Source organism: Halichoeres trimaculatus, unplaced genomic scaffold (genome assembly GCF_033239565.1).
Source record: "Halichoeres trimaculatus isolate MK-OKI-2021-1 unplaced genomic scaffold, fHalTri1.1 fHalTri1_scaffold_1, whole genome shotgun sequence".
NCBI lineage: Eukaryota > Metazoa > Chordata > Actinopteri > Labriformes > Labridae > Halichoeres > Halichoeres trimaculatus.
Genome location: NW_027437179.1, coordinates 20745877 through 20984378, shown reverse-complemented (window position 1 = coordinate 20984378; position 238502 = coordinate 20745877). Strand labels below are relative to the sequence as shown.

Sequence of the window (238502 nt, the reverse complement as noted above, 5' to 3'; positions counted from 1 at the left end):
ACCTAAAGGATGTTGCTGCAACCAGAGTCTCTCTTTCCTTCATCTGACCTCGTACACAGACGCAACGGTTCAGCAGACCGCACAAGACAATCCTTATCAGCAGTCAAAAGGAGTGCCTCTGCTTCGGAGCAGGGCTGACAATTAACTGTCGAACAATGACTGGATTTCTGTGATAACCTTGTATTTGTTCCTCCTGCACATCAGCGCCTGTGTAATCTTGTTCCGTACACGACCAGCCAGGGAGAGGTGAGCTGAGGTGAGCTCAAATCTTTACAACATGTTGTACAAATGTTAGATATATCTACATGGAAATCTACCCTCTGTTAGTGTGTGTGTCTTGACAGCACTGTTATGTTTCCTCACACACACCACAGCTCAGTGCAAGGACATTCAGTACAACCTCAATAATACTAACTGTCTGCAGTTGTCCCCAGAGGTGTAACAAAGGGTCATGAGGTCAATGAGTGAGCTTAGGGTAAAGTCAGGCAGTGCCCTCTGGTGGACAAATGATAGCATGAACACAAAGTGGAATCATCTAAAGGAGGCAGGCTTCAAACTTAGAGCAGGCGCTTTTTAAGAAAATTAAGTTTGAGACAAAAGAAAAAGTAAGAGAGGGTTGGCTTTGCATTTTTTCCCCCAACCAAATAAAATCTAAGACATTTTTTGACCACAACTTTGCTTTCCACTGCAGCCCATTATTACCTAGATATGTTATTCCATCAAGTGTTCACTTTTTTTTAACCTCTTTTTTGCTCTTTTTTTTTAAACATCTTTTTATTATTTTAACAAAGAATACAAGATATTTGTGCAATTATAACATTTACCTGAATTTCGATGAAATAAGACCAAAATAATCCCATACCCCCCTCCTTTTTGGTACCTTTCTCCCTGGAAAAAACATAACAAATAAAAACACATGGGACAAGCAAAGCATACATAGTCAAAGTATACATGAGAGTTAGACAGAAATATTAACAATATTACATAAAAAAAAGAAAAATACTTTGTAAAATACCCTGTAGTGTGACCTTAGTATATCAAGTCACGATCGACAACCTAATTTTTTCAAGTTTTACAAAGTGTAAGACATCCCCGAGCTACTGTATGTGTGTGGGAGGTAGAACAGATTTCCATCTTAATAAGATTCGCCTTCGGGCAAGAAGGGTAGTAAAGGCCAAGGTGTCTTTTTGTGAGGAGGAGAGGCTGAGTGAGGGTAATGGAACCCCAAAAATAGCTATGAACAGACACGGTGGAATCAATGTACCTATAATTACAGATAAAGAGGAGAAGATTTCTTGCCAATATTTACAAAGATATGGGCATTGCCAAAACATATGAAAATAATTAGCAGAGGTATGATGGCAATGATCACAGGACGGTGACACATCTTTAAACATTTTTGCCAGACGTTCTTTGGTAAAGTGAGCACGGTATAGAATTTTACATTGGATAAAACAATGTTTGGCGCAAATAGAGGATTTATGCATCCTGCGTAAAGCCTCACCCAATATGTTTTCAGAGATCTCCATGCCTAAGCTAGCTTCCCAAGTTCTTCTATAGGAAGGAGTCTGACCTGAGTTTGTGAATGTTAGAGTATATCGATGAAATAGCTCCTTTGAGGGATGAGAAAGTAATCAGAAAGCTGTCAATATCAGAGTCAGGCGGTAAAGCAGGGAAACATGCATATGTCTTACAAACAAAGTTTCGTACTTGTAGATATCTGTAAAATTGAGTTTTGGGCAAAGAAAATTTGCTCACTAATTGCTGACTCTTTTTGCTCTTCAATGTAACTTTTTTGTAGTCATGTGGTCTGAGGCTTTTCCTTTCAATTTTTTTGTTAGTGTTTGGATCAAATCATAAATGGGACTAAAACGAAACAGAATAGGCTGTTTTAAATTGAACTGTTTCAAGGATAAATGAGAGTTTTTAAGAATAATGGGATTTGGGGATTTTATTAAGCACTGAAGAACTGTGTTTACTGTCTTTTTGGCTATGTATTCTAATTTTATTTCTTTTGTGCTGTATTTTCACTGGAGTTTTATAACCTCAGCTATGCTTTAAACCACCAGCCCCTCAAAAAAAGTTATTGACATCAAATGAATATTTCAACAGAATGTCTATCAATTTATTTCTTTTGTTGGGTGTTGAAAGACCTCTGTTGGGTTGCTGGCATGGAGGTGACTAGATATTAGTGCTTGATGTGTACACACAGAAGATTCAACTTTAAACCTTAAACCTGAACTTATTGACTTCATGTATTCATATTAACTTCAATTTTATCCAAACAAGGCAAATCCTCCAACTATTGTTTTTTTTTTTTTAATAATTATTTGCAGAAAGAAAAATGTTAATTCTATTAAAGTTTCTCTAATATTTTGATAGTGTCTAAGAAGTTAATGTAAGGATCAGGACTGTTTCAAAGTGCTGGCATCATAATGAATTAAAAAGTTTTGTTGCACTCACCCCTTTTCTGTATCACACCACATATTGCTAGGCACCGCCCTGTTGGCTATGGCTGCCTTTTGCAGCAGCTCTCTCTTCTTTGTTTCTTGTACTTTTTTTTTGTCTCTTTTTCATAATCTTTGTATTTGGAGTGGATCATTACTTTGTATGGCTCATTTGTTGGTCATGGACGCCAAACTTTTTGTGGTCAGTGATATATTTACTATTTTTTCTCCTGTTTGTTTGGAGATTCTACATATAACCATGGCTGCATTGTTTACATGTGAACTCAGCTGTTAGCCACCTGTAGCATGTCAATGCTAACTGGTGTAAGGCCTGATGTTTCCCCACGAGGTAAGGAGAAGGAGGTGAGGACGACATGCTGGTTCTCAGGTGTGAGCTAAGAAGTGACGACATGGGCCTGTCCTTCCATCCATCGTTGTTAGGAACGTAAGATCTGTCTCCAATAAGATGGATGTGCTAGCTGTGCTAACCCAGCAACAGAGGGAATACCAGAGGGCAGAGTAGCATCATGCTATACACAGACATGGCTAACAGAGCTAACATCAGACACCAACATCACATTTGAAAAGTTTCACCTGTGAGCAGACAGGATCCAGGAGACAGGGAGTGAACAGACTGCAGAAGAAGCTCAGTCCTGGACCCTGTGGAGGTGGAGGCTGGCTGAACTGGAGAAAGATGGAGAAGCTGTCATCATCTATTTTCTTATGGACCTTTTTGCTCTTTCTGTACACTTTCTTACTCTTTTTTTATTGATTGCTGCTGTGACTTCAATTTCGTTGTACTTGTTACAATGACAAAGCTCTGTTCTATTCTTTTCTATTTGTTGAATATGGTTTGGTGGACAAATTTTCACCTCACATGAGACTGGAAGGTGACAAACCCACTTTCTTACATTTTATAAGTGACATTAATAACACTTTGAAACAATGTGTAGTTTTTTGAGCTACATAACACACAATAAATCAATCTGCATTTTTAAGGATATTGATAAGGATATATCATTAGTTAACACTTTATATCCTACAAATATATACTTTCTTAAAGAGCTACATTATTTTTGCAACAGCACACTTTATCACAGATTGTCTATGATCAGTACTGTGGATGTGTTCATTTTTGCTTGGTAATAATTCATCACCACAGTTCAGTCATTTTAACTGCCTTTAACCCCAGTGTGCTGATGAAATGTTCGAAATTTCACACATTAGAAGTCATCAGTATTCCAACATGAAATAACACACAGAAAGCCCGCTGCTATGTACAACTGTTTATTTTTGATTTGCAAAACATCTGACAAAAATAACATTACATAAACACCAATTTATAATAGAAAAAAAGATCTTTGAAAATAAATGACAAAAGATAAATTGCAATTACATTAGAATTTAAGTGACACCTTTTTTTTGATAATTGAAGCCATATCATGCTGACCAACACAGGCAGTTTATGGCTAGAAGATTCATAAGTATGCACGTGTTACAAACATCATATTAAGTGCTTTTGTTGGTTCAGGCATTTTAATTTAATGTGGCACAATTTGGGTTCACAACGCAGGGGGAGAATTCATTGCCAAATTCAAATTTATTCCTTAAAAGACGATCAATACACAAGGCCGACAGAGCACTGAGTTAGAAGCTGATCTCCCACCCAGACAGAACTGAAGCCAGCTTCATTAACGTCCTCCCCTGCATTAAAAAGGGTCTGACAGTGGCACACAGCTCAGGGTAGATGTGACCATGGCGGCATCATTCCTCAGTATTCACTGATCAATTAAAACCTCTCTTATTTCGTTCAGTGTTTACCTGAAGCAGTTTGACATGAATTAGAAAAAGAAGAAGAACTTTGTTTAAATTCACCAAAGTGAGTAGTTGCTCTGTTAATATGATATTAGGATTTGAAAGGAAGTTTCTTCCCAATGATCAGCACCACTAACTCGTGTTCATCCTAAAAGACACAATCCTTTAATGAGGCTTGTCGCGCCACCAGGGGCCGACATATTGGACGATGCCTGCATTAGTACGTAGTGTCCTTTTCACACGAATTTGTGATACTCGAGATAAAAAAAAAAGCAGCATTGCATGGATACTGAGGATTTCACTTCTCCTACATTAGACCAAACATTGGCAGGGAATGATGAAGGTGCAAGAGCCGACTTTAGGACAGAAGGAGAGATGCAGAGATGAAAGGAGGAGGTATGGAGAAGAAGGAAATGACGAGGAAATGAGGCAGGTGAAAGGTAATGATGGCAGAGCTAAGACCATGCTGTCAGTACCAAGCAGAGCACAAACACACCTCTAGTTTCTCCTACTGCCGCAAAGTCTTTCAGGCTGTTCCTTCTTACAACTGTGTCTACTCCACAAAACCCTCCTCTTCAGTCTGCTCTCGGGGGACTCAAAGGCAAAGCAAATACAGCCAAGACTTCCCAAGACTTCCAGAGATCAGAGCAGAAAGGGACGTTTAACACTGGAGTAAACGCAGCCTAACCCATGGCCAGTCTGAGCCCCGTTGGTCAGAGAGCAGGCACTATATTAAAAACACTCCCGGTATTTTGTGCGTTAGAAAAGGCAATGCTAAGTCTGAGAAGAAAAAAAAACTGTACAAAAAAAACCTATGAATGACTTCATTAGCTGGACTCTCCCAAATCTGTGAGATATCTCTGAGGTAATCATTGAAGTATGACTCATTAGACAGCAATAAATACAAACATGAATACAAGTATTACAAAAGTAAAAACAGAGGCAAATGCTTAATGCTAAAGCAAAAAATCTGAGCTAAAGAGGTAGGTTTTTTAGGTAGATTATGGTGTACATCCATTGTGGACACTCCTTTTTGTAAGAACTACATTAAGTTGATTCCATTACAATCCCTGTCCTAATGGGAAAAAACAAAGAAAAAAAACAAAATAAGATAAAGACTTGAAAGCCTTTGAATGGGAGATGGCCTACTGTTTCTCTATGGATGATAATATACATGTTTGTACAGACAGGATTTGTATTGGCAACAGTTATACAAAAATCTTCAAAAATGTCGAACATGATATCCTGTAAAGCTTGCTGGTGATAGTGTACCATAAGTTGGATATTGCAGGCATTGTAACTGTGTGAAGATGGAAATCTCACCAAAGAGTGATCCTTGTCATTTGTGGTAAGATTTCCTTTGATGCATGTTTTTTTTGAGTTCCAGTATTTTTCACAACCACAATGCAGAGTTAAAAACTTACGAATTCTGAGCAGCCTACCATGGTGAAACCAAACAGCTAAGTCCAGGGATGCATCACATTTTACATTTAACCGTTTCTGTGTGTTACGAGCAGAGCCACAAAAACAGCACTTAATCCCACGACTAATCAACAAAAAGAAACAAATACATTAAAACAAACGATAAAAGGGGAAGGCAGTGTTCCCTTTCTATGACAAAAAACAAAGTAGTTCCTCTAACCAAAACCTACTGGTTCACTAAGTGGCTGTGTGATGCATCCTCAAGACTTCTGCGGTTCAGTTTTCAAATTCCCAAGAGCAACTCCTCCTTTACCCTGTTCTTGTGTGGAGGGAACTCTCCCTGTGGCACTTACATGTTTACCAAACTTCCCACTGTGTTTAACATACACAAGTCAACACTGCATCTCTATCTCATTAAAAAAAAAACACAGAAAGAAAATGACTAACACACAAAAACAAAAAAAGAAATCCATATCTTCATACAGAAATATGTAATCAGAGAAAATAAATCAACATGGAGACTTTTTCAAACTTCAAAAGTCAGTGTTCAGTAACCAAGCACATCATACCCCTCATCAAACTGACATACTATACATATGAGTGGTACTGCCTAAAGACACTCGAGTCTCAACTCTTTGAAGTTCAATCACAGCAGGGACGTCTGTGGGACACTTGGAATTATAAATACACACTAGATAATCCCCATGATTTTCATGGGATAACTCATTGTGATTACATGAATATGTTAAAAATTCAAAGCATATTTTAATATCTGTGCTATGCAGATCATATACGTCGTGAACATCCCGACCGAAGGCATGCACAGAGTCACAGTGACCATAGAAGTGTTGTAATAAAGCCACAGTGACAGAAAATGGACTACATATTTTATGGTGGGTTAAAAAAGAAAAACCCCTTGGGCAACAAATTAAAGCAACCTCTTTTACTGCTTCTCAAAAAGTAGAGAATCAGTCAGTTTAACAACTAGCACGCGCAATCACACACGATGGTCTTCCTCTTAGACTTGCACTAACCCGTCCTGCTTAGAGGAGGGAGGCTCAAAGTTTCCATCAAAAGAGCCTTCAGGGCAAGAACTTTTCTGAGACTTCTTTCTCAGAAGATAGGGGATAAAAACAAGCAACTCATGTCTCTGAAAGACTTCTTCCTAGCCCGTATGGCTTTTAACAACTCATCTAAATTTATCAGGAAAACAACTTCACTTGTTTGGGTCATTGTTGTTATAAAATACATGACATATCATCTATTTTTACCATAACTCTACATGCATCACTGACCCTTAAATGTTAGCTTTTAGATTCTGCTTTCAGTTGGCAGTTTGGTTTTCTAAGCCGTTACATTCTGTCTAAGGAAGCAGAAGCCAAATATGACAGCAGGGATAGGTGTCTCAGTTCTAATCATGTACAAGCTTATCTTCCAAAAGCCATGGATACACAGCATACGAGTTAATGATGAGAATACCCACGACTCTGGCTACACTGAAATGCATCAGATGTATTACTAGCATGGTGATCCATATGGCTTATATTAGAGAGCAGCATGGTATGTTTAGCTTGACCTCTTTCTGAGATTGAACATGGAAAACTAGGCAAATACATTAACCTGCCCCTTAACAAACCGTCTGACTGAGTCAAATACACAAGCGATCCCTGTTTAAGCCCATCTTAGCACATTCTTACCAGAAAAATGTTATTTAATTCAGAACAAAGAGCATAGTGTCTCAGAATGTAGTGAAAGTGAATCAATATGAAAAAGGGTCTATATTGAATTTGCATATATTTCTGAAAAATTTGTCTTGAGAAATATCTATGTAGCCCTATGTACAGCGAAAGAATTATTACATATTTATAGATGTATTTATATTTATATATATATATATATATACCTGGTATTTACAGAATGCAGCCACTAGAGGGCTGCGCAGCATACATCATCCGACAGGAGGGTCTGGCTGTGAAGGTGCTCACCAACACAATCAGGCCCTCAGACATTCTAGAACAGGGATGTCAAACTCGTGCCATGGAGGGCCAAGAGGCTGCAGGTTTTCCTTCCAACCAAACACTACACCAGCTGATTCCACTAATTACCTCACCTTCAAGCAGAAAGCAGGGACTAATCAGTGAAATCAGCTGGTGAAGTTTGTGGTTGGAAAGAAAACCTGCAGCCTCTTGGCCCTCCATGGCACGAGTTTGACATCCCTGTTCTAGAAAATCCACTTCCCTGTCAGGAACGAAAGGGTGTGATACCTGTGGAGGTCTGAAGCAGCTACCCAAACTCTCCGCCCACCGAGCTCACGGTGTACTGAGGAGGAACAATTCATGGAATTGTTTTTAAAGGTGAACTGACATATAAAACGAAAAAAACATCTGTTGAAATTACATCCACAGCTATGCCAATTCCAAGTATGGTATGTAGCTATATATAAACAAGACAGGCCTCTTGCTTTGGCCTATATTTACTATTCCAGTTAGATTTGGCGTCTTAGCCCTTTAAAATCTGTGATAATATAGATACTGTATAACAATAGAAAGGCTTGAGTAAAGGTGGTATAACAGTGCTTAGGATACATGTGGTAATAATTAACTATTCACAAGAACTTAAAATAAAAACATACAAGAAAAGAGAGAAGGATGAAAAACATTTCAAAAAGAGAGGAACAAGCCGTACTGCAGGCTTGGTTTGATTGACAATTAGCAGTGTAAAAGTAGCTAACACATTTAGTGGCTAATTCTCACCTCAAAACCAGACACCCCAAAAGTCCTGTCAAAACCTCACTAAATTACAGACTAAGTTCTGCCCTCTGCAGTTATCCTAAATTATGACATTTTCCTTCATGAGCTGCGAGGCGAGTCACACAACTTGCTCGTATGCTGAGAGGCTGCATGCTTGAAAAGAGCCGTGGAGCAGCAGCAAGGTTATTTTTAGGTACTGGAAGCGTTTTGAGAAAGTAGTTGACCATACCTTTGGTGAAAGGTGAAAGGCATGTGTTTGATTTGTATACACAGTCATATACATATGCTGCCTTGGAGAGAAGCAGATGACAAAAATAAAAACAAAAACACAAACATCATAAAGTTCTGAGTAATGTGCAGGCACTGCTTTTGCACCGGTAAACTGAAATGTTGTCCGTACTGTATCTAAATTGTTCTGTGTAAAAGTTACAGTTTCACATAAGTGATGTAAATATAAAACAACCCCAGTAAAACCAAGAGGTAGCTCAACTGAATGGCTAAATGAATAACTGAGTGTGTTTGTTGTGTTGGTGTGTGTACGTCAAGTACACACATAAATGTCCAGGCATCTGAAGCAGCTGTTGGTTGATTTAAATATAGACAAAAACACTGTATGTAAAAAAGAGGTTGTATGTAGAGTTGAATTGGTATCATATGAAGTCTCCTTGTTTATTGTGTCTCTAAACATCTGCTTACTCTCCATACAACCTTGGCCTTTATGCCGAGATAGACTTAATTGGACAAGACACACACACACACACACACACACACACAAGCATACACACACGCATACGCATACGCACACGCATACGCACACGCACACTCACACGCACACACACACACACACCTTTCTCTCTTCCACTCACTTCACTCCTCCACACCTCCAATTTGGTCCATCCAGCACATCCTCAGCTTTCTCCTTTTCTTTTCCACCACAAGAGGTCTCATCTCCCTCTGTGTCTCCCGCCATGTCTCCAGCCTGTGAGCCTTTAGGAGACTTCGCTGCCGAACACCTCCAGCACCAGTGGGGTCAGCTGCATGCTGTGCTCCGGCTGGAAGGAGAGCGAGCGGTACTGTTTGGAGTGCTCCTCGTTCAGGCTGCGCAGATCAGCTAGCTTTTGGATCATCTTGGCGTACAGCAGCCGACCCCCTGGGTGGTGAAGCCGGATGTAGGCCTGCAGGGTCTCCGACAGTCGGTCTTGGAGGGCTTCGATTCGCTCGTGATCCTGAACACCTGGGCGATCTGAAAGAGAGGAGAGTAACGAAACAAAGAAAGGCTCAACTGTCGGCACTGAAAATCAAAAGGGAAACCACAGACTACAATGTTTATGTATACTCTGATTTATTATTTTGCTACTTGCAAATCAAAACCAAAATGATTCTAAAATGAAATGAATCTGTGTTTAATTTCTTCTACTCTGGTCAGGTGGCTTTCTATTTTTGGATTAGGGAGTGTACATCTATGAAATGTTAATGAGGTGCCTCTTATACACACAAAGGCATGCAAATATCCACTTAGTTACACATGCCTGCTTGCTTAACTACATGTATAATATATGATCTGTATATTCTTAAAGCATACCATATGCACTAATTTATCCAGAAAAAGAGACAAAGCCTTTAAATGTCTGAGATCTGTTCCACAGTCTGATTTATGATGAGATGCAAGAAAAACACTTCAAGTAATGTCAATTCAAAAATTTGCCAAAACAGAAAAAATAACTCTTGTATTTTTTGATAATGCCAGCAAACAAGACAACACATAAAGAATTTATGCTGCCACTCTCTATATGCACCCTCCTTCGCACAGCAAAGCCCACAGTACCTGGAGAAAGCAGGCAGATGGCCATCAGCAGCACATGTTCCTCCTCGTGCAGGTTGAGCTTCTTCAAGCCCACCTGGAACTTCACCAGTGGCTCCAGCAGCTCCAGAGTATGTCCAGCTAAAAAGGACCCAACACACATTATCACTGTCTGCGCAACACACAGAATCAGCTTCATATTATATATCACAGAAGAAGGGCCCTCCTGGGAACGTTAGCATCCCTCTCACTCATTAATATTTCACTCTGCCCATTGGAATCATCTCTGGAGAGGATTTTTTTCTGCATGCTGTGCATTATTCAGGCCTGTGTTCACTAAGAAGTAATGGCTGCTTTTTAATCAGCAAATTTGAAATCAAATCAGTGTTTACTCTATTTCACGGAGTGGAAAGGGTGGGTTTTTCTGGAGAGGTGTAAATGAGATGCAATAGCAATGGGTGCACATTAATTATTGAATTCTAATTGAACAACAAACTTGTAGTTATGTTTTCATTCAGATGCTGGTCTTGTTCAATTGTTGGGGCTCATAAAATATTAAACTCTGATGTATGTTACTGAGATTTTTCCTGTAGCTGAATTTAAAAAGTTCTAAATGAGATTAGTTACTTTTGATAATCACTTTATGACAAAACACAATAAATAGTAACACTGAAAGACACCCTACTGAAAAGAAGTGCTAATGTGAAATAAGGTGCAAACTAACAATCCATGTTCAGGTGAGCTTCCCTTATTTTTTCCATAATCTTGACTTAGAACTTGAGAACATGTGAAACACATACCTCTATCCCAGTCATGCACTATTTAGAGTTATTTCAAGAAAAGGAATGCACACTTTTTCTGTTACAGACAGTAGTTGTTTTGTGTGGTGAGCAGGTCAGGAGTGACATTCTTTGGTTGATCCCAGTCTGAGGGGATCTTATTTGAAAGGCAAATGAAAGCCATGCCCACAGGGGCCTCTGTGGATAAGTAAGACTGGTTTAGCAAAAAAAAAAAAAAAAGTGAGTTAACATCCCTTTCCTATGGGTGTGTGCACAGGCCACTGCTTGTAACCTTATCTGTACTCCCACACTAATGATCTGGTCGCCTCCTTAACGCTACACTGCTTCCTGCGAGCTCTGAGCGGGAGTGTTAATGTGTAACACGCGCTTCTTTTCTCCAGCTGTTGGCTGAGTTAAATGAGTGAACTAGCAAAGCTTAGCTTACTCATAGTCCAAAATACAATCTCATCTTTATAGACGTCTACAACCGTACACGTGGCAGAGCTCAGACCAACCTTTGGTGACATCACTGATCTGGTATTTGAAGTCAGGCCCGCCGCAGCTCCAGGACATGTCCTCCAAGTTGAAGCTCTGATTTGAGCGCAGCATGATCACTTCTATGGCACTGGACTTGAGCAGGGCAATCTGGTCCTCTGCAGTCAGCTCCCTGCAGAGAAAGATAACACCCACTGAGGTAGTGAACCACAAATAGTAAAGTATTAAACCCACAGTCCTGAGATAACCTTAATCATGCAGCACTGAAATATCCAGTTTTACAGGATCTGATTCAGCAGCAGGAAAACAAGTTAAGATTCATAACAAGTTACAATCTGTCCCACAACGTTATGTGCGGAATCCGTCAGTTACACAATCGAGTTAAACAGATTTTGCTTGACAAAAGTTGACTGGCTGTGGGTTCCAGGACAGTCAGTGTTTTCTAAGTTTTTCTGTTTTGTGCCGTAGAAGGAAAAAGTGTTCAAGCACTACTCTAGATCATACATGCGCCATCACTGTTGAATCATGTTTCAAGTAAAGATTTAATATATTTCTAAATGTTTTGAAATGAACCGTCTGAGTGAGAGGTAGATATGAGTTAAAACCTGTTGATCTTTAAGAGAGGGTTGCTGTGTTTTTCAGGCCTTAGGCAGCAGATCATAAGTGGACAAACATTCCAAAGGTAATCCGACCACGTCTATCACTCGCTGCCGGTGAGGACGACAACTTTCAGGAAATACAGGCCCTGACTCGTTTTAGCCTTGACTTTGAGGTGACCCTCCAGACAGTGAGGGTTTTGTCCTCGTCAACGCAATGACAGACAAACATGCTGAAAGGCAACTGTTGTTGAGCGGGAAAGGGACAATTAAATAGTCTCCTTACACCAATAAGGAGACAGAGGCAAATGAGTTATCAGCAAAATGGAAGAAATTTTTCCACAACGCGTCAGCTATCTTTCAGTTACTTGTGGCCTTTAGACCACAGGCATTGTTGTGGCACAGTATCGACAAACCGGGCAAAGAAACAAGCAGTTGTGCAAAGTCCTCAATGCACATTTAGGTCAAAAGTCACTCAGAGGCATGTAAATAACAAATATAAGGGGAAGAGTTAAGACAAGTTTGACTGTATGTTTTCATTGAGGGGAGGATTGTACTTTGTTAGACCACGTGGCTTTGTAAATAAGCAGGTCTTCACTAAATCCAAACAGCAAATCAAAATAGAAAACAAGACAAAAAGTAAGTTCCCATTGCAGACAAAAGATAAAAAATACATCATCTCTGATTTGTGCCAGGATGTTAAACATTTCAACATCTTTTCAGTCCAATGCTCTGAGTTGTACCCAGTCACCTAGTTTGTAAACAAGTTTTAGGAAAAAAGATTTCCACATAAAACCTTTACATATGGTGCTCTAATTTTTGTGTTGTACTGAATGTAACTAGTTACTGTATTTCATGTTTGGTTGAAAAAATGAATATAACATAACTTTTACATTGAATCCTTCAGACTAACATTAAAGACTCCTTACTAGAAAAATTGTACAATTTTTTCACAAATTTGTGTGAACCCCATTTAAATGACTTTGAATTATAGAATTTTATAATAGATTGATTTGAGATTATTTAAAAACAGCCAAGAGAATGATGAACACATATGTAAACATAACCCCAACCACAAATGCATACCTGAACCCTGGAATCATCTTTGCAAAGCCGATGACCTTTTGAATGCTATAGGAGACGAGGTCAGCCAGGTGGGGCAGCATGGAAAAGCTGGAGGCCTCCTCCTCACTGGAGTCGGGGCTGCTGCCTTGCTCGTGGTACATCATCAGCAGGTTGTTGAAGTTCATTTTGGTGTCCACAGACTCTGCAGGGAGCAAGATAAAGGCAGCAAAGCAAGATGGATGAGAAAAAAAGAGAAGGAGACAGAAAAGGGAGGGTAAAAATAAGTTTTACATGAAGCAGACAGATTTCACACTTTGTCATTTAGAAAGACTCATTTGTGCTGACAGACCCTACAGAAATTGTCAAATACAGAAGCCTCATTGATGGAAAGGATCATCTGAAAACACACAAGCGTTGGGTCAGTAGGAGTCAGATGAAAGCTTAGATGACAGCTACGGCAACATGTGAGGTATGTGGAGCTAGCTGAGATTGTTTTGAGTCATTTGTTTCCACTTCGTGTTGGCGGTAAGCCATGTGACCGTGTCCCTTGCTGAGTTCACCCCATTAGTGACGGATGCATTAATGAACTCATGTTTACTAGTAGGAGTCAGGTGTCTGGGGGGGGGGGGTAATTCACAGAATCTCCTCTGGCTTCTCAGTGAAGCTGTTTGATGGATTTCATAAGCAAACATGAAAACAGATGGATAGAAACAATTTTAAAAACACAGTGATCTTAATTTTAATGTGAACTTGATTTAACTATGCCTACCAATTTCATGAGGTACTTTTGCCTCAATTACACAGTGCAAGAAGTCATGTTTTTGAATGATATTATTTATTTATCTATTTGATACTGAAAAAATGGACTGCAGTCCTCTTCGGCTGTCTCTCTTACCTGGAGAGTGACTGAAGGAGTCAGAGGAGGCATCTGACAGAGAGTGGAGAGAGGCTGCTCTACTGGCGCTACGCGTCACTGGTCCTTCACGTACAGGAGGCTGCACAGGAGAAAAGGGCATTTAGAAGGACCCGAGAGAACTCTTTCAGTAAGTCTAAGCACATACACTACAAACAAACACATAAGTAAAACAAATCTGTTGATTAAACAGATTTTTATTGAAAATTACAAAAAGTGCTGTTTTTCCTGAACATCTACAGGACAGCAAAATAATCTACTGGGTTTTACTTTGGTCAATAGATTAATTCTGAAACCCAGAACACTCACAGCAGAATCACCAAGTCAATAAGACCACTGATTTACCAAATTAGCTCTAAAATTTATAATCTGAATACTCAGTACAGGAAGTTATGATGCAGGTAACCGCAATTTAGAAATACTGTCACAGAGTATCCGAAAGCGCATGTTTGAAGTCTGTTGCTCACTGTTCTCTCTGTACTGTCTCAAGAGTCACAGATAAGAAGACCATAGTCCATAAAAGAGACAAAATGCTGTCTCAAGCAGCACTATTCTTGTTATTTGTACAGAAAAGCTTCAGCAGTTTCATTTTGGAACTGAAAGACAAATGTCAGCTTAAACTTTTTAGAATGATCCTAAAGATGGGATGTATTTTTGATAGAAGCATAGGTATCAAATGTTGCGACTTGAAATACAAACCCTGAAGCGGCAGAAGTCAGAGTAGGAGTCATCATATGTTTTGTGGTGCGCCTCCACCAGGGTGGCGATGACCTGACTCTGTTCATCCGAGAGCCTGGGCTTCTGGGCCTCTCTCTCCGCTTCGCGCTGCGCCTCCTCGTCCTTCCTCCGTTGAATCAGGTCCTTCTTCCTCTGCACTTCCTCGTCTGTCAGAATGACTGAGGGTGCCAAGCAACAAAGGGACAGGGAGAAGGGGAGAGTGTTAGACTGTATTAACATGCACACGGGAAAAAATAATGCAGAGGAAACATGTTTTTACAAAAGCAGAATTAAGGGGCAAGAGCAGGCCCACATGGAGGGCAATGGTGCCAAAACGATAGAACAGAGGTTTCTAAGCTTTCCAGTATGTACTTGTGCTTAGCACTGTGATGACAGCTATGTCAACGTGTTGCTGGGTGGGGGGGTGGGGGGTTGTTATCCCCTGGAGGAAGAGCATGGGAGGGACCGGGTCCATATGGAGACCCCCGCTGCAGTGAACAACTGAAAGCTTTGTCTCTGTTCTGTTTGCTCCTTGTTGTTCCAGCCACTGAATTAGCTCAGAGAAACCAAGAAAGAGAGAGGGAGCACTAAGACTCGGCAACAGCAATGCCACTGGCTCCTGTTCATGTACAGTAAATTGTAGAGCTGCTGCCACCTCCACTTTTGTGGTATTCCCAGAAAACACACTCAGGGGAAAGAACATTCGGCTGGAAGTGAGAGGCCTTTGCTTAAAAGAGGCCTGTGGACAATATCCGGATATCAGGGGGAAACAAGAAGAAATGTACCTGCTATTTAGAGAAGGAAAATAAACACGACCGTGTGGAAAGAGGAGGCCTTGCTGGATTGTACATAACAGCAGGTGTTTAAACTTCAGATAGAGTATACTTTCTTTTGCAACGTGGGGAGGCTCTGCTGGTTCAAATAGAACATGTAAACACGCAAATGGGAGCAAAGACCCCAAGATACTTGACCCCAGTCCAAATATTACATAATGCATACAAATGGGACAGTAGGTCCCCAAAACTGCAAACAACATTGTGTAAATTTGACTACATATTAAAATAAGATTAAACATGAAGAAAGGTGAGTCTAATGCTCTCTGTTCAGTAGATATCTATGTTTAAGTGCTTACTTGGGGGTTGACTCAGGACCTTTAAACCCAAAAGTCCATGACAACAAAAAGTGTGTTTATTTGAATCTTTTTTTTTACTTGTTTTCAAAAGGACACTACCCCATCTTGGTATTCTAATCTTATATGGTCATTTATTGTAAGTCCCCTGCAATTACCTGCTAAACCAGGACAGTTAGAAGCTTTGTTCTAAAAACACACAGGTCACATGTCTTACTTACACTCTTTCATCATGCCAATGTCCACACAGCGTTTGAGCCGGCATGCCTGGCAGTGGCGCCTGTTGTCCTTGGTGATGGTGCAACTGCCGTTAAAGGGACATGTAAAGACAGCCTTACGCTTCATACTGCGCCTGAAATTGCAAACGTGGAACATTTTGTTAGAATTTTGTTGATAATCACACAAAACACCCACACAGACACAAATAGTTCAATGACATCTATATCAATAATAAGACTTTTGAAGTTTTGTCAGGACTTTTTGTGTAAATCTGAGCATGTTTGTAAGTGTGCAGGAGATAAGGTTTACAAATATAGCACCAAATGTTTTGCTGAAATTAAAAATCATGGCACGACTGGAAACATTTTTTTTTGTGCTTTCAGCCTCGAGCTGTGTGAAATAGTTTAAACATGGATGAATGCCAAGAAATCCTGGGATAAAACATAATTCTTGCCAAACATGACGCAAAGCACAATGATTTAGCTGGTGACGGATGTGAATGCATGAACAATTATACACAGATGGGAGTGAAAACACACGGAAAAGCATGCACGGTGCGGGTTCAAATGAGGGCCAGCTGAGAGACGAGGAAAGAGATTATCAAACATCCGTCTTTTTCATCCTCGCCTTTAAATATCAACACTGCAGAAAGGAACAGGCGTAAACTGGCGGATACATAACGCACGCCAGTTTTACAGGATGATGCTTTGCTCTAGTTTTGTCTTCAGCTGAATTGGAAACTCGTGTGTATGAATGAGCAGAGAGCAGCCAAGACATTAGTATAAGAGTGAGCTCATTTATATTCTCTACGTGCTGTTGGGCATTAGTGAGAACTTTAATGTTGTCAGCTGTTATGTGTGTGTTCTTGTGTAACTGTGGGTGGTAATTACATATAATGTTTGTGCATGTTTGTGGGAGTGTGGGTGGTCATTATATATAACTATGCGCAATCACACCTCCGTTTGTATGCTAATGTAAACGTGTCAATAACCTGATCAGTATGTATGTTTTGTTTTCACATGGCGAGCATGAGCTGTTGCTTAGTACTTGGTGTTTTTAATGTGTACCTGCTTCACAGTGTATCTGTGACATTCACGCGTGTGTGTATACCTGAAAAAACCCTTGCAGCCCTCACAGGTCATGGCGTTGAAGTGGAAGCCGGTGGCTTTGTCACCACACACGCCACAGATCCGTGGCACATTCCTGTCGAACTCATCAAGGGACACAGTAGATGTGCTCACAACAGTTGTCTCCATTACTAAAGCAAAAAGAGAGAAAGAAAGCAGAGCGATAGAAAGACAAATACAATCAGCTTGTACTTATACAAGTGAAGCTCTTGCTCAATAACTGCCTCAAAAAACAAACAAACAAAAACCAACAACAATAATCTCTAGTTCATAAAAAGCTATTTAATTTACTGTTTAATGAATGCTTCAACAAACACAGAGTGGGTCTCATCTTTTTTTACCTGTGAATATAGGAACAGAACGGCGTCCTGACTCTCAGGACTAGTTCATGTCACCAAGTCAAAACATTTTAAGGTAAGCTCAACTCAACTTGTTGAGTGCTTGGGCAAAGAATGAGTGGCCATATGAAACGAGTGGAAAAACCCTCGTTCCCTTCCAGAAGGCTGAATCTGGGTTACATTTGATTACATAGTGCTCAGAGTATTCATTTCACTTAACAGCCTTGTGAGGAGGGGAGGAGGCATGTCACCGCAAGGCTAGCATCCTCATAAACAAACAATCACTGTCCTTTTCACAAAGCTCCTCTCTTTTTCTTTTCTTTGCTTCTGAGGAAGAGAGAAAGCCGAGCGGGTGACTGAAGGAGATGAGAGAGCTGACGGAGGGGTGAGGACAGCAACTACTCCAATACAAACCTCTGGATAACAAACTGTCAAATCAACAGCCAACAAGGTAAAGTGTCTGGCTGATCAACTGAGCATTTTCTGATGGAACGCTAAATCCCTTATGTCTTTTTATCGAAGAAAAAAAAATGGTGCAATTAGAGTCAGATAGTTCTGTAAAAGAAATGTATGATTTTTTTTTCTTTAGAGCCTCACTAAATACAAAAACAACCAAAGTGTGATGCAAACCAGTTTTATTACCTGGACATGACTTCTTTACAAAAACAAAAGGTCAAAGGAAGAGGAAACAGAGAATCCAGACATTTTGCAGTTTGTGCTGCAGGCATCAATAGCAGCACTGACTCAGGCCTCTTATCATATGTTGAGGTCTTGTTTTACAGCCCCACATGCTTAACCCAAGAATATCACACACATTTAACAGTACCACACAATGTACAGCGTGTATTCACCACAAGTGGAAGTAAAAGCGCATGACGGGAAATGTTTCACAGGGGATTTCAGGATACAAAATGGAAAAAGAAATTAATGTGGTGGGTTAAATAAACAGTATGGATTAGACAAATACTGAGAACATTCACTGTTTCTAAAAGCAGTGTGCCACACACACTTTGTCTTTGTATGATGACAGAACGGCCTGCAATGACAGAACAGGTGAGGGTGTGTCCTTGACTTTCCCCTTTTTTTTGTCTCTCTCTGGCTGTTTTGGTGCACAGCGCACATAGATAGTCAGGGTCTCACAATGACACACCTGGCTCTGAAAGCTGCACTACTCATCCATTATATCAAGCAAATGTAGCATCTTCAGGTCAGTGTTAGAAGAACATTTACACAACATGATCGAGCCTCCAGGCTGCTTATCTTGTGATAACACTTGAAATACATGCAGTGTTAAATGAAAAAACACTAATTTTCAGGTTCTCACACTGGCCTGTATTGTTATGAGTTACCATGACAATGAGGCTGTATGAAGTTGAATGAAAGCCCCTAAAACAAATCACACATTTAAGTATACTTTCATGGTTTTTGAAAAAACTGCAGCTATTTCCCTGTTAGGTATTAAATGTGTTTGGTCTATGGCTGGTTTAGTCCTTTTGGCAGATTTAACATATTAGCTATAGAATCCCAACAGCTATTGTGAAATGTAACGATACACAACAGTGGCCTATATAAATCTGTGACCAGTGCAGCCCTGAGCTAATCACAAGAACTGCTTGACTGCATGTTGGAAAACCAATCCCAAGAGGCATCCTCACTCATTGCTTACAGTGAACCAACATAAAAAACAACAAGAAAAAAATAAAAAAAATAAAAACATCCATTTACCTTCCTACATCATCAACTGATCTGCGAAGTCAGTCCTCAGTGATTGCATTCAGCCTTGACAGGCCATTACACTAAATGCACAGTGGTATTGAGAGCATGCTAAATAATGCATCAGGTTATTAGACCAGATCTGTACTCATTCCAGTCTCGGGCACGCAAAGTCAGGAAACAGGTTTCAAGATCCCTTTAATGTCGAACAATGAATTGATAAAAACATCGTGTGAAAATAGCAGACAGCATCAATCAAATCTTCTGATGCAATAACAACGTAAAATATGATGCATGCTGCACACAGGGATAAAAATTCAACTCTTGAAATTCTGATTGGTTTACAATGTTGAGTCTGAACATTTGTCACCTGACAGCTGGCTAATAGAAGCTTTTATGTATAATTAGAAGATTGGATAAGACGCATATAAAACTAGCCTGCCGCTGTATTAGACTCATACAGTGCGAAGGTTGTTCATTTGTGCTGGGGAAGCATTATGCCATTTCTCTCATTGTGTTAAACATAAAGTTCAGAAACTTAGGGAGTTGCTGAACTGAAACCTGACATAACTAAAAATTATTCAGGTTGTAAGCTGATTTTTGGTACCTGGCAAATAGCAGAAAACATTTATCTTGGCAGACATTTGATGTTAAGCCCCCACAAAGCATGCCAGCAGACAGCTGCTGTATTTCAGGGAATCAGATCTACTTTTCACTCATTTTCTAATTCAGGCTCTAACTTAAAGCCATCTACTAACATGTTACACACTGTCACCCTGCATCTGCTTCATTAGGATTATTTCAAAAGTTATTTAACAGATCAAAATAAAAAAGGGTTTAACTCTTAAATAACATAGGGAAAATGTCTGAGCTTGAAGTAAGAGACACTTGTGTTTCAATGTATAAGCTTTAGAATTGTATTTTCTCTGCTCATTAACGGAGTGTAGAACCAAATCAAACTGCAAACAAAATATAGCAGAATCTGGCTAATGTGGGGCTCTGAGTGGTTCTGAGCACTGGTAGAACGGGGTTATCACAAAGACCTCAAATTCCCTTTAAAGAAAAAAAAACATCAAAATGTACATTTCAAAATTCAAAAATGCTGACAAGTAACAATACACATAAGCTCCCAGGCTGTAGTGAAGAGCTAACTCTTGCGTTGGCAATATGAATCAACATTTTTTCTTCCACTATGTGGAAAATACCTACAACAAAATAAAAATACTGGAATAACTTGGGATTTTGTCTAAATAAGTGAATAATTATAACTGAAGTGTGTCTGATTATTTTTGAATGTGATAATACATTACAAATAGATTTTTTTACACTTAAAACAGTTTATATTTTGAATGCAATTGTAGTGCTAAAATGGTTTTATTACATAATTTGTTTTAAAAACTCATTGAAAAAGTTTAACTTGTTCTTCTTTGATTCAGAATCCACTTTTATGAAGAGGGTTGTTAAGAAGCAGGGGTGTTAATTGCTATAGACTAAGACAAGTATCTGCATCAGTAATACTCCAGGTATATTTAAGTGAAAGGGAAATAAAGTATGGAGAATAATGGTCTGTGAAGGACCCTGAGCGGTGCATGCATTCCATGTGAAGTGGAGAGCTACTGAGGGTAATTAAAGTAGCTCATCTCAGCCACATGACTTGTATGAGAAGGCATTAGCTTACACAATCTGAAGGAGACAGATCTCTGCCAACACGATCAACTTTTACCTGAGCGTTATACCTGCTAAATCACTTTAATGTTTCAAATCTTTTACCTTGCCTGAGGTTTTTTTTTATTTAAGGTGCTCAGTCTCTTTTCCTCAGAATCATTTAAAAGAGTGTCTATGTGTAATTCCACGGCTTTTTGCCTGTTCACAGCATAGGAGAGAACTGACTAATTGTTGTAAATATAAGATTTACATAAGATTTTTTTCAAGAAGTTTTGAATTTGTTCGTAACACTTTCTAAGCAAAAGTAAGAACCAAGTGCAACTTGCAGGTTAAAGGCCTCTGTGAATGACAGTGTAGAAAAAGTATTTGTTAAGATTTAGCCATTGCAATTCATGAACTAACTCACTAAAGTGTTTCTAACCTTCTGGGGTCTTTTTTTTCACAAGTTTCAGATTTTATTTAACTTTTGTGTGAAAACGTGACAAGCAGATATTATGCAGCATAAAAAGAAACTGGCTAATGTTCAACTATAATAAATGAGGATCTTATTGCCAGTTTAAGAAAATTATTGCCAGAAGAAGATAATGTTTATTAATCTACATAAGATAGATCTCAAGCTTATGTTTTATAACTATGACACATCAAAGAGAGCAGTCACAGGATTAGAAGAGGCAGAGACAGGGGTGAGTGAGAAGCAATAGCTCACCATGTCCAATACTGTGTTCACATCACAGGTTGTTCATGGTGTTCATTATAACACAGTGAGGATACAAATGATTTATAGTGGAGACAAGCAGACATAACATGGATCAGTCTTTGTGTTTCAAATTTTAAACTGTAATTAATTTTGACTAATTTTAATTATTTGTCTTTAAAGTTTTATTTTTTTTTAACTTGCCTTATTACCTACGTTTTCACCATATGTGCATATAACTCTGTGATAAATGGTCAGATTGCTTTGCAAAACAATACAAGACAAGGTCACCATAATTTCTGACAGATTAAAAAGTATGATCCAGATCCTGGCAATTTTCTGGATACTAAGATCAGGAAGATGACATATGTACTGGATCATCATAAATTCTAACACTGTAAGGTAACTGATTATCATAAAAACCTGCAACTAACACCAAATTGTAGCAGACAGTCTGCTGAAAGGGAGTATAAAATTAAAGTAGGACTAAAGTGTTGCCTGACAATCACATAATGCTTGACAGAGGTCTGCGCTCTCTGAGTGCTTTTGTAGAATTTTCTGGGGTCAGGATTTGTATTAGCTTGTGTTTCTTTATGATGATTCTACATTTTAATTTCATGTTTTCATGAATTTCCCAAAGGGGTGCAATTCCAATGTTGGTAGTATTTAAGCAGTAATCAATATAAATATAATGAGAGTTGCACTTTATTTTCACGCTGCTAATGTGTCCTATAAACCTCAATGAGAGAGCCGAGATGAGTGTTTTTATCTTTTGCCCTCTGACTGGCTGTTAGCTGCTTGGAATAGGAAGGAGGGGGTAACTGCCCACAGGCGAGAGCAGCGACAGTAGTACAGGAGGGAGGGATGCAAGAAGAAGCAGGCCAGGGAGGAGAGGGATGGAGGCGACGCTGGAGAGATGGAGTAAAAACAGACAGCGATATAAACATAGATACAGCTAGTAGGGGAGGAGTGACCTCTTTGTTGCAGTGACTTTCTGTGTCACAAAGCATACATTGCTGGCTGGTGAGGACATGTAGGAAATGTAGGATGAGAGGCGGACCCTCAGCTGCAGCACAGAGAGAGTAAAGGAAGCATGAAACAAACAGGCTGGGTTTGTGATTTACAAAGGACTGCTAAAAATACGTGGTCACAAGGTACTTCAATAACTGGCTGAAAATAAAAAAAAAACCAAATGTCTCATTTCTGACATCTATCAGGGAGCAATTTGCTTTCATGTTGGTATCAGAAAGTGTTCTTTTTATTTATTCTAGGCCATCTCTAACTATAAAGGGCTGATCTGGGTATGAAGTGTTGTTTGGGAAATGGTGTGTGGTAGTAATGGTATGTATGTGTGTGTGTGTGTGTGTGTGTGTGTGTGTGTGTGTGTGTGTGTGTGTTTGAGAGTGTGTGTGTGTGTGTGTGTGTGTGTGTGTGTGTGTGTGTGTGTGTGTGTGTGTGTGTGTGTGTGTGTGTTTACGCCTATATGTAGGAGAGAGCCTGGTACACACAGGATGGATCACATAACAGCACATGTGACGTCCACCACACCCCCATGCTCAGCCAATGAATAACAACCCTGAAGAATAGTCCGGTTATTCAGTTTTTGATGTTTGCTTAGGAGAATTGATAAATCCACACAATGTCTTAACTGAGAACACAAAATGTGTTTCTTTAACCTGATAAATATAATGACTACTGCCTTTACAATGAAATTGGTAGGAAGGAAGAGAAGATTTCTTCCCTCCTGGAACATACAGTCTCATTTTAATCACACAACCACAGAAAAGCTTTGTTTCTAAGTCAGAAAGGTAAGTTTTGGCCGGTTTGGGGCATTTCACTTAACAGGCAGCTCCACAATCAAAACATTTGCCAACTGATATGATACGGACAATTCAATTTAATTCAATCAAAGCTTAATTTTACATCTCTGATAACTGCAAATACAGCTCAACAACAACCTCTTGCTCTGCAACTTATTAAACCTTCCATACAAAAAAATGCAATGGCATCTATCTGAAAAGTTAAAAAAGAAGGAAAAGTTGTGAGAACTAGAAGCTGAGTCTGATTTAGACAACTGAGGCTGATGTGCAAGGGACGGGACCTGTTGTAATTACTCAAAGGACCACAAACTGACTTGTCATTTTAACTGGGAGGTGAAAGCTGCAAAATAAAGACATCAGCCAAATTTTGGTGAAGCTGCAGGAAAGGCACAGGGAGTTTCCCCATCTTTTTACCCAACAAAGTGGTGGCGGGAGAACAAGTGGCATTTAGAAGCAGAGGAGCCATGACTCATCCTTTCCCTCTTTGATTTATTCACATCATGGCTGAAATGACACGCATGTGTCTCCTAATCCAGAGAGGAGTTTTAAACTGGTTCTAAGTTGGATTTCAAGACAACTGCTGAAAGCTCAAAAACTCACAGTTCATTCCAGTTTATCTGCTCTAAAGATAAACTGTCTCAAATTGCAACTTTGCGGTCGACACTGAGTCATAATCAACAGAATAATAATTAAAGAAAACCCTTCTTTGTGTCATACGACAGAACATTTCAGGTAATTTAAGTTAAACCACATGAAATTCAAGTTATTAAATACTATAACACATGTTTTACTTTTGTGGAATGGATGGAGAGTGCCTGCAAAATCTGCATAAATGTCAAAGACAATGTTATAACCTGTCACATTTACCAGTGTAAACTGCACCATCTGTGTCTCTGTCTTTCAAAGGAAGATATCTAACACTTTCTTCTGAGCCGGCACAAGATGTCAATCAAAGCAAAAAAGAAGGTTTAAAAAGCTGATAGTGTGAATCTGAGGAACATGGTTAATACTTGTTCAGTGTGAAAAAGTATGAAAAAGAGAAGCAGTTGATTAAGAAGTTGTTGAATCTTTGTATTACTTGTGCAGTTACCATCTCTACAGTACGCCTGAGCTGTTGGGAGATAATCATGCAGGGATAACTGCCAAGATGGACCATGGCTGAAGTCCAATACCACTCATGAGGTAGCTTATTTCCTTCTGTTAGACTCGCCATTTCATTTTCAGCTGCACTATTGTCTAAGTATGTGATAGGCAAACAGGAAAGTGGCCATTGGTTTCCTTGTCAGGTGCCCTATTACTTACAGAAGACCTAAGTGAGACCTCAGCTCTGAAAAAAAGCTTTGGACTGCAGCCCAGATGTTAGATTAACTTTCATCAAAGTCAATATCCAGCGATTATAAAAGCCAACCTCTACCAACGTCCACCGACTAACAAACCTAATTAAGTGGTACCATTAGTGCCAGGGTGTTGAAATGAAATGCGTCTGGGGATGAGGGGAGATATAACAAAGTGGGTAAAGGGGAAAATCCAGACATTATTTCAAAGAGAGATCATTTAACTGCACACAGACATGTCAAAGAAAGAAGAGAATTTTTTTTAAAAATCCTCTGGCATCACGTCCCAAGAATGTCAGCAATGAGCTTACAGACCACATCCCAACACAAAGAGTCAAAGTCGGAATCACATCCAGACCTTTAACAGCTCTGAAGAAAGAGAGGGATCGCTGTGGGACGACAAAGTGCGAGAAGGAGGCTACTGGACAGCCCAATGAGCATCCTCTGTCTACATCACATGACGCAATCCCACAAATGGTCCTGAAATTGTTCCATGCTGCCAAAGGTTTCTCTTAAAGGGGGGAAAGATTGAGAAGGTGGGCTTAAGATTTAAAAGAAGAGAAGAGAGAGAGAGGGAGTGTGTGTAAGAGTGTGTGTGTGTGTGTGTGTGTGTGTGTGTGTGTGTGTGTGTGTGTGTGTGTGTGTGTGTGTGTGTGTGAGAGAGAGAAAGAGAAGGAGAGAGAATGTGAAAAAGTTGAGATAAGGGTTGGGAGGGTGAAAACATGAGGCGATGTGTTATACCGCATACCTCGGGCTGGGTCACTACAAGTACAGAAGAGACATAAAACAATCCAGATCTGGAATGACCAGGGTTGCAGAGAAAGCTGGGCCACAACTGAAACACATGAGCTTGAGGTTCCCACATGGGAGTAGATCTCAGTCCACGGTAAAGGCAAAAAAGGTGTAATATTGGACATATAAAGAAGAAGGACAGTGGAACAATGACAACGGCAAGTACCACTGATAGGAAGCATAATCTGAGGTATTTTTGACAGAGGCTGCTCAATTTTATTCTGGAAAAAAAAACAGAGGAAGAGAACAATGCACACAAAGAGACAATGTGGACCTCACAACAACAACAAACTGAGTCTGTAATATAGCTAAACAACTGGCTGAGCAGACTAGTCCAGTCCTGTCCTCTCCCTTCCCTCTTTCTCTCTCTCATTCTCCCTCTCACAGCTTCCACGGGTCCATCTCATGCTCTTTTCCTGCGATCACAGGGAGCATGTTACAGCAGCAGTAATAGCACATGACAAGGTGACCTGTGCCCCACACAGGATGGGCTAAACTGGGGGTGGAAGGGGTGGGGGGTCCCATGTCCCGTGTCCAACCCTATGGTCTCTGCACCTCTCCCCCCCTGCCCAGGCCTCAACACTGGCCTGCGAGGGGAGAGAGAGATGCAGTGACGGCAGCCTGCCCCCTTATGCTGGGCCCCTTGTTGGACTCTGGAGAGGGGAAAGAGACGAGGCAGGGAGAGGCCCACTAAAACACACACCGAAAGTCCTGTTTATGTCTATGCTGATTTTGACAGAGAATGCACATTCTCAAGCACACAGAAGCCATGTATGTTGACAGCCCACTGGACAGAACTGGACAGACAACAGACATGTGGGTGAGGTGAGTGCAAATGCACTTAGCCCACAAGATAGAGTTATATAACCTCAATAAAGTGTTGTTTCTATTACAGGATATACAAGCATTTCAGAAAATAAAAGACCTAGCTTACATTCAATTTAAATTTCCAAAATAAAAAATACAATCCTTTTTTGGACTAAAATTTAAAAGGCGAAAAAACTTCCCTAATGCAAAGCGCTGACATACATTTTGCTTTCCAAGATTTTTTCTGCTTGACTTGTGTACACACAACAAACATTACCTGTGTGATGTTTTTAGCCTAGAAACCATCAACCACAGGAGGTAATTGAGGACCCAAGGACATCAAGGGGAAACTTAACACTTCATTAGTCCCAAAGGCAACTGAACATATGTGGCAAACAACACACATGCACAGGGTACATACAAGTGGGTCTCTACAGTTAAGTACAGCAGCCTCTTTCTTTCTATAGGGTTACATGTGAGAGGAAGTGACCAATTACTGTAGTCACGAAAGGGGGGAGGAGGCGGGGTTGGTTTCAGTGTACAGGAGAACTAATGGACTGTACCATCATCCTTGCACACAGCTCCAAGGATGACGTGCTGCAATCAATAAATGACACAAACCCAGCACGTTCTGTGGCTGGTCATCACTGTTCTTTCAACAAATTAATTGAGAATTGATCTAAAAGCTACAACATACCTGCTCCTCATGTGAGTCAACTCCTTCTTGCGTTCTAGGATTATACACGTTCTCTCGTAAATCTCCACGTTGTATGAATTCAGAACATATGTGACTGTTGATCTCAAGATGTTGCTGAAAGGAGACCCATTTATTTCTCCCCCTTTTTAATAACAGGAAACGCAGCAGCTGTAAGAAAAAATCTTCCTGCTAGTTTTCAAGAGTTTACTCGTTTTATAAATATAAATGGGTATGTGCGAGAATGACGGTAAAATGAAAGCCTACTGGGAAAATAGATAAGAATAATATGGCCCTTCCTGCTTATTTGGTCACTTCAGACTTTCTTTTAAGTGTTTAAGAAGCTGGCAGATGTTTTAATTTCAGATAAGAGAATGACAAAAGTCAAATTATGAGTTATTTCATCATCACCATCACTCAGTTCTTTCTGGCTATGACATGCGTTTGGAAGATGCAAAAGTATGCTTGAGTAAGGATCTATATTTCTCCTTTCTTCCTCTAATAAATTGTTCATGGATGCACACAGGCCAATTTTGCCTGTGGTGACAGAGCTGAAATCTACATTCAGTAGTTGAGATCCCCAAAAACAAATGGGCTTTTTGTTATATTCTCCTCTACCAAAACAATGACTTGATATGAATCTGTCATTAACAGCGCTAAACTTACAGGATGGCCCTTTTCAAAGAAAACCTTGAACAGGGAATGTGTTCCATCGTGGCTTAAAAAACGTTTTGTTTTATTTGGACAGAAAAAACACATAAAATACATTGACTGTATTGATAGAGTCCCTTTAAATTCCTCAGATTTAACCATAAAGCCTGTAAAGACATCTCTCCTCTCTGTTTTTAAGTGTCACTGATATACTGTAGGACACATAATGAAAGATAGACAATATATAAACCATTTAAATAAATGAGGATTTTAAAATCCCAATTTCCAATTTTAACTTAGAAATTGCAGGTTGCAGCTGCTTTGTAGCAGAGATCTGTAAAACGTTATATTCATCATGGATGTAGAGGGTATACTTTTAAGACGAGGTCAAACTCTCCAATTAATTTTAACTTCAAAAAGATGAGTTAGAGCTCACGTGAGTATACAATATCAGGTTGTTTTAAACATGACAATAGACAGTCAGTATACACGTGTACACATCAAAGTAAAGGCAAAAACTCACCTGTGGTTTTGGCATGCCCTTGTAAAAAAGATGCGTCTTGAAACCTTTCTTTACTTATTCCCAGTTGTTAGTCCTGTTCAATACAAAGCAAGACGACATGTCGCAAGTCACTAAGCAGGCCCATACCCTTAGTGCATGACCTGCAGTTACTCCGTTTATGTAACACTGAATTATTTTCAAAGAAACACACATGCACGCATTTAGTGATACACATTATGAATGCAGTTACCAGTAAGGCAAGTACGCAGGTAAACACTTGCTTGAGAATACATGAACTGTGCTGTTTGGTAATGTTTCGTAACGTGGTGTTGAGCAACAAAATTTACTATCACTCGAGTTTAGCATTCCCCCTGTGCATGCGAGTTTCATACCTCCGCTCAACTTTTCCCCATCAAGACTGAGTTGCTTTAAATCCTCCTCAGTCGTGGTCTCTCGTCGTCTTCATGCTCTTTGGAACAGTGTCCCCTCCATTTTGGCTGGGTGGGCTAGCTTTGAGGAAAGAGGACCTCGTTGTACTAAACTCAGAAATAAGAGGAGACTGGAGGAGAAAACGTCAAACTCGTACGCCCTTCTAGCCGTTGGCTTCGGAGAGGCGCTGGTAGTAGCTAGCTTTAGCGTGGCTAGCCGCTTGCTTTAACCCTAAAACGCGGCACCAAGTTCAGCCAGCTTATTAACCGTTTGACGACATTTGCTAACGTACGATCAACGTACGCACGGTCGAGGCGCCACTGGGTTTCACTAACAGGCAAACGTACGCACTAACATTAAGAAAACTCGAGCACACCTACGATAGTCCGACGAGCAATACCCCTCCTTCTTCAGGACCCAAATAGATGGCCATTAGTTTATGTTATGCCCCGCCCCCCTCTTCAGGACCTCTACGGGAAAGAGGGATTTCCCCCCCAGCCCCTTCGGTGACCAATCACAGGTGGGCTCGGCGTTTCTATCGTGCTGTGGTTGGTAACATTTTCGGCCATTCTCGGCTTTGATTGGTAAGATCTGCTGCTCATTACCTAAAGGGCCGCCCCTTCAAACAGGGGTGTGTCCTGACGTCAGAGGTAACGAAAAGGTAAACAACTTTGACCGCGTGAGGTTTAAAGCAACATCGTTGTGCCTGTGATCTCTGAATCAATGGGCACGCGGTCTGGGTATAACAGAGCTTTCATTTGATACAGTGTAGTGCCTCTGTGGTGAGGGGAGTGTTCGATTCAGGTCGTATTCATTTAATTTGGCGGACTGTCTTTGTTTTTCAGCTTCAGGCTTCGAATCTCACGTCAGAAAATGTCTGAGCTAAAACACCATCATCATTGATATCACGCGGCTGGAAACAGTACGAGCTCTGTGTTGTTATGATTTCCACATTTCATGCATTCTGCTGCATTATGTCTTTGACACATTGCAGTAAGGTGTGTGTGTGTGTGTGTGTGTGTGTGTGTGTGTGTGAGTGTGAGTGTGAGAGAAAGAGAGAGGGGTGTGTCTACTCTGCAGTACAGTGGTAGGCTGAGAAGCAATTTCGCTGCATGGCGATCTTACCATGCATTTGCAATGCATGAAAGAAGGCCGAGTAAGCTATAAATAGACGATTAAACCTAAACTTCAACCGCGCCCCAAAGATAGATGTAATACTAGAGGAAAAAGAAAAACATGGGTATTGACACTGATGTCCACTCTCATTTCTGATATGTGGTGTTAAAGGGGCGGTAGCGGAGGTGATTGTGTGCGTGGACGTATGTGTGTGTGTGTGTGTGTGTGTGTGTGTGTGTGGGGGGGGGGGGGGGGGGGGGGTCTTGGGTGAAGGTCAGGGGTGTGTCTATAATGTAAACACAGTAAAAGCGACAGACACGAAGGATAGAGGGAAAGAGTGGGCCTCATCCGGTCTCTTATATCCTCTTCCAAGTAATGGTTTCCTCCTTCTGCAACCAGAAAACAAGAGGGAAAATGCGCCACATGTAAAAAGAATATAAATTTTTATCGGTGCACGTTAAGTTTCTTTTGGTATCACTGTCCTACAAGCTGAAGTCACAATTTGTTACCAAAAGTATTCAGTCTTAGCCCTATTGCCAAATATTTTGTCTTTATCTTTGTCAGACTGCAACCTGTTAATTCGATAAAGAAAAAAACAAGCAACTGCAATGCACCGGTGTGCTAAATAAAGGACACAACAGAAATGTCACAACAATAGGGATATCTATATTGATTAAAATTGAACTCCTTCAACACTCTTTTACATCCTTAACATATCTAATAATAAGCAAAATACCAAAGACAAAATTTGCTTTCTGATACTCTGATAGTATTGCCTTGTCTCCAGAACAACATTTTTTTAGTTATTTTTTTACAATTCTTTAGAATTTCCACTTCATCTAGTGATGAGTGCCTGGAATCATGCATTTTGTACCTGCTGTGTGGCTAAAGGGTTCAAACCGCTCAGCACTTAGGGCTAAGCTATAAAACACTAGCGTATACAAACTTAAATGTCATCTATCCTGCTCTGTATTTTTGCCTGAATTTCAAGAATTAGTATAATCTGTGCCCTGCAGTACCTTAGACATGTCATAAGCTTGTTAACAGCTGATTTATGTGCAGTAACTAGTAGTAAAGTGTGTGGGTGTTAGGTTCATGCTCATAGAGAGTTGATCCTCCTCCTGTGGCTTGGGCAGTCTCCAAGTCTGGCACCAGCACTGGATCAAGGCGTTCAGCTAGCAGGGATTTGTTTGGCTCCACAACACCCATGTCAGACATGTATGCTGGCCCAGCCAGTAAGTGTCCTCAGATGCTCCGGCCCTGCACACTAGGCTTGGCTCAATGTTTGGAAAACAGGAGAGTGGAAATCATAAATCAGAAACACTTGACCCACTAAAAGTAAGGGAATTAGTCTTTGTGGCACTGGTGCAGAGACATAAATAGCTTGCATATTAACAGAGTGCATACTGGCAAAAGCCTTGAGAACAAACAGTTCTGGCTCTATAGTGCAAAAGGACAGTGCAGGATATGTATTTGCGTTACTCTACTTTACTTTCACTGTTATAGAAGTGGCTGGTTATTAAGTGGCTATTGATTTTTACTTCAATGTAAAATGGCTCTTAAAAAAATGTGTGTAAAAGTGGAGATTGTGTTCACTATTTCTTCTCCAACAAGTGGATAAAGAAACAGTTAATAGCCTCGTGTTTTCTTTTCATATTATTTTCTGAGGTTATAAACAAAGACGAGTTACCAAAGCTCAATACATGTTTTCATTATTATAACGAGAAAAAAAGACAAGTCTTGGAGATGCAAAGTGAGCAGAGCCCTCAGGTGCACAAAATCCCTTTAAGCACCTGAGTGTGTCTGTGGCTGGATCAGCTGTAGATACATTCAATCAGAGCATGCTGCAGTGCTGCAGCATGCAGTCATGTTGAGCCTGTGAAACCCAGGAAATCCTGCCTGCTGGGACTACCACTTCCACTTCTTCCACTTTAGATCTGTCATCATGGGACGCTTTGGGCTGCTGGTCAAAACCCACATAGCAAGACTTCCCTCCCTTGGGTAATCTAGACATTTTGCAGTCGCATGGAACAAATAGGTCACCTGTGGATAACATTAACCCCTTTTGCCCTGTTATACATATTAGAATACTGCAGATAACAGCACAGCATTCACATGAACCCTCCTCCTTAGGGACCACGTCGGAGCATGCAACAGTCCTGGACTAGCTGACAAGAAGAGGCCCACCGGTAAAGATTGATACTTCCTTTTTTTCATTCTTAGCACTCAAGACCATGCCAGTACTCAGTGATCACACATAACAGTGAGGCAGCACTTACATCAGTTTGAGAACAGCACCAAGTCATCCACTCTTATCATGTTTTCAACAAAGAAGAAGAAAGGAAGTCTGATTATTTCAAAGCCCTCAGTGATAGCCTGATTACTGACACATCAACCAAAGAGAGGACTGTTCTTGAAAGTCCGACCAAAGAGGAAGAGGTTGTTTACACAGTTTACTTTATCCATTTTAAATGGTCAAAACATGATTTGAAAAAAAAAGCTAACTACATGTCAACTGCTTGTAAAGAAAAGTTAAGAGAAGTCAGATGTACTGATCACATTCGATCTTGTTACTTAATGTTGGACAACATCTCCCAGCTATCAAGAGTCAGTGTGAGTGTAAAAATAGAATCTGATAGTGAAAACATGGCAGGGACAGGCCCCTTCAATTGAATACTTAAAGATATAGCTGAGGGAGATTATGGGGGGAAGGAGCACCCTCATTCTCATCAATATGTCATTAAGTAGAGAGAGTCAGCAGTTTCAGGTTCCTTTGAATCAGCAGTACTGAGAAATGTCAACATGTAAATTCAGCATGGCTCCTTGGATCCCTTCACCTTCTACACTATTTGCAGCAGCTGCATCACTGTGTGGTGTCTAAGAGGCACCACCCTGCACTGTATAGCTGTACAGCAGGTGATGTAAACAACACAGTTTCCCACAGGCAATAAACAGCTAAGCTTTCGGGACACTGACCATGCAAGACTTTTGAAGCAGCTCACAGAATGGTATAGGACCACACTCATCTCAGCCATAGACTGTCTGGAATACATTACCACTGTGTTTTTTCCAGAATCAACATGTTGAGGAATGCCACCAGTGCCATCAGACAGTTAAGATTAAAAGCAAAATATCACTCGCTAAAAATCTGTTTTATTTCTACGCTGTAGCCTACTGCTTTATTCAATTTGTAGAATCTGCCTCTTATAAGTCAGCGTACTTTTTAGATGGTTTGGTAACTTGCTAATGAGGTGTGTAACAGTTCTGTTCTGTTCTGTTCTGATTTGTTCTGTTCAGATTTTTTCTGACATTAAAAGAACATTTGATACAGTTTATTTTATGTTGATTTCAATGCAATAGCCACTAAGGAATGTAGACTTGCATTTCCGTGTCAACTGACTGCATATTAAGTTGAGATTTTGTTACTATGGATCAAACAAGTGGATCAATCATCACTTATCTGCTTTGAAATTTACTGACGATAGGCTTTCATTTTAAGTTATAACTGTATAAAAATCCAAGCTACAAGCAGCATAGGGTGGTCCCACAAACTTAGTGCAGGTCTGGATGAAACACATGTTGGTGTGTGGCAGGGCATCATCTGCATAGTATATAGACAAAGTGTCTGTGATGTCACCACTTTTTTGTGATACAGAGCTTTGAAGCTTTTGTCAGTGGGTGCTGTTTTGGCGAAAAGGCAGGCTGCAGACAGCTACAGATTCACAAGCAAACTTTAATGACGGTTTGATTGCATGAAGGCCATCAAAGATTTATGTGAAGGACCCAGAATAGTGATAATTATAATCTTTCAAATTCCGATTAGGTTCTCGCCCACTTGGTACTAGGGCCCTATCAAACATGCTTTATGTAGCCTGCGCAAGATGTATCATTACCTACACAAGAAGATCTTTACAATTAAGCATGCGTAATAATACATATACACAGGATTATGGTGTTTGTCAAATGCTAAAGTATAGGTGCAGCGTGAGCTCCTGAGTGTGTGCTTAAGAGAGAATATATCATGGTTCTTCCTTATGGCAGTAAATCTAGGGCATCGTTGGAATTCCTGTGTCTTCTTCAAATATTTACTTAGGAGACCAAAGGTTATTTTTCTTTGAGTAATTCCTCAGAAGACAGCAGGGGCCTTGTGGGTCTTAGTTCTTACTACGCAAAGGTGACAGCACTTACTGAAAATATATTACATTTGCTCCATTAGACACATCTTACAAAAAATGATGTGTTAAGACTGAGTGTGATCTTTGAATCAGAGACAGAAACATGTAAAGCCTAGCACTGTTTCCCACCAGGGACACAATAAACGCTAGGATATTGAGAAAACGCTGCAGGAGTAGATGACCCAGGTATATAGTCCCTCTGGTTCCCTCTTCTGGGAGGACAAGGAAGTACTAATCACTTATTACAACCACAAATGGGTACGAGCTGTAACACAAGACTGATATCTTTTACACTCCTGCAGTGCCTGCCAAGGAGATACAACCAGTCAAGCCAATGTTGCTCATTTATCTATATTTAAGTATTATTAGCTGCATTTATATATATATATATATATATATATATATATATATATATATATATATATAATCTTCAAGTAAACCAAATAAAAGTAACGCTCCAATACATAATAATGCTCTTATATGCTTTTCTTTAAAAATGTTCCTCTAAGTTATTCAAGTTCCCACTCCAGTCATCTGAATTAAGTGTTGAGAACCTGAATAACACCCAAAATTACAAAAAATACTGCCCTTGATTAAATATTACATGAAACACTTAACAAAAGTGTTTGGGATTTGTTTGTGTACAAACAACATGTACATCACCACAACCAAGTAGCACCTTTGCAAACGCAGTAGTTGATAATTGGTGTACTCATCTATTATTTTTACCAATTTTAAAAAAAGACTTTACAAATTTGAGACTTTTTAGGAGTGTTCGGTTACCTTCCTCACTATTTATTTATTTATTTATTTTTATGGACGTACAAAACAACTGGGCATGACAAACGGATACCCAGGATGATGACTTAAATGTACTGCATAAATTTAGAATGTGTCCTTGAAAAAACTCACCAAAGGAAGTAACCACATTTGTCCTATAACAACCTTAACTGGATAGCTGCTGTTCTGAATGGGTAAAAAAACCTCAGTTAATTTAAATAAATAAATAAATTTTAAAAACTCACCACAGTCTACAAAATTGTCTTAAACAAGACTACATTTGACACCTGTTAGCAAAAATTCAATCTTAGCTTTATTTTGGAAAACAACGCTCTTATTTTGAAACACCGGAACAGTAGTGGCTATCTAGCAGCCCGCCTAATTAAAATTAACCGAAGGGATTTCGAAATCTACACCAAATTGTGTACGTATCTGCAGGTTAAATTAGCCTGACGTGGTCGAGTGTTTCCAATTGTAGCTGTATTTGTAAGAACACGATAAACGACAGCTGGATTCATAGAGCATGTGCCTGCTTCTCAACACGTTTCGTTAGCATGTCAGTTAGCCAACATTTCGTTAGCATTAACGTCAGTGTGTTTTGTGACCATTTCGAAACACATTAGATACCGCTTTGTGTGGGATGTAAATAATCAACTTTTCGCTGCTTAGTGAGAAGCTTAAATTCGTTTCACTGTATACACAAACTGAGTTAATCTACCTTAGTCTCATCAACAAGAAGGGGTATGCCGGCTGCGAGGGAAGAGCGGGTCCCATGGTGTAATGGTTAGCACTCTGGACTTTGAATCCAGCGATCCGAGTTCAAATCTCGGTGGGACCTCATCCTTTTGATCCTTGACTACTCGATGCTTCTTGGGATTCGAGAAAATTAATTTGAAGGAATCAAAAAAGACGGTGTCAGCCACCTTCCTTTATCTTACACAAACACACTTCCTTGGATTATTCCTCCTAAAAGCATCTTCAAAGAGAGGGAAGGTTCGGCAATTGGCAGACTGAAAACTGTTGGCAATTGGAAAAAATACAACACGTTGACAGGAGCAAACTGTTAGAAGAGTGAATATAGAAAAGAGAGGCTACTACTTCAGGTGCTCTACATCTTACCACTTGATATGTGAGCTGGCATACTGCAGACCTCTTACCCTAAGACCACTTAGCAGTAACCAGATGGACTAGATGGTTAGTTAAAGGTACTTGAAGGAAAGATGTGATGGCTAGTTACCAAATCAGATGAAGAAGTGAAAGGGACAGTGTGTGTCTGCTGGATGAGGTTAGAAAAGCTCAAGCAAACACAGTAACAGTTGAAGCAGAGGTCCTAAAGTTCTGAGAGAAAAAAACATACTCATCACCAAGATATCCATCCATACTGAGACTTCAAAAGGGTTTGTAATCTCCACTGAACCTTATTGATTCCTCTGTTGTTCACCCTTAAAATACAGACAGTACTTTTTTAATACTTTTGGGAAAACATTAAAATAATAATAATGATAATAATAATAATAAAAAAACACTTTGATATTCGTATTGAAAGTCTTTGAAAATTTCTTTAAATGATGAAGCACAAACTTGCACTTTTTAAAGGTTTTTATTATTTAAAGTTCTGGTCAAATATGACATCCCATTCTTCTTATGACTGTGGAGGTAAAATATATTACTTCTTATACATAAAAATCCATTATGAAAATAAAAATTGTGCTTAAACCATCTAAATACTGTATAAGTATATAGAAAACACACATACCAACAGACAAATGTAAGCAATAAAAAAGAATTGTACACAATATCCAGTCTTTGGCTTGAGATGAAACTCTCCCTTGAACAAACGTCCATAATGTGTGTTAGTTTAATATCTTAGAGTCTTCTAAACTTGTTTTTGTTTTCTTTTAAGAAAAAAAAGACTTGCATTACCAGCACTGTGAATACCATAACTTTCCTTTTATGAAGATGCTCTTTGATGCTTTGAGTTATAAGTTCACAAAGTAGGCTTTTTAATATTTATAGATGGAGAAAACTTGTTAATATTCATGTTTTGTCCATTATATATTCCATTAACCAAAGCTGCATGAAAGCTGACCTTTCCCTCACCTGTATTTTTTTATGCAGCTATGAGCTGCGTCAAATTTTGTTCAATTATCTACTTGTCATATTCTCCTTGAAAATAAAAGCACATATCCCCTTCAGTCAATCACCCGTATCAATGTTCGTAACCCTGCATGTGACATGCAGAAAAATGCTATGTCTACAAACATGTACAGTTTTGAAGTACACAATCATAGCAACTCACACCTTTGAGCATGGTTATGAAGACTATCTGAACCTTTTTTTGGTAGCTTTAGGTATTGATATAAAATGGATTAAACTGTCTGACCAATAAAAGTGCTGTGAATGGATTATTACTTAAGCAGCTGGTAAAATTTTTGAACATTTTATGAACTATAGAAAAACAAATGGATCAAAACAAAACAAAAAAATCCAAACCAGCCAAAACTGTTATTTTAATCTCATTTGGCACAATCGAAAAGTGAGGTTGAAACAGTCATACAGCCAAGCACAGTGGTGCCACCTGCAGAAATTATCACACCCTCCATTGAAAAAAAAAAAAGTCAAATTCACATAAATATATCTCCCAGATCTCTATTTCACCCAGACTATCTCCTCTCTTTCTCATCTGTGAAGCTGTGGTCCCAGCATGACTTTGTTGATAAAGTTAACAATGGCCACAGCTGGCTGCTCAGGGTCCATCTCTGCGAACAGGTGGCACACATTCTCTGTAGCGCTACCAGTTCGCCTTGCCACAAAGCCAAACATCCTGCGGCAACAAAAGACAAAAGAGGAGTCAGGAGAAGAGGTGGAAAACGAATAAAGTGAATACAAAAAAAAATCTGTTCATACAAACAAAAAAAAAAAGACATTTTCACCAACAATAAATTTTCAGAAAGACACCGCTTGTGATTCATTGCCATGCAAAGTTGCACAATAATATTACTTGATTAGAAAATAGGTCACAATAAAGCAAGCACTTACTTGCTTGAAGTGCTATCAGAATTAGTCCACCTGAAGCATGGGTGCAAAAATAGAGACGGACAAAATATAGGAAAACATGAATAACACAGATTTTAAGACTGACAACAAAGACTCGCCTTGAGTTGCTCTCTATGATTACCTCTAAAAATAACACACAAGCACATCACAAAGAACTTATATTTATATAATATAAGTCAAAAACAGAAGCAGTGGTTGCAGCAGCAGCAAAGCCGAAAAACAATTATTATAACTAAATTTAGAAAGAAGCATGACTTTATTATGAAAAGCATACATTAAACATCTTTAGTAAGTTATTCTATATGGCTCACCTCTGGTCTTGGGGGTCTAGACTGCTGAAAGTAACACTGTTAATGGGGTAGTGTCTCCGGAAGAATAACCTGTGTAACCAAACAACATGAATCATGTAGCACTGGAATATGTGTTAAAAACAGTGTTTTAGCACAGAAATTTATGCTATGACAGAAAAACTGTTGACTCTGTACCTTCTCTTGCTATCTGTTAGAGTGATGCCCTGAGCAGACACTTTGAAATGGACCACTGTTGCCACTGGCCGTGGACTCAAAGCCAAAGTACACTTGGTTGCTTTTGAAACTGCCTCAGGCCCGGTCAACGACTCAGTTTCCACAGAGTTCAGGTACAAGACGTTACAAGCTTGTTAATGAGAGAGATAAGAAATTTGGATAAACAAGCACAACATGCCCTAATGGGTCATTGTTTTGAAAATATGAGACACAAGCAGTCCCTGCTGGTCAAAGGCAAGAAGTGCAGTTACTTTTTTTTGAAAATTGCATCATGATAAAATCATCCAAAGTAAACAGGCCTTTACACTACCTGCTCCTTGCTTAAGAAGGTCAGCTGCTGTACTGGTGTTTGTTGCACTCTGCACAGCCTGAAGCTCCCCAACTAGATCTGAAACATTATAATTATGTGAGTCAGTAACTATTGCTATAACCTGTTAATCTTGTCCTGTTTTGACTTTAGTCTTATGATGAATATACATTATATTGACATCAAATTAAGGAACCAAGTTTATGATATCTTAATCTAATAGTATAGATTTAACCTTTTTCTGGTATGCGCAGGGCACATGGCAGAGAGATGGGAGTAATTGAATGCTGGTATACAAGGGCAGATAAACTTCCTAAAGCAAGAAAAGAAGAAAAAAGAAGGTTTTGACATTTTGGAGCTTTACTGACACATATTATAACTGTGTATATGAAATCCATTGCAGCAGTTTCCTGTCACATAACTGACCAAAGTAGGACTCGTTCTGACAGCCCTTGATCTTCACTCCCCGTGGCCCTGTCTCGATGAGGAAGTGTCTCACCAGCTGTTCCAGGGGGTCCCCTGGGACAGAGGAGAAGGAGAGGAGAGGAGGAGGAGAGGAGAGGAGGAGAGGAGAGAGGTGAGGATGAAAAACATGACAGAAATTCTTGCTGCAGAAGATACTGAATGAGAATTTATAGAGAAATATACAGAAAACATAGGATCTTAATTACTTTGCACCAGTAAAAAAACATCTTTTTTAAAATTCATAACCATGTCTCTTTAGTGTTTTCATCTGATTTATGAACAAAATCCATCAGAAAATCATCTAAAACTTGTTGTGGAATTTACTGTACACTACAACGCACAAGAGTTTCACTGGAGGTTGCTCACCTGGTTATTACTCAGCCCTGAAACTTCACTCAAATTAAATACAACTAGTAATCATTGCTTGATTTAAAATTTAAACTTTAAATCAAACTAAATATGTAATTTTTACTAAAAAATAGAAACAGTTTAAAAATGAACATGGAATGTTTCAAGATTCATTTTGTTTTGCATCACTACAGCACGAATGTTAAGTTGGGTTAAGAGAATCACACGTTGACTTGGTTAGAAACCACTGAACATGTACATAAATTGCTAAATTGTTTGTGTCATGAACTTGTTGTTTTGGATTTTAAAACAGGCCTACTGGATACAGGAATTAAAAACAACTTTTAATCAATATAATAATCAATAAGTACACAGAAAGCTTGCGTTTAAATGCAGAGTATGCTCGCGTAGTTTTTTTGAAACACTGTTATGATGAAAATGTTTTTTTTTGTGTGTCTTCATAATGCAATTAAGCAAAACAGGTGGATTGATAATTTGACTGACTTTACTTTTGCTTTGAGAGCTATTTGTATAAGAGTGAATTATTTTAAAAAATAACTTTTTAAAGGCAATGTAGAAAAATGTATGCAACAGCAAGCAAAGTTTTTGTATCTGAAGACAAAGCTATTTTGAAATTTTGCTAGCAAAACTTTAACCTAACTTGAAACAAGAGGAAATGCATGGAGAAAATGTTGTATATGAAACTATATTTGAACTCTCTCTCAGCTGCACTCTGACAAGGGGATCTTACATTTGGTCAGCATCTTAAATACTTAAAACTTGCAGCTAGAGAGAACATTTTGTTCTGTTTTCATCTGTAAAGGTCGGTTGTGTGTGGCCAACAACCATTACACAATATCGTCTCTTAGCATGTAGAGAATCAGGCTGAAAAACTGAAATAAATCAGACTGAAGACTAGTAATCAGAAATTAAAGCTGGATAATGTTACATTTGGTCATTGTGTATTTCGCGTGTTTAGGTGACTGTTACATATCAAAAAGGCCCATTGGAAGCCAGCTCTTTCCGATTGGTAACACGTCCATAATGGATACCTTTGATGCCAATGATGTTGGCATTGGGAGGCGGGGTTGCCACCTTGAGGGCGAGACCATACGCCCCCTGGAAAGAGTTACTATCTCTGATGAGGAAGGTTCCTGGCTCTTTATCTTTCAAAACAGCTATTGCTGCAGAGAGAAAGACACACTAGAGTTAGGGTGCAGTTGTGAAAAATAGAAGACGGAAAAAAGGTGAAATGGTGTGAGGTCAAGCTTTTGTTTGAGTTATTTGATATTGATAAATACTGACATTTCATCCTCATGCTTCTTTGTCCTCTCACCTTGGTCACGAGAGATGCCTGGCTTATACCAGTGTTTGGAGCTGTCTTGGACAAATTTTGCATTGACCCTGTTGTCTGAGTCATCCCTACAGCTGAACTGTGCAGAACCTCGCCTCTGCTCCCCCACAGCTTGGGAGAAGCTAACATGGTGTGTTGGGGAAGGAGCAGAGGAGACCCGTAGAAGAGAGTTGTGTCCATTTATGGATCCTGCTGTGTTTGAAAGCCGTTTCTTCTCAGGGAGTGGTGGTTGGATGGCTGGGATGGTAACTGCAGTGTACCCAGTGTACGGTACATGAGGAACATTCAGCAGTGGGTAGTAATATGATGCCAAGGGGAAAGTTGGTGTGTGATATCCATCAGGCACTGGTGATGGTGGTTTGGTGTCTGTAGAGCTGTCTCTTTCTGGTGTCAGCCTTTGTCCTGATGTGTCTGAAGCTGACGTGGAGCACTGAGGAGATGGCACAAGATCTGGAGAGCCTATGGGGGAATTGGGAGAAGTGGTGCAAGGGCTAGAGCTAGCAGAGGGGTTCATGGGTACCACCCTGTTGCTTTCAGATGGGGTGTCACTTGGGAGTAGTGAGCCATTCAGTTGCACTTGGACTGGAGTAATGAAGACAGTGGCGTAACTTGAACCATGCACTTGATTGTTTCCTTCTCCACCTGCTTGGATCTTAGCTCCTTCGAGCTTTCCTTCAGTGCTTGATTGTCTGTCACTTGATGGTTGTGCTGGGTTTAACGATGTGTTGGAACTTTGGTTTTCATTTGGGGTTGGTGTCACAGACTGGCCCTCATTTGAGCTGGACTCCAAATGCTTGGCGGTTTCTTGGCTTTGAGGAGAGCTGTCAGCTGTTACACTTAAAAAAGTGGAGACAAAAAGAGTATGATTTAATTTTCATTTAGCATTTCATTCAGTGTTTGTCTAAAATGAAAGTTACACCAACCTGTCTTCTGTGTGAGTTGGACTGTTGCCACCAATAACTGTGTAGTCATGGTCTGAGTCCATTGACTGGCCATTGGAGTCCAATTTACTCTCTGAACCTTGGGATGCTTCATCTTCTAAATCAACCTTTACTTGCTCTACATACAGAATCGGGATTGACCAGATTAGAAAAAGGTTTAACAAAGAAATGTAAAACAAGTGATGCAAGAAATGAAATGTTCATATTTAACAGTATTAGTACAGTATTCTCCACTCACCTTTAAGGTGCTCAGTTTGCTGCCGGTCTTTGGATCCAGTTGGGGTCTCGGGTAGCCTGCCTCTCCCAGGAGAAGGGCTGCTAGCAGGCAGAGGTGAAGCTGATTCAGATTGGTACCCTGATGCGTATCCACGGCTCTCGTGGCTTTCAGCTGGGGATGACTGATAGGAGGAGCAGGGACAGGAGTGGCGGGGCTGTGAAGGGGTGTGGTAACCACTGCTGGCTCCATCCCGAACTTCCACCAGAGACTGGGGACTTGGGTAGCTCTGGTGGGGACTTATAGCGAATCTAGGATGCTCTGGGTTTGGACTGTGATCCAAAGGGGAATGGCAGACACGAAAGGCTGGCATGGCAGGTTTGCAGTGCCAGATTTCCGCCTCTCTCCCCAACTCCCATGGATTCTCGCTTTCCCATAGCGGGGGTGCTTCTCTGGTTTGTTGTCCCCCTGCCCCTTTAGACCAGTGAGGGTTTTCTAACTGGTCCAAATGCAGTGGGTGGAATGTTCTAACTGGAGCTGACTGGTGCTCTCTCCTGGTGGAGCAGTCTCGACAGGAGCAACCAGATGGCGGCGCTGGAGAGCCAAAGAACATTTCCCTGTAGGGGCTGGAGGGCAGCGATTGATGGGAGAGATGAGGGGCTGGACTGTGGCCAGGGTAATGGAAGAGGTGACACTCCTCCCCAGTGCAGAGTCGGTTTGAGGCTGGGAGGGTGTGGCTGTGGGGGTGGGCGTGTTCAGGGCTGGAGTATGGGTAGTAAGGCCTATGGAAACAGGGCAGAGGTGGGGGTGGGCGCTCCCAGGGTAACTCTGGTAAAGGGTGAGAGCTATGTCGATGGCAGAGTTCCATGTGTGCTAAATGAGGAGGCATGGACATAGATTTGGATGGTAAGGCCGGCAGAGTTTGGCTCTTTGGGTGTTTTTTAATGCTGTTGCAAAGGCCGAGACATCGACCATTAGAGAGGCAGGGCTCTCTTTCCCTCTCCCATCCACCTTCACCACACTTTGTACCCACTCGACCACAGCAGAAGTGCTCCCTCCTCACGCCCCCAGGACTCGATGGATCTCCATCATCCAAAATGGCAGTCTCTCTGTCTTTTTCTTTCCCTCTTGTTTTCTCCTTTGCCCCGTCTTCCCTGTCTGCTTTTACCAAAGAAGATTTAGTGTTCTCCCTCTCTGGGCAGCTTCTAATGTCATCCAGGAGATCAGAAGGGACTGAGGAGCGTTTGGAGTCAGGGGTGTAGGTGAGAGGCTGGGGTGGGCTTGGAGGTGGTTTGACTGTTGGGCTGCTTGTGAGGCATCCATTGGTCGGTGCTGAGGAGATTGAGGCAGGCCCACGCCGCTTCCTCACCTGGGCGTACAAGCTGCCATCCAGAGGGCCTCTTGTATGACAGATATCTGGAAGAAAGTAAAAGAAACAGTGTTTGATTTAACACTGCTCATGTATGAGTTTTTTTTTTACATGTGTGTTTGGGTGAGGGTTGATGTATTTCTTACTTTCCAAGCTGTCCTGATGATGAAGGTTGAAGTTCTCATAAGAATCCCACCTGACCACAGGGTCTGATGTGTTGAAGTCGACCTTGATGAGAGCATCGTTTTTGTGGTATTCTCCACCTAAAAAGGCAGAATTTTTTATAAAGATCATTGGAAATGCAAAGACAGGGATCACAGGTGTACTAAATACACCAAATGATGCGGTGACAGACAGCTGATAAAAATCACCCTTCATTTTTTCCGGCCCATTGGAGAAGATAAATTCGACTGTAGCATCAGGAGGGAACCTGTCATCTACAAAAAAGACAAGTATTAAGGCAATGACAAAAATAACTGAAGAGACTGATGAAAAAATTACAGTCAAATAAGAGTTGTCTTTGAAGTGGAAATACCAAAGTGAATAAATAAGGATACTGAAATAAAGAAGCTGTCACTCTTTGTAAAGGAGACAGAGCATAATACTCCTTAGATAAGTACTAAAAATAATTTACTGTCTACTTTCATTCACGGATGTGTACAATATTACACAATGTTATATGCATGCATCAGTTTGAGGCACTTAGAGCAATTGTCATGAGACTGCTGCTTACTTTGCCGTGCAACATTTCATCCTAAGTGACACTGTCGTTCAGTATCTGCCTCAAGATACACACAAACACAACAACAATCTGAAGAATAAGTTGGTCTTCTTCTTAAGTATAACTAAACCCATCACCTTTCACTTCTCTGATATGACTTAATGACAGAAAAATACTCATTCTTATACAGAAAGACACAGAGAAACCAAACAGCCTCTGTTTTTAATACCTGTGCACGCTACATCCAATTCAGTCTTGCCAAACCACAGCTGGGCTCCATGGACAGTGCAGGTGTGGTACTGGACTCTAAACACCACCTCCCTCTCTGCTGCCTGACTTCGCCGGTGGTAGCATTTCACCTAAGGAGGAGGTTACAGGTAGTGCAGAGCAATGTTCAAATACAAGGAGAGTCTCATGATGCAAGGCATGAGAAGTTATACATTTCATCTGCTTTGTTTTGTGCTCTATGAAGTTGAATATCTAGTCTTTCATATATCTTGATCTCTCAGGGCTCTGAAGCCTTTTAACCATCTCAAGGAGACATGCAAGACAGCGCGAGAAAATAATCAGCACGCATTTTCATAGTCCACAGAGGATTTGTAGCTTAAGTGGTTTAAAAATACTCTAGCATTTTTCAAAGGCAGCAGCTCAAAAGTGCATCAAAGGCAGCAGTCTAGTATTAGGAACGGAAGTCTTTGACTGCAGGAATAAAACACAAAAGTTTTGAAGTTATTTCAGTGATGTACTTAGGGTGTGAAAATGAATTTTATTTTCAGTGAAAAACAAGGTTTTGAGTTAGTTTTACAGTTGTTGATAAGCTATTTCTCACCATAATGTCCCCCTTCAAAAGCAGTGCTGGCTCCAAAGTCACACACAGCTTCCTCGCCCTGGAGCTCTGGGGGTCACTGGAGACGCACACGCACACACACACACACACACACACACACACACACACACACACACACACACACACACACACACACACACACACACACACACACACACACACACACACACACACACACACACACAAAATAGCACAACAGCAGACTGCCTTAAAACATACATAAAACCAGTCCAAACATGTTTCAGTTGGGTAAAACTGAGGTAAATAACAATAACCTTAACATAAGCACAGACTGTGCTACATCTAAACACAGACTGGTGAGTATAGACAACATCTGTGAGTAGAAAAAAAAGGATCTGTTCGTGTAATATTTTCATACTCACTAGACACCCGAGGTGTAGACCAGCTGCAGAGACTGGTAGATTTTCAGGAAAGGGTAAAAGCCTTTAAAACAGAACAATGCATTAACATTTTATACATTTCTTACTATAATACAAAATGAAAATTAAGCTCTTGCAATGAGAGACACTATAATCTCTGTGAGACTGACCTCCGCCAGCCTGGAAGTTTGGTAATGATGGAATGAGGATCTGGTGGAGGAACAGAGGGCTGCTGTTCATTTTGATGGTGCCTGACAATAAACCGCCAAAGTAGTAAATGTACCTGAAGAGGAGTGGTGAGGAAAATATGTGATCAGAGCAGCAACACCAGTGGAAACATGAAGCAGAGGAAGAAATACAAACAAATAGAAGGCGTTGTACCTGTTCTGAGAGGGCTGTAAGGAGGAGGAGACTTTGTCTTCACAGAACTTCCTCATGGCCAGGGTAGTGAGAGCCTGGTCTGCTCTGTGGACAAATTCACTGTATGTCAATAACACCGCAGTATGAAGTCATGCAACAAACTTTATGGTTCTAATCTGTGTGTGAGAAAACTCAATTTTCTCTGACAGCTAATGAAACTAATTACTAGACAAGTGAATAAAATAAATGAATCAATGCAGCTACTTATCCCAAAGTTTTCAAAACAAAAAATCATATAAAAAGGAGTAATCATGTTTGTCTTCCCTAATGTTGATAGGAGTAATAATGATAATAATTATAAATAATAATCACTTGAACAAAACAGCTTTTACAAAATTTTAAGAAGATATGAAAAAAACAAGATTCATTTTCAGTTTACTAAAGGTAATTGTCTGATTAATCGTGATTAAACAATAGTGGTTTCACAGCCTTTCTCAACATTTTGGATAATAGTCAAAGTTCAAGAAGAAAACCAAAAAGTGCCCATGTTTGGCCTCTGATTTGAATATTTGCAATTTAAAGTAATGATTTTCTCAAAATAAAATGAAAAGGTGTGCCTACAGGCCTGGTATTTGGACAAAAGAAGCAACTTAAATTGGGAACCTGTGAATATGTGAACTTTAGCTCCGTAGCTCCGTCAAAGACATAATGCAGCATATATATATATATATATATATATATATATATATATATATATATATATATATATATATATATATATATATATATATATATATATATATTTATATATCACCAAGCCCTATGCACTGCTTAAAATCACCTTGATCGCCTTGATGGTGGAAAAATACAGCTGTGGACAAAATGATGGAGAGACCAGTGTTCTGAATAATGATTGGACCCTTCAGTATATTTTCAGTATACAAGAAATGCATCACACTGGCAGTTTGTGAGGTTCAGATCGCTTTTTCTTGATTGAATTACTTTGATGGTAGCTGCCAATTCAATACACACTACATCATTAATCTTCACATGTTGGCATATTGAGCACCTTGTCACATCAAAAGTAATGCAGATTACCGGGCTGATATCTTGCTGTAGTGCATGTAGGCCGCCACGATGACCCCTGTCTTCCCTTTGTTTCCCTGTCAGAACCCAGATCAAAGTGACTGTAAAGCAACTTTATGTTTCTCTCTCATCTGCTTTTCACTTTTAAAAACAAAGACGGATCATGTGGGTTCAGGTGGCACAGACCTTGCAATGGAGAACCACCACATTGAGGGGTTCAGCAGTCAGCCAGGTCTCCATGGCTTTGCACACAGCACAGATTCGGTCCAGAGGCGGGGCATGAAGATCAGGCCAGCCAAAGTCCTGCACCTGAGCCGCAGGGAAAGAAAGATGTGTTGAATAGTTATTCAATGAGTGACACATAAAAGAGCAAACATCAATAATAGATTAATAGCTTTATTGTGTCTCAGTAACAACAGCAAAGATTGGTTTTCAGCTTTAGTTTTAAATGCATGTACCTTTGGGTTAAGTCTGGTGATGTCATGTCTCTTCTCTGATAAATTCAACAGCTGGAAAAAGGAAAGACATACCCAGTTGTTACAAATCTCAACCCCAAACTGAACAATAAACATAGACAAAGATACATTTACAAAGGCAGCAGATGCAGCAGAGATTGCGGCGGTTAAACTAGCTTTAAGGAAGTTCCTCTTTGTTGAGCCACACATGACCAAAATCTTACTCTCACAACTGCTCTGTCTTTAAAGGTGTTAATTTATAGCATGTTTTTATCTTTTATGGATCCTGTCTAAGAACCTACCAAGAATTTGTCTTGGTGCTTGGACTTCAGCATGGAGGCAACCTCCTGTAGGTTTCTTCGGTACCGCTGCTCCTCCAGGTCCGGCAAGAAGAAGACAGAGATGATCCTCTCTGTGATGTAGGTGAGGTCAAAGTCATAGTGGCGCTCCATCACTTGCTCCATCACTTTTTCCACACTTTTACTCCTGGAAATTTTAAAGATTTATTGTGTTAGTGCTGCTTTACAGCTGAAACAGGCTCCAGAAAGTCATAACTCAAGGGTTTTTGGGTTTATTCGAGCGTTAAGCTATGTCTGTGTATCCGTTCTATTATCTGATGGGTAGTGAGGCATTCAGGCTTTTCTGTACCTTGGAAGGGAGCCTCTCTTCTTCTGTGGTGTGGATTTAGTGGAGCTTTGCTGAGAGACAAACACAAAAGGAAAAAAACAAGCGATCATCACTCTGTGTTGATGTTGTTTGTGTGACATGAAACTATGTCCTTACAATACAAGTAAACACACACATACCAGGTCTGGTGTTGAGGCACAGGTAGGAGTTACCTGGAAAAAATGGGAAGCACATGTTTAATTTTGAACACAAGCATATGGACACATAGACACATCGAGAATGAAGCTACACACGCCTAGTCATGTGCTAGCTTTAATGCTCTTGGTTCCTCTCCAGCAGTGCAGATGAAGGGATGAAAGGATGAGGGGATGAAGAGGAGGGATGAAGAGCTGATGGAGAGGATAGCACATTTATTCTCACTTTCCTTTCTGCAGTTTGCAGCAGCTGGTTTGAGGAAAAGGCTGTCCACATGGATTTGACTGTTTCACATGATGGGTTGGTAACACACACACACAAACACACACACACACACACACACACACACACACACACACACACACACACACACACACACACACACACACACACACACACACACACACACACACACACACTTAGAGACAACTTTTCTCAACACACCTCCACTCTTAATAACCTTGTATAAACTTATCCCTATTCATTGTTGTATTTACTGTCCTAAGTGTAATCACAGCTACTCTATCAAAATGACTGATGGTTTTGAAGAAGGGGGAGGAGAGATAGCTCTAGTTCACTGGAGGAAGACTTGACATGTGGCGTGCAGTCCTGGTTCTCTGCTGGCAAGCCAACAGCAACTTGCCAAAATCCCAGACACACGTATACACAGAAACAGAGCGAAGAGAGCTGAGGTCATTTAAACAACCACAATACTCTACAAATAGCCATGAAAAAGTTTCTGACCTTTTTTTCAATTTTTTGTTCTTCATGATGAGGAAAGAAGTTTAACCTGATGGGTCTTGACTGGAATCATAGATGCCATTAAAAAAAAAAAAAAAATGCAAATCACATAGATATGCAACAGTGATAACGTGAAAGAAATGCAGCACAGCTTACCAAACAAGATGAAGGAGACAAGCTGAAAAATGTAACAGCAACAACCATAAGCTGTGACCATAAACCATGACAGGTGACACACTGTCAACTTTTGACCCATGAACTATCCCATAAGGCTGACTGACAGCTGAGCTGCCCTCTGAGGCTGAGTGTCAGCCAGCGCTGACAGGCATCAGACAACAGGTTAAGGAGTCAAATGCTTGACAATCACAGTGATCTACAACCGACACAACTAACAACTGAGAGGAACTCACCAGAAGTATCTTACCAGGAGAAACGTGGTGATGATTGATGCTGAGACACAATCTTAGCTAGGTAGATATTGATTTAAAGAAAGGGTATTATGCTTTCTCCCCTTTTAACAAGGGTACAAGTAACAATTCTGGATGTTATACTAAATCTGCAAATTTTCAAACTGCTATATCTTGCTACATATGATGTAGAAATTCTTGAACATGTCTGTAAACTTATTAAAAATGGCCCGTTCTAAAAAATAGCATCAGTATCAGAGTAAAGCTGTTCTGCATCAGGACTGAAAAAAGAGAGTTAACTTGGAACATGTTAAAGGTAAAGTCTGCAGGATTTTCCTCAAAAAAAAAAACAACTGGAATAATTTTGATGATAATAATTTACTGGAATAGTCCTGCTTAATCGTCTCCTATGGGCCTCTATGTGTGTCAGTGTCTGGCTCAACCATCTCCCCTGCCTGTATTAAGATGTTTCTGGGCGTAGAGTAAGCATGGATACCTCAGCCAATCACAGTGCCCCTAGTGCACAAGTGTCTTTGCGTGCTGATAACGAGTGGGAGACTCTTTCCTGAGTGGCTCCAATAGCGGACCGAGCACAGAAAAAGAAAAACACATCCGAAGTGAAACAAAACACTAAACAGATAAAGCTTTTTCCTAAATCAGGCTGAGGCTTTTCTTGACTTTCATTCGCTTTCAGGCACTTGGAGAGCAGCCTGGGACAAAGCGGATGCGAGTTGGCTTTTTGCTAACCAGGTATGTGTCAAATACCATTGATTAGCTTGTACTAGCATGCCAAGTGAGGCACAGCAGGGCATGGCATGGTTCTCCCACACAGAAATGCAATGCTACAGGTTGTCACTGGGTTGGCAAGTGTGTTCATGTAGCTCCAGTCGGGCAGTGGGTGTTCGCTACTGCTGGCACTGATCCAGGGACGAGGAGCCCAGTTTGAATGTTGTGTTCACTAATAAGTAAACAAAAAACTCCTGCAGACCTTACTTTTCACATTTCTGGTTATACTGTAATATTTTACATCTTATGGCAGTCTGATTTATGCTTAGTGTGTACATTGTATACATCAAAGTACATAGAAATATTTATTCCTCTGTAGGTGAAGGAATGACCAAATCACAAACCTAACCTCAATGAAGTGAGTACACTTTATGTACATGAGTCTTTCATGGACATATGTAAAATCTTCTATGTTTCATTATTGTATTTTTAGTCACACCAGCTGGACCTTTGTCAGTTAGAGACTTTTAAAGCCAAAGTTGTAGATTTTCCACATGGTAGTGCCATCCATAATACCACTTAAACTGAGTCACCACAAACCAAATGAATATTTTTAAATAGAATAACTGTCTGAAACTACACTCAGCTTACACCCTCAATCTAGGGCAAAAAAATTGCTCTTCTTCTTGACTTCTTGTCATCCGTAGTACTCTGAATGTCGGGGAAAAGTATATTCAGTACCAATGTCCATGTAAAAGGACATCAAAAACGTTTGACTGTCATGGGGATGATCTTTGGTGCATATTGGCTAAAACTACATTGAAAGCTATTTTTCATAGCATATTCCAAAACATTTCAACAACATGCTTGGCAGTCACTTTGAAAAAGTAGAACTCTTGTGAATGACAAATTACATCAAACAGCATGCCACTGGGTAAGGCCAGGATGTTCTCGACATGGTGAAAGAGTTTTACTGTGATACATTATAGAGTTTTCAAAACATCCCTTGGATACTCATATGCACAAAATGAATTACTGGGTCTCAGGAGGCTAAAACTGACTGAGAACTGAAAGATGAGCAGACATGTGATCCAGGGAAGAACGGGCATGAGTGAAAATTGCTGAGGTAAAAGGCATGATGATTGGTTAGTGCGTGGCAGAGAAAATGCATCTCAATATGCTGCTGTTGGTATGACAAGATAATTTCATCATCATGTGGTTACTGTCAGGCAGATCCCAGAAACACAGACAATAACCTCTTCTGTTAGTTTTTATTGTCCTGAAGTATTGATTGATTGATGCGATTTCTGTAATATCCATTTCTTTCAATAACAAACAGTTTTCTCACATTCCTCATGAGGAAGTCAGTGTTCTCCATACTCTGCTTTTGTAGATGAACAAAGATGAATTGCTAACATGTTATAAAACCTGAAGTAGGAAGTACAAAAACACAGAGATTTAGCCATAGGGGTTAACCTGTCTGTTAATAGGCTTAATAACAGTGGTTAAGTGGATAAAGTGGTCGGCTCCAGGAAGGAACAGTAGGAGACAGACTCAGCTTACACATTTACACCCGCACATAAACATAAAACATGCACATACACACACACAAAAAAAAAAAAACAAGACAAGGATGGAGTTAAGTACAGAAAAGAGAAACATGCCACATGAAGTCAGAGAGAGAAGACAGCAGAGTCAACAGGAAACAATTTGCAACAGGATGTCAGAGCTGGTCAACCTAGGTTCACATGTACACAAGCACATACAAAACACACACACACTCGTACACACGCACATGCATAGTGTAAACACGTGTCTTTGGTAGCTGCCAGCCTCAGGCTCTTCATTAATGCATGTGGACTGTACACTGGAGCCACAGGGAAAGGAACCATCTGGTTCAGTTTGTCTTGTTCATCAGCTCGCATTTAGTGAGGTGCCAATGACAGCACTCAACGACGCCCTCAGGGACTGGCCGACTGTTTGTGGACTGGATGCCTGGTCTATTTAATGGTTCACTTTGGCTTGTTTATCAAGTAAAAGTTTTATTCATTCTTCAAGCAAAAGTGGCAAACACAAAGATTTTTCTGTTTTTCTTATTCATCTTTGTCTTTTTGGGGGGTATTAAGGGAACTATATCCTACTGTCCCTCCTAGTGTTCGTCACAAAGGTATGTACTGTCTGCAGTTTTTGAGAAGATACAGCTAGCTAATGGTTAACTCACCAAAAAGACTCAAAAGCATATGGGTGGAAAGATGGTCGGGCTATGACCCCCCTAAAGAAAATCAATAATACATTATCAGTTGGAGGTGCTGGTAGGGGATTAAAGGAGCCAGGCAAGCTGTTTGCCCCCCTTTTCCAGATTTTATGCCAAGCTAAGCTAAGCTAACCAGCTGCTTGATCAGACAGATGTGGAAGCAGTGTCAATATCATCACCTCCCTCTTTTTAGGCAGGAATACATATCCTCCCAAATATTAAATTATAATTTTGGAAATTTAAAGTTAAAACCTCCAAATAACAGAAATGACAGCAACAGCAGCCCCAGCAATTAAAAACTAGAATTATATGTTATATATTGTTTTGACAGTGATGTCAAGGTCACATTGGTTTGTTGTGCTTTTGTCCTACATTGGTGAATGGTCATTAAATACATCATGATGTACAGCTAAAATTGTCCCATGATCTTTCTAACCCACAGTCCTGGAGTATAATAATTTTAAGTTTTTGTTTGAAGTTTTTGGTGTGTGACTGTAAAAATAAGATAAACTGCAAACTAAGACATGAAACAAACTTCAAACCAAGGTGCTACACTAGAAAGAAAAGATAAAGCCACTTAAGTCAACAATTTTTAACTCAGGATAAAAAGCTATCTAGCTAGGCTAGCTAAGCTTACCACATGGGAGGTGAAGATAAAGAATGTGTCTGAAATTTAAAGACACCATCTTTCAGCCTCTGTCTTTATCATTAAGATGTTAAACTTTATAAAAGCCCACAGGTGGATTTTGCCCGCAGGCTAGTCTTAATGTTTTGTTTAGCTTAAGCTTTAACTTTAGCTTGATTGAACCAAAATGACAGTGGCACATTGGCTCTTCCTTGGCGTGTAGGAAATGGCAGGTTTCTGACATATACATTCTATCTGATTAAACTAAAGATTTGACGGATTAATCAGAATTAATCTACATTAATCTACACCCAAACTTCTTAAGAGCTCCTTGCTGTGAAGCCTCTGCACGACAGATTTACTGTGGCATGTATCTCAAAAAGGTTTCACTGCCACATAATGAATCATCACTCCTTTTCCAAAAGACAGGAAATCCAACACAGTTATGCCGGAGCAGCTGAGTCAGTTTGAAGAAAGCTGCAGATACATGTGAGTGTTTGAGACGCAGGCGTCAGTTTGCAATCCAGGAGGAGCGAGTTTTATTCTGACAGGCACCCCAGATCTGACATCACAGTCCAAAGAGGGAGAAATGAGTAAGTCTTCCTGTTTGAAACTGGAAAGCAAAATAACCAGCGCTTATTCCAAGGTCTTTAGTTTCACAGAAAAGCCCAAAGAGCTAAAATAAACCCCTGAGGCTTCAGTTTTTTGGGGGCAGACTGTTAACATTTCAGCAAAACTACCAGAGGGCAAATTTAGGAGTGGCTGTGATTTAAAAGGCTTAATGTGAAAGTATGACATTCCCTCTCTTCTGTCATTATCACTCTTTGTTTTCCTGTTTTTCTCCCATCTTTGATCCCTCATTTTCTGTTTTTCCTACCCCCTACAGTATGCCACTTTTACTGCAATCTAACTTTCTCCCTCTCTTTCTCTAGTGCTTGAGGACAGGATAACAACAATCATCCCTGTCGTGAGATACAAGTACATCCCCTTGCTCTGAATAAACAACATCAGATGACAGAGGACACCAGGATAAGCATCACACATTGCTGGGGCGAGGCACTAAATGCAACCGGCCTTTGAGAAGAAGAGAACAAGAGGAAGCACAGATGAGGGTTGAGAGCAAAAAAATTGTCCTGGGAGCTGAGATATAGAGGGAGCTTAGACAGAGTGAAAAGGGCATGAACAAAATAAGAAGGCAGAAAGACAGAGGGTAAACAGACAAAGGCAGAAAGGGAGAGTGAGCGATGGATGTGAGAGATGTCAACAGCTGAACATGTTGACCAGTGACAGAGCAGTGAGATTTTACTGAGCTATTTTGATAGAGCTCCTTATTTTAGACCACACATCCCTCACAACCATGATACTTTAAGGTTCACTTTGTCTAATTGTCCGTCAGTCATCTCACAAGTCCACTTGCCATTCTGGCTGAAGCAGCAGTGACATTTTAATAGATCTGGTAATGGATCTGTGCAGCTGTGTCTCATGTGACTGCATCCTGATGTCAGGCATTTGAATTTAGTCTTTGGTGCTTTTCCTGAAGCATTTAGCAACAAATAACTCACACATTTATCGCCACTGAGTCTCTACACCCACCCAGCTTGTGATTTCTAAGCTAAATACCTTCTAAGCTCAAAGGACATTTTCATGTCCCCGCCAAAATAAGAGCTTTGTAACTCCTGGAATATTATTCAAGACTTGCTGTGCGCTTATCATTTAGCTTGAGCTCTCAGGAAATTAAAAGCACTAGGTAAATGTAAACACTGTCCGCATGGGTTATGTGTGAGTGTTACCTGTAATACAAGCTGAGGTACTGATAAGCTAAGCAGTCACATTAAATTAGCCATGTTAATTGTTTATACACTGTGTATGATGTCATCAGTGGTGACAAAAAGCTACAGCTTTCAACCATACGTCAGTGACTTAATCAAGTAACATATATGCTAACGACAGGACTAACTACCTACATTGATGGCTAAATGCACTCTCCTGCTGAGTTCTCTCTTTTGATCAACTTTGCTTTTTTTCACCTTCTCAGTGCTACCCCTAGACAATGTGTATCCTCTGGTAAGACAACAGGAAAAGAAAAACATCACACTTGTTGCCAAGTTGCACAGATACCTGATTTGTGAGAACCAAAAAAAATTTCTCAGCAACATAAGCTGAAGCAACAAATCAGCCCAAATGAGGACAACTTGAATCCTATGAGTGTATGAAAAAAAAAATTGCATGCAGCTTTGAACATCCATTCTTCATCTTCAAACACTAATCAGGCAAATGGTTCGCATTTTAATGCATAACAATCACTTGCATAAGCAGAGGGTGCATCATATTATCATGATATCTGTTTCAATCCATAAATCAGAATTAAACATTAACAGAACAGCTGTGTTTCACTACGCAACATTAGGATGTATCAGATGATGTTAGGACAGCTGACTGGTGGTTTGTCTCTGTCAGGTGTCCTATGGTCATGGAACTTGTCTTTGCTCACGATGCAAAATGTATGACAATAAACAGTGTTGAAGTCAGCAGAGGTAATATGGGAATGTGCAATGTTACTAGATCAAATACAGATGCATATGCTACCCACGTTATTGAGGTCTGGATGAAATTAATAGTAAGAAAAGTTTTGATGTACACATGATGTACACACACAAAAATGCAAACATAGAAGAGGGCAGATGCCTATGAATCAACACACACTCACACTAATCTATTCTCCAACCAAGCATATAAAGGAGCGTGGAGCACAGGGTTCATGCACAGTTTCTATACTTCTGAACAACCTGCACTTAAAGAGATCACCAAGTCATTAAAAAATAAATCTTATACTTTCACTCTCTAGTATTAAAAATTAAAATCTCAGTATTTTTTTGTAGGTCACAGCAGGGGTCTCAGCTTCGTTCCTGCACTTGCCTTAATCACTGTAAATGGAATCCTCTTTCTTGGCAAAGCAGGAGGGCTCTGACTTACAGCTTTAATGGAGTAATATGCACAATCACATGCTGCATTAGCAGAACAAACACTGTGAAGAGGCTGGAGGGTTGTAAAACTGCTGCTCAGTGAAAAAGAAAGATTTACAAAGTAGATGAAAACTGCATGATTATAAGTAAACCATCAGCCAGTGCAAAGTAAATACAGCACAAAACGTGTTTTACCTCTCAACAAGCAGCTCCTGTGTCTCCCTCTGACTCTGAGCAGTCCGGTCTGTAAAGTGGGATACACAAACCACCCCTCTCCCTCTCTGTCTCTCCTCCTCTCGTACAAGCTCTCTGCTTGCTCTCTCACTCACCAGCTCCCTCCCTTCCTCCTCCACAACAACACACTGTCCCACTGTGCCAGTAGCACATGCAGCACAGCTTTCCCCCTTCCCGCTCTGTCTCTGTCATAGGCACAGAGAACATAAAGTGCGCCACTGTGAGAGCACTTTCCCTTTGCACGTGCACTCGTACACACAGTGCGACACATGCAGACAGAGGGCAGTCCTGCAGAGGCACGGGGTGCTGATGTGCAGTGACCAGAGAGAGATAAGACAGGACGCAGAATAAAGAGGCAGAAATAGATGGAAATACAGACAGATGCTGCTGTGAAATCTAACTTAAGTGATGAATGATAAGAGAATGATAGAGTTAGTGATAAAAGCATTTGATGCATGAAGGAAAAGAAAAAATGTCACTGAGGTGGAGGGGGAAGTTAAAGGTACAACAAAGCATCAGGACAAGGAGATCTCAAACAGACTGATGGTAAGAGACAGATGACGACAGTGAGATGCAAGAGATGAAAAAAAGTAAAAAAGAAAGAGAGCAATGTGTTGACATAGGAGATGCACATAAAGCCCCCATGATACAGTGAGAGCATAGCGTGACATGAGGCAGACAGCAATTTGTAGCCTTGACCTAATGTTCCCCCCTTTATTTATGAATACCCCCAAATGGGACTTGTTATACACACACACACACACACACACACACACACACACACACACACACACACACACACACACACACACACACACACACACACACACACACACACACACACACACACAATCTGCCTCCCCAGCTGCCTCTCACTTATTTGTGTCCCCCGACAGATCACTCACTGGCAGGCATCTACGGCACTCTGGTTATTTGCTATATTTACCCGCTCAGACTTCTCCTCTCCACATTGATCATCATCCAGTGTGAAGATGTCCACTTCGGTCACCACAGCGCCTGCCTCTACTGTAGCCGCCACAGTGAGTTGTTTTTGGCTATCGCCGTGGTGACCAGGGGGACGAGTATGACAAAAATAGTAATCCTCTTTTGATGCATGCTGCTAAGGCACAACAGCTGGTAGTGCCCAGTCGTACAATATTACGGTGCATGTGTGTGTGGAAAAAGAGGGGATAGAAGGGCACATTTTGCCCCCCCTTCAGTCATAAATCCTACAGGATTTGTGCTGACCTGAAGAGCTGCAGACTAAACGTGGTGGTGCAAATGTGCTATTTTGTTCCCGTTTGGTTTAGCAGTGAGACGGTGAGGCACAGTGGCACAGTTACTGTAAGGTCACTCAGTGGGGTGATGCTGAGCTGCTGTGAGCTGCTGTGAGCTGGGAGGTCAGAGGAGCCGAGGTGGCTGCTGCTGAAGCAAGTGCAAAAGGATGGCAGGAAGCAATTTCACTTTGACTCTGCACACCTCACAGTCATCACTGATGCAATGCAGGAAAATGCTCTGCAATTTAGCATCATTGTAATGCTAAAATGGTTTGGTGTTAAGAGTAACTTACAAATCAACCCTTCCAAAAAAACTGATAAGAGTGAGCACAGAAATACAACTAACCTTGGACACTTAAACTCTAGCTGTACACAGGTCTCTCACTCTTTAAATAAAATATGCCATTTAAAGCTTCTTCCTGTGTGCATCAGACTCATGAATGTGTGAGCTGGCCTGTGTGCCTGATCCTATCATTTATTTCTTCAAGGTCATTTCTTATTCTTATTTAAAGTGTTATTTTTGTGTTTGCATTGGAAGTTATTTACAAGCAAGGTTCCTCTTGGTATTTTTGGCCTTATTGTACAAGAGGATGGGGAGGAAAGAGCAGAGCAAAGGATTGTGACTATGAGTTGAACCAGTGAACACTGCAGCCCCAACACATGGGATGAGAACTTAAACAGTTTGGCATAGTGGTGCCTATGCATGCTATTTCTTTTACATCTGAATTTGCAGTGACTGAGATATAAAAATATTATATTTTCAACCATATTTCAAACACCAAACAACACTAACCACCCAAACATAAGCTCAACTCTGTATATGACATATCAAAAGTATGGAGAGTCAGAGGTGACAGCCACAGAGCCCTGATGCTATTGCTGCAAACACAGAATGATTGTTTGCCAGAAAAGTGGCAGTAAAAGAAAAATCCCTTTAAAAGAGAGGGGGATGCTTTGTTTCAAGCCCCAGAACAAATGTGAAATAATCCTCACAGCAATGTTTCAACTCTCTGAGCAGTGATGCCTTTTGACACGTTCTCCTTTTTCTGACCCCCATGGAGACGACTCAAAGCTCACTGCTGCCCCCCTCAGATCAGCCCAGGAGATCTTTTTAAAGACGATGCCAGTAAGATTTAAAATTGGTGTAAAGTATTATTTTTAATCAAAACAAATTCTTCAATTTGCGCTGTAATCTGGGGCTTGATTACTTGTAGAACCTGAATGTTTGCAGTTCAGAGAGGCCATCTTATACCGGAGATGTAGGTCAGTACACATGACTACCTCCACTTAGGACCAACAGTGAATAAACATAGGAAGACCTGACACAGTGCTGACACAGAAGCATGTTTCCTTCAGGTTGTAAATGTAGCAAAGTGTTAAATTTGTGATGAATTCAGTGGAGAAACATGTAGCTTACCTTGACTTCACATGTCTTGTGAACTGCCACCTTGCACTCTGCACACAGAGAGGAGCACACAGAGAAGAGGGACATGATTTAGTCTGACAGCCAGCTTTGACAGAGACACTGGAGGACAGTCAGGGTGAGCTCATCAATGTCAGGACTAGGTGTTTGTCAGTCTTGTTGCTTTGGGTCTGCAGTCTGACCTTTCTGAGACATGAACTCACCTTTGCAGAATGCCCCTGGGTTGCTGATGTTCTGCTTGCACACGTCACATACTTGTTTCCTCTTGAAGCTCTTCTCTGTGAAGATGTGGCTCCCAGCTTTGGCGAGCTGCAGACACACAAAAGGGTCAAATCCGATCACTGTGACGCCAAGTAAACAAAAGTGGTGAGTGGTTGTGAAGGAATGGACATCACATAAATGCACGCTTCACCCGTTTTGTGGTTGTGACATGTTATGCTTTAACATTTCATGTCTCTTAAGGCATTTCCTCTCAGGTTAGTCTCCTCTGAAGCAGTGGATGGTCGCTGGCTCTGTGCTGCTGTCAGAACAGATGTAAGCTGGCCCAGTGACACACCAGCATGAGCACTGATGCCCTACCTGCCGTATATTCAGCCTCCTGTATCAAAGCACCTGTCACATCACGCTGCGTTTAGAGGCATCCTGTTGTCTTGTCTTCTAACTTGTCCTAATTCTGTCTCAGTCAGCTAAGATGATGATGCAGCTAACCCCATTTAATGTGCTTTGTGGTCACAGATAATGTAACTGAATAAACAGACTCATAGTTCAGTGATTTACTCACATTTTCTCTAAAGCTGTTGGTTTTCTTTAGGTTTGTACTTTACTGTAAACCACTTACTGTGTTTATAATAAACAATTAGTCTTCATTTCAACTCTGAGAAGTGGAGCCAAAAGATAGCCACTATGGATGCTGATATACTGCACTGGTGCAGCCAAGGCTACACAGTAACTACAGTTACAGAAATTGAAAGGACTTTATTTTAAATACCTCACAACAACACCTGGTTAGCTATTCAACTCAGTGGCAAGGGATTTGCTACATCTACACAGGAGCATCTTCATTTCACAGTCCATACATTTTTTTTTAATTTTACATCTACTGTATATTTTTCAGCCTCAATTTATAAATGTTTATTGAAGATATCAAAGGAAGTTTCTTGTTGTTAAGGGAAATATGCTTCTTCACTCTTCATGACAAACACTTAAAATCTTGATTCTTTGAATGGCTAATGATCATTCAGGCATAAACTGTCTTGGAAAACCAACTGCAAACACTATTCACAGGCTCATATTAACTTTGCAAACCAAGAAGAAGCCACTCTATGGAACGAGCCAAGGCTTTATTTCAAATTCCCCCAAATTCCACATGTAAGCAAGTTCAGGCTCAACAGACTGTAAAGAAAGTTGTTGGAGTTGCTTCCCATTGATTTCTGCTTCTTTGAGATAGTTAGCTAACTTATTTAAATATACAGTCTATGGATTAAACCTGGGTTTTTCTTTTAAGTCTCTTATAGAATTGCTACTTTTAGCCATGCTAGTGTCAGTGAAAACCTAAAGGTACTGGTCTCTCCATACTTTGGACTCAATGGCCTATAATTACTGATATGTACTTGTACAATGCAAAAATAAATAAATAAATAATAATAGATAAATAAATAAATAAATAATCCAGAGGATTTTGCAAATGAACCTAGTTGAGTTGTTTAACTTTGGGCATCAAGAAAAAAAATGCTAATTGTGCTGAACTTCGTCAGTATTCTTTTATCTCAGAGATAATGGCACTTCTTTGCCGTGGCTATGCTTCTGGTTATTGCTAATGTGAGCTAGCATGCTAATGCTTTAAACTTAGACTGTCAGAACTGCAGCTGATGAATAAAGTCATCCTAGTATTTTCACTGTGAGCATGATACCATGAGAAAAAAAAGCATTAAGCAAAAAGTATTGGTAACGCATCACAGCCCACAGCTAGCATTGTTAGCCTAAAGATATGTACTAGATCAGATTTTGTTGTCACACAAACAACCAGTTCAAAGGCCATTTGCCTCATGTAGTACTAACACAGTACATTGTTAAAATGATCTTGAACGTTTTACAACAACAACAAAATGCCTAAATGATTTTCAGACAATAGATTTGCCAAATACAGAAATTTAGCATTCAACCAAACTTCCAACAGGTTTTCAAGCCCCTCCAAACAAACAAACAAATAAATAGATGAATACATAGAAGTAAAAAAAAAAAAAAAAGGCAAAACTCACAGTCATGCTGGTGTTGACATTTTTTGTCTAGCCTCTCTCTTACTCCTGTGGAAGCTGCTGAAGTCTCTCCATCTTAATTAAAGATCACTACAATTGCTGCAACAGTACTCTGCTACCACAGAGGACTGTCATGGCAGCTGTGTAAACACATGACATGAGCAACCAAAGGGGGAGACAATGGTCAATCTGACCTAATAAAAATAAACACATGAAAAAAAACAAACTACAAGAAAAAAACAAACAAACAAAAAACAAACAAACAAAATCAGATCTCTTTAGCTAAAGTGCCAATTGTTTAAAGATTTAATTTACCTAAAATGATCCAAATGAAGTGAGCTACATAAAAATTCTAACATAAAATAAAACATAAATAATGGACACCAATAAACAAATAAAAATAAAAAATGCATCTTTTTGTACCATCCCAAATGAAAAATACACATTGCTTTGTTATCATAAACTGGTACTTAGGTATCAGCCCCAATGTAGACTGCCTGTTTTCTGTAAAGGTAGTGCCCCACCAAAGCAATACCTTCTGACAGCATGTGAAGCACATCAAACCATTGGATTTTTCCTTGAGGAAAGGGGTGGGGAACTAAAAAAAAAAAAAAAAAAAAAAAAAAAAAAAAGGAAGGAGTTGTTGTTTACCCTATTTTGATGTCTGGACGCAGTAAAGGACAGCCCGCTTGCACACACTGGTGTTTTTACATTACCTACACAGCTTGACATATTTCTCTCCTCCCTCCAATTCCTGGGTTTTTCCAAACAGTTGCAGCATTGAGTTAAAGTGGAAGGTGGAGGTTTGCCCTCACCCTCCCACACACTAACCAACACCTGCATCTCTTGTATTAATACACATGAGCTGTGAGTTGAGGGAAAGTCTTTCTATTAACCATAATCCATTATAGAACAGCTGTGTGTCTGAAGTGGAGCATGAACAGACTTAATCCTTTACGACTGGGAATGTGTAATCAATGTTTCATGTAGCCCTACCTCACTCATGTGTGTGATTACATAATGTGAGAGAAAATGCAGCAAATTCACTCTTACTAAACATTTCAGCCCTGAATAAAATCAAATACTGAAAACATTTATCATTCTGTCAAAACTGTTTTTATTTGGTTTATTAAAGTTAAGTAAAAATGAAAACACATGAGCACTGACAGGTGGAGATTGTATCATTAACACAATGATTCCTGTCAGTTGGCAGGATATGGCAATTAATGAACATTTTGTGTTCAAAGTTGACAATTTGTAGTAAATGAGAAAATGTCAGATCCCTCCTATCTAAGATCTCTCCCGCTGTGCATGTCTAACCCAGGCCGGCTGTGTCTTTGTTTATTTATTGTGTTTACAGAAGGCAACCCAAGCTAAGCCAGTGTTATACAGAGCTCAGAAACATGATAAAGATTTTAACTACCTGTTATGAGAAATGCCAGATTGTGTGCGATCATTCTCATGAGTAGTGTTTTGATTTCCTGATGGTGATGCCCTGTGAGGTCAGAGGTGCTCAAACTGTTGTTGGCTGTGGTTCACCAAGGTAAAGAATCTGTTATGTAATGACTTCATTTTTATGATGTAAATTACTTTAAAAATGAGTCCTGTTTAAAAAAGATGCAGTGTTTTCTTGTTTCACTGACCTGGATTGTGGTTTACAGGCAGAGCTAGGGCACACTAGCACTATGCTGTATGTATTGACTGTAAAATGAAAGCGACAGAGGAACTCTGGACTATTGACATGTGTCCCCTGCTGCTGAAATGAACAGTAAACCCTGTAAACAGTGGCATGGGCTGCAGTCACTGAATCTGGGTCTCTGAGTGTGTTTTGATGTGAGCATGTGTGTGTGTGGAGGGATTTAGTGAAAGAGATAATGTGCCATGAACCTGACAAAGCAAGGGCAGAGGGATAGAAGGATCATCATCCACTCAGGCCATTACGTTCTAATTTTTATTACATAACTTGTGCATCTTGAGCTAAAACATGATTGGCTTATGCAATGAGTCCCTTTAAAATACTATCAGTAGATCACCTGCAGGAGACACGTTGTGTTTTTTTCTGACCAGACAGTAAGACACTCCACCTTAAGAAAACATGTTATCAGAATTGAATGAGATTTTATATATTTCTTGAAAACCTTACTGTGTTACTGTGAGATTTTCAAACAGTAATGCTACTCCCTTCAAAATGTCACTTTTTTAATGCCTGTGTGAGGTTTAAAATCTGAATGAAAACATGAGATATGTTCAGGGCGCCACATGGTGGAAAACAGTAGTACTGCAGGAAAGATTCACATGCAGAATAGATGGATAAAGTGCTTTTTAAACATGGACATGAGTAATACAGGAAGAAAACTGGTTGAGTGTCATGAGAGTTTTCTATTTACCAGATGATGCAAATATTGCTATCGTCTTTTATGCAACAACTGCCTCATATCTGATGATATTTAGTGGTAGAGCCCCTTACTTAGCCAACTAATGACACATAATGCAGTCAAGTTTCAGCTGTTTCAATATTAGGATGACCACCTTGCAGGTGTTTTCCTTCCCTATCTTTCACCAGCTTGTATTGACTTCTGCAATGAAGTGATGACAAGAGTAGAACTGGAGTGGCCCGTCACCACCATAAGAAAAAAGAAGCTTTATTTTAGAAAATTTATCCAGGCTGTTTCTTGAACGTATGAGTAAGCACTTAAGTTGAAGCAAATGCAACAGTGTTAAATGATGACAGTCTTGAAAGCACACGCATTGAAGTAAAATTGCTCTCAAATGTAGTGACTCATTGATATTGCAACCAAGGGGTGTCTATTTACATGGTGGGGCAACACTAGACACTTTTCTGTCCGTGTTCTCTCTCCATTTCTCCATTTGGTAACAGGCACCTGGAATCATTATTACTGTAACTCTACAATAGTATTTGTTTTTGTTCCATTACTTTGAGTTTTTTAAGATTTCCAAATGTAGATTTTTACTGAAGACGTCTCGATTGGGGACTGCATTACACGTGTGCTTGTTACATTGAGTACTTCCTCTCAGGGTAGTTTTGACACCAGAAGCAGAGGTACACTGAGTGTAAACTCAGTCTCCAGAGGCTCCTGTGACTATCGGCAGTGTTGCAGTATTGCATTGCAGTATTTAAGAACCCCACCCCGTTTGAATGTTTGCAGCCAAAGTCTATGTCATTCCACAAGCATCTCTGACCACTGCAGAGCGCCCGGAGCACTTCAGCTTCTACCATGGAGATGAAGAGGAGAGGGTCAGGCAACAACTCAAGCATAAAGGGTTACTTTATGACTGTGGCAGCATGCACTTCTTTTGTATTACTGTGAACTGTGACGGCAGCAGCAGAAGCTTTAAAGACTCATATTTTGAATCAAGAACTCATCGAGATCTACAAAGAAAAAGAAGGAAACAGATCTGATGCTCATTCATGAAACACACACACACACACACACACACACACGAACACACACACACACACACACACACACACACACACACACACACACACCCACACGCAGAAACACAGAACTTGCATACACAGTACAGTGTGACACACCCCTTTGGCACTAAATGCCTGAGTCTGTGTGTTTTTTTTTTCAGTAACACCTTCGTAGTGATGACATGCTGGGGAGCAGGAGTCACTCTCTGTCTCACACAAACACAAACACAAACACACACACACACACACACACACACACACACACACACACACACACACACGATCATCATCAGAAAGGGACAGGAGCAGGTGGCAAGCCAGGCGTATGTTCCAGCTCTGGTGGGGTATTTATAACTTGCAGGAGTAGGGGGTGTCACCTCTAAACAGCCATGAAAACGCTGAAAATAGGTGCGGGAAGAAGTGTATGTTTGAGAGAGAGCACGAGAGAGAGTGTGTGTGTTTGTGCGTGTGTGTGTGAGAGAGAAAGAGATAGAGAGGAGCACTATAAAAACACTACTCTTAATAAACAACTCTAAGGACTCCTGGACCGCTTTCATTTATGACACATTGCATCATTCCCCTCCACTGTGGAGTCCACCCATTCAGCTGGGACCATGTTATCATAATTTGGCTTGGTAAGACCCTGCACACACATAAACACACAGCGTCACACAAAGAAATTCCAACAGACACACAATTGGAGCTTTAGGGGACTTGAAGCCACATGTGATCTGAGTAATGTTCTCCTTCCAGCAAGATCCAAATGTTCACTTTGCTGCCCCTCTCTGCAAATGTCAATTTAAAAAAAAAAAAGCAAAACAATAAGTCTATTCTTCCTCTTTATGACATACAGCATGCCAGATTGTGATTTACTCTGACATGTGGGAACACACAAATTCTGCAGTGTGACCTTGGTGCTAAAGCAACACACACTTTTATTTTGGTCTCTATAAAAATCCCCTGGTGGCTTTAGGTGTAGAGCAGAGTGGTGTGCTCCTAAATCCATACATGTTCCTAAATAGAGGCAGCAGACAAGCAGACGACGAGTCGGAACTGGACCGTAACTTATACCACTTCCTCTTGAACCTCGACCCCAGAGGGACATGATTAACATTGATCGAGTAAGTCCCTTCACCACTGTCTGTGTCTTATTTTAAACTACCCCCTTTGCATGCAGCAGGAAACACAACTTCAAACACAGGTGCTTTTCATTCCAGCTCCAACTTGCGAACACAACTACCTTGCATGCAATTCATGCATCTGATGCAGCTCTAAATGGGACATGATAACATATTTATGTTTGGGTGTGCATGCATGTGCTGCACGAGTTGCTGCCAATAAAATACAGAGAGGGAACTCTTTTTCATTTTATCCAGAAATGTAAAGACAACACTTTGGATTCCTTTGGCTTATTCCTGTGACTAGTATGTGGGGAAGTTTGTGTGCATCACTTTAACACAGACGGGAAACTTCTGCTGAGTCAAAAGACCTAATGTTGAAGAATGTGGATGGCATGGCCGTGAAAGAAATAAGGACGTCAGTGCTTTACTATCAGGATCTTTTGCTCCATTTTTCAGATAAAAAAACAACAACAACATTTTACACAGTGTATGATGATAACTGTAATTTCTGCAGTGTTTGAGCAGATTGTTTACATTCACTTACCTCAGCAAGTTGTAGGATTTCAGGATGCACCTCTGAGTCTGTCTTCATGGGGATCCCTCCTGGGTTTGTATCAAGCCCATGTTTCTTCAACCTCCTGTTGCTCTTGCTGTGAATGCACCCCATACTTCCAGCAGATGTCTGTTTTTCCTCCTATCTCCAGTTTCCCCAACTCTTTCAAACCACTCAACAAAGTTCCTCCTCTCAGCACTTCATGTTTTCAAGGGCCACCTTATGCTCCTGCGTCTCCTTCTTTGACATGCTCTCACTTCCCCAGCGACTCCTCACACCTCTGCGCCCTTCTCTTTGACAGCTTGTCCTGCCTTGAAATCCACCCCAGATGACTTTTTTTCTCCCCCTCCTCTCTTCTTACAAGCCTTCTTCCCCCGTCCAACAAGTGCCACCAAGCACGGAGCCTGCACTCTCTTAACCCCCCTCTGTCCCTTGCTCCCTGGCTGTCCTCAGCTGGAAAGCATGCATAAATACACCTCTCTTCCCTTCCCCCTTTTCACTTGCCAATACCTCCTTCTTCTTCTACTTCTCTTTGCCTCTACAGACCGTCAGATGCCTTGCACGGTGCTCTTTCCTTCTACTCTCTCACAGACCCTCCAGTCTTCTCCCCTCTCCTGTGCTCTCTCCAGCTCCATCAGGCTCCTCTTGCTGTCTCTCCACAGGGGAGAAGGGGCAGCTGTTTTGGCTTGTTGATGTCAGGCCCTTCCCCTTTCCTTTGGCTTCTTCTCAGCCCTGTCTTGCTCTCTTCTTCCTCACAGGGGAGTGGTTAGATAGAGCTCCTTTCACACACGTCATCCCTTCAGACTCTCAGACTATGCACATGAGACCATACTGTAAGCTTTATCCCACTTGTTCCTTCCTCTTAGCTTAATGTGAGGAAGTGAGGACTTTTCATCATGATCTGCTTGCCTGGAGCAATCAACAAAGGACCAAAACTGCTTTCTTTTTAGCCAATAAAGACCCTTTGTACGTCTGCATGTTCTTTTGGTGAAGAAACTAAATCTGTTGAACTCCAGGACCCTGTTTGATAGGACGCACAACAACACTGATGTCCACTCTTGATTAGTTCACTTGCTCCCTCCGCTGAACTTACAACAAAGATAGCCTCTGTACTTAAATCTAAGATCTACTTCTCTGGTTGAAACCCTTCGGACTACAGCTCTCTGTCTCTTTATAACACACATACACATACATAACTACATTCCCCAAACTGGGTCCCCGGGACAAAATGCTGCTGTACGCTGTAGATTTTAGGGTTATGAGGGGAAAATCTCCAACAATAAGCTCTTTCAACAACCATGTTTTTAGCCCCCGGTTAGATCGTACAAAGCAGGCCTTGGTTCAAGTGAGACAAATTTGAGAGGTGGAGATGAGGAGCACCCTCCTGTGGCGACCAGTTGCTGGTTCACAAGGGACAAAATTTGGGGTCTGATGAGTGAGTAGCACTACAGTCATAGTCTACATCGAGTGTTACTTTTTTCTGACACAGGCACTGTTACAGAAGAAAGAAACACAACTCAGGTTAAGACCCGATGTAACCGTCAAAGTTGCTCAGCTATCATGTTACATTACAGTGTTATTACATTAAAATAAGACTATATCTGGTTATTGTTACTAGTTGACTGACACGGATAATGCTAAAAGCTTTATTTTTAACACTGCTGTTGGTTTGATAATAATGATTCTACTACACAATTCCTCCTTAGACAGTAATTCCAAAAAATACTCTCAGAGCAGATCATATTCTGTGCATAAAGCTGAACAAGTATTGAAACACTAAAACTAAAATGTTTACATCAAATTGCTAGAAAATGACTGCACCTGAATTGAATTCTCAAGGACCATTATATATATTATGTGATTTTGTGTGTTTTGGCCCATCAGGAACACACTTTGGGATTTAGTTGTGAGATTTCTGTGATAAACATAATCTTTATGCTTCTTAATGAGTCACTTTGATATTAGAGCAAACTGGGACAGTCATGCCTTTTTGACCAACATGTCACCTGACAAGTTGGCAGGGTATCATTAAGCTCTGTTGTTGTGAATCATTAATTATTTCAGGAAAAATAACACTCTGTCTATGTAAGCACCCACTGCACCATTACACTGGTCTACGTCTGAAGAGGAGTCTGATGTGGCAGCACTGGAGGCTCCCACTGTCTGCATGTGTGGGATGCAAAGCTCAGCAGGATCCTGACCAGCTGCCACCAGGAGACTGGCCCTCAGCAGGAGGTCAAGGCTGAAGAAATACAGCGCAAATTGTCCGCTTCATAGACCACACTGGGAGAACAGAGGGTAATTAGTTTGGTCCAGCATATTTAACAACGCATCCTGCAACTAAAACGATCCTTTTCTTCTGCAGCCCTCTCCATCCAGGTGCATCACACGACTGTTTACTAATAAATCTGGTGCCGCCTTAAGTTTCTGCCTGCTTTTTTGTAGCAAAGGGACTGCTTATGGTAGATTTATATTAGGTCTTTAAGATTTTGAAGTACTATTTACACCTGCACTTTGTGTAATAGTGGTCTAAAATAAATCAAAACAAGAGGGGAACAGTGATTAAAATAACAGGACTATAGAAGTGAACACGGTCTTGTCAAAGGTTAATACCATAGATTGTGGTTAATATTGGCCACAAAGTGAAGCCTACTGGAGGTTTTATTGCTCATGAATTAAGTATACTTGTTAAATTAAACATAGAATCTTATTTTAAGTAGCTTACATTCAAACACTGAGGTTATTTTGAAGCCAAAGCCTGATTCCCTCCAAAAATGCATACTTCTTGAATGACCACATACTATGTAAATGTGCAGTAAGACCCAAATTTATTGCATATTGGAAGACAAGTTTATGTAATCCTGTGAAAACTGGCACACCCAGCAGCAGACTGCAGACTTTGTCCATGTATGTATTGCTCTCTGCAGGAGAGGATGATTTCACAGCTGCAGAGTTTTTGAGATGATTGGAGACCACCTTCACAAGCCTTTTGTTGGACGATCTCACCATTCAGTATTAAATAGAAAGTCATCTGTATAATGGCTGGGGATGACTGTAATGATGATGATTTGGGTGCGGGGAGTGAAGCTGCTGAATTTTTTGTTCCCAGGACACTTTTTCTGAATGACTTGACAGAAGTGTGTGAACCAGTTCAGAATTCATTCGGTCTTTTTTTTTTGGTTGTTCACATGATTGACAAGTATTGGTAATTTAAAAAACCAGATTCAGTATTAATTACTGTTAGGACTGGAAGACAATTTTTTGGGGGACAAATTCAAGATTAATTTCAATGAGATCAAATTATTTACTAAATAAAATGGGTTAACAATGAAAAAATATTAATTTGATCCAGGGATAAGTCAAGTCAGTGGGTTAAAAAAATAAAATAAAAATAAGAGGGCTGCACCCCTTTACTTTCACCTTCTGTCTCATCTAGCAGTCTCAACAAACTTTTAATCCACAAACATACAAAATTGTTTTTTCCCCACTTTTTCCATTTATTTATTACAATTAATTCAATGTTATCCATAATTTTTCCATGTGATAGCTACTCCTTTTTTCCATTTAAAACAAGTTCAGTATGTGACTATTCTTCCAAACCTGAATAGTCTTGAAGGTTGGGCGGGATAAAGGAAGGGGAGGGGTCTTGAAAGTAAAGGACAGGTTTGTTGAAGGAAAAGAAAGGGAAGGAGTGATGTCCTTCCTGGAGCCTCCCTCATGTGAGGAGTTTTTTTTCATAAGCTATGTGAGATTTTTTTTCTGCATTCGTTGTTTTCTTCTCTTCTTCTTCTTGCACTTTCAGGCCTTGTCTTGTTATTTGCTCTCTATTCCACGTCCTCTGCTTCTTCTCCTTGGTCTCCGTCCATTAGCAAAGCGGCGTACTTACTGGCTGAGCTGAACTTCTACAAAACAAATATACAACAGGGCCCAGATCAGAACGGCAGTTTTGGATGCTTTTACAGCATTAAGAGAAAAGGTCAGCTTTTTCAACAAGCAACAAGGATCATGAGTTATAGATGAGCAGTTTACTAACTAATGAACTTCAGGCTCAGGCAGGACTACTTAAGGTTTTGGGGAGGAGTGATTCAGGTTATATTAATGCCTGACTAAACCTTGACAGTGACGGACTTACGGGGGTTGGGGTTTCTTCAAATTTCTTTGGCTCTGGGGGTGGTCTGGAGTCGCGGTCTCTTCTGTTATCCTTTCTACAATTTGAAACAACACTGAGGTTGAAATTTATTCCCAAAGCTTGGTGAGGGAGAGTTCACCTTAACTGTTTATGATAGAGACAGAGCTGCTAATTTTTACTAAAAGGAGCACAAACTATGCTCAACTTCATTGTCTGGAAATTGAACATGTATAAGCTGCTTGGCACCCAGTTCACAAGAAAAATACCAAATTTGATTTGATTTTTAAAGTGCCCCAAATTTCATTTTAGAAATCCTTGGAGTCTTTCTGTTCTTGTGAATGAGTCATCAGTTGTTAAACTGAGCAAAGGCCATTGATTACAGGTGCCAACTAAATGTCCTCCCTTTGGAGAAGCTAGCTTTGCATGGCTGACCTGTCTGCCTCCTTTCTTCGGTCTCTGTTGGGCCCCTCTCCTCGGCCCCGCCCTGCTCCAGGCCCTGCAGGCCCCCCTCTTGCCCGCGGGGGCCCCCGGTCCCGACGCACACCGTCAGCCTTGTTCTCATCTTCAATAAGAAGCCAGACAGTTGAGTGAAGGGAGGTTTGTGGACTTTTAGACAGTGAACTACACTCACAACACACTGCAGCATCAAAGGCCACTGGGTTGGATTCAAAAGATGTCAGTCACTGATGAAGGGCCAAATGAGAGGTGCACAGATTCTTCAGTCCAAAAACAAGCCAACTGATTTTTTGTTGGACACTTTGAGAAGAAATCTGGTAATGCAGACTAATGAGACATATTTTAGTGCTCCTCTTGTAACAAAACACTCCACACAGGAAGTTGAGCTCATAACCTGCTCCTATCATGTTCTAGCTCTGATGATCTTTTTTATTTTACTGCAGCTGCAAAGAAGTGTGAAAAGTAACGGCTACTCTGACACTTCATTTAAGTGAGCAGGTCTGATCGGACAATACACAAATCCCCCAACTGTACTTGATAAAAATGGAGAATATAAACATGTTTCAGCGGCATCAGCACACTGCTGAAACTGTACAACAAGTTCAATTGAAATCACATCATTCCAGGGAATTAAGAACCTCAGTATAATCTTCTTTTCCAAATGAAGGCTGCCAGATGTGAGCACAGGTAAGTCGAGAATGATTTAGCCAGGATAGTATTGCTGGGGTTATTTTTGGAACACAAAAATCTTTTTTTTGGTTTAGGCTGTTTAATAGTCGAGTGCAAAACCAAACTGATCCAGTTTGAATTTGATCTTTGATTGGTTTTTGCTTCAATTGGTTTGAATAAACTTGATCAAATTAAAATAGGTCTTACCTTTCCCAGATCCGCTTTCATCAGAACTTTAGGAGTTAAAAGAGAAAGTAAAAAACAAGCCTTTAAAACCAAAGTCTTCAGAGACATGAATGTTGAATCATCTGTGGGTAAAAGCTCTAGAAGCGTCTGATTCTGACACGTATAATGTCTCACCTCAGTTTGGGAGGAGCTGTTCCACTTGGGGAGACAGGAGAGACTGGAGGCCGTCCGTCACCTTCACTAGAGCCTGTGCTGGCAGCACTTCTCTTGGCCCAGGCATTTTCCTTTGGAGGAGGAGCAGGCATCACCTTTAGTGGCTCCTTCGAGGTGGGAGGGTGTGGAGAGGCTCCGGGGGACGAGGGTTCACCTTCTCTCCCACTGAAAACCTCATTCTCCCCAGAACGCTCACTATCTCGACACCTTGACCCTGGAGGGAAACAGAAGAGCAATTTTTTTATGATGTTCCAACAGAGTGTTCAATTTGTCCAGGTGTTTCAGATTTTGAAACATTATTCGAATTTTTTTTTTGTTTGTTTGTCAGTAGGAGGGATTGTTTTAAAGGGTGTGGATAAATTAAAGTGTTAATATCAATTTGGAAGGTTTGCATTGCTTTAATTTAATGATACAGCAAAAGTCCTGTCACACCTCTCATTTTAGACAAAAAATAGAAAATAAGCTCTGCTGAAAAAAGGACACGGGTATCTCACCTCTCCCTGAGGTGCTTCCTTGCTGGGAAGACTCACTCCCCGTGCGAGATCTCTCAGTATGAGGTTCCTCGTTGCGCCAGCTTGGGTCCCTGAAAATGGCAGAAAAGACTTCAGAGAAGCCAAAATTCTGGTAACACTAGAAAGTGTGAGTGCTGCTGCAAAGATAAAAGCCATTGAAGGGAGAAACAAAAAATTCTTTGGACTACAAATGACCATGTTTTAGCATCCAGTTTGTAAACAAGCATTTATCACAAATTTCCTTTTCTGTACAAAAAGTCTATCTTAAAATCATCAACATACTGGGATTTAAGCTCTCCTACAACATGATGCCTTCTCAAAAAATGTAGACCAAGAATCAAAGGAAAGCTTAAAAAAACGGTGCCTATTAAATGTTGAAATAAAGCTGTCACCTCTCATTAATTTCTTTGTAATGACCATTTGTGTCAAACTCTGACCTGTCTCTCATCCTTCTGTCAGGACCTCGGCTTTTGTCCTCTTCTAGCTGCCTCTGCAGTCTCTCTTCTTCCTTCTTCAGCCTCTCCTCCACCTCCCTCTCCTTGGCTGCTGTGTCGACTGGTTTGGCGGCACCAAAGATAGAAGAGGCTCTGACTCCAGAGGTTGGCGCTGCAGCAGGAGACGTGCCCCCTCCACTAACTTCTTCCTCCTTGGGCACACTTCGGGGTTTGAGATTCAACTTAGGTCTCTGTTGAGGGGCTGGAGAGATACAAGGAAGTGTGATCTGAATATTTATAATTTAAAACTGATGATGGTGTTGGCACAGTCACAATATACCATTTTACAGTTAACTAGTTGTGACTGTTAAATAATTTTGAAAGAAACCAAACAGTTGCTGAACATACATGGAAATAGTTTGTCGATTTCTCACCTCTCTCCTCACGCCTGTCATCACGTCTCTCGTACCGGTCCTCACGCTCACCATAACGATCCCGGTCCCCGTAACGGTCATTGCTACCCCGACCGTCGTCATAATCACGGCGGAAGCCACTGCCAAAGGCACGACGACCTCCTCCACCACCACGAGAGTCATAACCTGTAAGGGCCACAGGAATAGAGAAAGGGGGAGTAAGTAACTGATAAAGTCGAATAACTCCAGCAGAAAGAAATTATGCATGACTGTTAGTTTTGATTGCACCTGACAGGTACAAGAGTCCATGCTGATCTCAAACTAACTGCTTAAGAATCAACTTGTATTAAAAACTAATTTCAGTATCCCAAAAGGAAAAAACACTCACCACCTCTGTCGTAGTCTCTTCGGTCCCTGTCGTCATAGCGATCTCGGTAGCGGTCTCTTCCTCCATCATAGCGGTCGTTGTCCCGTCTCGGCCCATCTCTGTATCGATCTGACTCATAACGGTCCCGTGATCCTGCAAGCAATGTTGAAGAAGGACTGGAGTTTAGAGTCTGAAAAGCTACAAAGTATCTCTGGTAGCATACTGATATTCTCAAGTGACATAAAAATAGTGTTAGTGTTATAGTCTAGCTCAAGTTACAAAATCAATTTAATTTCCTTGATCAAAAAAATTAATTTGAACAACTACAGTATCAAGTCAAGAGCACTTACTCTCTCCAAAGCCATCGTCTCTCCTGGGAGGTCCCTCGTCATTCTCACCACTGGGTCGAGCCCTCCAGTCAGAGTCCGTTTTGTCAGGACCCATGTCCCCCATCCGCCCACCCCGATCTCTGCCTCCCATGGACCCACCGTCCCTTTCTTTTGTGTGATAAAACAGAGATTACAGGTTATTTTACAGTCAAATTACTGAAAAGCTTTTTTCATGCACTCCAGTTACCAGGTGAAGTCAGCAATTACCTTTATCATTAGACTGGTCTGCGATGTCCACACGGATCCTTCTGTTTCCAAGGTTCTGTTTAAAAGAACAGAAAAAGGAAACAAATCAGTGATTAAAAGGTTAAGGAAAGAAAAAAGTAGACATTATCTAAAATTCAGCTACGTTTCGATATTTGTGATGTTTCTGCAGGAGAAGTCTTGCACTCATACACTGGTTCAGTTCTGGGAGCTAAACTCATAAGGTGGAACTTGTAGCCAAATTCTTGTGATGATCTTACCTCCTCATTTAGACTGAGGGCCCTCAAGAGGGACTCCACATCATCAAATTCAGCATAACCAAAACCCTTCAGTCTCTCAGGGTTACTGGGCTCTCGGGGCAAACGCACTGCACTGATCTGGAGATAAAGACAAAACAATTCATGAAACAGAGGACTGCAGCATTATGGTCCAGCACAGTTTGGTTTCTTTAGCAACAACAGAAGAGCAACGGCTGTTTTTCTAACTAATTTAAGCCATATCCCTAAATGATACACGTTGAGGTCAGAACTGTGATGGCCGAGATAAAACAAACAATCCATAATGTTCTCTAAGTTATAAAAAAATCTTCAAACCCCAAGACATATGAAGACACTTTTAAGAGGTGATGTACCACTAAAGTATGCAATTGTTACAAAATAATAATAAGGTACTGAATGAGTTGCTTGGAAGAATCATGCAAAGTTTTAAAACCCATGAACTATGTAACTGTTTTTGAAACATTTGTATTTGGATGTGTGGTTTTTGTGTGTCTTTTTAAGCAAACTGAAATATTAAAAACATTGTATGAAGTACAACCTCAAGGCCTCCCTAAATGTTTCAAACAGGTTAAGCAACATGAGGACCCTAGTTACACATTGATAGATAAAAATCAACAGAGAAGATCTCAGGTCCTGTTCTGTATAACTAAACAAACACAGTGGTCTAGCAGTGAATTAGCTGCAGGGGACTTAAAGGCAGGGTGGCATGGACCAAGAGCCTGGAAACTCAGGTGTGATTCAGTTTGAACAAAAGTGATAGATCTGACAGGGCATTGAGTAGGATAAATTGAGTATTTATAGCTCTTGCCAAGATCAATGAAAACTGCTAACGAAACTCCAGGAGTTTGGGTGTTGTCGCAAGGAAAGCTTTGCATTATCTTTAGCCTCAAATCTCTTGAGTTACAGGCCCCATGCTTCACGGCTGTTTGCTGCTACACGTACTGCCAGGCCGCGAAAGAAGTCTTTGATTGAGTCCTCGGTGACATCATAGGGCAAGTTTCCTAGGAAAGCCGTGTATGGCGGGCTCCTGGGCAGTCGGGTTCGGTCGATACTGGGTTCACGTGCTGAGCGAGGCGCTGTGGGAAGGATGGACCGGTCAATGGGGGGTGCCCGGTAGCTGTCCTCCTCTGTGTGCCATGAAGTTGAGACTAGAGGAACAAAAAGAAAATTTAACAAAAAATGTTCATTAGCCACTCAACAACAACTGGTTGTGAAATCTCAAAATAACAACTTTTACAATCCTTGGTGTCCTCAACAAACAGAAAAGCCACCAGCAACAAAGATTTCACAGTTGTGAATTGAAATACAAACTATATAGGGTTTGGTACACATAAAATATCTTGACACATGCAAGAACACAGTTCATAATAAACAGCCAGACTATATTCTAAAAAGACTTTGTAGGCCCAACAGTTAATGCTGAAATTATAACGTGGAGCCTGATGTTTCTGGAGCAAAAAAGGTGATATGATTAAGATTCAGAGTTTAAGGTCATGCACAATGAATCAAACAAAAACAGGCCACGATTTATTAGGCTTAATATTTGTGACATTTGTGTGCAAACCAATGAGGAGAATCCAGACAGCAAAAAAAATATACATGATGAAAAATCATCCTTGTATGTGTCCTTTCAAAAGACCCTGAATATGTGCGCATTTCATTTACCGCTAACATATGGAGCCCATCTCAAACAGCATTGGTAGAATTGAAAGAACACTTGTTATAAAGTGCATAAAGTTGTGTCAGGGCTAAACAGTTTTACAGGAAAATGTATTTTTGGGCAAATTTGTGTAAAGATACAGATAACTGGTGTACTAGCTGGTCTTAGCTGCTTGTTTCTTTAGGTGACTACTACGGCAATCATAATAATTGGATTTATGTTAACAAAAAAGCCACATAAGGACTTTCTGCGAGTATACAGATGTGCTCACCATCACCATCCAGGTCATCGGTTTCATCTGCCCAGCTAGTGGACTTGGCCGGGTAGCTTGGGGGGATGTTGCTGCCGCCTCCACTGTCTTCTGCTAGGAAGTCAGTGAGAGTGAAGGTCTTCCCCTTCTTATTCTTCTTCTTAGCTAGACGGAAGATGAGCAACACAGGAGAACAGAGTCAGACATAAAGTAGACATGTTGGATCATATTCATGCCCCATAAGGAGGCCTATCCAAAAAGTCTTGATCTACTTAAATGAAATGGTATGCATTAAAAATTTGTGCAAATTTGACTTTGTTTGATGCAGTTAAACCACTTTTCTGGAAAATTCAACATGGTTGAAAAACAAAATATTTGGGCCAAAAATAAAATGGGACAACAAACAAGGAATAATGACATAATCTCGCTCAGCGTGGTATTTGTTTGTATGAACTGGAGTTAAAGCATGAATTTAAACAACCTCACAGCTAACATTAATAATATACCGTCCTTAATAGTGCAAGACACCAGCAGTCTATGTTTACAAAAAATATTTGCAAGTGTGTGTCTATGCCCATGTGACAGCTGGCACTCAGTGCAGACAAACACAGCAACAGTTTCTGTGGTTGAGATGTTGTCAAATCAAATCAGATAAGGGGACAGCACTGTGACAGTGATAATGAAAACACTGACTTATTTTCCTCTTGGAAAGTAGACACAAAGGGAGTGGCCGTACTGTCCAACAGTCAAAGAAGCAAGTCAGACAGGGTTTTGGTGCATTTCATGTTCAAACCACTGGGATGCAAGTTTGTTACTTTTCTGTGGAATGCACCTTGAAGAGTTTGAATCAATGGATCATACACCCATGGGTGGAACTTGATAAACATAATGTCTGATAAATCAGCAGACCCCTGCCATTCGATTTACATAGCTCACCTCACAGAGAAAGTCTGGTTTGTTTTGGTCTGAGAGAAATAGAGGGGTAACAAAGCTGGCTGGGAGCTTTATTGTGAAAATCCCAACTGTCAGGACATTCTTTACACACATCGTTACAAAACCTGTACACACACGCGTCTAGAAACACACAGAGGGTCTACATAATTTACCCAGAGCATAACACAAAGTCACTGTTTACAAATAACAGGTCAATTGAGCCGCCCGCTAGAGCAAAACCGTACACGGACTGTTCAATGTGCTCCACAACAACGTGACATTAGCTTGGAAGCAGCATAATGTTAACCTTTTGCAGCTGCTAAAGCAGCATGGCACAACAGCTGTGAGGACGAACAGCCAAGAGTTGGGCTTTACATTATATTTCTTCGATTTCTTCTATTTATGTCGGTCGCTTTTGTTTTTATGCCTTTGCAGGCTTAGCAATAGATTGCTGACGGAGGAAGTCTCCCTGCTTAGCTGGCTAGGTTTTAGGGCCTAGTGCACGTCGCAGTGCCAGGATCCAAGTGCGCCATCATCGGTGCAAGACTTGGCCGGACGGATGAGACGTCTCAAAGTTGTGAAGCTGCCAGGGAAGTGTTAAGAAAGCCACCTATCAGGCCCAGCTGCCCGGTTTCATCAAACACCGATACCAGGAGCAAGGCTGCACACGTGGGGAGACTCCCCGGGCTGCCCGGACTCCTCGGCCCAACCCCTCCTCCACAAAACGCGCTTGCGCCCGATGCTACTCAGCTCTGAGCGCCACGGCGAGTCCCGCTACAGGGCTACAATGTGCCAGTTCTGCACGCAGTTCCAAACATATCAAAGCATGTCTCAAAATAACCCATCAACACATTGCCATGGATGCAAGAGGGTGGAATACTCGAACACAAACGTGACGACCCCAACGTCTGCTTGTAGTTTTAATTTTAAGATTTGGCAAGTCCTAGCTTCGTTCATTCGACTCCCTCCAGCAGTTACGTCTTTACCGGGCCAAAACAACCGACAGACCACCGCGCACACTCAAGACACCGACGCGATTCAATAGTACAAAGCTTTAACAATCCTCGAACTCGGTGTTTTCAATTGTATCTAGTCATATCCGACTGTAATTTCCCCCAATCGACAAGATCGGTAACCCCCATAAACCTCACCTGACGACGACATGTTGGAGAGCGAGTTCGTCGAAGTTCCCGGATGTAGGCGTCAGAGGTTTATTATCGGGAGCGCGCATCGCCGTTCACGGGCCTGTCTCCTCCCAGCAGCTAAACAACATTATATTGATTGGCTTATCTTATCATGTATGCCGAGTTTTTCGATTCATCCATCGTTGACAGTTCCTCTTATGGTTTGTAGTTTGTTTGTTTTGTTTTCTTTTGGTCTGCAAATTACTTGTCCCCTCTAAAACCTGCATACATTACTTGGTGCTTTATGAGATTGTGACCTTAAACCATTCAATTTAGTTAAATCCCGAATATTTGATTGATTGGTGCTTGACTCCTAAACTACAAGACTCTGCAGTTCATAAAATCTGGAATAAAATATTTTCTCTCAGTGATCTGTTCTATACTTGGACTTCCATTTAGGAGTAGTCTGGAGTGCTCGAATAAGAGAGAAGATTAAAATTCCACCAAGGCTTATCCCACATCATGGTATGTGCTTGTGGGTAAACCATATATCAATTATCTTAATGTACAACTATTGTAATAATTACTATTTATAAAGCATCAATGTCTAACTGATGTTATGTTGATGATGTTATTTACAAGCACTGCATAGAGTTTTAAACCTGTTAAACAATATTCTTATTGGTGTATTGTTGATTTGTTGTTGTGTAACAAAGCAAATACAGTATAATCCTTTTTTACAAGTAAAAATTTAGACATTTATGAGTTTTACAAGTATGTTTACAAATGTTTAAAACCAGACCTTCCATTTATTGCAATAGATTAAAAAGACAGTGATTGTTCTCAAAAAAGAGCACTCTTGTGTAGCGTTGAATGGAAAAGCATTGATGGCTAAAATGAACTGTGATAATGATTTGGTAACCAGGCTAGGTTGTTTATTCACACAACCATAACACCACCACTGATATATTTGTTGAATATATTTAAGGACATTCAATCAACAAGCAATAAACCAAGATGACACTTATTATGCCAGCTTCAAGCACCCAGCCAACATTAGCACTAATCATCAAGTACTAATATCATGCAGGACTATGTCAGTTTGCTTTGGGGGTGAAGTGGTTCTTCTGTGCCCAGAATTGACTTTACATCAGTCAATGAAAACCAGAAAATTAACTTAAAATATCTTTTTTAATGTTGAAAGAATATTAGAAGGGCAAAAGTTTGCTTGGTTTGACCTGAAAGCAGGGCCTCACAACCTTCTGACTTTTTGGGTTTTAAGCAGGAGGCTCCAGAAAATCACATCTTCTATGCAAGTGAAACAACAACTTGTTACAAAACACAAGATGCACACTTAACCCTCCGTTGCATGAATTATAAAAACCTGGGATGAGATTTTTTTCTCAGGTGTTGTTTTATCATTATTAGGGCATGGACGAAAAACAAAAACAAAAACAAAAAAAAAAACCATACAGTTATATTCCCCCTCCAGTGGACTACATGTGCCTAGACATTCAATATTAAATAGTATGAACTTCATGTAAAAATGAATTTGATTGTGGAATTTTGGCATTTTATGGATACATATATTTTTCTTTGCAAAACACTTTTTTTCCTCACATTTTAACTTGCTATTGGAAATATACTTTGTGTTGCATAACTACCACATGGTTGGAAAATTTGCTTGCAGTTACACTGACTGACCTCTGAATGAACCTCAATGGAGTGGAGCAGCAGAGATCGCTTTAAAAGCTGGTAGCACTTCCACACTAGAGGCCGATGCATTAAGAAGAAAATGACTTTTAAATAGATGTCCACTGCAGTGAACAATTTGCACCAGAGGGTTGAATTAAACAGTCACAAATACACAACAGTCATGATTGTGATCAAAAAGTGGTTTTATTCAGTTTTATTGTGCTGTCAGGTCAGCAGCACTTTCTTCTGATTAATTGGACCCGCATGGACTTTACTTTTTCCTGAAGAAGATTGGGGTCAGTTTTTGGACGGTACCAGATTCTTCTTTCCAGATTACATTGTTCCTGCCAACTCTTCCAGTGCGTCCTGGAGCCTGAGCAAAACACAAGATAAACATGTTGACTCCAAAGCTTCCACATTGAGCTGAGGGGAAATACTACAGCATTTAATGACAAAGTTATACTTGACCATCAAGAACATGCTAAGAAGTGATAATCATATTCACCTCCACCACCATCATCTGTTTTTTTCTTCCATCTCTTTAACTCTTACTTGAAGTCGCCACCATCCAGCAGGGTCTTGTACGTGGAAATTTCAGCCTCTAGTTTCATCTTCATGTTGAGGAGAACCTCGTAATCTTGCGTCTGTTGCTGGATGTTAGCCCGCAGTTTGGTCAGCTCCTCCTCCAGTCGCATAATAATGTCGTTGTACTTCTCCATTTCCATATTGTTTCGTAGCTCTGTGTTGCGTAATGTGTCTTCTAAGGAGGCTTTCTAATAGAGTTCATAGATAGGATAAAAAGTAAGGCATTAAGAGAAATCAGGAATAATTAAGAGAAAATGGGAAAGTTACAACCTTTGCTAAAAACTTTGCTTACCAAGCTCTGTTGGGATGCGAGTTCAATTTCCAGGGTCTGTATCTGTCTTGATAGGTCACTCCTCTCCACCTGTGCTCCCTGTAGAGCTTCTGTATTCTGTGATACCTGCACCTGCACCTCTGAAATCTGACAGGAGGACAGGGTAAAGGTGTCAGCCAGGAAAGATAAAAGTTGGTTGCATAATACTTCTTTTCACTGTGCATTACCTGATTTTCATGCCAGTGTTTGAGGTCTGCTGCATTCTTCATTGCTATCTTTTCATAGTTGCTCCTCATGTCCTCCATTATTTGAGATAGGTCCTGACCTTTAGGAGCGTCAACATCCACCTGCACACCTGACTGAGAGATCTGATTCCTCAGCTCCATCACCTCCTGCAGAATAGGGACAAGAACAGAGGTGAGCAACAGCACACAAAAATGCGATCCTGGAACCAATTCCCTAAGACAGTTGTGTTGTTAAGAAAGATGACTCACATTCTCGTGGCTCTTCTTGAGGAAGGCCAGCTCTTCCTTCACAGTCTCAATCTCGCTCTCGATGTTCATCCTGGTCATGTTGGTGTCATCGATGACTCTCTTCAGCCCTGCAATGTCAGCCTCCACAGACTGGCGGATTGCCATCTCATTGTCATACCTGTGGGAGTGCAAACACAAAATCTATTACAGACGCAACCAGATGTGTAAAATGAGTTTGACTTGGGCTGCTTAAACAGAAGGAAGCAAAACTGGAGTGGCTTTTGTTCTTCTTACTTCAAATTTAAGTATTTATGTAAGAACAGTTTTATATCAGCGACTCTATTTACACAATGCACTCTATTGAATGCAGAATCTCATAAGACAGACAATGTGTGTATTGTTCGAGGTCAAGTCTCCCTCACTATCAGGGGAGTCTGGTATTTCAGCAAAGTCCTTGTTATCGTTTCTTCCAGACAAACAGAGTCTGAGTACACGGAAATGTCAAGTGTGTATTTCACTTGTGAAATAGCACAAAGCAAACACTCTCATCTCAGAAATTTTAACCATAAATAAAACATTGCATGAAAGTTTCAAAAGACTCTATAAATTTGCTCTTGTGACATGTACAGTCTCCACAATCTTAGTCTTCACCTTGCAATTTAACCTTTGACTCTCTGCAGTTTTGAGGGGGGTGGAGATCGATCTGAGATCTGCTTTTTTTCATAAGCAAAATAGATTTCCGTTAAAATACATTCAGATCAACATACTTTACTTTGAAGTCGTCAGCAGCAAGTCGGGCGTTATCAATCTGGAGCACAAGACGAGCATTCTCTGCGACCTTATCAAAAATCTGTAAGTATAAAGAAGGTCAAGTTAATAAATTGCACCTTTTTGCCATTTCTTTCATTTTTCCCGTTAAAATGCACAAAACCATTCAACTACTTAAAACTCAATCTGCTAAAGCCATTCTCATCTTGGAGTCATCAATGTTTCACTCTTACATTGAAATCAGCATATGACTCAAATCAACGTTTCCTGTTATGCAACAAAAGAACCCCAAGAGTCAGATTACACTCTGGAGCTGAAACATATTTGAATCCACGGTTACAGTCAGAGAAAAGAGGAACCACAAAGGGAAGAACAGGAAGTGGGGATATCCCTGTGCCAGAACACAATCTGGTTTGTCTTAGCATTGTTGGAAAGATGCTTTTCCTGTCTGAGTAGTCATACAGAGAAGTTATACCTCTCCACAGTCACACCCATTTGAAACGCCTGTAATTTTATCCTTATGCATTATCATTGCTTGTATGTGTTTATAAAGGCACAGATCTTAAGATATTTTTTGCAAGAGAATGAGTGAGTTTATTCCCCTTTAAAACATACTGCTTCAGTGGAAAAGGGAAGATACTGGTCCCCTCATGTGTCGTGAAAAAACAAAGAGTCACCATAAATGTGCCACTTTGTGACAGAGAAGTTCAGGGGTCTGAACAAGAATGTGACATTTGACTCCGCAGACTGGAGCTGATTGTTACTCAACCCATGCATCTCCTGTATAGTATGTATGCACACACACATGCTCTGAGACATTTGTTCCTTTATGTGATGTGTGTGTGTGTGTGTGTGTGTGTGTGTGAGAGTGAGTGTGTGTCATTACCAGGCATCTGTTTCACATTGAGATCAGCCCACACTGAAGAATGCCAGTGAAGCAGCATTTTCAAGGAGAGGGGGGGATTTTGAGAATGTCTTTGTCTGTTTGAGGTTTTTTTTTCTGTCTGTCTGCCGTGAAGCTGCCCACATGCTGGTGATTCACTAGAGGAAGTTCAGGCCCATTTGTGTGGCACGAACTAAAGTTTTATGGGGGAGGGTTGGCGCAACCACACCCTTTATTCTGTTCCAGGAAATATGATAACCTACAAAGGAAATGCTAAGAGTCTATACCTGCACTTTAAAATTTGAAAGTTTTCAGTATATATTTATGTATATATATAAATATTTATAAAAGGCAGATTAAAAGTCACAGACTCATACAATCTACTCCCACGAATAGATTTGCATTTGAAACAGAATGCAGGCATCTTATGGCACCTATTGACTGACATACCAGAGGCCATCAAAACCATTTAAATCAATGTATGGGTAGACTTTTTTTACATGCACCAAGTTACATCTTACACAACTTCATGGATCACTATTTTGTTAAATGCTTACCTGGCTCCTCAGGTCCTCAATGATTGGCTCATACTTGCTGTAGTCCCTCATGTCTGGCCCTCCTTTCTCCAAAGCCTGCCTGATCTTGATCTCCAGCTCCTGGTTGGCTTTCTCCAGGTTCCTCACCGTATCCAGGTAGTTGGCAAGGCGGTCGTTCAGGTTCTGCATGGCTCCCTTCTCATTGCCCAGGATCCCAGCACCACTGGTGTTGCTGGCCATCATGGATGCATTGGCACCACCAAAACCTGAGCCCATACCTCCACCCACTGCACTGCTCAGCCTGTGGGCTGAAGAGGCAGAGGCGAAGGGGGCACCAGAGCGGAGGGAGGATGCAGTGGCAGCAGACATACGGGTCCCTGACCCACCAAACCCAGCATAGACACTCTGAGAAGTGTACTGGGGAGTGGAGCGGGTAAAAGACATCTGGGATCTTCTTGTGCTCATTTTGGAGGAGTTAAGGCACAGCAGAGAAAGAAGGAACAAAAATGAGATGTGGAGACTCACAGCTGGCTGGCTGAGAAAGTGACGCTGGCAGCGGGAAGTGGGGAACTTTATACTCGTGCTTCTCTCCCTTAATCACAGCTGCTTTCAGACCCTGCCCACTTTCACATCGCCCCAGTCCCCCCCTCCCTGCTCTCTTGTGCTCACATTCATCCACATGTTCTCTTTTTCTAACCAACGAGGTGTTTTCTGTCTCCAAGGAAACCAGGAGGCATTTTTCTGTTGTGAAAACACACTGAAAACAATCTCTTTTGATCAACTTTAGCATGACTGTTTGGCTAAGATATGGTAAACAGATTAACCACAGGTCACGACACAGAAAAAGCTGTTGGTAGACATGAGCTTTGGCAAGAAGCTTTAGCATGCTGTAGCAGAGACAGTTGATATGAAATTAGCTGTAAAATTTAAAGGTTGAATATATTTTTAAATGAGCTTGATTTAGATGGAATGCAACTCAATTCCTTTGGTTTGCCCATAAAAGGTTTACAGCCTGCCATTTGCTGCATAGTTTCCCAGTTTGTGGTCAGCCTGGCTCAAAATAAACAGAATTTTCCCTGTTTTCTATCTGGGCTAACCAGGAAGTGAGATACAGCAGAGCTGATTCTTTCCGTCTCTGTTAAAACACTTATGAACAACCTTAACTTAGGCGTATCATCCTCAAAATTAAAGAAAATTAGTGATCAAAAAAATGCCATGATGTTCTTTTACTAAGTAGCTGCAGTCAGATGGCCTTAACTAAATAAAGAAGCTGACATCTTGCACAAACCGTATTGATTTACAGATAAAATATCTGTTAACACAATCACAGCCCAACACAGACCAAAGGGTGAACAGTATCAATAGAAATGCCTGCCACGTTGTGAAAAGAAACCAGAACACCCAAGCCTCCAGTATACCCGAAAGACCTCAGAAGAGATTAGAAGAACTAAAGGAAAAAAGTAAGCCAATAGCTCTTTGTTTGAAATACAATCAAAAAGAAAGAAAAGCTGACCTCATTGAGTGTCATACGGGTGGTTATCCACGCAGATCAGTTCTGTTAAACAATCATCTCTGAAGCCCGATCAGGTGTTGCACCGGTCATGGGATCTACCTTTGATTGCTCTTTGTTTTCTATTGATTTCAATATTTATGCTACCTTTACTCACCTCTAGGTCATGTGTTTTTTTCTTCATCAAGCAGACTTAACAGCAAAGTGCCTATGACTATGGAAATAATCAAACTAAGTGAGAAGCAAAGAAACAAGTCTTTTCCCCATAAAAACAGCTGCAGCACAAACTGTACAGGCATGACCTCAGGCAGGTTTACGTACAGTGGGTTTAACAGAGCCTGAGGCTGTATTCAAAGAGGATTTTCAGTCTAGGCCTCAGAGAACTGGATAACAAAACCAAATGAACCACCCAGTTGGCAAAGACCCAAGCACCCTCCTGAGCTTCATACAGCCTGGGTCTTTTCTTTTCTGAAATTTCCTCACCTTCACGGATGATTGAGTTACACTTATTCTAACACCTCACACCAGCACCTCACTTTAAATTTATTCACTGTTTAAAAAATACTCAGTTTAAGGAGAACAAAAAGCATAAAGAGAGAAAAAGCAAAGAAAATGTTAAGAGAACAGTGATTGGTCTGGGCCGAGGACAGTCACATTTAAAGAGGAAGCATGATTTGAATCAGCATGACTCATACCTCATGACAGTACCCCCACTGTCTTGTTTGTCTTAATGTTTGTTGGCAACAGTTTGCTCTGCTTGCTTGGACCTAAAAAAGAGAGAAGAAACTAAAAATCAAGGGAGTGTTTTGATATTAGTCTGGATGTGTTCATACATACTTATGGCTAGTGTGCCCACATTGAAACAAGCTGATCCAAAATCTGATGTTTTTATTTTCAAAAACATTATTTTTGCCGAACGACAACTTCCTGGATTTGGCCTTTTTTCTTTCTTTTTTTTTTCTCTTTCTACCTGAAATCACACTCTGTTTAACAGATAAAACAGAGAACAAGTTGAGGAAAAGTGGGGGAAGCTGGAGTCTTTGAGTCACACTGGGACATCAGGAATCTGGAAACAACTATGCGCCTCACAAATCTTGGACAACTGTTAGCATATTACGACCCTTAGCCAAGCGTAGCCTTGAATGAACCCTCCTCTTTTCTCTTCGAGTCCCTTTCATACAGCTCCACTGCAGAGTGAGCACTCTCACATGCTTATAAATAAAGTCCAAAGTTTGTATTTGCATATTTGAATTTGCATATTTGTGCTTGGTAAGAACTCTGTCAAATGCATCAAAGACTGCAGCGAGCATGTGAGTGTAACAGTAACACGCTTGCTTTCGTGTCCTCACTTCCTCTTCTGGTCACACCCTCATTGAATCAGCCAAGATGCTCTATAAAGGCACAAAGGGCAGCAATTATGTCTTGCCTTTAAATTTTCAATCAAATTAAACGTTTGTAGCATCAATTTACCAGGATTCACATATCAGAGATGAATGAAATGTGTGGGCTGAGAGTCATTTTGTCTGAGGGATGTCAGGTCCATTTTTAGCACTAAGACATTTCACAGGAAGACAAAAGAAGCAGTGAAGAACTGTCAGAGGACATTCACCTATACTCCCTTTTTGGAAACAATGATTTATGTGATACTGGAAATAAGTTGTTTCATTAGAAACAAAAAATCTTGGGGCATTTATGAGGAGAATTTAAACAGCTGAAGTTATACCATAGCCTTTACCGTTTGTGACACATTAAATCATTTTAACACAAATCTGGAAAAAAAGGACACAATCTGTAATGGGGCTGCTGTGGGCAGAGAGAGCTGGCAGTCCTATCAGCAGTCGACCTTAACAGCAGGTTAGCAGCAGAGAGTTTACAGATGACAGAGTGGGGATTTCCAAATGGCAGTTTGTGCAACAGATCTTAACATTGATCACAAAACAACAGGTTTTCGAAGTGCCACACCAGCTAATCCAACATAAGAAGAGGGAAATGGAAATATGGCCTGCATAAGGTTAAAACCAATGAGAATTCATTCTCAGACAGAACATAGTCTCATTGGTTGTGCAGTAGGATAACAACTATGCGATGTCTTGACTAACTTCTGTTTGTAAGTAAAGTACTCTTTGTACTGTATGCACTTAAAAGAGCAGCGCACAAAATTGGGTAGTGTTGTCTCAAATCAAACACTGCTGCTTCACACTTACTGGAAATGAAGATCACATTTCACACTGTTCTCGGGTGTTCCTCTGCATTCGGTGATTGCAACAGTCATCCATCATCTGACCTATTCTAGCCCATCCGCTACGTGGCCAAGACGGCAACCATCTAGGGTGAGAAGTGTCCAGCATTCCACATTGAACTTTTTGACTGTTTTGATCAAATTAAAGTGCTTTGTGTCATGTGCAGAAGTATGTGACACAAAAGCCCTGAACTCAGACTGTTACAGGTCATTTTAAAAAGTGCCACACATGCTAATAACAATGTGCTAAAGAAACCGACAGAGACACTGCGGACATGCTAATGTATGACTGGAATGTCTATCGTGGCAGCTTTGGTATCTTTTTGCCTGTTAGCGAGCATTTGCTTGTCATCACTAATCACGCTTGAACTTTGGGTTTCATGTTTGTCATGTTTGTCTAAGAGATAAAAGTGAGTTAAATTTGATATGCTAGAGCAAGGGTCACCAACACGGTGACCGTAGACACCTAAAAGCCACCAGAACAATTTAAGGCGCCTGTGGGAAGAAAAAAAACAGCACAATGTTACAATGGAGCTCCTTCCAGAACTCTATATGTTTCCTACCATCTTTTTTTGTGTAAATCATTAATTATAGTTGTTAGAAATTAACACTGACATGTGAGCAGCCTCTTCACATTGTATTACTACCACTACTATCGATATTGTTATTAAAAAGTCATCTGTGCAATTTTGTTCAGGAAGTTTCAGACAAGTAGCCCTATACACCACACATTTCCCTTGAGGTAGCCCTCAGTCTCAAAAGGACAGGTGACCCCTGCACTAGGGACTTAAAGTGACAAATATATTAGACCACCACCCAGTGTCAGGTCTTTGCCACTGCAGCAGTATAAAGTCAACTACTAAAATGTGTTTTTATGCTTCTATAATGGCTAACCCTGTTTAATCATAATAATATCTTTAATGCTTATATAGTTATTATTGCAATCTAGGAATTTTTCAAATGTACTCTTTGAGAAAAAAGCAGAAAAAACAGTACAACATTAATTTTGGACTTCCAAATTGCAATGATTTACTTGCACTCCTGTTTGTTATGTTATTCTTGATTAACTTCTGACTGCTCAACAATTTCCAGTATGTGGGCTCGTATTTGGACTTAAAAACGTAAATTCAAATTGAAATTGATTACTCCTGTTCAAAAGGATGAAGGCTGGGGAACCTCACTAAGAAAGTAATGATGTCATTCATGTTGTTCAAGATATTTTTTCTTCTTTGCATGACAGGTGATCTTAAATATTTGCTGAGAGCGCCATGTAAATAAAGTCAATCAGAAATTAAGCTGAGTCACTTGGGACCATTGGTGGTATGCAAATTAGGGCAGCTTCTCTTTAGAGAAGTGAAGCCACAATTCTGCCTCAGTGGAAGAAATATATTTCACTGGTTGCGTGTGTTAGTTTTGCATGCAGAGAAGCAATCCAGCTAGTGAAGCTGCATGACTTCATACCAAAGCAAACATTTAACTTATTGATAAAATGCCAGGGCTCCCTCAGATTAGCACAGCAGAACAGATCCTTAAGTTAGTTTGATGAAAACATGAGTGGAGCTGAATGAATCCCATGTCAGTGTTTGTTATATTCCCCCACTGTTCCTTCTCTATGCTGCCAAAACAGTAAATACCACTGTAGGAGCTCAAATACATCAACAGACCTGTCAATGTGTAATCTTTTTGGCCTATGTGTGAGTCCAGTCACTACAGAAATTAACCATGAGTCATAACGTACCATCGGGGAATGGCCCATTTTGCCGCAGTGTTAGCTGCACGCATGGCTGCAAAAAAATGGCACATTAACTAATTGCACCATGACAGAGGAAATGGTGCAGAACGTCATACATCACACAGGGAACTTCCTGGAAAACTCTAATCCAAAAAATTAAAATTGCGCATGTGTACTGTGCAAAAACTGAAAAAATGAAAAGTGATGTGTCTCTTTAATCTAAATTTGCTGTATAACTTGGCGTTGTCAAACTTTTCCAAAGGACTGATCAGATCCCTAAACATCTATTGTCTTTGGATATTTTGTTTCAAATGGAAGCACAAGAGCACAATTCCTGTCCATTTTTAAAACAGCCTAACAGGTGTGGTAATCCTGCTGTTAGCCCCTGTAAGGTGGGGTAATTGATTTTTTTCCCTTCTCACTCTGAATAAAAATGGTCTTATTTCATCTTCACCTTCAACGGAACATCACTAATCTAAACTGAACCTATAAATAAAGATAAGCATTTGCTCGTCAATTTGATGAGAACCAATTACTTTTACATAGGGCATTCCTCAGGATTTTTTTTCAATGTTTAAATTTTGAAGTTTCACCTATTTCACATCTGGTAATAAGGAGTTGGGCCTCTGACTTGACTTCAGCAAGTCACCAGGGAGAGCTCTAAATATTTTGGCTTCACTTGTTAGGAGGAAGGGGATGTCGTCCATGTTTTTAAAGAGTCTAACCAAACTGGCCATCTGGCAAGGGAAACACAGCAGACCAAAGCTATATGCCGTGTCTGTGTACATTTTTGTGTATCATAATCCAAAAATAGTCGTTTGGAATTTGTATCTAGGGCATGACAAGGGGACGGAGAAATTGCTATAAGATTTCATCCTACAGTAACATTGATTTATGACAGAAATTGAAGATTAATCTGTCTTGTAAACTCTGAGTTACAAATGGCAGCCTCATGGTGGAATTCATCCACAGGCAACTGTGAAAGTCTGCTGCAAATTTTCCATCCCGTGAGCCATGCTGAGTATCTAAAAAAAAAAAAAACATACATAGATACTCCCTCCCCAATGGATCAAGTTTCAAGAAAAAGATAAACTGGTGGTTACTGAGGAAAAGTGATGGTACCATGTGACCATTTCAGGCCACTCCTCTTGTATGGATTTCTGTGGTGAAGCACATACTTCCCTTCTTTCGTCACTAGGTGGCATTAGTCTCAAGGACAACAAACCCACTGTGGTGAAAGATGGTTGATCACTCCACATAGAACTGAATGTTCTGTTGCTCCCTCCCACACCAAGCACAGCAAGAAAATGTGCACTCCCATTGTTAAGCTCCGTGCACCGTGTCTTGGTGCAGATTTCCTTCATGTCTGTGCTGGAGTCTCTGTTTACACAAGCATTGCAGGGTGCAGCAGGAAGTGACTTTTATAACTTATACACTGATAGTATTGCAGGCTTGGCAGGGTCTTTTGAGCATGACAAAGTCTGACTTTAAGACCAACACAATCAGTTGTTTAAACACATTCTTACTGGCAAGCATAATAGCATTAGTCTTTCCAGTTAAATATTTTCCTCCTGCGATTTCTATGTTTCCATGAATTGTAGCCTTCACCTTGAGCTCAATTTTATGTGAATGCATTGGTTTTAAACCCCTGAATCCATCAAGTTCATTGCTAGCCTGCTTGTTAAAATCTTGAAATACAGTTACATGCAGCTGAGACATAAAAGCTATTGTGCACTATTATGATACTGCATCCTATTTAACTAACATCGGCCAGTGTGTCTAAAGTTTTTCCAATGGGTTTCTGTCTTATCTCTGATAATTGTCTCTTCATATCCCGCACTCACTCACCCACCCTCCCTCCTGTCTTGTAGCATGTACGTGTCCTTCTCAGCACATTCCTGACTCAATGTGTCATATAGCAGCTTCATACAAACCCCAAACATCACTGGCCTCTTAAGAGACTTCAGGTCAGGGGGCTAGCTGCTTAAATTACCACTTTTGTTCCATCATGCAGAAAGAATGAGAGAAAGTCTTATCAGAAGGAGGAGAAAGGCAACTTTAGTCATGTCCGAGTTGGGTAGAGTGGAATAAATAGGCTCTGTTCATCACTAGTAGCATTTGTCTGAAAGGTTGACTAAATTAAACAACTAAAACAGGTCCACTTGTACATATATGGCTCCCTCCAAGTTTAGCACAGCAGCCCCATTGTGAAGAGTCACGTCACTGTTAGAGACAAGCCAAGCCTAAATGTGCATTTTTTTCATTGGTCTAAAGCCCGAAAGTCCCTCTCTGGTTGTTAAGATGTACTTTCCACAACATGTCCCTGTCTGCCAAGTCCCATTTAGTTTCCACACAGAACAGAACCTGGGGATTTGGCTCTTTTCATTAGCTGGTAAGTGAAGTTTTTGTTTTCTCATGACCATGTAAAACCTGGAAACAAAGGAGGGGAGGTGTGGTGAAAAGACTGGCAGGGAGCAAGTGGGTTCATTTTGATAAGAGTGAGGCAACATTTTATGAAACTACCAACAGTATACCAGTCCTTGTCTACAGAGTGATTAAAAATTATCCATCTATCTATCTATCTATCTATCTATCTATCTATCTATCTATCTATCTATCTATCTATCTATCTATCTATCTATCTATCTATCTATCTATCTATCTATCTATCTATCTATCTATCTTTCTTTCTATCTATCTAGCTAGCTAGCTAGCTAGCTAGCTACTAAACCAACTGTTCATCTGTCTAGCTAGCCCTTATTTTCAATCTTAGCACATTTATTACCTCCGCCAAGGAGGTTATGTTTTTGGGAGAGTTTGTGTGCCTGTCTCTAAACAATTTAACTCAAAAAGTGACTAAGAGATCTTGATGAAATTTTTAGGAAATATTCAAAGGGGGGGGGGGGGGGGGGGGGGGGGCTGCATGGTGGGAACAGTTAGTGCTGCAGCCTCACAGCAAGAAGGTCACCAGTTCAATTCCCAGCTTGGCCGATGGGCCTTTCTGTGTGAAGTTTGCATGTTCTCCCTTGTGCGTGGGTTCTTTCTGGGTACTCCGGCTTCCTCCCACAGTCAAAAAACATGCTCACCAGGTGAATTGAGCACTCTAAATTGTTCCTTGGTGTGAGTGAGTGTGTGAATGTCTGTCTATGTGTCAGCCCTGGGATTGACTGGCGACCAGTCCAGGGTGTGCTCCGCCTCTCACCCAATGACAGCTGGGATAGGCTCCAGCCACCCGCGACCCTGAACAGGATAAGTGGTTTAGAAAATGAATGAATAAATGAATGTATTCAAAATGGGATAAGAAAGAAGTGATTAAATTTTGAAGGTGATCTGGATCTAGGATTTTTTTAAAGGGTTCTTTATCATTGTGAGATAGAGCCATGTTCACTATATGTGCATATTACTCCACAATAAATGGTTAGATTGCATTTTAAAACAATACAAGACAAGGTCATGATATTTCAGACAGATGTAACAGTACAATCCACATCCTGGCAATATTCTGGATACTAAGATCCAGAATATGAAATATGTACTGGGTCATCATTATTTTCAACACAGTCAGGTAACAAATCATTGTACAAATCTGCAACTAACACCATATTGTAGCTGACAGTCTGCTGAAAGGGAGTATAACATTAAAGTAGGACTAAAGAGTTGTGTGACAATCACAATATGCTTGATGGAGGTCTGCGCTCTCTAAGTGCTTTTCTAGTTCTTAATCTTCATGTGATTATGGTTAATTTTGTAAGGGACTGGGTTTTCAAGAATGTTCATTAAGTTATCTAGCTAAGGGCTACCTTTGCTGCACTCAAGCAAGATAATTGAGCTAGCTTTTATTTGCAATTTTAACATGATCTTTTCAATTTTATGATCAGGCAGAACTTTTTAAGACCAAGGTTGGGCTTTTATTGGGGAAAAAAGATAGATTTGTAGTTAACCCACCCTGCTGATATGGAAGGAATGTCTATCAATAGTTACTCTTTATGTCTGAGAGTGTGTTTTGTGTGTCTGTGCTCATTGCATGGTTTGGTCTATTGATCACAGCTGATAACATACACATCCAGCACACTGCACCTTGTAATTGTGCAATACCCAGACTTTAAATCCAGCCTTTCACTTTGAAGTTTTAGATGACATACCAGTAATGGTCTGTTTAACTAACAACCTTTTTAACATCCTATTGCTAGATTCTAGTATTTTCTTGCAATTTACATTCTCAAAATAGACTTTATTGACAATATCAATACTACTGCAGATAGTGGAATGTATTCAGAGGGTAAATTTGGTTCTGCCATGACTGTGAGACATACAGTCACTGCCCACAAATGCATAAAGCACCTCACACTGGGCAAGCATAATTAACTCTGCAATATGTCACCCTCATGAGAAGTGTTGTAAAGCAGAAAGGGTCATAAAACGATGCGCCTGTTCATTATACCCAAGGTTTGACTTCATATTCTAGTGCTGCTCATGTGTGCAGGCAACAATGAGTGTCTATGGGATTATTTGAAGAATTTTACATTTTAGTTGTTGTAACAGGCAAAGAGTGCTTGTTACTTTGATAAAAGGTAATGTCAGGTTATAACTTTGAAAGTGCCTTTTCATAAAAGTGTAGTTGGTGGACAAAACTCAAACAGACTTTCAGTTTTTCTGCAGTAGTTTTATAGAAACTGGCACACTGGCTGTTATGTAATTCAAGTTGTCTTTCCAAGTGTGTAATAAATGTGTAACACGACATTCCCTCATACCCCCACCTCTTCAGCCCTCACTCCCCCTGCTGAGGACGACAGCCAATCACACCTCAGCAGGGTCCCTCCCCTGCTCTGATAAATAGCACCATGGACCAGGGAGGGTCTATCTGCCTGACTCTCCTCTCCTCAGCAGAGTCTCTCCTCCTCTCACACCACCTCTGTGACCATGTCTGTCAGGGCTGTGAAGACCACCACTTTCTCCACTGTATCCTCTTCCAGGGGCCCCTCCCAGGGCTTTAGCAGTCGCTCCTTCTCCGGCTACGGGGGCAGAGGAGTGGGCAGTGGCAGACAGAGCTATGCTGTCCGCAGTTCCTATGGAGGAGTGGGCAGCAGTGGTGCAGCTGTAGGTGCAGGGGGATTTAAAGTGGTTGGTGGTTATGTTGCTGGAGGGTCTGGACAAAGAGGAGGTGGGGTAGAGTTTGGTTACATGGGCTTTGGTGGAGGGATGGGAGGTGGTATGGCCAATGAAATGGTGGCCCCCATCACTGCTGTGACTGTGAACAAGAGCCTGCTGGCCCCCCTGAACTTGGAGATTGACCCCACCATCCAGGCAATCCGCACAGAGGAGAAGGATCAGATCAAGACCCTGAACAACCGCTTTGCATCATTCATCGACAAGGTCAGTCAGTGTAAGACTGGAGAGTTCAACATTTTTGCCTTCAGCTAGTGATAAAAAAGTAACTGAATGTTGAATTGAAAGCATCACAAGAGACAAACAATATTTTACATCATAAGATTTAGTGTCTGATGTTCCTTTTTGTTTCTATTATTTGGGATGAACCCATCAAATTCAAAACAGAGTACTAAAGTACTGCAGGAAACTTTCAGGAAATTAGCTCACTGCATGCCAAAACAGCTCTAGGTAAAAGAGATCTGAGTTCACAATTGAGAAAAACTAAAGAAAAACTCTGACCACATGCAGAGAGCTCAGAGCAGTTATTCTATGGAGCTGCTTTGAATGACGGTTCAACTTCTACACATGTTTTCTGTTTGGTAAGATCACAGAGTATAGATAAGAGGACACACCTGGATCTAGACTACAGAGAGGGCTGGGATGAAAAGAACAATTGTGTTTGAAGATGAAGTCTGAGTGTGAGCACAATCCCACAGAAAGTGGTTATGAAAGAGGAAAAAACTGCTGGATGTCTTCTTGGTTGCTGCTTTTGCAAAGTATGATGTAAAATGTTGTTTTAGATATGAGCTCAAACACATACCCACTGTAAAAATACAAGACACATGATACAAGGGTGGGAGTGGTCAGCCAAAGGTTTGCACAAGACAAGCTTGGCAAATACCAAGTGGAGTAGATCACTATCTATCTAAAACTATCAGTAATGTGCACTTTATTCACTTTATGAGGCTGTAAAACAACCAGGAAAGCAATTTTGTCTTCAGTAGTACAAGTCATTGTAATGGAGATGCTATAAAAGAGATTACTGAAATGTCTGAAAGAGCTATCTTATCAGACAGAAGCTTCCCCTCCTCTTTACCTGAGATCGATCAGATTCTTTACTTATCAGCCCATCCTTACCTTTTTGTTTCAGAGGTTCACCCTGGAAGTCAAGCTGTTAATCAATCACGCTGGCACTAATTCAAAAACAAAGCACCTCACATACCGTAGAGATATGGTGCACACATATGCAGAGCTATTTGTCTCCCATCATGTTTGCGGAGTGTTAGCAGGACCCCGCCCAAGGCCAGGACACTGAAAAGAGGGGCTGTAAAAGGAGCAAACTGTGTCTCAAGTGGGAGACAGTGTGCTCCTTTATGTTACAATGTGGCACAATGGGTTCTGGTTGAGCGAGGAATAATTGATGTGACTTTTTGAGCTTTTTAGAGGTGGGAGAAGTTCAATTAGTCATTTTTCTTGGAGTTGATCTTTTGTCATTCTTTGTCCATCAGCAAACAAAGTTAATCCATTCATGTTTTGGAGTCACTTCCACCCTTTCATACAGGCATTTTTTTTGTCTGTCTACATGATTTACATCCCACTGGACATTTATTAGCCTGGACAAATCAACAGTTCACTGTCTTTTTGGTGGCTCAACCGGAGCACTTACTTGTGCAAGAGAAGAACAAGTAGATGTGGACACATACATCCAAAACTGTGTTGTAGTTAAGTCACAGAACTTAGAGTTCCGGTCAAGTCTTCAGTTCAAGTCCAAGTCATAGTTAAAAATAATTTAAATCCAAGTTTGATTCCTGTTTCTATCATAAAATTTGTGGCTCCCCATGAAGCATCCTTGCAAGAACTGTTGAACCGTTGCTGATTATCATGGCAGGTGAATATACAAACCCTACCTCTCTACAATCTGAAGTTATAATTAGTTAAAGTAAAAACTTTTACAAAAAAAAAAAAAAAACTCCACAAACAAGCTGTAGTTTTCCTCTTCACCTTAAAAGTCCAAATAAGGCCAGTGCTTAAGATCAAGTCCAAGTCTGAGTCATTGGTGCTCAAATCCCCATTGACCCCTGGAAATCTAGTCTTTGCCATGAACAGTTTGTTATCTTTGTGATGTATTCCTGTGTGTAGCTTTTTATCTTAAAGGTACAGTGTGTACCAAACATCATTTAGCTAAAAATGATTGAAGATATAGAATGTACTCATAAGTATGTTTATACGATCATCACCTTATAAAGATATTGTTTTGTTTATCTTAACTTGAGAGGAGCCTAGTCTGTTAAGTGTGTGTTTTCCCCAAAACGCACTTGTTGAAACGTAAAATAGGAGACAATGACAACTGTGAGCAAAAAAAAGTCTAATGTTGATAGGTGATTTTTATGGTAAAACCTTGACAAATGGAGGGGCAAACAGATAGGACAAGTAAGTTTTAAACTAGAAACTGAATACTAGATCTAGCTAAGTATTTCTACTTCTAGCTGGTTAAGAACAAGATTGATGTTGATATTGGTGCTGTAGAACATCATGTATATCTGGTATTTTACACTGGAAAAAAGGTACTGCTTTGTCCCTGTAGGGGCATTGAATTAAACAAACAAAAACAAAAACAAACAACAAAAAACTTCTTTAAAGAACAAAAGTGTTTTTTTTCCTTTACAAAATTTCTATTCCTGAAACTCAGAGGACTCAAAAAGAAAATGTTTAGAAAAAAAAGAAACCACCAGTACTAGTACTAGTAAACGTGAAACACTGAAATGGAGCAAAAAATACAACTGGCCTGTTGCACCAAATCCCAATAATAGTTTCAAGATGGGGACACCCCTTTAACACACCCCTGCTTTTTCACCCATCATGTTTTTGTACAGTCTTTAACTCATCCTGTCCTGTCTGCCTGCAGGTTCGCTTCCTAGAACAGCAGAACAAAATGCTCGAGACCAAGTGGAAACTTGTGCAAGAACAGACCACGTCCCGCTCCAACATTGATGCCATGTTTGAGGCCTATATTGCCAACTTGCGTAAGCAGCTTGACAACCTGGGACATGAAAAAGTCAAGCTTGAATCTGACCTGCACAATATGACGGGTCTGGTGGAGGACTACAAAAACAAGTGAGTGGATAGAGGATTTTAAGCTCCACTGTCACATTATAACCCTCCATTAAAACACCTATTATCATATTTGTTTATCAACAGGGATCAAACGACTACTTGTGTACTAAAGTAGTCACCCATACTTACAAGCCCACACACACACACACACACTCTGAAGTCTCTGGTTCACTCTCTTATAGGTTTTGTTTTCAGTCACACAAGTGCAAACAAAACTGGTATTTTCACCAAACATTAATTACAGTTTTGAAGGTAGTCATGTAAAATTCAATTATTCCACCCGACTGAGACACATCAGTTCTTTTAGATTTCGATTACAGCAGTGAAACCCATTTATTAGATTCAACTTTTTCCAAAGATTCCTCATCCATTTTTTTAAAAGTAAAAGTTAAAATGAAACAACATGTTGACTGTATCTAGTGTCTGTAATCTGGAGCAGTTCAAAGTCAACCAGAGCAAGCAAAGAGTGAGTGTGTCATGAAAGAACAACACCTAACCAAAGAAAAAGGGAGGCATGGATCTCAGTATGCCTCCAAAGCAGTCCACTACTAAATGCCTTGTGCAGGTTCTAGAGTTGTCTTGGATACTGCTCTCCTAAATGTGCATCAGCTTTAACCGGATGACATGGAAGATTTACAGGGGCAAATACAAGAGACAGGGTGGCTCAGTGCTGCAGTTACAAGCTGGAGAATCCCCCCTCTGTGCTGCTCTGGTGCTAAAATCATCTGATAGATGCCATGGTATAGTTGGATGACTGTGAGTGGTTTTTACATACCTTTTCATGCAAGGTGCAATGCTCGTTTTAATGGGAGAAAAAAAAGGGGGGCCTGGGCTAGAATGATGGAAAATTTGTTTTTATTTTTATTGATTTATCTTTATTTTGAGGTATGACAAGAACATTATTTTTCCACAATAATGTGATCAAAATCGTCCTAATTGCAGTTTTAATGTCAATTTAAATTGAATGTAGAATTTGTCATGCAATAGAAACATTGTCGTCAAAGTCATACTCCAACAAATACTGTCACTGTCTCATCTTGTACTTCATCAGTTTTGACATACAACTGTATTTTCACTCTCTATTTTCAGTCTAACAAGTGTCACTCTTTTCACTGCCAGCAACAGGGGGCAGCACTTTACTATCAAAAAAGTACACTGTGTGCTCAGCAGCATAGATGAGAAGACAGAGCCTCACAGGAATTTTCTCAAGCCTTTTTTTTAAATGGGGCGAGCCCGTGAGCTAGTTCAGGCAGTCAACTCGAGCAGCACTGCTATACACATACCACGTGTCTCACACGTCATAACCATCTTGCAATCACACTCTCTCAATTGGGCGGTCTATTTAAACCGGGAGTCTCTCATCCCTCTCTGCCTGTCAATGTCTTGGCTGCCCTGCGTTTGTAATGCTGCATGTTTCTTTGCCCCCACCACCACCCCAGCAACCACCTGCAGGCTCCGGTGGGGGATTATGTTCAGTATGTTTTGCTCATCACTCCTCAATGTCACCATGTAAATTTATTGTGAGGGGTGATGAGGCCGGAGCCTGGACGCCAAACATAAAATATATTTGCTGCTAAATAAACAATTCAAACGTGAGTTGTCTGACTGAACTGTATGAAGTGGAGAGTGGAGCATCTAGTGGGTGAAGGGCCATTTATTTCCCATGGCTGAGACTCACCTTGATGTGCATTTCTGCTGAATGTGTAACAAGCTTGATGTTACCACAGACCCATATGAGCCTCAATGATGAAAACATGACAGTGTTGTGTTACAGCCCGTTCTTCCTGTTGAGGAGTGTTTAAAAAAAGGCCTGCACTTGATATATACATTTCTTTCTTTCTTCTTCTTTTTTTAATAATGAATGAGTTTTTATGTGGACAAGATAATAGACTCTAGGTTTTAAACAAATCAAAGATTAAGATTTGTTTTGGTAAACAGCTTCTTTTTGTCTTTGTTTCAGGTATGAGGAAGAGATCAACAAGCGAAATGAGTGTGAGAACAACTTTGTCCTTGCCAAGAAGGTCTGTATGTAAAGCTATTGTTAAACGTTACTGGTCTCTGAACAATGATTTGCCTTCATGCAGGTCTTGCTCTCACGGTGCATGTTTGTGCCTGGACTTCTCATGACAGTGCCACCTGCGAAAGTAATAATTCACACTACGGTCTTTTCTTCTGCAGGACACTGATGCAGCTTATATGATGAAAGTGGAGCTGGAGGCCAAACTGGACGGACTCTCTGATGAGATCGAGTTCCTGAGGCAGATCTTTGAAGCAGTAATAAACTTATTTTACTCACGAAAATGGAAAAAAAATGAATAGATTTTTCAGTTTTAAACAAAGAGGTAGATGTTTTGAGGTCAATGTTTTATTCAGCTATTGTGTTATTTCTGTATCTGTCTTTGTAGGAAATTCAGGAGCTGCAGGGCCAGATAAAGGACACTTCTGTTGTTGTGGAAATGGACAACAGCCGCAACCTGGACATGGATGCCATTGTTGCTGAAGTGCGAGCTCAGTATGAAGACATTGCAAACAGGAGCAGAGCCGAGGCAGAGTCATGGTACCAAAACAAGGTGAGAGCACGTTTTTCTCTAAGCTGCACTTGTAACATGGAATGACTTTGGTATTGGGAGGGGGTAGTATGTGCAGTAAGTATCTTGGTAAGTCTTGTTGTCTTGCAACAACTTCTGTCAGTTTACACCTTCACGCATTCATAGCTTAAGACTTGTGCTGCTGCAGAAATGGGGAACTTGTTGAATCAGGTTGTGATTATAATGTTGCGCTATTTATTCTTTTAACAACAACAACATTTCAACATCTTTTATGGCATCAGATATCCATGAAAGGGTTAATAACACCTGGTTAACATGTTGTATGTTCATGTCCTGGTCCTTGCCTGTTTTAGTATGCTGAGATGCAGCTGTCAGCAGGAAGATGTGGTGATGACCTAAAGACAACCAAGGCTGAGATCGCTGACATGAACCGCAGGATACTGAGGCTCCAGTCTGAAATCGACATGGTCAAAGCACAGGTAATGAATGATGAAAACCATCACGCAGTAGAAATTGGGTTTCTTTGATTTTTGTTTAACCTTTTTATAAGTTATCAAATGTTTGTAAATGACCTCAGTTTTCTTCTCTTTCTCTGCTCTCAGCGAAACAACCTTGAGGCTCAGATTGCAGAGGCAGAGGAGCGAGGGGAGATAGCAGTGAAGGACGCTAAACTCCGTATCAGACAGTTGGAGGAAGCTCTGCAGAGAGCCAAGCAGGACATGGCCCTCCAAGTCCGTCAGTACCAGGAGCTGATGAATGTGAAACTTGCTCTGGACATTGAGATCGCCACCTACAGGAAACTGCTGGAGGGAGAGGAGGACAGGTTAGATTTTATTGTCATATCACTCAAGTGATAACCTAAAGAGAGAGAGAGAGAAATGTCTTACTTTACTTTATGTAACTCATTCTGGTCTGCTTGCTCCTTTTATTACAGGTTGGCAACAGGAATCAAGACCACTGTTTCCAAGTCAACATGTAAGCTCTTTATCCACCCAAGTATTACACCATCGAACAGGCAACATTGTAGACAAAAACACACTTAGCTATACTAAACATTTTACACTCAGTGTAGACTGAGTTGCAGGATTCTAATTTTATGCAGCAATTTAAGAAACAAACTCCTTGTGATCTAGATAGGGGCTTGAAAAAGTGATTTTACTGTTTTGCCCAGCAGAAGACGCTATATATGGCTTTCTCTCATTGACACTTGCAAAGTGTCAATGAGAGCAAGCCATAAACGTCTGATTAGACAAGTCACATTACGCAATAGTAACTGTCTGGGGTGAAAAAGCTGTTTTACCTTCTATGTATCTAATTTTCTCATCATTCAAATTGACCATTAATTAATTTTACAGCCATATTTATTGCATTTCTGCACAATTTAAAACACTTAATGAGGCATAACAAGCACTCAAGTAAGGGATGATGTTCAAAGCAGGTGATTGTCAGTGCAGAGAGGGCAAGCCAGAATTTCTTTTAATCCATACAACTATTTGTTCACAGTTTTCCTCTTATGACTGGGCAAAACAACACAAACCCGATCAAGTTGACAATATCTCTATGACCATGTTAATTGCATTTCTTTGGCTTATGAGGATCAACTATGTTGCCATGAGGTTTTAACCCCTCAGAATCATGCCTCCAACATGGTCAGGTAATAACTTGTGTTAAATGCTCTGGCTAACCATGAATTCTTGAAAATAGATGTTTAAAATCAAAGGAAATGTCCTACATTTGCTGATGCATAACAGTTAAACCGCAAAGAATAGACCAGAATCAGGAGTCATGAGTGCTTCCAAGACCATCATTGGCTGAAAATCTCTCAGAAGTCATGTAAAAATACGTCCTAACCACAACATATAATAAAAGATGTTCAGATGTTTTAAAACAGAAGTGCAGACTTAAATTTTTAATATCTACCAAGGGGCAACCTCCTGTCTAAGAAAATGAGACAATGCTGAAAGGAAGTGCTAAAATCTGCCGTTTCTCAAGCCATCGCTTGAGGCTGGCTCCCGAAGTACCGGAAGTCACATACACACCAAGCCAAAAAAAAAAAAAAAGCCATATTCAAAGCAGAAATTAACCTATTTACAGCCTGGTTCAAAAAAATGTCTCCTATGTGCATCGCCAATTTTACTACCGGCACTCACTGTATGGGGGTGAAGTTTTTTCCTAACTCGGCCGTTAATATCAGAGGATATTAAGATCGCGAGCTCCCCCAATAAGAGGCACAGCTGATGGTCACGTGACAGACAGGCGCCCAGGTGCTTCATTTTCCGTTTCAGAAACAGACGGGTGATGTCGGCGAAACTACGTCCATGTTTTATACAGTCTATGATGTCAACCCATGCTTTTAATTTTTTTTCCTTTACAACTGCAATATTTCATAATAAAAGCTTTCTACTCCTGAACATGCAGCTATGAACTACAGCGCCTACGGTCTTGAAAGCTCCCGCACACCGTCCTACGTCAGCAGCTCTTTCGGTGGAGCCAGGGTCAGCAGTGGCTCCAATGCAGCTCTAGAGGGCGCCACAGTGAAGAGCACCACAGTCACCAAGACAGAAACTGTGGTGATCAAGAGCGAGGAGAAGAAGGAGGAAGTGGAGGAAAAGGAGGAGAAGCAGGAGCAGCCTCAGGCAGTGGCTGAGGAGCCAGCAGCTGAGGAACCAGCAGCTGAGGAGAAGAAGGAGCAGGAGCAGGTGGAGGAGGAAGCTGTGGCAGAGGAGTGATGATTCCAACATCTTCACAAATTTATGATTTGGGCCTTGGAGATTAAAAAAAGAGTTTACCTTGCTTTTCTCTCCATTACGTTAAAGATTCATTCCTTGACTTTCCTTCACTGAAAAGAAGTTTCTGCTGTAAGAGGTGTAAACGCAACTTTCCTTTAGAGGTCTTTAATAAAGAGGTGCTAATGAATGGGTCTTTGTGGAATGCATGTGCCTGCATGGTTTCTGAAAACGTGCAAGTTATTCTGTTTGAATTGAGTCACTGTCTGTCACAAATGTACCACAGTTCATTAGCCAGCAGGTGGTGCTGTTCTCCAAGTTTTCCTCTGCTGCTGCTGCTGCATCTCATTTTACCAACTTGAAGCACTGTTGTCACGTTATCCTAAAGTTCACTAAAAAAAAGGACAACAATGAAATTAATAGTGAAATAACAGTGACAGGACACAAATTAACAGTGACAATGCTGAACTTCTTGTGCTGAAACTGCTGTAAAGAAACAGTTCAAAGAGATGAGATTCAGTCATATTCAGTCATAGCTTCAAGTAAGGTGCACTGCCTGGAGTCCTGTTTGCTTGACAATAAAATTCCTCCCTGTGTCTCCCTCTGTTCTGTTCTTTTCTTGTTTTCAATCAGTTGATTATCTTTAATTTGATATTTTTTGTGGTGTTTTCTTAAAAGCAGACCTGAAATACCTCTTAAGTAGATTTGTCAGGTTGGGAACCTGCCTGAAATCAAAACTGATGTAAGTCCTAATCACTGAACAGGCAGCCAATACCATTAGAATTTATGCATCTGATTTTTGTACTGATATTTAATTTACCTGAACTAATGCTGGGTTTTCAGATGAACTGTTTAACAGTATGCTGCTGAAAAAAGTGTTTTGAAAATATTTTGGATTAAGGAGTCTCCATGAACGATACTTTTAGAAGACATCAGGATATAACACTGCTTACACATGCACAAAAAGCATTATAGAGTTACTCCATAGGGTCAATATCATGGAAACAAACCAGGAGTTAATTGATAGTTGCTTAATATTTAGAAAATCAGTTAAAATACCTCACTAAAGAATACATCAGATTAATTTTCTATATTCTTGGATGGAGTTGCCCATTCATGTACACATTTGTGAGAGTGCACACTAACACACACAACCTACACTTTTTAGAGAGCTCATTGTGAAAACTGCCCTGTCAGAAATAATGGCATTCCACAGATGACAAGACACGGCCTGCCTCTGTCAAGATTTATGTCGATTCAGGTTTTTCCATCCATCCGTCGTCCATCAGCCAACTATACTGCCTATGCCGTTCTGGGTTTATTAGGGTCTGGAGCCAGTCTAGATTGGACAAGAGGCAGGGTACAACCTGGACTGGTGTCAAATTAATCACAAGGCTAACATAACATATTCAATTATCTGTACTTACTTTAATAACTTCAGGAAATACAAGGTCACCAATCAACCAAAAAAGTCTGTTTTTGGACTGTGGGTGGTAGGGATGGGAATTGAAAACCAGTTCCTGTTGAGAATAAATAAGAAATGTTCCAATCCATCCATATCATTAGTCTTTGTGCTTAACGATTCCCTAATCAATTCTTTACATTGTGCCGGAGCCGCCGGGCCTTACGTCGACTAGTCTGCTGCAGCTATCTTAGCTTAGCTGTTAGATAATGTTTCCCAAGAAAACTCTGATTCAAGATTTTCAGCTTGAAGTTTTACTGAAGAACTGACTTCATAAAGAAATGTACATTACTCTCCCTCAGGAGATTCATATTCAGTACATTCGAAATGGTATAAATCACCTTATTTACCAAAATAGCAAAATAGCCCAAGCTTGATGCTAACATATATGGGAAACTGCATTGATATGCTAGCAGTTAGCATACATCAGCTTTAGAATAGAATTTAAACTTTCATCACAGAAACACATCACATCAACTCTCTGTAAAAAATACTGAGAATTCCAAATGTGAAAAGCTAACAGGCAATTGAAAGGCTCATGGCTGACTTCATAACTACGGAAAGCTTCCAAACAACTTAAACCATTGCTATAACCACTTTGAGACACTAGATGGCCTACTTGAATTATTAATATATTACAACACAGTACATCAACGTCACACTGTGTGCAATTTTTACTTGATTCTGTAAAATTATGCCCAGAAATATCCAGACTCAGGGACCAATTACATTTTATTCACTTACAGTATAAACTCAATTAAATGTTGTTGACACAAAAAAACTGTAAATCTACTTTTTGTACCAAGAAAATTCACAACAGGAATTGATAAAGGAATTGATACAGAATCAGATTGATAAGCAGAATCAACAATGGCATCAGTATTGACAAAATCTTATCAACTCCCATCCCCAGATGGAGGGGACACAGGTCTGCACAAGGTTAACATACTGCAGACTCCATACAGCGATGGCTCCCTTCAAAGTATTTGAATCAGGAACCCTCTTGTTGTGAGGTAACAGCTTATTAAGATGCCTTTTTTAGCGACTAAATTTTAGGTTTCTATCAAATGTCAGCAACACCTTCAATCACCGACTTTGTGTGAAGTGTGTCCTTAAAGCACATATGCAAACTAATCTAACCTCGAGCTTTTTCCTTGTACACCAAGAGTTCCATCAAGGTCTTAAACATTGCAACTCAGACAGGTGATAGAGCATATGAGAGCATCAAACATGAAGTTATACTGAAGAAAAGAGTTTTTCTCTCCCAGTGGGTGATTACTTAAGAGGTCTTTTCAGCCCTACAGGAACAGGTTGGAACATGAATTTTGGGTGGGGGAGCCGCGCCCAAGGCTATAGAGCCCCTCCTGTACCTGAAGTAAAGGCAGACATTCCCACCACCTGCACATTGTTGGTATGAGGACTCTGACTGCTGACAGACCGGATCAGACTGGAGGACTTAAAGCTTTGTGGACTGGTACTCTTAACTGTATTCAAGCAATACATGTTGTCAGAGGGAGCACATATAGTCCGTACACCATATATATTTGCAGAACAATACAGTATATGTGCTGAAGTGCTACAGTCAGCCCTCTAGAGGAGGTGTAGAAAAGGTGTGTTAATGTTTTTGATTTGTGGGAAAAAAAAAAAATCAGACTGAATTTTGTTCACAGACACATTGAAATGAGACAGACAGTTGTTGGTGGTGTAAATACAGGAGATAAAAAAAAACACACTGAACTAGGTTCATATACATCCTTCTCCCTGCAAACCTGGCGCACCCTGTTTTCCTGTAGCAGGCAGGATGGACTGTATCAGGTCGTTACCTTCCAAAACCTACACCTGTCAATTAAACCTCAGTCAAAGTGGAGGAACAGAACCAGATTTGAGACCTGAAAAATAGACCCTGAAACAAGTATGCAATAAATTTTCCAGTTATGTATGTTAAGTATGAGGTGTGGCCCCAGTGACATTGGTGAAACATGAACATTGATAGAACCTTGGCTTCATTCCACTCAATGATTGATGTGCAGCCTACACCCCGTCATGCTAACATGTTGTTAACTTCACAGCATGTTGTCACAGGTACCAGTTCTACCTTTAGGTTATGCAATGCACACAATATGCCTCTGTCCTCTGCTGTCTGTCAGAATAAACATATTCACACTTCAGTGAACAAAGACAATCAGGTGAGGTTTTTATCATCATCTCTGCCTGCAGACAAGAGCTTAACTTATAAAGTTACACCTATAGTATGTATGCATGAGTAACTTTAACTTAACTTTTACATTAACCATTTTAACCAGTTTTTATTGTCTGAAAAAAATAAAGGGAGATTTTTGCATTTTAGTCCTTTTGGGTTTGAGACATCAAACAGCGCTTTTTTTATTGTCAATGCAGCGTACCAGTTTGCATGCCTGCTTTATGTTCTATCTATATTATAGGACACAGCCACAACATCCAGTGTATGATTACACACTCAACAAATAAGGGAGTATCAAGTCAACATTAAGTCATTCAATGAGCTCATCAAACACAACCCTTTTGTCTCGGATGACAAAATAAAACCATCTTTGGCACTGTTACAAGGTAGCATAATGTTACACTTCACAGATAAAACACTAAGACAAGGCAACATGTTTTTAAGAAGCACTTTATTCACCTAAACTAACAAGCATTAGAGAAAAAAAGATGACTTACTTCTTTAAAATGATTCATGTTTGATGTCTTGCCAGGAGTTTATTATTACATGTGTAAACTGTCAGATTTAATAGTCTTAGAAACACTCAAAGTACACCAGAGGCTATATTAGTAATCACGCTGTCAATTTGTCTGATCCAGGATATGTCTGTACAGGACCTGATGAAAAACAGGGTTAGACTGATGGGCCATAAAATAAAAGCTGCTCTTGCCAGTGAAACAAATCTGATTTCCTTTGAGCGAAACAAGGCGGGGCAGGACAAGGCAGAGCTTACCTGCAGACAGATAAAGGATCACAGTGTGAAGAAAGGAAGTGGAAACTGTTACCTGGCTGGATACCTAGCTGAGGTGTGACCCTCACAATAAAATCAAACAAATGCAAAAGCAGAAAAACAAGCAAATTAAAAACTATATATGTGTTTCCTTCTTGGGAAAAAAAATGCTAAACTGATACTTAACGTCGAAGAATCCTGTGACCAAACTATGTTCTCTGGTGAAATCTGGCCAAACCTTAAATCTGTGATGCCTTCAAGTAGATTGTGAAAAAACTTGTACTTTGAATCATTTTTTATTTTTTTTGTGTGTGCTGACATTTTTTGGAACTCCCAAGGCTGATTCCCCCAAATCTGAAAGGAGTAAAAAAAGTCTCCTTTTTTGAATTCTCTCTCATTTAGACTTTTTCACCAGGTTCTCCTGTGGCAAAATTTGTTTCACACTCTGCTTGAAGGAACAATGTGGGCTCACTGATACTGCATATTATTGCGTAACATTGCACTCCCCACACTTCTGCAGCTCAAGCAGCATAAACCAGTGATGTTTCAGTGAGAATAGCCTGAACTTGAGGAATTAATCAAAAAACGAAGCACAAATAGTAACTAAGTGTTAAGCAATAAAATCCTGCAACACAGTACGAGGCTTCTAATGATAACTTAGCTTTTATAATCGTCTGTTAACAAATATCAATGTGCAATCTGTTCATTGGTGTGTTTTTCAGTCATTACTTTATCCTCCCTTTCCAAGCTGCATGGCAGAGAAAGCAGAGGCAAAGCACAGGAAAAAAGTCTTATTCACAATCCAAACCCAGAGATAAACCATTGTCAATAGCAGATTGATGGTAATATGTGACATGAGACATATTAACAAGTGGAAGCAGAAAGCAATTATGATGTTGAAGAAACCTGCAGAACAGTGAAGCATCAGCACTGGGCCAGGGTTTAAGAACTTGAACACCCTTCGCTGTGAAATGTGTATTTTTAAAGTCGTAACAGGGTGTAACAGCAGCTGTCTGTCTGAGGTTTCACACTCTAAATAATGTGTATACAATCAAATTGCCACTGACCTGTTTTCATATAGAGGCCATGAATTTAACCTTAGAGGTTCTGCCGTTGACACTGGCTTGTGCCGTCAGGTCTCTGCAGTGAAAAAGGAATGTGCAGGTTAAGATGCTTATTATGCAAGGCAGGTTGAGGTCAGGAGGCGTTATTTGTGATGCTTTGCAGGATGCATTTCAGTCATAGTAGGCTCTCAGTGGAACTAGTTAAAACAAATGAATTTATGAAGGTGAAACCTTCAAGGTTTGTCATTGACACCTTCAGTGTTGCACCCTTTGCAACCATCCTTAACATTTTGTGTTTGGTATTTATTGGCTCTCAGTAAGACTGGCTCTCATCTGTCACTTTCTTCTGAAACTGACTGAGAGGTGGGTCAGTCCCGTAGGGCATCCACTCAACACACTTTTAGTTAAGTTACTACATACCTTCAGGCCACCTGTCAGTGGACCAGTTTGGTTTGAACTATTTATCTAAGCCATGATCTTGCAGCTCTTTACAGCCCAGCCCAGAGTGTGGCATGTAGATGTGTGGCTCTGAGAGTTGTCTTGTATTTCACCTGAGGTTATGTTTCCAGAGCTACTTAAAATCAAAGTTCTGTGCAAGTAACAAATTGCTACATCTTCTACACATACTTCCTCAGACCTTGTTTGTTCTGTCTCAGCAACCAGGCTTGTTGTGCAGCACAACTGATTGTACGTATTTTGCATTAACCCTCCTTCAAGTTTTTATAGCAAACACACTCGTTTGTGATGCTTAGCTGTGGAAATGCTTCTCATGTCTTCTCCCGAAACTGCATCTTTTCGTAGTTTGTGAGGTCTCTTTGTGTGACAGGGTGTGTGTCTTCTGTGCAATGTGAAATATGTTTCTCAGATAACACAACAGAAAATGCTCTCTTAAGAAGCTGGGCATTGAAATGACAGAGTGACACGAAGAAATGTTGTAAGGCGCAGATCATTCATCATCAAAAGGTAACTTGCAGTCACACTGGGTTCAACAGGCTGAACCAGCATGTTCCTAAGCTGAGGGTTTATGACAGTGGCTCTTGACTGATTGATCACTTGATATGCATTATTGTCAGACAAAGCTTTGAATTTTTAGGACATGCAGAAGGTATTGCAAGAAAGAGATGCTACAAACACTTGATATCAGCAACAACAAAATAAAATTGAAAAAAATAAAATAAAATAAAAAACACTTTGCTTCACGTCATAAAATATTACTTTGTGTGTATGGAATGGTTTTAAGAGGCCCTTCAGACATAAAGTTTTATGTTTATTTGTTGAGAAAAAAACATTAGCAGATGAGTCAGAATTATTTATAGATTTGATATGATAATATTTACTGACCCTAATTGGAAGCTTGTTTTGCAAGCAAAACCACCACAGGCAAAATATACAGCATAAGCAAAATACAAAGTAACTAAACAAAATTTCTGAAGTATTGTTTAAAGACACAACTTTCATAGATAACATCATTTTTTGCAGTAAAATATTAGACTCAACGTTGTTTGTCATTGGGCAACAGCAACAATCCTACAGCTTATGTAAGGACTCACTAGCTGTTTGAGCAACTGATTTGAGATGCCGGTTTAATTTGGCCTTCCTTACATAAGCACTTTCCCCCCTGTGAGAGAAAGTAAAAAACTCTGCGTGTAGAGGGGAAAGGTGAGTGGAGTGATCCCATCAATCAACCTCCAAAGCTACATGAGGATGATTTTCCTCATATTTCTTCTCTGTCACTTTCAGCATTTGCCTGCGGTGGCTTATATTTCGCTGCAGGGGGAGTTGGTTTTAAGCTCAGTGCATCTCAAACTGACACAAAGGGACACCTGCAACTGGCATGTCACCTGTGGCCCTTAATGGTCTGCGTTTGATGACATGGGAATGAGAACAGGCTGGCTAAACATGCTGTAAAAAGGTGTGTGAAGAACCACTCAGAGCGTTTTGGTTTGTGATGCTGTGTTTCACTCAAAGGGAAAATACTTGAGGTGTGGGGTCATTTTGCTTGATTTCACCAGTGATGTCTGATTCTGACAGTAGAGTCTGGGGGCTTGTACAAACCCTCTGTCTTCTATGGTGGCCCTGAAGGGCAATGGGAATAAATATTTCAGAGGCACAAAATAACTTTCAGAAGCACCAATACATTTCAAAAACCATAGATATATTTTAAAAGGACAAATACATTTCACTGAACATACATAAATTTCATAGAACAAAAATATATTTAAAATAACACAAATACATTTCACAGAATGCAAATAAAAATCACGGATAGCAAATTAAAAGTGACCAATCACAAAATAAATTTCCCCAATCACAAAATAAATATCACTGACCGCAAAAAAATTTCACCCATCTCAAAATAAATTTTACTGAACACAGAATAAATTTCACTGGTCACAAAGAAAACCTTACCCATCACAAAATAATTTTTACCAATCACACAATAAATCTCACCAATCAGAAAATAAATTTCATGAAACCAGAACCATGATCAGTGAAATTTGTTAATTAGTGATCTGTGATATTTATTTGTATTCACCGAGATGAATTTGTGTTTTTTTGCAATATATTGTTGTTCTAAGAAATTCATGTATGTTCTGTGAAATTCATTTTTCTTTAAAAAAAAACAAAACATTTATGGTTTGTGAAATGTATTAGTGCTTCTGAAATGTATTTTCTGCTTTTGAAATATTTATTCCCATTGCCCTTCAGGGCCACCATAGCCTTCTTATCTGCACTTCTGACACTTCCCTTTACCTGTGAGGAATACAGGGCTGTGTCATACGAAATTTTTCAAGGTCAGCGCAAAATTTTGAAAGTCTACTCTTATACACGCACACACACACACACATACGCACACACACACAAATTTAAAAGTCTGAGTTAAGCACGATTAAGTAAAGAAGTGTATCTGCCACACCTGCTTCTCCTTCTATCTACTGCTATCATTGAATCAACAAAATTGAAACTGAAGTGCAATTTTCTGCCGTGAGTGATTTATTGGCAACAAGTTAATAATTTGCTACTTTCATGTGAAAGGCTCCGAAGGTGTACGGCTGAGAGGGTGTGGTGGTCCAGTGACACAAGCTCACTTTCCTTTCACCTGTTTTAACATGTTTGAGTGCAGGTATGAGCCAACAGGTCTACTGTTTGATGCCGCAATTATCTATTGTTTCATACCATTGTTATTTTTCACAAACTATCTGCACTATGTTTACACAGCCATGGCTACATTTTATTTTTATTGCCCAATCTGACACATGAAAACACACACACACTGAAGGTGATAAGTATGCATGACTAGACACTGGTTGCTAGGCACTGCAGCAACAATAATAGGAGGTGGCTACGCATCTGTCAGAGAGAGGCGTGGGAAAAGTGAATAATCTGATAACAGTAAACTGATTCATGAGTTACAGTGTCTGTAAACCTTACCTTTTTAGGACATCCTTATAGTTTCCCTCATATCAGCTCAACTTTTACCTTCTTGCATTCAAACTTCAAAAAGTAGGCATCAAGATAACACTTGAAGTGACCCAGTGACGTATAAAAAGCCTGTATAAAATCTTAAAATCCCTAATCTGTGTGATTTTGACCTGTTTATGGAAGAGGCATGTCATCGTGTCTCTGACTCTCTGAATGGGAGGTGGAACGGCAGACAGGTTCTACGCACTATATGGGCCTTTAACCTGGGACTGTGTTGACTGAGTGGCCACACCTTTTCCCTTAATGGGTGGGTTTGTAGACATTTTCTATAGGTGTATAGAAAGGGCTTAGCATATCGAAGTAAGTTCTAATAATCAAAACAGAAATTGTTGATGGATGTTAAGGCTTGGTTGAGTGCTTTACAGTCACAATGCAGTGTTCCCTGGTGTGTCAGTGTGAAGCCAGCAAAAGTGCTGAGCTTTGGGTGGGTGGTGTGTAAGGAATGTGCATACAGACCTGCTAAGACAAGTCGTCTGTATGTGATACTGCCCAGGGTAGTCGGCTGTGAATAGTAAAAATACATGCAGGCTTAGAAAGTCTGAAATTAACTTGAGGAGTGTATTCAAACAGTGAGCAGTTGAAAAATTCTTGTGTGTTTTCATTGAAACATCCACAGGGTGAAAGAAATATTTGAAAAAAAAAAAAGAAGCATAAAGAAAAATGCTCACATGTTTCAGTCAGACGCTAATTTCCAATATAGTGCCTAGTTGTTGCACAAGACGCTCAATATGGAAAACAACACACAATGCTGTAACCCAAGAGCACCTCACTGTGACAGAAATAAGACCAGCCAAGCCCTTATAATTGTGCCGGATCAAAGATCAGGGGATTTCAAAAGATATTTGAATGTTCTCCAGAAACCTGAAACATCAGTACAGCATGGACAATAACCGTCTCTATGAGAGAGTCCAATCAGGACAAACACACATTTTTCTCAGATGGACCAAAGCAATGACAGATAATCAGATCTGGTGGTTTTATGGAAGCTCTTTGAATTCTTAAACTAATCCGTGAAACAGACTTTGATTATCTTTAATCCTCCATCAGTGAAGACAAAATGTTGATCTGTGTAGGAGAGGTATTGTACTGGAAACACAAAACCAGAAAAACAGAGTGCATCACAGTGTATGACTTCATCAGAAAACAGAAGTTGTGTTGCTAGGCTATTATTTGGCAAGACAATTGACGTGATGTCCCGTGTCTGGTGTAGACTGAGTAATCCAGTCAGATTGAAGTGTGTTCCCATGTCTGACATCTTCTCTTATTATAGTAAGGTGATGTTCATGTGCAGTAGTGTTAGTCTGTGTGTTTGAGTGTTTGACAGGATGAGGGGACCATAAACCAGGTGTTAAAGTCCAGAACTGTAAAGTAATATCTCATGGCTTCTTTTTTCCAGCAAGTGGTTTGCTTGTGTTTGGAAATGTGTTAGCATGCCAACAAACTGTTGACTTTTCAACTCTGTGTAAAAACCAAAACTGGCAATGATGTAGTGCAGCCAAGTTTGTTAGAGTGAAACATTCTCAGAGAGACCTTCATAGCTTTCTCTTTGTTGCGCAAACTAACCTTTTTATTTTTCCAACTGATAAGCGGGATTACTACATTCCCCTCTCTTGGCCTCAACAGGACAATTCCACACATGACTTGCAGCCACTGTGTTGCAAGGGTGTGTACCTGACACAGGTGTTTTGAAAAAGAAAATTCAAAGGATCGCCCTCTTGATGAACACACCCATGACATTATAAGGATACCAAAGCAAGCAGAGAGAGGTGTGTTTGTTTGTCCAAAAGCTTAATATTTTTTTGTTTTGTTCGTAATTTGACCATTAGTTTGGTTTCACATGTTCAAAACTAAAGACGCACTAACAGCTCCCTGAGCTTTAAATAATGGAAATGTAATGAGCATTACACTTTAATTCCCTTCAGTTGCTTCATCATTGTGAGTAAATATGTATGAAAGTAAATCCTGATACCAAAATCCTCACGTAATGCTTTTAATACAGAAAAAAGATTAAGAAGGGAAATACTGAATATTTGAGGCACAGTTGTTAAAGGAAAATGTATTTTGCCATTTCTATCCTCATACAGCTCTCCTTATGATATGCAGTTAAAAAATAGTTAAACATTATTGAGGCAAATGGTGTAACTTCCCACACAATTGTTTTTAGTCACTACTATCACAAGAGGGGGTTGGGGTCTAGTCTTCTCTCAAATCTGTATCAAATCAATTAAGGTGTTCCCCAGGGCTCAATTTTAGGCCCTCCACTTTTTAACCTGTAAATGTTGCTGCTTGAAGATGTGATCAGAAGACACACTTAATGGCAATGCAGATGGCACATAACTCTCCATCACCCTGTCTCCCAATGACCCATGTCCAACTGATACCCTTTCAACTGAATTTTAGATATTTAGTCAAGTTTTTACTGCTCAACCAAAACACAACACAGATTTTAGTCATTGATACTGGTCCCCTGAAAGCAGTGGCGGTTGTTCTAAGACTTCAAGGGAAGCTCAGCTTCCCCTAAAATGTCCCTAAAAAAAAGTGGTGATATGAATTGCTGTATTTACATTTCATTGACAAAATATGTGCTAGAATTCCTTAATCTTTTGTTCAGAATCAGCTTCCTATCACAGGTAACTGGTTCGACCTCCTCTTCATTCATCCCTGCAGCGTCTCAGCGCTTTAACACAGTCGTATGCTAAGCGTCTTCTGACTTCAGCAGAGAGGCGTGGAGTGGATTGTTCCACTGTGGAAACTGGACGGTCATTGGATAAACGCTGGGCTTTGTCCCGCCCATTGGACGCTCAGCGTCTCTGGGGGTCTATGAGGCAGTGGGCTGACCTGGCCGCTGGGCTCCTGCATGATGATTGGATGATCTATCTGAGGCTGAATCCCTTTTTGATTGACAGTGAAATGAGCCAGTCAACGATCCTGAAGTATAACCCTCCAGAGCATCTTCTGAGTTGTTCTGGACTGATCCGGTGGCTTTGTCGATCCTCAGCCAGTTTACCTTTCTTAAAAACGATGGGTGTTAAGAGAACACTGGTAAAATCCCTGGAAAAAAAACACCTGGTTGGTAAGACAGAGTCACAAAACATTTTCCATGAAAAGGAACAGAGGGTAGAATTTACGTTTAAATGAATAAACAAATTTATGATGTAAGCCAGAAAAAAAATGAGCTTCCCCTCCTTGACTGACCAGCAGCCGCCACTACCTGAAAGACTGAGCTCAAAGCAAAAGCCCTCAACCCATTTCATTCAGACTATAATTCAGAGCCAAGTATTAATGAATAAAGGTATTTTATTACCTGAAGAACATTTTCAAGGTACAATTGTACAGAAACACAAGCTAAGGCTTTTACCCCAAGTAAACTTGGCTTTCTGGTCTCCCTAAAAATTATCTTTTAAACTATGTTTTACAGCCTCAGTTGCTCCAAAATTCAACTGTGAGAATGCTGTGAAAGACCAGCGAGAGAGTCAGAGTTACATTAACTTAAAAAAAAACTGAAAAGGCCACCAGTATCTTTAAGATTTGACCTATAGGTTCTTTTATTGGTTTTAAATGTCTTGTTATATTTGTTCCTTCTTATTAATCAGTTTTACTTTTTTAATATATATCATCTTCAGGGTGTGATCCTCACCCAAAGTGATGCAGTGTTTAAATACAACAGCCCATGTCTGAAGAATAGCCTGCATGAGGACCAGAGGGTTGCACAGAGTATAAACATTTTAAGAGCAGACTCAGTACCTACCTTTTTAATCCGGCCATTAACTGAGTTTTATTCTGTCTCATCTTGTTTATTTACGGAACAAGTTTAAACTGTAATCTTTTTTAAAGCCATAATTTTTTAGTCCATTAGAGGTACATGTATCTTCACTTTGTTTTTGTTTTTTGTTGTATCATAGTATTAAATTGTTCTGGTGTATCATCTTATTCTCACTTACTGGTATAATTTTCATGTTCTCTGGTGTTATACATATTTTTCAACACTGAACTTCTGACTGAAAAACAGATTTCGTGATTCCTTTGTTTTGAGGTCAGTTGACATGATGCGATGAGAGCCCCTACTTTTTTTGTTTAAACCCTTAAATTTTTACCCAATCACCTGACTGTCTTTGTTGTCTGTCTTTGTTATTGTTTGTATTTTTTAAGTGGACTCCCCATCTCATGATGTTTGCAAAGATACGTGACAATCTGAGTTTCACAACAGCCCGACGAGGCTACCCAACTGGAATGTGCTCCACCCAAAGGCGATGCACATCAGATATGAAGGTGAAGGAATTACAATCTAGGCGGATTTGTGAAAGCTACTTTCTTATCAGGACATTGAAAGATGGACAGATTTGTGGTACTACACCCATAGAAACAAACAAATCATGCAAGGCAGTTGTATGGGTTTATAAAATACATAGAAAACAGTAATGAATTACAAGAACTGTAATCCTGTGTCCCCTCTGTCTGGTGAATGTCTTATGTAATGTTAAACAAAGTATGTTAACTAAACAACTGAATTCAAACACTCATGCAAGCTCAGGCTGTTTAACAGGTTTTTTAGTGTCTAGAGGCAAAGCTGTAAAAACAGCAAAGAAAAGTAAAGACCCAAGCCCATAGGGCAGAGACAGCAAACAATTTACGCTTGGCCTGTGAAATTATGAGTTTTGTAAGTGAAATGTCTAACTGTTCAGCCCTTGTTAAAACTTTGCGTGTCATAAAACTACAACTTTTATTCTTTTCTTGAACTTCAGCAATTAGCTGGAAGCTATTTAGAGGGACCAGCGCTTGGATTGCTTATTTATACTTGTGATTTAAAAGCAACCAGGTGCACGCTTCTTTTTACCTAGGAAATATGATCAGAGACATTTCTCTTATCTATTCTTATCTATTTGTTTTTCCAGAACCCTGTTATGAACTGTTTGTTGTTGATGCACATGATGTACAGTGAAAAGACCTGGATGACAACTGTTACAGTGTATACCATAAGCAGGTGTGAAGGGATGCCTGGAGGTTCATGTTGAAAGATGTTTGTGATTGTGTGTTTGTGTAGGTGTCAGTGTCAGTGTACTACAGCACTCCATAACATTCAGGTGTTGAGAGAATGACAAAACCCCCATTTATTAGTCTATGCTGGTCTACATATAAACCCTAATCAGCCTCCATGACACACATTTTGGTCTCTCTGACCTTTGACCTGACCCAACTTTTGATTAACCTCCTCATGATACAAATGCCACTAATTTGCCTCGAGAGTGGTAAAAACAGAGACACAGGTGTTACCTTAAATGATGTTACATCCAGCAGACAGGTAGTGTTTCATTTCTGATTCATTCACAAAGTGAACTTGACTTGCATTCACACATCAGTCTGTATCATAACAGCTCTCTGCATAGTTACTCATTCATAAAGACAAGCATGACCTGTCAAACTACACCTCAGTGTAACTGAGCCCCACCCAGTTTACTTATATGGCAGAAGTATAAAAGGAATGGCTAATGAGAAGGTTACATAGTTTCATTTTTAAACGGAGATAAGGAATGGAAAAACTTCATTTGATAATGTTGAAGATAGTGGGTCAAAAAAGAACAAACAAACAAAAAGCTTCTTTAAAAAAAATAATTGTGTACTCTGTAAAACACAACATTGACTTTAATGAAAAATATGATGTGAACCCGACTTATTTTTGGCAAAATGTTACTAACACTTATTTTAAAGAAGTAACATGTTATTCGAAGTTGAAAAGGTTGAAAAACTCTGTTTGCTGAGTTGGGTCAACGTAGAAAATTAAAGTTGTTTTTATGTGTATTCACACATGCCCAGATAAGCCCTGATCTACTTCATTACGCTTTTGGAACATTTGCAGGCAGGTCCACATGCACGGTAAAAAGGGAATTTTTAGTCACTTAAGGTTATGTTTCATTCTGAATAAACCACAATCCTTATTGTGCTTTTGACCTTTGTTCTCACACTAAAAAAACATTTTGTTTGTCCAACTTAATAAAATTGTTTTAATTTGGTTTATGTTTTACTCACATATTTGGTTTAAGTCACACATGCTTAGTAATCTGATCCATTTCATGTCACCACCTTGTATAAACCCAACTTAAAATCTAGACAAACTAACCTAAAACTTCTGTACTTTTCAATGAAATAAAGACTCCTTTACATTGTAGGGAAATGGTTTTAACAAAGTGGTTTTTGCTGTAATGGTGTTGTGTAATGAGAGTGAGTGGGGAACACAGTATGAGACCCTGCTGTATTTAAAGATGTTGCAAAGGGGGGAAAGGCTGTCTGTGCTCAATGGACTGGACTGTCTGTGCTTTACATGGCACAGACCATGTAACCAGTGGTTTTTATCACTGGTCACATGGCCAATTGTGTTGGACAATTTTGAAATGAATTGTAAATAATATTAACTGAGTATTGGGGCTTCAGTTAAATTGCAGCAGAGACAGCCTGTACAGTGGAGTGCCAACAGCCGGCAATTTGCATGTGTGGAGTTTGCATGTTCTCCTCGTGTATGCGTGGGTTCTCTCCGGGTGCTCCGACTTCCTCCCACAGTCCAAAACCATGCTCACCAGGTTAACTGAGCAATCTAAATTGCCCATAGGTGTGAGTGTGTGTGAATGGTTGTCTGTCTGTCTCTGTGTCAGCCCTGTGATTGACTGGCAACCAATCCAGAGTGTACCCCACCTGTTGCCCAATGACAGCTGGGATAGGCTCCAGCCACCCGTGACCCTAAACAGGATAAGCAGTCAAGAAAATGAATGAATGAATGATATTTTAAAATCTGGTTTCCTTCTCAGAGAAATTCTGTTTTCTGGCGAAAATTTGTGTGTAAAAAAGTTTGAAACTCTATAATCCTGTTCAAAATGGTGAAGTGAAGGGAAGTCTCTGAAAAAGACTCAGAGTTGAGGCGCTTTGCTTCATGATGCTGGGTGGTGTTCTCAATTTAATGACTGGTAGTCTAATAAATGTGTTAAGCACTGTAGTATAAAAAGTAAAAAAGAAAAAAGGTAAAATAGATAGATAAATAAAAAAGGTAAAAAAAAAAGAAAATTATGGAATGGTTGTGAACGTTTGGCCCTGATTCCTCTGCATAATAAAACATGACTCTGCACATAAGTGAATATCACTGCATAAGCTCACATTCACCTACACACCATTTTTTAAGGAACACTATTTGTTGCTGCATTCGCAAGTTAAAGGGGAAACTGCAACGTGCAAAGAGGAAACCATCCCTAAACATGATCCAGGTTGTCAGGCAGTTTCTTTTGGCCTGAGCTCATTTTACGATGGACTGAGGCTCAATGGAAAACTGCAAAGTTTGCATTTTTTCTGAAAACATGGGCACTGCATCCTCTAGTTTAAAAGGAGTGTACTGGCTTGTAACTTCTATACCATTCCTCAGCAAGTGTCCCTGGAAATACATAAGTGCTCATGGCATGGGTAGCTTATAGATCTGGGAGGACACTTTGCCAAACATTATATTCAGGTTTTAATGCAGCATATGTTGCTGTCATCCAGACAAAATCTTTTCAGGCAAGACCTTGCACATTTAAGCTAAGCAAGACCAAACTAAATTTTGAATTTTTCACAACAACATGGCTTCAGAGTAGAAGAGTCCATTTGTTAGGTTGATTTAAAGAAAGAATATCCTACAATGTTAAGGAGCTGAAACCATAAATCACTGAGGCGGATTTTTTTTTTTGACATATCTTGCTAGCATCAAATCTAAAAATATAGAAATTTGAAATAAATAAAATAAAATAGAAAAGATTAAATAAATAAATAAATAAATAAATAAATAAATAAATAAATAAATAAATAAATAAATAAATAAATACACAAGTTTGAATATTTTATATGTTGTTTTTGGGTTAGATAGTTTTAAACAATAAATGTTGCTTTCAATCAACATTCTACATAGCATGTTGTAAAACAACAATAGGGCAAATGGGTTTAAGACAGTTCACATTCCTATAAGGAATAATGCCAACACATTAACACATAGACTCAGAATTGTCCCTTGAACTTACAACCCTCACCCCACCCAACCTCCTGCCACACACGTCAAATTTTTAAATTATTGCTTAAGATTTATTCACCTCTGCAGAACATGACCGAACTCTCACAAATCTGGTTATACGAGCAAAAGTGTCGTAAATTTGTTTGTTGCAGTTGATTCAGAGCTCAGCTTTTAGAGGCTTGAGTTGTTGATGCATAACAGCTATGACTTCGGACAAGCACAGACAAAGCTCCTGGAGATTGAGATCTGTGTTGACCCTGTGTCTAGCTGCATCAGCAAAAAAAAACTTTCCCTTGTGCTCTTTCCTTTTTGAGTAAACTCTTTCCACTGGCAATCTACACCAGATTTTAACCAAAATCACCAATAGTAAGACTGTTCAGCTCAGCTGTCTACAGGGCTCACCCTTCTTTCTCATTGTTATTAGATATTTGAGATTTACAGGCATGAGATTCATGGAGTATTGGTGTGAAAAACTGCCACACCACGAGAAAGCAGTAAAAACGCAGTGTTTGATGAGTGATTTGTTGCACAAGTGTCTTATATAGTTGAAATTTTCAAAGAAGCAAAACTTGTACATAAATTTTCTCCAAATAGTTTCTGGGCAGAAGAGATTTGAGCTTTAGGGTAAAGTTCCACACCAAGGTAGAAATTAAAGGCATGTGCATGTGAAAAGTTAGGGAAGAATGAAAAGGAATGCAGGCCTCACCTATACAAAAGGTGCAGAGGGAAGAAAGACGCAATGCAGGGTTTGAGTATGAACCGGTGTGGTCAAGTAAGTGAGAAACCGCTGCTAGAGCTGTACTGCACAGCGTGGTTTTATGTCAAAGATGATTTTATTAGAGCAAGGAGCACATTTACAATAAGCCTGAAGCATGATATTTCTTGTGCTTTTTGTTGTGACAAGACGTCAATAAGGTGTTTCCCCAGGGCATCTGTTAAAGTAACCTAAAATAACACAGTAATCATAACCTATTTGTATTAATCCCTGCTTGGCTGTCTTTCCAAAAGCTGAATACGACTCATTCGCTAATCAAAAAATACCAGTTCAGAAGGAACAAATGTTTTGTCTGTTGACAACAGTGAGCACCTTTCGGTTTTATGCATGAGCAGCTGTAAAACTGCTGCAAACAATACAAGTGATTACAGACTATTCTGGCATCAGCGCAATTTGGGATCCAGCCATCATCTAATAACAGTAAAGCCTCAAGACTTTTCTTTTTCATGTTGTTATTAGCTGCACTTGCATTTGTTTGAAAATGTGACCGACATCCTTTGAGTCTTAGGCTGGGATTTTTACAGACTGCATTGTCCCCTTTTCTGCCTACAGCCAACGCCTGCTGAACTACTGGATAATACCTGTTGTTCCAGAAACAGAAACCGAAATCCAGACCAGTACACTCGCCCAAAAAAGGATTAGCATTAGCATAAGGAAGCATTTCATTTTGCTTTATAGTGTTCACTTGGAATGTTTTTTCAATAAAATGTATGTTTTAGTTTTATCTGTTGAGTTTGCCAATTCTTCATAATGCTGACTCTATGTTCAAGAACAAACAAATTATCCCATTCAACGTTTTTTATTATACCATGACTCCTTGTCCTTGTCAGTAAGTTAACACAGATGCAAGTGTGGAAAACCTTTAGAGGCATTTAGATGAAGTCTCAATAAATGGTTCCAATTACTGAACGTCAGAAATAAAGGTTGAATTAAGGCTTTTTTATTTTTTTTTTTGGTAAAAATCTATTCAAGATTCGGGTGTACTGCTGTGTCTACAAGATAGTTAAAATGCACAAGCAGGGAAGACAGGGTAGACCACTCTGTCAGTCCTTGTTCATCTGACTTGTTTGGGCAGTCCCATTCTCCTTGTGACTTTTTGGTAATCCTTTAAAGAAGTACTTCACACAATCAAAGGATAGGGTTAAAGGTTTCCCGTGGTGTTAAATGAGCAACAATCTCCTGATATGTTGATTTTTATAGTCTTCAGGTTAGATGAAGCAAATACATGCACTGAGGTTGAATGTAACATTGGATATAAATGCCAAAAGTACCAATAATCAGTAAAAGTAGCCACACTTCGGTGTTTTTTATCAATGTTCAGATAAAGAATTTTTTGTAAATTCATTTATGTAAAGTTTCATTTTCATATTTGCTAAATGTATTGCAATATCTTTGTTCATCATATCCCAACTGTCTTCTGATAAGTCTCAGTTTCACAGTAAATTTGAAGTTACCCTGAGGACTCTAAGGTTCCTTAACTCATGAAAGTTACACATTTTTTATGTGATTCAAAATGTACGTATCATAAATTTGCAGAAATAGCACCGCGCTGCAAACTTGTAGAAACCTGCATTACACATAGTCCTCCTCTCAGGCTGCTTGACCAGCAGATAGTATAAAAACCAAGGGTAAATATCTGATTTAGGAAAAGAAGTCTATGAAAACCTAGTTACAGCTTGGTTCAAAGAACAGCTTGGCTATATAACACTACTTTTGTTATTGAGGGGGAATTCTTTTTAACTCAGAGGTTCACAAGATATAAGGACCACAAGTTTGGCCATTCAGAGGCTCACCTCATATGTCTGACGGGCACCCTGTCGCTGTTAGAAAGGAGGACATGATATATCCAGTATGGCCCCCCCACCAACAATCGACTTCATTACTCTGCATCAGGAACAGACGGGTGACACAGTGAAGACCACGTCCATATTTTATAGTCTATGAATAAAACCTATCTAATGCACTGCAAACAGAAAACAGTAAACTTTCCCTTCCAAAATCCAGGCGGTCTTTGTTTTATCAAGAAACTAAACAAAAACGAACACTATGGACACCTTATCAACAATGTCTTTCTTTTCTGTTTCAAATTGAACAACTCTTACAGCCTGGGAGCAAAGTCTGCATCCATGAAACAATACCAGGGTCATTTCCCCAAATTTTCTTGGTATCAAAACACACACAAAATGCTGAACTTCAGCTTACAACTTTAATTCACAGGTGATGACATGGAGGTTACTTCCTCCTTTAACACACAGTGTATGTTAGTATCACAGGAACAGAATGTGTTTAAGTCTGTAATGTGTGAACCATCTCAGTTAGATTTTATAGGTCATGAAAACATTAACACATACATAAAATCTATTTTCAATTGAAAAAACTTAGAGGTGTATTGGAAATAATAGAACTCTAATCAACATCAGAATGATTTTAGGGAATACTGGTCCGTTGCCATTTGGAGCGGGGAAGGTTTAAGAATGGCTTGAGAGATAAAAAACATTTATAATTAATTATTCCCCCTCATGTTTTAACATTTGACCTCAGAACTTCAAGGATGCAATCTGAACACACTCAGAGGCTTTATTGCTTCTCATGATCACATTTTCGCTGTTTCTTTCACTCTCACTCTGCCCCCCTTCAGCCTGTCCTGGAGCAGGGTGTGTCACAGCTTATCTCCTGACATTCCCTCCCCACCTGTTTTACAGGATCGGCCACTCCTGTCATTCAGAGCTTGCAGACCAAGGTGGGAGGCTGGACAGCAAAAGTGAGAGTACAGGTTGAAGCGGCAGAGGCGGATCCTCCCCCTCGCTCTGCACAGCCATAAAAGCCATCCCAGTCTGTAGTTTGACACTCAGAGGGACTTGGCTCTCCTTTTGAAGCACATCTTCAGTTTTCTGCTCACAGTCTGCGGCCTCTACCTCTGCAAACATGATGAAGAAGGCATACTCAGTGTCCTCCAGTGGCAGCAGCAGGAGGTCCTTAGCAGCAGGACCAGTAACCAGCTATTCTGTGAGAAGAACCACCGGTTATGGCCTTGGTGCAAGTCCCAATGCTGGTCTTGGTTTTAGCATGTCTTCCATGGGTGGTGGTTCTTACAGCCAAGCAGGAGCCAATTTCGCTCCTACAGCGATCACAGCTGTAACAGTCAACCAGAGCCTGCTGGCCCCTCTCAACCTGGAGATTGACCCCACCATCAATGTTGTCCGCAACCAGGAGAAGGAACAGATCAAGACCCTGAACAACCGCTTTGCCTCCTTCATCGACAAGGTAGGTTCCTCTTCCTCTGGGTGGTTTCTACACCACGCTGCTGTCTCAAGTTAACAGATTAGCTTTGCTGCTTAAATTAAAAAGGTGGTTGTTCAAACTGCTAAATGCTACTCACTACTTACTGAGAGGTCATTTTCTGTCGCAGCTGACAAAGCAGTAGAGCAGAGAATCTTATCTTTGCAATGTTGTATTCATCAATGAGTTACGGCCTCCAGGATTAGAAAGCTTGTAAAAATCTAAAAGCCTTTCTGTGATCATGAACCAAACTGACACTGACAGCCCTGTCCTAAACCTACCTGAGGTAACATTTGGCATGTCGCCCCCGACTGGGCCTGATGTGGCCTCTCTGCCCACTGTCTAAACATGGGTGGGGATTATATTGCTGGGACTCACCCATGCGGCACCTGTGGACTGGCAGAGAGAACAGGGATCTACAGTATCTGCACTATGCCCACAGAGTCCAAAGTCTGTCATTTGCACATTGCACTTATCACCAGTTGTTAAGAGCAACAGGAATGTACAGGGTTGTAAAATCATCTTTCTTTAGTTTTTATGATAAAATCCCAGGTCTGTGTGCACACTCACCTTGAAGCTGCAGTGTTCCCTTATCTATAAACTGACCCTAAGACAAAAACTCAAAACAAAGCCCTGATCCCATGTTACTGTGCTGCTTTGTCGTCTGTGGTTTATCTGCCACACCTATTTTTTTTTATGACCAGACTGACTGTGCAGCCTTCATTGCTCAACTGAGCACACAGGATGAGTCACAGCCAGGGAAACAAAGGATGAAACCTTTAAAGCGACACACACATTTTTAGAGAAGCAGCTAAAAAGACAGTCATTATGACAGAAAGGAAAAATAATATTCTTTTTATTCAGTGTGTAATAATGGCTTAGGAGTTCCCTTTAGCATAGAAAGTAAACTAATGCCACCTTAACTCACATTGTTATGACTAGGGTGTGGCAGTACAGATATGGAGATATCTAATCAGTATTTTAGGGAAAGGTCAAGCACTTAAACCAGATACAACTGAAAAGGCACTGTCGGATCCTTTCTGATCCCATCCATGTTTAAGACCAAGATTCACTTTTAAAAAATGTAGGCATCCATAAAAGCTCAAGCCAAACCTTTATGATTTCACACATTTTTAGTACATGCCTTTTATATGAATATCTGATAATTTTGCCTGGTTTGGTGTCTCCATAGGTCCGTTTCCTGGAGCAGCAGAACAAGATGCTGGAGACCAAATGGAGCCTCCTGCAGGACCAGACCACCACCCGCTCCAACATTGAAGGCATGTTCGAGGCCTACATTGCCAACCTGCGCAGACAGCTGGATGGGCTCGGCAATGAGAAGGTCAAACTGGAGGGCGAGCTGAAGAACATGCAGGGCCTGGTTGAGGACTTCAAGAGGAAGTGAGTGTCTGGATGACCACTAGGATACTACCAAATTCACAAATTTACAAGTGATGTAGGGTGTGGATGTCCAAAATGAAGCTCAAACACTTAAGCATGTTTTCTGTTTCTCCAGGTACGAGGATGAAATCAACAAGCGTGCAGCTGCAGAGAACGACTTTGTGCTCCTGAAGAAGGTGAGAAAACTGATCTTGGCTTTTGGAATTCTTTATTTCTTGAATTTGATTTAATGTTGGGGGTATAACATTTCCTCTTCAAACATTATTCTTTTCTAGGATGTCGATGGTGCCTACATGAACAAGGTTGAGCTGGAGGCCAAAGTTGATGCCCTTCAGGATGAGATCAACTTCCTCAGAGCCGTCTATGAGGCTGTATGTATCTTTAATCTTCTGATATCTGATCCACTGCTTAATACAAAAACCAAGTCCAGACCATCCATAATGAACCCATGTGCAAAAATCTTTGGTTTAGGAACTTCGTGAGCTGCAAGGCCAGATCAAGGACACCTCCGTCATCGTGGAGATGGACAACAGCCGTAACTTGGACATGGATGCTATCGTGGCTGAAGTGCGTGCTCAGTACGAGGACATCGCCAGCAAGAGCAAGGCTGAGGCAGAGACCTGGTACAAACAGAAGGTGAGTGAAAATCAAAGAACTCACCCATCCCCACAGTCTTTCCCAGGATCTTCAGGATCATGTTCCTAAAATACTTTCATGTATTTTTCTTCACAGTACGAGGAGATGCAGACATCTGCTGGTCAGTACGGTGATGACCTGCGCACAACCAAGACTGAGATTGCTGAGCTGAACCGCATGATCGCCCGCCTCCAGAATGAGATCGAAGCTGTCAAGGCACAGGTAGATGGAGAGAACTTCTCTGAGATATATTGTTATGAGGAAGCTTCTGATGCAAAGTCACTAATCCAACTCTGACTTGAATTTCCACAGAGAGCCAACCTCGAGGCTCAGATCGCAGAAGCTGAGGAGCGTGGTGAGCTGGCAGTCAAAGACGCCAAGCTCCGCATCAGGGACTTGGAGGATGCTCTGCAGAGAGCTAAGCAGGACATGGCCCGCCAGGTGCGTGAGTACCAGGAACTGATGAACGTCAAGTTGGCCCTGGACATTGAAATCGCCACCTACAGGAAGCTGCTGGAAGGAGAGGAGAGCAGGTGAGATAAACTTGAACACTTCACATTGTTTTACATCTGCAGTATTGGTATCACCTTTTGAATGAAGGACTAACTCCCTGTTTACCTGTGTTTAGACTGGCCAGTGGAGGAGCCAACGCCACCATCCATGTCCAGCAGAGCTCTGGAGGAGGTAAGATTAGGACTTCATACGTCAACATTAAAAAATTTGTTACTAAATTTAACATAAATAATAGATAATCGGCTGAATGAAAACGCTTTCCTGTTTTTGTTCTTAGGATTCACAAGTTCCAGCTCCAGTGGTGGATTTGGCTATGGCGGTGGTTATGGCGGTGGTTATGGCGGTGGCATCTCCAAGTCCTCAGTCACAACAACCAGTTCCAGGAGGATCTATTAAGGAGAAGAGCTGGTGTCTCCTGACCAACAACAACCAGTTCCAAAAGATTGTTTTAAAAAAGGAGAGCCGTCCCTCTTCCCCCTTCAGAAGCTTTTGATTTGATCTACATCTGTATTTTTTCATGGTGCTATGCAGTGCTGTTAAGCATTTTCCTCAAGAGGAGGAGTATTCCAAAGATTCATAAAAACATGTCAGACTTATCAAGAGCTTCTGAAGGTTATCATGGCCTCAAAGACCAGCAAAGTTATCAAGGCCAAAGACTACCAAAAATATAGAAAAAAGGGAAAAAGATGTTGAAGAAGGGTTTAAACTAAGCAAAGAAACTAACTGAGAATCATCACTCTTGTAATCTTTTTGCACTGAAGTGAACCAAACTGAAATATGATCCTGAAGAGGTATGGATAAGATCATCATGCTATCAGCTGATACCTTCATCCTACTATTGAGTGCTGATATAAAAAAGAGGAGCAAGTCATAATCTATACGTTAGCTTCTGCCTTGTTCTTTTTTTTCTTTTTTTCTTTCAGTTGTTTCTCTGCTCTGTTTTGCCTTCCAATGCCTCATAGATACAACTAAGCAGAAACCAGATTTATTTTGTAAAATCACTTCCAGAAACATCATGGTTGAGTGCTGCAGCAAATGTCATCGAATAAATCTGAATAAAACAATTCTGAGAGCTGAAACGACTGCCTCCTTCTCTTTTTACTTTTGTTATGAGTGACAGCCAAAGAAAGACTCCTCCTGGCTACTTTGAGTTTGGAGTGTTTACCTTTAACAGCCACATGAATTTTTCACACAGACATTCAGGATGGGGGAGTTTATTATAAGTGAAATTGTTTAGAGTGCCATTCAATGAAATCAAACAACACCAGGAAAACCCTGGCATTCCATCAGTACCAAAAAAAATACACAACACAAGATCAATGCCAAATTCTGAAGTTGTTTCTATGCTCTGAAATTTAATGAATTTAATGGAAACATTTCGTTTCCATTAAAATAACTTTTCATCATTCTGGGGGACACACTTTTCTCTTTTTCAATTTGCCAGTGTAAGGCAGGATATTTTGTGCCTGAAATGTCTCGCCTCCAACAGAGGTGTGATAGTGGGTCCAAGTCATTCTGCCACTGTGCTGGCAACATAGGTGGTAACAGAGGTGTATCATAAGCAGGATCACAGTGAGTTTACACAGAAAGCAGGGTGGATCAGTGTGGGTATGTCCATGTCTGAGGGTGTGTGAATGTGAAGCTCCTGCTGTGTGTTAAGCTCACGTGCCTCTGCAACACCACAGAGCAATGTGAAATCACACGCTGGGTATGGCAGCACCACAGTGTAAGTGCAAAGGTGTGATGACAGCATCGCTGCAGTACAGGTCTGGACCAAAAGATGTAACCTAATGGACATTTATCCTTACACTCAAACTAACAGTCTTAGCTGTTGCTGTAACTGGGGTGTGTACAGCCAACAGTAGAATTCTGAATTACTTGACTCGTCAAAGAGTCTTACATGTAGCCCCATCATCTCCTCTTGTGCAATTTAAAGAGTGCGTGAAAATCCATACCTGAGAGGATTACACTGACAAACCCACACAAAAAGTCTTTCTTTGACTGTCAGTACTTCCATTAACCTTTGATGCCTGTTGTCGTGAACTTGCAACAAACCTTGCAGCTGAAAAGCCCTTTGTATCCCACTAATGCCTTTTGATTTATATTCTGCACATACTAAGGCTCATATCAAATACTCTATGTCCCAATAAATTGATCAGAGAGTGAACTTTTTATATCTGAACATACCATATAACTTATTTATAACTATTGTATGTTTTGTATAAAACTTAACAATCTCCACTCAATTTAGTATCTGTAAGAATTTGAAAACACACAAAAACATTTTTTAAAATATACTTGTAAATTAACTCAGGTAGTAAGGGGTTAAAGTATTCATTCATTCATTTTCTGAACTGCTTATCCTGTTCAGGGTCGCCTATCCCAGCTGTCATTGGGCAAGAGGCAGGGTACACCCTCAGACTGGTCGCCAGCCAATCACAGTGCTGACACAGAGACAGACAACCTTTCACGCACACACTCACACCTACGGACAACTTAGAGTGACAAATTAATCTGATGAGCATGTTTTTGGACTGTGGGAGGAAGTAGGAGTACCTGGAGAGAATCCATGCATGCACAGGGAGAACATGCATCCTCCACATAGAAAGACCCACCGGTCAAGCTGGGAGACCTTCTGGCTCTGAGGCTGCAGCAATAACTGTTGTGCCACTGTTGTGCAGCCGGGTTGAGGTTTTCAAAGGCTGAAAAAGTATTTGTAAAGAAAAGTACTCATTTAAGTTGAAACACCCACACATAGAGGCAGAAGTGAAAAGCCATTGACTCGGGAAGGGCATGGGTGAAGTTAACTATCTTTCTGTAAGGTGTTAAATGGTGTATGTACAAGCCATGAAAGAGCAGTGAGACACAGGCACACAGGACCTCTGTTGGTCAGCACCACAGTCAGGGGTCAGAGCATTAGGCCATTGAGTCTCATTTGAACAACACAGAGAGGAGGTTCCACCTTGTGGTGCTATTCTGTACTGTATCACATCAGGACATTGCTGTAGTAGGCTGTGGTCACAATACAGACCTATAGACTGTATAGCAAAAACCACAGAACATGCACAAGTTCATTGCCTGCCAAAAAACAAACAAACAAAATACATGTGGAAAAGTTTGTGTGAACACATTACTAGCATGCTGACTTCGATAGCCCCTGTAAGTATATAGAACACCCATGGAGCATGCAGGACAAAAAAAAACAAACAAACAAACAAACCAACAAACATACCCTAAACAAACCTTTTCTTTGTACGTACACAAAGATCCCCATGGTCTGATAAGGGTAGCAATTATATAACTAAGCCCAAAAATTAAAACAGAAGAAAGGGTTTGCATAATTAACAGGAAAGAAGCATGTAGGCCTATCTACTGCTTTTGCCTTTTTATCCCATTTCTTCTTTTTGATTATGTTATTGATTTAAATTGTATTATTAATTTTTTTTTTATTTTTTTATTTTACATTTTAAGACTCCAGTTTATCATATTTTTGTAATATCATTATCATTTTCATCACTATTGTTGATTTTTAACATTTTTATAGTTTATTTTAACCATTTTACCAAAATTCAAACTATCATTGCTGTTTTAACTTTTAATCACTGTTATCATAACTGTCATCTTCTTTTATTTATTTATCTTTTTAATTGTGCCTAGACTCTCTTCTCAAATTATTTTCAACAGATATAGGGAACAAGGGATAAAACGTGTGTGTATGCATGGATATATATATATGTATGTGTGTGTATATATATATATATATATATATATATATATATATATATATATATATATATATATATATATATATATATATATATATATATGTATGTGTGTGTGTATATATATATATATATATATATATATATATATATATATATATATATATATATATATATATATATATATATATATATATGTATGTGTGTGTATATATATATATATACATATATATATATATATATATATATATATATATATATATATATATATATATATATATATATATATATATATATATCACACACATATATATATATATATATATATATATATATATATATATATATATATATATGATTTACGTTTCGGGAGTTCGTGATAAAGAAATAGATCAAAGCAAATTTTTCATTAACTACTTATGAACAGGAGAAGAGGTAAGATTAAATAAGCTGATGCTTCTTTCTACTGCTTTTCGAATATGTCAAAATTGTTTCAATTGTTTAAGGGGTTCTTTTTGTTGTAACTGTTGTTCTGTTTTCCCTGTTTTTTTTTGTTTTTTTTTTGTATTTCTTTCTCTATTATCATTTATTTTTGTGTTTTCATTTGTTCTTTTTCCTGTTGATTTTCTTTTTTTCTTTTTGTATTATGTTCACATGTACCTCTTGGTTAAGTTTTACCATTGTACTGTGAAATGCTTGTTTATATTTTATTTCTTTTATAATGCGGTCATCTGTGTGATAATAAATAACCAAATATGTAATTTAAAGTATCAAATAGCTTTAAATTGTATACAATGTTCAAAAGGTAATGAAGAGCATGACACAAATAGCTACTGTCGGCAATGACGAAAATTTACTTAAAAACAGCGAGCAAAGACTACAAGCTGACGGACCTGGGTCAGCAAAAGTCTCTTATTACAGATTTTAAAGAAGTGATGAAGGGCCTGTATTCAAAGTATCAGGCTTTGGTGTGAGAAACATAATGTTTCAGATCTGTAACAAATATATTTGACTCTGAGTTGCAAAGGTCAATAAACATTTGAAAGTGAAATGCATGTAACTCAAATGGAACCTGCATCATGATTCTGGCAAACTTAAGTCCTGTGAAATGCAAAGTAATTAAAACAGCACTTAGTTTTCTTTTAGGTTCAGACTCCTTCTCAGCAAAGCTCTAGTGTAACTCTGTATACAATGACACTAAGATTTTCCAGAAAAGACAAGACTTTTTTTTATTGAAATACCTCGGGGGAATTTTTTTCTTTGCTTTAGACCTGAACACATGTTGCTTTTTGAATTGTTAATTAGATTGTAAACAATGCAGCAAACAGAAAAGGAAGTATTGGCTGGGAGTCATTTAACGTTGTTCTGCTGGTTACACTGGAAACACAGAGAGCAAGGCTACTTCTTTTAAAGGGTCAGCAAAGAGAGACAAACTGAATAAACCGGGTTAAAAAATAAAAAGATTTATCAGGAGGGTAGACTACTACCTGTTGACTGCTTGGATCAAGTTTGCAACAGCAAAATGGTTAATGTAAGAAAAAGCCAATGACAGTGTTTGTTAGGTCATCAGTGGCTGGGAGCTAAAAAGCAATGGCAATACTGCAACCATACAATGTTAAACAAATACTGTCAGCAATGACAAGAAACTAAGCAATGACTGGAAACTGAAAATAGTGTAATGGCCAGAATACAACACATGATATGCTAACTGTTTCTTTTTTTGCTGCTTTGAATGAAAACAATATGGTTGCAAATGAAATGTACAAAAAATGAAGCAAATGAATAAAATCTGAAAATGATCACTCAAATTTAATCCATGAAACCATGTGTTCCTTATTAAAGACAAGTGATACTTAAAGTGAATAAGTTTTTGAAATGCTAAACATTAATAAACAGCATTACTGTCTTTTTTCTTTCTGAATGCAAAGATGATCCACCTGCTGTTAACAGTTTGGTTTGAATGCTTAAAAGAACAATACTTTTCAAACAAGTTGTAGTTGCTGTATTTTTGCCTGTACACACCTCTGACAGCACTACCTATACTCGTTGGTGCTGGTCATTTTTCCAGACTGAGCACAGTGGGTTTTGGTGGCTTACTATTATTAAACCCCATTACCACTTTTTGAATGTTTACTTGGTTAGTTCACATGTAGTGCTATACAACTGTAGTTTATTCACATGCAGACTACAAACACATCCACTGCCGGCTGACTCCACCTGTACTGTCAATGTGACACTGGACCAAATGGCGCTGTCATACTGCAAGTGAAGTTTTTTTTATAATTTAACATATACAGTATTGCATGAGTAGGACATTTATACTTGAAGCTCCAGTCACAGTCAACAACACACACTCCATAGTGTTGTTCAGATCTCTACATGGTGCCTAATTTAATGCCCCTCAACACATCACACCCATTACTACAGCCTGTCAATGTGGATGACTTATTTAATAAGCTAATAAACAGGGCCAATATCAGTGTTGGCAATAATTTTGTCATAGCTGCTTTTAGCTACACTCTTTTTTCAGATGAGTCATAATAAAACTCACCAAATCAGGGTGCACATAATAAACACCAAAGCCAAATTGATTCTGACAGACAGTAGGTAGCTAAAGTTTGACAATGTTTTAAATTTAATTAACAGCAAAGTATTTTTATGACAGTAGTTGACTGTGTACGTGCAAGAGAAATGCTTTGCCTCAAGCATTTTGTCTAAAATTCCTAAAAATGGTGAGAGTTCAAGAGTAAAAGTTTTTAAAAGAGAAAGTTAATACACTGTTATGAAAACAAAACAAAACAAAATAATTTCATCCTATTTTGAGAGAGATAAGATGCCGTTGTTTAAAATTTTCTGGAAAAGCATCATAACATCTCTGCCTGTCTCCCAATGCACAGTGCTTCAAATTAATAATTTAAATGGCTGTTTGCTAAGAAAGCTGTATGAAATTTTCAAAGAAAGAGTTCCACTAACTAGACGAAATATTTTGATTCATTCAGGTAAGCACAAATTAAGTAATTATTCGTGTTTGGTGTGATTGCATCATAAGACTTGTAACTCTGGAGAAACTAGCAAGCAGATGATACATTTCAAAGGACTCTACTGAAAGGATCTTGGCCCTTCCCTTCCTCCAGGCCTCCCTCCAGTACCACCAGTTTTGGTCAATAACAGAAATACAAATAGTTGTTTAGCTAGTTTACCAAAATGTCTTGAGCTCAAGGTGGATACCTTGCTGTTCTCTGTATCAGTCTGCACTCAATGATCAAGTAGAGCCACATCACCTGCACTTTCTTTGAAACATTCCTGCAGGTTCAGAGATAAGAGACTCGTTCACATCACTCACTGGTCTTTCAGCTGATGCTTTCGGTTTTGCTGTTTCAGGGCAAAACAGACAGTACAGATTCAGTTTACCTGATAAAGAGGAATATTTTCAAGTCATTATGGCAAAAGCGAGCTAAGGTAGCCCAAGGCAAGGCAGTCTGCAGAGATATGCTAGCAATTTAAGCTAAATGCATAAGCTGCATGGAAGAAGTTGTAAAAAAAAAACAAAAAAAAAACTGTTGCAATTAAGGTGTAAACGTTTTCCTCACAGGACAGTGGGATAAGAGGAACAATTTGGTAAATTTGTCAATCTCTTGTCACATGGTAACTTTGCCCATTCTAACCTCTTACCTCATTTTAACCTGCTTTTGTCTGGTGTGCAGTTTTTAATTTACCGTGCGGTTTGGGATTAGTAAGACCTAATAAGTATAAAAGCTAAACTTGGTCTTTGTACAGGAAGTTTGATTATTTGTGTTATGAGTTCTCTATTAGTTGTTACTGAACTTAAATATGTTGGGGGTTTTTTCACTAAAATGGGTGTAATGTTGTGATTTTACCAAAAGATGATGTAGGCAGTGTCCCCAAATGTGGCGAATAGGTCAAAGTTTAAAAAAATGAAGTCTGGGAGGCCAAAATGTAATGATCATATATGTGGACCAGGGTCTTAAGAGGTTAAATCATGTGCCCATACTTTAATTGACTACCTATCATCACCATCCAGCTTCAACACACGGTAACATGGAAGAATGGCTTTTAATTGTGCGAAAGCAAATTCATCATATTGGACAATGTTCAAATCATCCATTGTTGTCGCCAGTGGTGACCCTGTGGATTTTTTTTTAGCTGAATAAAACATGGTCACCAGAAGAAAAGGGAAGAAAAAAACTTGTGAAGTGGTGTTATTTGAGTTGTTCATAGCTTGGTTTGATACTCTTTACAATTTACTTTCCTGGCAACAATGGTAATGGTCATGATAATGATAAAAACAAAAAGTTATGTTTGCTCTCAATAAAAGACTATTTTTAAAAAGAGCAGCTCATTGCTAGGGATGCAGCTTCAATCACAAAATGAAATAGAATCATCAGCATTTTGAAATCAATGAAAACACAACATCAATATTGCTGTAAAAGTATTTTTTTCTCAAGTGAGTGGCTAAGTATCAAGGGAGATCATGCTTGGTCAAATGGTTGTTATGGCAGAAGAGCCTTTTCAGTATAAGACGAGACCTCTGTGCTTGGTGTAAGGACCCTATATCAGGCTTGGGCTCTAATGCATAAAATAAAAATAAAAATAAAATAAACAAAGAAACACACACATATACAGCAAATTAATACCTAATCAAAGTAAAATTGCACAGGCTTATTACTAGGGAGATGTAAAGATGTTGATTTGCTAGTTTTACCTTTGGAGCCAGAGCATTCAATCATTCAATCCCTATTGTGATATACAAAAAATATCTTAACCCTTTAGCACTAACTTATAAATACTGCTCTAATATAGTTTTATCAACAACTTGAAAGAAAAGTCCCTTAAGATGAAAAATGAAAACATGAAATACTTGCTCTAAAGTGTGCTAGTGCAGGGTGTGTCATTGCTTATCTTTAGAAAATACCTCCATTCCTGTTTTTCAGGATTGACCATTCTTATCCTTTGCAGACAAAGGAGTGGAGACAAAGTGGAGAAAGGCTGGACAGCGAAAAGTGACAGTACAGGTTTAAGTGGCCCCAGACCCCTCCTCATTTCAGCTATAAAAGCAGGCAGGATCCACAGTCTGACATTCAGAGGGATTCAGCTCTCCTTTGAAGCATCTTCAGCTCTCTGCTCAGGCTCTACCACCTCTCCCACCGCAACCATGATGATGAGGAAGGCATACTCAGTCACCAGCTCTAGTGGCAGCTCTAGGAGGTCTTTTGCAGGACCAGGAAGCAGCTACTCCGTCAAAAGAACCAGCTTCAGTACCTCTCCTAGTCTTGCTTCTGGTATGACTCTGACCAGTGGAAGCTCTGCTGGGTATGAATTTTCTTCTGGCCAGGCAGCAGGCGCTTACATCGCTCCAACGATCACAGCTGTCCAGGTGAACAAGAGCCTGCTGGCTCCTCTCAACCTGGAGATTGACCCCACCATCAATGTTGTCCGCACCCAGGAGAAGGACCAGATCAAGACCCTGAACAACCGCTTTGCCTCCTTCATTGACAAGGTAAGTTTCAGTGAGCTCTGTGTGACTCCTGTGTGTCCTAGGTAGACCTACATACTTATTTGGTTCTTATTATCATAGAGTTAAAAGTCTGCAGGCTCTCCCTGGACATTCATTACTGGCAACTGTCTGAAGTCCTGCATTTTTACTTGTTTCGAATAAAGATAAGTTGTTAAACTTTAGTATGTAGTTTTTGTTTTTAGAAAGTGCACTGCTTTCTAAATTCAAATACATTTTTTTACTGTCAAGGTATGAAAGCTGAGGATATCACCTCTGTTTTATATTATTCCCTAATAAGGAATTTTATTTGGAATAAGAAAAACAAAAAATCTAAGCATATAGCAGTTAGCCCATCCTAAACTGTTAAGATTATTCTTACCAGTTCTTACAGCTTACCCCTTACATAATCACAATTTAGTTGCAGTGACTCAACTAACCTTTACCAGAAGCACTGAAAAAAATGGACACACTCTTCTAATTGCTGGCAATGTCCAAAGCTTTAAGTTTGCACATTTCCTATACTAATCGGTTATTATTGGTGCAGAGCGAAATCTTTTTAATATTTTCACTTTCTTTTCTGACAATTTTTCTTGATTTTTTGCTTCCATAGGTCCGTTTCCTGGAGCAGCAGAACAAGATGCTGGAGACCAAATGGAGCCTCCTGCAGGACCAGACCACCACCCGCTCCAACATTGAAGGCATGTTCGAGGCCTACATCGCCAATCTGCGCAGACAGCTCGATGGGCTCAGCAATGAGAAGGTCAAGCTGGAGGGCGAGCAGAAGAACATGCAGCTCCTGGTTGAGGACTTCAAGAGGAAGTGAGTGTCTTCACAGCATAATCGAGAGTTCTACCACCAAATTTTACACCTGATAGAGAACAGGTCGTTCAAAAGAGCAAATGTACTAAAGCCTTTCCTTGTCTTCTTGTAGGTACGAAGATGAAATCAACAAGCGTGCATCTGCAGAAAATGAGTTTGTGCTGATGAAGAAGGTATGACAGTATTTTAGGGAAATCTGTTATTTTCATTTTGCTTCAATTTCACACAGAATGCAATTTCCATGAATATATTTTGCAACATCCCAAGGCATCATGTCACAACTATTTGCCATTGAGATTCAGAAATATTCAAGGGAAAATATCAGATTTGCATTTTGAGATGATTTTGAGAAGGTGCTTTCTGATATAACACAACTCTATCTTTTCCAGGATGTTGATGCTGCCTACATGGACAAGGTCGAGCTGGAGGCCAGAGTTGATGCTCTTCAGGATGAGATCAACTTCCTCAGAGCCGTCTATGAGGCTGTATGTATCTTTAATGTTTACCTGATCCACTGCTTAACACAAAAACCAAGCCTAGACCACACATACTTAACCCGTGTGCAAAAATCTTTGGTTTAGGAACTTCGTGAGCTGCAAAGCCAGATCAAGGACACCTCCGTCATTGTGGAGATGGACAACAGCCGTAACTTGGACATGGATGCTATCGTGGCTGAAGTGCGTGCTCAGTACGAGGACATCGCCAACAAGAGCAAGGCTGAGGCAGAGACCTGGTACAAACAGAAGGTGAGTGAAAATCAAAGAACTCACCCATCCCCACAGTCTTTCCCAGGATCTTCAGGATCATGTTCCTAAAATACTTTATTGCATTTTTCTTCACAGTACGAGGAGATGCAGACATCTGCTGGTCAGTACGGTGATGACCTGCGCACAACCAAGACTGAGATTGCTGAGCTGAACCGTATGATCGCCCGCCTCCAGAATGAGATCGATGCTGTCAAGACACAGGTATACATCAAGAATTAAAGATGACTCACAGAGAATAATCTTGGGTACAGGCAGATTCGGTTTATATCTGTGGCTTACTCCTTTTACAGAGAGCCAACCTTGAGGCTCAGATCGCAGATGCTGAGGCACGTGGTGAGCTGGCAGTCAAAGACGCCAAGCTCCGCATCAGGGACTTGGAGGTTGCTCTGCAGAAAGCTAAGCAGGACATGGCCCGCCAGGTGCGCGAGTACCAGGAACTGATGAACGTCAAGTTGGCCCTGGACATTGAAATCGCCACCTACAGGAAGCTGCTGGAAGGAGAGGAGAGCAGGTGAGATAAACTTGAACACTTCACATTGTTTTACATCTGCAGTATTGGTATCACCTTTTGAATGAAGGACTAACTCCCTGCTGACCTGTGTTTAGACTGGCCAGTGGAGGAGCCAACGCCACCATCCACGTCCAGCAGAGCTCTGGAGGAGGTAAGATTAGGACTTTATACATCAACATTAACATATCTATTACTTAATTGACAACATAAATAATACATAATTTGCTGAATTAAAACACTTTCCTGTTTTTGTTCCTAGGATTCACAAGTGCCAGCTCCAGTGGTGGATTTGGCTTTGGCGGTGGTTATGGCGGTGGTTATGGCGGTGGCATCTCCAAGTCCTCAGTCACAACAACCAGTTCCAGAAGGATCTATTAAGGAAAAGAGTTGGTGTCTCCTGATCTTTCTTTATGGTGCCACAAATAAAACACCAGAACTCCAACCCATATCCAGTTGATGCCTTATCCCACAGTTGGTTGTAATGTTGATACAAAGAAATAGTCAGTCAAATTGGGCTGTGTTGGAATCAGTTGTACTTTGTACAATTCACCTTTAGCATCATCAATTAAAGATCAGTGATGGCAAATGATGTAAAACAAATCAAAATAAAACAAGTCAGAGAACTAAATATGTTGCTTCTCACTCTCGTTATTCTTTATCACTAAGTCACCACTTGAGGGCAGTGATGTGCCATGTTTCACCGGCTCACATCCCACTCCTGTAGTACCACATTACTGCATTTTTGGATGGAATAACAAATTTCTGATCAGAAGAGGATTACAATCCACAAAGTGTAATTCATTGGGTTGCCTCAGCTTATTTTGAAAGTAAATAAATAAATAGATAAATAAATAAATTATGTGTATCAAGCTATTTTACCCACATGACAGAGCTGGTTGTTGCAACCATACCACAATGGTTTAGCTTTTTGCAGTACAGTTAATTCTGAAACTCAACAATGGAAAAAAATGGTGTAAAGGGAATTTCTATTACCATGGCCAGGAAAAAATACCTTCTTTATATAAAACAAATAAACAAACAAAAAAAAAAAAAAAAACAGGAAGACTGACTTTAAAAACTTTTCATATACAGCTTTTTTTGCATAGTCATTAACTTGAGTGTACTGAGTAACGCATGTATTGTGAAATGGATTATTATCTGCACAAAGAATGGTTAACTGCAGGTTAACAGTTTCTGTTGCATTTTAAGTGAATGTGGCTAACAAGATACACCCTTCATTTCTACACGAGTGCTGGCATTAAATAATGATTATGGAAGATTTACCTCAGGATATGCCAAGTTTTTTTAAAACTGTCTTTAGTTATTAGGAGGTTGCACTTGGAAAAATGGTTTGTCTATAACAATTTATTTAAATTTGAAGCATACGGCCTACATATCAAATACAATCGACAAAACACTTAAATTAAAGGCATAGGAAGACAAGTTTCTGAATAAGCATGTGATACACTGAACCTTTAAAGCCATCTCTTAGCAGACTGTGGCAGCAAACCATGGACATAAGCCTGCAGTCTGTGATTTAGGGAATGAGCTGAGAGACAAAGTGGGGAGGAGGAAATGGTCCATGCCAGGTATTGGCAAGGTCACAGGTACAGAGGAAACACACAAATTAAATTTAATGACCCCTCACAAGCAATGTTTAGATATGTGTGGAGTGTCAAAGGCACAACAATCAAATTACTTTGTGGAAAGGAGTGGTACAGGCAAAGTAAAAAAACAAACAAACAAACAAACATAAAGAAACTGTAAGCCAAATGACCGTTTTGTTATATTTTCTTGTCTTTAAATGCTCATTGTTTGGGCACAACAATGTGTCTTTGATCATTTCTGAAGATGTATTTCATTGAGATTCTTCTTTGAAAATTATGCTGGGTGTTAATTGTTCCAACGCTTATGTGTGAAAGATGTGTAACTGATAAATATCAATTGGTGTTACCAGTGTTTCGCACTGAAAAATCTGATATTGCGCAAAAAAAGTGACTTTGAATATGATTTTAACAGTCTATTGCACTGTATGAATGATTTCAAACGAATAGAATAGAATAGAAAATACTATTTTTATCCCAAAGGGATGAATCAGGAGTCAAAGCAGCAACCAAGAAAACAAAAGTAAGAAAGTGTATGGAGTAAATAGTAAAGTGTAAAAAGGTCCATATAAAAATAAATGATGACAGCTTGTCCATCATTCTCTAGTCAGTCAGCCTCCACCTCCACAGGGTCCAGGACTGCAGTCTGTTCAGTCTCTGTCTCCTGGATCCTGTCTGCTCTCAGCAGGTCAAGTTCTTCCAACGTGACGTTCATGTCCAGTGTTAGCTCCGTTATCCATGTCTGTGAATAGCATGATGCTACTCTGTCTGAAATTATATTTCATTAGAAATAACTTATTTCATCAGCACACTTACATTGTTTTTGGGAGGGTGATTTTTTCATACTTGTAATGTTTTGTGGCTAATGTGGGAGAAAATAAAGATTCAAATACAGTTGTGAAGTTAGTGTAAGTGTACTTATTGTAGCATCTCACCATCAGCTCTTAATTTGCATGCATCAGGTTTTCAGGACACACAGCTGTAAATAAAATCATCTCAATCATGCATCATCAAGGCTGTTTGTGAAATAACAGCCTGTTTTTTTTTCTCTTCCCTTACTGCTGAGGAAGCACAATAATGAGCTATTGATTGAGGGAGCTCCTCCTCGGAACAGGAAGAAATCCTCCAGAGCGATTGAAAGATTGACCTTGCCCTTAACCCAAGCCCAGCATCACAATCAATAAACATTAGACCTTGTACAAACCCTAAAGCTTCAATCAATAGCTGTGAATATCAGCAGTCATGAGAGGAAACACTGATTGGGTGTGTGCTGCATGCTGAGTGGGGTCAAATCACTTAGTGCCTTTGTCAGGCTGTAATGAGGTGTTTGTATGTGTATGACTATGAGTGTTTGTGTGTGAGAGTCTGCTGAGTGTGTGTAAGTGTAGCTCCAAGTAGCTACAAGATGCACCAAACATTATTTGCTTTCTGCTTTTAATCAATCAGTCAATCAACAATCTGCAAAATGTTCAATCATAAGTTCAATCAGACCTAAAGACAACAAGATTTTAGAAAATACCAGTTGAAAAAAAGGGTCTTATACTGTAAAACTAAAGCTGACTGCATTTTCAAGAGCTGCTTTAGGGCTGTGTTTACATGTTGAACCTTAGGTGTATTATTCCTGTCTCGTAGTAAACAGAACGAGGTAGGTGTGAAATGTGACAGCAGTATTTTGACCTGAATGGTGAACAGCGGCTGCTAAGTGTTTCGGCTGCCATGTGTCAGCGCTTCCCCTCTGTGCCCTCTGGCTGACATGTTGTAGCTCTTGTCCAGTGTTCAAACACACCAGCTATTGCAGTTTTTCTGAGTTGCTTTGGTTCATTTCGAAACTCTCAAAACTACTTGTTCAATCTTCACATCATCGTGTCACTTGTTCGATGCACCCATGCAAATGATTACGTACAATTCTCTGCTGTTTCCTTCATTATCAATTGCTTTTGTCATGTTGATTAAAATGGATTATCATGGGTCTCTGTTGAATAGTCTTACCCCCACAACATTTAGTCATTAGTTCATCGCATAAGTCTTTCAACGCAAAAAGGTTTGACAAGTTGTCATAATATTTCAACCATCTTTCTACACACTGCCTTCTTCTCCTCTCTGTATCTAAATGATGGGGTCAGTCAACAAATTACAGCACCAATAATAAAAGTGAGAATATGAATTTTGTCCAGTCTCTTGTAATCAATCTCCCACATACACTAAGATGTAACTTACAATTTACAATAATGTCATCAAAACTTTAGCCATAATTTCCATCAGAGCATCCGTCCAGGGTACACTGTAATATTGACAACATGACCAAGCAATTTGACTGTCCTATACACAATGACACAAGAATTCGTCATGTGACGTGTTCAGTGACACAGATATTTACTTTTGAGAGATAAACCAAGAATTTTGAGATTGAGACTAGCTTTTAGAGCTAATCCATGGTGTTTTGCTATTTATACAAACTGTTTTGAGAACTGCACTTACTGTTTTGCAAATGGAGAGGATGATTTGAGAAATGTACCAAAGCGACTGAGAAAAACTGTAAACAGTGGGGAGAATTTATAGTGTTGTCAGCAATGCTCTTGTAGCTTTGCCCTCAGTGGCAACAGGATTGTAAAGATTCTGCTCTCTTGATAAATTGGTGAAACAGTGTTTTTTTTATTTATTGCAAATTATACAAAATCAATGTCAGGAAATCATCAAAAGGAATGTCAAAACTTTAAATTACAGCAAATTACTTCTAATTTGTGTATGAGATAGATAGATAGATAGATAGATAGATAGATAGATAGATAGATAGATAGATAGATAGATAGATAGATAGATAGATAGATTGATAGATAGATTGATAGATAGATAGATTCCATACTATTGTTGCTGCTCATCAAAAAATATGAATAAAACCAATGTTAGCCTACCGTCCTGAAATATTTTCTGCTCTCTTCGGTATTGGCTCTGTTCTCAGTGGCAGGGTGCTGTATTTGAGTGATGGTGCTACAGTCAGACCTGTGGAGACTGATCACCTATGCCAGGCCTCTGACACCAACCTATTCAGCCTGTGGGAAATGATAGATGTCTGGACTAATTTTAAACTATGTGAACTACATTCCTGTTACCAGAGGCAGTGATCGGGCACAGGTGGAGGGTCTAGATAAGAGTAAGACTTGCACTCACATGTGTCTTCAGGTTATTCATGCCATTTTAACTTCTACACACTGAATAATGCTGATAATGACATAGTATTACACACTGACAGAACTGAATGTGGAGCATTGGGGTGGGTGCTTGTGATGGTGTGGTCAGATAGTGATACTGGTGTAAATTAGGTGAGTCATGTCCAGCAGCTGGAAAGGCTGAAAACTAAATCAAGCACCTTCATGTAAATTTTGATGTCTGCTCCATTGTGAGCAGTCTTAAATGATTTAGAAACATAGTCACTCACCTGAGCTACTATGCTAAAACCTGTACTCAGTAGTGCTTGTCAAGGTAAAATCCTGACCTAAAATGAGCTGTTTTGAATTTCTGGGATTTGCAATTTGCGTCAGCGATTCCCTTTTTTTGACCAATCAGGAGCAAGTCTGACCTGATAAGTCCACCAGAGCAGATACCCCCACCCCCTCCCCGCTGCTGTTCAAAGCTGAAGAGCAGCGCTGTTGTTGACTGTAAACAGCAACATAGTTCCATGCACAAGCTTCTCATCTCGGAAGAAGACAAGACTAAGTGGGAAATGTGCCAGCTACACTCAGTAAAAGTGTGCATGTGTGTGCTAGTCACTTCATGGCCGACTGCTTTTCCAACTTTGGACAGTACAACAGAGGGCTAGCGAATAGACTGGTCCTGAATCCAGGCGCATTACCAACCATCCGCCAACAAACCTCGGACCCTGGAAATGTGAGTATTTTAAATGCTGTGTGCTGTGGAGCAGATGTAAGAGCTTTTCCTCAGTGTCCCCCCAGTCTCTGTGTTAGCCTCAGGATGCTAACTGTAGCTGTGGTTAGCCTGTTGGTTTTAGCCTGTAATGTTACGGTAAACGAGCTTTGCTGTTTGCTCTGAACATTGTGCACTCGTAGCTCGTGGCTCCGCTCTCAGTTACGTGGAAGAGCGGGGCGGTATCAGTGGTAGCTCATTTACATATGAAGGTCACGCCCACTAAATCAGAGCGTTCTGAACAGAGGGGCTATGAGAGCCTGGAAACAATGCTGCTGTGCTTGATTTATTGGCTTTTTGGACCAAAACATGTTACTAATATTTCATGAAGACATCAATGCTCTGTATTAAACTGCAGAAAAGGAGCATAATGTGGGACCTTTAAAAAGTGCTTGAGAACAGAAGTCCTAGAACAAAATAAATGAAACAGAATAAAAGCCAAGAGTTAAACAGTATAATACAAAAACCTAATCAAGGGGTACAATGTAACAAACACAAGAAACCTTGAGACAAAACAGGAGAAGCCAAGCAGCATAACAACCCAACAGCACAGACTGAGAACAAGAGCTGAAGTTGACTAGAGCTTAGGAGGGGGATAAACAAAAAAAGTAAGTAAAAGAAGGACATGGTGATTGTAGGAAAGATAAAAAAGTTTAAAATAAAATGAAGATAAAGAATTAGAGCAGATAAAAGTTATAATAATAAAAGTAAAGGCCAAAAGTAAAAAAAATGATAATGTTATGTTAAGTGTATTAAATAACACTGTAAACTAGTGAAAAATGATGATAATCAACCATTGTTTCATGAAATTCAGTCTATGAAGTTGACTTTGACAGGTTCTCTAAAATCTGACAATTCTGAGGAAAAAAAAAGTTATGCAATCAATCAGTTGAATGGTTAGCAAAGATAAATATCAAACCCTTGGCTTGAATCAAAATGATCATTACCCCTTTGATGTTGTATGGTCAACACCAAATCTCGTGAAGAATTTGCTCAGTGTGCTTAGCTGGACCAGAGGAAACCATTTTACAGTAAAGCCTGTGGTGAGTCCAGTCTGTCGAGGTGATGGAGGATTTCTCCCTGCATGTTATGATGAAATACAGCCACACTGTTCATTAAGGCAACCAAGTGATCACACTCTGTCCGGTCCTCTGTGTGTCTGATCATCCCAGCCCAACGTCTCTGCTTGCCAACTGCTGACAGGTTTTTTAAAGAGACAAATGAGCTCTGACCTTATCAAGTAATAAATGTCTCATGGTGAAAGAATGGGTAATTGTTCTGGGGTTTCATTTTGCCCTCTTTGCTGTAGAGATTTTTCATGACCACAGGGGGTAAAATTTCTCCTCTGGTCATCACTTCATACACAGCTACATTGCTGACAAACAAGAAGGGAATTTCACCAGGTTCTCTTTCATTTGAAGGAGAAAGATTTGTCTTGTACAGATTGCATGTGTCACACTTCCAGGTACTATTTGGTGCAAAAGATGGTCAAAGAATCAACAGGAGTGTTTGAAAAATGGGACTGCCCTCTCATGTCATTTTAGCTGTGTTCTTTAAAATGACTGCAAATGTTCAGTGTTATGTATTAGAGTTACAGAGCTCAAAACTGTAAGGGACATTAAAATGTTTGGTTGTTCTGCGGTCAGTTGTTAGAAACTATTATTCACTGTGGAGTCAATTCTAATTGAGTTCTGACAGTATGATGATATTTACAAGGAAACCAATGTTTTTAGTTGATAGTAACCATACAAACTAGTGACTTCAGAGAACTATTTCATAGATTGACAGCTGACAGTTATCAGTTAACAGGTTCACACTTCACATTCAAACAGTAGCATCTTCTATGGCTACGTTACTGAACGGTTTCTTTATACAACCTCAGTGAACCAGATTTAAAAAGGAAATTAACTGCCATTAGACAAAATCCATCTTTTTTCTGTAGATAATAACAAAAAATGTTTTCTGGTTGAAGTTTACGTAAGACTACAATATATGTCCAAACTCTTAATTATTCAATAAATCAATCCCAAAATACAAAACATTTTTATTGGGATGTATTTGGTGGAGTCTTCTGTCGTGGTGTAGTTTGCTGGCTGTTTTAACATGACCCAGGTCTTAGACTTGGCAGTCTAAACCAGTCTTGCATAAAGTACTTGAAAGCAGTACTTGAGTAAAAGTACAAGTGTGTTACCATAAAACTACTTTGGTAAAAGTTAAAGTCACCTTTTAGAATATTACTTGAGTAAAAGTCTTGAAGTACCTGATTTCTATTGTCCTTAAATATCAAAAGTCATTTCCTGATATAAAACCTACATAAGTATTAAAAGTATAAGTAAAAGTATTTAGTAAAAGGCTTTCTTACAGTAAAAGGACAATATCCAGGCATGGGAGAAAGAGGCTTAAACTTCTTCAACAAAAGCTTGCACGCTGCTGTTTCAGTGACTCTTGGCATTTCATCCGGTAGGAAGGACCTTTCACTCCAACGTAAGAAACCGTTTCATGCAAATACTGCCACGGTTGTGCAATGTTTTCTGCAGCACGACGGAGTTCACAGAGTTCGCCACTGTGGTCGACATGCTGAATAGATGCTACCGGAGAACCGTTAGCATCAGTGCCTGCTGCAGGTGCTTCCATGATGGCATCAATGATGTGACATGCCCAGACAAGCTGAGTTTCTTCTTCGCACTTGGCAGTTCGGGTGACATGACAAACAGGCATTACGTCACTATCTCAAATTTCTTCTAATTTTATTTTGTAGTAACGAGTAATGAAAATGACTAAAGGAAATGTATCAGAGTAAAAGTACACATTTCATTAAAGAAATGTAGTGAAGTAAAAGTAAAAGTTGTCAGACCTAAAAGTAACTAAGTAAAGTACATATATATAAAAATTTTACTTAAGTACAGTAACAAAGTATTGGTACTTTGTTACATTACAAAACTGGTCTAAACAACAGTTGATAAACAGTTTTCTGGTATATACAGTATTTAGAAACATCTACAAAATGAAAATGGAATGTCCTCCTTGTGGAGCTTTTGATTCAAAGCACCCCTTGACTGCACAACCTTACTGGCCCCTTAGACATTGCAGTTGCAGACCAAAAATTCTTGGTCTATGACCAGAAAGAAAAATTCAGTTGGAAAAATAGGCCTGACTGCATCCACTGATCGCTAAACTTGCTTTTCATTTATCTGTTTAGTTGCTTTATTTACCAGTAGCTGGTGAGTAAAGTGATTTACTGATTGGCTATGAAGCTCTCTCTACCTAGAGGTCCTCTCTAAAACCTCTTCCCAGTTAGTGCCTGTGTCTGAAACAAACCAGTGTTAGAAGCTTGAAAATCTTTCTTCACTAGCTTAATGGTCCTCAGACACATGGCCAACTCTTTAAAATGAACAACAAAAAGAACGAAAAAAAAGTTTGCTTTGTTCAAGGCTAAAAATGTACACTTTTCTTTGAACAGCCTTACTGGATAGTAGTGGATCAATTTAATTGGAAAGGTAAGACTTAATGTTGACTACAAACTTTTTTGGCATCAGTTAAACACAATTTAAGTATTAGTTAATACTCATCTCATAATCTGCAAAATATTGAACAAACAGTCATGCTCAGTTGTATATCATGTAGCAACACAGTTATAAATGTTTTATTACTAATTAATACGACTCACTGTAATTTGTTAACCAACTCTGTGTTCATTCTTTATAAATGATGGATTCACAAATGTGAGTGAGAACTGCTTCATAGCTCAAGTGGCGAAACTCAAATGCAGTGTGAAATTCACGATGTGTTAAGGCACAGACATGTTTGGATAAATAAACACTGGCTGCATGTTATTATATATTGTGTACGATACTTTCTTTGTTTGCATATTTCACGTTCAAGTGTTTGTTTTGAGAGTTTCCCCTTCTGCAGCCACTTTATCAGTTTTAGTGATTTTGAAAATTAAATTCTTGAGCTTGCTAAATGTGCTCATTTTTTGCTGAAAGTATGTAAGAAAAGAAAACATGGTGAAGTGGTCTGTGTAGTAAGAATCCCACTTCATGCAAAGTATTTAATATTGCATTTGAGTTTCGCCACCAGCTCTGGAGCACTTTATCTTTGAGGGATTGTTTTATTTAACTGCAGACTAATTGTCATCTTATATCAAGAGTTGTTCCGTTAAACATGGTTTTATGCTGATATTTTTACCTCGTAATAAATACAACAAACTGTGCATTAGATACCAAAAAAGACGACCAGATCACACTGTGTGCTGTTAGCAAGGTTATCTGAGGCTAATGGACTGTCGACTTCTTTCAGATCAGCCTGGCTCATGAACCCGGGTTGAACCCAAAAAGCTTTACAGGAAACACTGTCACTGTGCTTTCACAGCAGCTTTTAAGATTTACTCCCCCAGCTGTCTTTAAAGAACATGCTGGTTTTCACAGTGTAAATTGAAAACTGCTGAAGGGGAAAATGATAGTGTGTCAGAGGTAGGGAGGTGCCAGGCCCAGCAGTGGAGGGGACTGTGAAGAGGCAGTGACATGGCAGCATGTTGGCACCCTTCAGGAAGAAATGGTAACTTCAGTGGGAGGCAACATAAGAGAGGAAAGATTAAGCCCCAAAATCATGATGATCACATGGTTATAAAGTTTAAGTGCTGTTTTACAGTGTAGACATAGTTCGGTAATTTTCATTAAAAAACCTCCTAAATCTTAAAATGAAATTATTACAAAGGTAGCCACTCGTCAAAAAAATTCAGTTGTCATACTGTCGTACATGCACTGTCGTACCTGTTGTGCATGCAGAGGTAGGGAACTTTATCCCCCACAAAGGGTTCATTTATCTTCAGAGTAACTTCACATGTATCAAGCCCATAGTACTGATTGTGAAAAGCTCGTTTAAACACAGTTACATATTTAAATTGAATTTTGTTTCTCTGTCTGCACATTTTATTTCTACTCAGAGTTGCAGAGAGCTGCTGTATCTCAACAGGACTGAAAGAGGTTTGTATTTTTGTGAAGAGCTACAAATATAGAAAACTCATTCAATATCCTTCAACCACAGAGCATCAGTCATACAGACAGTCACAGTCCACCAGGAGTTCACCAGCCAGCAGCCAGACTTTACTGAGGTCACGAAGGCTGTGAAGTAATTGTCCTTTTCCGACTCCTACTTCTGTGTGTGTGTGTGTGTGTGTGTGTGTGTGTGTGTGTGTGTGTGTGTGTGTGTGTGTGTGTGTGAAAACTTTTGTTGGTGACAAGTTGTGTCAGAACTATTAAACAGATATTGATGTGTAAAAGCAAAACCATCCTAAGCTTGAGGTAATCACTGTTGACCATGTATTACTGGTGGATAGAAAGTGAAACTAACTTTTTGATTGAATATTTTTTTCTAAATAATTCCGCTCTAGCCCTCCAGGGAACAACCCTCCTTCAACTCAACTTATAGGTGGTGTCATCATTTTAAAGCACCTGTTTTCATAAAGCCATCTTAACATGCGCCATAGATTTATCTACTGTATGTGCAAAGAGGAGTGGGTCACAACATACAACTTTTTTGTAATGCTTGATTTTCCTTGAAAGTGTTGGTAATGTATCAGTTTCTTATTAAAAAATTAACCACTATATCCTCCAAGGTAATAGGCTGTTGAGGGACATTTTCATTTCACAGGTTCGTTCATTTTAGTCAGCTGTCATGCTAACACCCCTGACATAACAAGTGGGGCTGTCTTTCCCAATTAAAGGGTTCACATATAGTTCTAATTTTGAAATCAAAGCATGTTGTTATCAGTGACATGATACATTTAAATGGGCTTTGGCTGTGATGACTACATCAGCTGACAGATCACAAAACTGGTAAAGCCCATGCCTCTTCCAGAAAGAAAAAAGGATACGTCATTGGCAAAACATGCATCCTATCAGAAGACTGTGGATTCTATAAAGATGTTAGTATGTGCTAATTATGTCAGATGAGGGAAAACAGATTTCTACAGCACCATGTGCTTCCCATTCATGCTGTCAAACAGTCACTTCATTCATTAGTTACATATCCCTAATGGATTAAGCAAACACCAGAAAATTTAAGATTTCAGAACAATTTTAGGGTAACTAACTCTAATTGTTGACTCGATCTGTGTTTTTTCTGTGCTCAGCGTATAGTTTCAGCTCTGTGGTGGACCATATACATTTGACTATCATAGTAGTAGTCAGAGATACGTGTCCCCTGACTTCCAATGACATACAGAGCTAGAAAGAGTAAAAATTATTTGTTGCTCTCTTTAGAAGCAGCTGCTGACAGTGGATCACATCTGTACTGGTTTCTCTCTTCAGACCCTTTTTGCATCTCAGTAATGGAGAGATAACACTCAGTATTCAACATACAGCAGAATGATTGTTGCTCCTCATTGGGGCTTGTTTCAGTGGTTTATTAACAGAAGCACCAAAGTGCTCTCCTAGTGCAATCTATGCCTCACAAATATAAAAGAAAAGTGATCCCTCTGCCTTGCTTAATAGATTTCCACATAAATTACACAATATTGTGAAAAAATGTTCTGTTCTCTTTGCAGGGTGCTGGGAGAGAGGTAGCTTAGGTGAGCACACTTGCCAAATACAGACAGAAAACTGGAAAGACGATCACAACACTTTTCCTTGCCTTATCTTGAATAATTTCTCATTTCTTTATTTCTTCTTCGGTACTTGATTATTTCTTTTGAGTTTGATTCGTTTGTTTATATAAGTGAAGAAACCTTACTTATCAACTGACTACTGGTTTTGGGTTTATTCACCTAGTTTATTTAGTTGTTTTGGCAGCATATGTTTATTTTGCATGGGGGGGCAACCGTATTGTTTAGTATAATTTATATTAGTTAGAGTTGTACTTTTGGTTACCTTTTGGTGTGTGTGACCTACTTATTCCCTGTTTTTTTTGTAACCTTTTCAATTTCTGAGAGGCGACGGTGGTGGTTCCTGGTGTCTTGGTGGTGGTTCCCTCTTATTGTACGATGTGATCCCTGGATTTCAGTCGTTTCACCAAGTGAGTGTAAGTGTGTGTGTCACAAGTGATTGGGGTGCTTTTCTGCCCATTTTTATGTTCAAACAACCACTGCACCGCTGATGAGCCTCAGCACCTGAATAAGGTTTTCCCTTCTCTGTGCGTGTGTGGTGATATTTTTATTAACTCTCTTTTGTAAAGTTGTTAAAAATAAAGAATTTGGAATTTGGGACCATGTCTGTTGCTCTATATATATTAGGACAGACCTGTGTGTTCTAAAACTGTTTTGGGTTGGTTTAAAACTATCTCCTTGGGCAAAATTCTCAAGGTGGCGTTGCAGGCATTCATAAATTGTATGAAAAATTGGATGGTCTAACTAGACTAAAATTTGTCCCAATTCCACCCTCGAGTTGCCACATATGCATCTGAGAAGATCCAGCAAGAGCAGTTTATGACAGTATGTGAACTGGTTAGATTTAATTGGTTAATTGGAGATGTTTACATTTGAGACTGTTTATTAGGCAAATGTAAATTCCCTCTGTGGTAAGTTTAATGAAAACTACCTCTCTGCAATTGCCTTCCCTTCTCTCTCAGTCTACCCTCTTCTTTCAAGGAGAGATGGGTCTTGCAGATTTAAATTCTTCCTGACTTCACAATCCTTTCCCCCATGATCCCCTCTTCCAGTGGTAATGGGCAGCTCAGCCTCCATTAGTGACACTGATTAACCCTGGGGTGTCAGGCTGTTCCCTGCTTGATGGAGCCAGGCAGGCTCCGGCCTGAGAACAGCACAGTTTAGGCGAGAGATACCCAGAATGCACTTGTTAAAATGTATGAGGGTTTTATCGCATCTAATTGAGGCATCTTCATCTGCTGATTGAAATGGAGATGTACAACAAGTAGCAGAATGAGATTTGATATTGGATTTTCATGGAGGGGTTTGTTTGCCTGCCAATTAGATATCACTTGGATGATGCACTCAAAATGTGTTCCCACTTTAGTTTGAAGCAGAAACAAGTTAATCTAAAAACAGTGTTTTTGATGATTAAAATTGCTGCTTCAATGGCAACTTTATCCCCCGTGATTCTAACTGCTATTAAATTATATTGACAGTAAAATACTGAATTCTCCTACCACACACCTGACTGCAGGTTTTAGCCTTAAGTTGAGAGTGTAAAAATCATGTCACAGAATAATAATAATAAAAAAAGGCTACACCAATTTCAGCTCATGGCATGCATATGGTTGTCATCAGGCATGGAGTGGCCGTCTGGCATACGGGGCAATGCCTGGTTGGCTGGCACACATTTGTGGGCTGACCTGGCCCGGGCTGTCATAATTTACCAAAAAAGAAAAATCACTATAATTCATGTAAATAGACCACGATTGATTTTCTTGAAGGACATTGACCCACTCTAATAAAATATCCCAGCCCTCCTCAGCCCTTGTGGTTTACCGGAGTTGGAGAAATGCTCGTAGAAAATGGAAAAATCACGAAAGCGAAAAGCGCAGAAAAGCTGCATGAAGATAAAGGGCAGAAAGTGAAGGTTTTCCTTTACCTGTTGTCGAGTTCACGTTAGCTCTTTTGCTTTCAATGTGAGTTTACTAAATAGCTCTAATTTCAATCTAGAAGAGACAGTATCAGATGAATCTAGCATATCTAACCTCACGTCCGCTTTCTGTCTCGCCCACACCTCACAACTCCATATGTTCCTGTATGTTGGGCCACAAATTCTCATCCACATCACAACAAAGATCTTCTCCGTCCACAAAAAGTCTGATTGGTTGAGGACTCAGTTGTTCTCCCAAGTTTTGGCTACATCCTTCAACCAACCTTGGCTATTGTAAGCTTATGATTGAGAACATGGTCCACAAGTCTGATAGATCTTCATTGTCCTTTACAGGAAATTTGTAGCCAGTGTTTGTACAAAGGAAAGTACACATACATAACTGCCAGTTGATAGTTCATGAGATGCACCTATGAGCTATTTCAGAAAATTGGTTGATCATTGGTTGATTTAATGATTCACACATTTCCATTTGTTAGAGGAAGTCAAGACTGACCAAGGAGCATTTACCAATCCAGACAGATTTAGAAAGAAAGAAAGTCTAATGGAATTGTGTGGAAAGATGCTTGACATATTGTGAAAACTTTTTCAACCTTTTTGCACATTAAAGGGCAACTCCGTTTTTTTGACACCTGGACCTTATTTATAGGTGTGTGCATGCCCATATACTCACTCAGACAAACATCGTGCAGCTCGGAGTCCTTCAGAAGTTATTTAGATCCAACCGATTTAAGCCGCACTTAGCGGGGGCCACGCCAAGGGAGCTTCAGCGCGGGTCATGATCTCTGCAAAATCGCTCATTTCGGCTATATTTTTTCATCTATCACCAGTGTTATCATTAAGTCAGATCGTCTACTGTCTTCAGGTGGGTTAAAATGGATGTCCCAAAGCATTTGCAACTGGTTCAAGAAACTGAAAAACTGCTTTTTTGATGTGCAAAAGTGATTCAATGATGTAAAGATTGAAAATCAGTTTTGATCATTTCAATTCTGATCTGAGAAATGAACCAAAGCAAGTACCTGCGCAACCACACTGCAAAAAGTCTGAGCAAAACTATACCAAGAGCTGTACATGGACAGCAACATTTTTATGTAACACCCAGAAGTTGATATGTGGATTGTTTGCCAAAAGGTTGTTTGCACCTGTTGAAACTAATCTACATGTTGATAGTGTCTGACAGCAGGAGCTTATTTGTGAGCCAAAACAGATAAAAGGGCCACAATAAGCATATTTCGTTTTGTTTTAAATTAATTTACTTGGATAATAATTCATCACAGACATTACTTTTTGTGCAATTTGCCACACAACACATTGTATTTACTGTAAGCTGAAGTGAGTAAGTCTATATACAGACAGGGTTTACAGCGAGACGTTGTGTCGTATGGAAACAAAGAACACCCTTGTGTTCTGACTGATAGATAAGCAGTGAGTGAAATGGACACATTGTTACAACTGTGACTGCAGTGCCTGTGCAGTGATAACACCCCAGAATTTGACAGCTGGGACAAAAGAACCAGTCAGAATGTAATTAAAATGGAGAGTTTGTCTGTCCGTGACATCCAATACAATTGTGAGATGTTTGAAGAAAGCTTAATCACTTGGTTGCTATGAGAAGCACATTCCTGCGCAGTCGCAATCACGAACAACCGTGGATTAGGAGCTGCAGATCACAGTTTGAAGCCTCAATTGAAATAGAAGGTGTCTGTCTGCATACCGAACAGCTGTTTCTGTGGACTGGCCTCAAGTGAATTCTCCCACATAAAGACTTCAATCACAGATTGGCCTGTGTTCATTGTAGCAGCCACTCATGTCAGCGTTTGACTCTTAAGAAGAGCAGCCAACCTGGGCTGTGTCTAAAAGGGAGACAAGGGTATTGGAGCCTATTGCCACACCAAACTACACCAAGGTACTGCTAATTTTCTTTTGAGTAAATTCAGCACATCTTTTTCTTGATATTTTAGCTGGAGAAAAAAATTGTGTTCATATGCAAAAATAAACTGTGAATAAGGCAGCAAGATATTGAGCCAGGGTTCACTGTTTACTTTCCAACAACTCCAAATTGTGATTTTAAACAAACATCTTACTTTGTGTCCCTAAAACGTAAACTAAAGTTACTTTATTTTTTCAGACGACACTGAGGCTTTATAATTTTATGAGCGAACCTGAAAAGTGCCAGAAAGGCTGTAGGCTGGCAGGGCTCAACCTTGCCTGACCTCACTGCAGTGATGCCTCCTGGGATTTATGAAACTTTATAGTGTGTCCAAATGCCCAGGGCAGATCTGGACGTTGCTTCAGAAGCTAAACAGTGAGCCATAATGTACTCATACAGAATTCCCATGAATACATATTTTTTTATTGTTTATATTTTTGCTTTGAAAGTAAGTAATGTGAATCAATTCATGGCCAATTAAAGTTATTTTTCCAGCATTATGGTGTGGAAACAGACAATGCAACTTGTCCTTGTTTATTTCAAACACAAAATTATGCTTGAATTTAAAAACTGTGGGATTGTACTTTCCTGCTGTGAAGGAGCTGTCAATCATGTGATTCATGACCTACTGACACATGTGGGCCCTGCAGCGCTCTTGACCAGATCAGCAGAGGTACAGAAACTCTAAGAAAATGAGAGTCTCAAAAACTTAATCATGAGCATCTGCCTCAAATCAACACAAAAAGCTACTTTGCCATGGACTCACCTTAGGGAAAATGTTAAATGCACATCGGGGTGAGTGGATGTAATTTTTGAACAACAGGCCAGTTGGGGAAAACAAAGGAGAGTTGTTCATTCTGTAAACAGTCAATGGCTGCAATACATGAGGACCCTGAAAGCAACTTTGCACTAAAGGTGGACTCCATCTCCACTCTGTCAAGGCACTGGATCTGATAGGTTTCTATTTAAGTCAATGTGTCAACTCGCACTGACTCTGCTCTTTTGCATTCCAGCTCAGTCTCAGCTCTGGCAGGTTGGAGCTCTCCAGGTCAGACATGCGAGTTTCCTGTGTTTTGAAACATCTTTAGACTTTCACAGTGAAATGAACCGTGGTGATTCCAGATTGTATTTAGCTGTCAGCAACCCCAGCTGTCTGGCGGTCCAGCTGCCTTGAACTGAACACTGCACACAAAGCTGGTTTGAGTTGACCAAATATTAAGCTTAAAATCAAAAGATGATACACTTGGATCTTTCCTCGCATTATGTACTATTACAGTAGTGTTCATTAACCTTTCTAAGTCCAAATTTTCTGAGCTCATCCTGTGTGAAAGACAAAATCTACTCACAGAAGCTTGGAGGAAAGAACAAAAAGCACTTCATGTATTTCCAACCTTTTTTAAGTCCAGATGTATGAATTACAATTAAGTAGTTGTATAACTTTCAAACTGAAACCCTAAAGAACGATAACACAAAATAGAAACGCTTGAGGCTTATTCACCATTCAAAATAACTGAATTTTCTTCCAGAATTAGTGTTTTCAGAATTAACACACTGTGTGCAAAGCCAAGCTTAGGCATTCTATTGAAACTTGTAGAGCATCATTTAGCAGGTATCACAGTCTGATCACTTTATTTGTAATCCCTCTTGTATTGTTTTGCTTGTCTTTCTTCTGCATTTTCTTTCCTCCCTTAATGTTTTCTCTCACTCCCTGCGCCTCATTAATCTCCATTCTGTAGCTCTATCTCTAAATCTGCTACAGTGCTTTCCTCTTGCTCTGGCCTCTTTTTTCATTCTCACCTCAGTGCTCTGGTTTCTCTTTGACGAAACCCCTCAAAGAGAAATTTTATTCAATTTTCAACTGGCAGCCACTTTACACCCTTCTTCCTCATAACGTCAGTTCATTTGATGACAGATACTCAAGACTGTAGGGTGAGCATAGTCATGATGTGTTACCTTTCAGAATTTTTTTTTTTACTTGTTTTGTCTCACTGTCTTGTCAGGTTTAAGGGTGAATGAAAATAGAAACAAAAAACAAAACACTGTCAGTGTATGCCTAAATGAAAAGAAGCATTAAAGTACAAATTTTAATGAACAAAACTGACAATCTGCCCTGTGATTGACTGGCGACCAGTCCAGGGTGTACCCTGCCTCTCACCCAATGACAGCTGGGATAGGCTCCAGCCACCTGCGACCCTTAGCAGGATAAGCGGTTCAGAAAATGAATGAATGAATGAAAACTGACAATCCATGTATTATCCTTTTTAACATACTCTGCAATTATTTGCTTCGACTTTTGTAGGATATTTTACAGTTCCACAGTTCCACAGTTCTACAGTTTCATTTCGCAGACGGTTTTGTCCAAAGGGATGTACAACACAAGCAAGAATACCTAAATAAACATGGCAAATTTTTAATTCATGCATATGGAGTTTGAATATTTTCTGAGGTAAAGACGAAAAAACTAAAAGGTATGAGGTGAAATAATTTTGCTAAAAATGTTTAAGGCTCTCATCACACATCAGCCCATCCAGGCTGAAAATTTTTAAGTGGGAGGCCTGCAAGGAATAGTCTCCTGGCCAGAGGTCTCACCTCTGCCTACCCAACCCCATCCCAAACAACAGATTTTTTATTTATTTTTTATTTCTTAATCACACACAGGGGATAAACTGGTCTGATTATATTTTGTTGACACAAAAAAATTAACAAAAATGTTGTCATTAACACTAAAACCAGCTTAACAGGTTTGTTTATTCTTGAAATTCAAGAAGAAATAGGTCAAAGCTTTTATTTTCCACCTGTCTTAGTCTTTTAGCATTGTCAGAACCAAACTATACCTTTGTTTGGAGAAAACTGTTATGACTTCTCAGGGGAAATATTGTCAAATAACAACATTTGAAATGTGGTTTACCAGGCTCAAAAGAAAGAATAAGAAAGTTGTTGGTTAAATGAAACTCTGGCTCAGGGTCAAATATCTACGGTATGTAATCAGAGGTCTTGCCTGGGTCAGGAGCGGGGAGTATGCAGGCCCTCTTTAGCCATGGATTAAAAGCAGTGGCAGGTCATTACACACCTGGAGGCTGAAGCTAATCAGAATGTCGACCGAGCAGCCTACCCTCTGAAGTGATTGCCTCTCTTTTTACATTCAACCCTCATCTGTACTAATGGTGTTGTCACAGCGCTGGCATTTTTATGGCCACTTAAAGCACATTTCCAATGCAAACACTGCGAGAGGGTGTCCATAATTCAGAGGTTGTACGGTTCGTGCATAAAAAGGGCATAAATTAAGCACACCAGCACAGGAATAGCAGGAGCAAATCTTTCAAGCTAAAGGGATTTAGGTCCTGCAAGATAGATGTTTTGCTGAGCCACCAAATGCTATGCTAGGATTAAAATGAACAAAATTTAACACTACCTGGAATCCTGCGCAGCTGTTGTGTTTGTGTAAATGTGAAGCTGTTTGTGTGGAGTTGGACAGGTATTTGCCAAATCTGAAGCTTACATACCTTTCGTGTCAGATTGAATCTACAGATATTGTAGCTCATGGATGATTTCATGGATATATCTGTTGACAACTGTTACCTTTGACATGGTAGGCTTCAAAAAACGAATGGATGACGTCATGGACACCAGATCTTTTGCCGCGTTTCCACCAAGCAGACCGGTTCGGTTCGTCTCGGTACGGCACACTTTTTGTGGCGTTTCCATTGACTCATCCAGGGACAGATCCCTAAAAACCGAGACGAGCCGGCCTACTTTTTTGGGACCCTTCCGTATGGGTGCCAGACTGAACCGATCCGCTCTCGGAAGGTGGAGCTACAACACTTCAGACCGTTGATTGGTCAAAAGAATCGTCACTTACCCCGACAGCTGCTGGATTTCTCCTGGCGGCACACAGACTTCTCTGAAACAAAGCTTGATTGCACTTTGAAACAGACAGGTACATAAAAATCACAGAGAGGACGAAATGCTGGATGTCTTTCAACCATACTCCTTGTTTACTGTGTCGCTTTGATCTTCTTTGTTGGATTTAATAGCGGGGTAAGCTGCTACGGCGTCGCGCTATTGTTTAACAGCTGCAGCTTCCAGCATCCGGCTTACACAGCGCCCACCACGAGGGGGCACAGTTTGCTGTGGAAACGCAAACGGGATCAGGCTCAACTGTACCATACCGTCCCAAACCATACTGAACCGACCCGGACTGCTTGGTGGAAATGCAGCTTTTGTGTTATTGAGTTTGCAGTATGATTTCACTTGATGCCCAACCCAGCTTTCAAAAACTCCTGACTGCAACATTGGACTCAAAATGAGATCATATAGTAGACAGTTTAATTTAAATGATGACAAAGCAGTGAGGGTCACCAATGGAGAGGGCAATATTTGTCTAATAAGCCCCACGAGGATTTCTTTTACAGAGGGCATCTAAATATAGAGATCCAAAGTTAGGTTTAATTGGTTGCACTGGTCTTGTTATTCTCCTTCCCACTGGGGTCACTCCAGGGGTATAAACTTGATCCCTGCAAATGAAAACAAAGAGATATGTACTTTGTTTTACTTTTTTAGTGTCTGGTGTTGAGTTTGAGAATCCCACTGAAATCTCAACCCAACACTTTTCTGTGTTTAGTATGATGAGGTTTTATCCCCTGCTTGCTGTTATGCCTCTGCAGTGTCCCACTGGTTCCACTTAGCACATATTGCACCATTTATTTTCATTATACTCTGTATACACTGTAACTACAGTCAGAAGCCAGCATCTCATCATCCTTGTGCTTTCTTTGTTTGAGCCCTTTACACTCGGATTTTTTTATTATGTTTGTTTTATTCATCTTATTAGAGAATCTCATCTTCCTACAGGGCTTACTGCATTCAGAATGTGACCTTTTATTTTGTAAAAAGGATCAACTTTAGAGCATATTTTGGATGCCAAAGTAGCAATACAAAAATCTTTAATGAAAGATGGAGTGTTGATTTTTAAGCCATCCTAGTCAGCCGCAGAACAGTTTTTAGAGAAATGTTTCATAGCTGGCTAAAAGATCAAAGTTGATATACTTGGTCTTTTATGATCAGTGCATCCATGGGTCAAACCGAGTGTCCACACCATATTGCATCTCATGATGAATAATTCATACTTCCCCAGGCATGTATGTAATCCTGTATTTGTGTGATTTCTTACTTGGTATGAAAGAAGCTGACACTTTTCCATAAATGCTCTCTGCACTCTGTTGCATCTGTTCATCCTAGAGAGCAGGGCCAAATCCCTGAAGCTCTGAAGGAGCAATTTCAAATACTCAGATATGCAGACTGTTATGACAGCCAGATGTAGACAAAGTCAGGTCCCAAGCCCCCAGCATCTAAGTGCAAGTCTAAGTCACCAAAGAAAGATTTGTACAGAGTTTGAGTAAGGTCTTAAAAACCAGAGTCAAATCTTAAGGCATCCTGGAAAGAACTGCTGCTGACAGAACCAGCACATGAATACATGCAGGGGAAGAGTTGTACCATAAACTAACACATTTACAAGCTGAATGGCAGTCCTTTGGTTTTGGGCCCAGTTTCCAAAAACCCAAAAAGGCTTTAGACCTCACGCTTGATTCAGGACTGGTTTTTGCCACCCCAGATGGGATGGGGTCAGCTTTGACAGGGGACACATATATCATGGAATTTCAGCCAAAAGTGGAAGATCAAAATCTGTCCAAAAAGCTAATTACCAGCCCTCAGGTTTTGGGCCCGATTGCCAAAAACCCCAAACAAAGGTTTTAGCCCTTGGGCTTCATTCAGGATGGGTTTTTGCCAATCTAGAATGAGATGGGATCGGCTTTGTTTCTAGACGCCGCCCTGTTGGCTATGGCTGCCTTTTGTAGCAGCTCTGTCTTTTTTGTAAGTTTCTTGTAATTTTTTTTTCGTCTCTTTTTCGTCATCTTTGTATTTGGAGTGGATCATTACTTTTTAAAGTTCATTTGTTGGCCATGGACACCAAACTCTTTGTGGCTTCAGTGATATTTTTACTATTTTTGCTGCTGTGTTTGTCTGGAGATCCTACATGTAACATGGCCACATTGTTTACATGTGAACTCAGGTGTTAGCAGTCTGTAGCAAGTCAATGCTAACTGGTGCAAGGCCTGATGTCTTCCCACAAGGTGAGGAGAAGGAGGTGAGGATGACGTGCTGGTTCTCAGGTGTGAGCCAAGGAGTGATGACATGGACCTGTCCTTCTATCCATCGTTATTGGGAACGTAAGATCTATCTCCAATGAGATGGACGAGCTAGCTGTGCTAACCCAGCAAGAGGGAACACCAGAGGGCAGAGTAGCATCATGCTATTCACAGACATGGCTAACAGAGCTAACATCAGCACCAACGCCAAGTTGAAACTTCACCCGCTGTGAGCAGACAGAATCTAGGAGACAGAGAAGGAGGCTGGCTGAACTGGAGAGTGATAGACAAGCTGTCATCATCTATTTTCTAATGGACCTTTTTGCACTTTCTTACTTTTGTTTTCTTGATTACTGCTGTGACTTCATTTTCGTTGTACTTGTGACAATGACAATAAAGTTCTATTCTATTCTATTCTATTCTATTCTACTCTATTCTATTCTATTCTTTTACAGGGTACACATTATCTATGGAATTTCATCCAAAAGTTGAAGGTTAGTCAAAAAAGGGAAGTCAAAATTAGGCAGAAAACCTAAGGGCCAATGTTTACTAAACTGTATAGTGTGCTGGAGTAACACACCGTATGTTTTCATTCTGTTTCACGTTCACACTGATTCACACTGTTCTTACATGCCATAAAATTGTGTGCAGGGAATTTCAGCAAATATGAATCCTCATAGTTCAAACTGTAATATCCTTTCTGAGGGCGGGAATGTAAAACAGTGTTGTCATGGCTACAGGGTAAGCGATGAAATTCAGCAGCTTTACACACAAACCGATGCAAAAAGTGATTGACTTCGTATAATGTGCGCTGAATAGCATGTCCTCTTTAGAAATGCTGGTGAACTTGGAAGCATGAACACAACGAGGGACACCACACACTTTGGAAATCCCATCATCATACAAATGAAAGAATTCACTGTTCTTTTATTAGCTTGCAAAGGGTTTATTAAGCTCTCTTTTCTTTGCTGTTTTCTTCATATTATGACATTTACTTTTATATTCCTTTTATAGTTTGCAGGTATCTTTAAACTGTGGAATAAGAATGACTCTACTAACAGTTTTTAAATTTGTTAAAGATGACAAATGATTTTGCTCAAAATTGGATTTCTCTGAATACTGTATTGTTTATGCCTAGAGGCTGATTTAAGCTCATAGGACTGCAAAAAAAGTTGTCACACAGTATACAGATAACTCTCATACAAATGTAAGTGGCTCAATATGTCAAAAGATGTAGAAATAATGTGCTGCATCAGGTTTTCTTTATAGTCATGCACCAAAAAGGACAAGAAACATTAACCCCTGGAAAATGTTCCTGTCAGAGTGTTGTTCCAGAAATCTGCTCTTCATTTTTCTTGAAATATGAGGTGACATAGTGAGCACAAGTGAGAATAGAGTTGTTTCAAACAGGGACACACAAATATTAAAAATGTGCGAGGAAAGACTCAGAGAAATGGATGCCTTCAAGACATCATGTTTTATCCAAATACACTCCAATAAACAACTGGCTGAAGTGTTTTTCCAGACTAAGTTGCTTCTCTTAGGATCTTGCTTTTCCAACTGTCTGGTTTATGTGAAACAAAATGTGGCAAAAACATGCAAACTGTCTCTCCTTTATCTGACTGTGTTAAGAATAATTTCAGACAGAGGGGAAGTTTCTACCTTAAAGATTTGCATGCATAATAGAACAGCTACTCTAACACTTTCTGATTTGGAAAAAAAAAATCAGAGCTTTGCAGTCGTTTATACAATGACAATAAAGTCAGGAGGACACCGTTAAACTCGTAACTCCCCTGGCTTGTGGTTTTTAAACTAACGTATGTGTTTCATTACTGGTTATAAAAAACAAGTTATAACTTTCACACAAATAAGCTTTAGAGCTACTGGGAGACCAATTTTCTGGTCTTTTGAGTAGAAGTGCTATAAATCACCCAATATAAATGTCAGGAAGTGAATAAATGCGCTTCTAAAGTTTAAAAGTTTCCTGAAAGGGGGGCTCATTCCCTTGATTATTCAACAAACTATTTCTCAAAGCCGAATGTTCAGTAATACATTTAATAAGTATGTTCAGTATTGCATTTACTTTTCTGTTCAAATGCAGGTCAATTAGCTGGCTAAGAGAAAGTCGAGTAAGTGCATCAATGATGGAAATTGGTGAAAGATTAAAAATCAGTCAAGCTCAGTGCCCTCAGTGAGGAAATGTCACAAAGCCAAAGGATATTAAGTCAACGGTGTACTTCATTTATTATTGTTCTTTTAAATCTGATTAAATAAAAATTAAATAATAGATAAAACACTAAAATGCTACATCCTTTTTTTAGACTGAATATTGCATGAAAAGTAGTGTACCCTGAATATCCATCACATTTTCATCCCCGTGTGATGCACAACACAGTTATCACCAACATATCCTGATCTATATTTAAACATTGCATGCTGTTGAGCCACATTAGCCTCAGGAAGAAGGCAATAAATGGGAAGTTAATGCGCCGTACCTGCAGCTAATGCTACTGTAGTTGACATCTCAGCTTCTCAGCAGCAGCCTGCTCAAATTGTACCACAGATGAACAGGAAAGATTTACTGGAGTGCAGAGCCATAACCAGTGAACCAGGAAATGGTGGCAAGGTTTTTGCAGTCATATAATTCTTCCTGTATGGTCAGCATGTTGACAGGGAGAGACAAAGGAGTGCTGCTGGTCAACGTTCTGCCTGACCGAAAAGTGATGAATTCTTTGGGGTGTGAAAATACTTTTCTCCTGCAGAGAACAAGTGTCATAGTGTAATGTTCATGAAGGGTCTGGTCAAAGTCATTGCGTGAGCAGAAGATTGGTTTGACAGTTTCCAGTCTGGTGGTTTAACTGCTACAAGGCACCATTTTTCAACCAAGACTGAGATTACATTTCAGGTGGATGTTTTTGGTGTCACATGCTCATGATTCATAAACAAATACGAGTAACTTATGTTGCATCAGAAAAAAAAGATTAAGGCGTGCTAGATATGTTTGTGGAATATGTGCTAAAGACACAAAAAGCAAAATTAATTTGTACCTTTCTGTATAATATTAGACATGCAAAACAATCATGATGAAACTCAAAGCCAACACAAACTGGTCCTCAACATGAACTGTGTTATATTTAATGTACTGTTTGTCAAGCCTGCTGTTCATGCTCTTCGGCATACAGTTGGAAATTATTGGTTTCTTTAAATCTGAACTTTAAGGACGTTTTATGTAGACCTCACAAGATGAAATTTTATTTACCTGTTTTTTAACGAGGTTTAACTTTCACATTGATCGTAAGTGAAAACACCAAAAGTTCTTGAGTTTGGATTAAAGATCATGCCATTATTGACAATTCGCCATTTGTTTGATGCAGAGTAATATATGTCACATACCCCTAAAGAAAACAATATCATAAGCTCAGGGATCTGATTTTCATTCACTTGATCTGGTTGTAAGTGTTATCATCATTACAAATAAGTATAAAAATTACAATATTTGCTTTACTGATAAACTTTCAGCATTTTGATTTAATGACAGACATCCCAATTTTAGCATTTACTTTAGATGAAATGCTGTTCCCCTAGAACGTTTTAGTTTCATGTTGCATCCCTTGTTAATGAAACATTTATTATTGTCAAGAACATCATACAGCTCAGCATCAAACTAACATTACAGATAGTCTGAGGCCTGACTTCAGAGAAACTCTGCATGCTGTAGAGTTATGTGGTACATTTTGTTAGCTTTGCATCTGGATGTGCAGTGTATTCCTTCAGTCATTCTAATGGTCACAGCAATCTGCTGGCTGATCTCAGTCACTAAATCATTCCCGATCAAGTCCAAAATGAAAAGGTTGAACCCAGAAACAGCTGCTGTGTATGAGGAAAATCTACAACATCAGTGCTAATAAATTAATGGTAGTTATTTAGGTGAGGTAATTTTAATACTGATGTCTCTTTGTAACCTGCACAAAAAAAGGTCTATTCAGTCATTTCCAATTGCCACTGTTGCTGCAAGGTAGCTGTCAGATTAAGTAAATCCCAGCATGCTGATGAAACAGCCTTTGTGGCTTTTTCTATGGCTGAGATTCGCAGTGAAAGGGACATTTAACAGCAGGATGACTTTTATTATTATTACTATTAATAATAATAACAATAATTCTTTAATAAAAAAGCACTGTTTGAAAATTTTTAGCCAAAACAGGGGCCATTCATCTCCGTAATATGGGTCATTTGGACGCACAAGTAACCACAGTAATCCTCCTCTTGTGTAGAACAAAACTTTGGTCACATTCAAATTCTAGAGTTTCCAGTGAAACTGCAATGAACCAAGCAAGAAGGTCAAATAGTTGCTTGACTTATCAAACTCCACGAGTAAGGTGTGTTAGTTAGCATTAGAACAGAAATGTGCTAACATTACATACTCTCCAACAGAAGAGTCAGTGCTGCGTATAGCAAAGTCACATAACTCAATAACATCTATTTGGTATCTGGTTTGGACAAATTTTGTTTGTCTTGTCAAACTAGATAAGTTTGTCCCCCTCATCACTGTATTCTCTGCTTTCACAAAACTGGTCTCATACCTTAACGAGCTTCTGACAGAGTTACCTGCCTTAACTTGTGTTTAAGTTTGTGAGTGGTGTCCAACATTTTTTAAATGCTCATCTGGCCAAATGGCTACAAGGCATCTGACCTGCTCGCTGCCATTTAACCAGAGTTATATTACCATACCGAGCAGAAAGAACTGTGTGCAGCCTGTACTGTTTTTTTTTCTTTTGAGACAGTACCATGAGGGACATCTATCAAGCAAACTAAACTGCAGCAGTAACACACACATTAGTGGTGACAGTGGTAGTGTCCATAATAACAGCTAAGAGTGCGTTCGCTACCCTGTAGCACAACATTAGCTCCGCTGGGGGCTACCGCGACAAGTAGTCACATCCGTCCAACCAAAAGACAACATTGTGTATATAAAGCTAGCTTCACGTGAAATCGATGTCCATATATCTTCTCTTTAATGTCCCTGATCTTATTTACTCGTGTGTTTCAACGTAGTGTAAAAAAACTAAGTTACAAACCGTAACTTACGTTAGCTGCCATGCTAAAACCATATTCATCAGGCTATCGCGCTAGGTAGAGCATATAGCAAAGCAACATAAATTAGTAAAAACTTACAGCTCCCACGTATGTCGCTGGGTCACAGACAGTTGGTACAGATCCATGCTTCAGGTTCTTGGCGAATCCTGCTTTGTACTGGCCCTCGTTGAGTAAGCAATCCGAAGTGAAATGGTGAGCACACACATACAGCATTTTAGGAGTTGTTGTGGGTGCATCTCCATCAAAAATGAAATTAATCCACTGCTTCAAAACCTCAGATAATGGAGTTAAAAAATACATCTATGATCTTTTGTGCAGCCAACAACAGAGCAACCGCTGTGCTGCGCTGGTACCTTCACCATGTTTATTTTACCGAAGCAGCCGAGCAGCCAAGGTGAAAACGTGCTGGACAGAAGGGGCAGTAAAAGGGGCGGGCCTGGAGGAGGTACGTTTTTCGGATTATGACGTCATGCAGGGCAGGTCTCAACTTTGCGTGTTTGAGCACACAAGTAAGAGAAGGAGACAATATAATTTTCTAATTTCGGGGTGTTTGTAGACAGGCTGGGGATGCTCATCACTATTACAAAACCAGTCTAAAGTGAATTTTGCCCAATATGAGACCTAGAACTGCAACCAGCACCCCTGGCTTATGTTTTTAACAGTGTTCAAGGATGATATGCCATGATCTTAGTTGTGGGATAGTGCGTGCTTTGCCCTACGCAATAAACCCACAAACAACACAACACAATAAACACAATTAAAGAACCAAGAGAGGAAAAAAATATATACATTGTATACAGGGGGTGCCAAAAGTTCCTCACAGGATCTATTTTGATAGGTATAACCCCCCCTCACATTTTTTGTGGTGCCATCACATTTTTTTATTTTGTCTTTTTGTTTGAGTGTGTAATTAATTATTATCAAAGGGAAAAGAGATTTATCCTGCTGTCTTTGATCCATCTGTGGAGAGCCCGGCATGTGGAGCTCCCAGCATGCATGTTCAATTTTTCTGTGGGGACACATTCTGTAAAATTAATACTTGAACACATTTAAAATGCTATTTGGATCACCCTAGTTTATTGGAGCTATATCAAACACACGTGAGGCCATTAAATGAATGTGTGTGCACTCATTTTAATGAGGTATTTAATTACGAGGCACCTGCTGTCATCTGTTGGTGTGAGAAACACTGCAAGATGATGTGTTCAGATTTTTGGGACATCATCAGTCAAAAGTCTGCTCCACAGCACCACTGAAAGCGCAAAGGAATCAATTTACTGCCACAGAAGAAAACAAGTTGACCTCAGAGGTCTTTGAGAAACCCTACTATTTTCACTGTGTGCCAGACCCAGGAAAGGCAGTTTATGCTTCCTCCTGGCTGTTACTGCTGCCTGCCTCCTTTCTGGTGGATGTCAACCCGGCCTGAAAAGCTCTGAGAACCGAGGATGAAATTGAAGCTGATACATGCAGACGTGAGCTCCTAAGATGGACACAACACCTGTCTGCTAGCTCTGAGCTCAGCACCTCTACAGCGCTAACTGGCTCAGACAGCCCGGCCAGAGATGAGGTGTGTGTGTGTGTGTGTGTGTGTGTGTGTGTGTGTGTGTGTGTATGTGTGTGTGTGTGTGTGTGTGTGTGTGTGTGTGTGTGTGTGTGTGTGTGTGTGTTATAATGGAAAATGAAGGATGTGAACTGGGAATAGAACTCAACAAGGGAGTGGAATTTAAAGCCAACAGCTTCCACAGAGGCTTCATGACATCCATTATTTATTAAGCTCTCTTTGAGACATTCAGACTTTTCTGTACCTGCTGCTTTCAGATAAAAGATCAGAGGTAGCACGTTCCTCTATCAGTAAATTGATGCAATCAGAAGAAATTTATTGCACAATTGTTCCTCTCAACTAAAAGTAATGTAAATGGGATTATGCAATTTCTGACAGCCTTGATTTCAAGTTTTCTGTGCTTATGGATAAATGCACTGTTTGTTTGGAGGAAACTTCCCATTGTTTTTTGTGCGATACTCATAATACATGTGGGCTCTACTTAATAAGGTGTTGCCTTAGTATGAAATTCAACACATGCATATTAACTCTTCTTTCCCTTCGCTCTGACACATCTGGGGAAAATGGCTCCTCTTTCCAGTGTTCTGTTTACCCCACTGAAAAACAATGTGTATTTTCTCCATGAGCTTTCAGGCTACTCAGCACACCATAACATTTGGAACCGAGCTCCCTGCATTGAGAGCAATACAGCTCCAGCTTTAATGCAAAAAGGAATGGCTTTAGATGTAGTCACAGCTGCAACTATTATCAGTTGTGTCTGTGGTCTAGATGGTCTATAATGCTTTTTGGAGGACAAGTGGAGAAAAGACTGGCTATAGCAGGAAGAGACCTCATGAGGCAAAGACTCTGCATGCATGGCTTCATGTATATACACTGAAGGGAAGCATCTTGGAGGGAAAATGCATTGGCTGTTTGCTGGGTTTTAAAATGAGCTCAATTAAATGCTGAAACTGAACTTATTTGTGTTAGTTCATATCCAAGCTACTGTGCGATTTCTCGACCCAGTTTCTAAACAAAGGGGCTGAGCCCCACCCACGGGCCATTGAAAACTACAACAGCAAACAAAAACACTAACCTAAAATAAAGCTTTTGCACAGTTAGGTGCTTCCCAGCTAGCTAGCACGATTTTGCTAATATACATAATTACAATGAAACGAGTGCTTCTATTGGCAGTTCATCTAACCAGTAGGATAGGAGAACTGTTTGCTGTAACTCTTCATCCCAAAAGGTATCTTCTCCATGAAGTAGGTTTATAAATTTGTGCCAATCACAAATCATTTTGGCTATTGTGGTGTGTGTCCCTTGTCTGCGCCAAGATTAACTTTAGAGAGAAAAGTTTATTCAGGTTATACTCAGTTATACAAAAATCTTACAAGGCTTTCATGTGGGCTCGGGAAAAATTACTAGCAATACATAGTTAGGATAAAGACTTGAAAATGGATCTATTCAAAGGCACAGGTTGGTAAAAATCGAGAAGATGTCACAAATGAAGATTAATAAAAGAAAAAAAAAAGAGCAGGTCAACTGATTGTAATTTTATTTTCAATTGCAATTGTCAATTATGCTAAAGCTCACTCTATCCCAGGACTATTATTCCATATATATGGATTTCTTCATTCTTATAGCCTATTGTATCTATGGCGTAACAATTCTGGTGATACTGTTTACACAGTATCATCCAGCTGTACAGCTTCAATGTAATTATAACAATCACAAATTAAACTCAGTTACTGTGCATGATATTGTTATGGGCCTAATACATCCATTAACATTATACTATGACATACACTTTTTGGTCACAATGTGATGTTTTCACACCTGAATATTTCAATACATAGCTATCTTGATTTTCTGGTGGGTGTTTTCACTGTTGAAGCTACGTATTGCCATTGTTTTTTTTTTTTTATGTAAGCCTTTAGCTTACAAAACTATAGTCTCTAGTACTGCAGCACGTACCTAACATAGCCTACCATTTAGGGTTGTTTAGAAAACAAAGTATTTAAGGTAACCAAACCAATTAATAAGCTTATTTGTCAAATACAACAACAACAACAACAACAACAACAACAACAACAACAACAACAATAACAATAATAATAATAATAATAATAATAATAATAAAAGTTATTAAGTATTGTGAACTGCTTAATCTGGCCCTGTTGATTGCCTGGCTTGGTTTGTATTATGGATATTATTATTATTATTATTGTTATTAATATTATAAATACTATGTCTGTTGTTAAATGTTAATGAAGTGCATCTGCCCAAAGCAGATTTCTTTAAAAATGACTGAGGAGACACTTGCATTAGTTTACAAGATTCATATCAGCAGCGGTGCTTGAACCGATACTCAACATCTCAGTGAGATCCTTCCGCCTAATTGACTCGCAGCTTGAGCCGCAGCACCTGCATCCACGCTGCCTCCGCCTCCGCCGACCGCATCATCATCACAATCATCATCACCTCCTCCTGCAGAGTCGCACGGAGCAGCAACGTCTCTCAACAGCTGCAGTTATATGTCTGTGAGAGCCACTCAGAGTCGGAGGAGGGGATATTTTATCGATGCTTTCCACCCATATGTGACTATTTGTTAGAACTCCATGAGGTATTTACTAAAAATGGGAGCCCTCGGCGTAGTAACGTGGATTTTACAGTACGCGGGACTTTACGTTCAACTTAACGCAGCGCTCATCGTGGAACATGGAGAGGTGAATAATCACATCTCTGGAAACGGTGAGTTGTTCTTGCTTCTTTGCTGGAGGAAGCTTGAGGCTCCTGATATTTTTAATCATCACTCATGAAGGGGGAAAAGTGGGTGGGGTTCAGTGAACCCATTTTCGTGACCTGCTGCTGATTTCTCATATCTGTTTGAATCAAGTTTATTACCGTTGATTTAAAGATACATGCAGACTGTTTAAAGTCTCGAAGTTGTGTGTGATAAACTTACTTACACATAACGTTTTGGGATCGGTTCATTCTGAGGGGCATTGTTCTTTGAATAAGTAGTATTAAGCAAGTTGTTGTAGCATATAGCTGAATAAACCACAGACCCGTTTATAACTTGTGAAGAGTTGAGCTCCAAAAGACAATTTTCTGCCTCTTAAAAACTTATGAAAAATCCACTGGAAACAACCATTTGTAGTTAGAGGAGTAAAGTTTTGCAGGGAAAGCTTTTTCAATTAGTTAAAAAAAACACATTTCAACTAAAGTGTTTTAGATTTATTATAATTTTTTTTAACATACTAAATGTTTTATGTTGGAAAAATGCCTTTCTATATAAAAAAAGTGTTTTCTTTTGATCACAGTAATGCAGAAATAGGGTAAAAAAATACGAATAAAAACCTTGTTGTACTGTTGTTTTCTTTTAAAGGACGATAGTGAGGGATGGCTTTGGGATGAGAACTATAAAAATACCTTGTGGTTATTTCTTACAATGTTTAGTGTCTACTATGCTAGTAAAGTAATAGTTCCCGGGCCCGATGTTTTTGGAATGAAAACTTATCCGCAACGCCCAATTGAATTATTTAAAGAACATGCTAGAAATGATGGAGTTTCAGTTTCACTGATAATAAGTAGTTGAAACAGACTCCACTTGTTAAGACAAAATCACCTAAAGCTCCTGCAAGCAAAATCTGTAACCATTTTAGAGGTTTTACTTAAAGAGGTATCACAGGGAGTTCTAAAATTGACACAAACATTAAAAGGGGGTAGGGGGTGTATATTATGTGTGTGTGTTTTCTTTTTTGGCTTTATACTGTACCTCTTTTACTTCTGTAGTCTTTTTGTATACAGCTCAAAACAACCTGTTTTTCTCACAGTGATGTTTTAATAAACCCCAATTTCGACCTCTGTCTGGAATAATTAGTTTAAGCTACTGTCACTTTAAAGCACCCCTCTTCAAAACCCCCCTTCCCTCTGATTGGCCAACACTCAGGAGGCCTTTTGGGGGCAAAGCTATGGGTAAACCATAGTGTTATTTTGCCAATCTTACAAACCACTCAGGAGATCCTCATGCAGACCGATGTAAATCTGCACACATTCAGTATGGATATTCAGCATTATTGCTTTATGTCCATATTTATGAGAAAGCATAACACCCTCTCTTTAAGTTCCTGACAGCAGCTTTAAATATAGCCTCTGATTAAAAAATTAAAGTTATATTGTGTTTTAAAGCCTGTTTTTTTTTTTTTTTTTTTTTTTTTTTTTAACTTGGTCCTAAATGTGTATAAAGTCAACAACTTAAACATATTTGTCCAAATACGTTCATTTCACAAAGAAAGTTCTTTTTGCAGTAAAATTTTGGCTTCTAACAGTGTCAGCCCTTTTGGGGAAAGTTGACATCTTTGACTGTGTGCAACTGAACCTTTCTGCTGCAGCTCCACACATAGATTTCCTGTTATCTAATTAAAGCGTGTGATAACCACTTCATCACTGTGTCTCACCAGTCGTCCCTCGAGTCCTTTCTGCTTAGTGAGTTAGTTTTAGCTCAATGACTATAAATGAATGCACTCTGTGTGTGTGTGTGTGTGTGTGTGTGTGTGTGTGTGTGTGTGTGTGTGTGTGTGTGTGTGTGTGTGTGAGTGAGTGTGTGTTGCAGTTTCAAACAGATTGACTGTCTTGGACAGGTTGAAAAATCAATTAGTAGGATTCCTCCCAAAGGGAATTAATTAGAATTGGCTTTAATCGTTGTGTCTCAGACCGGCTGTAAAGAAGAAGAAATGCCTCTGGGTGTTAAGCCCTAACAAGAATGAAAGCTGCTTTAGAAGAACTGTTTGGGTTTTTTAAATGTAACCCAACAACAAACCTAAAGCCATCTATTCTCACATTTTGTGCCTTTGTGGTTATGTAACTCTCAGGATCTTTATTTCCTCTTCAATCAGGCTCTCTGATAAATTGCCTTGGCAGAGGGGAGCTGAGCCGTCATGTAGAGCAGAGAGGCTCGATGCACTGTTGTGGAGAGTGCTTGTAAGAATCAGCCCTGAATCATTTGTTTCCGACAAGTGCATCTGGCCTTGGCTGGCCCCTGCACCTCTGATTCCACTTCAGCTCAAGGGAATTTGGAGTTGCATTTGTTGCAAAATAACAATTCTATGTGATGAAAACAACCAGGTTGCCTTTGTCAGGGCTTTGTCTTTGCTGTCAGCCTTCTGTTCTTTCTGCATGTGTGTCCCTGCCTGAGATTTTGTTCTCAAAGACAACAAAGTGAGGATGATGCCACTCATGGTCTCAGCACGGATTCCACACCCTTCATTTTAGGTGGAGGACATGAAGATGTTAGTGCTCTCTTTGGCAGCGTTCATCCTGTTATCCATAGTGAGTGTAGCGCTCTCACAGCGAGGGGGCGTGTATCGATTCATTAGGCCTCTGAAGTGTCTGAGATCTTCTGCCAGGCCTCTGCTTGGTGTCCTCTTAATGAGGACGGCCAGCCCTAAAAGTTTGCATTGGCTTTCAATTTAATGGAGCTCTGACTGTGTCTGTGCATGTGTGTGTGCACACGCTTGTGTGTGTGTGTGTGTGTGTGTGTGTGTGTGTGTGTGTGTGTGTGTGTGTGTGTGTGTGTGTGTGTGTGTGTGTGTGTGTGTGTGTGTGTGTGTGAGAAAGAGGGGAAACAGATTGTACAGTCATGCTGTCACCACAGTGCGGGTGCCGGCAGAGCCTTGGTAGGAGAAAGGAAGAGAGAAAAAGGACAGTTAAACAACGCTCACCTGGAAACAGAGGAGATTAATAAGTACATTTGAACCTGTTTCAGACCTTTTCAAACAGACTTCACGCTCTGTATGAAAATACTACACTTGTCATGACCTGGCTTAAAATAAGTTATTCCCTAAGACTCTGACAACTCTCTAAACATCTTAATTGAAATGTATCAAGTTTATGTCAGCTGAGTTAAGAAAAAGAAAACTGTCAAAGACAGAGCCAAATGGTTATCCTTTCCTTTCTGCCTGGTTGTCAGTTTGAACATCAACAACGGCAGCTTAACTATCTTTTTTCAGCCTGTAGTTTTCTCCAAGAATGGATTACTTGTGTTTCTGTTAAATGCAAGGTGTCATTTTCAGTTAGTATTTTGTTTTCCAGCAAGATGTTTAACTAAAACAACAGATGGGAAACAAACAGGCTCATTTTAGTTAAATTTGGTAAACCAAACTCTAGTGTTTACACCACCATTGAAACACCAAAGAGGAGAATATGGCACTCACAGAGTTAATTTTGTCCAAGACCCAAAAGACGAGGCAGCTGGAATCATGGACTCAACTCAGAGGAAACTGTTCAGGTGCATCATAGTTAGTGCTTAGTGGTTATCTTAAACTAGTGTCAGATCTTTATCTGTATTTTGCTTCAATTTAATGCCAAAAACCTAGTACACTTCACTGCTTTTTTTATTGGGTAGAAGAAATTCCCATCAGACAAAGTCTTGTTTGCGTTTGTTGTTGTTGTTGTTGTTGTTGTTTTAAATAAAAAGTTCTTTAAAAAAAAAAAAAAAAAAGTACATTAAATTTGAAAAATAAAGTTTCAAATCAGAATTTTGTCACAAAATTGTGCAAACAAGCTGACATGCAAACTTCAAGTCACTGATCAAGTATTCTTCAGTACGATATATTCTACATACTCTCTTTGCGGCTCCATGAAACACTTGATGAAGCCAACCCATAGTGCATACAGCTGGTATTGAGAGAGAGCTGCTAACCGTCATCACGCAGTTGCTGCAGTTGCCTGCCTCTGTCTCATATAAGTCCATGATTCTACACCTGTAGAAGCACATTGTCAGCTCTCTGGTTAAAAACAATACAAAAAAAGGAAAACCTTTAATTAAATCAACTTAAGTAATATTTTGTAAAACAGTTGGAAAAAAACACGATCACTTTTTTTGTCAAAGCACATCCTGTATTTGGAGAATCCTGATTGAAAATCCTAACTCCTAGCTAGGGGTGGGCGATAAGGGCAAATAAATTTATCTTGATTTTTTACAAGTTTTGTGATAATAATTTTTTTTTTCAGAACAAAAGTTCCTGTTCATTTTTAAAGTTCTTCAAATATCTCCGTAAAACATTGCCCAACAATATTCTATGGCAACTTAACAATGACAGTGTTTCTATACCGCTTGTCCTGTTCAGGGTCACGGGTGGCTGGAGCCTATCTCAGCTGTCATTGGGCGAGAGGCGGGGTACACCCTGGACTGGTCGCCAGTCGATCGCAGGGCTAACAGTAATACTCAATTTCACATTGTTACAGCAACATTTTGGATAATATCATATGTGACATATGACACCCACCCCTACCACTAACCCTCATTTGACTTAAACAAAAGTATGATACGTCTTCTCTTGACTACATTACAGTTTTTTTTTTACATGTTTTGTTGTACTGCATACAAGAGGAACCTTTATTTCTTCACTTTGCAGTCTTGATGCACCATGTGTAACAGCTCAGCCACTGATGCATTCAGGTGTCCCATCTCATAAAACCACACACACCATCATTTAAAAGGTTCTCAAGGGCAAAATACTGTGACAGAAAATAATGTTGTCTTTCATCTCAGAGGAGTCCGGATAGAGTACACCATGCTTTCTTGTAAATTGCTCTGAGGGCCTGGTTGTGTTAACAACAACATGTGCTACTTCATGTTGCCTTACACTTGGAGGAAACGCAGAAGAAGCCCCCGAGTCTCTGCTCCCAGGAGGTAATGAAAAATTCACTCTGCAGGCTCTGTGTATTGCTGGTAACAGGCAGACAGCTGCTCGCTTGATTACCAGCTTCGTTCTTGTTTCATTATTTTCCTTTCCACCTTGAATGGAGGCTGAAGGTCTCTCAGCAAGCCCTTATTTCCCTGAGGAGAATCCTTACTGTGGCCTCCATGCTCATCAAAAACAAACATTATTAACTTTTGGAAAATTTCAAGACTAGTTGATTTAATTATCATTATTATTTTGTGTGTGTGTGTGTGTGTGTGTGTGTGTGTGTGTGTGTGTGTGTGTGTGTGTGTGTGTGTGTGTTTTGGTTGATCCTCTAGCAATAGCTTTACCGGAGTGGCACTGTGGCACAGAGTGGAGAGTGGATTTTGCTTATAACATTTCACTAATTTTTTTACAGCAAATTTAAAATAGACTTTCTAAGTTATAGAAACAATCTTAATTCTGTTCTTACTTTTATTGCTCTTGGGTAAACAAGCAGTTCCTACAAGGTACAATGTTTAGTATTTTGTATCTTTTAAGAAGAAAATTGATAGAAATTGAGTAAAATATTAGTTGATTTATGTGTTAAACACCTAAATATAGCAAATATTGATTTTATAAAAAGAAGTTGGTCTCTTTCCCCAGAGGTCATTACTCTGTTTAGAGTGGACAACTAAATGAAATTCATTTTTTTGTTAATTCACACATGGACACCCAAAAGAAACTAGTTGGGAAAGGGAAGAAAGGAAGTGATGGTTTTTGTAGACAAAATAATTGTCACTGACAGACACTTGGGATGGTCTAAATGCAGATTAAAGCTTTTTAAAAACAAGATAAATAGCAGCAATAGATAAGTTTGTTGCAGGGGCTCCTTGTTGTTTTATCTGTCGTTCCCTTAGGGCTTCCCTCATTATTAAAGTCATTCATCAAGTTAGGGGAAAACCTTTTCCTTCCAGGGATTCTGTGTACAGGCTGTTTACATTCACTGAGGTACAAGTTACATTTAGCAGGATTTCTGTGTCTTTAAATTCACTACATTTGAGCCAATAAATCATTTCGTCCCCTTAGTGCCCTGTGGCTGTGACTCTAAAGGAGGTATTGGGTTAATGACTCTGAATTTACCAGCAGTCCCTTAAGGAGCAACTTTCATTTTAGAAATGTTTGAACTTAATCTTGAAGGGGATTTTCTACAATTATTGCAACTACCTGGACTTCATTTAAAAAGGCCTCAGTTTTTGTGTTCCCACTCTAGGGCTGCAATAAACAGCTATTTTCATGGTCTTTGAATCATCACTTATAGAAACTATTATTCAACTAACCTGATTTTAAACTACATAAAATTGTTGGTTTCTATTTACCAATCAGCTTTTCAGAAAGAGTAAAAAGGCGCCTCAAATAACCCAGTGACTTTTTGTATTAGTCTGTGACTGATTAAGTTTTTGGTTTTAGTCCATTATGTTTATCCCCTATATCTCACACTCATTTTTACATGACTGTCAGATTTTTGCACAAAAATTCAAACTTCTGTTTGTGCTGAAATACTTAACCTTATATGAAGTCTTCCATTTGTTGTTCTCTTTCGATTATCAGTAGACTAACATCAGTAAACAGAGTTCGGCAAACACATAAACAGGTAAAAAAAATATGCAAAATCAAATGGAAGAATACTACAAATGAAAAAAAAAAATCTTTTCCCCCCTGAGTCGACAACTTGAACCAAACTAAATCTGTATAAATTTACTGATCAAAGCAGTTTTCTTGGCATTCACATGTGGTAAAACGATAAAATAACAAGAAACAAAAGTCGGATCCTGTTGAGGCTTGACAGAAAAACAGAAGTCTGCAGAGGTGGTAACAAGCTCGCCCTGCATGCTTTTCTCTGTCACACTCAAACACATGGACAAGAGCAGCAATAGGTGGCAGCGTTGCTTTGTGTCCATGCTAATAAGGCCTCTGTAATTTAGTCATCTTCAGCCCGAACTGTCTCCATAGCATGGAGGAAGAGAGACGGGAGGATGAATTGACCTTGCTCTGGTTCTCAGCCTAGATTTATGCCTTCCATTCTGCCATACACCTGGGCAAAATGTTTATGAGAAGTCTGTTTAAGGTTTGAGAAGTCCAGGAGTATTTGTCCATAGTTTGCTTTTGCTACGCTGCATCTCCTTAGATTGTTCTCTGCCCTTTTCATTTTTAATGAGTCTTGGTTGGGTAGCATGCTGCTGCCTCTGCATCCTCCTGGCCTCGTTTCTATCATTGCTCTCTAAGCAACATAAAAGGCCATGGAGGATCATTTTAAAAATGTATGGATTGTAGTTGCATCACCAGACAAGTGTCCCCTGCCTCTGCTGGAAGACAGTACTGCCTTCATGAAAATCCATACTTAAAAAACAAACCCTTTCTGTGTCGGCTTTATAGAGTTATTAATAAGAGCCAGTGTGCTTAACAGTTCCCAGGAAGTTCATTTTTTCCCAAGAAGCACATTTTCACTCTCTTCTCTGCCACCTCAGCTGTGAAATTTTTCAAGTGGAGTTAGCTTTTGTGTTGATCGAGCATTCTACCAAGGTTAGGGGATTGATTTCTGGTGAAGCTGCTGTGATTAAAGAAACAGTTGGATGTCTGCTAAGCAGGCATGTCAGGCCCCAATTTTAGCACAGCGCTCACCGGAAGGCAGTCTGTTTGTCAACAAGTCGTGTTTCACAGGCAGGTTGAAGGGAGCACCTGCATAGCTAAGTGAGAGGCAGTTTGACAACTGTGAGATCGATAATGCCCAAAGGAAAAGGAGGAGGAGGAGGAAGAGGAAGGACAAGAGAGGCAGGAAAGTGCAATGTTTGTTTGGGCACAGCATGATTTGGTTGTAATGATTTGGAACATGGGCATGAATGGAGAGCTAACAATAGCAAGAACTTTCTTGGAGTCTTGGCCGAATAAATTGTTCCTTATTCCTGGCGTTTAATTCAAAAACAAAAACAGTGGGATCTTTTCTTCTTTTTGTTGTTAGACTTGTTATCAAGAATTTGGGCTCTCAAGAGGCTTTGGTAGACATGCAGCCCGTTAGAAAATCCTGAAAAGTTGATCAAGTTGCTGAGATCGGGGGTTAGGGTTGATCAATTGAAAGGCCACCCAGGGGACCAGCATTGTGTACTGTATAAAGCAGATAGTAGCTCGATGGCTTTATTTTAAAGGTTTGCATGTTCTTCCTGTGTGTGCACAGCTTCTCTCCAGGTAATCTAGCTTCCCCCCATAGTCCAAAAACATGCTCATGAGGGAAGGTGGTCTCACTGAATTGCCTGTTGGTGTAAGTGTGTGCAGTAATGGTTTTCACTACATTGATAGACGGGCAGACTGTCCAGGTTGAGCACAGCCTCTTGCCAAGTGACAGGCTCCAGCCTCCCTGCAAGCCCAAAAAAGCAAAGCGGTAAGGTGATGGATGGGATTACATGTTTATTTAAGCTAACGTGACTGAGGAGCTTTGCTCAGGCCAAATTATTTAAATGGTAAATAAATAGTTACATAATGATGTTCAGGGCTGCAGTTCCCCTATTAGAAGTGTATGCTTGTTAGGGTCCTTGCCCAGAGTGAGAGAACCCTCTACTAGCAAAGCTAGAAGAGGTCCTCACCTGGAGGGCGAGGACACTGTTGTTCCTGCTTCTGTTTTATTCTTCTGTCCGCCATGAAAACCCTAATTTCACTCACTAAACGTGCTCAAAACCTAACAAATTGACACGCACCTGGCAAAAAATTCTATAAAATACAAAAAAAATCCCATTATTTCCTTTCTAGCACCATGCAGGCAAACTAAATGGCTCCAGTAGCCAGTAGGAATGTCGTAGACGGATCAAACTAACATCAAAATGTCCGTCTCATAGAGACTCTAAAACCTTATGCTGACACCCCTGACCTATCTCAAACAGGAAGCTGGCTATTTACTTTTCAAACTAACATTTTGCCACATTTTTGCCCCTTTTTTAAAAAATTATGTCCTCCAACACCATACATGGTATCGGCTTCAAACATGCTCCGATGACAGAGTGGACCCTGCTATACAAAAGCTGTTCAGGATTTTGTTGTTTTGGAAACAGTTTTTCGAATGACAAGCCCTCAAAGTCAGTGAACCCAAAACAAGCCCTCTCAGCTCCCCCATTAAAAATGAACGGGAGCGGATGATCCAACTCTATACAAGCTGCAGTATTTTACCTTGTACACAAAAACGTAAAAGTCGCACAGCTTCAAAATGAAATGGATGGATTCCGGACAAAATTTACAACAAAAGTATAATCTGTTTAGAGACCTTTGCTGAAAATTGTGGCAACTATTAGCAGTTGTTTCGCTAATGTGTGAATGTCATGTATGAGCAGGTAGCAGTTCGGTGGTGATGTCACAGGGATCGCCGACAGCGCAAGAACACGTCCATCGCTGTTTACAGCTCTATTTCATATTTAACATATGAATAAGTCTACCTGAAGAGTATCCTATAGACTTCATCTTGAAGAGCTTTGTTTCTAAAACATGATATTACACACACCATGTCATTCAGTCTCTTACATTAAGGCTGGTTTAAATACAACTGGTCATGTCAGAGAAAGAGCATTTCTAAAAGTCTTGTGTCTAATATGTCTTTGTTACAGAACAATCACTAAATCCTCAGGCAGATTGTATGTCTTTACTGGACTAACTCAGAAATAAATAATAAAAACCAACCTCTTTTGCAGAAGCAGAGATAACTGTAGGTAATGCCAAGGAGTTATTCAATAAATGTATTCATTCTTTGTTTTTAATCCACAGATCTTTATCAATGCCCAATGAGACCCACAAACGTTTGAGATAAAAATCTTTTATTTTTTGTAAAAATGAAATACAACACTCATTTGGCATTGTAATTTCATAGAATTATAAATTATGATTCAATATTTCTGTCTTAACAGGGTCCTCTGCCGTTTTGTTGACTGTTTCAAAAGCTCTGATTTCTTGCGAGAGAGTTAAATCTTTTAACCAGATCACTGGAAATGCTCTTTTCTGCCTGTGGTATCATTCTCCACCAACACTGTTAAACGCAGCATGTGTAAGACATGCAATGAAAACACACTGGAGTGCCATTAGGCATCGTCAACTTTTAGCATTAGTTCCTCATCCACACAGCAACATTTACACACATACTGTACGCTGACAACAAGCCACAGGGCACCACACACACTGACACACACAGTCTCCCAAGATGCTGTGCACCTGCCAAAGCCAGTGGGCACAGCTTCAGGGGATGTATGGGGAGCTTTCCTGAGAGCTGGAAGTGTCTCTTTATACCAGACAGCAGAGAGGCAACAGACGCAGACAGCCAGCTCAGCAAGTGAGGAGAAATGAGGAGAGGAAGTGAATTAAAGCAGGAGTGCAGGTGAGGGAACAGGAAAAATGAGCTAGATGGAGCCACCAATAGGTAGAAAAGTAAGAATGAAAAGGTAGAGAAAAAAGGAAGAAAGAAAAGTAAAAATGTAATGTGTTTTCAACAACAACAAGAAGTGAGATTAGTGGGACATGTTATTGATCCTCAGAGTGAGAAAAAGGAGCTGCGAGAGGATTTAAACAAGAGGAAGACAGAGGGGGAAATTGAGAAATATCCTGTGTTTTCAGAGCTGGGTCTTATTGGCCAGCTGGGGAAATGGGAAAGTGCAGGAATTACCTTGCAGCTTTAAGCCTGTCCTCTGCACTCCTGAGTGTATTTGAGGACTCTCAGCGCAGCTCTCTCCTTGACTTGACTTTGACTTACTATGCTGTGATATCAAATGGCTGAAAAGAAACAGGTTTTCCTTTGTGCTCTGCTGAAGTTATAGTCATAGTTGTTACTTTTGTTAGTTGTAGATCTTTGTTTTAAACTTTATTTGTACATATATCAAGAGATTATTTTAAGAGAGTAGTTGTACAGATACATCTTGGCTTGTTGCCAGGAAAGCATTGTTTTAAGTAAAATTTATTTCACTTCTGCCATAAGTTGCCTTGACAATACATGGGTAATTATCTTGTCTGTATACTGTACGTGGACCAATTTGAGCTCAGTAAGGATAAGCACAGTCTCGACCTTCAGAGAGTGGAGATGCAAACAGTTCATCTCCTCAATCAGATGCAAAACATGAGCAAACTGCACAGAGCCCCAGAGATTTATGGTCATGTTATGTTAGTGCTGGGACAGCGCAACTCAGTAAATGAAGGTGATGTGGAAGTGCTGAAAACTGCAGTTTCCATAGTGTATCCTTGAGGCTGGCTCTGGAGGAACCATAAACTATGCACACATCAATTCAAAAATAATGTTAACAGGCTGTTACAAACACTACTTCTGTCTGAAATACTCATTGTCCTTACAGCACACATTTTACAGGGGAGATTTTCTAGAACTGTAGTTGTTACTGAGGAAGCTCCTCCTTAACTCAGCTCCACACAAGCCCAAACAAAGTTAGGTTGAGTTCAAACTTTCTAATATGGCACCTGTTGACACTAGGCTTCAAAACGTCACAGAAACAGAAGGATGATGTAATAATGTTACTGTGACATTACTGCATTGAGGCTGTTTCCATTGTACAGACTATGGCCTAAACATCATCAGTGAAACCGGCTTGAATACTGGAAATAAGTTTTAAAGACTTGTGAGATTAACTAAAAAGAAGGCTGATCTGAAAGGAGATTTTTATTCATTTATTTATTTTTAATCACAGATAAGTACTGGTAGTACTTGTAGTGTCAAATTTAACATGTTTTATCCACTAGAGGGCACTGGTGAGAACAAAAATTTTTTTTAATTTTTTTTTATTACAATCCAACATATTATTTACAGTATATTGGAAATAATCATGATAATAATAATATATATGTTATGGTAATGCACTCAAATTAGGGAAATCTAAATCTTGAATGTTGTGGTTTGAGAGCACTTTTTTAACACTTGTCTGAGAGCAGATTGATATGGTGTTTAAAGCATTTCTTATACTTTTGCGCCTGTATGTTTGGTTTCCACCTAGAAAAATATAATTGTTACTTTTGCTACACCCCAACACATGGAAATAGGTGTGCTGTTTGAGTTACTGGTGATTAATCACAGTTCATCTAAAAATAAAAAAAAATCACTCATTGATGAACTAATCATCATTTAATAACTCAACCTTCCTTCGTTATGTAGTAGGGACTTGTAAGCTGAGCATTTTTTTGATACTATGTCCATATTATCCCATTTTGTGCTGACACTCCCAATCACTAATCACTCCTTCCTGTATCCCTCTCTGTGCCAAAACATCTTTATGTCTGTTCAAAGTGACAGATGCTACAGTCCGTCTCTGCCACTGGCTGTTCATACTGTAGCTTCAGGACAAAAAAAACAACTGCTAGCCCCTGCATCAAATACTGAGAGAAAGTCAGTATGAAGATTGAAAAGCCCTCTCTTCTTGTTGGGTTCATGTATTTTTAATGCACAGTGACGTTTTTATGCTATTTCAGGCTTCTGCTGTGGCACCATATGTTCAAAGCCCATTATTACAAGACACACCGATAAATTTAGTCATACCCTCTGACGCTCTTCATCGGGTGTCTGGAAGGAAGAAGGCAGCCTTGAAATATGAGATATGGACCTGTATGAGAGAAAATAGAAGAAAAAAATAATGTGACGGCGAAAAGGGAACTTTGCTTTAAAACAATCATTACAAGGTTATCAGATGCTTCTTAAAAAAGAACAATCAAATAAAATCTCTTTGTTTTGTTAAAGGTTTCGCATAAAAAAGTATCAGTTTTTCTTTTTAAGTTGAACATGCTCCTTTCCAGTTAAAAAAAAAGAGGAATTAGGGGCAGTCAGAGACAGTTTTGTCACCTCATTATGATTTGTTTTATTTTGAGTAAAGATAACTTAGCATAAAAGACAGAACTGACCTCCAAGACCTGAAACTGTAGATTTTTCTCATAAAGCTGCTCCTGTGAGCTGTTTTTCTAAATATCAACTCGCTGATTACAGTGTAGTTTAATACCTGGCTTCTCTTAATTAATCATTCTCATCAGAGCCTTTTTTTAGAGGAGTTATTTTTGAATTATGTGGATGTTTCAGCTTTTCCTCCCGTCATCCTGATTAACCCATCATTGGAAATTACATGAATCATCAAGTGAGAGTTACAGTCGGTAATGACGTCAAAAGACCAACCAACACAATTAGAAACTGGGCCACTGGGAATAAAGAAAGGACAATAATAAAAAAAGATAATTTATTTAGGTTTATTGGTTAACAAATCTGACTAACTACCTGCATGTTTTTCACTTCAGGAGTCTTGTGGCAACAATGAAATGAGGAAAAACATATCAAACATTTTCTATTTGCATGGTTCTATAAAAAAAAAGGAACCCCTATTTTTAGTGTGTCCTAACTCCCACTTCAGGAACCACTGTTTTAGATAACAAAAGAGGAAATTAACCAAGAAATTAAAAACACAAGACATTCCACGGGGCTGCACAGTGGTGCAACGGTTAGCACTGCAGCCTCACAGCAAGAAGGTTCTGCACCCGGTTCTTTCTGGCTTTCTCCCACTGTCCAAAAACATGCTCACCAGGTTAATTGAACACTCTAGATTGTCCGTAGGTGTGAGTGTGTGTGTGAATGGTTGTCTGCCTGTCTGTGTCAGCCCTGTGATTGACTGACTGGTGACCAGTCCAGGGTGTACCCCACCTCTCGCCCAATGACAGCTGGGATAGGCTCCAGCCACCCGTGACCCTGAACAGGATAAGCGGTTTAGAAAATAAATGAATGAAGTCATTCCATGATTAAATCCTTAAAGTGCCGCCTCACTGAACTTGATCAATTTAATTATAACAGATTTTTCAGTTTTACATACCACCACCATTTTACATCTGCAACTTGTGTTAGATATCAGGGCCTTTTTTTTTTAAAGTTAAGCTTGAGCAGATACAGGTTGTAGGAATACACCTTGTGACAATGTAAGGTTTTGTTTGTAACATTGTTCCAAAAAGTGTAAATATTTAGTGTAGTAAGCTGCACCTGAACATACGTTAGATACCCAGACAGTTTTCTTTCATAATGCACCAGCTTCTTTCTCTTTTATTTCCCAAATGTAAGACTGAAACTGCTTACTAGTGAGGTGTGTTGGTGCTCCAGATCATCATTAAGAGAGCAGCCATAAGTTCACAAGTCACCTGATGTCTGTATTTTACAGGTTTGAAGGTTCAAATCATCCTTTTTTTTTTTTTTTTTTGTATCAGCACAGGCTGAAAAAAAACGGTAGTAGTGAAGTTCAGCAGACTAAAGCCTCTAAAATATTAGAGGTGTCAATCTGTGTATTCAAGCACTCAACTTACATGACTTTACAACAGAGTGTTAATGCTAGAGATAAAATAAAAAAAATAAAAAAAGAAATACCCCCATCTTCAAGTCTTAAATGGTACAGTCCTGAGTTTATTCCCTGGGTGCGTCTCAAAGTGATAACTTGATGCCTCCTCTCTCCTCTCTCCCCTGCTGCACTGGAACTACTTTCTGAGTTGCCATTTTGAAGGCTGTCCCAAAGAGATAACTGTGGTCAGAGGAGAGAGGAGGGAGAAGACTGATCTTAGGAGCTATGATCGAGGAAACAAGAGAGCAGGCTTTGCAGAATTCTTTTCACTGACAGACACGCCCCTATATTGAATATCACCCACTGATTGGACACTGCAGCAGCTCTGACTTCTCTACATGAAACTTCACCAACACAACAGAGTTGAATGAAAGAGGAAAGACAGAGATGAAAACCGTCACTGATGATAGTTCAGAAACAGGTCATGAACTGGGATTCAAAAATGTTTGTTGTGAGTTTAAAGCACAAAATACTGAACACAACCATTATCAAATCAGTATAACAGAGGATTAAAACTGAAAACTGGAATCTAATAAATAATATCTTCCTGAAACACAATAAGCTGGGTTACATTAATAAGTTTGAGAGTTCACGATCAGATGCGCTCTAGATAAAGGCTAAATAGCTGATAAATAATCTAAAAATATTACTGGTGCGCTTCTGAACGGCACACAGTATACACAGAGAGCAAGTTTTTTTCATGGTAATGTGTCAAACAGGTTAAAGGAACGGACAAATCACCGTTACTGTTAATGTTTTATCAGAGTTATTACAGTGCACATGTGCAGACACACAAACAGCTGTTAGAGCTGACTGACAGACGATCCAGAGGTGATCAGCTGATGCCGTCATCACTGAAACACGTCGCTTCATGTGACGCTCCGAAGGAGGGGATGTCCCATTGCTCTAAAAACGAATCTCCTCCATTCCTCTCTCCTCTCTTCATTTCCTTGCGTCTCTCTCATGCATCTCTGGTGGGAGGGACTAAGATGCAAGTGAACGACGCAAGTAGAGGAAGGAAGGATGGAACTTTGGAGCTTTGAGTTGCACCCCCTGGTGGAGCAAGATGCATTCATGGGCATGTGTTGAAATGAGAATCAACCCTTATGTATGATGATAACCTTTAAGAAAGCAATTAGAAGAACTGTTTAAACACTACATACTGTAGCTGTATGAGTCTTTCTACATACTTTTTGTTCTGTGCGATGGTTAAATCCAATACTAGATATGGTATAAAACAAATAAATCTCTGTCTCACCTGTTATTTTCACTCTCAGGAGAATTAGCATGACAGATGAGGGCAGGACAAAAGGCTGAAGTGATAGAGTACTCTTCAAGTGGTTTGAGTGTTTTGTTTTTCCCTCTAATACAGCCTGCACACACAAGACCTCTGTGTTGCCATGACGAAGTGCATGTTTATCCATTCAACACCTTACATAAAGTGTGGAAAATATTCAGAGCTTTAAACCATGGTGTGGGAGGACACTTGTTTTTTTTCTCTCACAAGAAGAATGACTTTAAATGTTCCAGATTTTAAACGAATGACTCAGTACGCTGTCAGGGATGTACAGTTAATACTTTCATTCAGTGATGGTCCTCGTAACACACTCACCTCAGCTTACCTCTACTGTTTACCTTCTTTTCTATTTTTCCCTCTTATTTCTCCTTCTCCACCCGTCTTTGCCCCAGTATGGCTTCATCTTCACAGCACGCAGTCTGCTGACAAATGAGGCCCCTGTCTGGCTGCAAGCAGTGGTGCAGCAAGGGCATAACTCTCGAAGGCTCATTCAGTCAAATGACACAAAAGGTCTCTCCACTGCACCTTTATTCTGGGAGTATGTATTTACATCTTCTGCTTCATAACTGAATCACCGTTATACAAGGAAGAGTGGATGTCAATTAAAGATACGGTAACTGACGTGCCCACTCAGTGCCTTTGAGAGCTTCTTTTAGAGTTTCAAACACTTTTTGTCTCAAATCATGAACACATAATGTGACTGAAACTGCATTTTTTTTCTTTCAGATTTCTTTTAGTAGATGAGTTTCAAAAAGAATAATGGGCCTTAACTGTGGACTATTCAGCTGCATTTTTATGAAACTGACTCTGAGGGATTTTTCCTGCCAGACTTCCCAAAGCTGTGGCTTCACTATCATAAAAGGGACTGGTGGTAAATGACCTGTTACATTTGGCTAGATTTGAGTAAAGTTGGCATTATATAAAAAGCAGAGGAAGGATTTCAGTTGCTTCAATATAGACCATCAGGTGAAATAACCTAAAGTTGACTGATCATCGATATCATATTTAAGATAGAATCTTTAAATGAAAAAAAAAAAAAAAAAAAGAGGAACGAAGGTCATTGTCCACATCCTGGCTGCTGGAGTTATTCTGTCTTTATATCAAGAAAGGCTTGAAAAAAATCCTGTTGAGCACTTCTGAATTATTTAATAAATATGCTCACGTATATGATCAGAGCAGTCAATGAGGCGATGAAGAGGTGTAGGGGTGGAATGAGTGATATGTCGAGGAAGTGTGTGGGTGTGAAACCAAGCTTCAATGCTCTGGGGTATTGTAAATTAAATCAATGCTCATCTCATTATTTTACTTCTACAGCACTGTATATTCACGAATATAACCTACACAACATAATACTCATTATAACAAGATTACACTTCTGGAGACGTAGCCTTATGTAGAAGTTTGCTGTGACTAGACGAACAGAGTACAGTTGGCAAGAAAGCAGAAATGTAATGTTTTATTTAATGCAATTCTTGGCTCAAACTGTGTTAAATCTGTTCTTTCCACTCCAGGACACAATAGTTCATTTATCTCTGACTGCATTTAAAATATGAAATATATGTCATTTAAAACTTGAGCTTTCAGTTCAAGGATTTGGATAAAGAGCAACTAGGACTCTTAAAATCCTTTTCTGAAGTTGTCCAGTAAAAGTTTCTGTTTAAATATTGTTTTTTGTTTGTTTGTTTTTTAGTTTCTTTTCTTTCTTCTTCTTTTTCTTCTTTTTTTTTTAATTGGTTTCATTTCAGCACAGTTACCTAAAGAGAGTATTAGTTTTAGAATTTGGTCTACAGCAGGGGTCACCAACCTTTTTGAAACCGAGGGCTACCTCACGGGAAATGAGTGGCACGAAGGGCCACTTGTATGATAAAAAATCTCTGCACAGATCACTTTTTAATGGCATTAATAATAGTAGAAGTGGTAATACTACGTGAAGAGACTGCTCACAGGTCAGTGTTAATTATTTCATAACAATAATTAATCATTTACAGACTACTATTCTATACTATTACTAAGGAGCTCCATTGTGACCAGTGCTTTTTTTGGAACATGCCTCGTGGGCACCTTAAGTGGTTCTTGCAGGCAAACACATTGGTTACCCCTGGTCTACAGAATGTTAAAGCAAACTGTGTGCATTTTGTCAAAAAAATGCCTTTGAGGTCAGCTGATGATCCAGATCAACATGTAAATGATAACACTGTAAATCTCCTAAATGAAAATGTTTGTCACTCATCCAGGGAGTTTCAGTCATGTACTGTTTAAATAAAACAATTTCGCCATTTAAAGATAATTTTGTTACCAACTGGTGAATGTGAAATAATAATACAATCAGTTTAAATTTGTTTTGATTTCATTTTGGTTAACAAAGTTAGAAAATCTGTAAGTTGCCAAAAGATAACTCATTCTCACATTAGGAAAGAGGGAATGTTAAATTAATGCTTGTCTCAGATCAGTATCGCTATTGGCTGATATCAAAGCCCAGATATTGGTTTGGTATCAGGGCTTAAAAGGTTGTCTTGGTGCTAAATATTTTTCAGGTTTTTCTTTTCTTCCTCTGTTTCTAAAAGCATATCTTAATATTGCTTAAACTGCATTTAGACCAAGCAATTGTTCCATGATACTAAAACTTCACTATATTTTGTTACAGGTTTCACACATTTTTTCTCCTTACTGGAGTAACACAGAGACATTTGAAATAACTTATATTAAAAAACAATATTAAAGATTTTGCATCTTTTCTGGGGTTGTTTTAGTCCTACAGTTTCTCCAGAAGTAAAATCTCTTTTTTTTCCTGTCTCTTTCATATTTAGCTCTCTTTACAGAAGTGCCACACGACATTATGACGCAAAGCGGTGAAGATGTAGAGATGGCGTGTTCATTCCGTGGGGCGGGCTCACCCTCCTACTCTCTGGAGATCCAATGGTGGTACATCAAAGACCACAGCGACCAGCAAAAAAAGACTTCTCAGATCACTAATACAGTAAGCTGCAGAGGAAAACCTGTTTTCTTTCTTGTAGTTTTGGGTTGGTTCTAGGTTTGTGGAAAACTCTGATGAACCAAGGACAGCAAAATGGATTTCAAAGTGCTGATCTCAAAAAATTTAACAATTATCTGGCAACTTTCACATTTTCAGTTTCTGGAGGTAGGAGGTGTTTCAGGATGTTGCAGTCAATGTGCAAACCTTTCTAGTATTTTAAAGAGATAGATAAGGAGGAAACTACTTTCAGGAGATAAATGTCAAATTGAGATTAAAATCTCTCTACAGTAATTGACCCTAGCTTATCAATTGTGTGTGGGAATCAGCGCAGATTTTGGTGTAAAATGACCTTATTACAAAGTTTGTGATTTGTAAATCGTGCGTACCAGGGCCAGTCGTGGCGTATGCCTGATCAGGTATTGATTAATGTGACGGCTGAAAACCCACAGAGTTTACAACATGGAGACGCATTACGGAAAAAAAAGGGGTTTCTCTGTGCTGGAGATTAACACCATAGCAACCGCTGTAGAGAGAAATGATGCTGTGTTGTTTGGCAGCCAGAAAAGTGGCGTTGAAGTTAGTCCGAAAAAACTTGTCTGCAAGGATCACAGGCTGCAGTGATTCAGTAGGGTGGATGTGACAAACTAAACTACAGCAGTTTTAACTCTTAATTAACACATCCTTCCTTTACACCTTGATTAACTAACCCATGATTTCTGATTATTAGAAGCCACAGTATAATTAATTGTTTCACTTCAGGTCCATTGAAGTGGAAAGTGTACCTTTAAAAACATGTTTGAGCTCTGAAAGAAGCTGCAGACTCCAGCTTGGACCTGTCACAGACTGAGGAGGAAGTGTAGCTTTTACCAGCTCTTATTTATCAGTGAACTTCTATTAGTCTGTCTGAAAATGCTTTGCACTGAAATGATTTAATAATTCTCAACCATAGATGATTTTTCCTTGCTGCACTGCGCTCCTCACTGACATGAAACTTGCGTACACAAACTCAGATCTGGCGTGGGATTTGACTACGCCCACGTTTAGATTGATAAATGTCTAATGAGCGTACCCATTTGATAAATGAGGGCCTTTGTGCTTGGGACAGTCAACCAGGGCACTGTGAGAAAATTACACTCAAATTAGAGAGGCTCTCAATGTTATCTCCACACTGATCATGACAGAAGAGGTACTTAAGTCAAGGGTTTGTCCTTGTGCCATGTTGGACATCTTAGAAGAAGTGTTAGATTTAATTGGTGCCACATTCAGTAAGCAGCAAGAGAAATCAGGGTTGACATCTCAGTAGCAACACAGGGTTTGTCCTGTTTCACTGTGACAAGGCAGCAAGTTAAGACTTTTTAAAGGACAGCCTTAAACTTGACAAATGACACCTAGTTCAACCAGTAAAATCTCCAGGGAAGAAAGAGGGATAGAGCTGATCCAGGTGTGACACCAGAGAGAAAGAACTTTCAAATGATGAAGAGATTTTAGTCATAATTACTGGTGTTAATAAGCTAGTGGCACATGTTGAACATAGGATCTCAAAAACAAATTAGTAGTAACTCTAAAGTGATGTCAAACTTGGAACAAAAGAAGATATCTGCATTTCTTGTATTCTGTCTAAATCTTAATGTTAGACTGAGGGCAAGAAAGCCTCATTAAATGGTCTGCCGCTGAATTTTTTTTTTAATAAAACAGTTAGCAGCACATTCATATGTGCAAAGGGCATCTTAGCTAATCAGCTGTGTTGATCGAATCACATCTTGTCTAGCAAGCTTTTGACTATCGGGTGGGGTATGGTTTTTGAAGGAGGCTTGTGAGAAAACCTCAAAACTTCCATGTGTTATGGAGCTACACATCAAGACAATAAGCTAAACTTCAAAACAGTAATGCCATAGCTTTAAGTGTTAAAGTAAGTTTACAGTTGTTGCAGTTGAGGTGGAAACAGAGAGCCAAAAGTAACCAGTCCAATATTTATTCAAAATTAGTTTGAAGGCTGTTTACACCACAACGGTTGGTGAAACGCAAAAGTTTTGCTGTGTTTCAGCCTCGCGTTTACACGGAAACAACGTTTCAGTTGGCCTAAAACGCACATTTTTAAAAATGGCCTCCAGAGTGCGATTTTTCTGAAACGCTGTCAACATTGTTGCCGTGTAAACAGTAAGCCGGTGTTGTGCCAAAAAGTTGATTTTTGCCAGAAACTGATTTCCGGTCCATGGGAGCGCACATAGCCGCTATACTTCAAAAGCACAGCTTCTGTGGCTCTGTGGCAGGCTTTGTCAGGCTCAAACAACGACTTTGTTTATGATCATAAAGTCAAATCTTGCAAATGTCACTCTGTGTTATATTATGTTATTTTGTGGTTAAATATCCTTTAATGTACAATACTAGAGGCATAAATTAGTTTTTGGCAAGCAATAAATACTATTTTTTATAATGTAATGTCCCTTTACTAGCTCCGCTAGAAAGTGCCCTCTGCTCAGACCGAGGACCCAAATAAACATTGTTAGATGATCATAAACAAACTCGATCTTTGAGCCCAACCAAGCCTGCCGCAGACTGCTGTGCACGCTCCCATGGACCAGAAATCAGTTTCTGGCAAAAATCAACTTTTGGCACAACACCGGCGTTTTCAGTGGAAACGCGGACGCCACACTCCGCCTTGCGCGAGCGCAGACAACAGGACAACAGTACAGTTGTGACGATCATCAGGAACTACTGTGTTGTGCTTGTGCTGCTCAATCTGCTGTATCAGCAGACTGTCTTTCAACAAAATCTGCATCTGTTGCTCCACTTTTAACTTAATATTCCCCGTTACACCAGATGACCGGCTCAACTCTATTTGGGTGGAGAGCTTCTGGACAAGACAGTTATAGCACCACCTACAGGCCTGGCATGCTTACTACAGCGTTTTCAGCCCATCAGCGTTTCCGTGTAAACGCTGATTTCTGTCACTGCGTTTTAGCATTTTCAGATGAAATGTTATTGTGTAAACTGGGCCTAAGTGTTGGTAGGGGAAAAGGCCCTGTGAGGACTTTTTAAGTGAATTGAAATGGTCTTACTTCTATGTTTCCTGTTCATAATCCACAACTTGAAATTAGATTATTCATCACAACCATTCATTTCTAAATGTTAATAGTATCCTTGTTTAACATGACCATGGGTTGAACACCCCTTGTTGTTTCCGTTTTAAATAGCAGCGCTACATAACTGTACAGAAAAACATTACCTTGTCCCTCTGCAATCTGACGAAATTTGTCCTAAACAAAGAAATGTAGTGTTAAAAAGAAGATCTGATTTCTCCATTCACTGGCTTCAAAACAAATGCAGGTCTTGGAAAGCAGATAGTCCTCACAGCCCCTTCAAGCAGAGAAGATAAATATATGTTCGACAGATGACAAGACGTATGAAGTGTTAAAACAGTAAGCTGCCACTAAAGACTAAGCTGCTGAAATTGCGTAAAGTAGGTTGGATGTAATTCAGATAGGATTGTTCAAAAGCAAGCTCAAAGGCTAAAATAGCAGTTCAAATAGTGCCAGAAAGTAATGCATGAGTAAATCATTTGTGGGGTGTATCATCCAAAAGTAATAAACAGTCATAGTTATGTGCTATAAATTGGTATGGAGCAAAGTTTATACACTGTTTTTTCAAAAATAACTATTACTAGACCCTCAGGCTTTCTCCGAACAGCTGTCTGAATGACTGACATATTTCGTGTGAGTAAATAAACACTCGATCTCTGTTTATTTATTATTTTAAAGTTTTGTGTTGCCGTGATGCTAACGGTTCGAGCACAAACACAGTCTGACATACAGAATTCCATGTTGGAGCCTCTTCCTCATGCATGATACGTGCTTTAATCCTACCCAGCAAACCATATTTTCCTGCCTCAAGGCCAAACCCTTTATATCTGTTGTGTAGAATTGCAAAGTCCATTTTCAGTTTTACTTTCATTTCTTGACTGAAATGCTCAAACCGGACGTAAAGCTCACTATATATCAGGCATGAGGAAATGCAATATCAGCCAGGCAGAAACCCTCTGGCACAGCAACCAAGGGATAATTGCTGATTAGCATTTGCTAGCTGTGGAGGAACAGGTTGACTCTCTCCTATCATGGGGAAACTCGGCTCCCCTGTTGTGCCTCTAGACATTATAATTGGCACTGAGAAAGAAATAGATTTTCAAAATCTCTGTCTGCAGCATGCATAATTCATACCTATGCCCAACAGAATACCTTTTTCGCCTCAGCATGCACATTCACACACTGGCTGGGCTTCTCTGAGCCTTTGTACTGTGGATTGTAGGTTCATACACTCCTAACATGCACATTAAGCACACATACACTCTAAGTAACATAAAGTTCAAACAAAAGAGACTGTGAGGATGATAAATGGGCTGTGGACACTTAATTGTATTATGAAAAGAGCTTAAGATATCCAACATGTTCATTGTCATGTATTTGCTGTTGCAAGTCTGTGAAAGCAGTTATTTTTAGCCGAGATGTTTTTAGAAAACTGCAGCCTTGATCAGCCTTCTGTTGCTAATGTGTCATCCATATTTCTGTGCAGGTTGTACCCCTCGAGGAAACATCCAAAGATGCCACCAAAATTAGTGTAAGTTTGATCATGCACCAGCTGTCAATTGAGAGTATCAAAGAAAAATACAACTTTTCTTCTACCATCTGAAAGAAATGCAGGCTACTGCCAGAGAGTTTTATAATGGAAAGATATTATTCTCCCTCTTGACAACAAAAATGTTGGGAAGAATCATAGCTCAAAAGGATACAGTCTACCTTATGAGTTTGAAAAATAAAACTCCAACTTATGCCTCCATTAGGTTGTAAAAGTAGCTGGCAGCAACATCTCCCACAAGCTTCGTCTCTCCAGCGTCAAGCCATCGGACGAGGGCATCTACGAGTGCCGTGTCATTGATTTCAGTGGAGTCAAGGCCCAGCACCACCGTGTTCGTGCTTACCTCCAGGTGGAACCTGAGAGGAAACAGAGGAATCCCCAACACCAAGCAGAAGGCAGGGATCTGAAGAGGAGTTCAGCCAGCAGCACCACTGACTGTAACGACAGCTGTGTGCTTTAAAGAGAAAGAGGACAGTCTGCCCCGTGTTACGGTCTGCATGTTCATCTCACACATACACACACACACACACACACACACACACACACACACACACACACACACACACACACACACACACACACACACACTAACACACTAACACACACAGCATCAATGAGCCAGATATGACACACTTTGTGTTTGTTTGTCTACCTGTAATAGTGCCATTTGGATGCCAGCGCTGTTGAATGCCAAAAAGGGAACAATTCTTTGACAGTACATATGAATGTGTTCTTTTTGTTGCTTTGTTGATTGTCTCTGTGCTTTCGATGACTGCATTAAGTCAGGTTAATGTAACAGGCAGACTATAATGACTCTTATAGTTTCTAAGCATTGATTATTTCCTTACAAAGTTTTACAGGAGGGGGGTCAACTTGTTTCAGGAGGAAACTGCAAAATGAAAGTTTTTTGAGTGAACAGTTTTCTTTGCAATGTGCCAGTCCTTACACAAACATAAGCCAAAAGCTGTAGTATGGCAATGTAAATGCTTTTTAAGGAATACAAAATTAATCTAGTTTTTTTCTCTTTTCAAAGTGCATTGATACCATTGTGTAAAACACATTTAAATAACATGTTTAACTTTCTATAAAACAACTGGAATGTTTGTCAAATATAATTATAAAGCTTCATCACATCACATTTAGAAATATATTCTTGTGTACATTCTAACTTGGAAACACAGACTTTTACCATTATCTGTAAAGAAAGTTTTATTCTGTGCTACTTCACCAAATTATTTGAGGCAGAGTTATGGTATGTTTATCTTTTAAAATGTCTGACACCAATTAACTAACCACATTGCAACTTTGTCATCTTCATGTTTCTGGAGTTTGTCATTTAAAATGTTTCTCCTTGGGTTTTTTTTTAGTTGCTGTTGTTTAATAACTTTGCCGATAAATGCATTTATTTAAAAAAAGACTTGTCCTTTTATTTCTCTGTGGCTCCAGCTGCTGTAAAACACAAACATAGCTTTCGGCACCAGCTTTCCAGCCAAGTTATTGTAGGGGTTGCAGTTTCTATTTGTGGCCAGGAGAGGGCAGCACTTCCAACTAACCATTTGAAATAAATCAGGCCTGTATGGCTCTGATAACATTTACAGCATTTCATAATCATCACAAGAAGCTGATGATTTTTTTTTTTAAGGGGGACAAGCAGCACACATTTTACAGCACTGCAGTTCGATTTCATCTTAGTGCAATTTACAGAGTATTCAAACATGCAACCTACAGTTGTGCCTGGCCCAGGTGATAGTTTGAAATGAACACCTTATGCTGTCACAAAGCCCATGTACATATGGTGGAGTGTGGTGGAGACAGGCTTTTGATTTGTCTATATTTAACTACAGCAGAAGGTATGGGTTGTTGGTTATCAAATTATGTGGTGCCTAACTTTTTTTTTCTTTCTAGAGAACCAGACGCTTCATAAAAATTAAACAGGAATACACAACAGCAATTCATGACCGGCTTTAATGGTTGGACTGCAAAAAGTATAAAAAGTAGTACATGGTACTAAATACTAACCAGTGCAAAAGATTGTGTTAAACAGTTTGTAAAAGTGACATCTGGCTGGATTTGCTGTAATGAGTACAGTATGTTCAGATCTTGTTCTGGCTTTCTAAGTGCACAGGTATAGATGTAATGATAAGTAATGTACAGTGAGCTACTTATTGAAAACATTTACTCAATCAAAACTGTGCAAAGGACGTTTCTCATTTAAGAGGCTCAACAGTTTAAAAAAAGTACAAATACTGCACTGTGATACACGGCAGAGACACTGATGCATTATTTCCCAATAATGACATTTCTATAGCCGCTGACATGACACAACTTGTTACTATCAAAGTCAACCACCAGCTTTCTCAGCCCAGAATGTGTGGGAGTGAAGTAGATTTTCACTTTGGCATCTTCCCCTGGTCCCACTGAGGAGCCCACCCTGTAAAATAAATATTTAAGATTACGTTTGTGACACACAGTTTCAGGTCTTAACCTCTCTAACTGTAGGAATGTTTACACACTCCATTACTGCTGACAAGAGAAGTATGATCGTTTGGAGCTGATATAGATGGAGCTGCAGTGTTTGAGGAGCAGAGGTCAGAAGGTTGGAGCGTGGCTAAATAAATTTCATTCTTTTCTTCAGAGTGGCGAATGGTAGAGAGCAGCTGAGTCCTGTCCTGTCTAAGCCGGAGCCACAACACCAGTGACAATATGAAAGATCAGAAGACTAAATAAGAAACATTCCATTTAAAAAAATCTGTAATTTTATAAACGGCCAAAAACTGCAGTAATGCCGGCGTAAAAGTAATTTTGCTCAGCTCGTGAGGCTTCGTATTAAAGATGAATGATGTTTTGATGATGATCTGTTCTGCTAACATGTTCATGTCTCAAAAGAAAATAGTTCCTGCTGTGCTTCAGTGTTTTATTTACGACGGCTTTGTTGCGAGTAAATAATTTGTAGAAGAACAAGTAGGAAATCATACAACCTTTCAGAGATAACACGTCCCCCCGTGAGGTTGGCCCCCTCAATGCTGAAGCAGCAGTCCTCGAGTGGTTCTGGCAGAGGGTTTTTGAGAGTGACCTCAGCAGCCAGCTTCCGATTCTCCTTCGGTTCACCCAGGATCTGCAGAGCAGATATTTCAGCGTGTTACTCAACAAACATCTCACAGTAAATACAACACACTTCAGCTTGATTTAAGTTTGGTTTCTATGTGCTGTAGACTTAACACTCCCTTAGAGACTCGCTGATCAGATTTTTTCTATGATTTTGATGAAAGTTCAAAGCCTATTTGAATTAAAATTTGCATTTGGAGCCAATAACATGACAGGAAAGCCTTTATGAGGCGTTATCTCTCTGTTAATTCTACATCCCTTGGGGTAAATCATTTTACTCACTCTGACTTTGATTTCAGGGTTCTCAAGCACAATGTTTCTCACTGCCAGTATGTGCTCTCTGGTGTTGTAATCCAACAGAAGAGCTGCCAGCCGGATTAGGTTGTCTTCAGTGAGCACACCACCATACTTGGAGTAGTTCAGCCGCAGAGGAACTCGTCTCTCTACAGGGACACATCAGATGAAGTGAATACTTACAATAAAACTACAGACTACACACATTTACGGCAAAATACTACATCTGGGCTTGGCTCACCTGCTCCAGGTGAGAGTTCAACGTTGAGCAGATCTTTGAAACCACAGCTCTCTCCCAGGAAGCCATTATAGGACACAGAACTGGACCCAAACACCAGGCGGCACTTCTTCTCACTGTCAGTGTTGTTGGTCACTACAGCAAATACGTCAAAGTCGCAGCCCTTCCTCATGTCTGATGAGACTTTAATGGTTAGGTGTAGACCTTGATTCTGCTGCTGCTCCTGGAGCAGCTTGTTTTGATGGTTCGCCTTCTTGAATGCCTCCCGTTCTTCATCTGAGCCTGGCAATATAAATGCAACAAAATCATGCACTGTAATTAAAACGTTTTCATTTTGAAATGTTAATATTCAATATAAATTTTATCAGTAAAAGAGTGTACATCTAACAGGTTTAAACAAAGAGACTTCATGTCTTTAATTTCTTCAATTTTCTTCTTCTTCAAAAAAAGGCAATAACTGACACATACAAAAAAGAAACATGAAATCATTTTCCATGTATTTTTTAAAATGTATTCACATAAACTCAGTTATTTTTTCAGTGTCATACTTTAGGCTTTAGGCACAGTTTCTACCTGACAGCAAAAGCCATGTCACGAGTAAACATTTTTTTGCTGTTGCACAACTACAAAAAGGGCCAAATTAAAGCCAATCAAAACATGCCCTGTTCTAACTGAGAAACCTTTAAAGAAATACCTGCCTTAAATATAAGCCTGCTTCAAAATGAAGAGCTGCAAGCTTCTGCAGTGAAAAGAAACAAGGTCCTAGTTATGAATTTATTAAGAGTAAAATAAATTTTGGCAAGAGAATGTAAGAATTCACACCGCACGTGGGACCAGCTGTTATGGATTTGTTTATCGCCTAGGTCATTCACATCTACAGTAATAGTTGAGGAGCCATACTGGCAATGTTAAGTCTACTTTGTGCTCTACCTTCAGGGTACTTGTACAGATGAGTGATGTCCTCTCTAGCATCACTTCCCACTTTCTTCGTGCTGATTTTTTGGCCCACCACTGTAGTGGTTGTGACTTTTGATGTGCTGCCGTCCTTTTTCTTCATTGTAGTGAGGACGTCAGCGTTGACCTCAGCATAGACAAATGGGGCGTCATACTTGAACATGAGCTCGCCTTCCTTTATGGCTCTGACAGGGATGGGGCCACAGCAGTACACTCCTTATAGAAAATATTAAAAATAAGAATATGTTATCTCTAAATGTGTAAGGAGGCTCTTAAATGTTCCAAAGGTTCAGATGTCTGTTACCTTCACTTTTCTCCTGAGGTGTTGGGTCACTGGCTTGCCAACCGTTAAATTCAGGTTTAAGGTCAGGCCTGGTCATCCAGCTCTCTACCCAACAGTGATAATTCCTACAAACATTGTACATATCATCAGCTCAATGCCAATACTTCAACACTTTACATATCAAAACACATTCAAAGCCACATGAAAATTTCATAGTGCTGTTTTGCTTGGTGCTGACAAGCCCATAAATCAGATCAAATATTGCTTCTTTAAATGTTTTTCAATTTTTTTTTGGCTAGCATGAATTATTGTCTTACAGCCCTGTCTGTAGCAGTAAGAGTAGATTAAAAAAAAAACATACCATATCATCTCTCTGGATTGAACAAGGTCTCCGTTTTCGTTAATGAAGCGCTCAATCACCAGGTTGTTGTTTGTATCGTGGGCTGACACATAGTTGGTGATGACTCTGCAAGGGATGCCGAGGGCTCTGGAAACTAACAGAGTATGAAAATAACTTACATGAGTGTTGTGAAACCCAGAGGATGAGAGAAAATAGTGTATCATAACAGTCTGTTTGCAAACATAATGTGTTGTGTCTGTTTGAGGCATATCAAGTGTGTTTTCCAGTGATAGGCTACAAAGCTCCACTGCCTGCTATCTCACTTGTACAGGCCACTGCAGCAAACACCCAGCACTGTCCGTAGCGAACAGGCTGACAGGCATGTGTGTCCCAGTTGCGCAGAATCTCCACACTTCCTTTCCAGAACATAGGGCTGACACCTCCTTCATAGCCACCTGTCCATTTTCCCAGCAGCACACCTTTATCATCATTACAGTTTACCTAACAGGAAAATAAAGGAGTGTCATTTGAAAACATATTTCGTCAATAAAGCATTCCACAAACAGCAGACACTGGACACTCGCACACACTGTTTGTTCTGTACTGGTCCTGCTTTTACATCCAACTGATTTTACTCTTGTCATTTTTATTTATTTGTTTATTTATTTATTTATTTTTTTTTTACAGATTTTTAAGCTTCTATTTGTTGCACTTTGAGATTTCTTTAAAATATAAAATAAAATGTATTATTATTATTATTATTATTATTATTATTATTATTATTATTATTATTTGATTTTTCAAGCTAAACATGTAAATGCTTGGATTTCATACCCAATGTCCCTGGCATCCCATATACATAAATCTCTTTTTGAATCTTTTCTTTTTGGCAGAAAAGTGGACACAGAGGCTGAACACGGGAATGCCTTACCATGGCACTGAGCACTCTGGACACATAGATGGGGTTTCTTCTCCCTGAGCAGTCTTTGCCAGGATTCCTCAGACACTTCGGATTCATATCCAAAATCCTCAGACACGCATCTAGGATCCCACTCTCAAACTGTATAAACAAAAACAGAGAGGTTTAGAAGAGAGGTGGAAAAAAATAATCAAGGGTGAATTCTAACAGTTGCTAAGACGGCTGAATGAGATTTGTAGTTCTGCAGCAGTGGGAAGCTCAACAGCTGCAAGAGCTATGCATGTCTAATGCCAGGCTAATCAAACCGTATCAGATATCACAGAAAGGTTTCCAGCTCTGCTTTCTCTTTATCTTTACACCGTCAGATAAAAACACCTTATTTAATTTCAGTGTCATATATTTAGAATTTACTGCATGTTTAGGTTATATAAAACTGCATCAATCACTTGATACGTGATAAGTTATCAGAATGAATGTGAATCATACTCCTTAACTCTGGACAAAGTTGGCTCATCTGGTATGTTACAGTGTGTGTTGGATGAGGTTGTGCTGACAGTGATGGTGTTTGAGTTGGTACCTGGCCAAAGTTCCATGGAGATGGTATGGGATGTTTGTAGCTGCCCCGAAAGATGATTCCATCCTGAGATAACACATACTCTGCCAGACTCTGCTCATTGTCCATGTACACTGCATCTCCTATTGCCAAGAGGAGATTCACAAACAGCACAATGGATAATTGTCTCAAGTGGTATCTGGAACAGTCTTTTTCCTGATTTCTTGTCAAGTTTACATATTCTCCTCCTGCTGGTGATAAGGTTATTCTTTTAATTTAATATAAAGTCAGGCTTCTAACTGGTTTCTAATCAAGTACAGGTGGCTTTTATATCTGTGTGGTCATCTCAAAGCTTAGGTAGCAAAGAAAATATCAAAGGTTAGCATTCAGACTAAGAACTAAGAACTAAGAATTCCCAATGCAATAGTCGAATGTGACAGTTTACAAGATGTTGCAAAAATAACCCCAAATACAAGCACAATTTATCATTTTTAAACCATCCTGTGCTCAGTTTGAGCAGGGCTGTCTCTTTCCCTCAGACTGCGGTCATAAAGTTAAACTATGCGGCTGCATTTGATGAAATACACAGTCAAAAAGGAAGTATAAACAAAGCTAAATCAAATTCTCATGTAACTTTTAGAAAAAAATATCACATATATTGCTACTTAACAATAAAACCTAAATACTTTCGCTGCTATATAAGCTCCTGAATATCCCCCGTCAAAAACTGTCTTTAGAAAGAAACATGATCATCAAAGCACTAAAAAGCTTAAGATCACCACACTCTAATACCCGCCTCAGGGTCGGGGTTTGCATGACAGTTTGATATATGGTGTGTTTACCCACCTGGGCACCAGGGGTTAAAGAGAAGGATAAATTCAATCCTCCCTGAGCTCCCCAGAGTCAGGGTGTAGCGGCCTATGGGTGCATCAGGGGCAGAGCAGACAGACAGGGCCACCATGTCACCAGGGGGACTGGTGATCGCAGCACTCCAGCGGGAAGTGTCAATGTGGGCTGAGAGACCAAAGGAGGCCCTGGTGCCGTATTCCTCGGAGGACTGAGAACCTATGGGTGACAGTGAAACTAGTTATAGACTGAGGACTACATGTGGGAAAAGATCTCTGTGAACATTTGTGTCAGTGGAATGAAAAGTCAGAGGGTGCATTTTTATTCTTCTCATGATTGTGCCCAAATTTGGTTTAAGCATCTCTGGAATTTTGTCTCGTCTCCATCATCGGTGTAACGGTGCCTAATTGTGACCACACTAATTCAGACTAAAGGCCTCTTTAGCAGCCTTCAAACAGATGTGATTTCCAGTTAGCTGCATAAAATTCCACTAAACCAAGAACTGTGAGTTTAATCACTTCTTTTGCTGGGTAGGAATAAAGGTCCTCTTCTTATCAGTTTTAAAAACATGGAAGTCTAAATGGTTTATAACGTTATCTGTCATCATACACATCTTCCTGTTGGCGAGCAACGTTTCCTGTTCCAACAGTTGGACATTAGTGCAAGGAATAGCTGTCAAAACATACTCTGCATCAGAGGTTTCAAAAATTATCAACAGAGAAGAAGATACAGATGTTTTCAAGGGTTTTCTGATGGAAATTTGCCCCAATTTTATTCAAACAAGAACAGCGAGGACCAACAGGAAAATTAGGGAGAAGGTTAGGTTAGGATGTGAACCCAATGACATACTGTACACACCCACTGTAAGTGTTTATTGTGAATTCCAGTAGCAGTGTCAACAATCTTTAAACAAAGGAAAATTGCTTTTATTTCCTTCCCATCACCATTGTCACTTTTTTTTCTCATCTTTGAAATAACAAAGAAAACGTTTTCAGCCCACTATCGCAGTAGTGTCCAGCAGAATGACCCTAACTTCCTGTTTGAGAGGAAATAGCCACAATATTTTTCCTAACCTCCCTGGATGATAATGACCCTTTTTTTATCATGAGAGTTTGGCTCATCTATTTTTTCAGCAGGTTGACTGTGCATGGGTTTATTATTTTAACCAAGCATGTTAATAAAGATCATTACAAAATAAGTAATTCAGCTTCTGTTAAGCGAGTCAGAATATGAATGCAAAACTGAAGTTTAGGAAAATCATAAATATGAAGCACCTGTTTCTGCAATGCACTCAAGAGAGTTGAATCCTGGTTGGTAGCCTCCAGAGCGAAGGTACAGGCTGATTGTGAACGGCTGGCCTCTCCTCACAATCAGACGATCCATGCCATTGAGGTCGGTGCGATGGTCCATGTTGTTGAACTCACACTCCAGATTCCAGCGATCGATGTCCAGAGCTTCAGAGATGAGAGCAGATTTAAAAAACTTAAAACTAAAATATATATCATACCCTCTTATCTTTCACTTTAATAAAGAATAACCCTGTATCTCTATGACATGGCTGTGTTAAACATTTGGCTATTCACTTAAAGAATTGGCCTTTTATTTCCTGATAGCAGATATTCCTATGAAGGCCAGACTGTTGCTAGAGAAATAGTCTGGACACAGACTCTAACAGAGTAACTTTATTCATCAATCGACTGAAAGAGGTCAGCTTTATTAGATGTTTTGAAAATGAAGAAATGATAGAAAAACAACTGATAAAAGAGGGGAAGTTAAACCCCAAAAAGCTACAAAATGTGAGTGAGAAATTTACAAAATGAACATGACATTAAATTAAAAATGCTTTGAAGAGGATCTGTTTTAATTAGACAGCCTCGCCACCTTCTGGCCCGGAGTCTCATGCATACAAATTACTTTTACAAGTGTTTGTTTTGGAAGTAAATGGAGATCAGATCGAAACAAACTTTCCTTGTTCAAGAAAACTTTTTACTGGATACAATGTGCCGAGGCAAGGTATTGAAACGTGACATCAAGCAAACATTGTAGTACAGCATTGTAGCATCATAGTAAATGTAGCGCTATCGGCAGCCTGGTGCTCTGGCGTATCTGTAGGCTAATATGACAACAAGTAAACACTGTCAGCTTGTATGTAGTTTAATTGCTGTCTATACTTAGAGCAGCCGGAAGCCCCATGCTCTAAAACATGGGTTACAATTAACTTCTTTTATAACAGTTGTGGTGAATTACACGACACGTGTATTTGTATTTGTATATGTATTACACGTGGTTTAACTCGGTATACTTTTCTTCATGTTGTGGCTATGAATGTGTGTGCGGCATACTGTAAAAGTGGACTTCTTCCCTAGCTCATTAGCCTGAAACAGTTCACATCCTTGCGTCTTTTTTCCAGAGCTCAAAATAGAAGAGAAAGCTACATGTTTGTGGAAGTTTGTTTTCCATTTTCATAAAGTCTTGGAAGCTATTACAAACTGTGTAAAACCAAAGTGTGAGCATGCACAGTCATTTACTGTAACGTGTACTAATTTTGTTTCATAGGGCCTTCTGTATGGTTTTAACAGGAGGCACAAACAGAGTCACTCCCTGTGAAGAGTCTCAACACACAACCACACCTTCCCTCCAGGGTCAGTTGTGACTAAGAGGATCCCACCCTCTGATTTCCTGCAATGGGAAAAATTAGGGTCCCCCTTAACAATGCACCCATGGTCTTCCTGCTGCAAGGACAAGTGTCTGGGCTGCTCCATGACATGTCATGAGGTTAAACCCTTCAGCTCTGGAAACAACCACAAGGGGCTGGTGTAAAGGCTTGGCTAGACTTGAACAAACAAAGACTGAGCTGCAAAGTCTGCCTGCTGTTTTACATGTAGTCCATGAAGACCACTCTTCAGAATGGCTCTGATCTTTCAGCCGACCCTGACCCTAGTCCTGCCCTTAATTCAAAACATGTTGGTGTTACTAATTGGGGCAAATGCCTTAAAGATGATATCGCTACCAATTATTGGACAGCTGCAGTTTGTAGTCAGAGAACTATGAGAGTCCTGCTGCTGAGTGTGGAAAGTTAGACAGTGATGTAGCTCACATTTGATGGGGACACAGATTTTTTAAACACAGCTGCTCACTTTAGAAAGCAGATCAGAGACACAACTATAAAGACTTGGTCCAAGAAACTCCTTTTTTTCTCACTTTTCCATTTGAAAAAAAAAAATCTGTTCATTTAAATTTTCAGTGCAGAGTCCAATAAAACTGTCCTTGAGCTTATAGAATGTGACAACAATTACAGAAAATAATACCATATGGATCTGGACAGCGGTATTGCTCTTATGTTGCAGTGGGAAACTGACATCATCGTTTCTGTAACATGTTGAGGGCCTCAATGAGGCTGCAAAAGTAACACCAAATAAAACTGATTTGAAAAAAAATCACAAACTGTTGTGCAACAGAATATGTGTTATTTAAAGAGGAATTTATGATATGGCCAATAGTGTGCACTTGTACTGAAAAGCCCAACTTGATCATTTTTACTGGATTTTTTTCTGCTGTGTTATATAACTACAAAACCCCCTAATAGAAAATGGATGGGCAGAGATTCCTGAGCTTTGACCCTGTGTTTCTCACTAACCCCTGCATACATACTGTGCACGCCTACACTTCAGTCCAGCCTTCTGACCATGACCCATACAGCAGAGGATTGTCTCAGTAAACAACACTGCGGCAAGCATTAGCCTTTTAAGGAAATCTGAATAAAATCTAGCTGTTTTCATGCGGCTTGAACCCGGTACAGTAAACATCACTTTAATCCTTTGGAAAAATAAATATAAACTCCCTCAGGACGTGAAAGGAGCTCTCAGTCCTGTAGGTAACACCCATGCTGACTTCACAAGTACATGGTGAACACTGTTCATCTGAATGCTAAGGGCACATCAAATGGGTAGTGTCCTGTTTTTTTTGCACAGTTCTGAAACTGTAAATGCTTGCTGTGATTAATTTTAAATTCTCTGTTTAAGTTAATTTTGTTTTTTCATCCAATAAAATTTCTAGAAGTGAAAACTGTGGGTCCATAGAGTAGCATTTCAAACAACTTTTTTTTTTCTTTCTTTCCTTTTTTGGGTGATTATTTTTTTTACTGGTGCACATTTCTTCTGCAAACAACCAGATCAATAACAACTGAATTCCTTCCCTGGTGAAACAATGCAGACCTACATGTCTGACTGCTTTAGTCACACTGAATCCTCTACATGGACTGTTTGAAAGGAGCCCTGTGAGCCCATAAAGTAAGCAGTAGTTTACTAGTAGAGGCTCCAGCTGCTTTCAACTGCTTTTATACGTGTCAAAGGCCCCGGGAGCTACAATCATCTTCTCAGACATGAGGGTGAAACATTTTTTACATGCACAGGTCTTAAGATCTGTGGTGTAAGCATGCTTCACAAAGTCATTCTTGGTGCACTAAAAGCAGCTTGCAGTGTGAAGGCATGTGCAGACTGTGATAAGAGACTTTTATTAGACTCAGTGAAAGTCTACCTATCCTGGTCATTGTATCATGTACACAAATGCAAAGTACTGCAAAAAGAACTATAGTTGAAATTGAATAGATGGGTAAGTATATAAAGTGTGGGTAGACTCATTAACTTAAATACTAACACAAGAACGTTCTTGTTAACATATGCATTAAAAGATACAAAATACATTGCAAAAATCTGTATGACAGTTACAATTCAATAAATAACCTTTGAAAAAATAAGCTATTTGTGAAACATTACTTGTTCTCCAAAACAAAAGAGTTGCTTTCGCTTCTTTGAAAGTGTTTTTAAAAAGTTTCATGGACAGAGAGAAGTAACGGTTTTTCTTACCTTGAGCCATGACTGCTGATTTGATATTGCTGAAGTTTGTTTTCTGAGAATCTCGTGCTTTGAAATGAGCTGTATACCTCCGCTACTTCTCGCGGTCTTATTTGTAGTTGCCCTCGGCTCGTGCGAGTCCGTTTGATGGTGGGCGTGACATGACCCTCCCCTCATCGCATGAAGTCGCGTGCACGTGAGCTCGCGCTCATCTTCCAACGAATGTACGTCCTTTCATGATTCAGTGATGACAAGTCAGAGACGTAATGTTTGTGCTATTGCGTAATTTATAGAGAAAAAAAAAATCTGCTGTGTTCAATAATAGGACAATCTCACTGGGCAGTTTACTACTCTCTGCCTATTTGCTGATACAAACAGTGACTGTCGTTATATTTACACTTTATGTGATCATTCTAATGAGATTTAGGTTTATGTTCAGAAACAACTTAAAAGTATTTTTATTTAACAGTCTGTTTTTTTCGATAATGTAAAATTGTTACATATTTTTAATCCTAGTACATTTGCTCTGCCCTTAAACCTCACCATCTGCTGGCTGTAGTTTAAAGCTGACAATATTTTTCTGATAAGCCACACACCTAACTGTTGGAGAAAATATCTGACCATGTCTTTATGGGATAAACATCCCCAGATGGCTCCTCGTAGGGCTGAGAACAACAGGCAGGGCAGGCAGGCAAAACTTAAGAGACACAGGCAAAAAAAAGATTTTAGAAAATTGTGCTGTAATAAAAGTGAGCTGTAATAAACATGTGCATAATATAAGACACACTACACTACACTACTCTTTAACTGGTATGATAAAAACAGGCAATGATACATCCTGAGGTGAAGACAGAGCTGGCTACAGCATGACTCCAGGTGTATGTGTAGGACAAAAAGACAAAATTCTTAAGGCTTCAGTATTGTTTCTGGTCTTATTTTCTTTGGCAGAAGTAATGGCATCTGTCCTGTGGTTACTATCAGCTTTCAACTATGACGACAAAAATGAATCAAACAATAAAAGAACCCTGAAATCATTAGAAATATTTGTAATAGTAACTACTTCATGAATGCAGTGAATGAAGCCAGGCATATGTTTTCAAACACCCTAGGCAGGCCAGTATTAACCAAAGCCACAAGTCTTGGCTTCAGTGCTGGGCATTACATCAGTAAACTGGATTCAGTGATTAACTAAGCTCTGCCCAAACACACGAACAGTGGAAATGACTGAATGTCTTTGCCAAGGCAGGCTTAGAGAGAAAGAGACTGTGGCATCATCTATCACCTGGACTTACTTCAGATTAAACAAGGAATGTGTGTAGCTTGTTGAAAAATGTCTGTTTCACAATAGCAATGGGTGAATTAAAAAGTGATACAGAGGGCACAGGTACATAGAGCTGAAATATAGTGAAAAATTAACATGTTTGTGAATTATATCAAATGCAAACTTTGAAAGGAAATGTTGTGGCTGTATCATTGATGAAAGTGTGTCAGTGTGACTCGTGTGGGGCGTTGAAGTATTTCCTGAGAAAGTTCCTAAAAATTGTTCAAGAGAAGTGTGACTATTTCTGCATTCCAGAAATCACACTCTTTGACAAGGAGGAAGGAACCTACTCAGATTTTTTTTTGGTGTGGTGAGTTCACATGTACATACTGATAATAAAAACAGGGGGTAAAAGTTAATTTCAGGATGCTAATACTTCCTCAATAAACCAGTATCCTTTCTTTGTTTACAGATTTAGCCCATGGCAAAGATTATCCAAAAATGCTTTTAATATGTAAATGAGTTTTTCTAAATGCAAGCGTGATGGTTGAGTTTATTGCAAATACAAATGTAGTACAAATAAAAGCCATCATATTATCACCAATGCCAATATTCTGTTTTGAAAACAGGAACCGTACAACAAAGTAAGTTGGTATTTGCATAACAGTTACATATTAATCTATACAAAACAGTTACGTAAGAAATGGATTGAGCAAATACATTTAATTTTAGAGAAAATAAGTAAGACACATGCTGTCATTACGTTTTACAAATCTGTACAATAGGCATTATGATAAAACAGACAATGTTATGGTGTTTATTGTTGACATGACTGAATTCTCTGTAGCTCTTTAAAATAATGGATTAGTCTTCTCTTGAATCAGGTGTAAGTAAAAAATCTGTTTGGCACCATTCAATGACCCATTAAAAATTAAGCATCATAGTAGGAAGCAAATGCAGTCGGTTGTGTCTCTATATTCTCTTGCATGAGTTATAAAGTACTCTACATTAAGCTATGTCAGGTATGCATTTCAAAATACAACACATGTTTAACTCCAAGTACAGTACATTTATAGAAATGTGTCTGATCTATTGTTTACGTGATGAGACTAAAAGGACAATCTATTTACAGAGTGGTAATGATTTACAGTAACAGCTGGTATAAATGCATGCCTATTCTGATCTTCAGCGCTGAAAACCAACAAACAGCTCTCAGCATTCCTTGTGAGCCTCCAAATCTGAAGGAAAAAAAATTAAAATTAAATTAAATAATTTAACAGAGATCACGGCACGTTCAAACAATAAAACTAGCTGTTGAAATATGGTACAATAACACAAAAATAAGCAACAATCTGTAAGAGTTACCTATAATTGTACAATACTCACACTGTACTGTTTCTCACGTCACACCTCCGTGGATTTTCCAACACTGGTGTTCTGAGCCTGAAACATTCATCAAAATGTGGTTAATGTGATATCAATGCCCAGCAGGAGATCAATCATTCAGACAGAAAACAGACTTTCTGATACAACAAGGTCAGGCACAATTCACAAGGGATGATGCATGAATCTGCAACCAATTAAGTTTGAGGCTACATGGAGTAGTTTGCTTTTCTAATCTTTTCAACCATAAAGACAACCACACAACTTAAGTTATAGACTTTTTACTGTACCTTGCCACAGGGCACATCCTTGGTCTGGTGAAGTGGTTTGGGTTTGGCTGGAAGCAGTAGTTGGGGTTTTTCTGGGGATCCTGCCACACCAGTTGGTTTGTCGCCAGCTTCAGCTGCTTCCTTTACAGTGATTGTAGAGGCAGAGTGCACAATGGTGTCCTCCACCTCTCCTCCCACAGCAGAGTGGAAGCTGTGGCTGGAGCTGCTGAAGCCGCTCACACTTTCTCCTGACGACTCTGAGCTGTCCACTGAGACAAAAAGAACATTTGATAATAGAAAGCCAATGTTCACTAATAAAGTCTTGAGCTTAATGTCCTTGGATGCCTTTTAAAGAATCCTTGACCCACACTTCTGACCTTTGATCCCACCAGAGACCAAAATAATCTTTTTTTTAAGCTTGTAACTTAAAACCAGCATCTCCTGAGGCCATTCATAACTCTGCGTTGTTGAAATGTTGGTTTACTGGGTAAACGTACTACTCTTAACCTTTTTTTAAGTTTTTTTTTTTCAGATTCATTCTTAGTAAGATAATAAATACACACAGGTATTGGAGCAAACCAAACTCACACAATAAGTTGTGACTTCCACTCTCATGGTCCAGATCGTCTTCTTCTAAAACTCCAGGAGGTGATGCGTATCCTCCAACACCCCCTGAAACCACTCTCCGCTTTGGCCCACACAGGTACCCTACAGGTGATAGAGAGCCCCTCCCAGAGGAAGAGGAGGAAGATGAGCTGCTCCCTGAACCAAGAGATTTCGGCCGCCCTCCAGGAAGTCCGTCCTGGGGACCACAAGATCCTGCTGGGGACTGAGTCTTGTTTTCTGCAGAAAGCAGGCAAAGTGTGAGAAATAATATTTAACTTAACAGTAAGTTCAAAGGAGTGAGGGAAAGATATCGCAGTATGAGCAGGTTTACATTAAAGTATTAAATGATGAAGAAAAACAGTTTCACCTCTTCCCATCAGCACATAGTTGACCGCTCTGTCATGGATAGCCGCATCACTGGGTTGGATATCCATAAAAGGCTTGTTCCCGATACCCATAAACACTCTCTCCTGCATTCGAACCTCTGAAGAACACACATTGTTGTATTAGTTTGACAAATATTACATGTTAGATATGCTTCTGAGGCAAGTTATAAACTGAAAACTAGCAGTCACAGAAAGTAGAAGGGGAAAAATGAAGCCATGTGTAACAGATTACTGTCTCTGTTCTGCAGCTGTCTCTGCTTATTTTGGTTTTAATCTTATCATGTAAAACATGACCATTTAAAACAAGCTTCTTCGATTTACTCCCCTTCTATTATTTCCAGAGTTAACCAAACATATTCATATCTGCAGATAAAGACAGTTTAAATGTTGATATTTTACTAACAAACCTGGCTATATCAATGAACTACTGCTAAATAGATCTATTTATTCTAACATGAATTTTGGATGGCATGTAAAATAAAAAATAATATTTAACATAAATTTCTTATTTCCTCAAGTAATCACTTGTAATTTGGAGTCTTTCACAGGTCTATTTTATGTGTCATCACCTCTGTTATGCACTGCTTGCTCCCACAGGATCCGCTCCAGGTCCTTGGTCCAGGCGTCCTTCACCCCCTGGCTAACTGCTTGAAGTGTGTATGTATCCTCAGTTTTTCTCTTCCTGAACCAGATCTCAAAGCACAGGCCGCTGTCGCCACTGTTTTGGGTCATGCCTATGTCTGATGTCTGGTGATGTTTGAAGACAGAAACACTTGAGTGAATTGTAGCAAAAAGCAGCTCCAATGCTCAGAACACTGACAACACATTAAAACTGTTGTTAACAGAAGAGTGGAGTATATTACAGTGGTGTATCAAGGCTGATAGAGACAACTGGAAAGAATAAATATTATATAAGTGTGAATGATAAGAAAAAAATGTGAGAGTAGAACAGCCACCTGGAGAGCAGTGTATTTTCAGTGATGGAGCTGAAGCAGTGCTGCAATTAGCCCTACTAGTGGTGGTTGAAAGTGCTAAATAACCAGTGTTAGTCAACAATATGCTCTGATTTGTTGCATTTAAAAGATCAAAACATTTTCCTTACACCTGAATAGGGATGGGTATCGATTTAGGTACTTTTTTAGGTAACGACCGAGTTACGACAAAAGCACCGGGTATTGATTCATGTAGATTCAAAAGGTACCATGTTTAGGTACCTAGAGGCATTCTTATGACTGTAAGGGAGTGGAAGAGTAGGTGATTTTCCATGCTGGACATGAACACAGTATTTCAAGGTTATATATTGAAGAATAAATTTGTTAAGTTGTAAAAAATATATATATTTTAATATTAAACAAATTGAGATTTTTTACCACATAGACACAAAAAATTACCAAAAATTGGTACTGTTGAGTACCGGTACCGATTGCCAGGTACCGGGCATCGGTACCGTATCGTTTCAATGTGAAAGGTACCCAACCCTTCACTTGAACAACAGTGGAAAAGTACATTTTATCAATAAATGATGAGTAAATCCAGAGAACAACCAGATGAATCTACAGTTGCATCATGCATACGTATGCAGGAAGTCATCAAGTGCTGACATGATGCAATGAGGTTGTGGTAGCAACACTGGGGCCTTGTATTTCTCCATTCACTTGTACCACTGATACACATTTATATAGTGATGCTGAACATAAAACAGTGTACATGATAAACTGTATGTATGAGTACCTTGAATGACTGTTTGTAGACATAAGTGTCATTTCCTACATCCGTCTTCCTGGTTTTGCTGAAGAGGATCAGTTCTTGGAAGAGGAAAATGTGGCGGAAACACTTTTTCTTCCTGAACGTTACCAAGAACTCGTCCTGACGTATAATTTGACCCTGCTCCTTCAGATTCACCTGCAGGTCACAAAGGACAAAAATCACTGAGGCTGGAAAACTACAAGTAAGCTTCAAAGTGTATTTCAGGAGAAAAGAGCAATGAACCCCGATTTCATGCACATATGTCCAATTCACAAAAACTGTTTATTTAACAACCATCAACATTCCTATGATTTCAACATCCTCCTTTATCTTAGCCCTCAAGATTATGGTGCTCCAGCCCAGCATCATCCCACTCATGCACCTCCCTTTTGTTCCGGCTAAAAGATAAAACAACGGCTCTTTAGATTTACTTTTTTCCATCAATCGTATCCAAGATTAATAACACTGAGCATGACAACTACGCATGATCAATGTTTTACTCTCCAACTTACTCATCATCCCTTAGTGAAGGCTGTCATGTCTGGACCTGTTTCCCTACTCTGTTTTTCTTATCCCTGCAGCTTCCAGATGTTGAACTCTGCTCATTCTGATCGCTGTACAATAGTGAATGTATGTACACACAAAATCCTGTGTATGCAGGAACCCCAGCTTTTAAGTAATGTTTGACAAAAATGACCCAAAAGTTGAGAAAAATAGTTCCCTTACATCACACTGTTGGATGGCATCCATGGCTAGTAGGTTATTGCCATGGCGAAGCTGGAAATGGATGACCTCCAGGGCGGCCTTGACCTCAGCCATCTCTCTGGTTTGTCCGGGGCCACACTCCCTCATCATGTCCTGCAGCAGCAGACTATACTTACTGATCCGCTGCACAGGCTTTAGTAGGTACGACCACAGATCCATCTTGTCCCCCAGCTTCTGCTGCTTTTGCTGATGAACAAGGAGAGGAGAGGAAGCACATTGTTAATCTGCAGCAGGGTTGGAAATGTTCTGTTCTGATGCACTTATTGAGCTCAGGAGCTAAATTGTGGCGCCTCATGTTCAGATGTTACAGTTCTTGAGTTTTTGAAAATTGACATTGTCTTTATACAAAAGAAGAGCAACACTTAAAATACTGGGGTTTTTTTTTAAATAATTTTGTGACCACTGTCATGGTGTCAAATAAAGTGAATAATGTTGTGCAGCAAGTTTTTGTGTTTTTAACAGCAAAAAAAATACTTTAGAAATGTTTGAATGGTAAAAAGCAGCATGAGGAAATTTCACATAACAATATGCTCCGTATACATTTACAAGACAAGATCTGCATTGACATGAGATGACTCAAATTAAGAAATTAAGCATGAAAAGAGTTCTTCAAAGGGGCTTCAGAGCCATGAAATTATGCAGGAAGAGGGGTATGGTTGAACTGACTGACAGGTAGGTTTTTTTTGGTGTTTTCAAGTGAAGCTATGACCTCTACCTCACCTGTGTGCCAAATTATAATATTAGCTGTAGGTTAGCTCATGCTAGCATTCTGAGGATGGACACCACTACTTTTGTGTTTTGCCACTCTTTGTCAGAAATCACTGAGCGATGCCACAGAGACTACAGTCATGCTTTAGACAGCCTGTAGTGCACAGGTACATTATTAACATGAACAGATCAAGAGTCTTTGACTGAACAACATAAGCATTTGTTTTATTAGCCATGCTTGCAGAGACGCTCTTAAGCTGCATAGCCTGCTGGCTGTTTGTTCCACCACTTTGGTGCAGGCTGTAATTCTTCAACAGCTGTTAGCTGGACAGCCGTGAAGACTTTTCAATGATCCTTAGAGGATATATCCTGCTGTCTTAAAGTCTCCCTTAACGTCTCCTCCTACCTAATGAGAAAAACATTCTTGAACTAAGTGTTACTGACATAAAAAATGGATAGCCCCAAAACTATGGTGCACTCTGACATCCTCTGCTGCTCCAACCAGCTCAAACAGTTCACAGTTTTTATTTTGGAAAGTTTTCTTTTTAGAAGTTAAAGAAATTCAACTTCGGTTGCAATGAAAGCCAAGATTTTAACATGGTTAACATCAAGTTTCTTAACAGCATGTTAGAAGTCTCTTTGTGCTCAGACTGGTGTCCATGAGTCTAGCCTCACAGCTGCAAACACACACCCCACCGTGTGGTTTTGAGAGTATAAATGTCAAAAAGAGGACAGGGAGTCCAGATATGATCCTCACCTTGAAGAATGCCTGTCCGTGATTAACGAGAAGACTGTCAGACTGCGGTTTGTTCTTACTGTAAAGGGCATACAAAGCCAGGCTCTCCCTCTGGAATAAAAAGAATGAACACAGAGAGGAAGATCACATTATTATCACATCTGATAAATTGGATGTGTAGCAATAACAGTACAGATGGTGCACCCAGATTTTCCATGCCAAAGGTCACCTTTTTATTTCTCTCCATAACTGTCATATTATGTGAATAATTTTCAAACAACAATAATGTGTAAAAAAAAAATACCTGTCCTTACTTGAAGCACAACACAAAAAAACAAGTACTCAGTGTTTCCCTGAGCTGAAATTAAAAATATCAAACTCAGCCATTTCAGGTAAAACAAAACACTGTCAAAGAGGCCACCTGAGCTCTCTCTCATTGGTTTAGACCACAATATGATCCAACCAAGTCACAGGAGAACAGAAAGATGATGCACTTGAGAAAGAATGCAGTTTTTCACCCAGGCAGGGTCAAGTGCACCAGTGCAACCTAGAAAAAAATGTCACACTCTCTAAAACACATACAATACTGAAACCACATATACCACTACCCAGCAACACACAAGCAGATTTCTGCTGAAACCTTGTAGTGTCATGTGTCAACAAAGCACATATGTCTTCTTTGGTCCTCCTATTTAAGCATGTGGTTTGTTACCTGCACAAAAAGCATGAAAAGCAAACTCATATTACTCGTGGTACCTACATGTCTCAGAAAGCAGCGTCCCACTCTGAGAGGTTCATTCACACTGCTCTCCAACTCGTTGAGAAAATGATGTCGGTGGAAGTCGTGGAGTTTCTCCAAGTTGCCAAAGATGCTCCCTCTCTGGCCTCTGAGGTCCTGAGGGACGTCAGCCCTCTCCAGCTCAGGAAAGTAGTGCTCTCGAACATAACCCAGAGCCTTTACGTACTCCCTCTCTGTGGACAGCAGCTCCTCCATGATCCTTCGCAGTCTCCTGTTCGCAAATTGGATGACACACAACATAGAATCAATGGTTTTATTGAAAGAGAGCTGAGATAGTACTCAGTTTGTCATTGTATATTTGTTGGGTTGGGTTATTGTTCAGCTGGTGCTGTTCGTAAAGCCAAACCATGTGATTTTAAATGTCATGGACAACATCTTACATAACCTACATAACGAATGAAATGGGTTTAACTTACAAAACATTGTCGCCATTGTTTTCTGTTGCTGTGAGTAATGTCTCTGGGGTCCCGAAGTCTGTATGGCTCTGGCTGCAGCTTATGCATCCTACACCTGCCATCTCATTACTGTCTCTTTTCGACTCCCAGCTCAGGTTTCCTGACTGTAAACTCTCGTTCTGGGAAGTGGGCAGATTTTGGAGTGGCTGCAGATTTTGTTCCAGTGGTGATTTCCTGTTCTGACAGTGTTTGTGTCTTACATTCAAAGGGGAAAAGCAAGAAAGAACTGAAAAGTGAGAGGTCACACAGGAGCCCTCGCTTAGGGAGCGACCCAAACGTTGGTGTGACTGAAGATCAGCGCCCTCTTTAGCTGAGTCCACGCTCCTTAGATCTGCCTCGCTGTGGTGTTTGGTTTTTGGGTAGCAGTCACCGTTTGGTGGAGACACAGGTGTCACTTTGTCCTTTTTAACAGATGGTTCAGGTGACGTCAGTGCTTGGGATTCTCCATTTTGACTCCCAGTCAAGTCAGATTTTAAATAGTGGTTTGTGGGATCAGCAGTTGTGGTTATTCCTTCACTGGCTAAGATACTGACTGCCTCTTTTTGAGGGGTTGGTTGCTGGATGATTGAACATTCATCCTCCCCCACCTCGCTCCTTCTCTCCGTCTTCTCCACCCCCCCATCTTCCTCTTGAGGGTTCACAGCTATGTTTGGCTGGATCTGGTTTTTATCTACGCCTTTCTTCTTTTTCTTCTGCATCCCTTCAAGATGCTGCCTGACTTCTTGGCACTGGACCCAGGCTGCATTCCACACTCTCATCACCCCTGAGGCCCCTGATCCCGCTGCGCAGGCCTTGGCTTTCACAGCCTGGAAGTGCTGGGTTGAGAATTCACCACCCAATCTCTCTTCATACATCTGGAGTGAGCTCTGAGTCTGAGCGGAGTAACACCCCTGCTCTACCTTCTCCAGAAAATGACTGAATTCTTTGGCCAGAGCAGAAGCCTTGAAAGAGAGAAAGAACAGGATGAGGGGATTAGACCAAATTCAATTTAAAAGTTTAAACAAATCAGTTTGGAATATAAGGACAAAGAGCACCAGTAAAAATCAACAGACCTCAATGAGAAATGTCTGAGTAGAGAAAACACATCTGGCAAGCACAAACCTGTGCACAGAAGCGATGCACATGCATCAGTTTTTCCAATTCCTTGTATCTCTGTTCTGTCCGCAACATAAAATCATCCATGTTGGATTTAAAAGTGCTACTTAGGGTGCGAAAAATATCTATAGCAGGACTGGAATCACTCATAGCAACAATTCCATCTGCCTCCGTCACCAGGGTCAAAGCTTGCTGCTGCTTTTCCTTTAAGACAGGAAGAAAAAAAATTGTTTACACACTTTGCCTTCTGGGAAACACAAGTAAACTGTGAGTGTGTTAAGACAAAACACAGACATTCAAATCAGGGTAATTAATTGCATTTTGAACAGTTCATCATATTGCTGAAATACCTTGGACTCTTTGAGCAGCAGATCAAAGTCCTGGAAGGCCTTTTCAGTCCACATCAGTGTATCATCCGTTGCATAAGAGTCCTTCAGTCTCTCTTCACCTTCTGTGCTGAACCACATACCAGCCTGAAAGGTGTGATAAAGACTTCTGCTTTACAACTAGGTAGGCTCTGATTTTCTTATCTTTCGAGGAAAAAAATGATTTTGTATTTTCAAGTGTTCGACATTCAGCTAATATTACCGCGCTAATTTTGGCCTCCACCTCTCTGAGCCTGTAGAGGAACTCCAGCTGCTGCAGGGACTCATTTGATCTCATCACCAGTGTGTGGAGCTTTTCCTCCACCTGGTTGTAAAGACTTGTCACTGACTCCAAAGCATCCCTGCAAAAAAAAAACATTACACAAAGATTTAGACAAATAACTTGCTAAAGTGAATTTGAACTGAATTGCATTACAAAGAGGAGAAATTGTTTTTCAAAAGCTAATTGTGATGCAACTTATTGGTTGAACAATACTGTAAAAAAAAGAATAATACACAGCTTTCAACTGGTTGTTTTTTCTAGAAATATTTTGCCCCTCTACTGCTGTAATAAAAAGAAATGGTAGAGTAAGCAATGGGCATTTGTTATAATTCACTGTAAATTTTAGATTTAGATATGTAGTCTCGATTAAAAAAAAACATGGGTATGAATCTGTGTCTGTTTATTCTATCGCTTAAAGTTTAAGTATGTTTTTGAACCAGCTGTTTCATGTGGAGATGGTAATGATGTTTCCCAGTGAAATAAGGCGGTGTGCTCTGCAAAATAATAATTCAAAATTGGCTGGTCTGGTTAAAGAAACTTTCTTTCACCTTCTAGAAGATATTTGTAGTGTTAAGCACATATAAACATTTTAAAGTGATCACATTTTTATTTATCAAATCTTAGAGCTCCGTCACATCATTTCACATCTGTGTCCTCCTATTTAAGAAGCAGGAGATCAGGTGGCATGAGTTAAAACTGTTACCTGTAGTCCTCTGACTGTGGGAACCTGAACTCTTCTTTCTTCATTCTGGCCAACAAAGCCCCTCCCTCTCTCTGCAGAGTGACCAATCGGACATCCTCCAGCACCCCTTTCATAGAGGCCCTCTGTTCCTGGATACACTTTTGCACCTCCTGTGTCAGAAAAAGGAAGAGGTAAGTCAACCTTATATACCTAGTCTACACTGTCGACATAACATCAAGATGCAAAAAAATAACTATACCTCTGCTGTGTCAATGCTTTTGCTGCTGTCCACTTTTTTAATGGCTCTTTGCAACAAGCAGTCTGCCCCCCGAAGGTCAGTCATGAAAGACACCAGCCTCTGAAATATAGTCAGTTTGGGACCGAATAAAAAAATGAACCACAAATATACAACTTAATGAACCTTAAAGGTGAGGAGACACTCAGTATCTGCTGTCTGCAGCTAACAAAGCAGACAATTTGAGAAGTGGTTTTCATCCAGGGTCACTGCAAAAACAGATCGTTGACTTTACTGAATCCAACCTGAACAACTGTGTCATGTTAAAATGAGTTGTATCGCAACTGCATGAAGTCATTGCTCTGAACCTTCCATTGCTGCCTCTTTGGGGTGTGAGAACCTTAAAACAAAGATTTATCTAAACAACATGATTATCAAAACTTGCATAATACAGCAAATCTTTGTCTCTTTAACCAAACAACATTTTTGGTCTATTAGCAACAGGAGGAATAAATCTTTCATGTTTACTGACAGGATTTTTTTTCAGACTCGTATATTACAAATTTTAGCTGCTTTCCTTTAACCTGCAGGTGAATGCTCTGATGTGCAAAAGATAACAGTGTCTGGTAATAGTTTGTTGTGTGGATTTTGGCACTAAGATAAGTTGGTATAACTCAAATTCAAATTTATATATAACCTTATAAGTGGTGGACATAAGCCTGCAGAATTACAGTTTAGTGTTGTATGACAGATAATAAAATATCCACCCCCATGAACCATCAATATTTTCCATTACAGTAAAAATCTTGAACCCCTCTGATAGGATTTTGACCTCTTTCCACAAGACCACACATCTTCCGTTGACTCATTCACAGATGATGAATGTTTGATCCGGGTGTGTAAAGCAGCACTTGTGGGGAAACTCCACAGTTAAGCAATGTGAGGGTGGGCTGTGAAATCACAGCTGCAGCAGTGATGTAAACACAGATCGAAAATGTATTACCTGGTGGAACTGAAGCCAGTCTGTGTGACTGTAAGTGAAGGTCCCGCCCAGGTCAGAAGTCAGCTGGCAAGCTTCCACTGTCTTGTTGAGGGCTTTCATTGAAGTGACTGTGTCCATCTGACAGGCAGAAAGCGAGATAACTTCAGGCAAATAAAAAAATAACTATTGTTGTTTTTAAGTGGAGTGAATAAGATTTACGTTTTTGCTTCTTGTTTTTTCTGACCTGTAACCCTGGCTGTTTTTCAGGGCGAGGACACGTGTCTTTATCCACCAGCATCACAATACTGTGGACAGCATGTAGAGCCTGTTCCTGTAGAAGGTTAGAGGAGACGAAGAAGACAAAAAAGGACAGTCTTGTACGTTACAATAAGACCTGTGCAGCAAAATAGATGTTGACTATCCAAAACTGTACCCCTCTACTAAGTATGAAGCTTCTAGTACAATAGGTCTTAGATACAATGTGAGGGTGTTTCACTGAAACCTAATTCCTTGCGTCATCTTCTCTCTGTCTGTGAATCAGATGACATGATGTGTGTCTGTGTATGTGTGTTTCTGGGTGACTGCAGATCCGGTATTGTTACTTCTGATGTGTGCATGCAGGTTTGTTGTGTTAACCTGGGCCCTCAGCAGAGCTTTGAAAAAGTGGAGTGGAGGAGGCTTTTTCCTGGCATTGATGACCAAAGTCATTCCCAATTCTTGAACTTCCCTCCTGCAAAAACAACGAATGTCAGCATGCGTTGAAACATGTTCACCTTGTCACTCTTATTATTCAAAGACTTTCGGGGTTATGAACTTATCCCACGTCTCAGATATGTGTTTATCTTTCTCTCTCTAACGCCCACACACTCTTCTTCACACATCCTATCCCAAGCTTTTATCCCTTCACACACTCCTCTTAATGGGCTTTTCTTGGGTTACTGCTAATTCTAGTGAGACGCTACATACCAGACAGCTGGCAGCCAGCCTGGCTACAGTCTGTTGTGGTATGGCTCTTAAGTGGGGACAAAGGGAGGCCAAAGTATCTGGTGAAATTACTTCTGGAACCTTAAAGACCCCATTAAATCAAGTACAAACAAATAACAACCGTTAAAGTGTCTAAAGTAGATCTTTGAAGGCACAGGGTCAGCACAGGTCGGTGTTTCTGCCAGCTGATCCGAGAGTGCAACGTATTATGCATAAACAAACTTTATTTTATTTTTAGGGGATTTATTGTTTTATTTGAAATGGTTCTTATTGTGTAAGGTTCCTCTGAGAAAACCTATAGTTTAAGATATAGTAATGCATGGATCACATCACTCCTTTGGGGCACAGAAATTAAAATAGTGCACTGCTGCCCTCTTGTGGTCAAGCCGCAAATTGCTAACCAGTTCACACAGGAGCTGCACAGTGAGCCTGAACTAACAGCTCTTCTCTACCAGGATATTTATTGGACAAGGATCTTTTTTTCTCCCTCTAGAGACTTACACCAACCAAAAAGGCCATCTTAATTACAGATATTTGAAACAGAGGTATCTTGTTGTGATTATTGTGTCAGTACCTTGGTATGGAGTGTAAGTAGAGCAGTAATTCACAGAGACCCTGGGCGGACACAAGAGGGGAATTCCACTCCTGTCTGCCAGCGTGGACCTCCACCACTGCCCTGCCTGTCCTGTCTCTGCTGCCTGAGAGGTTACATGACAGAGGAAGTCTTAGTGACAGATAATCAAATAGAAAATTCACATTTAAAAAAAAAAATGTAGGTTTTCCAGGTGAGCACTAACTGTGATTTAAATGAAAAGTTTGCAGAGTGTCCACTTTTAATTACTGTTAGTTTTCAACCAGCTAAGCAAGACAAAAAGGAAAAAAAAACTACGACTTAAGGGTGACAAGAGGATGGAAATGACTTGTATGATAATGTTTCTTAAAAGTAATCCTCCATTGGTTGATAAAACCTGAATTCATAAAAACACCATTTCATACAAAAAGATAAAGATGGTGATCAATGGGCTGTGTTAAGTTAATTAGAAGCTTCAGAGACATCAGAGAAAATTCCTCAAAGTAGACGAAAAATGAGGACTGTGCATGAGGTGGTCCTTGAACTGCACCGCTCTGACTGCAAAAGTAAAAAGACCCTGGGTGCTGACACAGTTGATTGATACCTGACTGACCCTTATGTTCATCAGAGCTGGTGAGCAGTCAACAGTCTTGCAGACAGTCTTGTGGCCAAATTCCTTTGGCTTCCTTTCTTTTTTTTTCTTTTTTTCAGTGTGGACTTTGACGCACTGCAATATGATCATTAAGCGGCAATATAAACAGGATGCAATCTGAGAAACGCTAGTAATTTATGCCTGAATGTGTGATGCTCCCTGGGCTGCAGTAAAAGGTTTCAAAACAACCAGTCCGCATTTTTAGGGTTGAGCTCAGGTTATAATATATCAAGTACCTGGTAAGCAAATAATGCCCAGCTCAAGCAGACCACTGATGTGGCTGAAACTTGATTCCTCTGTTTGTGGGGAGTGCAGCATGTCAGAACTCGAAACCTGATGTGGACCTTGTGGAGAAGATAGCTTTTCTGTCCTTGAGTTAAGAAGTTGTGGGTCTGATCCATGTGTGGTGGAAGGAGTTTCATTCCTACTCATCTGTAGGTCTGTGAGACAGAAACACAAACACAGTCGTTTCAATGAAAAACACAGCAAGTGTCAAACATACACATGTGAAAGAAAAAGCACTGCATGAGAAGATGTAACAAATAAAAACAAAATTTTCAATTGCTGAGGAAGAGGGGGGAGTCATTTTAGCCTCACTTCTGTACCGGAATAATGAAGTTGAAACATACTGTCTATCTTTATACACACTCACTTGTATCAAAGGTCATCAAAGGTTAGTAAGCATGTGACCTGTTTCTTGTTTTGTCACCTATCAGACTGCAGCTTTAGGACACTGCTCATCATTAGGTTTTCTGTCAGCATATTTTGTTTCTGTTCAGTAACTTTTACCTCCTGAGACCAACAGGCAGAGAGCTGGTCTGCACCTATCACTCCTTACAGTTGTCTTTAACCTGGATGCAGCGATACATCTGTGTTCAGACAACCTCTTCTGGACATAAAACACTGCAGTGGCCCTGCAATGAAGCCTGGCTTTGATTTCAGACACCCTAATTGGCCTCTCCTTAGAGCTAACAAAGCCATGTCTGTGCTTTCCCTCCTCTCTACTCCAATAGCTCATGACAAGCATGTCTCCAGACGAGAGCTTCACATGTCCCTCCCAGGGCATGAGGGTGCATGCCAGAGAGTGCAGGGGACTCAGAAGCCTTTTTGCATATCACTATGTCTCTCTATATTAGACGAATGTTCTGCTTATTCTTCTTTTTCTAATAGGGTTCAGGCCCTTCCTTTCTTTGAGGTGCAGCCTGCTATTTCCTGTGAGGGACTTGGACAGCAGTGGGAGAATCCCTTGAGGAAGACCATACCCAGGCTTGGACTGTGAACCTTGAACCCTCTTTCTAAGGAGCCTTTATGAACTGAGACTCTCAGTGGGGCACATTCCCTCCAGCACGCGAGGTCATGGTCGAGTTTCAATCAGTCTGTCAGACGTGAATGTTTAGTGGCCCTTGAAGAACTGAGCAACAGATCATGATGAATGGCTATATACACAGGAAAAACAATACACTGTGTGTGGGTGGGTGTTGAAGAGAAGAAAAGAAAGAAGAGCGTTTTATCTGAATTTGTAGATCAGCTGTAACTCGCCTGCTTTGCTTACCTTTTTTAGGTGACTTCCTTCTCTCCAGCTTCTGGGTCACCTGATCAAACATGTCTGCTTTCTTAGATTGCATTATGCTGCTGATTGTTTCAGGGCAGATGTCACTGTGGCTCCTATTGTTGAGCTTGTAGAGAGGTGGATTCCCTTTGGAGGTTTCAGATACTGTGGACAGGGACCTGACCTTTACTTTGTGTTTCCCCGATGGCTTCACTACCTCTGCACTTTGATGTGGTTTAATGTCACCATGACAGTTCTCAAGGCTCTCCTCTGATCCTGAACACACAGCGGCATTGTGTCCAGACTGGTGGGAAATAAGTTTCATCTGAACCTTCTGACTGTAGCTCAAACCAGGGGTTGATTTTAAGACCATGGGTGGTTCCTTCATAAGGTTTTTGGGCTCAAAATTTGTGGGGTCTTTGGATACAAACTTTTCTGTGATTGTCTCATCACTGTGTCTGTTCTGGCAGAGCTCATTACTCATCCTTGGCTTATTACAGTGGTTACAAATGTTTCCAAATTCCGGTTTTTGCACATCAATTGCACCTCTGGATTTGAACTCTGTCTCCTCACAAAAGCCTGACTCCTCCAGGGCAGCCAGGAGGTCTACACTTCCTTTCTCAAAAGCGACAGGGTTTCTCAGCGCTGCCATGTACGAGTCTCTGAACCGGCACTTCAAGTCCTCATCAGTGTGATCCTGTCCCAGCTTTCCCTGGCTGCATGGTGTACATGGCTCCTCCACAAACTGCAATGTGCGTCCACAAGGATTCCCAGGTGGTACAGGTGGGGGAGGTCTGACTGGTTTGAACAAGACTGAACCGGGTTGATCAGGCAGTTCTGTCTCTTTGACAACATCCACCAGGTCTACATAATCACCCTCAATCTCTCGATAACTGGGCCTGTCCCAGGTGTTTGGGGAAACCCAACCAACAGGTTTGATCAAAGGTCTGGAGCATGACTTGGGAAGTCGTCTTGCATGGTCCATTTTGATGAGTTTGGACGAAGAGTCTGAAAGCCTCAGAGAAGCGGACATCCTGTCTTTTGAAGGGAGAAAGATGGCTTCCACTGGAAGAGTAGAGGAGTTAAAATGAGAGGGCACTGAAGTCTGTTGTGAATTTGGTAGAGCTTCCTGGTAAGAATGCATCAATTTTGGCTTATCTAAGAATTCTGGGATAGCGATTTGAGCCCAGGGTAACTTGATGACTCCCTGATCTGTGCAAAGTAAGCAGCGTGACAGAGGAGTCCCATGGCGTCCCTCATTGATGTCCTGCAGCCATTCTTCTGTGAAGATGCAAGGGTAGGAAGTCTCAGGGATGGGGGTCTCTTCTATCTCTCTACAGCCTTCCTCAAAAAGACTTTTGAGGACAATGCGGGCTGCTTGGTCTCCAAATGGTTCCACTTGTAGATAGAAGTCTCCAGGCCGCAGCAGCAAAGGGTTCACAGGGGCCAGCTGGATGACAGTTTTGTCGTGGAGACACAGAGGCCAGCCTTCATATCGGAAAACAACGTCTGAGTACCCAGCCTGAAATCAATAAGAACATTAACAAAGTGTCATTTTCTGTTTTAATTACATTATCTTTGAATTTTATTTACCAGCTATAAACTGTGTTAGCACAGATAGTGTCCGTCCCAACAACAACAACAAAGTGTTCCCCAAACTAAAATAAGTTTGACACCCCTGATTTTAAAATTATCATCAGATAGGGTTACAGTTCACACCCAGGCAAAAAAAATTGTCATGGGGAAATTTTTTTCTCCTTAGATTCCAAACACATCGTTTTAACTATAAGTATGGCCTGATATCCCTTCAGATTTTCCACAACGTTAAGTGATTTCAGTTGATAAATCAGAAAACAGTGAAGTTGTAAGTGCTGGTGTGCCAAAAATTAGCTTTGTCACTGCTAAAACTGTAATATAACAGTGAATGTACAGACACCTGTCACTTAAATATCTAGTGTGATGACTTCAAGAAAAAGTACAAAAACTTTTTTTTTTTTTTAAATCTGTTTTTCCCTTCTAAATACTGCAATATTTGATAACTAAGTTTTAGACCAAATCAAACATACAAAACTGTAGGAGGACAAAATCTTTAAAAAGAAGATGGCAACAGCATGGCATATGAAAAAAAAATCAGCGAACACCAGAACAGGAAAAACACAATAAATAAATAAATACCACTACTACTGCAAATAATAATAATAATAATAATAATAATAATAATAATACAAGAGGGAAGCAATTTTTGGATTAACCGTAATGCTCTTTGTGAAAGTAAGGACTTTCCAACGACAGTCCTTTCTTTGCTTTTCTATGCATGGAGGGTGTTGCTGTGCCTGTCAGTGAAGTGAGAAAGGAGTCTCGAGAGGGAAATGGGTGGGTTTACTTTTTGATTTGGAACTTGAAGAAGACTGGATCATAGCTTTGCTGCAGATAATGGCAGGGTGTGGTTTTGATGATCTTTAATCATAAGGTATGAATATGTATCCTCTATGGACTTGAGATACATTGATAACTTACACATAATAGAAAATATCTGTGCATCAAGCCTGTGTGTCATAACTTGACAAGCTATGACTCAGGGAGAAAGTATGATTTCCAAATAGTGTTCAGCTCATGCAGTGAGGGAAGTGGGCCAAAGGTATCTTAAGACAAGTGTGCAGACTGGTTTTCAATATCTGACAGTTCTCACCATTACCAGCAATAACTTTTTGTAAATACAAAAAAAGGATTTTATCACAGCCTCCTTTCACAAATTAGTCAAACTTTATGTACATTAACGTTTGTGCACTCAGCTGCTGCCATCCCTGTGCGTAACGGTTATAAAGATTTATTTACGGGCAGCACTCATAAAAAGGTGAACAGGTGCAGATACTCTGACATGAACAGGTACTCACACAGGCTGCCTGTTGGACGCTCTCCAGCAGGTGTTTGGAGGGGATGAGGAAGTCCAGCAGGCACTGTAAAGCATCACCGTGGTAGCGTTCCTCTATGGTGCGAAACAGCTGACTGAGCACAATGGGCGCCGTGGCATCGAAAGGCAGGAAGAGGGCCGAGAGGGCGCTCTGGATGGACGAGTCCAGAGATTCTGGATTCTGTGAGGGCGTGAAAAGATAGTGCGGTGTGTAATTTTTACTGTAAGACAATGCAGAAGCACCAGCTACAAGAAAGAGTAAAGCACAAGAATGCTATATGGGAACTAAAATCTGCAATGTATGGATGAGTAAGGCTGTGTCAAGCTTTAAAAACAAGGACAAAGTAAAAAAAAAAAGACTAAAACTAGTTATATTAATGAAATAAAAACAACAGAAGATAAGTCCTTCAGCTCTTGATGGGGTTCAAACGAGACATTATCTATTTAAACCTGAATACATTTTACTTCTTGTTCTGTATCATTGAAGCTGATTCCCTTCATCTGATGCCCTGATATTACAGCTATTTTGAAGCTCTGAAGACAGTCCAGACCTTTATTGAATGGTTTTTTAATGGCCCTTGTAATTTTAAGGAAATAATTTTAGTTACAGAAATTACACCGTTAAAAAAGGGACCAAACTTCATATTAATTTGAAGGAATCACGCCTCCTGCCTTCAAAGTTTTCCCATCGAAAGACCTATTTTAAAAGTTTTGTTACCTTGATTCTTTTGGTTTAATAATCTATGACTGATGTGTGTTTTATGCAGTATGCTGCTGAGTATTTGACTTCTGCTTCAGATACAGTCAGCCATGGCTTTTATGTGACCAGAGCACAATAAAGGTCATAGTTAGGGGCAGGGCAGAAAAATGAATACTCTGAAAGTGAAATGTAAAACATAAACGACTTGACTTGCTCTACATGATTTCCTTTTATGAAAAAAATATCATATTCTACGAAAAGATAGGACAGATATTTTTGGCCTCCTGGCTTTGGCCGTGTTTTCTGGACCTTTCAAAGAGGCTTTAGTGACAAGAACAAAGATAAAAAGTAACAACTCTGTATCATCAAAGACCGAAACATCTGTAACACATAAAACCTGCTGAAAAACAAACAGGGAAAAAGAAATCTGTGAAAAAAAAACATCTGTGCACTTGATCGTGGACTTTGAGGTAAATCTGAAGCTGTCATGTTTTGGGGATCAAGAGCAGATCTGTGGTTGAGGCTCCTCACAAGCTTTTAAACTTTGTCTTGAGATGATTAAGTCTGTCCTCCGTGAGCCGTGCAACTTGTTTCATGTCTGGCCAGGGAATGCTTCATTTAAACTGTGCATTTGTAGAAGATCAGACTCACTGTCTGACCCTATTTAAAGAGACAAGAAGAAGCACAGCAGACAAAAAGAAAATGAACAGTTACACCATAAGTGGCTATCAAGATGCGTCTGAGTAAGAATTAATAATGAACAAATAAACTTTGTCTGGATCATGTGTTTGGTGCATGTACAGAGGCCTACATTGGATAAGCTTGTAACAATGTTAGCTGCATGATTAAATCTCCCGTCATACTGATGGTAGCCATGCTGCTAACTTTGCTGTCCTGATTGGATAAAAACAGTCATGTTCTGAGCACTATGCCAGTTTAAAGATGCAACATGTTAACATCTTAAGGGCACAAATGGCCTTAGGGTCTAGCTCGTACCCCATGAAGTTTGCCCTGAGCAAGTAGATAGCCTGGGTCTCTCCTTGTTTCCTGCTCCTGTCCTGTCGGATTTAAGGCATGAGAAGGCTGAAATAATAACCTCATAAAATTTTAGCATCTTAGGCCTGGAAATAATTTTATATGTAAGTGCAACAACACCACTTAACAACCAAATAGAGAAAAAAAAAACGCAAGTGAGAGAACATGATTTACAAATAGAGTGAGCCAATGATCAGACAAATGTTTGTTGCTGTGCTTTAAAAGAAATGAGAAAAAACATGGCGTTGAAAGACAAAGAGTTGAAACTTCTTTTGGATGTGAACAGGTCTTCGCAGCTAACCACAGCAGGCGTGCTATTCATAAAACTCCTCCACAGTGGCCTGCTGTGTTAATCCTCCTTTCCCTACAAATGGGGCTGTTTTTAGCCCCCTCCTCATTTAGCTTGATGGTCTAACCAGGACCAGAGACCCACTCTGGAAAAACACAAGTCCAGCAGCTTCAAAGACCTCTCACTGGTTAGCTCTGAGGCTGTGTTGATGTACTGTTTAGCTAACGGATGCTTGTGTTAGCACCTTGGACAGACATGAAAGATTGGGAACAAAGGTCATAACAGCGTTTCATCAATCAAAAACAACACAGCTGACCATTTAAAAGTGAATCACCCAGTTTGGTCCAGTTTGAATCTGGTTTTGTGCTTTGAATATAGATGAATTTGTTCAAATAATGTATCTGGAATGAAGTGAAAAACTAACACCAGACACCAGGAGGTGACATGGACTGTTGGATGTTAATCAATATCAATATTTGAACACGTATGCAGAGTCTTTGTATCTCTTGTAGACGTTGAATGTCTTCACTGGAAAAGAATTCTTCCTTTCTTTCTCTGATTGTGCACATCTGTCACAACAGATTAGGAAATGGAGAGCAGAATACCTCGGAGGCTGGCTCTTGTGTGGTAATGCATCACAGCTGTTTTAGACTGGCTACAGACATTCAACTCTGACTTCTACTGTAACTCTCAGAGCTAACCATAAACAGGAGATCAGATTTTGCACAAAAGGACACTATGAAGTTACTGTACTGTCTTGAAACACTAAAATTCATAGTGTTAGTGATGTTTGAGCAGTCATGCTGTGCTTTTGCAAAACCTGTAGTCAATCTATAACTGCAGATGAACCTTGAAGAAAGACTTAAAGAACATACTGCTTTAACTTTACCCAAACCTCTTTATGTTAATAGTCTGGGAAATGACATTAACCTTTATAACTAGATAAACTTCCCAAAACAAAGGCATTCAAAAGTGTGAGACTTTTCCCTCTGCCCTGACTTAAACCTTCCCTGTGGGAGGTTTGGCCAGTGATATTCATGTGAGTGGAAGCCTCTTGAGATTTTACTAAGCACAACTCAGCTGGACCTGGCTCAAACAGAGCAGTCAGCCAAATGAACAGAGGGTAAGGAGGGTAGCTGCTGGTGTTGTGAGCTCCTCTGGGTTTCATTACCTCTGACAATCTGCCAGATAACGTGCTGAACAAGGCTGAACTGTTGGAGGTTCAGCATTAAGTCTTCTTGGAAAAGAGACAGTGTTCTGAAAAGTACCTGCCCCATAACCACGATCATCACGACAACAAAACAACTGTTATTGTATCAGAATGCTAAATGCTAAACAGTCCATAAAAGATGTAATATTGAAAATTTTACTTTATGACTTTAATACTCAGAATTTTCTGTAAAATAGGTTATGACTACAAATCATAAACAGCAAACATACAAAAACTTAGTTTCTAGAGTTTGTAAATTAAAATTCTCCTATTGTGGGTGTTTCTACGCAGTCTCATTTAGAGAAGATTTTAGTCAAAGGACCTGACTGACTGTACTACAGCTTTTTTCATAAACCGTATTTTCCGCACTACAAAGTGCTTTGGAGTATAGGGCGCACCGTCAATGAATGGCCTATTTGAAAACTGTTTTCAAATTTAGGGCGCACCGCATTATAAGGCGCACAGAATAAGCTACAGTAGTGGCTGGGGTTGTGTTATGCATCCACTAGATAGAGCTGCGCTAAAGCGAATGTCAACAAAACAGTCAGGCTACATCCACACGGAGCCGCACATTTTCCTATCCGACTATTTTCTGTGCCGTTTTCAAAAAAAAGTGCGCTGTAAAGACGAAGCCGTTTCTGCCGTCCACAAAAGCCGTTTTCAGAGATCAGTTCAAATGCCAGACCTTTGGGGGGCGCTGTATTGCTCTAATAATTAACAAGAGAAGAAGCCCGGGCCAGCCTGTGGCCTAATGTTAGCACTTAGCAGAATTCCTCTTTACAGTTCTTACTGCTTACCGCTGTTACTCCGGCGACGCCCCCTAACTATGGTAGGGGTATATATAAGGCGCATGCGATTATAAGGAGCACTGAAGGCTTTTAGGTGCGCCTTGTAGTGCGGAAAATACGGTAATTAAGTTTTCTCAAGGGTCTTAAAAATTCATTCAGACTACACAAATTTATCTGCCCACGTGTGAAAAGCCACTCTTTAATGCAAGTTCTATTTATTAATACATCAACTCACTTATTTTATGGTTACAGGCATGCAAACGCAAAATACACAGCAACTATCTGCTTGTATACACTTTAATTTGACCCTGTTTCCAGCACTGAAACACACTCAGTACACACACACACACACACACAAAAAAAAAAAAATCTCCACTCTCTTGGGAAAGATTCCAGGGTGGAGACTCAGCTTAGCTATATAAAGTAAAGCTGTTTAAATGATTCTCCATTTCCGCACTGCATACCAACTTTAATTGAGTATAATACAAAAATTTGAACTTTCTGTACAACGACATTAAAAATAGGGAGGACAAGACACTGCAGTTCCTTAAATTCCAGCAAAAGCCAATGAACCTCTATTAGAGTCTCTATCAAAATGTCAATTTTAAAGCAATTCAACAAGCATGGTACAAGAAATGATTCGGGTCTCTCTGACTCATTTCTTCCTTTGAGTCAATTATAAGGAGGGGATATTCCATTTGTTACATGAAGGCTAGCAAGCATAGTTAAGAGTAGCGATGATTTCATTGTCTGGTGTGCACATTATAAATGTTTGCCAGGTGGCAAAGCTTTGGCTTCAACTTCACCTCTTTGCCACCTTCTAGATCAGTGGTGAGCTGGTTGGTGTTAGCATTTCCAATAAGGCTACTACCACTGGTGTGCTTCATTAAACCCCTAAGAAGCCAGTGGGAGATGTCACTGTGACTGCGTCCATGTTTTATTCAACCTGTTGACATCATTAACATTTTTATGTGTATGGACATGTCTTTTTTTTGTCAGCATCCCAGCAGTCTAAGATATCCTTAAGGGCAACTCCGGTTTTTTGACACCTGGACCTTATTTTTCTTTTTCTGTTATCTCATTTTTTTGTATCTGTTTTTAAACTTGTTTTTTATACTGCTTTTACCTTGTAAAGCGTCTTTGAGAACTTGAAAAGCGCTCTATAAATAAAATGTAGTATTATTATTATTATTATTTATAGGTTTGTGCATGCTCATATACTCACTCAGACAAACATCGTGCAGCTCGGAGTCCTTCAGAAGTTATTTAGATCCAGCTGATTTTAGCCGCACTTAGCGGGGGCCACGGCAAGGGAGCCTCAGTGCGGGACATAATCTCTGTGAAATCGCTCATTTCGGCTTTATTCTTGCATCCATCGCCAGTGTTATCATAAAGTCAGCTCCTCTTCTGTTGCCATAGGTGAACACTGTCCACAAGCGCACCACCAGTTCGCATTGAGTCGTGGACGTGCTCCTGTTTGTTGTTCTCGAGCCAGCTCTTCGTCTCTCTCCCTCTGCATCCTTCTTTCATGGAGCTTCTCGTCCGTGTACTCAGGCTCAAACCGGTAAGGACAACCGTCAAACTTGAAGTCGTAGTCTGAAGACGGTAGACGAGCTGACTTTATGATAGCACTGGCGATGGATGAAAAAATATAGCCGAAATGAGCGATTTTGCAGAGATTATGTCCCGCGCTGAAGCTCCCTTGCCGTGGCCCCCGCTAAGTGCGGCTAAAATCGGTTGGATCTAAAGCTGCGTTTCCACCAAGCAGTACAGGTTCGTTTAGTACGGTTTGGGACGGTTTGGTACAGTTTTGTCTCATCTCGTTTGCGTTTCCACCGCAAACTGTGCCCTCTCGTGGTGGGCGGCGTGTAAGCTGGATGCCGGAAGCCACAGCAGGTAAACAATAGCGCAACGCCGTAGCAGCTTACCCCGCTATTAAATCCAACAAAGAAGAAAACGCGACACATTAAACAAAGAGCACGGATGGAAGACATCCAGCATTTTGTCCTCTCTGTGATTTTCATGTAGCTCTATGTTACAAAGTGCAATCAAGCTTCGTTTCAGAGAAGTCTGTGTGCCGCCAGGAGAAATGCAGCCGCTGTCGGGGTAAGTGACGATTCTTTTGACCAATCAACGGTCTGCAGTGTGTTGCTCCACCTCCCGAGAGTGGATCGGTTCAGTCTGGCACCCATACAAAAGGGTCCCAAATAAGTGGGACGGCTCGTCTCGGTTTTTAGGGATCCGTCCCGGGATGAGTCAGTGGAAACGCCGCTAAAAGCGCACCGTACCGAGACGAACCGACCTGGACTGCTTGGTGGAAACGTGGCTTAAATAACTTCTGAAAGACTCCGAGCTGCAAGATGTTTGTCTGAGTGAGTATATGAGCATGCACACACCTATAAATAAGGTCCAGGTGTCAAAAAACTGGAGTTACCCTTTAGTGCTGCTGTCCTGAAACGCTTATCTAAAGTGCAGTCTGTGTTTGTAAACGCTCCCTTTTTAAACTCCTCCTAAACAACATATTCAGTTTAATATGAGCACTCAGACATGACCACCAGCCCATACTGATGACTCTATTTCTAAGCATATATCAGTTTTCACTATCTGTTTCCACATGATGACAGTTACTTCCTCATTTTGAGGTGTTGTGTCCAACTGAATTTATAGCAGAGCATTCAATCAAACTTCAATCCTCACTCTTTGTCTTTGCACACAGAAACGTCCAGCTGACGACCACATTCCTCTGCCGCCTCCTCTACACATCCAACACAAGGGGATTCCCTCTGTGGGACTCTGCCTGTGGTTTAACCCCAGAAACATCTCCAGTGTGTGACAAACATCATTGTTTGACCTGAAATGGCATGCCAGGCTGGACAACAGGCATTTGTTATAAAGGCTGACTCCCTCTTTGTCTTGTCTTGCCCCCTGGGAGACTTTGGAGTGTTGAGCATTAGCAGATAATTACAGGTTCCTCTCTTTTGCCTCAAGCTTTGGCCAAAGAAAGCAGGACCAAGATTTTGTCCAGAATATAAACAGGCTGTCAGTGTGTGTAAAGCACGGTGTGTCTGTGTCACCAGCCACAAAAGGCCTAAAGATTTTGACAGATAAAGCTGACCAGGATATCATCATAAAGAGATTAACTAGATGGACAGAGCTCTTGACGGGACATGCCGGATAGATTTGTCTCTCTGCAGGTCAGGGCATTCTTTAAAGTCTCATGAGAAATGGACATGTCTCCACACCTCCAGCTCAAAACCAAAACACCAGCATATGTGACAATTTAGAGAAGAACTGCCTGAAAACCCTGAAAGAAAGCCTGATTGTTGCATGTATGGACCTGTAAAACTGTGTAATACTCACAGATTACACATCAACAATCTCAGAGCTGACACAGGGGGCTGATGGGGTATGACAAGTAATGACACAGTGATACCAGCAATTTAAAAAAAAAGAAGTTTTGTAAAGTTAAAAAAAAAACATAAATAAACTAAATTAATTTAACGTTTTTTAACATTTTTCAAACCAACATGAAAGTAAGAAGATATTGAGTCATCATGGAGGATAAAACCAGAGCAGTATCTCAGTTAATCTCTCCACTTTTTTTCCTCCTTTATCATTCACCGTCTCCTGTTTGGCACTGAGACAGTGTTTCCTTTGTGTTTGATCCACTCTTGTTAAACTCAGCAGCAGGGCTCGTCATTCAGTTAAGCCATCTTCAGTCCATTAAACCAATGAAAAAAAACAACAAGACCAAACCACTGCATCATTCAAAGAGTCGCTACTGCCAGGAGTAAACAAGGTGTGTTCTTGTTAAGCTTTAATCTAAAAGGGTTCCCACATTAATTCATTCACTCATTCATTTAGTCATTCATTAATTAATTCAGTCAGTCAGCCACTGTATAGTTTAAAGGATCTGAATGTAATTCAGTTTCAAGCTTTGGAGCAGAGTCTGAATAAAGTTCTCAGTTAAATCGAAGTTTATTTACACTGTAATGGCTCTGGATAACTTGATTTCCAGTTTCACCAACAAATGATTTCATTTTAAAAAGGTACACATAAAGTTTTGGGGTTAGTCATATATATACATTTATCCCTGAGCTGGGTTTCCGTTATCCGGTAATTACCGGACTTTGACTGGTAAAATCTGCCGAAGTCCAACATATTTCAACTCCACCGGTCAAAATGTCCGGTGAAAAATATTCCCTCTTATCTTTTATGGATAGGCCTGGTCTATGTGGAACAAAACTTTTTTTTATTTTTTTTCAGGGGGTACTAAACTTGTAGCACGGGTTTCATTTACTCCAACAAAGCGCGCAGAACAACAACAATACAACGGGAGACACATGTCGAAACAGGCGAAACTTAAAGACTTTTTTACTAAACAAAACAGTTCAGAGGAGAAAGATGGTGGTGAGGCTGAAATCCCAGAGGCTGCAGCAGATGATGTCTTGCCTCCTGCCGAGAAGAAAAGGAAAAGTCCGTCGTTTCGGACCGAATGGAAGCTTCTGCTGTGCAATATTAATTTTAGTTAACCAATTGAGTCAGTTGATGGCACTCATTTTATTTGATACAGCCTATGCTTATGCTTAAAAGTATAGCTACCCCCCCCTCTCGCGGAAGCTGCGGGGTATACTTTGCAGCATTTAAGCTCAATAAATTCAGACAGGCCTAATATTTGACCGGGAAGTCAAACGCTTGTCCGGTAAATTGAAAACCTGCCGGTCACGTTGTCCGGTGCTATTTTTTTATAGCGGAAACCCTGTCCCTGAGACACAAGAACTTGAAACTAGCCACCAAAACTTCACAGCTCTGACTCAGGGAGAGCTGTGATGTGATTTCACAAGTGGCTCAAAGTTTCATTAATGAACAATGAAGGTAAAATATGAGATTCGACACCTGACTTTAGAGAACAATCGACTGAGTGTGTCTGAACAGGATACAAATCTCCGCTGTTGATAACGGAAACCCTGACTCACAACAGCAAAGACGACTTGTAATAAAAAGTTAGAGTTTAAACCAGTTCTCTGGAACGACGCCTGAGTGCTATGGCTGTTCAAACAGTGGATGTATTCAATAAAGCACGGATTAGCTCCCTTCCTGTCTTGCCAGGTAAGCATATTTTGTAAACAGAACTCCAAGATCAGACAGGTGCACGGGTAAAATAAGAGAGGTTTCCAAACCCTTAATGGGATGATAAGGATTAGAGAAATAGCAGCAGGGTTTGTTGAGGTCATGGATTTGGCTTTGACACACAGTAATATCATAACCTGATATTTGCCTCGGACCTAAGACTTGATTCAGAAGCTGCTCTCATTTCACATGACTGACATGGGTTATACCAGGAAGAAGTCTTAAATGGCTTGAGTTTTTTTTTTTTAACAAGATCAAACCAGTCTTAGAAGTCCAGCTGAAGCAAGAAAAAAAAAGAAAAATATAACGATTACTAACACACCTAAAGGTGTAATCTATTAAGCCCCAGCACAAGGGATTTAAAGTTGGGTTGAATGTGAATACTTTAATAAGGTGTGTACCAAACACTGCCATGTGCTGCTCTTCTTACTGCAACAATTTTTAAAGTTCATCCAGGACATCTTCCACATGAGGAAAATGCAAAACAGACTAAGCTTCACAATAGAAAAAAAGAGAACTACAAGTGACATAAATGTCACATCATGCACTGCCAAACTTGTTTGATTAAAGTCGTTCAGCAAGTCTGAATTCAAACATGTTGAGACTTATCTTACATCTAGAGACCAGTGTTTTTTAGACACAGTCTGGGGAGGAAACAACAGTATTACAGTAGCTATGTTTCTGGAAACAATGCTCACTGTAACAAGAGTCGCAGACTGCCTATAGCTGCACAGACGTTTCCCCTCCAACACTTGGCAGTGGCTCTGTTTTGAAAATACACTGCACAGCCGGTTGAATTTGACCCACTTTTATGAAACAGAGATAATAAACACACTGAAAATATGCCTCACAGCTTTACGACAGTTTTGACAACTTTGACTTGCTGACTGAGGAAAAAAGTGCAATTTACTTAATAAAGCTCTGCAAGGCAGATGTCTGCGATTACATGTATTTTCTTTATAAATCACTTTAGATTAGTGCATACATTTTCTCAGTCTGCTCATGTAGAAAATTGGCAGTGTTACAGCAACAAGCTTGGGCAGGATGTATTAATTTTCGCCCAAAAAAGAACACAGGTGCTAGCATTGTAAAAAATGTGTTGACTTGCTGCAGGCAAAGGAAGAAGCTGCCAATGACTGTCCCATGGCTGTTAGAGGAAGAGAGACACAGATGTGACCCTTTGAAGCCAGGTCAGGACCTGAACATCAGTCAGTCAGTTGAAATCTAGACGTTCTCACATAGCGTGTCAGCAGAGTTTCCTGCTGGTAATAGATTAAAAACTAAGCATGCAAATTAACTTTCACAGTTTGAGTAGTTAAGAATGCACTGTGAAAGCACTGCAGTGACTGATGATACAGAGCAGGTTAACACTTCTGTGCGAAGCTGTCAGTCAGTCCACCAGAAAATAAAAGAAGTAATTGAAAGTGTGATGCTCATCTTATAATTTTCTGATTTGCATTACACCTCATTCACTTAAAATTATGCCTTAAATCAGAGGTCTTCAACAGGGGGTTCATGGCCCCTAGGGGTCTGTAGCGGTACAGCAGGGGGTCCTTGACATTTTTGGTAATCAGGCAAGTTTTTACCATAGACTGTTATAAAACATGGACGTAGTCTCGCCGACGTCACCCGTCTGTTTCTGAAACAGAAAATGAAGCACATAGGCTATAGCGGCCATATTGGTAGTGGCAAGGGCTTCGCCTACAGCGCCGGCTGTCACGTGACCCTCAGCTGTGCCTCTTATTGGGGGAGCTCGCAATCTTAATATCCTCTGAACGGCTGCATAAGAAAAATATTCACCCCCGTACAGTGGGTGCCGGTAGTAAAATTAGCGACTCAGACAGGAGACGTTTTTTGAACCAGGCTGTAATTAGGTTAATTTCTGCTTCGAAAATGGCTTTTTTTTGGGCTTGGTGTGTATGTGACTTCCGCTACTTCCGGAGCCAGCCTCAAGCGAACGCTCCAGAAACAGCAGATTTTAGCACTTCCACATTGTCTCATATTCTTAGACCGGAGGTTGCCGCTTGGTTTTTACATTTTCAAATATTTGTTCCCAAATATTTGTATTCATGCCAATGTCTTTGAACACACATTAATGAATGCAGACCGAAAATGTTATTGGTATGTCAGAAGCAACATAGCAGCTCCCGCAAACTCCACACTGGTTCAATTTGTATGTTTTAAATGGCCGTGGCAAAGTCACCTCACTCACTGTACCTTGCAAATATTTTGAATGAAAATATAAAATATATAAACCTGAATATCTGGATAGCTTAGTATTGAGTGCACAGCAACAAGGTATGTTTTGAATAGTAATAAGACGGTTAAGATATGAGACAAATCCAATAAATATATATACATATATACACACTTAAGTGGTACAGGGGTTTGTGCTTCATATCTCTACCAGTAAGGGGGTCCTTGGTCTGCAAACCCCTTCCTTGAATAAAAGGTTCCTTTTTGAGCTCTTTATCAGTTTTTTTTTAATCTTCTTTGCTTTTCGGTCTTTTAACTCACAGCTTGGGATGGGTACCAAATTAGGTACTTTTAAAGGTACCAACCGAATTCTGTTAAAACTACCCGGTACCGATTCATGTAAAATCAAAATGTACCATGTTTAGGTACCTAAATGCATCTTTGTGACTGTGAGGAAGTGGAAGTGTAGGTGATTTTCCAAGCTGGACATTAACACAGCATTGCAAGGTTACATATTGAGGAATAAAAACGTTAAATGTAAAAAAATATTTATTTTATTTTTAAAACAAATTGATATTTGTACCATATTAACACTTAAAAAGTACTGAAAATTGGTACCTGGATTACCCATCCCTACTCACAGCTTTCATTGAGCATTATTTTACTCTATGTGGCTGAAGAAAAGGCCATGGCATGCTACATACTCTGAAGCTAACACAGTGTGCTACTAGCTGGTGAATTCCAGGAGTGCACTTAGTGGCTAATAAACCAAATATATCTACCACTGAGTCATTAAGAGTAGACAAAAAGATAAAAAGATGGTCAGGCAGGCCAAACAGAGCAACAAAAAATGCTAATGTTTTTAACTGTATCCTTATAGTTGAAATGTGTTGTTGTTCTTCCCACATGTAGCTCCAAAACCAATAACTCCTTCTGTAGATGAATTAAAAAAATGCTCCAAATGCTTGTTTTGCCTCATAAAAGCTAACTTTACCATTGTCTGTCCGTTCTTCTTGAACAAACCTGGTAATTACTGTTTTTACAGTTTCTGATGAATCACAGGGGAGGAAAACAGAAGACCACATCCAAAACCCAACCATAACTCTTGTGCACACTCTGATGATTTACATCGCCTTTGAATAAACTTTGAATACTGCAACAGACACAAACACTATAAAATATACAAGCACTGCGTCTGCTTGCCATGTTTACTGTACAGCAAATAAAAGCAGCTGCTCCTGTGAGGCCTTAAGAGGAAAGCTCTTGACCTTGCATGTGAATGAATGACTTTGTGTTGTACTTGTCACACAGTAACTAAATGCAAACACTTTGAACACCGGCAACTAAAGGCTCTGGGGTTTGTATAATCTGGGGTGTTTACTCAAGATCGACACACATGGTCCCACACGGAGCAGTAATCTAATAATTCAGACTCTGCAGGCTCCTGACTGGAAGTTGGAGGGTGGTCAGGGAAAACAACATCAGTCTTGTAATAAGTTAAACAAACATCTGGGGCTGTAAAGCTGGTCAAACAAATGCTGCGAGGGGGGGGACAAAGTACAGTGGTGGCCATGTCTGGACTTCTTTAAACATCCTTCCTGCTGTCTGTAAATTATTCGTACATGCCTGGGAAGATGTTAAGGGTCTAGCTGCTCTCCATATAAAGACCAGGGATGCACACTGCAAACAAAATATAGAATACCCTCTGGAGACTGTATACATCCTTTAAAGTCTAGAAATGAGTGGCAAAATGTAAAAACAATTTTTTTTATCACAAGTTTCTGAGTAGATGTTTCTTGTGTACTTTCATATCACTCTTATCTGTATTCATTTAAAAATAGAGGAATAAGTAAGTATTTAAAGAAAGACAACCTTACATTTAACAGCTGTGAAAGTTTAGCCCGACATATAGCTCAAGAAATACAATAAATAAGTTTCTGTCACAAGCAGGATTAGCCTGGTCGTCTCTCATACTAACAAGCTCTATAGTGAAAGCCTTTTTAAGAGCCAAACGCTGAAGTGCAGAATTCCTTTATGCACACTTGCAAAATTGTCAAATAACTGACATCAAAACTGTGTGTGCACTCAAAAGTATTTGTGCAATCTGCATCAGTAAAGGCAGAATGAAAAACTTAAAAAGATGCAAAACAAAAGCGAACATGCCTTTCACTGTCTCCCTCTTTGTCAGTGCAAACACTTAAAGCTCAAGATCCTGCAGGCTCTTCATATGAAACAATCCTCCAACTGTGCTCAGGATAACACAAAGCTTTGAGGAGTGCAGTAACGTTAGCTATGATCTGCATTTGTATGTCACAAAAATAAAGTGTACAACAAAGGATCTTGCAGAGGAAAAATGTAGCTGAAAAGACTGGAATACTTTTCATTTCATAGCAATCAGGCTTGTGAAACTTTAGTCACACATGCCTGGCGAAACTACTGGGACAAAACAAAATACCTTCTCCAAACCTCAAGTCTGAGGCTCAACTCTCTGTTACTGGGTCAGTGGAGCACTAGATCTCTGAAACCGAAAAGTAACAACTGACAAAGACAACACAGGTGAAAAAGTTTGACTTTACTTTACCATCTTTGCTGGAGTTTCTCCTCAATCACTCAAAACGTTTCATTTTTGCTCCTGATTATCCTCTCCAGACAGCCTCCCCAGGCTCCGTACTGAGAGACTTGCCATGTTTAGTGCATCAACAACAAGAGTCAACTGAAGTATATCCACATGACAGTCAGTTGTTGTGATTGCAAAGTAAGTGCAGACACTCCCATTCTTGGTAGACTTTCCACAAGTTTCAGTGTGCAGCGCAGAAAGCAACAAAATAGTCAGACTGCCTGTTGATCCTCAAGCTCTTCTTTCACTTCTCTTTTTGTGTCTCCGGCAGCTTGGAAGTGTTTAGGAGAGAGAGAGAGTATGGGAGGGAGGGAGGGAGGGAGGGAGAGAGTGTCTGAGAGGGGGAGGAGAAAAGCTTTCTTTTTTCAGGGGAAATCCCCCTCGAGGCTTTTCAGCATTTTCTGCTCTCTCTGAAACACACTCAGGCTTTATCACAAACCCACACACACCCACAGACACAATATGGAAGTACAAAAGCATGCCAGTCTGCACAGAAACACTGAATGAGTTTGTTACAAGAAGTAATGTAAGACTTTCAGGGTTCCCACATCCCGCTTTATCATGCA

At 39.9% G+C, this 238502-nt stretch overlaps 10 protein-coding genes, 1 long non-coding RNA gene and 1 other non-coding gene across 23 annotated transcripts; 5 read left to right on the top strand and 7 right to left on the bottom strand.

Annotated features, from left to right (window-relative positions):
• Window positions 1-7909: 7909 nt before the first annotated feature.
• LOC141796622 (vitamin D3 receptor B) lies at window positions 7910-29149 on the bottom strand. Of its 2 annotated transcripts, XM_074677849.1 has the most exons (10): window positions 28678-29149; window positions 28307-28379; window positions 17259-17406; window positions 16151-16281; window positions 14783-14979; window positions 14066-14165; window positions 13192-13372; window positions 11530-11681; window positions 10260-10376; window positions 7910-9677 (listed from the first exon to the last, which is right to left on the bottom strand). In XM_074677849.1, the coding sequence occupies exons 3-10, from the start codon at window positions 17402-17404 to the stop codon at window positions 9424-9426; spliced, it is 1278 nt and encodes a 425-aa protein (XP_074533950.1). In that variant the 5' UTR covers window positions 17405-17406; window positions 28307-28379; window positions 28678-29149; the 3' UTR covers window positions 7910-9423. The 2 variants fall into 2 exon arrangements, with proteins under 2 accessions (XP_074533950.1, XP_074533958.1); XM_074677857.1 differs by lacking the exons at window positions 28307-28379; window positions 28678-29149 and having other exon boundaries at window positions 16151-16287; window positions 17264-17400.
• A 6402-nt stretch (window positions 29150-35551) lies between these two features.
• On the top strand, window positions 35552-35623 carry trnaq-uug (transfer RNA glutamine (anticodon UUG)). Its single transcript has one exon. It is a non-coding gene; the product is annotated as a tRNA-Gln (tRNA).
• An 802-nt stretch (window positions 35624-36425) lies between these two features.
• Window positions 36426-66684, bottom strand: LOC141790900 (tensin-2-like). Of its 4 annotated transcripts, none has more exons than XM_074671057.1 (27): window positions 66048-66683; window positions 58889-58994; window positions 58680-58717; window positions 48020-48052; window positions 47862-47911; window positions 47516-47699; window positions 47217-47267; window positions 46945-47067; window positions 46771-46835; window positions 45694-45777; window positions 45483-45595; window positions 45316-45376; window positions 44915-44990; window positions 44315-44444; window positions 43736-43801; window positions 43511-43627; window positions 42020-43411; window positions 41764-41899; window positions 40823-41676; window positions 40539-40670; window positions 39100-39192; window positions 38909-38986; window positions 38677-38754; window positions 38328-38496; window positions 38154-38222; window positions 37825-37854; window positions 36426-37609 (listed from the first exon to the last, which is right to left on the bottom strand). In XM_074671057.1, exons 1-27 carry the CDS (start codon window positions 66168-66170, stop codon window positions 37465-37467), a joined length of 4596 nt encoding a protein of 1531 aa, XP_074527158.1. In that variant the 5' UTR covers window positions 66171-66683; the 3' UTR covers window positions 36426-37464. The 4 variants fall into 4 exon arrangements, with proteins under 4 accessions (XP_074527158.1, XP_074527173.1, XP_074527166.1 ...); XM_074671072.1 differs by lacking the exon at window positions 66048-66683 and adding an exon at window positions 60944-61074; XM_074671065.1 differs by lacking the exon at window positions 37825-37854 and having other exon boundaries at window positions 66048-66684.
• Window positions 66685-68872: 2188 nt separating this feature from the next.
• eif4ba (eukaryotic translation initiation factor 4Ba) lies at window positions 68873-78394 on the bottom strand. Of its 5 annotated transcripts, none has more exons than XM_074673407.1 (15): window positions 78301-78394; window positions 76238-76381; window positions 75249-75454; window positions 74289-74405; window positions 74032-74086; window positions 73786-73932; window positions 73460-73588; window positions 73090-73254; window positions 72659-72917; window positions 72204-72292; window positions 71671-71923; window positions 71518-71543; window positions 70618-70747; window positions 70189-70261; window positions 68873-69958 (listed from the first exon to the last, which is right to left on the bottom strand). In XM_074673407.1, exons 1-15 carry the CDS (start codon window positions 78311-78313, stop codon window positions 69881-69883), a joined length of 1884 nt encoding a protein of 627 aa, XP_074529508.1. In that variant the 5' UTR covers window positions 78314-78394; the 3' UTR covers window positions 68873-69880. The 5 variants fall into 5 exon arrangements, with proteins under 5 accessions (XP_074529508.1, XP_074529516.1, XP_074529524.1 ...); XM_074673400.1 differs by having other exon boundaries at window positions 68875-69958; window positions 73457-73588; XM_074673415.1 differs by lacking the exon at window positions 70189-70261 and having other exon boundaries at window positions 73457-73588.
• A 1768-nt stretch (window positions 78395-80162) lies between these two features.
• Window positions 80163-84049, bottom strand: LOC141798205 (keratin, type I cytoskeletal 18-like). 2 transcript variants are annotated; one of them, XM_074680034.1, is made up of 7 exons: window positions 83506-84049; window positions 82065-82147; window positions 81319-81475; window positions 81052-81216; window positions 80846-80971; window positions 80521-80741; window positions 80163-80341 (listed from the first exon to the last, which is right to left on the bottom strand). In XM_074680034.1, exons 1-7 carry the CDS (start codon window positions 83947-83949, stop codon window positions 80302-80304), a joined length of 1236 nt encoding a protein of 411 aa, XP_074536135.1. In that variant the 5' UTR covers window positions 83950-84049; the 3' UTR covers window positions 80163-80301. The 2 variants fall into 2 exon arrangements, with proteins under 2 accessions (XP_074536135.1, XP_074536144.1); XM_074680043.1 differs by having other exon boundaries at window positions 80186-80341; window positions 80474-80741.
• A 9725-nt stretch (window positions 84050-93774) lies between these two features.
• Window positions 93775-103098, top strand: LOC141795933 (keratin, type II cytoskeletal 8-like). The gene is made up of 9 exons (XM_074676723.1): window positions 93775-94338; window positions 97019-97227; window positions 99188-99248; window positions 99406-99501; window positions 99633-99797; window positions 100130-100255; window positions 100379-100599; window positions 100711-100751; window positions 102195-103098. Exons 1-9 carry the CDS (start codon window positions 93886-93888, stop codon window positions 102503-102505), a joined length of 1683 nt encoding a protein of 560 aa, XP_074532824.1. The 5' UTR covers window positions 93775-93885; the 3' UTR covers window positions 102506-103098.
• A 20064-nt stretch (window positions 103099-123162) lies between these two features.
• LOC141790043 (intermediate filament protein ON3-like) lies at window positions 123163-127128 on the top strand. The gene is made up of 9 exons (XM_074669678.1): window positions 123163-123539; window positions 124747-124955; window positions 125071-125131; window positions 125231-125326; window positions 125427-125591; window positions 125688-125813; window positions 125904-126124; window positions 126220-126275; window positions 126382-127128. The coding sequence occupies exons 1-9, from the start codon at window positions 123201-123203 to the stop codon at window positions 126498-126500; spliced, it is 1392 nt and encodes a 463-aa protein (XP_074525779.1). The 5' UTR covers window positions 123163-123200; the 3' UTR covers window positions 126501-127128.
• Window positions 125968-137617, bottom strand: LOC141790051 (uncharacterized). Of its 3 annotated transcripts, none has more exons than XR_012598254.1 (6): window positions 137493-137617; window positions 137207-137415; window positions 136931-137114; window positions 128661-128806; window positions 126179-126493; window positions 125968-126101 (listed from the first exon to the last, which is right to left on the bottom strand). It is a non-coding gene; the product is annotated as an uncharacterized LOC141790051 (long non-coding RNA). The 3 variants fall into 3 exon arrangements; XR_012598256.1 differs by having other exon boundaries at window positions 128720-128806; XR_012598255.1 differs by having other exon boundaries at window positions 125982-126104.
• LOC141790033 (keratin, type II cytoskeletal 8-like) lies at window positions 134988-137816 on the top strand. The gene is made up of 9 exons (XM_074669668.1): window positions 134988-135344; window positions 135952-136160; window positions 136273-136333; window positions 136550-136645; window positions 136742-136906; window positions 137003-137128; window positions 137218-137438; window positions 137534-137589; window positions 137698-137816. Exons 1-9 carry the CDS (start codon window positions 135000-135002, stop codon window positions 137814-137816), a joined length of 1398 nt encoding a protein of 465 aa, XP_074525769.1. The 5' UTR covers window positions 134988-134999.
• A 30859-nt stretch (window positions 137817-168675) lies between these two features.
• On the top strand, window positions 168676-193781 carry vstm2lb (V-set and transmembrane domain containing 2 like b). The gene is made up of 4 exons (XM_074675496.1): window positions 168676-168964; window positions 187368-187537; window positions 192101-192145; window positions 192369-193781. The coding sequence occupies exons 1-4, from the start codon at window positions 168832-168834 to the stop codon at window positions 192621-192623; spliced, it is 603 nt and encodes a 200-aa protein (XP_074531597.1). The 5' UTR covers window positions 168676-168831; the 3' UTR covers window positions 192624-193781.
• Window positions 193782-194127: 346 nt separating this feature from the next.
• On the bottom strand, window positions 194128-204649 carry tgm2b (transglutaminase 2b). Its single transcript, XM_074674974.1, has 13 exons — window positions 204561-204649; window positions 200970-201149; window positions 199696-199914; window positions 198874-198992; window positions 198309-198437; window positions 197701-197878; window positions 197399-197531; window positions 197059-197162; window positions 196731-196970; window positions 195804-196082; window positions 195551-195711; window positions 195142-195278; window positions 194128-194594 (listed from the first exon to the last, which is right to left on the bottom strand). The coding sequence occupies exons 1-13, from the start codon at window positions 204568-204570 to the stop codon at window positions 194444-194446; spliced, it is 2040 nt and encodes a 679-aa protein (XP_074531075.1). The 5' UTR covers window positions 204571-204649; the 3' UTR covers window positions 194128-194443.
• A 1740-nt stretch (window positions 204650-206389) lies between these two features.
• On the bottom strand, window positions 206390-238209 carry quob (quattro b). Its single transcript, XM_074676080.1, has 24 exons — window positions 237901-238209; window positions 223955-224152; window positions 221064-222582; window positions 219748-219951; window positions 218863-218986; window positions 217941-218034; window positions 217549-217635; window positions 217326-217442; window positions 216347-216445; window positions 216109-216257; window positions 215346-215484; window positions 215108-215230; window positions 214764-214961; window positions 213624-214603; window positions 213169-213418; window positions 212430-212519; window positions 210926-211150; window positions 210185-210355; window positions 209023-209200; window positions 208435-208551; window positions 208050-208304; window positions 207483-207730; window positions 207196-207252; window positions 206390-207047 (listed from the first exon to the last, which is right to left on the bottom strand). Exons 1-23 carry the CDS (start codon window positions 237901-237903, stop codon window positions 207214-207216), a joined length of 5607 nt encoding a protein of 1868 aa, XP_074532181.1. The 5' UTR covers window positions 237904-238209; the 3' UTR covers window positions 206390-207047; window positions 207196-207213.
• Between the last annotated feature and the right edge of the window lie 293 nt (window positions 238210-238502).

What these genes read in the sequence shown, in the direction of transcription:
- LOC141796622 (XM_074677849.1), bottom strand. Translation starts at nt 17,404, where the DNA reads ATGGAGACAACTGTTGTGAGCACATCTACTGTGTCCCTTGATGAGTTC. An exon ending in CATTGGCATGATGAAAGAGT is followed by an intron (nt 14,980 to 16,150) that starts GTAAGTAAGACA and finishes TGGCACCCTCAG; the next exon opens with TCATTCTGACAGACGAGGAA. An exon ending in GATCAGTGATGTCACCAAAG is followed by an intron (nt 10,377 to 11,529) that starts GTTGGTCTGAGC and finishes GGTCCTTTTTAG; the next exon opens with CTGGACATACTCTGGAGCTG.
- LOC141790900 (XM_074671057.1), bottom strand. Translation starts at nt 66,170, where the DNA reads ATGGGGTGCATTCACAGCAAGAGCAACAGGAGGTTGAAGAAACATGGG. An exon ending in AAGAGAGGCTCCCTTCCAAG is followed by an intron (nt 47,700 to 47,861) that starts GTACAGAAAAGC and finishes TAAAATTTCCAG; the next exon opens with GAGTAAAAGTGTGGAAAAAG. An exon ending in AAACTTCCAGGCTGGCGGAG is followed by an intron (nt 45,377 to 45,482) that starts GTCAGTCTCACA and finishes TCTGTTTTAAAG; the next exon opens with GCTTTTACCCTTTCCTGAAA.
- eif4ba (XM_074673400.1), bottom strand. An exon ending in AGACGATGGCTTTGGAGAGA is followed by an intron (nt 73,589 to 73,785) that starts GTAAGTGCTCTT and finishes CATTGCTTGCAG; the next exon opens with GATCACGGGACCGTTATGAG. An exon ending in AAGAGACTACGACAGAGGTG is followed by an intron (nt 73,255 to 73,456) that starts GTGAGTGTTTTT and finishes TGGCCCTTACAG; the next exon opens with GTTATGACTCTCGTGGTGGT.
- LOC141798205 (XM_074680034.1), bottom strand. Translation starts at nt 83,949, where the DNA reads ATGAGCACAAGAAGATCCCAGATGTCTTTTACCCGCTCCACTCCCCAG. An exon ending in TTGAGGACCTGAGGAGCCAG is followed by an intron (nt 82,148 to 83,505) that starts GTAAGCATTTAA and finishes TTATACTTACAG; the next exon opens with ATTTTTGATAAGGTCGCAGA. An exon ending in TCAAGAAGAGCCACGAGAAT is followed by an intron (nt 81,217 to 81,318) that starts GTGAGTCATCTT and finishes CCTATTCTGCAG; the next exon opens with GAGGTGATGGAGCTGAGGAA.
- LOC141795933 (XM_074676723.1), top strand. Translation starts at nt 93,886, where the DNA reads ATGTCTGTCAGGGCTGTGAAGACCACCACTTTCTCCACTGTATCCTCT. An exon ending in GTGGAGGACTACAAAAACAA is followed by an intron (nt 97,228 to 99,187) that starts GTGAGTGGATAG and finishes TCTTTGTTTCAG; the next exon opens with GTATGAGGAAGAGATCAACA. An exon ending in CTGGAGGGAGAGGAGGACAG is followed by an intron (nt 100,600 to 100,710) that starts GTTAGATTTTAT and finishes CTTTTATTACAG; the next exon opens with GTTGGCAACAGGAATCAAGA.
- LOC141790043 (XM_074669678.1), top strand. Translation starts at nt 123,201, where the DNA reads ATGATGAAGAAGGCATACTCAGTGTCCTCCAGTGGCAGCAGCAGGAGG. An exon ending in TTGCCTCCTTCATCGACAAG is followed by an intron (nt 123,540 to 124,746) that starts GTAGGTTCCTCT and finishes GTGTCTCCATAG; the next exon opens with GTCCGTTTCCTGGAGCAGCA. An exon ending in ACTTTGTGCTCCTGAAGAAG is followed by an intron (nt 125,132 to 125,230) that starts GTGAGAAAACTG and finishes ATTCTTTTCTAG; the next exon opens with GATGTCGATGGTGCCTACAT.
- LOC141790033 (XM_074669668.1), top strand. Translation starts at nt 135,000, where the DNA reads ATGATGATGAGGAAGGCATACTCAGTCACCAGCTCTAGTGGCAGCTCT. An exon ending in TTGCCTCCTTCATTGACAAG is followed by an intron (nt 135,345 to 135,951) that starts GTAAGTTTCAGT and finishes TTGCTTCCATAG; the next exon opens with GTCCGTTTCCTGGAGCAGCA. An exon ending in CCAGCAGAGCTCTGGAGGAG is followed by an intron (nt 137,590 to 137,697) that starts GTAAGATTAGGA and finishes TTTTGTTCCTAG; the next exon opens with GATTCACAAGTGCCAGCTCC.
- vstm2lb (XM_074675496.1), top strand. Translation starts at nt 168,832, where the DNA reads ATGAGGTATTTACTAAAAATGGGAGCCCTCGGCGTAGTAACGTGGATT. An exon ending in TAATCACATCTCTGGAAACG is followed by an intron (nt 168,965 to 187,367) that starts GTGAGTTGTTCT and finishes TTTCATATTTAG; the next exon opens with CTCTCTTTACAGAAGTGCCA. An exon ending in AAGATGCCACCAAAATTAGT is followed by an intron (nt 192,146 to 192,368) that starts GTAAGTTTGATC and finishes TGCCTCCATTAG; the next exon opens with GTTGTAAAAGTAGCTGGCAG.
- tgm2b (XM_074674974.1), bottom strand. An exon ending in CCAGAGTGCTCAGTGCCATG is followed by an intron (nt 197,879 to 198,308) that starts GTAAGGCATTCC and finishes TTTTCCTGTTAG; the next exon opens with GTAAACTGTAATGATGATAA. An exon ending in ACCCTGAAATCAAAGTCAGA is followed by an intron (nt 195,279 to 195,550) that starts GTGAGTAAAATG and finishes TCTGCTCTGCAG; the next exon opens with ATCCTGGGTGAACCGAAGGA.
- quob (XM_074676080.1), bottom strand. An exon ending in GCGTCCAACAGGCAGCCTGT is followed by an intron (nt 222,583 to 223,954) that starts GTGAGTACCTGT and finishes TATTGATTTCAG; the next exon opens with GCTGGGTACTCAGACGTTGT. An exon ending in TACTTACACTCCATACCAAG is followed by an intron (nt 218,035 to 218,862) that starts GTACTGACACAA and finishes TTGTTTTTGCAG; the next exon opens with GAGGGAAGTTCAAGAATTGG.